The sequence below is a fragment of the Chiloscyllium punctatum genome, chromosome 7, assembly GCF_047496795.1.
Source record: "Chiloscyllium punctatum isolate Juve2018m chromosome 7, sChiPun1.3, whole genome shotgun sequence".
Lineage (NCBI taxonomy): Eukaryota > Metazoa > Chordata > Chondrichthyes > Orectolobiformes > Hemiscylliidae > Chiloscyllium > Chiloscyllium punctatum.
The window spans coordinates 54,902,757-55,112,658 of record NC_092745.1 but is presented as its reverse complement, the minus strand read 5'-3'; the positions used below and the strand labels follow the sequence as shown (position 1 = coordinate 55,112,658).

Genomic DNA, 209,902 nt, shown 5'->3' with positions numbered 1-209,902 from the left:
GACTCTAATTCCTTATTCCATTCTTCTGGGGTTTAGATTAGATTACTTACAGAGTGGAAACAGACCCTTCGGCCCAACAAGTCCACACCGACCCGCCGAAGCACAACCCACCCAGACCTATTCCCCTACATTCACCCCAGCCCCTAACACTACAGGCAATTTAGCATGGTCAATTTACCTAACCTGCACATTTTTGGACTGTGGGAGGAAACCAGAGCACCCGGAGGAAACCCACGCAGACACGGGGAGAATGTGCAAACTCCACACAGTCAGTCGCCTGAGGTGGGAATTGAACCCAGGTCTCTGGCGCTGTGAGGCAGCAGCGCTAACCACTGTGCCACCGCGCCGCCCACCGTGGTCAGTAAAACTGTTCACTAATGTGGACTTGGACTTTGCATATAACACTATGTCCAGCCTGTGGAATTTCATTATCTAGTCACAATATTTCTATGGTATCTTGATAACATCACTGCCCACTCTTCCCCCATCAGCATCTTATTTTTTTATATCACAGCATTCAGATTCTGTTGGTGTTTTTAAGTGGATCAGCTTGTTGGGCTACTATCAAGGAAGTTTTTTAAAAATATTTCCTTGGTCTCCTCTACTCCTGGATAAGATGTGGATAATCTGACTGGAGAGTCTTCTGTTTGCAGTGTTACTTCAGCCTACACTAGCTGAGCTTGTCTGGCCATAGACCGCCTGACCACACAGGAAAATTGCCAGGCATTTCCTCCTGCAGCTGTTCTCCCACACAGACTTCAATAAGCTTCTCAAAGACCTCTGGAGATGCTAGTATCTTTAATCCTGCAAAGTCTTTGATGAGAAGAAGGTCAACCCTATCCAGTTTGGGATGGCTCCCATGGTCACTAGTCTCAACACAATCCCAGCACAAGGTCACACCCCAGTTGTACCCGATAAAAGGGGAAATGTGCATAGTCTCCTTCAATTCATTTTTCAGTCCTTGTCCCTTACTGCACTCTCTCTGGGAAAGCCATGCCTTTATGCAGAGGTAAAGTTTGACAGTGAAACTGAGGGATATCAGGATCAAAGTGCCTGCTTGCCTCACCCCAAGAATTATGGTCAGCCTTCATTTGGACACATTCTTAATTCTCATTCATTTAATACCATCAGCACCCCTAGGCCTGCCAGAGTTTGGTTAAATATTGAAGCACAATACAGCAACATTCAATACTCTTTGAACAATTTTGGATAATGATTCCAGATATCATAAAGGCTGTAGTCATTATTACAATCCCCTCAGACCCATTGTCCTGCCTGCTGCATCCAAGATTTCCAAAAACTAGAAAAGTTCATTGTAAGATGAGATGTCATCTTTTTCTTATGCCACACGATAGTATTATCTACATAACCTAATGCTCATGTTTACATAAAATAAGATTTTGTTATCCACATAGTATTTTGACTAATTCTAGTTGTGTTAATATTCACATTCCTCAAAATAGATTATAATGTTTTAAGTTGATCCCCAATATTTGGGCAAAGTATGTCACAAGCAGTACATTTTGACTAATTTTCATTATACTTAAAGTGGCTAAAATTAGGCTATAGCCTAAGGGTAGATTTATAGAGCAATTTTGTGGTGCTTTGCTATCTCTTGTCAGTGTATTATGCTGATTTATATTTCTAAATCGTCTGTAAGCAACAAACTATGTACTAATGATGAATTAGCACAAATTGGGCTTCTCAAAGTAGTTTGGCATATATTTATATATTCGATAGAGTTAATGGATATATTTGTTCAAGTATGCTAACCAGAAAAGATGTTAATTAAAGGAGCAGCAAAGATGTAACTACAATGACGATCTTCCAAAATCTTTGGCAGAAAGTTCTGTGAGGGTAGACAGCTCAACTCTTGAAAGAAAACTGGAAGTGGTGGATGCTAGTATAATTACAACATTTAAAAGGCATCTGGATGGGTATATGAATAGGAAGGGTATGGAGGGATATGGGCTGGGTGTTGGCAGTTGGGACTAGATTGGGATATCTGGTCATCATGGCTGAGTTGGACTGAAGGGTCTGTTTCCGTGCTGTACATCTCCGACTTTTTTTTAAAAAGTCAGCAGGTCAGCCTTGATGACAATTTGTTGCAGTTGAATGGACTACATTTATGGATACTGGCACCTGTAGCCCTCACTTAGATAAAGATCTCACTATTTGGAGCTGCTGGCTAATCTAAGTGGAGACTATCAGCACTTTAGGTGGGCCTAGGAATAAGGGCTGATAGGCAGTGAAGTTGAGTCGATAAAGTATGACACTGGACAAAGCACAGCAGGTCAGGCAGCATTAGAGGAGCAGGAGAGTTGATATTTTGGGCAGGACCCTTCATTAAGACTGGGGAGGGGTAAGGGGGCTGAGAAATAGGGGAGGGAGGTGACACTGGGGGAAAGTTAGGTGGGTTGGTGATTGTGAAAGGTTGGGAAGTGTGGAGCAGATAGGTGGGAAGGAAGATGGACAGATAAGTCAGGTCAAGAGGGCAGTGCTGAGTCAGAGGCTTGGATCTGGGAAGGTGTGGGAAGATTTGGAAACTGGTGAATTCAATGTTGAGGCCATATGGTTGTAGTCTCCCGAGGTGAAAGATGAGGTGTTCCTTCTCCAGTTTGTGGGTGGCCTTGTTTAAGCAGTGGTGGAGGCCCAGGGTGGACACATCATCAGGTGAGTTGAAATGGACGGCCACCGGAAGGTGGGGTTGGTTGGTGTGTACGGACCAGAGACGTTCCCTGAACTGTTTCATAAGTTTGCGCTCAGTCTCCCCAACAAAGAGGACATCACATCAGGAGCAACCCTGCAGTAACTGAGTTGATGGATATGCAAGTAAATCTCTGCAAGATGTGAAATGATCCTTTGGGGGGGTGGGGGGGGAAGGTGTGGACTCAGGTTTTGCACCTCTTGTGACGGCAGGGAAAGGTGCCAGATGTAGAGGGGTATTTATGGGGAGTGTTGACCGAACAAGGGAGTCACAGAGGGAACAATCCAGGGAGCTCTTTGGGGGAGTTTTTTGGCCCCTCATGGAGGGTGGAAAGGTTGAAGGGGTGTAGGTTTTGAATGGGAGAGTAGGAAGGAATGGGTGTACTATTTTGTAGTGAGGTGTCTTTGGTGAGCAAAAGGACCCCTTCCCCAAAGATAGTACACTCTTCTTTGCTGCTGTTTTAAAACTCAGTTAAAACAATGCCTACTCCTGCCCATGCCAGCCATTTTATGGAGTGGGCAGTCTAATATTGACACTAACAGACCTTTTTAAAAGCTTAATTATTTACGTATGGTGGGTGAGCTGCCAATTTTGACACTCACTCACCCTTTTATGGCAGTGACCCTGGAGGTGGGTAGGAAGACGTGGACTAACATCCCAACCTATTTTACATGCTTCTCCTGCCAAAAACAAATCTCGTGAGGGTATGTAATATCCAGTCCGATGTCAACTCTAACTAAAACATTTTCCATACAAATTACTTTATAAATTCACTTTCTTAAAAGAAAACAAAGGTGAATCCTTTATTGAGAAAGAAAAGTGTACAAGCATTGATTATTTACCTTACCCAATATCGACAGGAGCAATAACTTCATTTTTTTGCCATATCTGTTGATCTACAAGAAGGAATGCACAGTTCATTTTTAATCACTCATTCTGAACACACAAAAATTGTACAGACCCAAAGCCCTAAATCATAATTGGAATAACAGAACCAAGGACTGATTACAATTACATTGCATTCCCCTATGTACAATGAAGTCCCTAATGCAGAAGTAATAAGGTTCCTGAAAAATATGTTACAAATCAAGTTCCCAAAGTGCTCACTGTAAACTCTTTCACAGACCTGGTGTTTTGCCAGACAAACCATAGCCAAAATTTACTTGGGTTGCCTAATCTAAAACGTTAGACTTTCAAAGCCAAGTAAATGAATCATTGAATTCTTCCTCCAAGGTAGAATTGTATAAAGCTGCAAAACAGTACTTGGTTTGAAAAGGGTAAAGCTGAGTGCTGAGATTGCTAGCTGAAGAAGCATGTTAATTTTGTGAAACTTACATTCTAGTTATAAAAATGTCTGGCTAGCTAAAATCTTCAAAACTTCAATTACGAAATGAAGAGTCCTACTTAAATAAACCATGAGTTCCTTTGATGGACCAATCCATCAATGACTATAACTAGTCAATAACTACCACTTGATGGCTCTAAAATCCATCAATATAAAGTGCTTCAAGAGGTTTGTAATGGCACTTTTTGACTCCAGCCTCCCAGATTGCATTGATCGACTACAATTTGCCAATCATTACAATAGGTCCACGGCAAATGACATCACCTTGGCCCTACACTTATCCCTAGAACATCTGGATAACAAGGACACCTACATCAGATTCTTATCTATTGAGTGTAACTGCTCCCACCACAATTCCACCCTCATATAACTGGATCCTTGACTTCCTGATCCACAGATAGCAATAAGTAAGGATAGGTGACCACATCTCCTTCACAATAATCCTCAACACCAGTGCCCTGCAAGCCTGCGTACTCAGCCCCTTACTATACTCCTTAAACACACTCACAACTGTGACCAAATTCTGCTCTGTCTCCATTTACAAATTTGCTGATGACACCATCCAAGTGGGTTGGATCTCAAACAACGACGAGACAGAGTACAGGGAATAGAGAGCGCTTAATGGCACGATGTAAAGACAACAGTCTCTCCTTCAATGTCAGTAAAATGAAGGAACTGGTTATTGACTTCAGGAAGCGGAGTGGAGGACATGCCCCAGTCTGTAGCAGTGATGCTAAGGTGAACATGGTTGAGATCTTCACGTTCCTTGGAATAAATATCACCAAACAATCTATCCTGGTCCATCCATGTTGACGTTACAGTCAAGAAAGCACACCAATGCCTCAAAGTTCTCAGAAGGCTAATTTTGCACGTCCACAATGATTTTTACCAATTTTTATAAACTTTCTGTTGAAAGCATCCTATCCTGATGTATTGGTATGGTGATTGCACTGCCCAAGACCACAGGAAATAACTGTAGCAGTGCAGGCTGGAACTTTCTATTTGCATCAAAACATGAGTAACCAAACAATAACTCAATCACACAACTTTAATGTTTGCAGACATTTGGGGCATAAGAGGGTTGTCTTTATTTACTGTACCTATATTTTTAATCAACCTGTTTAAAGATGTTATTACATACCTCTGGAGCAGGTGGGACTTCAACCTGAGTCTCCTGGCTCAAAGATGGGGACACAGCCACTATACCACATGAGCCCTAACTATATTCTTTCTTCAAAAACTTGCCTTTTTTGTGATATTTACTGATCAACTTGTTCAAAGATGTTATGACATACCTTTGAAGCAGGTGGGACTTGAATCAGGTCTTTTGGTTCAGCAGTAAGGACACTACCGCTGTGCCAGAACATCACCTAAACTCTATATTTTGGGTTACTTTCTAATCAACCTATTCAGAGATGTTATTAGATACTTCTGGAGTATGTGGGGCCTGAAGCCAAGTCTCATGGCTCAGAGATAGGGACACTACCTCTCTACTACAACAGCACTTAAGCTCTAAATATAATATATTATCTTGATCTTTCTCCAGCCGTCTTTCAATCACTTAGCCAAACTGGACATATCTCCAATCCACGAGAACTGGCTCCATGTCCAACTAACTGAGCCATGCAGACAAATTTCCTACAATTTAATTTGCTCAGAGAAGCTCTGCTAATAATGACTAAGCTTTCAGCAGCAGCAGGAAATTGTCCTTTTTTAGCTACATTATTGCAAGTTTTTAAATGAACATTTAAAAAGTTATCTTCCATGTGACATGCTCTGTACTCTGTATTTCTTTTAGTGTGCTTTATGGCACCTCTGAGTAATGGTAAGAACTCAAAAGTTCCCCTGAATTTCAGTTCACAAAAAGATTTTATCCCTGCATGAAAGATAGTTCATACTTAAAGCAGCAAAATACATGAGATGCTATTCCTGCTTTACTTGTGCTTGAACTGCTTACAGTGATTTACACCTAATTTATATTCAGGCAAGAAGATTGCCTTGAAACTTGAGCATAATTGGTGTGGGAAAGTGTTAGGTTTGACTCCTGAGTCATGCTTGTAGTGAAATTCCAGGTCACAAAACAAAGGAAGACATGATAATATGCCTATAGGAATGTAAAATATACGAAGGCCATTTAGATTCCTGAACCAGTCATCAATGAGAATGTGGCTGATCTGTATCTTAACCTCATTCACCTGAAATGGCTCCATTATAATTTAAACTCAGCTAGCAAAAATCTTACCAATGTCAGTTTTATATTTATTAATTGCACAGCATATATTACTTTTTGTGAGGGAGGTTCCACACATCTACTACTTTTACATGCAGACGTATTCCCTGAGTTTGTCCTGAATGGCTGGATTTTGATTTTAAGGCCATTTTCTTTTGCCATCAGTGGAAAAACAATATGCTTTTCCTATCCTATAATTACTTGAAAGTTAAAAGCCTTATCTAAAATATATAGAGAATAATGCCAAGAAAACCACAGAATCCCTGGCTATCATGCAATTCAACTAGCAGAACAGCAACTTTGGCATGACATCTGTTGCTGCAGGCTCACATTGTGTAAACTCGTTCTCGAAGAAGCTCTCATTGGAGTGTATTCTGGAGATAAAAGTCATCAAGATAAAACAAAGCATCCTTCATTAGTTGTGCCAAAGTGTATGAGCTTGTAATTCATTAGAAAGCTCACAACTGTAATTGAGGAACAATAATTCATGCAGTCTACAAAGATTCAATTCCTACGTTTTGCTAAGTTTGATCTCAGTAATGATGGCATTAGGGAAAATATAAACCTGGAAACCCATTCCCAAGCCTGTGGCAGAGAGCAAGAAACCAGTTGCTTGGACTGTGGGGCAGAAGTTAGTTTCATCTGAATTCTGTTCCATTTCTTCACATTTATCATTTTGATAAACAGGCATGATGACAAACAGTCACTTTATATTGACCATCTTAATCTTCTCAAGACACCCATAACTCCCAGCAATTCCTGAATGCTCCCTTTGTTTAAATGGAAAGAGGCATAAGCCACTTTGGCCTTAATGCTATAATGAATATCTAACCTGAACTCTCAAAACAGCTCTTCTTTATTTGCCATTCAGTCATGCCTAGCGCTGTGGCTAGAGTTAATGCATGATGGTGGGTGTAATAGGATCAAATTTTACACACTGATCTCCTTTCATCCTCCTCCCTGTAAAGCTGCGATAGAGGAACAATCCTTGTAATTCAAAGGATAAAAAGACAATCAGTTTTAAATGATTCCTTCCATGAAGGTAGTATCTGTGCTGTTGTTCAACATCTATTTTAAATGGAGAAGCTTACTTCTGGTAGGAAAAGGGTTAGAGGAGGGAGGTAGATAACTACACATCACGGTTTTGCCAGGACTTCCCAGTTTTGTATCAAATGTCCTAACAGATTCCTAGAAATGGTTCAAATGTTCCAGTTTTCACACTTGACCAAAAAGGGAAATGTAAGGTGGGACAGGATAGGGAGAAAATTTCTGAAATTTCATTCACATTGAATTACATTGTACACAATAGACCTTCATATCTCTCCCCACCGCCCCCTTGACATCTCCAAAGAAGTTACCATTATCTTCCTGATGTCAACAGCTCCAATGCTGATGATGAATTTTAAGTGATCAATGGAATAAGGTTGCCAACAGTGGCTGGACATATTCCAAGAAATGCCATTTGAATCTAGGTTCACCCTCTCCTAGACTCTTGCCATTGGTCTTCCATCACAGTGATCATCAGAGTCCCACCTTCTCAATGCCTTTCAGGGAGTCCTTCCTTAGCCATTTGAAAATCTAGTCATCCCAAGAACAAAAGAGTTGTAGGTCACCAAAATGATACTTTAATTTGGAATAAATCATAAACAAAAACAGAAATTGCTGGAAAATCTCAGCAGAGCTGACAGTCTGTGGAGAGAAAGCAGAATTAATATTTCAAGTCCAGAGTCCCTTCTTCGAAACTCTGAAGGGTCACTGCTAATTAAGAGCTGAGTAGGGAATTGTGCACATACAGACAGAGAGCTGCTAAGTCCCATTATTTGAGTTACTCTGAGCCCCATTCTCCCCCTTTCCTATTAACAAAAGTCATTTTTGCCAGAAAAAGCTGTCTACTTTACAGAAGTTGCAAAGCAGACAATTGCTGTTAGAGCCTCGGACGGCTTAGAAAGATGAATGGCAGTAGACAAAATAAAAGAGGGAAAAAAGTATAACACAGTGTACATATACCATAAAATTGTCAAAAAGCTGGGAAGATATAGAGAATTGTTTTCCCTTTTTAAAAAAACCCTACAATATCACTGAGCATAATGAAACCTCAAGTCCCAGTGAACACCAACTCCACAGGATTATAATTTTATTTCAATTACCACATGCACTATTCTTAAAATCAAAATAATCAACCCTATTTCCAAGAGTAGTAATTCTAAATAATTAGATGAGAAGGTGAGCATTTCTTACTCCTCAGATTGTATTTTAATAATAGCAAAGGCAAAAAAGTCATAAAGCAATACAATGACATAATTGCAATGATTAACACATTGCCTCATTTTAATTTTGCTAAGGAAAATTTATTTGCCATTTTCTGCATGGTAAAAAAAAGTGTATATTAGCCTATCTCATCCCACAGCCTCAGTCAATTTGACATCTGAAATAAACAGTCATTCAAATGGAAGTGTTATCTTTGACATGAGGGATAATGATATTAAGTTGTGTATACATAGAATCATTGAATCATATAGCACTGAAGAATACCATTCATCCCTGCACCACCTCTTTGAAAGAGTGGGCTACCCAGTTGGTGTCTTGCCCCTGCTTTGGTCCCATGGTCCTGAAATGTTTACCCTTTCAATTAAAAAGCCAACTGAAGTTTGAAAGATGTTAATGATTCTGCTTCCAACACTTTTCTCAATGCATTCAAGATGTATTGATGCTATTACAGCTGCCACTGATTTCTGCATACGTAGAATAATAGTTCAGAGAACAATAGTACACTACAGAAGTGGCCTTTCAAGTCTGTACCACCAAAGGTATACTACTAAACTAGTTCCACTCTCCCACTCTAGGCTTGTAGCCTTGAATGTTATAATACTTCAAGTGCTCATTCAAGATCTTTTTTAAAAGGTTGTGAGGTTTCCTGCCTTAACTACCTTTCCAGGCAATGTATTTTAGACTCCCACCATCCTCTGGGTGAAACATTTTTCCTCAAATCTCCTCTAAACCTCCTGCTTTTTGCTTTAAAATTATGCTGCCTTGTTGTTGACCTTTCATCTAAGGGAACAGCTGCTTTCTAGTCACCCTGTCCTATTAACGACCCTATTAACCTGTCCTGCTACCTTCATAGATCTGTAGACAAGACCTCTTGGTTCCTCTGAGCTTCTTCATGTGTTGCCATTCATTGAGTACTCCTTTGTCCTATTCCTCTTCCAATGCGCATTACCTGACACTTCTGCCACTGATCTGCCCAATCTATTAATATCCTTCCATAGCCTAATGCATTCTACCTCACTGTCAACCACCCAGTCAATCTTTCTATCATCTGCAAACTTACTTATCCTTGCCATCCCCACTGCCTCCTCCCCATTCCCACTGTCCCCTGCCACACACCTACATCATTTATGAATATCACAAATAGCTACCCAGCACTGACCCCTACACTGCACACCAGCCTCCAGTTACACAAACAGCCTTCTCCCATCACCCTCTGTCAATTTTGGATCCAACTTGCCAAGTCAACCTGGATCCCATGAGCTTCCAAACAGCCTCACAGACAGCTTCCTTCTTTCAGTTTTGTATTTGGGAGCTTTACAAAGCCCTTGCTGTAACCCATATATATCACATTAACTGTCCTATCCTAACCAAACACTTTGTCATCTCCTCAAAAAAATCCCACCATATTTGTTAGGCATGACCTTCCTCTGACAAATCTATGCTGATTATCCCTGATTGCACCTTGCTCTCAAACTTGACATGAATTTTATCCTTTTCTATTTTTTCCTGTAGTTGCCCTACCTCTGATGTTAGACTCACGGGTTTGTAGTTCCCTGATTTATTCTTTACCACTCTTCTTGTGAAGTGGAGTTACGTTAGCTGTCCACCTGTACTCTGGCACCTCTCATGGCTAGTCAATTTAAAAATTTGGGTCAGGGCCCAAATTTCCTCCCTTGTCTCCCAGAGCAGACAGGAATAATTCATTCACACCTGGGATTTGTCCTCTTTTAAATCCACCAAAAAACTCCAATACCACCTCACTACTTTCATCCATCTGCTCAAAAACTTCACAGTCATAGTCATAGAGTTATAGAGATGTACAGCACGGAAACAGACCCTTCAGTCCAACTCGTCCATGCCAACCAGATATCCTAACCTAATCTAGTCCCATGTGCCAGCACTTGGCCCATATCCCCCAAACCCTTCCTATTCATATTCCCATCCAGATGCCTTTTAAATATTGCAATTGTACCAGCCTACACCATTTCCTCTGACAACTCATTCCATATAAGCATCACCATCTGCGTGAAAAAAATGCCCCTTAGGTCTCTTTTATATCTTTCCACTCTCACCCTAAACTTATGCCTTTAGTTCTGAACTCACCCATCGCAGGAAAAGACCTTGTCTATTTACCCTATCAATGCCCCTCATGATTTTATAAACCTCCATAAGGTCACCCCTCAGCCTCCGACTATCCAGGGAAAACACCCCCAGCCTATTCAGCTTCTCCCTATAGCTCAAATTCTTGTAAATCTTTTCTGAACCCTTTCAAGTTTCACAACATCCGATAGGAAGGAAATCGGAATTGCATGCAATATTCCAAACGTGGCCTAACCAACATCCTGTACAGCTGCAATATGAACTCTCAACTCCTGTACTCAATACTTTGACCAATAAAGGAAAGCATACCAAACACCTTCTTCACTATCCTATCTATCTGTGACTCCACTTTCAAGGACCTATGAACACAGTCCACCTTCTGAAATCCTGTACTTGTATCCTCCTTCTCCCCAATAAAGACAAGGGTGAAGTATTCATCTAACACCCTACCAATGTCCACCTCTTCACGCAGAGATTACTTCCTTGGTCGCTCATTGGCTCTAGTCTTTCCTGAGTTATTCTCCTCCCCCTGAAATACTTGGGATTCTCCCTAATCTTGTCTGCCAATGTCTTCTCATGTCCCTTCTTTACCTTTAATTGCTTTCTTGAGTACACCCTGCAATTCCTATGTTCCTCTAAAGCTTCTGTTGTTTTGCTCCTTTGCACCTGTTGTACTTCTCTCTTTTCCTTTCTATCCAGTACCGAATATTCCTAGATATCCATGATTCTTTGGTTTTATTGTTCCTGCATTTCACCCTAAGAGGGAACATGTTGGGTCTGTTTGCCCTGGCAGCCTTTTTGAACATCTCCCACATATAGATTTACCCTCAAGTAGCTGTTCCCATGCTATTTTGGCTTGATCCTGCCTTATTTTAATAAAATCTGTCTCAGGTCAATCCAAAACCCTTTGTTTGCATATCTTCTCCTTTTCTGCAAGGAACTTAAAACAGATGGTGTCATTACTGTCATTAAAATGTGCCCCACCTCCCACTGTCATCTTGAACACTTGTCCAGTTTCATTCCCCAGAATTAAGGCCAGTGCTGCATTTTCTCTTGTAGGACAATCTATATGTTGACATGAACAGCTCTTCTGTATATATTTCAAGAAATCTTCCCTCTCCAAACCCTTTATAGTATAACTATCCTCAATTAATATTGGTATAGTTGAAATAAGTACTTTTTTTTAGCAAACAACTCACCTTAATGAATTGGCTACATATCTGCTCAATTTGGATGCCTATTACAGTGTGACTGCCTCCATATTATTCTTAAGATCTACCCATAATGGCTCATTTGATTACCCTTCAAGGTCCCTCTTTAATACAGTAACTGACTCCCTAATTAATAATGCAATACCACTTTTGCAAGCTCCTGTACCCTCAATTGTTGTTATCAGTTTTGTCCCTTCCTTAACCATGTCTTTGTGATGGTAAAAGTTCTCATGTGTTAATCCATATTCTTAACTGACCCTCTTATACATCTGGCATTAGAGGCCATCCAGCCTGACCTTACTCCCTTGAAACGTCACATGGCTGAAGTCGCTTTGCTTTGGTTCCTTTTCTAAGTTATCCTGTGTTGCTCAACGTCAGCTTTTAAAGTACCATAAAAAGAATTGTAGACTCAAGAACTGCACTGTAATTTGCTACACGTCAATGGAGATTGACCTCCAACTCTGCATTTGTCATGACATTTTGTAAACTTCATTCTATTGAGATAAATATGTATGCCTTCTGGCTGTACAACTCAGAACTAATGAGTGACCTTCTTCTTAGTCTTTGGGAAGACAGTAGGTTTTCCTCATTCTCATCCATTCACCCAGACTGTTCATGCTTTATAAGTCACAAAAATGTTACAGCCTCAATATTATTATATAATTGACCTTGGGTGAAAGTAGCTGAGCTATTGCCTGGAAGCAAAGATACAAATGGCACAGGCATTGAGTTGCAGGTGATTGAAGCAGTAGAGAACAGGGCAGATGAGCTGCATTTGACATTACCATATTCTACTTCATCATTCTGTACTACTATGCTACTAGATTTACAGGGGAATAAAAAAAAGAGAGTCCAGATTCAAGCCTTTGCCTTTTTGACAATGAACAGACAGAAAATGGTGTGGAAAATCTTTTTATTTTGGTGACAATAGGACAAGAGAAGCAGGTTAAAAAATAAGACCGCAAAAGATAACAATCTCAGGAATCCTATCAGTGTCAAATGCTAGTCAGAATAAAAATATTAGGATATATTGGCTGAACTCAGGGTTGGAGAGATGGTGTACGGCAAAGGATTTCAGATTTCTGAGATGTTGAGACTGGCTTTTGGGGAGGTGGGGCCAAAGCAAGCTGAATAGGTTGTAACTGGTGTTTTGATCTGATTTTATTGTAACGTGTACTCAAGTATAAACATGCAGATGTGCAGTGAAAAGTGTATAATGTCACCGCACAAGGCGTCATCTTAGGTACAAACAACTAGGAACAAAATCTTAAGAACAAGGTAGAAAGAAAGAACAAAGTTATAAGTTAAATGTTGCAATAATTATAGTTCCGTAACACCTTAGTTTTAAGTAGAAAAAAGGGAATAAAGCCGAAAGTTCAAATATTACAGTCTTTGGGGGCTTAGCCACAGTGGGACCGCACTTCGAGGAATGACCTTGAGACCAGAAGTCCATGCTGACTCCGAGGCTGGGAGAAAAAAAAGAGAGGGTGGGAAAGAGAAAGGAAACAGAAAGAGCAGACAAGCTCAGACTATTCCTCCAACATCTGGGCGGACCCAGAACTGATGTCCTCAGGGAAGTATTAGCTAGTGTGGTTGGGGATAATTTAAACTAAAATAGCAGGGGGCTGCAAATCTTAGACAGAAAGACAAAACAATGAGAAAAAATATAATGGGAAATAAGAAGCAATAGGCAAAAAATTCAAAGGCAGGAGTCAAAAAGGCCACAGCAAAAGTATTGCTAACAAAGACTAATAATGTTAAAACAACAAGCCTTAAGGACTCTTAATGCATGGAGTAATTACAATAAGTGGTTGAATTGATCAAGCATTTATACCCAAGTGGATATGCTGTAGTTGGGATTTTGAAGGCTTGGCAGCGGGGTGACCAGGGATGAGATCTAAATATCCAGGGAATTCCAGAAATACCAAAAGAAACAGTAAATGATCCAAATTGTAATGGTACTGTCAGGGAAGGCATTAAAGAGGAAATCAGAGATGTAAGCAATAAAGCTGCAGCTGTAATTATGGACAATTTTAATCTGCATTTCGATTGGGCAAATGAAATCAATAACAATGACATGGAGGAGAAATTCCTTTAGTGTGAAAGATGGTTTTCTGTTGAGGAAACCACTAGAGAACAGGCCAGCCAAGATTGGGTATTACGTAGTCAGAAAGGTAATCTAGCTAGGAGACCCCCTTGAGGAAGACTGACCATAACACAATGGAATTCTTCATTAAGATGGAGAGTGATGGAATTTATTGAGACTAGAGTCCTGAATATAAATAAAGTAAACTACAATGGTTTAAGATTTGGAGATGCCGGTGTTGGACTGAGGTGTACAAAGTTAAAAATCACACAACACCAGGTTATAGTCCAACAGGTTTAATTGGAAGCACATAATTGGTGTGCTTCCAATTAAACCTGTTGGACTATAACCTGGTGTTGTGTGATTTTTAACAGTGGTTTAAGACTGTGATAATTTGGGGAAAGCCAAAGGAGTTGATAGTGGTAGGTTACAGCAAACATGGAGGAACTGCAACAAGTGTTCATTCCTGTCTGGCACAGAAATAAACTGGAAAGACAGCTCAACCATGAGTAACAAAGAAAATTAGAGATAATATTAGATCCAAGGAAGGGGCATCCAAATTGGCCAAAAGGCAAAAAAAGCCAGAGGATTGGGAGCAGTTGACAAATTAGCAAAGGAGGACAAAGGAATTGATTAAGAAGAAAAAAAAAGTGTAAGCTTTTGGGGAACATACAAACTGATTGTTAAAGCTTCAATAGGTATAAGAAGAGAAAAAGATTAGTGAAGACGAATGTTGGTGCCTCACAGTCAGGAATGTAGGAATTCATACTGGGGAAACAAAGATTGCAGACTGATTAAGTATACATTTTTGTTCTGTCTTCACAAAGAAGAAGACACAACATTCCAAAATGTTGGGGAACATAGGGTCTAGTGAGAGGAGAAACTGTAGGCAATCAGCACCAGGAGGGAAAGGGTGTTGGGAAATTGTTGAGATTAAAGGCTAATAAATCCAAAGCCTTGATAATCCATAGAGTACTTAAGAAACTGGCTCTAAAAATAGAGGTTGCATTGATGGTCACCTGTCTAAACTCTATACTCTGAATTGGAGGGTAGATAATGTAACCCCGATTCTTTTTTAAAATGAGAGGTAGAGAGAAAACAGGTAATCATAGACCAGTTAGCATGACAGCTGTCGAGGGAAAATAGTTAGTACCCAATATAATAGATTTATTAACAGAGCACTTGGCAAACAGCAACAGGGTCAGACAGAGTAAGCATTGATTTATGAAAGTGAATATTCAAATAAGCCTAACTCTTTAGGGCTCTGTGTGCATATCACTTTCATAGGCTGTACAGCAGCACACAGCTAACTACATGAAAATTATGGGCCTGTATTTAAAATGCATATGAATTGTAACAACAACAGCTTGCTTTTATTGTAGTAAAGCATTTTAAGGTGTTTGACAAAAGCAAAATCTGACACCAAGCCACACAATATATTAGGGCAAAAGATTAGATATTAGGGCGGGTAACCTAAAGCTTTATAAAGAGGTGAGAAGGTTTAGAAAGGAAGTTTCGGTGTTGGCCACTGAAGGCAAGGTCACCAATGTTAGAATAATTACCATTAGAGATGCTCAAGAAGACAGAGTTTTCTGAAGAGACAATTCTATAATGAGGCTAAGGAAGCTATAATTCGAGGAAAATTACATATATATTTGCCTAAACAAAAGATCACTGTCAAGCAGATGTCTTTGGCATTTGGAGTGGAGCTTAAATGCTCCCTCTGCAAATAATACTGCCAAAGGAGCTGAATGTGTGTTTGTGGCAGTCAGCTGAAATCAACACATCATCTCAGTTAACTTTCAACCTTCATTTTGAAGGGGTTGGGAAAGATTAGCAAAGTTTATTAGCATATTAAATTCTGCTGTTTTTATCTTCAAAAAGATAATCCTCTAAGGAGACTGGGTGGCACCAATTGCATACTCTGCTTTGATCTCTGGCACTTGGGTATGAATCTAGTCTAATCTGACAGGGATAAAACCTCATTTATGTCCTGGCTGTAAGGTCTCTGGTGTAACACTACTCCAGTTGAGTTGTTGAGTTCCCAGTGCAAAACTGACCATAATTGGATCCTAATTGTCAGCTTTATTTCGAGAAGCCGCAAAGTTTCTTGGTGTGGGAACTAGAAATGTTGCATTGATACACTGGGGAAAAGGGATAACATTCTGATGGTGGATGTTAAAATAGATTTCAGAATCTGCCACTTCAAGCATTTTCTCTCTATGGGAGAATTAATGTAAAGCCTATGAGACACATGTACAAGACTGTATAGTACTACTATTACTCCAATCTCTCAGAACCTGAAGAAGATAGGAGAAAGCTGAAAGAGAACTTTTTCAAAAAAAAACATCTTTTACATATTTTAGCACTCATCCCTGTAATTCAATCTCATATCCCATCATACAATTTTGAAAAGAACAGTGGATCAACCCATAGTTCAGGCAATTTTTTTTCATGTTCTGAAAGAAATAAATGAGTAATCAGGCCATGCTATATTACTGGTTGTGTATAAGTTGGCTTCTGCATTTTCCACATTATGACAGGGACTATATTTCAAAAACCTTACAATGACTTGTAAGCACTTGAGCATTTTCTGCAGTCATGACAAGTGACAGTTTTCTCTCTCTTCTTCAAATTCATGATGGCATGATGAGGAGAGGACAAAGACCCTCACCAACCTTCACCTGCCCCTTCCACTTGCTTGACTCATCCCCTCCCCATCCAGATCAGATATCCCAGCTCCAGGAGATCTCTGCAAGAGTTCCTCTGGGTAGTGGTTCAAGGCCCAATCATCTTGAGCTGACCTTCCCTCTATCATAAGGTCAGAAACGGGGATGTTCACTGATGATTGCACATTATTCAGCATTATTTATGATAAGTCTGATACTCTAGTAGTCTACATCCACATACGGTATGACCTGGACAAGGCTGACAAGTGGCAAATAATATTTGCACAAGTACAAGAAAATGACCCTCTCACAAAAGATAATTTAACCATCACCCCTCAGCAATCAATGGCTCTACCAACCCTATCAACATCCTGGGGGTTACCATTGATCAGAAACTGAACTGAACCACGTAAACAATAGCGCCTAGGAATTTTCTGGTGAATAGCTCACTTCCTGTCTCCCTTATGCCTGCCCACTATCAATAAGGCACAAGTCAGGAGTGTGGTGGAATACTGTCTGTTTACCTGGATGAATGCAGCTCCAACAACTCTGGATACCGGGATAAATTAAGCCATTTGATAGGCACGCAATCCATCATCTTCAACAGTCACTCCCTCCACCACCATCAACAATGGAAGTAATATGTACCGTCTATAGGAAACCCTGCAGCCACTCAAGTTCCTTCGACAACTCCTTATAACCTGTGACCTCCACCCTCTGAAAGGTCAAGATCAACAGAGGAATGAGAACACCACCATCTCCAAGTCTCTCTCCCCGCCACACCCACCCTAAATTGAAACTTTAAAAAATTGTTCCTTCATTGTTGCTGGGTCAAAGTATTGATTTCCCATTCTAGTAGCAGTGTGGGTGTAGCTCCACACCAAGGACTGTAACATTTTAAGAAAACAGCTCACCATCTCTTTTTGAAGGGTAAATAGGGATGTACAATAAATGCTGGCAAACCAGCGACACCCACATCTAATGTAAGAAAAAGTCATCCTGTTATACAGGATACAATTTGAATAATGCACCTAAACGCAATTAAGTTTTAAAAAAATAAAATAAAACTAATTTATTCCTCTAGCCCCTTGCTTGCACTACTAGAGACTACCTAATTATACACATTTGAAGGTGCCGGTGTTGGACTGGTGTGGACAAAGTTATAAATCACACAACACCAGGTTATAGTCTAACAGGTTTATTTGGAGGCACTAGCTTTCAAAGCGCTGCTTCTTCATCACCTGATGAACCACCTGATGATCACAACCACCTGATGAAGGAACAGTGCTTCGAAAGGTGGTGCCTCCAAATAAACCTGGGGTTGTGCGATTTTTAACTTTGTCCACCTCAGTGACACCTTCAAATCTGTGGAATTAGGTCGTCTGGATGTAGGTTTGCTCGCTGAGCTGGAAGGTTCAATTCCAGACACTTTGTCACCCTACTAGGTAACATCTTCAGTGGGCCTCCAGGCAAAACATTGCTGATGATTTCTGCGTTCTATGTATATGTTTGGGTTTCTTTAGGTCAGTGATGTCATTTCCTATGGTGATGTCATTTCATGTTCTTTTTCTCAGGGGATGGTAGATGGGGTCTAACGCGATGTGTTTGTTGATAGAGTTCTGGTTGGAATGCCCTGCTTCTAGGAATTCTCATGTGTGTCTCTGTTTGGCTTGTCCTAGGATGGATGTGTTGCCCCATTCGAAGTGGTGTCCTTCTTTATCTGCATGTAAGGATACTAGTGAGAGAAAGTCAGGTCGTTTTGTGGCTAGTTGATGTTCATGCATCCTGGTGGCTAGTTTTCTGCCTGTTTGTCCAATGTAGTGTTTGTTACAGTCCTTGCACGGTATTTTGTAAATTACATTAGTTTTGCTTGTTGTTCACCACAGGAAATAACATCACCAACCCAAAGAAACCCAAATATTTAAATAGAAAGCAGAAATCATCAGCAGTGCTTCGTCTGGAAGCTCACTGAAAATGTTACCTAGTATGGCGACGAAACGTCTGGAAATGAACCTTCTAGCTCAACGAGCAAACCAACATCTAGAACTTCAACCTAAGCTACAAATCTTCTCAAAACTCATTAGGTAGTCTCTAGTAGTGCAGACAAGGGGCTATAGGACTAAGTTAGTTTTATTGTATTTCTCTTAATTTAGTTGCCCTGAGGTATATTATTCAAATTGTAACCTATATTCTATATAATTGCAAAGAACAACTGATATGCTTAACTGAATGTTAGCTAACATTCCATGCAAGTCATGACATGTTGAGGACCAGATGGAAAGGATTAATTGAGTGCATACAGAAAAGACCTTTTCTTTAAAGAGTTATTACACTGAGGATAACTACATGAAAGCTGTTAATCCTTAAACTAATAGAGGCTGTAAACATGCTCAGACAAATAGCTTTGAAATGGGATACGTATACATGAATGGCAGCGAGTGGTTATTATTGATGATCAAGCAGCAGAGCAGCACCAGATCAAGGTACAATCTTTTGTTTTACACTTTGTAAAGGTATTAGATTTATGGAAATATGAATCTGGAGGACCCCTGAGTGACAATGACAATGACTGAAGTAATAAAAAAGGGGCAGTAAGACAATTACTGACCATATTACCAGAGAGGAGTTTTATCTAATGTGGCATTGACAAGCTGAGAACTGTATACAGTAAAACAAGGGCTTCTAAGATATTAAACATGCATCATTAAGAGAAGACAAAGAAACGAGTCAAGTAAGAAACAAAGCACAGTTAACCAGAGGCTGATGACTGGTCCTCCACTGTGGACTTAATTGCAATCCACTATCCTTTAAAAAGCATCATGATTTTGGGTTGATCATGCAGAATGGAAAGACTGTCAAGTCATTGAAAGCACCTCCACATCCTTGTGGTTTTGTAGGTAGTCTCAGCTGGAAGTTCCTTTTAGGGAAGTTCTCCCATGTTTTAGCCTGTTATTTTGACTGACTGGTCTAACAATTGAATTGAAATAAATCAAAGATCTTACCGCCTGGATTGGGAGGCAGGGTGCTGAGGTGATCACTAAATCCCCTAAACTAAAGCAACATGAAACCTAGTCAATTTTATTCCTCAGGCATCAACTTTATGCATGAACTCAGTTGCTAACTTCCAGTGAGCAGAAGTACAATAAATCTGTATTCACGAAATCACAAATTCGCCCATGCGCACCAAACAAAAAAAATTAAAATCTGCTGACAAAAATTGTACCTGCGATTTTTAATCAGTTCCAAACTTGTAAATTTTATTATTTGCAGGCATGGAATCTTAGGAATGGAATCTTTGTGGATATGAATGAATGACTGTATAATGGCAGCTGGCAGCAGTTTGCTGGTCTACTCTGAAGAAATATTGGCCAGGCCTTAGAGGGAACCTTTGTAATGTAGTGTATGTGGGAAGGTAATTATTTCTAGAGAAGACATGAGTGTTCCTTATGCACTCTCTTGTTCATTCTTGCGTCAAAAAGCGAAAAAATATTATCTATGATTAGGTCACTGGAGTCTACAGGTGGCTGTATACAAGTTGAGTGGGTGAGCAAAAATTTAGCAGATGAAGTATCATGTGGGAAAATGTGAGATTATGTACTTTGGCAGGAAGAAGAGCTGAATATTAACTGGAGAAGCACTGCAGGAAGCTACAGCATTGGAGGGATTTGGGGTCCTCATGCATGAATTACAAAAAGTTAGCATTCAAGTTGAGCAGGTAATAGAGAAGGCAAAGGGACTGTTGGCATTTATTTCAAAGGGAATGGGATATAAAAATAGGGAGATTTTGTTAAAACTCTACAAGCATTATTTCAGTCGACGGTCATAGTATTTGTGAACAATTTTGGTGCACTTATCTAAGGAAAGATATGATTATAGAAATTGAGGTTTTGGTTCAGAATAAAGAGGAAGCATATGCCAGGTATAGACAACAGAGATCAAGTGAGTCCTTAGAAGAGTATAAAGGCACTGGGAGTATACTTAAGAGGGAAATCAGAAGGGCATAAAGAAGACATGAGATAGCTTTGGCAAATAGAGTTAAAGGATTCTACAAATATATTAAGGACAAAGGGTAACTAGGGAGAGAATAGGGCCCCTTAAAGATCAGCAAGACCACCTATGTGTGGAACTGTAGGAGATGGAGAGATACTAAATGAGTATTTTGCAATGGTGTTTACAATGAAGAAGGATATGGAAGATAGGGAACACGGGGAAATAAATAGCAAATTGAAAAATATCCATATTACGAAGGAGGTGGTCTTAAAATGCATGAAGGTGGATGAATCCACAAGATCTAATCAGGTGCAGCCTAGAATTCTGTGGGAAGTTACAGAAGTGACTGCTGGCCCTCTTGCTGAGATATTCATATTATCGAAAACCACAGGCGAAGTTAATGGAAGACTGGAGGTTGGCTAACCGGATGCCATTAAAGAAACGTGGTAAAGAAAAGCCAGGCTACTACAGCCTGGCGTCGGTGGTGGGTTGGTTGTTGGAGGGAATCATGAACAACAGGATTTGTATGTATTTGGAAAGACAATGACTGATTAGGGATAGTCAACATGGCTTTGTGCATTGGAAGTCGTGTCTCAAGAACATGATTGAGTTTTTTGAGGTAACAAAGAGGATTGATGAGGGCAGAGCAGCAGACATGATTTAAATGGACTTCAGTAAGGCGTTCGACAAGGTTCCCCATGAGACACTGGTTAGCAAGGTTAGATCACACAGAATAGAGGGAGAACTAACTTCTTGGACACAAAACTGGCTTGAAGGTAGAAGACAGAGGGTTTTGGCGGATGACACAGTAAGAACTGCAAATGCTGGAAGCCAGAGTCAATAGATGTGAAGCTGGAAAAGCTCAGCAGGTCAGACAGCATCCGAGGGGCAGAAAAATTAACATTTTGGGCCGAAACTCTTCCTGCTCCTCGAATGCTGTCTGATCTGCAGTGTTTTCTCTTGAATTACATTTCCTTAGGTAAGTGAACCAAAACTGTTCACAGTGTTCCAGCTGTGGACTGATTTGTGCCTTGTATAGTTGTAGCAAAACTTCCCTATTTTTATATTTCACTCACTTTAAAATGAAAGCCAACAGTCCATATGCCTTCTCTGTTACCTGCTCAACTTGGATGCTAACTTTTTGTGGTTCATGCATGAGGAACCCCAAATCCCTCCAATGCTGCAGCTTCCTGCAGTGTTTCTCCATTTAGTATTCAGCTGTTCTTCCTGCCAAAGTACATAATTTCACATTTCCCCACATAAAATTCCATCCGCTAAATCTTTGCTCACCCACTTAACCTGCATACAGCCAACTGTAGACTCCAGTTACCTAATCACAATTATATATTTTTCTTAAAATTCACTTTATTTCTACCACAAGAAGGACCAAGAGGTTACATAAGGAACACTCAGATCTTCTCTAGATATAATCACCTTCCCACATACAAGACCATACCAAACGTTCTCTCCACGTGCTGGCCAATATTCCTTCAGTATAGACCATCGAACTGCTGTTAACTGCCATTATACAGTCATTCCTTTGTATCCACAAGTGTTCCAATCCTGAGAACACTTGCAAATAATGAAATTTTTGAGTGTGGAATTTGTTAAAAAATCACAGATAAGATTTTTGCCAGTGAATTTTAATTGTTTTGTTTGGTGCACATAGGCAAATTCATGATTTCGTGATTACAGATTTATTGTACTTCTGCTCACTGGAAGTTAGCAACTGAGTAAGTACTTGAAGTTGAAGCCTGGGAAATTAAATTGACTAGGTTTTGTGGTGGAGGGTTGTTTTTCAGACTGAAGGCCTGTGACCAGCAGTGTGTCACAAGGATCACTGCTGGGTCCATTGATTGTCATCATTTATATAAATGGTTTGGATATGAACACAGGAGATATGGTTAGTAAGTTGACACCAACATTGGAGGTGTAATGGATAGCGAAGAAGGTTACCTCAGAGTACAATGGTATTTTGATCAGATGGGCCAAAAAGCTGAGAAGTGGCAGATGGAGTTTAATTTAGATAATTGTAAGGTGCTACATTTTGGAAAGGTAAATCACAGCAGGACATATACACTTAATGGTAAGATCTTGGGGAGTGTTGGTGAACAAAGAGACCTTGGAGTACAGGTTCATAGTTCCTTGAAAGTGGAGTCACAGATAAATAGGATAGTGAAGATGATATTTGGTATGTTTTCCTTTATTGGTCAGAGCATTGAGTGTAGGATTTGGGAGGTCATGTTGTGGTTGTACAGTACATTGGTTAGGCTATCTTTGGAGTATGGCATGCAGTTCTGGTCTCCCTCCTATTGAAAGGATGTTGTGAAAGTGATTCAAAAAAGATTTACATGAATGTTGCCAGGGTTGGAGGTTTGAGCTATTGGGAGAGGCTGAATAGGCTGGGGCTATTTTCCCTGGAGCATCAGAGGCTGAGGGGTGACCTTAGAGAGGTTTATAAAATCATGAGGGGCATAGATAGGATAAATAGCCAAGGTCTTTTCCCTGGGGTGTGGAAGTCCAAAACTAGAGGCCATATGTTTAAGGTTAGAGGGGAAAGATTTAAAAGGACTAAGGGGCAACCTTTTCACATAGACGGTGGTGTGTGTATGGAATGAGCTACCAGAGAAGGTGGTGGAGGCTGGTACAGTTACAACACTTAAGAGGAATCTGGATGGGTATATGAATAGGAAGGGTTTAGAGGGAAATGGGCCAAATGCTAGTAGGTGGGACTAGATTAGGTTAGGATATCTGGTGGACATGGATGAGTTAGACCGAAGGGTCTGTTTCTGTACTGTACATCTCTATGACTCTACTTTTGGACATTGGAACAATTTAGAGAAGGTTCACTTGGCTGATCCTGGATATGGAGGGATTTTGATATTAAGAGAGGTTGAGTACGTTGGGCTTGTACTATTTGGAGTTTAGGATAATGAGAAGAGATCTCATTGAAACATAAGATTATTAGATGGCTTGACAAGGTAGATGCAAAGATATTGTTTTTCCTTGTGGGAGAATCTAGGAACAAAAAGAGTATAATCACACAGTAAGAAAGAGGTCGCCCATTTAAACAGATGAAGACAATGTTGTTTTTCTCTCTCAGAGGATAGTGAATCTGTGAAATCTTTACTACAGAGGCTTGTTGAGGTAAGGTCATTCAATATATTGAAGGCTGAGATGGACAGATTTTTAACTCTTAAGGGATAAGGCAGGAAAGTGACTTTGAGGATTATCAGATCAGCCATGAACTTGAATGGCAGGAGAGACTTAATGGGCGAGATGTCAAAGAATGTGGTACTGGAAAAGCACAGCCAGTCAGGCACAATTCAAGGAGAAAGACAATCAATGTTTTGAGCCTAAGCTCTTCATCAGGAATGAGGTGTCCCAAAAGGGTTGAGAGATAAATGGAAAGTGAGGTGGGGGGGGGGAGGTTGTGGGGGGGGAGGTTGTGGGGGGGGGGGGGTGGGGGGGAGGTGGTTGGGTGTGGAAAGGTAGCTGAAGTTAGGGGTGAAGGTGATAGGTCGGAGAGGAGGATGGGGTGGATAGATGGCAAGGAAGATGGACAGGTAGGACAGATCAAGAGGGCGGTGCCAAGTTGTAAGGTTGGATCTTGGATAAGGTTGGGGAGGGGAATTGAGGAATCTTGTAAAATCCACATCAATCCCATGTGATTGGAGGGTCCCAAGGCACAAGATGAAGCGTTCTTCCTCTAGGCGTCAGGTGATTAGGGTTTGACAATGGAGGCTGCCCAGGACCTGCATGTCCTTGGTGGAGTGAGAGGGGGAGTTAAAGTGTTCAGCCATGGGATGGTGGAGTTGTTTTGTGCATGCCCCGGAGATATTCTCTGAAATGTTCCACAAGTCGGCATCCTGTCGCCCCCAATGTAAAGGAAACCACATCGAGAGCAACAGATACAGTAGATGACGTGTGGAAGTGAAGTTGAATCTCTGATGGATGTGGAAGGCTCCTTTGGGGCCTTGGATGGAGGTGAGAGGGGAGGTGTTGGCATAGGTTTTGCAATTCCTGCGGTGTCAGGGGAAGGTGCCCGGAGGGGAGTGTGGGTTGATGGGGGAGTGTGGACCTAACAAGAGAGTCGCAGAGGGAATGGTCTTTACGGAATGTGGATAGAGGTGGGGAGGGAAATACATTCCTGGTGGTGGGGTCTGTTTGTAGCTGGCAGAAATGGCAGAGGATAATGCGATGTATCCAGAGGTTGATGGGGTGGAAGGTGAAGACCAGGAGAGTTCTGTCCCAACCCCATCCCATTTATCTCTCAGGCCCCTTGGGACACCCCCTTATTCCTGATGAAGAGCTTATACTTGAAATGTCGACTCTCCTACTCCTCAGATGCTGCCTGACCGGCTGTGCTTTTACAGGACCACACTCTTCCACTCTAATCTCCAGCATCTGCAGTCCTCACTTTTCCCCTTGATGGACCAGATGGCTTATTTCTGCTCTTATATCTTAGAATCATAAAATCATAGAATCCCTACAGTGTGGAAACAGGCCATTTGGCACAAGTCTAGACCAACACTCTGAAGAGTAACCCACCCAGACCTATTCCCCAACCCAATACTCTACTTTTACTCCCGATTAATGCACCTAACCTACACATCCCTGAACACTATAGGCAATTTAGTATGGCCAATTCACCTAACCTGCACACCTAAGACCCACATCTTATGGTCTTCTAGCTCACCAGTTATGAAAGCCACAACAACTTAACTCAGTCCACAACTCTCAACAGCATCTAGAACTGATGGAGTCTTCAGTTCCTGACCCGAACATCAAATTAAAAAGCCTGCTGTTTTCAGACAGATGGCCTTCCCTCTACTCAGATTAAAACAAAAGACAATGGCACCACGTTAGGTTGTAGGTGAACTTCCTGAATAAATTTAACTGCCCCCTCATCCACCCATTTGCTCAGTTTCCTTGATCTGCTGGAGTTAAAAGAACATCTATGGTTTCTGTTACAATCTGTTCTCCCAGAAACTTCAATGTAAAATTGTTCAGTTTTAAGGATACCATTATAAGTGAAATAATTCATGATCCTTCAATATTACAACTATCTACATAACAGATTAGGGAAAAATATGCACTTCAGTTCGACAAACAGAATTTTGTTTCCAAAATACAAGATCACATGAGAGTTGAAGTACGGTTTGTTAATTTAAACCACATTGTATTTGCTTTCAGCAGATGTATTCTAGGAGTGGGAGAAGTTCAATTTTAGTTTGCATTAATACCAAAATCCATACAATTGAAACTGGGAAGCACAATGCTGAGATCATAGTTTCAATTCCTTTCCCATTTGCTGTCATTGATTTTTTCAAAATTTGATTTGGGAAGTTATAGCCGTTTAATAGAAAGAAGGCCTCCTGCATGTGTGAACTGACAGTGCTTTTTCATACACTGCATGTTATCAGTAATGGCTAGAATCCCTCAGGCCAAGAAAAATGGGTTTAAATTGCTGTGATTGGTTATAATCAGCACCTCTAATTGAAACAGCCTGTGTTACTAGGGAATTCTGGGATGTCTGGCAGGCTCCCAAGAATGTCCAGAATGTTAGCTTTTTTCTGCACATCTTACATCAGCTTAGTTCATGTGACAGAGAAAGTACGGAATTCTAAGAAACTTCAGACCAAAGACAGATCAGTGTAGTACATTCAGACAGACAATTAAACAAGTTATTCTGGACACCCATGTTGAGGAGAGTGGTCTTTGTCTGAAAGGTAAGCTCTCTTTTTAAATCCTTTGTGACAGCTCTGTACTGGATGTCTAATCTTTTTGTCTAAACCGGGAATATCTTACTACATTTTAACAGAAGTGAAGATAAATCATGGCTAATTAAAACCCAACAAAAGACGAAGAGCAAACACATCTTTTGTAGTTCTCCTTTCAAGGATACGTTAGTACTGAAAACTGTGGAAAAAAAAATAAAAGTTTTGTGGTCAAACTACAACTTTTTTTTTAAGCTGTCTGCATGGCAGGCATAACCAGATGATCATCGAGAGCACCAGAGCTCCAGTGCTTGATGTGTGTCCAGATGCAGATTTCACTGATTCTTAACATTCAAGCATCATGAAGCTTTCGAATTATGGACATTGTATGTGCAACCCTCTCAGAGCATTGTTTGCATTTAGAATACTCTGCCTTAAAAAAAAAAGTGGATGCAGAATCTTTTTTTTTTAAGAAAGTCAGAGATATATAGATTCTCAAATTACCAAGGGATGAAAGTTTATCGAGGCTATGTAGGAATGTAGAGTTGTGATTAAAATCAAATCAGCCATGATCTTATTGAATGGTGGAGCAGGCTTGAAGGGCCAAGAGCCCTATTCTTGTTTCTTATTTGTATATTCATAACTTTTTTCCTAATCTGTGTCTACTTTTCTTCAATTGTATTATTGTTTTTACATGAATTGGCTGTATTTTCCTTATGACTTATTTATACAGTTGTTTAATAAGGATACATAGACTCTCCAGAATAGTGTTTCTGTGTATGTAGAACTAGTTTTACAAGATTTATTTTAATTTCCCAGCACATTGTTGCTGAGTGTCTTTGTAACTTTGGACTGAAAACCTGTACTTACAGGTCCAGAATTGTTCCAAAGCATAAATCCCCACAATGGTTGGAGTTGGCTAGTGAGGGTCTGGAAAACCCCTCAAGCATATGACTTATTTTTCTGGTTAATGACCCCACAGATTCAGGCTGGGATTAGTGCTATATTAATGTCAGATTAATGCCTTAATTTTTCAACAAATCTGAAAGTCAAATGATTTTACCCTCTATCCAAGTCCAAAGTATCTGCATTACTAATCATAGAATCTTTACCTCACAACAAAAGGCCATTCAACCCATAATGTCTGTGTTTGCTTTCTTAAGGGACAATTTAAGCACTGCCACACCTCTGTCCTCTTCCCATATTTCTTGTCTTCAGATATTCAGAAAACATTTATTTCCCAGGAAGCCATTCAGCCCCATTGTGTGCACCTACTGAAAAATGAACACCCCAGCCTAATCCAATTTTTGAGCATTTGGACCAGATCCATAGAGATAATAGTACTTGGGACATATACCCAGACACCTTTTAAATGAGTGGAAGGTTTCTGCTTCCACTATCCTTTCAGCCAATTAACAAGACTCCAATTATCTTTTGAAGAAAATAATTTTCTTCATTTACTCTGATCTTTTTACCAGTCACTTTTTAGATCTACCCTTCCAGCCATTGAGAACTCTGCTAAGGAATATAGCTTTTTCCATTCTTTTCTGACTCCTTTCAACTTTGTAATAATCAAACATTTCCTCAGCTGCTTCTGTTTACTCCAATTAAAACAATACTGGAAATACACAACCAATCAGGAATTGTCTGTGGAAGACAGAACAACTACCTTCTTAGGTTAAAGACTTATCAGTTTTGATTCCAGTTTTTAGCTTTTCTATTATCTGCAGCCATGATGCATGAAGTGCAGTGAACTAAATTGGTGTATGAAAGGAAAAAGAAGTGATCAAAGCAAGTGAAAAAGTCACTGTAAAGTAGTCAGGAATATGAAGCATATTAAACAAGATTTAGTAAAGACTCAAGGAGGAGAGTAGCTAAAGTAATCTGTGATCCCTTCAGGTAGAGAGAGGATAAATTATCATGGAGAATGGGGAGATGGCAGAATTTTTTTTTTTTAATTGTCTTCACAAGCAAAGACATGTCAAATGCTAGAAAAATCAGGGACAAATGAGTGAAGAACTTAAGGTAGTGAGTTAATTAATTTCAGTAGAATTAGAAAAGCTTAAAGCATTAAAAGCTAATAAAATCCCTGGGTCCAATAGTCTATATCATAAGATTCTAAAAAGAGAACAATAGATACAGGGAAATCAGATTTATAATTTTCCTTCCTAGGGCCTAGCCACTGCCTGTTTAGGTTGTAGTTAAGCAGGCCTTCCCTGGTAAAAGCATCACAAGTCTGTCACCAGCTCATCATAGAGTCAGAGAGATAAACAGACCCTTCGGTCCCACTCATCCACGCTGACCAGATATCCTAACCTAATCTAGTCCCACTTGCCAGAACCTGGCCCATATCCCACCAAACCCTTCCTATGCATACACCCACCCACCCATGCCTTTTAAATACTGTAATTGTACCAGCCTTCACTACTTCCTCTGACAGCTCATTCCATACACACACCACCCTCTGTGTGAAAAAGTTGCCCCTTGGGTCCCTTGTATATCTTTCCCTCCTCACCCTAATCAAATGCCCTCTAGTTCTGGACTCCCCCACCCCAAGGAAAATACCTTGTCTACTTATCCTATCCATGACCTTCATGATTTAATAAACCTCAGTGCCTCAAGACAATCTGACCATAAACATTCTTTCTCTCCACACATGCTACCAGGCATGCAGAGCTATTTCAAGAAATTTTTGTTTACGTTTCAGATTTCCAGCATGCGTAGTATTTTATCTCAGTTAAAGAATCTCAATGGGCAGTAAAATGGGAAGTGGCCTTGAACCTTCCTGTTCAGGTGGTTACTCTGCCCAATTCATTGTCCTTCTCATCTCTGAGTTTGTCACCTTGCAGAAGATTCTTCCCAACATTTTCATCATGGTCATTGAGTTGAAATGTTTAATTCTGTTTCTCTATCTATGAATGCTACCTGATCTGTTCAATCTTTCCAGCTTTTTTTATTACTATTTAGCAAGGAGTATCATCTTGCCTACTCCTTAGCGCAAAATAGCAATCTATTCATTCTCTTGTCATGCACTGCTATGAATATTGGGTTTAAATGTTTTCTAATCAACTCATTTAGAGACATTACGACACACTTTGAGGAGTAGTACTTGAAGCTGGAACTCCTAACCCAGAGGAAGAGAAGTTACCAATGCCATAGTTGCCCTTGATAAGTATTGCAGTAAAAATATACTCCATTTTCAATTTTGTTTTCCAAAGGGGAAATTAATTGATGACATAATGAGCCATTGAAATGTTTATATGGCAATAAGCTGTAGTACTTTATCTAATAGTTACTGTCATCCCTCATCAATCCCAGAGGCAAGGAATGATAAAGGACAATTTTAATGTACTCTGCCTCTCAGGTAGCTGAGGAGATCAGATGCAATGATGATTGTGGATTAGTGGAGAGTAATATTATGTCATAGAGGTCTACAGCACAGAAAAATGGCCTTCCAGACCATCAAGTCAGTGCCAGTCCAAACAAGCAACTAACTATTTAATTAGTATTGGTTGGTATGTAAAACTGGGATCCCACGGCCTTCATGCACAGTGACTTAAGTTAGAAGTACCTCATACTGAGTCAGTGGCAAGGGAGCAGAATGCATTATGCATGTCTCCCTTCATCACTTGCAATTCTGAAATGGAGAATGTTGTTATCATTCATTGGTTTGATGTTAAACACAGTCTGCCAAGACTGAGTTCAAAGTAAAATAATGTTTTGAGCTTAGCAGTGCTGCAATGAAAGCAAAAACCAGGCTGGATGGAATCAAACAGGAGCTTCACGAAAGATAAGCTGATGAAAATCTACTAAAGGGAACAATGTCTATAGAGTAGGCTGCATTGGGCTGAAAAATATGCAACTTGTCCACATTGTAAATAGCAACCTATAATAATCTCTTTCCAAACTTTACCTGAGCTGTTACTAATTGTTCCCCTGGAAGAGGCCTACTGTCAGAACAGTTACCTTTTACAATTTTGTAGTTTAAATGTGAGAATGTTATTCACTTGAAGATTTAAACCTGAACTTGCCTCTTGTTCATCAGTTGCTCAAATAGTTATTTAGCTCTTACTGCATTTGCAAATTCATTCCAGATGTGTTCATTTTGAATTAGTATCGTGATTTGTGAAAAAAGAATTTCAAACTTTCAGATCAAATTATATGGATTAATCTTCACATGAAATCTATTTTTATCACTATTAGGTTTATAATTTCTGTCACTTTCATGACTGTTTGGACAGGATGCTTTTAATTTACCTTTTGTTTTTAAATGCCATGGTCTAAAGCTATCAATCACAGCAATCAATTAGATTACCACAACTGCTGTACTGGAACAACTGGGATTTCCTGTTCCAGATATGAAGTGATTGTTCTGAGAACTGGCAATGTTTTTCTTGTTAAACCGTATAGACTGAGCAACTAGAACAGGAAGTGCTGGTAGGTCCAAAAGTGATTAAATAATCTGATCAGTTTGTATTAACTGTACTTGATATCATAATAGAAAACAAAGTTGAAAGCATGGTCTGATATTCCATTCAGGCCAATCACATGAATTGGACAGCACTGCCAGCTTGGCTTGTTGGCAGCACTTTTGTCACTGAGTTAGAAAGTTGTCACACTGCCATCTTTGGCTATGCTATTGGAGATGCTGTGTTGAGACATTAAGCTATTCCAGGTCTAACCTTACAATTAGGCACTGCCCTCATGACTTGTCCTACCTGTCGATCCTCCTTCCCACCTATCTGCTCCACCTTCCTCTCCAACTATCACCATTACCCTCACCTTCATCTACCTAATTGCACTCTCAGTGACCTCCCTCCCAGCCCCAGCACCAGCCCCACCCCCCTCCCATTTATCTCTCCACTCCCTCAGCTGACAAGCCTCATTCCCGATTAAGGGCTTTTGCCCGAAACGCCGATTCTCCTGCTCCTCGGATGCTGCCTGATCTGCTGAGCTTTTCCAGCACCTGACTGTTGACTCTGATCTGCAGTACGCACTTTCTCCACATTAAGCTATCTGCCTTGTCTGATGGAAGTAAAAGATTTGGTACCGCTATTCAAAGAAAAAGGGATCTCTCCCATAGAGCCAGCCAGTATTTATCCTGCATACAACACCAAAAAAAAATCTTGCCAGTTATTTAATTACTGTTTGAGGCTTTGCTGTTTACAATTGGCAGCCATGTTGCCATCATTACAACAGTGACCTTGCTTCTAAAATACTGCTTTGGCTGTGAAGCGCTTTGAGATATTGTGGAGGAAATGATAGTTATTGGTTTTTAAAATCTCACACCTAATTAGCTTAAGTCAGCATCAATGTTTTTCCTGATTACTCTCCTGTGAAAGACATTGAGATATTTTAGTTTTGTAAAGGTGCCTTATAAATACTAGTTTTGAAGCAGCAATATTCAATCAAGTTAATTTTGTTTTACCGGTGTAGGAATCTTATTTTCTGTCTCAGTTGAAAACAGGCTGAAGTGATCTGAGCATAGCAACTTAAGAGTTTTATTTCATCTTTCCCTTGTATGGAAAGAAGTCCACTCCCCACCAAGATGTTCCCCACACTCTCCCATAGATTGGAAACTCAGCAGAATGAGGGATCAGTCTTTGGAACACCACATTAGGCAGTATAAAGCTAAAGTTCTCAATAACATAATGACTGTAAAAATTAATTTGTAGTTCTGAACATGTTATATTTTGAAGTTATTCTGAAACATTTTAAAGCTTGTTAAAAGACATCATTTCATTGATGAGCCCAATTCAATTTGAATCACGACTGCCAACATAATTTCATTGCTATGAATTAAAACAGATAACCATTTAATTCATCCTACGAGCATAATATTTTTTACTTTATGTATAAAATGGTCAATTCCCAGTTGGAAAGAAACAACTTACATTTATAGAGCAGAGTACTAACATTAGATCCTTCCAATATACTTCATAGTAAATAAGGTAACATTTGGTCTGCTGCAGCTACTATTCAAGTAAAAACAGAATCCAACATGTACAACAAGATCCTGCAAATAGCAAAAGTCAAAGCTTGATCTATGTACAAAGGTGATCCAGCCATTCAGCCAGAAAATAGAAGGTAAGAGCCCACACTATTATGTAATTTGTAGATTTAAGCAAACAATGGATAATTGTTTTGTTAACAGAGGTTAGAGTCATAGAGATGTACAGCATGGAAACAGACCCTCCAGTCCAACCTGTCCATGCCGACCAGATATCCCAACCCAATCTAGTCCCAACTGCCAGCACCCAGCCCATATCCCTCCAAACCCTTCCTATTCATATACCCATCCAAATGCCTCTTAAATGTTGCAATTATACCAGCCTCCACCACATTCTCTGGCAGCTCATTCCATACACATACCACCCTCTGCGTGAAAAAGTTGCCCCTTGGGTCTCTTTTGTACCTTTCCCCCCTCACCCTAAACCTATGCCCTCTAGTTCTGGACTCCCCGATCCCAGGGAAAAGACTTTGTCTATTTATCCTATCCATGCCCCTCATAATTTTGTAAACCTCTATAAGGTCACCCTTCAGCCTCCAACGCTCCAGGGAAAACAGCCCCAGCTTGTTCGGCCTCTCCCTGTAGCTCAGATCCTCCAATCCTGGCAACATCCTTGTAAATCTTTTCTGAACCCTTTCAAGTTTCACAACATCTTTCCGATAGGAAGGAGACCAGAATTGCACGCAATATTCCAACAGTGGCCTAACCAATGCCCGGTACAGCCGCAACATGACCTCCCAACTCCTGTACTCAATATTCTGACCAATAAAGGAAAGCAAACCAAACACCTTCTTCACTATCCTATCTACCTGTGATTCCACTTTCAAGGACCTGTGAACCTGCACTCCAAGGTCTCTTTGTTCAACAACACTCCCTAGGACCTTACCATTAAATGCATAAGTCCTGCTAAGATTTGCTTTCCCAAAATGCAGCACCTCGCATTTATCTGAATTAAACTCCATCTGCCACTTCTCAGCTCATTGGCCCATCAGGTCCAGATCCTGTTGTAATCTGAGGTAACCTTCTTCGCTGTCCACTACACCTCCAATTTGGATGTCATCTGCAAACTTACTAACTGTACCTCTTATGCTTATGTTGAACAACTTGTTTACTTACAACATCACTTTAGCAACAAAATAAGGTTCTCCAGTTAATTGCTTCCTATTCAGTGATTCACTATAAATTCTGAAATTGGCAAATAAAACCAAACCATTAGGTACTTAGTATATTGCTGCAGCAAAAGATATGGTAGTGTTACCTGACTAGCAATCTGGAGTTAGGAAATCCAGCCTGGAAGACTGGGAATTTAAATTCAATCTAATCTGGAGATCTAAAAAAGAATCTGCTCTCAGTAATGATGACCAAGAATCTAGTGAGTTGCTGTAAAAAGCCAACTGGTTGAATCAGTAATTTAGGGACATTGTGAAGAGGATATAGGAGGTTTAAAAAAAGACAAGGTAAAGAGATATCAATAAAGTGAATGTGCAAAGATGAGACAAACTGAGTATTGAGGGGAAAACGTGGAATAATCTGTTTTGGCAGCAAGTATGAAAAGGAAGCACGTTGTCTAAAATAGTGAAGGCCAAAATACCACTGAGATGCAGAGGGATCTGGGTGACCTTATGAATGAATCCAGAAAAGGTTAGCATGCAGATAAAGCAAGTGATATGGAAAACTAGTAGAATGTTATAATTTATCACAAAGGGAAATGATTACAAAAGTAGGGAGATCATATTTCTGCACACTGGTGAGGCCCCATCAAAAGTACTGTGTAAACTATTGGTCACCATATTTAAGAAAGGATGTAAATATGTTGAAGGCAGTTTGGAGGTTTACTAGCCTATTAATTAGAATGGGCAGATTATCTGATGAGGGAAGATCAGACAGGCTGGGCTTGTACCTGCCAGAGTTCAGTGTATTGGCAATTTGATTGAAAAGGTATAAGCTCCTGAGAAATCTTGATGGGGCAGTAATGAAGATGTTTCCTCATAATTAGGTGGAAACGTGCATTTGTGGTTACAATCAAATGAACCTAATTCACCATTCAACAAGATCACAGCTCAAGAGCCTACTCCTGGATTTGCATGTAACTTTGTTGCCCTCACAAATCACAGAGGTGTGACTCTACACCTTCCAAGCATGCAGCTCCACTTTGTACATGATAGCTCTATGAAGTGGCCGCTCAACAAACTTATAATCTGTGTACTTGTTACAGGTACAAAAACAAAACCCTTCCGGATCCATAATAAGTGTTAGTCTCTTAAATGGCTTCTAAAAAGGCTTGGAAAATCAATTCTAGTTAATGACTTATCATAGCCACCTGGAGGCCAATCTGGGATAGGCATTGTTGGCCTCATCAGCAGTAAGACATTGGAGAAGAATTAGGCCATTTGGCCTATCAAGTCTGCTTCACCATTCAGTCATGGCAGATAGGTTTATCAATTCCATTTTCCTGCCCTCTCTCTGAAACCCATGATCCCCTTGACAATCTATCTTAAGTACATTCAAATGACTTGATCTCCAAAATCCTCTGCAGAGAGGAGTTCCACAGGTTAACCATCCTCTGGCAGAAGAAATTCCTCTCCACCTCAGTTTGAAAGAGTCATCCCTTCATTCTGAGGCTCGTCTCTCCTACTTATAGAAACATCTTCGCCATGTCCATTCTATCCAGGCTTCTTGGTATTCTGTAAGTTTCTGTCAGATTCCCTCCTATGCCTCTTGTCTCCATGTCATCTTTCTAAACTCCATCTTCTGTGCTGGACCCATGATTCTGGATTTCAATTTATTCTATCTTTTTCAAAAACCTTACAAACCATGAACCAGAAAAGTACCTTCTCCCCTCTGTACCAAATTCACTAGAGCTACATCTCACTCTGGAAATGTTCTCTCTTTCTTGACTATATGAAACTTACTGATCATGCACTTTCAAAAGACTTCCTCTAAAAGAGAGCTCAGGTAAGTGAGATGACCCTTGCTAATTAAGCTTCACTAGCAGTTAACACCCATTAAAGTTCTATTCAGGCTTTAGGTGATAACTGCCTCTCAGGCAGCTACCTTTTTAACTTTATTAAATAGACTACTAAATTTTAAACTTTTAAAACAGAGAAAGAAAAGAGTATCCATTCTATTTCCATACAACCTCCAATTCCCTGCCCTTGTGAAGCTTACTGATATCCCTATCCTTTTAATGAACTTTTAAAAATCAGCAGCTTCATTTCTAGTTAGGCAATGTTGTGGAACACTGGATTAGTGGTGCTGGAAGAGCACAGCAGTTCAGGCAGCATCCAACGAGCAGTGAAATCAACGTTTCGGGCAAAAGCCCTTATTCCTGATGAAGGGCTTTTGCCCGAAACGTTGATTTCACTGCTTGTTGGATGCTGCCTGAACTGCTGTGCTCTTCCAGCACCACTAATCCAGTATTTGATTTTCAGCATCTGCAGTCATTGTTTTTACCTTTTTACAATGTTGTGGAACAGTCAGGATTGAAGGAATTTGTTTATTTGCAAAGACTTGGCTCATTCAAAACTAAAGCATGCAATTCATTTAAATTTACACAGGATTGAAGATGTCAAAATCCCAAAGTCCTGTCAAAATGTTGTTTTATTGTTCTGCATTCTTGGACGCCTCATGTGCTCAATTATGTTCGCAACTCATAGACTCTGACAAGATATGTCTGCTAATTTGAATGACAATGTAAAGACACACAATTATCACTAATGCACAAAGTATTGCCTGTGTCATTGCAATGTAAAAACATAATATAAAAGACATAAAAATTCATCTCGGCTTCATTAATGTGGCACTCCAATCTTCCAACAGCTCATTTGATGAAATGGTATTGTTTAGTTTCCAATCTGTGGTTTTGAGAAGAAGCCAGAAAAAGAGAAAAATAAAATTGTTTCATTCAGTTGCTGGCATGTTTCCTATTGAACTAATTATTTGAAAACTCTATTTAGCATGTAAATTGTCCAGATCTCTTGAAAAACAAACTTTTCTACAGTTATGTTTAGTGTCCGATGAACTACTCATAATTTTGTTATTGTGAATATCTTGTCAAAATTGTACTCTTGCTGCAGTGGGTAACTACATACACCATTTTGAAGCTTGCTTATACCATAATATTAATATGTCCCTTTTCTCCTCCTTATTTTATTCTATTTGACTTGCTTTCATCTTTCCTCGATTCTTCCACTCGAAAAAATGGAGCACTGTGCTTCTAATAATATTCATCATCAATAAAGGTGCAGTTGAGTTTTCTCTACCTATGCCTTTCTCACTATCCCTCACACTTTCATATGTCAAAACTATGCTTCAACCAGCCAAATGAATTAAAAGTGCCCTGTATTTATCTATCATTCCTAACAAGACACTAATTATAAAATTTGCTGTCTGGAGATTGAGTGTGAACCTACATTCTAGTAAGGTGTGGAATTGTGTCATACCAAGGGTTGATAATTTACAGTGAAGTTTGTATTTGCGTTTCTATATAAGGTAGCCCTTCAGATTTTATATAAAATATTAGTGAGGAGTCAATGCTCTTTGACTGGATTCCTTACAGTGTAGAAACAGGCCCTTCAGCCCAACAAGTCCACATGACCCTCCGAAGAGTAACCCACCCAGACCCATTTGCCTCTGACTAATACACCTAGCTCTATGGGCAATTTTGCATGGCCAATTCACCTGACCTGCACATCTTTGGACTGTGGGAGGAAACCAGAGCACCCGGAGGAAACCCACACAGACATGGGAAGAATATGCAAACTTCACACAGACAATTGCCTGAGGCTGGAATCAAACCTGGGTCCCTGGTGCTGTGAGGCAGCAGTGTTAACCACTGAGCCACCGTGCCGCCCAAAACGTATTTTGAATACACCAGCATTGATGATGATCTGGTCCATGGCGGTCTTTACTCCATTTGTTCCATGTTGCCTGTAACATAACTGTAATATCCACATTGGAACTGTACTGAACTTGTCTCATGATGGCCCACATTGTAACAGCCCCTGTGATTTTTTAAGTGTAATCAGCTGCTGCAACATATGAACTCCTTGGCGAGCAGGAGTTAAAATGTCACTTTTAATGAGCTATGCAAATATTTGATGAGCTGATATGAAAGCTTATGTTTTAATTATAAAATAGACAATGTGCCATGATGCAAGGACCTTGTTTGTAAACATAAAGTCTCCACATTTCTGAAATGGAATACTGCTGTGAACGTGTGAATATCTTCACAATGAACTTGAATCCGAAGTGCCTTTAGAAAGCAAGTTTATTTGGATATGAAATTTGATAACCCCCAAAAAGGACGTGGAGCATACAATGTGCAATTCAGCTGTGTCTAATGCTTCTGACATAGTCAGCATGAAAATGTTGTGTTTGTTGCGCATTGATTGTAATGTGCACTCAGCGTGCTGTTGTGTGGCTGCATGCCTCAAAATACAATCATGAGTGGTTCACTTCTGGTACTTAAATCTATTCTACTGTTCGTAAAAGGAAGATGTGTTTTGACTGTAGTAGGTAGTGGAAGGTGTTCTAAAAATGATTCTTCATTGGGAATGTCATGATAGTGCCATAGCATTGCATAGGGTAACCTCAAAGATCGTCAGTTGCTGCTATAGAACTATTGGGTGGAGGAGGTGGCGAGCAGGACATAGCTGCTGAGGTTGAGGAGACTCTCCTGACAAGCCTAGAGGAGATAATGGATCCAGATAACCAAGTTGATTAATTCCAGGAATCAAGACCCAAATGCCTGGACATATTGCTGCAAGACATTCATTTTTCCCACCTAAGTACTCCAGCCTCCTATCTGACCTATCGCCATCACCCCCTCCACCTATATCTACCTATTGTCTTCCCCCCCCCACCGGCCCCACCACCCCATCCTCCTATTTATCACTCAGCCCCCTTCCCCCACCCAATAAAAGCATTATGCCTGAATCGCGACTCCTCTGCTCCTCGGATGCTGCCTGACTTGCTGTCCTTTTCCAGCGCCACACCTTTCAACTCTGATCTCCAGCATCTGCAGTCTTCACTTTCTCTCTTTCATCCTCACTTGCTTGTTTATTTTCCCCATTATATGATCTAAAATGTTCCCCTCAACCATTGTCTGTCAAAGCAGATTCCATGTACTTTCCACTCTGGAAATTATTTGCTTTCTGCATTCTCTCTCTTGGTGACTATCTTATATTGATGGCTTCTAGTCATACTCTTTCCCACAAGAGAAAACATTTCCTCTGCACATTCTCCCTGTATCTCCATGGGTTTCCAGCAGGTGCTCCGGTTTCCTCCCACAATCCAAAAATGTGCAGGTTAGGTGAATTGGCCATGCCAAATTTCCCATAGTGTTCAGGGATGTGTAGATTAGGTGCATTAGTCAGAGATAAATGTAGCGTAATAGGGTAGGGGAATGGGTCTTGGTGGGTTACTCTTCGGAGGGTCACTGTAGACTTGTTGGGCCAAATGGCCTGTATCCACATTGTAGGGATTCTATGATCACATACCAGTGAGCAAGGTCAGGGAACCCATCGTCAACTATTCGAATAAGAGCACCTCTAGCTTCAGATGCTGCTCAATGTTTACCAGGTAAATATACATATGTTGAATTAGGCAGCAAAAGATTGAGATTTAAAAGGATTTGATTGTAAATCTTTAGTTTAGTACAAATACTCGCATCCACCCTTTCCTTGTAAGGAAGAACCCAGCTCTTTTGCTTTCCTTTCCTTTTTAATGATCTGAATGAGCATGTTCAGTATGGACATCTGAACGGAAAATTGTTTGATGAATCTGTTGGAGCTTTCTGAGGAGGTCATTATCAAAGGGAAGTCGATAGACATTGTGGATATTTTTAATCAACCTGTTCAGAGGTGTTATGACACACCTCTGGAGCATATAGGATTTAAACCTGGTCCTTCTAGCTCAGAGATAGGCATGTGACCAAATGCCAAAAGAATCCTGCTTTTTTTTTGTAAAACAGACACGCCACATATTTAACAAATTACATAAATGAAGAATGTTTTTTAAAAAAAATCTTTAATCTACTTGTTCAGATGTATTTTTACACTCTTCTGCAGCAGCTGGGTCTTGAACTCAGGTTTCTCTCCATTTTGCAGAAGCAAGTCAGCACATGACTGGGAGCAACAACACCTTTGGAGTGAGGATAGCCATGAGTGCATGTCCTCGTTCCCATGGTCGACACAATGCTTGTTAGCATTGGAGCAACCACAGCCGAGGCCACATTCAGTATGGGCTTTGAAACTATTGAGGATGATGGTGTATTCATTCCTAACCCAGCTCATCATATCCCATTTCTCTCTTATCCCACAATCTCTTATGATTAACCAACAGCAAACAGTGTAAGAATGCACCACTTGTTTTCTCGCACCAACCCTACTCTCATTGGTGTTTCCTCTTCGAACTGCAGCCTGGTCAGGCTGTGGTGAAAGAGGAAGAGCAGGAAGACTGTAATGAAGAAGAATACCATAGTCAATCTCACGCTCTAACTCAGATACTGTTCTGTGTACTTCATAGGATTGTTCAGACGCAGGGTCAGCATATGGCTGGACACTGGGCATGAAAGCCCTGCAGTCATGGCAGGCACCAAGCATATCAGTGGACACCTTATCATAGTGGGAACTCGCTTGTGGGTTTTTGCAGCAGAGAACTCAAATAAGATAACGGAGTGGCACGTTGGCTCTGTGGTCAGTACTGCTACGTCACCGCTAGGGACCAGGGTTCAATCCCAGCCTCGGCCGACTGTCTGTGTGGAGTTTGCACGTTCTCCCCATGTCTTTGTGGGTTTCCTCCAGGCGCTCCAGTTTCCTCCCACAGTCCAAACATGTGCAGGATAGGTAGATTGGCCGTGGGAAGTGCAGGGTTACAGAGATAGGGTAGGAGGGTGTGTCTGGGTGAGATACTCTTTGGAGAGTCAGTATGGACTTGTTGGGCTGAATGCTGGATTAGTGGTGCTGGAAGAGCACAGCAGTTCAGGCAGCATCCAACGAGCAGCGGATGCTGCCTGAACTGCTGTGCTCTTCCAGCACCACTAATCCAGTATTTGATTTTCAGCATCTGCAGTCATTGTTTTTATCTTGTTGGGCTGAATGACCTGTTTCCACACTATAGGGACTCTACAGAAAGGTAAAGTAAGTCATAGAAGAGTGGTGATGATTATGCACAATGGCACATTTGCAATCCACCCAGAAAGCCTCCGGCTATTGCCAAGGAATATGAATATGCCTGGCATCATGTTGTTATCAGAGTTTTGAAGAGCTTGAAGCCCATTTGGTATTGAAATGGTGGCTGACTCCATGAGCAGACTTGTTCTCCCAACTATGATGTAGTGTCTGATGGCTGATGTCTCAGCTTCAATCTCAGAAGCAGAAGGACCCCAATATCTAAGTGATGTAATGACATCTTAGACTGAGATCAGTCAAGCTGGGTTTACAACCACATAAGCTCAGTATGCAAGAGGTGCTTTCTCACACTGTTTGCTGTCGGTAAGAGATTGTTGGATAAGACATACCAAAACATCTAAATTACAACAAAAGACAACCGGCAAATAACCTAAAAGTAGTCGATTGTGCCTTTAAAAAGATCTGAGCAGAGATCCTTCCTGCAGCTGAACACATGTTCAGCAATATGAGGTCAAGAAAAGGAATTAGTTTGGTCATTAGGAATGATCATTGATATCAAACTGACATTACAGTGAGCATGACAAGTGTGCGTGCATGCTATGAATACAACTTTGGAGGCCAAACAACACTGAATTATAGTGCCTGTGATTTCTATATGTAGAACAGAAAAGGTGGAAGGTGATTACTACAACTGAACAGTGCACTCAGTAGAGCATATATTTCTGCCAGGCTATTTCAATTCAATATTACAATGCAACTCGTCCTTGAAGCTATTCATAGCCTGGCTGAACTACAAAACTGAAACAAAAAATATTTCAAGAGCTTCCATCTCAATGAAGAGGCTTCGGGCTAATCCACACCCAACAACCTGCACTGAAAACTCCACTCCTGTTTTGACAACTGTGACAAATTCCACCACAGTGTCCAAAATAATTCTCAATGTTCTTTCTTCTAAAGAAAATAGTAAATTTGCCTTATCTCTCAATATTAACATATCCTTTACAGAAAATCCAGACTCTGCATCTGGATGTGCCCAAAAGTAATCAATGTTTCCCATCTGTGTATCAAGTTTTGTTGAAATTGCTGCACAGTTTTGAAATATATTGTTTACAGACTAACAAACAAGGGTTAAAACATTATCCCTATGCTCCTCCATGCTGGAGGTAATAAGTGGACCAATCATTGTTTATGGAACTAATCAAAGATGGAAAAGGATTCAATATCTATTATTCCAAGTCAATTGCATCTGGTATCATTCCCAAACAACATTTTGTGTCAATCCCATCTGTTAACAATTTTCTTCAGTTGTTAATTAGACCTTCATGATATTTATCATTTTAGAAAATTACACAATGTCTTGTTTTTTTTTGTAAATTATAAAACAAATAATAGTAAGGACAGAACGCTGCGTTTACTGATGCCAGCATTTGATGGATAATCAGACAGCAGGCGAGGAGCCAAGATAAGATTGGCACAGGCAAAGGTCTAAGTAAATATGTACCACAGGAACGTAAAGTTTGGCATAAAGCACATGATAATGGTGAATCACTGCATAATAATCTCATAGTTACACGCTGCCAAAATGAATGAATTTGCAGGGTAAATATATTGCGTTCTGAAGGTCACATGGATGAGGACATGATTTACATGTTTGCTACTCAAATTGTACCATTCCCATTCTGTTAGCAGCATTAAAATTCTTGAAAATTTCACTATGTTAAGCAATAGAAGATTTAGCAGGACAACTCATTATCATACTGGTATTACTGGTGCCAGGGCAGATTCAAGGCACAACTAATAATCCCAAGATTGAGGGTGGCAGTCAGAGGATGGTGGAGGATAAATATAAGAAGTCTACTTTTGTCGAATTATACTTATTAAGAGCTCAGGATAGGAAAGGAAGTTAGAACATAAAGTGAAAGTTCCGTTCTAGAACAAGAGGTATGACTAATCTGACAGTCATCTTGGTAGTACAGTACTGTATGTGGTAAAAATACTGTAACAGTTTACTCTTCTTTTGTTCTTAGAATAATCATGCATATCTTTGACTGAGTATAAAGAGATCGGAATCTAGGTCTTCCTTCATCAGTGAATTGCATCTATAAGTTACTTTATCAGGGCAACTTCACTTAAAGGATACATTGCCAGAATATTGTAACATTGTAAGAGTTGAATACTTGAGTACCCCAACACTTGTGTGATCATGTTTTTATTGACCATGAGAGCTTTCTTCTACTAAAATCCTGTCACATTTAAGAGCTTTTGTTCTTAAATACTAAGTCCCATCCTAAACATTTTTGTTACAAGTTGTACAGGTATGTTTAAAGTTGATTTATTTCTTTATAAAATATTGAAGCATGTCATCAGAGTGCCAGCGTTAGTTAAGAAGCCAAATTAAACAAATTAAAGACATTTTGAATCGCTCAAAGTAGGAGGTGACTTATTTCTCGACTTCAACAAGCAACAACTGCATTTTCAAGATTTTAGTGGGGTTCTCTTTTTTTTTAGTCAAATGTGAATCTACAGATTCATGCTAAATATAGATTAATAATCTCTGCGTGGTCTCTATCAGCATTACCTGATTGGCATACCTCAACTTTGTCATTAAAATTATACTATCAAGGCAAACATAGCCAAAGGTGTGCAAATAACATTATAATCCTGCCAAATCATGGAATGGTAACAGAACAGAAGAGATCCATTCAGTACATGCAGTCCAAATACTGGCACGCTGCAAGAGGAATTTAGTTTCTGACTGTAGTCCTGCATTTTTTTCCCATCAGTTATTTATCCAAATCCCATTTGTAAGCAGAAAGTGAATCTACTTCTATTTCTCTAGGTAGTACTTAATCACTTCCTGTGTTTAAAAAAAAAAGTCCTTTGTTTCTTTTGACAATCACTTTTTAAGTCTGATTCTTAACTCTTCTGCTGATGGATACAGTTTCTCTCCAAATACGCCAACCAGACCTTTCATGGTTTCAAGTCTTTTTATTAACTATCCTCCCAACTTTCTTCCCTCTAAGAGGAACAAATCCGACGTTTCCAATCAAATCAAGCTATAGAATCATTCAGTCCTGGATCCATTCTCATGAATCTCTTTTTGGACCCTTTCTAAAACGTTCATAACTTTCCTAAAGTGCAGTTTACCAGTCGAGGACACAACTGTCCTGTTCAGGTTGAACCAGGGTTTTATAATAAAAGTAAAATAGAGTTTTATTTTAATTGTATCAGTGACTTGTCTACAGTAAGGCACCAAAGTCCTTTGACTTCGAGACTATGGAAAAGGATGCTTCTGGTTTGAGTGACGGTAGGGAATTTAGATTGAAAACTCTTCTGCTAATCATCTACTCTACCAAAATTGCCCTTCAATTTTCTATAGAAAATCATCTACTGTCTATCTTTTCGTGCTTAGGGCTATGATTGCTGGTTGCCAGGTTATGTAGGGAAATACCATCTCAATGATGGATGAAAGCTGACATGAGCTCCCTGATGGCACTGAGGCTCAATTGCTGTATTAAAGGAATATAACCAAACTAGTCCTCTTCCCTTCCTCGGAGCTTAATGGTTTCAATGTAAGCATAGGAGGTAAAGAAGGAAGCTTTTCATTGTGTCTCCAGATTGTATTTCCAAAGTTCAATTTTTTTTTGGTCTGGGACAGAAACTACAGATGCATCCTGAAAAGGCACAAAGACAAAGTCTTTTCCCTGGGTTGGGGGAGTCCAGAACCAGAGGTGAGAGGGGAAAGATATAAAAGGGACCTAAAGGGCAACTTTTCCATGCAGAGGATGGTATGTGTATGGAATGAGCTGCAAGAGGAAGTGGAGGAGGCTGGTACAATTGAAACATTTAAAAGGCATCTGGATGCATATATGAATAGGAAGGGTTTGGAGGGATATGGGCTGGGTGCTGGCAGGTGAGACTAGATTGGATTGGGATATCTGGTCAGCATGGACAAGTTGGACCAAAGGGTCTGTTTCTGTGCTGTACATGTCTATGACTCTATGACTCCATAAGCCTGCCTCAGGATAGCAAATCTTACCAATTCTGCAAAACCTACATAGTATGTTGGACAGCTGCATATTCCCCATTTTCTTTTCTCTTCGCAAGTCATCCACAACGTGTGTGTGTGTGTGTGTTTTTTTTCAACACCATATGCAGCAGATCACTGCCAGAATGATAAATCTTTGATTTCATAGAATGCCACATGATGCAACAGACCAATTAAAACTGATTTTAAAATAACTTCAGATGTTCCCTTCAATGATGATCAATGGAATCAGAACATCCTGTTACTAAGTTTGTACAACTCTATTGTACCATTTTTGTTTTTATTTGTATCAGCTCAAGTTCACCAATATTGGTATAATTTTTACAAGATATATGTGTACTGTTGTTGCGTATGATGCACGTGTACTTAAGGGGGTGTATTTTAAACTGCTATCAATCATGACCCACCTCTAGGTAGGATGTAGTGCAGTCATCCCCTGATTCTTTACTCAGAATACAGGAGCAGAACTCCAAGACAAGTGTGTCTATGAAGCCTTCCAAGCAACACTATATCTATGTGTTCTTATGTTCTTATGGAACCCACATTTTATTTTACATTCCTTGGGTATTTATTGGTACTTTCACCTAAAAAAGAAGAACATAACGTCTGTGCAATAGATCTTGTCACCATGCCAACTCTACTACTTTTCTAAAGTTAACTTTTCTGAAGTTACTGCCAGTTCCTTCTCGAAAGCTAACCCTGCACAAAGAAACCTCATTCAAATATGATGAATATCAAAAGTTGCCAAAAAGATTACTAGGGGAAAGTAAGCAAGGAAGAGAAAAGTTCATTTACAAATTATCCATTTATATTCAGCACTACATCAATAAAAGAAGTGAATAATTCATCTTGGCAACAAGCAAGGTTGGTGTCCTTAGTATTCCCATTTGTTTTGATCTCTACCACAGGTAGCTAAAATAATCAGACCCAAACTGGTATTGCTCCTTGTAATGTATGTTCTCGACCACGTCTGTGACCTGCACCCTCCCTCCTAAAAATTTATTTTCATTTTAACACACTGCCCATCAAACCTACAAGTCTTCATCAGGGAACATGTTTCTCAGTGAGTCATTTCTTACAGGATTTAGACAGTCAATGTGAGCTGTGTAAGAGCATTATTAAAAATGTCATGTATAGCTTACTCTCTTATGTGGAGTTCATGATGCACAAAATCATTTTGCCATTAAAATTGCACAATCTTTTGCCATTTTGACTGACTTCAAGAAAAAAATCTACAATTCTTCATAAGATGGGAATTTAAGTCCCAATGAAAACTAAAACAGTTCAATAATAGATATCTTTTTTGTAAATGTGTTAAACAGTCTCATTAGAGTACTGCAGGAGATGAGCCTAGCCAATCAGCACAAGGAGACCAAGATGTGACTTGATTGACGCATCGTAACCTGGCCTTTGGTTACATTTGGTCAGTTTCTCCTTTGGTCACATTTGAGTGCTTAGCCAGTACAAGCCATGGCTTTCTTTGTATTTGAATTAAAAAGGAAATCAATTGACTGCTGTTCCTTGTTGAATTAATCAATAAATTAAAATCTAATTTTAATTAGAACAAACAAGGCATGTCTCGTAACTGAACACTTTGACATGTTTTCATTTAATTACTTTCTTGTATAAATTGCCATATTAGTTTGGGGAGGGGTTTCCTTGGGATGAGCAGCACAAGGAATTATCTAAGAAGTATTGAATCTCAGCTCAATTCATGTCATCTGCCACTGAATGTGTATGAAAAGGCCGGTTTGCGGTGAAGAAGATATGCTCATAAGAGGTTAATTGTCACAGGTTGTTGGAAATTTTGTGTTGGTCTGCTATTACCCTCGCAAAAATAGGGGCCTCGAGTTTTACAATCAACAGTGAGACAAAAGCATTTGCTACTGACCTTGAAGAAAGGTGCTGCTTATGGTCTAGCAATTTCTGTAGTGCAGATTTCGCCTTTTTGATGGCAAATCTGACACCCAAGGCAAATAGAACTGCAGGCATGAGGCAACAGTGATGTCAGGAAATAGAATAAGCAGCCAATTATATTGAATCATTTTCACAGGCAGCAAATCTGGAAGTTAAAGCATTGAATCCTTTTGCTCTTAATTTATGTCTATGTTTGAAGCCTTAAATTCTGGCCGGAATAAGATGGAAGCTATGATAAAGGTCAGCGAAGTTCAAGAGAAATGAAAATGTGGATTTATCAGAATTATATAAAAAAAAGATACACTTACCAGGATGTTGCCAGGGTTGGAGGGTTTGAGCGATTGGGAGAGGCTGAATAGGCTGGGGCTGTTTTCCCTGGAGCGTCGAAGGCTGAGGGGTGACCTCATAGAGGTTTATAAATTCATGAGGGCCATGGATAAATAGATAAGGTCTTTTCCCTGGGGTGGGGTAGTCCAGAACTAGAGGGTATGGAGGGGAAAGATATAAAAGGGGCCTAAGGGTCAACTATTTCACACAGAGAGTGGTGCATGTATGGAATGAGTTGCCAGAAGAAGTGATAGAGGCTAATACAATTACAGCATTTAAAAGGCATCTGAATGGGTGTATGAATAGGAAGGGTTTAGAGGGACATGGCCAAGTGCTGGCAAATGGGACTAGGTTAGGATATATGATTGGCCTGGATGAGTTGGATTGAAGGGTCTGTTTCGGTGCTGTACATCTCTATGACTCTATGAATCTATGATATTGCACAAATGTAAAATTAACATTTGCCCCTCAATGTTTCGTTGCACCAGCTCCATAGTTCTGTGGTGAACCAGTGTGAAGGGGAGTTGGCAGGACAAAGGACCTCATTGTCAACCCGATGCTGGGAATAGCCAAAGTGGACGTATCAAGTCCAACCAATGGAGAGTTGAGGAGGCCAGTCAGATAGGCCAGATGCCTCTGTTCCATAGGAGAAAGTGAGGACAGCAAATGCTGGAGATCAAAGTCAAGAGTGTGGTGCTGGAAAGCACAGCAGGTCAGGCAGCATCCGAGGAACAGGAGAATCGACGTTTCGGGCAAGAGCCCTTCATCAGGAATGATGCTTGTGAGCCAAGGGGATAGAGAGATCTCAGGAATGAAGCTTGTGAGCCAAGGGGGTAGAGAGATCTCCACCCTCTTGGCTCACAAGCCTCATGACTTGATTTTTGATTTTAGTTACACTCTTCCTTGAGGGCCTGTCAACTAGTGCATTACTTCTTTCAGTTGATTTAATCAAAAAAATTATAGTAGTAGTATTTCAGACAAGGGTATTTAACAGTAATTATGTGAAAATGCTATTTAAGGCAAAGTTACTCCTTGTTTAATAAGGATTTCAAAGGTTTTTTTGCAGGAAGACTAGTAACATAAAAAAAGTGTAAGTTCTGGTCTATTCACAGATTTCCCATTGATTGCAGTCTGATGGAACCTCAGCGGGGAAATGAATAATCACTGTTAATAACCACTCGTGAGCATCTCTTAACCACAAATTGCTGACCTTTTTTTTATTCACAATCAGCAGCAGATGCCATGAACTGAGCACTATTTTATTCAAATAAACATTTAAAGAACTGCAGATGCTGTAAATCGGAAACAAAAACAGAAGTTGCTAGAAACGCTCAGCAGGTCTGACAGCACCCGTGGAGAGAAATCAGAGTTACTGTTTCTGGTCTGGTGAAACGGACCTGAAACATTAACTCTGATTTCTCTTCACCGATGCTGCCAGACCTGCTGAGCGTTTCCAGCAACTTCTGTTTTTGTTACTATTTCATTTAATACTTTTTCACCCAATTCTTTGTCTTGTTAATTCCAAAGAAATGAATGGGAAATTGTTCAATAAGCTAATACTGGAGTGGTTGTATTATTCTGCAAATATGGGGACTCCCAAAAAATGCTATCAATTTCAGTCAAGCAATTAAGTCCAATTCTGATCATTTCAATGTTACTATCATTTTAAAATCTATGTTAAGCTCATCTTTAACCTATCTGCGCTTCAACAAATTGCTATAATTTTCTTGTAAGTACAAATGAATCTTACCACAGATAACCAAATAGTTTGTCATGTTCTAAGGACCATATTAAAGACATGATCTACAGTCCTGATAATAAACTTAACTTCTCTGGTTTAGAAAGGTAGCAATTCATACTACACAATTTTTATTCCTGCAGATAAAAACTTGTTCTAGAATCATTCCAGGCGGATATAAAAGTGAGGCAGACTGGGAATTCAGAAAAAAAGCAAGGATAACTTAGGACATCATATGACTTCCAATATCTCTAATGATAAGAAAGTTAGCATTAAGGCGCTTTACCTGAATGCTCGTAGCATTCATAACAAAGCAGATGAACTAATGGCACAGATCATAGTGAATGATTATGATGTGGTAGGCATCACAGAGACTTGGTTACAGGGGGGTCAGGACTGGCAGTTAAACCTCCAAGGATTTTCAACTTATCAAAAAGACAGGGAGGTTGGCAGAGGGGGTGGGGTTGCCTTGTTAGTTAAGAACAATATTAAATCTATGGCACTGAATGACATAGCATCAGATGATGTGGAGTCTGTGTGGGTGGAATTGAGGAAACACAAAGGCAAAAAAACCATAATTGGAGTTGTGTACAGACCTCCTAACAGTGGTAAGGACCAGGGACACAACATGTACCAGGAAATAGAGAAGGCATGTCAGAAAGGCAAGGTCACAGTGATCATGGGAGACTTCAATATGCAGGTGGACTGGGTAAATAATGTTGCCAGTGGATCCAAAGAAAGGAATGCTTTCTGGAACAGCTTGTCATGGAGCCCACAAGGGAGCAGGCTATTTTGGACCTAGTGCTTTGCAATGAACCAGACTTTATAAAAGATCTTAAAAATGGCAGGAGTTTGTGGGTATAATTGAGGACACTGTACAGAGGCTCATCCCCAAGAAAAGAAAGATTATCCAGGGAGGGATTAGACAGCCATGGCTGACAAAGGAAGTCAGGAAATGTATTAAAGAAAAAGAGAGATCCTATAAAGTGGCCAAGAGCAGTGGGAAATCAGAAGATTGGGAAGGCTACAAAAACAAACAGAGGATAACAAAGAGAGTAATAAGAAAGGAGAGGATCAAATATGAAGGTAGGCTAGCCAGTAATATTCGAAATGATAGTAAAAGTTTCTTTCAATACATAAGAAACAAATGACAGACTGACGCTGGAAGTCTAGTGATGGGAGATAAGGAAATAGCAGGAGAACTTAACAAGTACTTTGCGTCAGTTTTCACAGTGGAAGTCATGAGTAATATCCCAACAATTAAAGGGAGTCAGGAGGCTGAGTTGAGTATGGTTGTCATTACAAAAGAGAAAGTGCTAGAAAAGCTAAAAAGTCTTAAAATTGATAAATCTCCTGGCCCCGATGGGATACATCCTAGGGTTCTGAGAGAGGTGGCTGAGGAAATAGCGGAGGCATTGGTTGAGATCTTTCAAGAGTCACTGGAGTCACGGAAAGTCCCGGATGATTGGAAGATCGCGGTTGTAACCCCATTGTTCAAGAAAGGATCAAGACAAAAGATGGAAAATTATAGGCCAATTAGCCTAACCTCGGTTGTTGGTAAAATTCTAGAATCCATCATTAAGGATGAGATTTCTAAATTCTTAGAAGAGCAGAGTCTGATTAGAACAAGTCAACATGGATTTAGTAAGGGGAGATCATGCCTGACAAACCTGTTGGTATTCTTTGAAGAGGTGACAAGTAGGTTAGACCAGGGAAACCCAGTGGATGTGGTCTATCTAGACTTCCAAAAGGCCTTTGATAAGGTGTCACACAGGAGGCTGCTGAGCAAGATGAGGGCCCATGGTGTTCAAGGTGAGCTACTGGGATGCATTGAGGATTGGCTGTCTGACAGAAGGCAGAGAGTTGGGATAAAAGGTTCTTTTTCAGAATGGCAGCCGGTGACGAGCAGTGTCCCGCAGGGTTCGGTGCTGGGGCCACAGCTGTTCGCATTATATATTAACGATCTGGATGAAGGGACTGGGGGCATTTTAGCGAAGTTTGCAGATGATACAAAGTTAGGTGGACAGGCAGGTAGTACTGAGGAAGTGAGGAGGCTGCAGAAGGATCTAGACAGTTTGGGAGAGTGGTCCAGGAAATGGCTGATGGAATTCAACGTGAACAAATGCGAGGTCTTGCACTTTGGCAAAAAGAATAAAAGCACAGACTACTTTCTAAATGGTGAGAAAATTCATAAAGCCAAAGTACAAAGGGATCTGGGAGTGCTAGTCAAGGATTCTCTAAAGGTCAACATGCAGGTTGAGTCTGTGATTAAGAAAGCGAATGCAATGTTGTCACTTATCTCAAGAGGGTTGGAATATAAAAACACCATTGTGCCCCTGAGACTTTATAAAGCTCTGGTTAGGCCCCATTTGGAGTACTGTGTCCAGTTTTGGTCCCCACACCTCAGGAAGGACATACTGGCACTGGAGCGTGTCCAGCGGAGATTCACATGGATGATCCCTGGAATGGTAGGTCTAACATATGAGGAACGGCTGAGGATCCTGGGATTGTATTCATTGGAGTTTAGAAGATTAAGGGGAGACTCAATAGAGACGTACAAGATAATACATGGCTTGGAAAGGGTGGATGCTAGGAAATTGTTTCGGTTAGGTGAGGAGACTAGGACCCGTGGACACAGCCTTAGAATTAAAGGGGGTAAATTCAGAACAGAAATGCGGAGACATTTCTTCAGCCAGAGAGTGGTGGGCCTGTGGAATTCATTGCCGCAGAGTGCAGTGGAGGCTGGGATGCTAAATGTCTTCAAGGCAGAGATTGATAGATTCTTGTTGTCTCGGGGAATTAAAGGCTACTGGGAGAATGCGGATAAGTGGAGTTGAAGTGCCCATCAGCCATGATTGAATGGCGGAGTGGACTCGATGGGCCGAATGGCCTTACTTCCACTCCTATGTCTTATGGTCCTATGGTCTTATGGTCATTCTAAACTTTTCTTTTTAAACTTTTTCTTTCTGCTTTATCTGTCTTTGAAATCAAATCTTTCTCCTCAAGACTGTAATTCTCTTTCTCTACAATGTTAGTCTGATTCATTCTGTTGTTTACTCTGCTTCCTTCCCTATCCTTAGATTCACTGGTCAAGGGGACAGGTCATAACAATCATTCTTTAAGTTGTTCCTTAAAATTTACTTTGCTTGTCTGTCCTGAAACTCCCATTTGCATCTTGTTATTTTTGCCTAATTTTGTTTCTTCAGTCATTGGAATATGCTAATTGTGCTTAATTAAATGAAAAACAAGTTGCTGTTGAGTGCTTCATTATTAGATGGTCAGATGAGATGCAAATCCAGCACCCCAAGAGTAAGAACGCTCTGGCGATTGTGTAGTAACACTAGTCCCTACTCCTCCGATTTGATGATCATTTAATTCACTGCAATTTGTGGGAATTTGCTACATGCAAATTGGCTCCTGTGTTTTCATGCAGTGAAGGTGACTTTGCTTCAAAATTGGTTCCAGTTCATTGCAGCAGAAAGAACTGTGAAGCCAATATAAAACTTAAGGCCTTCAACAAAGGTGGTTTATCTGATGAGGTAATGTTTATTTTACCTCCCATAAACATAAGAAACTGGCCATGGATATTTTGTTCTTGAAGAATCCAGTAGACATTTATTGCATCTAACTACTATAAAGTGTCTGGACTGTATTGAACTAGTTATAACAGAGGAGCATGCTTCCAATAGAGTGTCATGCTTCAGGTGATCTGGGTGAGATGGAGAGTGGGACTTTTAAACTCTTGGTTCCATGCTGTAATATAGTGATGATATCAGGAGAAATAACACCGTAAAGATGCCATGTCAAAGTCATTCTGCTCAATAATAACAGTATGTACCATCTGCTATGATATGTGAAGCACTGCATAATAAAGCATCATTGACCACATCTCCCAAAACATAGCTTCTACCACCTGGAAGGACAATGACAGCAGATATGAGGAACAGCACCACCTCCAAGTTGCTCTCTATGTCTCTCACTTTCTGGACTTTTAAGTGTATTATCAGTGCTGGTTGAAGTCCTGATACTTCCTCCCTAACAGAATTGTGGGTGTGCCTGATCAAGAAGGCAGCTTCTTGAACATATTCTGAAAGTCCATTTGGGATTGGCAATAAATATTGAGTTTGCCAGTCACTATCCCATCCAATGACAGATTACAAAAAAATTAAATTTTGTTGGTTGTTTTTACACTTTAAACCTGATGTTTCTTTAACATAACTGAGACTATGTCCATGTGCATCTTTTTTATAGTTTGGCTTCTCTCCCTGGTCTCAACTGCAGCCCCATCCAGAATGCTGTTCTAAATAATCAAATACAATGTTAACTCACCCCAAGTCCATTACTGAAACAGAATTAGAGTGGGTCTATATAAGTTCTGCTGATGCTGTGATGGCTGGAAGCTCTTAGTGAGATGTTGACTGATAAATTTCAACCAGAGTTCAGCACCCAGGGAAAGACACCACGACAGGGCTCCAATGTTGGATGCTTTATGTTAAACCACAAAAGGGAAGAAAGTCCAAAATAAACAGAAGGATTCAGATGCGTGCAAAACAAAGGCCTTTGCAAAGATTGTGTCAACAAGTCTGGTTTCTGTTCAGTGAAGTACCATCAGCTTCCTTTAAAGCTTCTTAAAAGCACATTTTGAAATAACTTGGCTCCTTGTCCATTACAGATTAATTTCCATCGGATCAGCTGTGTTGTGGATCATGAAGTTAAGTGATTCACTTCTGTTCCCAGAACAGTTGACCTCCCCTGTTATATTACACATTATAAATTTGAACAATATCTTTTTGATCCATTCTCCAAATGCAGTATGTGAGGTTAAAAATATAAATACAATGATAATTTAACTCTAGTTGTTGGTGAAATCAGACATGGACTGAGACATAAGACTACGATTTTGTATACTTGATACTCAGAAAACTTAAGATCATTGAGGATATTTAATGGCTGAATGATGTAAAACTGACAATATGGTATTCTTAGCTGAAAATCTTACCTATTTTCAACTAGTCAAAATTTTCCCACTGTCTCCATGAAACTACTCACCTGTCTTGTAGTCCATTAATGCTTAAGGTAATCTACTAATGTTGCAGCTCACTAACCCAGTCTGTATTTCAAAACTGCATTCTCTAGTTCTCAATATCCTGGTCACTTCAAAGGTATCTGGGCACTTTTTGCATCACATTCTGCGAAGTGGCCATTACTGTTTCTTGTGGGACAGACTTGACAAGTTTTTGTGGAAAGTAAGTTATGGGCTGGCTGTTTTTGAAATCATGAGAAACTTCTCACATTGATCTAAATATATTCTCGGGTTATTTGGCAATATCATTTCTTTGAACACTCGGATAAAATGTTGTATTTTCCTCTAGAATTCCCACTTAAACAACTTCACTCTCCACTTACACTCCTTTTAAGATTCTCCTGAATAAAAACACTTATTTGATCAAGCTCATAACATCTTGGATCAGATCCGATTTCTGTGTAATCATCCTTCTCTGAAGAGCCTTAAGATGTTTGTCTGCATTAAAGATGCCATATCAAAGCAACTCGTTATTCTCGCAATAAGCACGCAAGAGCTAATTTTGTACTTTAAATGACTAAGGCAAACTGCCAATGTTTACTCACTCCCTAATATATGGTTAATCAGCTATGTGAAGCAATTTAGAGAATTGCACATGTTGTTGTAATAATGATATTTCAGGCTTATGTAGAACCCTTGAAGCAGCTTTTATTAAAAAGAAGTCAAATAATAATTTGCCAATAATTTGGCTCTAACAGTCCATTTGTTTAACAATCTAGTCTGGATAAAGATTAAAAGAAATCAAGTGGGGTCAAGACACAAATTCATCTTTGGGCAGTCTCAAAATGTTTTGTTACAAACAGGTGAGGGGAGGTGGGATGACTCTCCTCTTTACAACTTCTCACACTCCATATCATACTGCAATTAAAATATCATGCACGAGTTCAAAACTAAGTATCTAATTGTAATACTACCTTGATTTTCTTTATTACTTACTAGCCCTGAAAAAAAGACTTGACATTAATCACATGCATACAAACACAAGTATAAAGTTTAAAAAGGAGAGTGAATTTGGTATAAAAGGGAAGGTAAAAGAATCTGCAGTTTACAAGTTTTTAGAGTCCTTAAGGTTATAGCTTTTAACCTGAGACTATGGTTTAAATGAAGTCTTGTATGCCTAGCAATTGTAAAATTTATCAATACATTTGAGTTTTTGGTGATTGGAAATTTCTCCAATTTGCTTTATCAGCTGATATCCTCTTTTAAGAGGGGGAGAGAGAGAGAGAGAGAGAGAGAGAGAGATTTCCAGTTCTGCTGTTTCTCTCTGTTTAAAATATTGCTTCACGGATTTTCCCAAGCTGGGTAATTTGTAAGTGAGCCTTTTATCCCCCTTATGCATAAAAGTGTAAATCAAATGGGAGATATAGACTTCAATGCCTTTAGATAAAGATGAATTTTGGCTTCAGCTGGTTCTTGTTTATTGATGGGTACGTGGGCAGGCTCAAACTCTGGTGAACAGATTTCTGCAACCATTTTAAGTCTTTTTTTTACCTTTTTTTTGAAAATAATTTTTAGTGCATGAGGATCCCAGTTATTGATGAAGTTAAATATCGATAGCTCATATTTTACCACTGATAACAATATTGAAAGCTGTTTCATTCTCGAGATGTATTCACCACTTCCTCACTGAGTTTTGCCACAATTATAAATTTTGGCAAGAATGGTTATGGAAGAAAATTGGGGGTAAGTTGTTGGCAGTGGTACACCAGAATGATAACATCAAGGACTCACCGAATTTCATATTCAAGCCTTTTCATCATAAGTCAGATGAGCTACGTTGGAGCTTAACCAATTTCAACCTTGGCAAACCTTTGGTCTCACCAAGGTCCTGTACATTTGTAGCAAGGCATCCCTGTTCCTGAACTTGAATATTCTCACCAATGTACCATTTACCCTCTTCACCATCTGCTGTACCTTGATACTTACTTTCATGTAAGCACAAAAGAGAACTCCATAGAAAGAGAAGATGATTAAGGAAGTAGTTTGATAGGCTGTTGGTCAGAGCCTGCAGTCGTTCTGTGAGACCAATAGGATCTTCTCTTCTGTTTCGACCCTCATTTTCTGAGAAGCCTCCTTTTGTCGGGACACTGGTTTAGTTGCTCAAGATCTGGGAATATTGATCAGGGTTTGTATTTCCACCTAGAGTCATAGAGATATACAGCATGGGAACAGACCCTTCGGTCCAACCCATCCATGCCGACCAGATATCCCAACCTAATCTAGTCCCACCTGCTAGCAGCCGGACCGTATCCCTCCAAACCCTTCCTCTTCATATACCCATCCAAATGCCTTTTATATGTTACAATTGTACTAGACTCCACCACTTCCTCTGGCAGCTCATTCCATACATGTACTACCCTCTGCATGAAAAAGTTGCCCCTTAGGTCCCTTTTATATCTTTCCCCTCTCACCCTAAATGTATGCCCTCTAGTTCTGGACTCCTTGACCCCAGGGAAAATACTTTGTCTACTTATCCTATCCATGCCCCTCATAATTTTGTAAACCTCTATAAGGTCACCCCTCAGCCTCCGACACTCGAGGGAAAGCAGCCCCAGCCTGTTCAGCCTCTCCCTATAGCTCAAATCCTCCAACCCTGGCAACATCCTTGTAAATCTTTTCTGAACCCTTTCAAGTTTCACAACATCTTTCTGATAGGAAGGAGACCAGGATTGCACGCAATATTCCAACAGTGGCCTAACCAATGTCCTGTATAACTGCAACATGATGTCCCAACTCCTGTACTCAATACTCTGACCAATAAAAGAAAACATACCAAATGCCTTCTTCACTATCCTATCTATCTGTAGTCTAAATAAATTCAGGAATATAGTCCAAAGAATCCTTAGAAATAAGAATTCAGGCAGCCTGTTGCAGCAGCTAAGAAATGACCATGACTAATGTCTCAGTAGCCTGAATACCTATGTAGATTGGGCACTGGCTTGTGTGCACTGTTCAACACAGCAGATGCAGTATAATGTGAATAAATGTGAGGCTAACAACTCACAGAGAGCAAAAACAGGAAGGTGGATTATTATTAAATGAGTATAAATTGAGAGAGCAGACTGTGTACTGAGACCTGGGTGTTCTCATACACCAGTTGCTGAAAGTAAGCATGTAGGTGTAGCAGATGGTGAAGAGGGTAAATGGTACATTGGTGAAAGGATTCAAGTACAAGAGCAGGGGTATCTTGCTACAAATGTACAGGACCTTGGTAAGACCACACTTGGAACATTGTGGGCAATTTTGATATCTTATCTAAGGAAGGATGCTCTTGTTGTAGAGGGAGCACAGTGAAGGTTTATCAAAGTATTATTGCCATGGGAGAAAGGACACATGAGGAGAGGTTGGATCAGTCAGGATTATGTTCAGAGACTGGGGTGGGGGAGAGTCTCATGGAGACCTACCCTGTATAGCCCCACTAAAATTTTATAGATGCAGGAAGAATGTTGGGGAGTCCAGAACTAGGGGTCACAGTCTAAGGTTATGGGGTAAACCATTTAGGACTGAAGTGAGGACAAATTTCTTCACCCAGAGAGTGGTGACCCTGTGGAATTTGTTACCAGTGAAGGATTCAGAACACTTTCAAGAATGAGTTGGATATAGTACCTGGAGCTAAAAGGATCAATGGACATAGAGGAAAAGAGGGAACAGTGTATTGAGTTGGAATATCAGTCACGATCACCTTAAATGTCAGAGCAGACTTGAATGGCTGAATGGCCTACTCATGCTATTTTCTATGGTTTTAAAAAAATCATTCACTGGATGTGGGTATCATTGGCCAGGCCAATATTTATTTCTCATTCCTAACGCCCAAAGTGCAGCTGAGCATAAACCCCATTGCTGTGGTTCCGGAGTCACATGTAGGCCAGACCAGGTAATTATAACAGATTTCCTTTCCTAAAAGACATGAATGAAACAGATGATTTTTCAAACAATGGGCAATAGTTTCATGGTCACCATGGGACTCTTATTCCCAGAAATGTTTTTTGTCTTGAATTCATCTGCCATGGTGAGATTTGAACCCAGGTCATCAGAAACTTTTGGGTGTCTGGATTAATAATAATACCATAAGGCCATTATCTCCCCTCCATATTTCTATGGTTCTTATTATCCTTGTTTTAAGTCCTAACGTGATGCTCAGAATTAACCTCAGTTCTTTTTAGAGGAGCTGTGCAAATAATCTGACAAACCGTAACTTTTTCCCTCAAACACATAATTAAGTTGCTGCTTTTCTTTTTTTTCTTTACTGCTGAACTCCATGAAAAACATTTTATTTTGATCAGAATTAAGAGTTTGGGATTCCTATGAGTGGTCATGTATGTTTCTACAATTTCAAAGTCAATTAATCAAATTTTAGATGTTGCCTTCTAGCTTGTGCCTGTAGAAAGGATACTATTATTTGTAAAGTCTACATAAACTATCATTTGATAACTTCTCTTCCCTTGCTAGTGCAGCATTTACCAAACAATGAATTTCTCAATGTGATTTGGCATTTAGACTCAATCCCTAGGCATTTTTGGCTGGTTAAGGATTGAGTATGAATAATAGACAGATTTTTCTAAAAGAAAAATATGAATACTTCATAGATTTGTACAGCATGGAAACAGACCCTTCAGTCCAACCTGTCAACAAATACTATAACTTTTTTAAAGTAATGTTTATGATTACCAGTTACATTAAGCCTTAATAGGGTTTATTGGTATTGATAAGGTTTATATGTGAGTAAGAATTAATAATATTTATTAATATTTGTGTTTTTTAAATTAGTTAAGATTTGATAGTAAGATATATTAACAGTTGAGAGGTCATTAACTACTAGATGGATGAAGGATAGTACTGCTCTGGCCTTAAGGCATGTCTTGTGCAATGTAGAAACTCCAGAAAATTTCCTATATCCTGGATTATCATTTGTGCAGGAAGCAACATCAGTTGTAGCAGTTTGGTTCTTGAACATTAAATAGCATCTTTGCATTGCATCTAGGCTGAGGCTTTATGTAGAGCATATTTATATATGCGTTGACCACACCGCTTAAGAGTCTGCACGGGTGGACCAATGGATGACCAACAAGCAGTCCAAAAGACATGGTAAATGTAAATTTTCACTGTAGTGCTACTGGACCATACGGATGCTCTCTGATGGTGGTTTAAGCTGAAGATCACCAGGCCTCAGGCAAGGGAAGAGGTTGAGAAGGAATGTCCTTTAGGGTCACCTCAGCCTTTTGGAGGAATTGAATCCACACTGTTGGCAAAACTTGGCCTCACAAACTAGGCCTCCAGCCAACTGAAGCAACTGTCCACCTAAAAGAAATGGACAGGTTTTATAGGAGTCTCTTTAGGTATGCAAGATGTAAAGTTTAGTTAGGACAAATATGGACCCATTACTGATGAAGACAGGAGAATTTACAGTGCTCAACAGGAAAATAGCAAAGAAACTAACCGTTATTTTAGGTCTGTCTTCTTGGAAGAAGATACAGAAAATCTCCCTGAAATACTAGGTGGTCAAAGGACTTGTGAAGCTGAGGAATGAAAATAACTTAGTATCAGTACAGCAGGAGTACTTGAAAAGTTATTTAAATTGAAGATTGGTAATTCTCCTGGAGCAGACAGTCCTCAGCCCGGAGCATTGAGGAGGTGAAGAATTTGGAGGTACCATTTAAATAGCATCTTTGTTACCCGGGAAACATTAATGGATTAAGAACCTGTTCTAACTCCTGGATTTGTATTAAACTTAACTCCTGATTCACTTATAATTCCCCCAACTATAACCTTTATGTCAATCTTTGATGTCCCAAGCGCACTCCAAAGCCCCCGTCTACCCCACCAGCCACTCCAGCTCACCCTGGCCCATTCCATTCTGACACTAATCTCTCGCATATTTTACCCACCTACCTTTATTCAGTCACTGTTAAAGAGATTTTGGGACTTTTAATTTGTGAAATGCAACTACAAGTGTTAGAAAGAAGGGTGTGTCTTGGCAGAACTTCTTCAAGGTTGAGAGAGACTCACTCACTGAGATGGACCTCTCCCTGGTTTTCTTGGATTTGGGCAAGCCAGAATCCGAAATGTTGGACAGAAAATCCCTAATTGCTATGTTGGTAATTTTAAAGAAGATCAGCCTCAGTTAATTCCTTTCCTAAAGGATTTTTCAATTAATGTTGCCAATGGGAAAGATTATTAACAGTGAAGCAAACTTCTAAGAGCAGCTTTAATCTTGTGCTGATTGACACACAATGATGTGCGCAATGCCTGAACACAACATGCACTTCAATGTTAAGTTATTAACTGAGACCCAGACTTCTATTCTCATAATTTTAATAAACCAGCACACTTAGAATTATAGAAACAAAAAAATGGTTACAATACAGCAAAAGGCTATTCAGTCTATTGTATCTGTGGCTGGCCTCCTTCAGCAATTCACCTAGTGTCACTCTTCCGTCCTTTCCCTGTAGGGTTGCAATTCTTTCCTTTTGAACCAATTATCTTTCGAACACCTTGGCTGGACCATATTCTCAGGCAGTGCATTCTCAATCCTAACTGCTTACTTACATCAAAGCACTTTTTTCTTGTGTTGTCATTGCTTCTTTTACCAGTTTTCTTAAATCAGTGTCCTCTGGCTCTCAATTCTCTCACCAATAGGAAAGGTTTCTCCCTAACTATTGTATTCAGCCCCCTCCTGATTTTGAATACCTCTATCAAATTCCCCTGTCAACATTCTTTTCTCCATGGGGAGCAGTGTCAGTATCTCTAATCTCCTTTTATACAAGCTCTTCATGCTTGGAACCATTCTGTTTTTGGCTTTCTTCCTGATTATCAAACGCATAACCAATTCCTAGATAACCGAGAAACATAATTGTGTTTCCTACATTTCTGTTGAAATCATTGATACATTCCTTAAAAAGCAAGGGATCTGATAGTGAGCTCTGCAGAATTCCACTGGAAATAGCATTCCATTCATCTCATCTCTCAACTTCCATCCTTTTCTTCCTGCTGCTGAATCAACTTCAAATCCAATTCTGTCATCTTCCCTTAGGTCTCAAGAGTTGTTACCTTTCTGACCAGCTTACCATGTGGTACCTTGTCAAAACCCTTGTTAAAACCATGTAGAGTGCCTTAAATGTTGAGTTTTACTCTTGTTGTCTCTCCTTGTTGCTACTTCAAAAAATTCAGTCACGTTAGTCAGACAGGACCTTCCTTTAACAATTCCATTAAAAGAGAAACAGATAAAGAGCAGGATAATAGTTGTCCCAACAATGAAGTGTTGCCATGTTAGGCTTTCCAAAAAATGTCTTCACTGATCTGATTGGAAATGGTTAGACAGCATAGTAAGTTCAAAGGGCTTTCAGCTCCTTACTGTAAAAATGAATCTTAATCCTATCCCTAATCCTGGAAAGATAATATTGCTTTTTGCATGTTACCATGAATTTAAATGTGATATTAGAAGAATATAAACTTATATTAGCAGGTTTATGTATTGCGGCCTAAAGTTATACAATATCTTGGTGTCTATTTTTACTCCAAGGTACAGATTATTGCTTGACAACATTTTAAATCTGCAAGGTCATGAGTAAGTGTATTAATCATTTGATTAAAAGGTCACTCAACTATTTGGATGGAATGTCTGCAGATCTCCACAGAGACATGAGAGTAAATTTTAGGCTCCAAGTGGTTGAGCAAAGCCAGTTATGATGCAAAGACATCCTGAAGTGTTAGATTCTTTGGCCTCCTACCCTGTATGAACAGACTGCTAATCCCTCTAAAGATCACAGGGCAGAACCTCATATCTCGTTCACAATCTTACTGTTGCCACTATATGGGATTCCTCAGAAAAGGCCTCCAAGCAGCTCCTGAACCAAGTATCTAAATTTGGCTCCAATGCATCAGCAAGAACTTGCTGCTCATTCAGGATTCAGCTAGCTGGAATCTCCAGTTAAATGCTGCACCCAATTTCAGTTGATCATTTCATTGTAGAGTCTGTGATAGGGGACTCAAATGAGGACTTCAAAGGCTAACGATGCACACAACAAATGTTTGGTAAATTGAGAAGTCTGCCAGGAAAGCTTGCAAGGCACATGGAGGAATTTGACACCAACCTGGCACTTGTTTTCTTTTGTGCAGAGCTTAGAACTCATCTGTGGCAGCTTTGAAATAGTGGTCAACTCCAACAAAATGTTTGTGACCCAGCCATGGTGTAACATTGTGTTGCTAATGTCTCGCTTTCATTTAATCACTAGCAGAAGCCACCCAATATTACAATGGAAGCTCAAAGTAAAGCAAGCTCAGACTGCTACAGTAATTACTGTGGAGGCCAGTGTTCAAATGGTTGTGTAGGGTGTCACAGCAAAGCAGCAATTTTCACTCCAGCAAATTACTAGGATTGCTGAGGTGCCTTACAGTGTCTTCCAAGCAGTGGAGTCATTGCTGTAGCATGCTGAATGTTTGCTTTATCACATTCCTAGTGGCCATAATGTAGAGGTGCCAGTGTTAAACTGGGGTGGGCAAGGTCAGAAGTCACATGACACCAGGTTATAGCACAGCAGGTTTATTTGAAATCACAAGCTTTTGGAGCACTGCTCTTTCCTTGGGTGAATTAGGAGATGAGTTACTCGCCACTGTATTCCTAGCCTCTAACCTGCTCTTGTTGCCACTGCGTTTATATGGTGAGTCCAGTTGAGTTTCTGATCAATGGTAACTCCCAGGATGTTGATAGCAGGGGAATTCAGTGTTGGTAATACCTTTGAATGTCAAGGGGCAGTGGTTAGATTGTCTCTTATTGGTGATGGTCAGAGCCTGACATTTCTGCAATAGGGATGCCTCACCTATTCTATTCACAGGAATCAACAACTATATACAGATCAGTTAACTCAGCCACATTAGGGAGATTTAAACAATCCTTAGATAAGCACATGGATGATTTGGGGATTGTGTAGGGGACGAGCTGAGAACAGTTCACAGGTCAGCGCAACATCGAGGGCCGAAGGGCCAGTTCTGCGCTGTATTGTTCTATGTTCTATGTAGTTGCTGGTTGATTTCTTTTAGTTTTTGTTTCAATTCTGTATATCCTTGTGTTTTGCCAATTCGTTTCATGTTCCATATGTCTACATGGAGTTGTTTGGCAGGCACAGTAATATATTTTGCTAAATTAAATGTTCTGCTCAAAGCAGTCGCTCCCTGATGTGGTGCGAAACAGGAAAGCCCATCCCGAAGTTGAAAAACACTGGAGAAGCAGAGTACATGGTTAGCGATGGAAAGAAAGCTATTGCAAAGTCAAAAGCACTTACGGAGATAGCAAGAAACTAACATTCAAAAAAAAATTACTTGCAGTGTGGAAACAGGCCCTTCAGCCCAACAAGTCCACACCGACCCGCCGAAGCGCACCCACCCAGACCCATTCCCCTACATTTACCCCTGCACCTAACACTACAGGCAATTTAGCATGGCCAATTCACCTGACCTGCACATTTTTGGACTGTGGGAGGAAACCCATGCAGACAAGGGGAGAATGTGCAAACTCCACATAGTTAGTCGCCTGAGGCGGGAATTGAACCTGGGTCTCTGGCTAACCACTGTGCACCAATAAACAGGGAATTGTTTAAGCCATTTGAGGGGAGACTCAATCCAACTAGTTTTAGAGAGTCACAATTGCTGAGAGATACACTAGGACAAGGCTGCAGTGACAGCAGAGAAAGTGAAAAATAAATGACAGCAGCCTGCAAGTGTCCCAACAAACCCTTTTCCTGGAGGGCCTGACAGGCATAAGGCAAAAATTTGGGTTTGTTGATCTGGAAGATTTTTTTTTTACTCTTTCATTCAGAAGATGTGGATTTTATTGATTAGCTTGCATGCAGCATGCATAGAATGTCTAAGCAGCCTCACAACTTAGAATTGTCTCTCAGCATACCAAGTGAATTTGGAATACTGTGCCTCAGAAGATAATGGAGGCAGTGTTATTGAATATCTTTAATGCAGAGGTAGTTAGGTTTTTCTTAGGCAAAGCCATTTAAGGTAATGAGGAATAGATAGCAATGTGGATTTCACAACCATCACCTTATTGAATCTTAGAGTAGATTCAAGGGGACCGAATGGCTGGTTTTTGCTCCTGAATCATATGCCCATAAAAACAAATGTTAAATTGACTACCAAAGCTAATGTATTAATTATTTCAGTTGCATAGCCAAGGTTGAGGCCAGGAACCCTCCATACCATCCTCCATTAAACTTTAGGGACTTAGGAAGTACAAGAATTTAGAGTAGGAGACCATATATACATGTGGCAATGGAAATGAGATTATGGAAATCTAGGATTCAATTCCTAATCATTATCATTTTTATTTAGCAGAGCTGTTTGTCTACTTTTATATATTCTTCAGTCAATAGGCCTCAAAAACATCCTAATCCTAGCATTGCAGTAAATGGGGTAGATCCTTTCTTTCTCTTAAATGGTGCAAAACTAAGGCAGTTCTCAGCCACCTGGCAGTGGTTTGCTTGTTCAGAATATAGTTAAAGAGAAGGCAACCAATAGACAAATTGTTCATTTACTCCAATCAAATGCAGCTTTCGAAGAGAATCCGTCTACTCTTGGGAAAGGAGGAAGTCACCTTGTCTATTTATTGCACAAAAGCTGCCCAAATATGCAGCATCAGCAACTGCAGTCATGGTTAGATCAAGAATTTCCTCCCTATATATATGTCCTGATGACTACTGGGAAGTAGAAAGGTAACTTTATATTACTACAATCATTAATGAAGCCAAGGCCTGTTTTAAAACAAAGGTCTATACCTAGTAAAGTAACTATAAAATCTAAGATATCAAGAATTATGGAGATGGAGAGAGATCTTCAGTTATCAAGGGAGATGTCTCAAAGCTTCAAAATATTCAAGGTGAATGGTGACACACCTACATGGGCAGAAGCAAAGACTATGTAACAAATCCTTGTAATCCTATACACAGAACACTTATGTAAGCTTCACATTTCAAAAAAAAAACTTCTTCCAGTAAAGATTCACCAAGAAGTCCAACCACTTCAGATAGATAACATGAAGTTAGCTTGGGAAAATAAAATCCTCAAGTCTAAAGTTAATATTCAACATGTAGAACTAATTGATGTGCAAGAGAAGCTCATAGGTCATGAAAATATTGAATAGATTTTCTCAGCCAAAGCTTAGATCAGATTATTGAGCTCATAAACACATGGAGTGAGCTTGAAGAGCTCAGAACTCAATCATAATTGGCATTGTCTATCTATCTCAGTAAGACAACTGAACTAAACGTCCAGGTGTTCGCAACCAAGTTGTTCAATCAAGTCTCGGAGACTGAAAATAAGAAGCTTGTAAAAGCTTTGCAAAAATTTTACACTTTAACATCAAGTATTCTTACCCAAGAGACACAACGGAAAGGTATTTTGAGGAATAAGAAAGCCTCTTTGTTCCAGAAATATTCCGAACTCCAGGATCAAGGTGAATGAGTACCTGAGGAAAATTCTCGGCGACTGTTAAAGACCCTAGTCTTTCAAGAAGAAACACAGGACACTGAGAGACCAAGAGTCTTTTAATTCCTTCTTAATGACAGAGATTGCTGCAGAAAGCAGCTTGTCTTTCAAGTAGCACTGCATGTCAGAGTATCACACGAGTTTTCTGTTGGTCCTAGTTTGGCAGTTTATTCTGTTGTCTGGTATGTCACAGACCTCGTGTCTGAGATGTACTTGCTTAAAATTCAACAGCCTCACCATGTTCAGTGATAATCATTTAACATTGAAGTCATACCACAAAAAGGAATTGAGGATCAGAAGACAAGTCACTTAGAAAGGAAAGGCTTATTCAACCTGGAGCACTTCTGCTGCAAATCAGATTTTTTTCAATTAGTCTGCACTTGCTGCCATATTCAAGTGGAAGCATATCTGTGCATACAGTTTGAGATACTCTTCTTACAGTAAGGGAGGAAAGTGATAATGTAGTCACAGCTCATGGGAGAGATGCTTTGAACTGAATGCAGTAGAGTCATAGAGTCATAGACATGTACAGCATGGAAACAGACCCTTTGGTCCAACCCGTCCATGCCGACCAGATATCCCAATCTAGTCCCACCTGCCAGCACCTGGCCCATATCCCTCCAAACCCTTCCTATTCATATACCCATCCAAATGCCTCTTAAATGTTGCAATTGTACCAGCCTCCACCACTTCCTGTGGCAGCACATTCCATACACATACCACTCTCTGTGTGAAAAAGTTGCCCCTTAGGTCCCTTTTATATCTTTCCCCTCTCACCTTAAACCTATGCCCTCTAGTTCTGGACTCACCGACCCCAGAGAAAAGACTTTGCCTATTTACCCTATCCATGCCCCTCATAGTTTTGTAAACCTCTATAAGGTCACTCCTCAACCTCCGATGCTCAGGGAAAACAGCCCCAGCCTGTTCAGCCTCTCCTTATAGCTCAAATCCTCCAACCCTGGCAACATCCTTGTAAATCTTTTCTGAATCCTTTCAAGCTTCACAACATCTTTCCGATAGGAAGGAGACCAGAATTGCACGCAATATTCCAACAGTGGCCTGACCAATGTCCTGTACAGCCGCGACACAACTTCCCAACTCCTATACTCCATACTCTGACCAATAAAGGAAAGCATACCAAATGCCTTTTTCACTATCCTATCTACCTGTGACTCCACCTTCAAGGAGCTATGAACCTGCACTCCAAGGTCTCTTTGTTCAGCAACACTCCCTAGGACCTTGCCATTAAGTGTATAAGTCCTGCTAAGATTTACTTTCCCAAAATGCAGCACCTCACATTTATCTGAATTAAACTCCATCTGCCACTTCTCAGCCCATTGGCCAATCTGGTCCAGATCCTGTTGTAATCTGAGGTAACTCTCTTCGCTGTCCACTACACCTCCAATTTTGGTGTCATCTGCAAACTTACTAACTGTACCTCTTATGCTCGCATCCAAATCATTTATGTAAATGACAAAAAGTAGAGGACCCAGCACCGATCCTTGTGGCACTCCACTGGTCACAGGCCTCCAGTCTGAAAAACAACCCTCCACCACCAGTAGGGAAACACCATCACAAATGCTGTTACCTAACAACTATAGTTACAAGGCAACAGTGACGTAATTTACAATGGTATAAGGTAGATCTATTCTGATAAAAGAGAAATTTAACACCCTTCATCAACCCCTCCCTGACCAACTCCCATACCTGCCACCCTCACCCTTCCTTGTACAAGTGGAAGGAGGTTTGGGGAATTCTAAGCTCCAAATATTCAAAGATTCAATTTCCAACATATCCACTTCCACTTTTAATACAGGATTTTGGGTGGGGCCACCCAAAGACTGGGGTCTTTAACAGTCACAGATAATTTTCCTCAGCTAATCATTCACCTTGATCCTGGAGTTCTGAATATTTTTGGAACAAAGGGGCTTTCCTGTTCCTCAAAATACCTTTCCATTATGTCATTTGGGTGAGAATACTTGTTGTTGAAGTGTAAAACTTTTACAATTCTTTTACAAGCTTCTTATTTTCAGACAGCAGACTTGCTCCTTGAGAATCAGGTTAAATGTAAATAGGACCATACATCTTAAATTCTATCTGGGGAAAACCTCTAATCTCAGTCCTGATACCTGACCTCTCCATTGGTCTATAGTCCCTCCTCATTCCTTCATCTGCTCTGCGCTGCCAAACTCTAGCCTGCCTGCATCCAGCTACAAGATCATTAGCAAATGGAGGAAGGTGCCCAATATATGTGCAAAGAAGTGGAAATCCACTCCAAGCTCTGCCTCTAAAGAGATTTCACAAAGTCGTGGAATTGTTATGGTGCAGAAGGAAGCTCTTCAGCTCATTGTGAGTGCATCGTTTCTATTAGTTAGTGCCATTTTCCTGCCTCTCCCCCATTTCCCTGAACACCTCAGTTCATCCATTACTTCATGAGAATCATTGGGATGGTCTGTCAGCTAAGGCGTAATCAATTACAATAGGAAATAAAGGAAAAGCACCAAATTCACACAATTAACTAAAGCAATTGCTATCTTTTTCATGAAAAAGGTTTTCACTTCCAGTTTTGGATATGAAATCTGACCCTCATATCTTTAGAAAATAAAAATTCCAATTGTCACACTGGGGATGTTTCAAATTGTCAACAGAAAGGATTTCTGGGAAAGGCAGCACGTGAATGAATCCTCTTGCAGCTGGACAATCATGCTGTCATTGAAGATTATTCCCTTTTTGTCTTTGAAATGAATATCATGTCTGCATTCTGTTTAGAATTGTCAACTAACTTAGCACAATTCTGAACTTTTCACGAAAAATATATTGGGAAAATAATCCCTATTCTAGTCTCCTTCAAGTGAAGTTCCTCTGAAGATTAGGTTTAGCTTCATGCTGCACAGGTTTATGGCAGCTGCTCACAACTATTAGCTTTGTTTACTATCTGTGTGTTTAGAAACCCTTGGTTAATATAAGTGATTTGCTATTAGATATATCCACAAATGCTTAGGGTCAGAGTGCAATCCTTGCCAGATAGTTTAGAGTTTATTTTCTGTTGTACATCCTACATCTGAATTTTTTTTTGACTTTTTCTTATGCTTTTTCACCAAAAAAATTAAATGTTTAAAATAAATGCACACAGATTTACTGCAATACATTTTTGCAACATTCTTCACTCCATAGGTCCATGGAGTCATCGATATTAACTCCAGTTCCCATGAAATTGCATTGCTTTAAATCAAACATAGGCAAGGAAACCCTTCTGCTGATTGCCACCACCATTACCCTCCATCAGCAGATGTATTGGTCCTCCCCCACGTTAAGCACCACCTTGAAGCATTGAAGGTGGCCAAGGGTACAGAGTGCACTCTGGCTGCAGGGTTGCCAACTGAAGAGGATTATCCAGGAAGTCTTCAGCAACTGAAGAGGAAAACCATCAGACGTTGAAATAAATGGATGTATTTGAAATATCTTTTTCAAACTTTTGCTTGTTACAAATATATTGGAAAGGGGGATTAAGGCTGTCAAAAAGACTAGAGATGAGATACCATGTGATGAAACCACCAGGAGTTGGCGTCTCTGGGTGGAGATGGTGTCAATGCCCATCATCGAGGGACTCAGTAGCACCACTACCAACATAACTAACTGAGCCCTGGACTTGGCCTACAGCACGTGGTGAGAGAGCTGACAAGACGGAAGAGCCCACTAGTAGGGGTGACAACAACACAGTCATTCTGAAGGTGTGGTTTCATCTTCACACTAGGACAATACTCCATTGCATTGTGTTTCATAATTACTCGTCTGAATTAGATTATTTATGATTCAAACTAGCAACTTAAAGCTGGGCATCCATGAAGTACTCTGAGCTATCCGCAGCAGCAGGACATAGTTTAGTGAACACATAGCTTGCCTGTTAGAATTTTCTCTTGGAGGTTGGTGTGGTGGTTGGATTCATGGACACAGTTACTTTTTTAAAGGTAATCGACCATTCATACGGAATTTTCAGATAGTGTATTAGGTTTATTAAGAAGCAACAGTTAAGATACAAAATATGAGCTAATTAGGCAGAAAGGTATATAACCATAATAGATTGAAATAGTGAAGGCAGCGCCCTTTCCTCCAGCTAAAGACTATTTGGGTTTTTTCCTCCTCTCCTGACCTATTTTCCATCTGAAGGAAGCAACTCTCTGGAAAGGATTGCACTCTGACCCTAAGCATCTGTGGATATATCTTATAGTAAATCACGTTCTGAATCCTTTTATTAGCCAAGGGTACAAGACAACTACTCTTAACATCAGAATAATGATAGCTCCCTTTGCCCTAAGTTAATTTTTCATTTTAAGAACAAAATTTTCATTTTCCTAAACATTGCAAGTGTTAATAGGGTTCATATGATACCAGTGATCTGGGGATCCTGGTAATCCTTTTGACCATTGTAATACCTACCTTCTGTACCTCTTTGTTAGCTGTGGTCATGTTGGTAAAGGGAAGTAATTGCTACAACAGTCATTTCTGAGACGTAGTGCTGCACAGGTAACACTAGCCAAAACTCACTTTAAAGGGACTCCAATTTGCAACATGATTTCTCCCTCACTCTCCCATTACCATCAAGAAAACACAACCCAATGAGGAATGTAGGCCAGCATGTCAAGAGCAGCCCATGTGCAAATGAGATACCAAACTGTTGAAGGTACAACATACAAATTAAACAGGCACAAGCAGCATATTAGATGAAGCCAAGGGATCCCACAACAAATGGATCAAATCAAATCTCCTTTGTCTTGGCAAATCCAATGGAAATGCTATCAATTAAGCAACTGGAATCTCTATAAACATTCTCATTCTCAATGATGACAGAGCATACAAGTGAGTGTGAATTTAAAGGCTGAAGCACTTGCAATTATCTTCATCGATGATCCATCTTGGAATCCTTCTGAGGTCCCCACTGCTAAATTTACAATCTTCAGCCAACCAAGTTCACTCCACATAAACACAAGAAAGGCAACATGATCTTGGTTTATCATAACCGTAGTGCCAAAGACACATGCTCTCAAACTAGCTTTACACTTAGAAAAAAATTAAATATGAAAATGAACATATAAAATACTCATTTAATATGTGTGATACTGCCTTATTGTTCACTGCAGTCTTGTCGTCTTCATCTGCCTTTTGCTCAATAGCAAACATCTGCAGCCTTTTCATATAACATAACCACAACTGTAGTCTGGTTAGATGTTGAGTTACTGTCAGAGAATGATGGATTTTTCTTTTAATATAGAATGCTCTTTATCCAAATAAAAACTTAGCATCTTTTATTGCATCTTAGTCACTGTTCATTATCATGCAGTAACCTGTCAAGATATAGTTGCGTTCCAAGTACAATTCAGTGCATTCAAAATTCTACCCTTTAAGCCTCATTATACTGGATAATTATCCTGAGTTACATTGACATAAGGCAGACTGCAGGAGGTAAATTTTCTGTGAATGTTTTGGGGCATATTCAAGTTTATGAAAGGGCTTATAAATATTCTTTCTTCTTTTCTTCACGAGACCACAATTTGTCTTGAAATTCATGTGCATTGCTCCTCTGCTTCCCCAGTTTTAAAAAATTGGCAAAATTCCTTCAAGCTCCAGGAACCATTGAAGAGGATGTTTGGCACGGTTGCCTTCATTGGTCACTGCACTGAGTATAAGAGTTGGACCTGAAAATGTGTTGCTGGAAAAGTGCAGCAGGTCAGGCAGCATCCAAGGAGCAGGAGAATCGATGTTTCGGGCATGAGCCCTTCTTCAGGAAGAGTTGGACCATCATGTTGTGGCTGTACAGCACATTGATGAGGCCACTTTTAGAACACTGTATTCAATTTTGGTTTCCCTCCTATAGGAAAGATATTATTAAACTTGAAAAGGTTCAGAAAAGCTTTACAAAGATGTTGCTGGGATTGTAGGTTTGAGCTATAGCGAGAGGCCGAATATGCTGGGACTATTTTCTATCGAGCGCTGGAGGCTGAGGGGTGACCTTACAGAGATTTATAAAATCATGAGGGGCATGGATAAGATGAATAGCAAAGATCTTTTTTCCATGGTAGAGGAGTCCAAGACTAGAGGCCCTAGGTTTAAGGTGAGAGGAGAGAGATTTAAAAGGGACCTGAGGGGCAACGTTTTCATGTAGGGGGTGGTGCATGTATAAGCAAGCTGCCAGAGGAAATGGTGGGGGCAGGTGCAATTACATTTTAAAAAGAATCTGAAAGGGCATCCATAGGCAGGATTTAGATGGATATAGGCCAAATGCTGGCAAATGGGACTAGATCAATTTAGGATATCTGGTCAGCATGGACAAGATGGACCAAAGGGTCTGTTTCCAAGCAGTATAACTCCATGACTCTATGACAAAGGTCTTCGTGGTGACAGAGCAATGTCAGGTCTTGGCAAGTGCACGTGTATGTAGCGAGAGTGATCCAAAATAATTTCTGGTATATTATGGAGGTTTCCAGATAGCTTTTCAGTGAGTAATGGTTCATTAGACAACTAAATATTGTGAAGGATATTTGAGTCTGGATCATTTTTTTGTTGAAGAATACTGAAACTGGAAAACACTTTGCGCCACACAAATTGTGAACTCTCTTCACAGACTTGTTTTTGGACTGAGGCTGACTTTCAAATCCTGGAGGAGGAAGAGGTTGAAAGACTTTCAGAATCTGGGATAGAATATGGAAACACAAAACTGTGAAAGCTGCACAACATTAAACCTTACAATATACAACCCCTGTTTAAAAACTGCTATTCCAATTTTTGTTTCTGACAATACCCATATTTTTCGCTGGGGAGTTGCATGGCAAAGGGGTTCAGATTGAAATGGACTGTGTGTATTTGTTTAAAAAAATTATGATGAACCTTACAGGGAGCCCCTGCTGGCCAACTGCCTTCATCCGAAATTGCCAGTTTGGTTCCTGCTTTCCAATCACACAAGTTAAACTTTGGCAAGATATGACCTCTGGATCTTGTCAGACTTTTCCATTTTCCTTTCCTTGGCGATGATCTCCTGTGATATTTTCAAGAATTCATGTAGGCCAACCAAAAATAAAGAGTGTCACAAGGTGGCCATTTTCAAAACATTGTACAAACTTTACAAAGTATTTTCACTGTCAGATAAGTATTAGTTCCATGTAAGCAGTCATGTGAAGGTTGCAATGAGATGCATTTTTATTTTATAAAAATAAAAACAACTTCGCAATTGCATTACAGTTTAAAAACAGACATATATTTAAATTGTTAATGCAAGTTAATCGACAGGCAAGAGATTAAAAATTTGTGGATTTACCAAATGACATTTTTTCAGTAGAGGAATAATTTTGTGGGGCCTTCTGAGAACAGAGATGGTGTTATAACTTGGTGTATTCTCCAAGCATTGCTGGGCACTGGCAACACTGTAAGGCTTTCTGTCATTAAACAGGTATGGCATCTAATTCATGTTTCCCACCCAGAAATTGTCTCCCACTTTCCAGTTCCACTTCACAGCCCTGAGTGATTGGCAGCACCCCAGTCAATCAATATCAATAACAGATAAGGTCATATTTCTCCCCCAATCAAAACTAACAATATCATTGTTCAAAAATAAATTTTTAGAGTGGGTGTAGAATTCATATTGGTCAACACCAACATTTGGGAGTACGTTACTATTGGTGAACAAATGACTTCAAAGTGACAACCTACAATGTGTTTTTGATTCAATCTAACATCGAGCTAGCGAAGAGGAAAAGTGTCCATCAGCACCTGCACAAAGAAACAAATCAGTTGGGCTTTTATTCAGGATGCATCAGAACATTTTATCCTCATGTTTTCACTTCATGATATGATTATAATAGAAAATGGTGATGAATTTGACGTTGACTCTCTGGAAGAGTTTCCCTTAACTTGGCCAAACTCTTATCCATCACAAAGCAGCACAGGAAACACCCACGAATGTTTATCATCCAAAATGTTGCGATGTTTGCAGTCAGCCTGGTGAACGAATTGGATCACTGAAATTTTCTTCAGAACACAATCCACTTCCTTACAGCATATCACGTTGGGGGCAAATTTCTCCCAACCAGTAGCAGGGCCATTGAATGAAAAGATAGATTTTATGTAGGCCTCACTGGAATGAATATAGATAGGTAGTGAAAATTCCACTTGAGGTGTGAGTATGGCAGAGCTACACCCTCAGAGCTACCCTGGGCGAACAACAACTTGCCAATTAGCAATTCAGACCTATGGGCAGCTATTTTTGGAGGTTGATGGGGATGTTCCAAGTGGCAGTTTGGGATGGAGGGGAGGGTTCAAAGAAGGGCAGTACTTCAGTCAGATTTAGAGGCTCCCCCTTTCTAATGAAGGCCTTATGTCCAAAACGTCGACTCTCCTGCTCCTCGGATGCTGCCTGACCTGCAATGCTTTTCCAGCATCACACTTTTTGACTCTTTACTTTTCTCCAGCATCTACATTCCTCACTTTCTCCTCCCCCACCACTGCCTGCCAAGATTCAGCAACAGTAGCAGGTTATGTCCTTTAAGGCTAATGGTGGGGTTCAAAAGCTCACATGGAAAATCTTGCCCCAGCAGACTGATCTGTGGTTATGAAGCCAGGAATCTCCACAAAGGTCAAGGAAATAGCAATGAAAGATTCCTCATCAAGAGTATCAGTTTAATGTTGATGTATAAATGGGAAATTCACCCCCAGTCAGTGCTATGCTACAAGGTAGCAGATTGTGTTCTGAAGAAAATTTCAGTCACTTCCATGTCTGTCGCTGTAAGAATAAGGTCCTCCAGTGTAGTTTGTATATGCAGCTGTGTTGCAAACTAAGCAGAGATAAATACCATCTGATTACTTTCACTATAGTCAATGTTTGCTGTAATAAAGTTGATTATTATTAAAATCTACCCAAAAACATTTCACAATTGGTAAGATTGGTGGTTGAATTAAAGCAGGATTTGGCAATAAGATCAAGTCTACTGCTTGTTTGGGAGTTAAATTCCAAGACATAGTTTGAACTGCATAGACTGTTACCTTGTTAAAATTGTAAAGAATGTACATGCAATCAAAGTTCCTTATATTCCTGCTGCTGGCTGACTTCACAATCCACTCTGGAGTAGTGCCACAATAATAAGGTGGACTTCATCACAACACTTGCCTCTTCCCACCCATATGTAAGAAATACACAACCAAATCCCACAGACATCCAGACGCAATTGTTTTGGCTTCCAGGATACATCTAGGCCCACTGCTACTTTCGAAAAGGGAAATATATGTGGAAAAGATGGTGAAACAACAGATTCTTCATAAGGTGTTCAGGAAGATAGAGACTAGAGCAAGAGAAGACTATCTCCCCCAACCCCACCATATTTTTGTAATTTTAATATTTATTAAAAACTGTGAACAGCTGAATAGAATACAATTGTTTTACACTTGCTACTGCAATGTTTGCACACCTTGGACTCAGCTGCTGGTCAGAGTAATGAAACCAACATTTTGGCAAAATACCATGAAAGGAATTGCTCCTTTTTTCTCAAGTGAACTTTAACAATAGGTGTCATGTTGTCTCATATAATACATTGAAGGTGTGAAGTGCCCTGTGCGAGGCTATCTGTGCCCCAATGTTCAGACTGATTCTATTTCTAAAAAGGAATTTACAGCATATTACATGGATTCATGCAGTTTTTGAGCACAATAAAACATAATTCTGCAAGTAAGATTCACCCCACAAACTTATATGTATATTTGCAGAATATGTGGTGTGTGTCTGGGGTTGGGGTATGAGTGTGCATGTGTGAGTGTAATGGGGTATAAGTCTGTGAGAGGATGTGAGTGTGGGTGTGTATGTGTAAGTGTATGACAGAGAGCTTGTGTATGAGAGAGGGTCTGTGTGAGTGTATGGGTCTGTAGGAGTGAGTGTGTGTGTGAGTGAGAGAGAGTGAGTGTATAGTGCAGTGGGGTGCAACCATGGGTACTGAACATGGCTATGTAAGATCCATGTAAGATTCTGTAAATCCCTTTTTTAGAAATAGAATCAGTCTGAACGTTGGGCACAGACAGCCTCACACTTTCAATGCATTATCTGAGTCAACATGGCACCTATTGTTAAAGTTCACTTGACCATGCAACTTTTTAAAAAAGTTCTGGAATTTACATATGAAAGAACTGAAACCAACATAGTCATTCTAAAAGATGACAGATTTAACAAACAATCCAGGTCTTTTTCAATATATAATTTCAGTTGCGTCACCAAATAAACCTGTTAGACTATAACCTGGTGTGGTGTGATTTTTAACTTTCCAATTAGTTTACCTGAAGATGTGTCACAATGTTATCACAGTATCATTCCGATCGTATAGCACAGAGGACACCATTTGGCTCATTGTGCTCTTCCTTTGTAACCCTGCAGTTTTTTTTATTCCCTTCAAGCATATCAGATTTCCTCTTGAAAGTTCTGGTCGAATCTACTTTCACCACCCTTTCAGGCGGTGCATCCAAATCATAGCTGTTGTATTGTTGCACAGATCTCTGAAAGCTACTATAACTTTAAGAAAGTCAAATAACATAATGTCATGTGACACACAGATAAATGTGTATACAGTATATGTGCAACTAGTGAGTCTGTGTCATTAGGCAAGTGATTAGTGAGTCAACTATGTATCTGCATAATTAGTAATAGGGAAGCATATAACCCAGATTGATGTGTAATTCTGAGATGTCACATTGGTTTACATAGTTCGTTGTTAACGAAGTTGCAAATATTTGTCTCAACAAAACCCTATCTACACCATAACTGTTCCATAGGCTAACACATAGGAAGGCACATTTCATCATGGTGGCAGCAAGTGGACACTACAAATTGATAACAGTACATTTATACTAGAATCTAGTCTCAGTAAATTAGCTTCTAAAAGCTAAAAAGGTGATGAGAGCAGTGACAGCCATGTCTTTTTATTCTTAACTGTCACCCATCATCTGTCTGAGTTCTGTGCTGAGGTTCCCTCTAACAACCAAGACTGAACAACCTGTACCAAATCACAGAGTAACAGTTGTGAGTATATACTTTCTCTCCCAAGAGAAAAGCAAAGCAGGCCATTGTGTCTGTTTTTTAAAAGAAAAAACAGCAGTTTGCAAATGGCCCAGTACAGTTGATTTCATAAAGCAATCCTCATTGAAGTATATCCCAAAACGCTAGAAAAACATTGTATATATTGTTAAGGCCTTAATTGTGTCCAGTCATCAGTTGATTCTATTTTCTTCCTCAGTGTTCGAGAAGGTGTGGAGATGCCAGTATAGGACTGGGGTGGACAAAGTAAAAATTCACGCAACACCAGGTTGTGGTCCAACAGGTTTGTTTGGAAGTACTAGCTTTTGGAGCACTGTTTCTTTTATCAGGCAGCTGTGGAGCAGAATGATAAGACACAGAATTTCTAGCAAAAGATTACAGTGTTATGCAACTGAAACAATATATTGAACAAACCTAGATTGTTGTTACGTCCTTCACCTTTTAGAATGGGTTGCAGGTTTCAGTTCATTAATATGTAAATCCTAGAACTTCTTTCAAGTCATATTCTCAAGATAACTTAAGGTTTCATGTAAAGAAGTGACTTCTCAGCTCAGACAATGCATTAAAGGTGCGAGGTTAGAGTTTGTCTGTATCCCAATCTTGAGTCAGACTGGTTCTATTTCCAAAGTTTATAAAATGTTCCACAGATTGATTGCCTGCAGATAGTATGCTTGATATCATTTCAACAGGTGCTCCACATACAGACATTGCATAGCTATTTACTTTAAAAGCAAATACAAAAAGCAAAAAAAGCACCAATTTTCAGTTCCTTCAATTTTTAAGTCCCGTATTGCCAAAGTATCTCCTTTTTTAAATTTGCTTCACAAAGATAAATAAACATAGAAAGATCACAAGCATTGTTTGGCGAGGTTGAAAAATGTATCCAGCAAATGTGTTCTTCAATATTATGATCCCTCCAGTGTTATCACATTAGAAGAAGATGTGAAATAACTGCACAGAGGCCAGTAAGGGTGGTTAGCACTGTAGCCTTACAGCACCAGGGACCCAGATTCAATCCCAGTCTCGGGTGACTGTCTGTGCGAAGTTTGCACTTTCCCCCTGTGGGTTTCCTCTCAGTGCTCAGGCTTCCTCCCACTATCCAAAGATGTGCACATTAGGTAAACTGGCCATGCTAAATTGCCCATAGTATTCAGGGATGTGTAGGTTGGGGGTAAATATAGGAATGGGTTTGGGTGGGATACTCTTCAGAGGGTCAGTGTGGACTTGTAGGGCCAAAGGGCCCATTTACACGCTGTAGGGATTCTATGATCCTGACACCAAGACACCTTTATTTACATTTGCAAAGTACATGGATTCTGACTAGCCAGTTCAAAGATAGTCCTGAGACCGAGGAGACCTGCTGAATCTCCTGTTTATATCAGTTATCCATGGCTCCTTGATTAGCCAGGTTAGCAATTCCAATCAAAGATCTCATAATTAATGAGATCCACCTGGTCCTGGTTCCAATCATTCCATGATGAATCCCAAATAGGCCTCAGATGCTGTCTATTGTGGGATGAGAAGCCAGTTGTGTTTGTTTCCAAAGTCATGATGATAACTGAAACAAAACTATTCAACATAGAAAGGGAAACATTCTAACTCTTGTTTGCATAAGATAAACGTTCCAAACTTTAGTATTTGGCAGACAATTCATTGTTCATTCCAACCAGGAAGTTAGCACATTAATATATTGAGTCACAGAATCATACAGGATGGAAACAGACCCTTCAGTCCAACTTGTCCATACCAACCAGGAATCTTAAACTGAATTAGTCCCATTGGCCTATATTCATCTTAACCTTTCTTATCATGCATCTGTCTAAATGCCTTTTAAATGTAATTGTACCCACCTCTACCAGCTCATTCCATACATGCATCACCTTCTGTGTGAAAACATTGCTCCTCAGATCCCTTCTGAACTGTGGGTAAAGCCTACAACTAATATTTTCCATGTCCAAGAACATAATTGAATTCTGGCGACTCACCTTCTCCCCAAATTTGCTTTGGTGAGGCAAATCAAAGGTATCATTAGTGCAACAATTGCTCATACATTGACTGCTGGTATGCTTGGTGTTCCTCAACAAACTGCATTTGCTAACAGTCTGCAGCACATGCATGCATCATTCTAATCTCACTCCCTTCAATGTAATGGTTTTGCAGAATGCACTGTCCATGTGGTAAAGTTCAAAAGCATTAAATGCCAAGATTTCCAGAACACCATTTCAAACCAACGTGTTCGTCCTCAATGGAAAGATTCATCCCTCATGTTTGTGAGATCCATAATGTTCTTCCATCATATATTTCACCACTGAAGCAAAACAAATGTGATTCATAGTTGGAAAGAAGGGTATTTAGCCAGGGTGGCATGGTGGCTCAGTGGTTAGCACTGCTGTCTCACAGCACCAGGGACCCGGGTTCAATCCCTGCCTCAGGTAACTGTCTGTGTGGAGTTTGCACATTCTCCCTGTGTCTGCGTGGGTTTCTTCCGGGTACTCTGGTTTCCTCCCACAGTCCAAAGATGTGCAGGTTAAGTAAATTGGTCATGCTAAATTGCCCGTAGTGTTCGGTACATTAGTCAAAGGGGAATGGGTCTGAGTGGGTTGGTCTTCAGAGGATTGGTGTGGACTTGTTGGGCCGAAGGGCCTGTTTCCACATTGTAAGGAATCTAATCTAAATCCGTGTCCTCTTGTTGTTAATGGAAATGCCTGGGGAAACAATTAACATTTTGGTGGGTTGCACTTAGAAACCCACATCCCTAATTTCTATGCTAAGCCCTTGCCATTGAGAGGAAAGTTTGCATTTGTGGTGCAGCTTAAATATGAATTATTCTCTCCCCACAATAACCAGCTCTCCCATAGTGGTTGCTGGTTCAGTGAGATAACCAAATTGAAAGGAATGAGTATCTCTTTCTTATTTTTGACAAGCCCAAGCAAAGAAGTTTGAGTGTAATTACAAATTAGCGGAGGTTTGCAGACTGGTTGCTCCCGGCTGCTTTGCATTGTAACGGCACAGGTGGGAAGAGCCAAGAACCAGAGATATCAAAAATAAGAGAAATTATTTTTTCTCCAAAAAAAAATTTTATACATCCACAATCCCTTGCTGTTTTGTTGCAAGCCTCAATGTGTCTTTTATTCGTCGGCAGTCATCTTGTAAATAACTGCCATTTCAACCACTATGGGGTATGTCGTGCAGAGATGACTAAACATTATTAACAACATCTGGATTTTCTGGCAGCTCTCTCTGTTACTGAGGGCGGAAAGCCGACTTTCTCTTGGACTGCGCTCCTCGTGGACGAATGCCTCAGACACACACTCTGAATCTGAGAAGAGATGGGCTAAAGGCTTAAAAAGCAGTAGCAAGGGAAAGCAAACATAAACAAGCCCAGCAGAATATGATAATTCAGAGTCTTGTCACTCGGGTGGCTCAAAGCCTGTGTATGTAGTGGACACCGTGTCAGGCATGCTTTAGTTTATGTAGTACGAGCTTAAAAAGCTTGTTTACTGAAAACTTTTGGACACTCGTTGTCAGCAAGTCCTCCGTTTAAGCCCGACAATCCTGAAACGCAAACTTCATTTACTGAGAGCCAGGAAAAGTGCTCCAGCTTTCATGCCCGTAGGGATGACCTGATTGCATGATCATCTGGCCGCCCTTCCCTCCCTCAGTTTCATTGGATGAGTGGGGCAGATGGATGTATGAATTATGTTAATATGGGGTTTCGTACAAAGACGAAGGTGTTGCCTGCCTTTTCCCAGAGCTGGACTCTCTGCTTTGAGCGGTTGACCAGGGCTAGGAGCTGGGCTCTGAATGCCATGTGAAACAGCGTGTGTTGGAAAGTTGTGACTGATTTGAATTTGCAAGTGTTTGAAAGCCTTGCGGAGGAGTTAGGATCCTGAGAAGATTCTTTGTGTAATCAGCTCAGGTAAGTGCATCGTTTAGTTTTCATTGCTGATTTACAGCTTCGACTGTTAATGCTGTCCTATCTCTTTTTGCTGTCTTATTTTCAGTTTTCATAAGGCCAATTGCAGTGGATCACGTAAACCTATGTTCCAACGCTGTTATTGTTTTGTGGGCAGTGTGCTTCAGGTTGTCTCTCATGACCTGCAAAACTTTAATATTTACAAATACTAGCTGAAGGGGTCTGACTGAAAGCAGATCTGAGGCACGGGGTCCAGAGAAGTGATTTTTTTTGGTCTGATTTCTGTTGCAAATATTTCTCGTGTATTTTCCGGGTACTTGACATCGCCGTTGAAGTGAAATTTGTTTGCTCTCCCTTCCCGAGTGCAGAGTCTCATATCCCAGTAATATTCCATCTAGACTCAGCAGGTATGGCGACATCCGTGGAGGGAGAAACAATTGATTAAGCAGAATTTCTGCACTCAGGGAAATACCCCCCCCCCCCCCCCCCGGAACAGGCAGGAATGTAGATCAGCTCTCCACTGGGGCTCTTGCGGCGCAGTGGTAGTGTCCTTACCTCTGAGCCAGGAGCCAGATGTGTGTCATGACACCCGTAAGCAGATTGCTCCTCGGATGCTGCCTGACCTGCTGTGCTTTTCCAGCACCACTCTAATCTGGTGCTCTGGTTTCCAGCACCTGCAGTCCTTGTTTTTACCTGCTTTTTTTTAAAAATCCCACACACCATTGAAACGGACAGTCAATTTACCATAACCAGTGTCAATTCTCTACCCTCGCTGACATTTATCTGGTACGTGAGAACTACCACCATTCCACCACACACATGTTGCATGTAGAGGTTGCTCGCTCATTAGAGCGTTTCTCTGTCTCACCCCAGGAAACCCTTGCAGTTGGAGGTTCCCTCTCCCAGACCCTGCCATTCCTGAAAACATTATTTATGTTAATACTTCCAGGTGTGCCATCAGGTTGAAGTACTCCTGAGGTTTCCTACCTCCCTCAGCATTGCCCACCCCATCCAGTGCTGCCGGCCCTCTGACCCAACTGCATTGAGTGCTCACCCTCTCTATTTTTAACAGGACTGTAAGAGCAGAAGCAACCATTAAGGAGGCTGTCTCCAGTGACCTTGTTGATCCCCTCCCACTGTTCGAAAGTGCCCACTCCAGATGTGTATTTTTGGTTCAGACACTGGAACGCTGAAGCCAGTGGGGAAATGCCCAATATTTCAGGTTGATGACTCATCATCAGGAATCTATCTGAAATGTTGGCTCCTACGTCTTTCTCCGTAGATTCTGCCCAAGCCTCCTGAGTATTTCCAAAAATGAATTCCAACTTAGTCCTACCCTTGCACCTTCCAACTCAGTATTGGCGGTGAGGGGGTTAAGACAACTCTCTCATATTCACTTGAGCATCGACTTTGTTAGAATAAATGAGTGAGTCTGCAACCACTTAGTGTCCAATGCCATCTCAAACGGACATTTCGCTTCTGCTGAAATACTTGCTTTAGGATGTCAATGATTTGTTTTATAGCATTTTGTTAGACAATTTGGCTCTTACTTGCATGTGTGTCTGCTCAATAGACCCCTTTCTTTTGCCACAGTATGCATGTCCATCTCAAAGCTCAGAACTTTCAAATATTATTCGTTGCTGAGGCTTAGGAAGGAGAATTGCTCTTTAAACACATTGGAGGAAATGGCATGATACCAAAACCCCTTATCCCCTCCTCCTCCCTCTTCCAGTGGCTTCTCCTGCTCTGTATAATCTCTCATTATTTTCCCAGTCATTCTTGATTCCAACAGGAAGGCCTAACCCTGTACCTATGTGAATCCTATGATTCCCCAAAGAGGCTTGAAACCTTAATCTGTGGAGAATTATAGAACCAGCCAGAAGAAGTCAAGCAGAAACCAATCTCTGAGTAGTCGATCAAACTTTCAAGTAGCACTGGTGGGAATTGTCCTGCTGCTTTAGTACATGCTAGTCTGTACCAGGGTAAGAGAGGTAAAGGTTATAGTATGGAGATCCAAAGTGGCAGTGCTCATCAAATATTGAACAACTTCATGAGTTGCCTGCTCAATCTGTTTCCAGTGATGTTATGTGTACATTTGCTAACCCAATTACTTATATAACTTTTGAGTACTTTACATTACAAGTGTGCAACATCGATTTGGAACCTGAAGGAACCTCAGAACACCCCAAAAATGATTCCCATTGGGTCCAGTTTTGCCACCTATGTCTTAAAGAAAAGCAATTTTACCTGACTGCAAGTTATTCCTTGGAGTCTGAAGACTTGCTCCTTGACTTTTTAGGGTGGCATGGTGGCTCAGTGGTTAGCACTGCTATCTTACAGCACCAGGGACCTGGGTTTGATTCCACCCTCAGGTGTCTGTGTGGAGTTTGTACATTCTCCCCTTGTCAACATGGGTTTCCTCCTGGTGTTCCAGTTTCCTCCCACAGTCCAAAGGTGTGCAGGTTAGGTGGATTGGCCATGCTAATTCTCCCATAGTGTCCAGGGATGTACAGGCTAGGTGGGTTAGCCAGGGCAAATGCAGGGTTATAGGCATAGGGTAGAATGGTGGGTCTGAATAGGCTGCTCTTCAGAGAGTCGGTGTGGACTCAATAGGCTGAATGGCCTGCTTCTGCACTGTAGGGAATCTATGATTTCATGATTATAGATTTTTCTTGATTTACAGTTGACTATAAGAATATGGGGCTGATAAGAGAGGTTTTTGTGATGTGTAAAGAATTAATCACCTTGGTGGTTCAAATGCCAGCTTAAAGGCTTTATCTTGAAGGAAGTGAAAGACTACATTGTAAGGATATAATACCACAGGGTTTCTCATGGATTATTCTTCGGAGTGGTTGGGTACCAATTTTACATGAACCGTACCCCTGTTTTCAAGGGAAAGATGCAGAACAGTTACTTAGCATTTTAATGCCAGAAGAGAAGGAAAACGTGGCACTGCCCACATACCCAACATTGGCCAGGTCACACATACCATTGGCAGAACCCTGGCAGAAGGAATTCTGCTTTTGCTGTCAGTTTGTCAATGGGGTCTGGCATGATATGATTCAAGACCAAAAACTTCATCACTGCTAATACTGCCAGGGAGTTTAAATCATATTAAATCACAGTCTTTCTACCAAGATTTAATATATATTCTTCATGGTATTCTTTGTATGTCTGTCCCTTTTTTAAATTTCCTGTAGCGGTCTATGTATAAAGGCAGCTGTTGTTTGTGCAACATGAGTGGACCTGTGCCAAGCCAAAACAGTGTATAAAACCTTCTTAAAGGGACATTTCTATTTTGTAAAAATACTTGCTGTTTTTATAGCAGTAACATCCCACAAGTTTTCACATCTCGCATACTTCAATCGGGTTTTCAAACAAATGACTTTGTTTCACAAAGACAGTAGCCTTTAATAATCAGTACCAGAAGTGTAAGCTCAGACAGACACAGTGAGTTGCTTGAAAAACAACCAGCAAACAATTAAAATTGAGTCAATTTGCAAGACTTTGAAAGATTGCTCAGAATGTAGCTGCTACACATTACAAGAATTTGAAAAAGCTTGTCATCTTGGAGTCTTTCATAGGCTTCCCATTGTACCATCTGTGGACTGGAAAACTAGAATTGCTTCTCACCACATTAAGAGAAATTGTCCCTGTTGGAATCGGAATGAAATCCAACTGAAGTTGACAAGGAATAAACTCTTTGTGTCTCATATAAGCATCACAAAATTCTTAGTTTAAAGTTATTACTTACGAATATTTGTACTGAAATCTTCCAAATTTTAATACTTGGCAACAATTAAAACAATTCTTCAAGTTTGTTGAATTATAATCGAACTTCATTCATCAACTATACGTAGGGCAGCATGGTAACACTGCTGCCTCACAGTACCAGGGACCCAGGTTCAATTCCACCCTTGGGTGACCATCTGTGTGGAATGTTAAATATCACACAACACCAGGTTATAGTCCAACACTTGATGAAGGAGCGTCGTTCCGAAAGCTAGTGTGCTTCCAATTAAACCTGTTGGACTATAACCTGGGGTTGTGTGATTTTTAACTTTGTACACCCCAGTCCAACACTGGCATCTCCAAATCGTGACATCTGTGTGGAGGTTGCATGTTCTCCCTGTGTCTGTGTGGGTTTCGTCTGGGCGCTCTGATATCCTCGCACAGTCCAAAGATGTGCCGGTTAGGTGAATTGGTCATGCTAAATTATCCATAGTATCCAGGGATGAATAGGCTGGGTGGATTAGCTATGGTAAATGCAGAAGTATGGGGTTAGAGTGAATGCGCTTTGGAAACGCAATGGGCCAAATGGCCTCTTTCTGCACTGTAGGGATTCTATGTTTCATTTTTAAGAGTTCACAAATTCAGAATAGTGATTTCAAACACATTTGTGTTTTGCCTACCCTTGATCATAGACTCCATCTATCTCTGAATTTGTAACTAATCTATTTAAGCAGTCACTACAGTCTTAGCAGATCATAAGGCTGGTCTCTCATTACAGACCGACAACTAGTGCTGGTTTAACCTGAGGATCATGACTTCTCTGGTGCAGAGATAGGTTGAGAAGGAGGACGTAACCTCAGCAAGTAGCAGGGATTGTACTCACACTATTAGTTTCATTATACATTCAACTAGCCATGCAGCAAACTGAGCTAAACTGACTGTATTGCAGAAAGAATATGAAAGGTTGAGAGATTTCCCATTTTATGTGGAATGAGCACTCAATTCCATCACAGTAACAGCAATTTGAATTTATCTAATGTCTTTAACAAAGTAGAGTTCCAAGAAAATGCACGGAATGTACAAAAATGTACAAAACTCTCAGCAGATGATATCCAAACAGATATGCTTTTCCAAAGATGTAGATTTAAAGGTGCCTATTAAAGGAAAAGGACTAGGTAGAGAGATGGAGAGTTGAGAGTGTGGTGCCAGAAAAGCACAGCAGGTCAGGCAGCATCCAAGGAGCAGGAGATTCCAGCATCTGCAGTCCTCACTTTCCCCTAGAGAGATGGAGAGGTTTATAGGTAGTATTCCAGAGCATGGAGTCAAGAAGCCTGGAGACTTGGCCATCAATAGTGAAACAAGGCAAGTGGAGAACACAGTTGATGGGTTGCATACAAGAGGAAGATAGAGTAGGGTGGGACAAAGCAATGGAGGGATTTGAGTACAAGACTAGGAATATTAAAATTGTGGCATTGCTGAATGTAGAATAGCGGGCAGATGGGTGATGGGTGAATGAACGAAGTGTGAGTTGGAATATGGCAACATGATTTTGAATAGCTCAAGTTTACGAAGGATGAAAGATGGCAGATTGATTAGCGCTGAATTGGAATAAGTATGTTTTGAGGTAAGAAAATCACGTCCCATTTTATAAAGGTCACAATTGGTTCTCACAATATAGTTTGGGGAAGTATGAAAGGCAGAACCAAATTTAAAATTGGATTTGTCACAATCATACCACTTGAATGCCGTTATTTAATATTTTTCTGAATGTCATGATTTAATTTTTTTCACAGAAGGCTCTTAGCTTTTTCATATGGTTCATTGTTGGTACTGAGTTATTCACATCCAAACTCCTAATGTATATACACTGAGACATTTGCCCACTCTGACGCAGACCCTAGCACTGCCCTCCACTGAAAGAGGGAGTGGAGTTTATCATTTGTGAGAGGTGTGGTCAATAAAAGATCATGCTGTTTTTGTTTCTTCTACAGAACATCAGCCAGAACATTACAGTTTGTTACAACGTGCCTAAATCCTGCTTAGCGAGCACTGACATGTGTGACAAGTCAAGCAAGGAGCAATCCTCACAGTTAGCATCAAAGTTCTATAAATATTAGAGGTGTTTAAGAGCATAGCATTTGTTTTGGGTTTTCCTAATAGCAATATTGCAAAGGCTAAAAGGAGATTTAAACAATTTCTACAATGTGCTCGTAATCACATATAGAATATCATCCTCTGCATGTCACTTACGAAAAGGCACTGTCTTTTCAATACTTGAGCATTTCTGAATAAAGACATATATTGCCAAAGCTTTTCATCTTGTGCTTATAAGAACAATTCTCAAGAGTATCAAGATGAAGGAAGCCAACCTTTATACTGTCTGAGAGGAGAGTTCTGATTTGTTGGCAAATGGAAATGATTATTCTTTTGGCAAGTGGACACTGATTTTTTAAAAAATAATTTTTGGAATATGGATGTCGCTGGCTGGGTCAGCATTTGTTGCCCTTCCCCAGTTGGTGAGCTGCCTTATTGAATTACAAACCAGCAGTCCAATATTAGATGTAATTCTATGTTTGGACAACATTTGCTGGATAATCCTGAGTGCACAAAATTTTACACTACCAATTTAGGCTTAGCATCAGGCTTGCAGTGCAGCACACTTACATGAATTGGAAGTTACATATTATTTATACATAGGGCCCTGTTCTTTACAGACAGAATTGTCATGTACATGCACTGCTCCTGGTTCAACTCAACAAAGTACATGACATCCATTCACTGGTTCGTTTCTCAGGAGTCAAATTAACTAGTTTAAAATTTAAACAATGTTTGGCAATTACCTACCAATCATCTCTCACTGATGCATTCTTTGTAGCAAAACCTCTACCAATCAGAGTCCATTTGCCAAAACCCAATAGTAATCAACACTCTGCTGTCATATTGTACTAATGTTAGTTTCCCTTTCCATTGTTATTTCTTGCAAATTATCCTGATAAGTGCAAGACAAAAAGCTTCAACAAAAGGTGTCCCCATTTTCAGTAATACCCACATTCTGACAACTTTACACTGCTGTTTTTTTTTACGAGGTCCTGTGCATTTCTTTTGTTCAGTTAACTCTGCAAAATTACTTTTACCAATGCTTCTTAAAAAGACAATTTCAGAATGTGAGCTGTCAATTTGTTTGGATGAATGCTACAAACTGTTCTAGTCCATGTGGATCAGAGCAGAGGTTGGGAGGTATGTGAGGAATTTTCACTATGCCCTGCATATGTATACTGGGGTGAGAATCCAGGGCAGGAATCTCTCAAGGGCTGCAAAAACTGAGAATTCTTGAAATTAAAATTCAAACACCTGCATGTTTTGTCACAAATCAGGGAATATAGATGTGCCTCTGAAAATGATTTGTCACTGGCATCACAAATAATTATTTGAAGTATTTCATAGAGGTTTAATTGAGAGAAGCATTATGCAGACATTTATCAGTATGCATTAAGATCACATCTTAACACCTCCCCCAAGATTATTTGTAGATTTTAATTATTCATGTGGGAATTTCCTCTTCCACTCTTTCTAGACAAAATGTGCTTCAGTATAAAATACTGGCCAACATGGCCTGCTAATACCCCTATGTGTTGATGTGACTTGTCTCAGCCACCAAAGGCAGATCTCCAAATAGCTTCATTACACCCAGGTCAAAATCATAGGTTCTGGAGGTAGAAAAAGTAGCAGTTGGCAATTCCAGCTTTTAATTGTTGTTACAGACCTCTGCCAGAGAGCATAAACTGTGAATAAGAAAGAACCTTGCATTTTAAAAGCATCTCTGATGATCCAGGATGCCACAAAGCTGTTCACAAGCCAATGAATACCTTTTGAAATATACCCAGATTAAAAGATAAATATTAGCCAGGACATTGAGAAATGATGACGATTTCTTGCCAAAAAAAACCATGGTGCACTTTGCCATTAACCTGAGAGAGCAGCCTTGGCTTGACATCTGTCTTAAAGATAGTGCATCACAGAATACATGTCAGCCTGGATTCTGTGCTCAAGCCTTGTGCAATGGGAATTGAACTGATTAATCTTCTAGACTCAGGCGACAGGAGCGATACCACTGAATTACCACTGACGAGAGAATTGAGTATGGCTATGATTCCCCTGGGACAAACACCTCTGATATTGAACACATCGATCTCCACAGCCACCTTTCTGTGAAGTTATTGGAGACGTACGATTACATATGAAACCAGAAGCTCTGTGTGCACCGTCTTCATGAGGTAAAGCATAACAGCAAAGAAAAAATATAGTAGAGAAAATGTTAGGATGATTTGTTGGCAGACAAACATGGTCATCAGGCTAAAAAGGGAGCATTTCTTTGGAGTACAGGAGCCTTTCTGCATATTCCATCTGCAAAGGATGCAGTATGCAAGAGCATCAAACTAATTCATATTAGCTTGAGGTTTTTATTCAAATGATGAAATGATAAATTATTCTACATTTATAGACATGTTTGTATTTATTTTAACTTACTGAAAATGCAGTGGTAACATGATTAAACTGTTTCTGACATCCAGTTAGTCATTTTGAAATACTTTCCACATTCCCCTAATGCCACAATGCATGCTGGATCCACGAAACCTCGCTGATGTGTCATTTAACTGTGCCATTCAGTCTCAGTCTAATGCTTTGAAACTTTTTGCTTCAGGCTGCTCTGTTTCCACTGAAATCTGCTTTTCATTACTGCTTGGAGGATGTGCGTAAGGCCTGAATTTAAGTCCAGGCCTTAAATATTTCTGCTGCAGGATCTATCTTTTGATTTTCAATGTGCTTTGAAAATTAAATGATTTACTCAGTACTTTTTCTCTGGGGACCTTTCATTAACGTATGAGGAACTTAAAGGCTTCAGCTTTCTGTTCTTGTTCACTTCAAAGATTGTTCAGTTTAATGAAATTCTAGAAACTTTCTGTGATGTGCCTGTTTGGCACATGGAGGAGACCTGCTAAGTGAAAGGCAGTTTGATTCCTTTCAAATTCTCAAAGTATACACAGAGGCATGTGAGTAGTGTAGGCGGATTGATTGAGATCAAGAGTGTGGTGCTGGAAAAGCACAGCAGGTCAGGCAGCATCCAAGGAGCAGGAGAATCGATGCTTCAGGTATAAGTCCTTCATCAGGAATGAGGCTTGGAGCCTCTGGGGTGGAGAGATAAATGGGAGGGTGTTGGTGGATCTGGGGGGAAGGTAGCTGAGAGTGTTGAATGGAGCTTGGGATAAAGGTGATAGGTCGGAGGGGAGGATAGAGTGGGTAGTTGGGAAGGAAGATGGACAGGTGGGATGGGTCATGAGGGTGGTGCTGAGCTGGAAGGTTGAAACTGGGGTAAGGTGGGGAGAGGGAAAATGAGGAAACTGGTGAAATCCACATTGATGCCGTGGGGTTGCAGGGTCCCAAGGCAGAAGATGAGGCGTTCTTCCTCCAGGCGTCGGGTGGTGAGGAGTGCCGATGGAGGAGGCCCAGGACCTGCCTGTCCTTGGTGGAGTGGGAGAAAGAAGTTGAGATGTTCAACAATGAGGTGGTGGTTTTGGTTGGTGCGGGTGTCCCGGAGATGTTCTCTGAAGTGCTCTGCGAGTAGGCGTCCTGTCTCCCCAATGTAGAGGAGACCGCATTGGGAGCAACAGATACAGTAAATGATATCGGTGGATGTGCAGATGAAACTTTGATGCATGTGGAAGGCTCCTTTGGGGCCTTGGATGGAGGTGAGGGGGAGGTGTGGGCGCAGGTTTTGCAATTCCTGCGGAGGCGGGGGAGGGGGGGCGTGGACCTGACAAGGTAGTCACAGAGGGAGCGATCTTTATGGAAAGCAGATAGGGATGGGGAGGGAAATATATCTATGGTGCTGTTTTTAAGTGGTGGAAATGGTGGAGGATGATGCGATGTATACAGAGGTTGGCAGGGTGGAAGGTGAGGACCGGAGGGTTCTTTCCTTATTGTGGTTGGAGAGGTTCGAGGGTGGAGGTGCAGGAAGTGGATGAGATGTGCTGGAGGGTATTATCAACCAACTAATGATGATGATGATGAAGGGCTTTTGCCCGAAACATCGATTGTCCTGCACCTTGGATGCTGCCTGTGGTGCTTTTCCAGCACTACACTCTCGACTCTAATCTCCAGTATCTGCAGTCCTCACTTTCACCTAACTGGATTGATTGAGGTGTTCACCAGTTGAAAAGGTTAATCTTGCTGGATTAGATTATTTATGTACCATAAAATGCATCAGTTGAGCATTGGGAATGGTTAGGACAGGGTTTTTGCACAGTGTTTGTATAACATTGAGAAATTCTAAAGGAAAAGAATAATCATGATGGTTGTTACACCTTTAGGCTGCCATCCTTTTTTTTAATCATGGAGTTGATTGGCCTTCGGGATATGGGCGATACTGCCATGTTGATTCACCACCCCTAGTCATTTTCTGCTTGGGAACCCTGCTGCCTTCAGGATTCAATATAGAGTTCAGTCATTTTAGAATCTGAACACTTTATTCTGTTTCTTTCACACTGCCCCATACCCCTGGTCCTGTCATGAGTCATAGAGTCTTACAGAGTCATATAAGTGTACAGCATAGAAGCAGACCCTTTGGTCCAACTTGTCCATACTGACCAGATATCCCAATCTAGTTTAGTCCCATTTTCCAGCACTTGGCCCATATCCCTCTAAACCCTTCCTATTCATATACCCATCCAGATCCATTTTAAATGTTATAATTGTACCAACATCCACAACTTCTTCTGGCAGCTAGTTCCATACACGCATCACCCTCTGAATGAAAATGTTGCCCCTTAGGTCCATTTTAAATTTTATCTTCTTTCACCCTAAACCTATGCCCTCTAGTTTGGGACTCCCCCACGCCAGGGAAAAGACCTTGTCTATTTATCCTATCCATGCCTCTCATAATTTCGATAAACTTCGATAAGGTCACTCCTCAGCCTCCGACACTCCAGGGAAAATAGCCCCAGCCTATTCAGCACATGGGCTTCTTTCAGCACAGCCAACTTACTCATGGTCCCCATTATCAGCTTTAGTTTCTTCCTGGTTTACCTTGGCTAATCATCCCTTTTATATGCCGGACTAAGCTCTGTCTCCATTTATTTGCTCACTCATTTTCCCATCCCTTATATCCTGCACATTTTCCTAGCTACTAATAGTTCTGATGGGGGGTCTCTAGACCCAAAATGTTAACTCTGTTTTCTTTCCACAGAGGCTGCCAGACCCCCTGACTTTCTCTGCTGAAAAAGTGTTGCTAGAAAAGCGCAGCAGGTCAGGCAGCATCCAAAGAGCAGGAGAATTCACGTTTCGGGCATGAGCCCTTCATCAGGAATCCTGAAGAAGGGCTCATGCCCGAAACATCGATTCTCCTGCTCCTTGGATGCTGCCTGACCTGCTGCGCTTTTCCAGCAACACTTTTTCAGCTCTGATCTCCAGCATCTGCAGTCCTCACTTTTTCCCCTGACTTTCTCTAGCAATTTCTGTTTTTTGTTTCAGATTTCCAGGATCTGCAGTTCTTTGTTTTATGTTATTGCATTGAGACAGTGTTGGTGGACCACCGGGAACTGCAGCAGTTTTTTTTTTCTTTTATTCACTACCAGATGTTAGCATGGCTGGCAATGCCTGCATTTATTGCTAATCTCTAAGAAGGTGAGAATGAACATGTAGTCTGCATGGTGTATCTACTCCTCTGTTGATGACAGCTGGGAAGGTCTAGGATTTTGAGCCACTGATGAAGGAAAGATGATATATTTTCAAGTCAGGATAGTCAGTGGCTTGGAGGGGCACTTGCAGGTGGTGATGTTCCCCTGTAGCTGATGGACCATCTAGGTAGTAGAGGCCATAACCTTGTAGTGCAACCTAGCACTAATATACACTGCAGTCAGTGTATGATCTCTAGAAGGTATTCCAGTCATGGGCCATCTCTTGCATGCTGCCCAAGAGCAAGCCCAAACTCAATTCTCACACACAAGCTTTTGAGAGATTTGCTAAGGAGACAACTGAAAGTTCCATCTTTGAAAAGATCCTTGGGCAGCAACAAGGATCCCCAGCTATCCTTTACAATGAGGGGCTCCACACAGATACTACCACTAAAGATAAATCCAGTTTCCTGAACCAATGCTCTTCTCACGAATTGCTGTAACTGTCTGGAAATTGGTTTGAGTCCAGCCGTTTGGCACCTGAGATGTAAATACTAACACAAAGTCTGTGACTGCTATGTCCCTGGTGAAGGAATACAAGTTCGCGTTGGATTCCTCTGTATCTTGGAGGTGATGGTGACCACTTCAAAATGTCTGATACAATTAATAAATTGTTATGAATATGGTTCTTCTCATATGTGGATGCAACAAAGAGTTAAAGGAATGAAACTCAAGTAGAATTCGTCTGCTATGTCATTAAGGTTGCTTCTATCTTACTTCTCTTTGGAGTTTGGGTATACATTACACATCAAATGTGGTCAAAAAGAAAGCAAACACACTGCCTCTCTTCCCACGTAAAATTATTGATGTTACTAATAGTGCTGAGTGAGTGTAACTGAAGTGAGAAAGGAAAAGTGAATAGAACATGTGTGCAAATAAGTTTAAGATGGATACTTACATTTAGTGAAACTACAACAGTTTATAGGGGAATAGTGCAGCTGTGGTTCCTTTAGTGGCTTCCTCATTTCCTGATGCAGAAGGTTATGGGTGCATGTTGTTGTCTTGAAACTTGAGCATGACAGCTAGGCAGATAATTCAGTGTATTAGGGGGTGCTGCATTAGGTTTCAAATGAGTTGTTTAACTAGTCAGGTAAATATAAATGACCCTGGGGCATGATTTTGAAGAAGAGAGGATGTGTCCCTGTTGCTGAGGCCAACATTCATATCTCAAATGATGTCACAAACCAGTTTATCTCTTATTGCCATGTTGCTGCTTGTAGAATGTTTCAGTTATTCAGCTTTGTATTACTTTCATTGTATGAATGAGCTCACTGTGTATCAGAGGATTTTACTAACAATAGTTTCTAAATTAAATAATTTAGTAATGTGAAAAAAATTTTCCTCATTCACCTCATCAAGAAACTTAAAATTTTTGTTTAGAATCTGGTCTGGTCATTTTTCACAGCTTTCCTCCCTAGACCCAAACTAGCAAAGTATTAACAAAAAAATGAAAGAACTGTGGATGCTGGAAATCAGGAACAAAAACAGAAATTGCTGGAAAAGTTCAGCAGGTCTGGCAGCATCTGTGTAAAGAAAGCACAGTAACTTCATTGAGCTTGTTTGAAGCAACAAAGAGGATTGATGAGGGTAGAGCAGTGGATGTGATCTATATGGACTGCAGGAAGGTTATCAACAAGGTTCCTCATGGTAGCAAGGTTAGATCAGATGGAATACAGGGTGGACCAGCTATTTGGATACAGAACTGGCTCAAAGGTAGAAGGTAGAGGGTGGTGATGGAGGATTGCTTTTCAGATTGGAGGCCTGACCAGTGGTATGCCTCAAGGATCAGTGTTGGGTCTACTGCTTTTTGTCATTTATATAAATGATTTGGATGTATAGGAGGTATTTGGATGATAGGAGGTATGGTTAATAAGTTTGCAGATGACGCAAAAATTGGAGGTGTAGTGGACAGTGAAGGTTACCTCAGAGTAAAACACTAGCTTGATCCAATGGGCCAATGGGCTAAGGAGTGGCAGATGGAGTTTAATTTAGATAAATGTGAGGTGCTGCATTTTGGAAAGGCAAAACAGGGCAGGACTTATACACTTAATGGTAAGGTCCGAGGGAGTGTTGCTGAACAAAGAGAGTACAGGTTCATAGTTCCTTGAAAATGGAGTCGCAAGTAAATAGGATAGTGAAGAAGGTGTTTGGTATGCTTGCCTTTATTGATCAGTGCATTGAGTATAGGAATTGGGAGCTCATGTTGCGACTGTACAGGATATTGGTTCAGTCACTTTTGGAATTTTGCTTGCAGTTCTGATCTCCCTGCCATAGGAAGGATGTTGTGAAACTTGAAAGGGTTCAGAAAGGATTTACGAGGATGTTGCCAAGATTGGAGTTTTTGACCTACAGGGAGATGCTGACTAGGCTGGGGCTATTTTCCCTGGAGCGTCAGAGGCTGGGGGCGTGACCTTATAAAGGTTTATAAAATCACAAGGGGCATGGATAATGTAAATAGGCAAGGTCTTTTCTCCAGGGTGGGGAGTCCAAAACTAGAGGGCATATGTTTAAGGTGAGAGGGGCAAGATATAAAAGGGACCCAATGGGCAACTTTTTCACACAGACAGTGGTGCATATGTTGAATGAACTGCAAGAGGAAGCGCTGGAAGCTGATACGATTACAACATTTAAAAGGCATCTGGATGAGTATCTGAATAGAAAGGATTTAGAGGGATATAGGCCAATGCTGGCAAATGGGACAAGATTAAATAGGTTATCTGGCCAACAATGGACAAGTTGGACCGAAGGGCCTGTTACCATGCTGTATATCTCTGTGACTTTTTTACTCTACGTGAGTTAATGTTTCAGATCCAGTGACCCTTCTTCAGAACAGTGTTAATAAACACTGGTACTTCTACAGTTTTGAGATGTTTTGCATTGGTGTGGTTTAGACAAGTAGAAATTCACTTAGTGTGGGCAATTTGTTTTGGGCAATTATAATTAGTTTCCGAATATGAACTGACAATTCTAGACCTGTGAGGCTGACGCTGGGCTTGGACAACCTGTTAGTACATAAAATGAGGGAACAATTAGAGAAACTTGATCGAGAACAAAAAGCACAGATCTGTTAAAGCCAAAGGTAATCGCAGTAGTTTTGAGTGACCAATTGGATGGATAAAAGTAAGTCATCTGATAGATGCAGAGTACATGAATTTTAGATTGTTCCATGAGGAAATGGGGCAGTGTGGATAGAAAGTTTGATAAATATTACAGTTTAAATGTATACCGCTCAGATTGGAGAAGGGTAAGAGAGGATGTTATTGGACAATTTTATTCTGAGTATATCACTGATTTTCATTTGGGCATTGGTAGCATCATCTCCAAATTTTCAGGAATCACAAAAATACTACGTTTTACAAATAGGCAGTAGGAAGATAAGGAGACGTTAGCAAAATGCATTTTATATTAATAGGTTTTGCGATAATACAGAATGAGATGATGGTTAAGGAATGTAAGTAGTGATGAGACACAGACTGGTGTGGGTGAATAGAGAGACCAAATGACCCAAACATGCAATTCAATGAGTGTGCAATTACAAGGAAATAAAGTCAAGGACCGTTTTGGTTTTTCAAATGGGCTGAGTGCAAGACTGAAGAAATAATGATCTTGTACAAAGTAATAGTTAGATAATATATTGCCAAAAGCAGTTTGGGTGTTTACAGTATAGACTGTTTACACCATAGATTTCCACTGCAGTAGTAAATGTAAAGAAAAGCTTTAACACCCATTTTGACAGCGTATGAAGGAAAAAGAGGAGTTTTTGGAACAAGGGTCAATAATTTGGTCACCCAACAGAATAAAAAGAGAGCATCAATGGAATTCCTTCCACAATGGATAGTGGAACAGTCGCTGGGCAGGACTCAGTTATAGATTATGGAAAGAGGATGATGGAGAGCACTGAGCTTCATTTTGTTTCTCTTAAGTGAAGAACTAGCACAGACATAAACATTCAAAAGACCTCTATAGTGTAAACTGCTGTGGTTCTTAAATACCACACACCTAAGAGAAAGCTGTAGACAAAGTAGCTTAAATTGAACATGACAAATTGGCAAAATCAGTAAGTAAGTGAAAGAATCATTGAACCTTACATGAAAAGAGGAGGCCATGTAATCCTGCATGTCTGTACAGCTATTTAAACCAGCTGATCATATTCATCTCACTACCCCAGTAAAATGTCTTCTATTTCTTTGTAAATTGGATTGAAAAAGGATCCAAGAAGTGGTAAAATGGGAGTTCTCTGGGTAGGGAATGGTGAGAATCCAGTTCAGACAATAAACTTGTTCGTAGTCATGTTAATTCTAGTGGTGGACATTCAATAGTGTTTGGCAAATGTGGTCTCATCCTCCAGGCAGGTCTCCTTCTCTTTCTAGTCTGACTTCCTCTTTCTCTGTTTCTTCTTAAATACTGTTCCTTTGCAATATCTTTCGGTTCTGAAGAATAGTTTGTGACTGACAGTTCCAGAACATCACAACATGTGACAATCCACTCTAAAGGTGGAACAAGGGTCAATAATTTGATCACCCATCTCAACAGCAGTCTCTCTATGTAATGGAATCAGTGTAGTCTGTCAGAGGTGTGTGTTATGTGTTTGAGAGTGAGAGTAAGCACAGAACCTTGTAAATAGTTGGCGTTGTAAATAAACTTCAGATATCTAACTCGAGGAGAACCAAACTGTCAGTGGTATGCATTACATGGGCTAATACAGAGTAGTAAACCAAAATAAAGACATCATGGTGATTGTTAAGGTCCAGGCCAGAACCCCCTCAAAACGTTTTAAGAAGGTAGCCCAGTACCTAACTTTTATTTTTTGTAGAGGCAGATGTAAGGTGAATGTTCCAGGAGTGATACAGCTGGTCAAACCACTCAGATTTAGACAAAACAGAATTTATTTAAAACATTTTGGATGAAACACGAACAAAAGGAAACAGAATTTAAAATAACAACTTATTTGATAACACAACCGACACAATATCATAACTTAACGAAGCTATTCCAATTCCTGCAACATCCCATTAACACAACCCTTGGCAAAAGGTAAATTCAAACACAGGTTCTTACAGGCAGGAGAGGTTTCAGAAGGATAGATCAGGCAAGAAACATCTGTTGAAGCATAAATCTTCTATTTGCAATCGGCTGTTTCTCCAGGTCCCCAGAAGTTTTCGACTCCTTGCTAAAACTAAACCAATCTAGAAAAAACCTGAACTGGTTTAAAAAAACCTAAAGGCCTCCTCTGGCTTATGACTTAGGTGGTTTCTGTCAGCCATTTTGTCACCACTGCCTTTACAACCCCTCTTGAAAAAAACTAAGGGCAACATAACCTTGTTAAAGGTATCATCACAGTGACAGTACATGGGCAGTAGAAGATGGTGACACCAAGTATGTGTTGAATGCTAGTGTTTACATCTAGTTAGTGGCAATACATGGACATTGCAGTTTTATGAAGTGACAGCAGAGGAGCAGACCTACCCTACTGTCTTTTTGTTAGGTTAAAGGAGCTGTATCAATGCAATTTGTCATTGTTGTCTTTGAACAGAGCTCCACAGCACAAAATCGTTTTCAGACAGTGATATGTATATTTTACAGTTCACCATCCGTAACTCTCATGTCTGAGTGGTGTTGAGAAAGAGTCAGAACATAAGAACTAGAAGTGGGAGTAGGCTGTCCGGCCCTACGAGCCTGCTCCGCAACTCAATAAGATCATGGCTAAACCTTTCATGCACTCAGCTCCACTTACCTGCGTTTTCACCATATCCCTTAATTCCTTTATTTTTCAAACAAGTATCTACCTTAGCTTTAAAAGCAATTACTGAAGTAGCGTCAACTACTTCCCTGGGCAAGGAAATCCATAGATTAATAACCTCTGGGTGAAGAAGTTCCTTCTCAGTTCAGTTCTAAACCTGCTCCCTCTAATCGTGAGACCATGCCCTCTTGTCCTAGTTTTGTCTACCATTGGAAACACCCTCACTACTTCTATCTTGTCGATTCCCTTCATAGTTTTATATGTTTCTATAAGATACCCCCCTCATTCTTCTGAATTCCAATGAATATAATCCCGATCTACTCAGCCTCTCCTCATAAACCAACCCCCTCAACTCTGGAATCAACGTAGTGAACCTCCTCTGCACCCCCTCCAATACCAGCACATCCTTTCTTAGTAAAGAGACCAAATCTGCACATCCCAGGTGTGGTCTTACCAGCACCTTGTACAGCTGTAACATTACCTCTCTGCTTTCAAACTCAAACCCTTCAGCAATGAAGGATAAAATTCCATTTGCCTTCCTAATTACCTGTAGTACCTGCAGACCAACCTTCTGTGATTCATGCACAAGGACACCCAGGTTCCTCTGCAAATCAGCATGCTGCAACTTTTTACCATTCAAATAATAATTTATTTTGCTCTTACTCCTACCAAAATGTATGACTTCACATTTGCTAACATTACTGCCAGACCTTTGCCCACTCACTCAATGTATCCATGTTCCTCTGCAAAGTTTCACAGTCCTCTGCACACTTTGCTCTGCCACTCATCTTAGTGTCATCGACAAATTTTGACACCGTACATATGGTCCCCAACTCCAAATCATCTATATAAATTGTAAATAATTATGGTCCTACCTGATCCCTGAGGCACACCACTAGTCACTGATTGCCAGCCAGAATAGCACTTATTTATCCTCACTGTTGGCTTCCTGTCAGTCAACTAATCCTCTATCCACGCTAATACTCTACCCCTAACACCATGCATCCTTATGCAGCAGCCTCATATGCAGCACTTTGTCAAAGGCCTTTTGGAAATCTAGGTACACCACATCAACTAGGTGCCCATTGTCCACCTTGCTCGTCATGTCTTCATAGAATTCCAAAAGACTTGTGAAACATGACCTGCCCTTCATGAACCCGTGCTGCACCTGTGCAATGGGACAATTTCTTTCAAGATGCCCTGCGATTTCTTCCTTGATAATAGACTCCAGCATCTTCCCCACTACAGAGGTTAAGATCACTGATCAATAATTCCCCATATTTTGTCTATTTCCCTTTTTAAATAGTGGCATCACATTTGCTATTTTCCAATCTGCTGGGACTGCCCCAGAGTCCAGCGAATTTTGGAAAATTACTGCCAGTCTGCCTGCTATTTCTCCCACCATCTCTGTTAGTACACTGGGATGCATTTCATCAGGGTCAGAAGATTTATCTATCCTTAGCTCCATTAGATTACCCAACACTAGCTCTTTTGTAATGATAATTGTTTCCAGATCCCCACCTACCTTCGTCTCTTCGTCATGGACTGGCATGTTTTTAGTGTCCTCCACTGTAAAGATTGATGCAAAGTAACTTTTCAATGCCTCAGCCATTTCATCATACCCCATAACTAACTGTCCCTTCTCATCCTCTAAAGGATCGATATTTGCTTTAGCCACTGTTCTTTGTTTTTTTATGTATTTATAGAAGCTTTTGCTATCTGTCTTTATATTCTGTGCTAGTTTTTTCTCATGCTCCATCTTACTTTTCTTTATAGCTCTTTTTGTGACTTTCTGTTGACCTTTAAAGTTTTCCTAACCTTCTGGATTCCTGCTGTTTTTGGCCACTCTTGCTGTATGCCTTCTCTTTCACTTTGATAGCCTGCCTTTTTTTCTTGGATACCCATGACAGATTACCCCTCCTCTTACAGTCCTTCCTTCTCACCGGAACATACTTTTAGATTAGATTAGATTAGATTAGGTTAGATTACTTACAGTGTGGAAACAGGCCCTTCGGCCCAACAAGTCCACACCACCCCGCCGAAGCATAACCCACCCACACCCCTACATCTACATATACCCCTTACCTAACACTACGGGCAATTTAGCATGGCCAATTCATCTGACCTGCACATCTTTGGACTGTGGGAGGAAACCGGAGCACCCAGAGGAAACCCACGCAGGCAGGGGGAGAACGTGCAAACTCCACACAGTCGCCTGAGGCGGGAATTGAACCCGGGTCTCTGGCGCTGTGAGGCAGCAGTGCTAACCACTGTGCCACCGTGCCGCCCACTTTTGCTGAGCACTTTGAAAAATTTCTTTGAATGTCCGCCACTGCTCATCGATTGTCGCACCATAAAGTCTCTGTTTCCAGTCTACTTTAGCCAGGTCCTCCCTCATTCTATCATAGTCCCCCTTATTCAAGCACAGGAGTCAGGTATTGGATTTTATCTTCACACTCTCCAGCTGTATTTTAAATTCATCCATACTGTGATCGCTCCTTCCAAGAGAATCCCTCACTGTGAGGTCATTAATTATTCCTGTCTCATTAAACAGGACCAGATCTAGGAAAGCTTGCTCCCTCATCAATCCATTACATGCTGTTCAAGAAAACTATCACGGATACACTCAACAAACTCCTCCTCAAGGCTACCCTGACTGAGATGGTTCGACCAATCCACATGCAGATTAAAATCCCGCATGAAAGTAGCCGTACCACTTTTGCAGGTATTCATCATTGCACAATTAACGTTGAACCAAGCTGTGCAAATGTTTATTTTCATGTCCATACAAGCATCAGTTTTGTAAAAGAGCTTCAGTTAGAGCTGTATGGGCATTCAAAAATAACTAACTTCTCAAACATTCAACCAAAGTGGATGAATCTTGTTACATCAAGTATCAACTCCTACATTTCAGTCTATCAACCCCCATCAAACCACTGACAAACTCTGTTGTTTGTACTGCATATAAATGATTAGATTAGATTAGATTAGATTACCTACAGTGTGGAAACATCTGGAGGAATATGTGGGTGGTCTGATTAGTAAGTTTACAGATGACATGAAGATTGGTGGAGTTGCTAACAGTGTTAACAATTGTGAAAGGATACAATAGTTTATAGCTAAATTGGTGACTTGGCACAGAAATGGCAGATGGAGTTTAATTCAGACAAATGCAAGGTGATGCATTTTGGACGACCAAATTTAGGTATGAATTATACTGGAAAATGGCAGAACTCTTCGGAACATTAACATACAGGCGGATTTGGGTGTGCAGGTCCACTATTCCCTAAAAGTGGCAACACAGGTGATTAAGAAGGCATGTGGCATGCTTACCATCATCAGCCAAAGCATGGAGTACAAGAGTTGGCAAACCATGTTGCAGCTATATAATACCCTTGTTAGGCCAGATTTGGAGTATTATGTGCAGTTTTGGGTCGCCATACAATCAGAAGGACATGGAAGCTTTGGGAAATGTACAGAGAAGGTTCACAAGGATGTTGCCTAGTCTTGAGGGCACTGGCTATGAGAAAGGTTAAAAAGAGTAAGATTGTTTTCACTGGAAAGATGATGGCTGATCGGACACCTGATAGAGGTCTACAAAATTATGAGAGGCATAGATCAGAGGCTTTTGTCCAGGGTTGAGGTTTCAATTATATGGGGACACAGGTTCAAGGTGAGAGGGGGAATGTTTAAGGGAGATGTGTGAGGAAAGATTTTCACAGAGAGAGTGGCAAGAGCCTGGAACGCACTGCCAGAAGAGGTGATGGAAGCAGCCCCATTGGTAACATTTAAGAAGCATCTGGCTGGTTACGTGAATAGGGAGGGAATACAGGGATACGGACAGAAGGTTTCTTTTTAGTGTAGTTAAGGCATGATAATCGGCACAGGGTAGGAGGGCATTCATGGTCGGAGGCTGTGAGAAGCTGTATACAAATATAAGATATTTATTTATTCAATGAGTGCATGCAAATTGCAAAGAACGACTTAATGGCAAATGTGTAGAAAATAAAGAATTAACCGTTTAGTCTTTGGATTGAATCCTAAGATATTATTTGTGAGTTCCCAAAAGGAGCCTCCAGCACTAAAGGTGACTATCTCTGCCACTGTCAGTGATTGCAATAGACTGATTAACTCTGCAGATCTTCATAGGCCAGCCCCATGCACAAGCCTGTGCTGTATTTGTGGACTGCTGCTTTGCCACACTTATTCAAATATCACTTTTATACTAGATCCTTTGTCCAAGGTTGTGTATTATTGGCTCCCTGAAATCACAAGAAATCCTCACCATTTCTTCATTTATCCCAACCCTTCCATCTCCCTTCTTGTCTTTATCTCCACCCAACTTCCATCCTTTACCTTTAGTAACCATTGTCATCATAGTTTTTGTCCAAGTGAGCATCTCTGTAGTCTTCAAATCTCACACATTGTAGGTTCCCTTCCCAGAATTCACCATATCATTTAAAGTAACTTCCAAAGACAGAAGTGTGTGAATCTCACCAGACCAAAAGATACAAAGATTCATTGATTTATACAGTACAGAAAAGGCGCTACAGCCCATCGAATTTGCACCAACATAACTACTACTAAAAGTGCACTAATCCCAATTTCCTGCACTTGTCCCATATCCTTGAATGTTATGATATTTGAAGGGCTCATCCAAATATTTTTAAAGGTCGTAAGTTTCCAACCTCCACTACCTTCCCAGGCAGTGCATTCCAGGTTCCCACCACCCACTAAGTTAAAAAGGTTTTCCCAAATCCCCTCAATCTCCTGCCTCCTACCCTGAAATTATGATTGACTCCTCAACCAAGGGGAATAACTGCTTGCTATGCAGTCTGTCCATACCCCTCATAATCTTATTTACCTCAATCAGGTGCCCCTCAGTCTTTCTATCTGTAAAGAAAACAATCCAGGCCTATCTAGTCTCTCCTTATTTGTTTTTTAATTTTGTTTTTTAATTTCTCCATTCCAGACAACATCCTCGTGATCCTCCTCTGTATCCCTTCTAGTCCTATCACATTCCTTCCTGTAATGAGGTGACCAGAACTGCACACAGTACTCCAGCTGTGGCCTGATCAAAGCTCTATACAGCTACAATATTATATCCTTGCTCTTATACTCTGTGCCATGACTGACAAAAGCATGTGTCCTATATGCCTTCTTAGATGGGTTAGGAAGACAAGTTTCCACTCACACTTTGCTGTCCCCTTAGTCCCAACTCCCAAGCTTCTTCATTGGCCTGACAAATGCATGCATGGCCAGAAAAGCTGAGGATGAATACAATTTTGCTTTCTTTCTTTCTCCTATGGAATACGTACAAATTGCAAAGAATTTTGAAATTCATTGGCAACAATCTCAACAGTGTGCTTCTATTTCTCTTATTTTTTTAACAGATTGTCAGGGTCACACTAGAGATGGTCAGGTCTTCTGTGAGTGCTTTCTATTGACATTACAACTCATTTCTACTCTGGCATCCAATCAACAAACTGACATAAAATACATCCAAAACAGCCTCAAATGCTCTCAGCATTCGTTTACTTTTGTGCAGACCTCCCAAGAGAAGATTATGGAGACAGCATCCCATAAGTACAAAGCATCCTTCAGCGATGTTGTTATTGAATCCGTTGTGTGTGAAAGGTGGACGATATTGGAAGGCAAATCCCCTGCTATAAAGTAAAGGGAAATACATTTCTCTGTTCACCCATCTGTAAAAACAATTTGATTCACAGAGCACTGCAGCCACCAACAGACGGAAATTAATAACAGAGAATGCTTGGAAACACTCAGATTGTTGGTTATTTCTGAAAATGAGTCCACATTTTAATAATTAATTGGTTCCCTCTTTTACCAGTTGTTGACTGACTCGCTACCCACTGCCATTGATTTTTTTTTGGTTCAGAGTTTCAACATCTGCAGGTGTTTTTTGCACATTATTTCAGGAATATATATAGATTGATACCAGAGAAGTCTTATGGTACAGAAGAAGGTCATTTGGTCCATTGTGTTCACTGGCTTTCCAAATGGGCATCATGACTTAGTGCCACCCTTCTATTTTGTCCCCATTTCCTTGCACATTCATTAAATAGAAACAATCAACCTCTTCCTTCTTGAATGCTTTTCCAGTTGAATGTCAGTGAACCTGCCTGTACCACGTTTCCAGGCAGCACATTCCAAACCCAAACCACTTGTTCTGGAAAAACTTTCTTTCCAACATCACATTTGTTTCTTTTGCAAATCACTTTAAACCTGTGTCCATTTGTTCCTTGATCCTTTAATGATTGGAAACAATTTCTGTCTTTCTACTTTATCTTGTTCCTTCAGGATTTTGAAAACTTCTATCAGGCCTTCTCTTAAACCTTCCTCTCTGCAACGAGAGCAGTCCCAACTTCTCCAAGTTAACCTCAAAACCAAAGCTTCTCATTCTTCGAATTGTTCTTGTAAATTTCCTCTGCAGTCTTTCCACTGCATTCAGATCCGTCCAAGAGTGTGATGCCCACAATAACCTAGTTGAGGTCTGAGAAGGGCCTTATACAAATTCAGCATGACCTCCTTGCTCAAAGCCCCTGTTAGTAAAGTCCATGATACTGTACGTTTTACGAGTTGCTCTGTCAACCTCTGCTGCTACCTTCATTGATTTGTGCACTCCCTTTAAAATTGTACCTCTTATATGTCCATGGTCTTCTCACCAAATGCATCACCTCGCGCTTCTCTGCATTGAACTTTATCTGCCCACTCCACCAATCTATCTGGGATGTGTACATTCTGCAAGTGTGTGTGAGGGTGTTGATCTTGTGTACGTATGTTCGTCCAAGAGAAGATTCTGTAACTGTGTGAGTGCCTCTCCACACACATTTATAAGAGAGATCCTGTGCATGTCTGTGTATTAGTTCTACAAGTGTGATTATATGTGCAGGAAATAAACCAGAAGCATTTAAATGACACCCGGGAATTATAATAGTCAAAAATTGTATCTAGGACCAGCAATGCTTTTTGTTCTGGCTCTGCCCCCCACACACATTCAAAATCTATTCCATATGTTTCATGGTTCATTTACCCAATGAACCTCTGGGCACTCCACTGATTGTTCTTAGCTTCCGGCTCCAGAGATAAAACAGTGGATTATCACATCAGAGCTGGATTTGTCATTCTTTCAGATTTCATTTGTTGATCATATATCACCAGGTAATGCCACTTCTCCGATAATAACGATCTATATTTTGCCCATATAATACGCAATAACACATAATTAGAATGACAGCTCAATGGAGCAGTTTTATCAACTTGAATCATCGAGTACGTTCTGAGACTGCAGCCTTGAATGCACTCTTTGCCAAATCTACATCTTCTGCGAAAATAAATTGATTATCTCTCAGAATTTTCCCAGATTTGCCAATTTTTGCTTGAAGTTCTCAAAACTTCTAAGAAAGAGACAAAGACGGTTGTTCTTCAAAGCAAGACAATATTTAGTCATTTTTCTTTCTAAAAAGTATGTCAAGTTGCATGGCAAGTAGTCCATGAAAGTTTTGTAAAACATTGAGCAATACGTCCTACTTCTCTTTTGCAAGAAAGTGAATTTGGGCACTTAACATGAAAAAAAAGGAGGCCTCAGGAGTTGAAATCATACACTCGCGTAATTTATAGCTTGAATCTAGTTTAACATGTTGAGATTGAACTTTCCTCTCTCCCAGGTGAAATCAGTTTGACAGCCCAGTTTCAAGTTTAGAGCTGATTCTGCAGTGAATAGCATAACATTTGCAGCATCACTCAGAGGACTAAACCATATATCTTTTGTAGAAAATTAAACCATATCCCACTCGGGAAGTTCTTCAAGAATTTGGGCCAGAAAATGCGAGTTTTAGTCGAGAGAATCTTTGGTTTTACCACAGTTAACCTGAGTTTCTTACAGACATTAAATGTAAAAATATTTTTGTTCAACACCAACCTCTTTCATGAAATGTTGGACTTAAAGACTCCAAGAACAGGTAATTATTTTAGATAATTAGATCCTTTAATTTAGCAGTTAATCCAAAATTTGAATTTGTTTATAGAATGATTTATATTTTAACAATAGCTGCAGTTCAAAATCAGAAACATTTTAATCAAGCATTGTACGTGTAGCTCTTTTGCTTGGCCAATATTTCTCAGACAATACAAACTACATTAATGCTTTGCATGTTTCTCATCCAAATCTATTACAGTTTTAGAGCAACTGATGAAATTTCCAGTTATCAAGCCAAGAGAAAAAAAGAAATGGTTGCTATGTGAACTGAAGTGTTTTGGGAAAACAACATTTTTTTTTGCCCATATGTTGTTCTCGTGACTAGTATAACTCTGACACTATATGACTGGCAAACAACACTGCATTTGTTTCTCTTCAGCCTGCATTTGAAATAACTTTAAACTATTATTCTGAGTGAAGACTTGATGGAATTTTGTTTATTCAGTCAAAGGAGAGAAAGGAATAATGCTGTCTCTGCTTATCAATCAAAAATATTTATTGGATTTAAGCTTATTAAACAAATGTGTTTATTCAAATAAAAACTGAAAACAGTGGAATTGTTAAGTTAGCCAGGCACCATCTGACATGAAAGCTGTAGAGATGATGGTTCATGATGATGGTCTGCTGTCAGACCTGGAGTATTTTCAAGGGTCAAAGCTGTCCATCGCTGGTCTTCCAGTTCAGACAAATGTCAATTGCCTTAGAGCATTATCAATGTTTCTTTCACTCTAGATACTGTCTGTTCTGCTGAATACTTACCAGCATTTTCTGTTTTTGGTTCAGATTACAAGCATTTTCACTATTCAGTCCAATTTATTACCCAGATTTGTCTTAGTTTTATGATGTTAATGGGGAGAGCAATTTGAAGCAAAGCATGAAGCACCACAAAGATTTTATGACTCCTCGCAGTAAAGATCTTTTAACAGAGGAAGTAATGATGTATTGTTTGGCATGGGACTGTAACTATGCACAGCAGTCGGCAAAATAACAAGACAGAATGACCCCAGTTTATATTGTCAGCAATAATGAAGATAATGTTTGTTTTACGATTAAAAATAAATGCAGCTGTTAAATAAACAAGATGATATTCAGTAAAATATTAGGCTGAATAAGACAGTACACAGGTGCCAGTTGCACCCAAAGGGCTGGAGCTATTTTCTGCATTTTGCACATCTGAACAGATGCATGAGCTATTAATCATCTTGATGGAAGATGCCATGTTGAACGAACAGTGCAAGAGTACATCCACAAAACGTACTGCAGCAACTCACCAAAGCTCCTTCAGTAGCACATTTCAAACCTGAGACCTCTGCCATCTGCAATTTCTCCTCCAAGCCATACACCGTAGTGTCTTGGATCTGCATCATCATTCCTTCACTGTCACTGGATCAAAATTCCTGAAACTCCCTCCTTAACAGCATTGTGAGTGTACCTACACCACACAGACTGTAGTAGTTCAAGAAGGTGTCTCACTGCCACCTTCTGAAGGATAATTATGGATGGGTTCTGAGGAAGGGTCGCTTGACCTGAAATGTTAACTCTGAATTCTCTCCACAGATGCTGCCAAACCTGCTGACCTTTCCTAGCAATTTCTGTTTTTGTTTCTGATTTCCAGCATCTGTAGTTCTTTTAGTTTTTATAATTATGAATGGGTTTCCTTGCCAATGATAAACATCTCACATCCTGCAAAGATGTGGGATTTCTTGCCAATTATCAGATGGCAATTGACTTCTCATGTGCCTTTCTTCACATTGTTTGGATACTAAACTGTCAGCTTCTAACTTCTAATAGGATTGTACAACGCCTTCACGGGTGGGGTGTAGAGTTTCCTCTGACCTTCATTTTTGCTCCTGGATCAGGAGCACAGATTCCAGCTCCACAACCTGACCTGGAAAGAAGTGTTGTAGATGATAGCATTTTTGTTCTAGGGTAGGGGGTAGGGCTTTGGGAGCCATGGTACATGAACCAAAAGACTATGTGGAGGCTGATTGTGGAAGACAGGTTGCTGAAATGGGCTCTGTGAACCAGATCTTTGGTAAAAACACCACAACAACAAACAGCCCTTTTAGCCGTCACCCCTTTGTCTCCCCTCAACAACACCACACACATTCCCCATCAATGCCACCTCATAGCCCTTGCTAAAATCTCATTGCCACACATAGCTCCATGACAGCTTATGCCTCTTCATCTAACCACTATAGTTCTTGTACCCTCCATGGCTGGCACATACTACCCTTTACCCTTGCATCTACCAGGCCAATTCACCTGATATCCATCGTGGGCAAATATCTGGAACCACGCTAAAATAACATAAAATGACATTCTCAAGTATCTATTAAATGATTCATTATTTCCTAAAAGCTGTCATTAATTAAGAATCCATTCATTACATTGAACTTTCTTCAATCCCATACAAAAACGAGCAGTGAAATTCATAGACCTGTTTCAAAGAGTCTATAACAGTGTGGAACTCTCAGCCAAATCATGAAATGGCAGGCACCCCAGTGTGATAATGCTTGTGAAATAAGTCAATCAGCACCATTCCAGTAATTATCATGCTGATGATTATGTCAACAGATTGAAATAGCAAAAAAAAATCCACTCAGTATGTTTTTCAACTATTTCAAGGGCAGGAGTTTTAAATGCTTTAGACAATTGCTGTTGACTGTTCCAATGAGGTTTAAAGTTTGACTTCGTTTATTTGCTTTTTACATTAATTCACCTCTACTTTTAATGATTTCAAAGGACACCTTTCCTCTCCCAAAAGTCACCTAACCTCCCTAAAGGATGTCCCAAAACTAAATCCAAAGAAGTATCTGACCTCTCCAAAAGTGTACCCAACCTCTCCAAGGAAGGTGTTCTTAAAAAGTCTAATCTGCACATCTGCACAGCACATTGTCCCACTCCTGGCAGACAAAAATCAGAGATGACTGATGGATTGGCAGTGGCTATATTAGCAGCTGCCTCCCTAAGACAGAAGTACAATTTGATAGTTGTTGCTATCTCTCCACTTACAAAAGTAGCATTTACTACATTCTGGGCCAATCTGTCTCTGGAAAATAATGCTGTAACAATGGAGAGATTTGCCTTCAAAGCAAAAATTCCAGCCTGTCTCTCTGTCTTTCTTTCTGTAAGAAGGACCTGGCATTATAATGTGCGCATTCTTGACAGTCCAAACCCAGTCACTCACATTCATGAGTGAATTGGGTGAAGCACAGATTGATGTAAACAATTTAGATGTGTTTTGGAATTTGAATTCTTGCATAGTTATCATAAATGGATATTGTTGTTAGGGGAGAGATGATTGTAAAGAAGACCTGTCATTGACCATGCTTGGTAAAGAGCAGACATCAGTGCCACACATATAGAAATGGAATGCTAGTTGCAAGCATGAGGGATGGCTTCAACATTGTTTAAACAGTGCCAAGAAGACATTTTAGTCAGACGTAGATTCCTTGATGTCTGATTATGGACTAATAGCAAATTATTCTTTGACCGTCATTAAATAGAAAATCCAGCTGAAGAAATATCTGCATGATGCCAGTCATTACATCAATTCAGCCTCCAGTGATCATACCACACCCATCAATAACCATGTGGACAGATAAAAGAAACAGGAAGAGTGATTGAACAGGTTGGAGGCATCAACTAGATAGTGTAAACCATTAGTAAGATTAACATTCAGAGGTTAGGGTAATTTTTTTGAATTCCGCGAAGTGGTCAAGCAAGCTCCTGAAGGTCATGGTTATGCATGAAGTAATACCAGTTTAAACTCAACTTGCCCAAAACACTTTAATACTATGATCCCTTCTTATCTATTTAATATAAAAATATTAATTTTCATGAAGAACGCAACATTGATTTTCCATTTAGTATGTGAAGATCATGGAAGTTACTGTTGCATTAAAAGTTATACCTGATTTTCATTGGGTTTGTGTCTCCAGTTTTCTGCGAAATTTGTTGGAATTTTCATTGCATTTCCTTAGAAGTAGACTGCTTGAGAATCAGGCCAGTTGCTTTATCCTGGATAGTGTCAAGCTTCTTGAGTGTTGTTGGAGTTGCACTCATTCAGGCAAGTGGGGAGTATTCCAACACATTCCTGACTTGTGCCTTGTAGATGGTGAACTAAAGTCAAAAGATGAATTATTCACTGCAAGATTCTTAGCCGCTAACCTTTCTTGTAGTCACAATATTTATATGGATACTCCAGTTCAGTTTCTGAATAACAATAACCACAGGATGTTAATTGTGGGAAATTGAGTAATGCACCATTGAATGTCAAGAGACAATCTCTTGGAGGTGGTAATTGCCTGGAATATGTGTGGTACTAATGTCACTTACCACTTAACAGTCCAAACCTGGATATTGTCCAGAGCTTGCTGTATTTGAATATTTATTGCTTCAGTGGCAAATGGTGTTGTACATTATTCAATCATCAATGAACATCTCCATTTTTGACCGTATGATGCAGAGAAGGTCATTGACAAAGCAGCTGAAAATGGTTGGGCCAAGGACACTCCTTGAGGGACTGTCCTGCAGAGATGTCCTGGAGCTGAAATGACTGACCTCCAACAATCACAACTATCTTCCTTTGTGCCAGATATGATTTCAACAACCTGATTCCCATTGATTCCAGTTTTGCTAGGTCCTCTTGATGCCACACTATCAAATGTGACCTTGATGTCACTCTCACCTCCTCTCTGGAATTCAGCTCTTTGGCCTACATTTGAACCAACATTTGGAATGAGTGGCTCAGGTGGAAACTGAACTGATTTAGACATAAAATTAAACCATAGTTCCATTATTATAACAAGAATAGGGTTAGATTCAAGAGGAAGCTACCAGGAAGGGAAGAATAAAATGTTTAAGAGTGATGTGAGATATCAAAGGATGACCTGATTCAGGTATTCAAGATGCTGAAGCTCATAATAAAGTATGTTGTGATAAATCATTTCTAATCATTGACAGGACGTATCAAATTTAAAATGCTCTCAAAGAGAATTGAAGGCAACGTTTTGAAAATGTCTTTACATACAAAGTACTTAGACTTTGGCATTCTCTGTCACAAGCCACTGTCAAAAAAATGCTTTTCCTTTTAAAAAGAAAGTTGCTTAGATAAAGCAATGCTCAAGAGTACAGGAAACCATTCTCAGAATTGGATTACACTAGATGACTCATAAAGAATAACACTGGTACATTTTAAGACTGGCAATGTTGTGTAATGTTTTGTGTCTTCAATGGGCTCTCTTTGAGGTTATATTAATTTATTCCTTAAATTTGATTGTATTTTAAATAAATTCATCACTGCTTTATTTTGATTGTCTTACTTCCTTTTTATTAACTTAGTTTCTCAACTCTTAATTTCAGTAGATTCCTTTCACCCTGTTTGATGCATCTGTATATTGAAATATTGTATGTTCCAACTTTGAATGAATGATTATTATCATCCCTGTAGTTTTTGATTTGCACTGTTGTTTTTGTTTAAATTGTATCATCAAAAAGTCAGAGAAGAATCAATTAATGTTTTCCAATGGGCATGTCATTCCGTGGTTCGCCTGCTCACTAGATTACACTCTGATAGGCAGGAACATGCTCTGTCTCCAGAACTAAAGTGCATTGTCTAACCTGAGATGTCATCTCTTATACATTGATAAAACCTTTAATTATCTAGGGACAAAGCCTGGAAAGTGATCTAGATTTTGCATTTTAATCAGCAGTCTACTTCCAAACTGATTAAAGGATTCAACAAGGGCAGCTAGTTTTAAAGTTGTTAACTTTTTGCTTATAAATACTGTGTCATTTACCTCTGTATCATACCATGTCTGAGGAAGGAGCTGAGCTCCAAAAGCTTGCAATTCTGACAAAGCTGTTGGACTAAAACCTGGTGTTGTTTGATTTTTGACCTCGTCCACCCCAGTCCAACTCTAGCATCTCCACATCAGACTGCCTAATATGTGGGATATACCAGAGAGGCAGTTAGCAAAGGGAAATGGAGCTACTAAGCATCTTAGAGGAATTATCTCTGTTTGTATTCGCAAATGTGTCTAACAAATGGTCCTGTAAGTTTACAGCATTTTCCATGTTGTCAAGGCTTCAAGCAACATTGACAGCTCTCTGTCCATCTTCACAAAGTTGGAGCTAGAGAGTTTGGATTCTGAAGGTCAGATGCTGAGATGGAACATGACAGATTCCCAATGCCTCCTTTCTACCTGCAATTATTGTCAAACTAATAACCAAGAAACAAAACAATGACAATTCATCCAACTCCGATTTTCTACTTTGGAGGACACCATCATAAGATATAGGGGAGCTATGGAGGGTTAGGGAGAACTAGTAGTGGAGCTTCACATAAGGCTACAAATGACCACAGATTTAGAAGCTGCGATGATCTTTCCTTAGTAGATCCCTTTGGAAATCTCCAATTAGATATTTCATTTGTATAAACAAGGGGTGGGAGGAGGGAGGGGAAGGTATGCACAAAATGTAAGATAGTGAGAAATACAGAGGAACAAAGAAAATATTCATAGACAGATAGTTAAAGGTGATTAAGAAGAGATACAGGATACACTTTATTAGCTGAGCCACAGAAAACAGGTAAGTTATGGGGGAGTTATGTAGAATGCTACTTAGGCCACAGTTAAAGGACTGCAAACAGTTCTCATTACCACATCACAGGAAGTATATGGTCACACTAGAAGATTTAAGAACTTGCTTCCAGGAATGGTGAGTTTCAGCTATGGTGAAAATAATAAAGGTTGGGCTTGTTTTCTTTTGAGTAGAGAGGGTTTGGGGGATTTATTTGAGGATAGGAAGAACCTATTTCTTTTAGCAATAACTTGGGGGCACAGATATAAACTAATTATCAGAGGATTAAATAAAAGTGAAGAAGTAAGACTCATATGGTACTCAGTGCCTGCAAGGTTAGTAGAGGCAAAAAATAACACTTCTAACATTTAAAAAAGCATTTTCACTTTAAATGTTGTAACCTAAATACACTATGGACAAGAGCTGGTAAGTGTTACTGAACTGGCTCCTCTTTTTCAATTTCCACAGACATAAAGATCTGAATGGCCTCCCTCTCTACTTCAAACTTGTTTGTAGTTTAAATAGGATTTGTGCAAGCTGAACAAATACTGTTTTTAAAAAAAATGTAGGTACCAATTGTAAAAGGAGGAGGACTACAATAAAATGTGATTTTGTTACTGTAACATGGGAGGCATTCATGTTGTACCAAATGTGGCAGTGGATAAAGCTCCCATTATTCTGAAATGTCTGTGTTACACTGCCATTAAAAAAAAGTCTCCATGTCTTGTCATTATCAAATGCCATGACTATATCAAAAGATACTATTACTGTAATCTTCCAGACTGTCTACTGTGAGATTTTTTGTTTTTTTTCTTTTGCTGCTTTTAAAATAAAAACAGTTGGACCTCTGATATTTTTATTTTAGACACATGCTCTCTGGGCATTTCAAACCTTTTTTTTTCCTTGATCTTTGGTTTGCATTGGTCCCATTCCCAGGAATGTAGGCAGCAGCAGGAGTGGTCCCCTTCTTGGGGGTCGGCAGCAGCAGGAGTGATCCCCTTCCCAGAGTATTGGTAGTAGCGGGTTTCTTTGTTGAAGTAGCAGTCCAAGGAGCCGGCAGTGGTAGCAACATAAGCCAGAATGAGGCATAGGGGCCCAGCGTTGAGCTTGAGCCCAGTTTGGGAGCCAGCAGCTGCATGGTCGAGATCGGCCCAGCACAGACTCATGGTGGCAACAATGTTGGCAGAGGCAATATGGCACCAAAGAGTGGTGACACAGTGGTTCCAGTGACGGTGGTGCGGCACCAGGGCATGGCTAGGCCCAGGTATCTGATGGCAGAGTTGGTGACATTCCTGTTGCAGTGTCATGCAGGGTACTCTGGGAACTTGAGTGATCTCAGACTGAGGGATGGGCTTACTGGAGGCGAGGATGAATGTTGAATGAGGGGGAGTGATCTTGTTGTTTCCGTTTTTTGTATTTCTGATTCTGTTTTTAATCCTGTCTTTTGCATACTACATCGATGCCAGAAAGTGGCAATTTTGCACACTTTTCAATGTACTCCTGTATTTGTGTACTTGATTACACATGACAATAAATCTAAATCCAAATCAAACTCAAATGCATTTGAGAGCAGGATGGAATTGAAAGCTCTTCCCTAAACTCTGTTACAATATCTGCTCAAAAACTTTCTCACTAATGTTTCAGACATTGAATAGCAGTAACAAGTATGAGAATGGCAATGAGGAATTTTGTTAACGCCGTGCAATGTCTTATGACAAACCAAAGGTTCCTTGCTTGGTGCAGTAGCAACAATGTGACTGGAATATATTGCTCAATGGGTCTGCTTTGCATTAGAGAAACTGGATGGATTCAGAATAATATTTTCTGCTTTATTCATCCTCACAACAACAGAATCATTTTGATTTTGCATGTGACTGCTTTAAGCAGGATAGCAGGCAGACATTTGAAATACTAGGGGTTAGAACAGTGGCACCAATTGTGGTTTGGGAACTCCTGAGATCTGTGTGAGTTTTGTAGTGGCTGTATAACTGAGCCATGAAATAGCATAGAATGGAAACTAGGCATTTGATAAGCCACTCAGCCCTTCATAGCAATTGATGATCTATTTGCATATGACAAATACTTAGGTGACTTGTGAAATGCTTGTTTTTTTCTGTAATGTTCAGAGATGGGGAGCTGCAAAAAACCTCAAGAAAATTAAACTATTCATCATTGTGATGCAACTTTGTCCCAACCATAGTACTAACACAAAACTGCTCAAAACAATGTAAACCTATTTGTCTGGTTTTCAGCTGTGGCCCAGTGATAGCATTATCGCCTCTGAGTCAGAAAGCTGTGGGTTCAAGTTCCATTTCAGAGATGTAAGCACCAAATTGAAGCTATGCCCTGATGCAGTACTGAGGGTGTGCTGCACTGCCAGAGGTGCTTTAATGTGCATGAGACATTTAGAGGGAAGCCCTGCCTGCATGCAAGCCATTGAGCATAAAACACTTCATGACAGGAGTGTTTTCCTGATGTAATGGCCAATATTAATCCTTAATACTAAAACAAATTGGCAGCTGTATTCCCCTGCATTTCAAAATGCTTTGAGATGTTGTGAAAGGAATTATATATATGCAGGTTCTGCCTTTCAATGCCTGTTGCTCAATTGATTTACAAAAAAACTGCAAAAATGCAAAATTTCACCTAAACTTTAGAAGGAACAAACAGCAAATTTTATCATGTGATAATTTTTCAAAAGGAATTCTTCACTAACAGCAGATACTTTTAAGTAATTGAGGCATATTCCACATTCAAGTTATGAGCATTATATTGCTCTTATTGTTTTCAGGAGGTTGCAGCAATGACATGGTTAACCATAGCTTTGAAGCACAATGTAAACACATGGATTGTAATGTGGGTGAGGTTTTACAGTTCCGTTTGGCAGCAGAAAAGTACATAGCTGTAAGACTAATGTGATTGCAGGTCTGCTAAAGAAATAAGGCAAATTCAAACAGCTAGAATATAGTTTAGAAAAGGTGATACTATTATTTAAAGTTCAGCACTTACTCTGGTTCTCTTTTTTCAGACCTGAAAATCTGCTTACCTAAGATGGTCGCGACTTCATTTCCCATTATACATCTGCTATTAATGCTGCTACACTGTCTAGATCTTACAAGTGCTCAGGTGAATCCAGGTAAGGTATCAACTAGCAATATGATTGATGTAATGTTTCTGAAAATAACATCATAGAATTAGATACGTGTACATGGTTTCACAATTTGTTAATTTGAAAATAACTTTGCAAACAAACAAACCGTCTTTTTCTCTCCCCAAATATTTTAACTCCCCAAAATCTGATATGCTACATTATACATGGAATACTTAAAATATATCTTTTAGTCATTGAATTATATAGCATGGAAACAGACCTTTCAGTTTGACTCATCCATGCTGATCAGGTTTCCCAAACTAAACTAGTCCCATTTGCCTACATTTGGCTATGTCCCTTTGAACCCTCATCTAAATCACTAATATATATTGTGCATAGCTCAGAACCAAGCACTGATCCCTGCAGTACTGTGGTAGTCACCTCCTGCTACTCAGAAAAAGGATCAGTTTATTCCTAATCTTTGTTTCCAGTCTGCCAACCAATTTTCTATCCATGTTTTTACACTACCCCCAAACCTATTTGCTTTAATTTTAAATGCTAATTTCTTATGAGCGACCTAATTGAAAGCCTTCTGACAGCCCAGGTAAACCACATTCACTTGCTCCCCCTTATTCACTTCATTAGTTGCATCCTCAAAAAATTCCAGTAGATTTGTCATACGTGATTTCCCTTTCATAAAGCTATGCTGACTGATCCTGTACGATCCTGTCACTATTTTCCAAGTGCTCTGCTACTGAATCCTTTATCACAGACTCTAGTATTTTCCCACTATGGATATCAGGCTAACCAGTCTATAATTCCCTGTTTTACCTTGACCTCCTTTTTTTAAATAATGGGGTTACATTAGCTATCTACCAATCAATAGGAAGTGTTCCACTGTCTAGAGATTATGAATGATGACCACCAACTTATTCAATATTTCTAGGGCCACTTTATTAAATGCTTCAGGATATCAATTTATTGACCTTTAATCCCACCTAATTCCATAACATTATATCCCTACTAATACTGACTTCCTTCAGTTCATCCCTCTCATTAGACCATGTCCCCAATATCTTAGGACATTGTTTGTGTCCTCCATTGCAAAAACAGATGCAAGTGTGTATTTAATTGAACATTTCCTCCTCTAAATCAATCCTTTTGTTATTTGTTGAAATCTGAACTGTTCCCAATCCTCAGGCCTGCTGCTTTTTTTTGATCAGTTTGTATGACCCTGCCTTGGATCTATTGCTATCACTAAATTCCCTTGTTGGCTAGGTTTGGGTCACCTTTTCTATTTTATTTTTGTGTCAGGCAGGAATGACCAGTTCTTGCAATTCATCCACGTGATTGTTAAATGTTTGCAATTATGTTTCCACTGTCAGCCCTCTAAGTAATATTCCAGTTTATCATATCCAGGCACCTGATAGTCAGCTCTCATTGTAGCTTCCTTTACTTAGATTCAAGATTCTCATCTCAGAATCAACTACATCACATTCTATCTTGAATTGGCTGCCCTCTTCTCCATGTATTTCCTCGATTTATTGAGCCAGAAAAGCATCCATTACATACTCAAGGAATTCATTCCGTGTGGTATTGTTTCTAATTTGATTTGTCCAATCTATACAGAGATTAAAGTCATCAATAATTACAACTGCACTTTTATTGCTTGTATCTCTAACTTTCTGTTTAATGCCTTTTCCAACGTTAACAGTACAGTTTGGGGTTCAAATGTATACCCCCACTATTGTTTAAAAGGTAAAATCTTGAATTAACATTATAGCTTCCTTTTATTTCATGCTACTCGAGCAGAAATAGTTCCTTTGTGACTTGGTTCTACACCATGGACAAGTCAGGTTTACAACTACTCCACACTGTTGAATCTTTACGGATGCTATTAAAATTATACCTTTTTTGATTTCCTAGGGTGAAGCAGTATCACAGGAAGAATTGCCACTGAAATTCTGATTGATTAGTACAGAGGAACCTCGATTATCCGAATATCAGTTATCCAAATATTAGATTATCCAAAGGGGCTCTCAAGGTCCTGATAGAAACGCTATGTCAAAGAGCTGCTTCAACCCTGATCACATCTTTTGTTTGCAAGTGCAATGATTAAAAAGGAACTCGGCCCACTGAAATGCTGCCAAGAACAGTCCTGGACAGTCCAGGAACCGTCTCCAAATGACTGACATCCCGTCCTCTCTCTTGTCCTACACACACTCCTTGGAGTTCTACATTGGGGTGAACCCCAAAACCCCCCCCTTCCCCAGATAATCTCTCCAACATTGTCCTGTACAGGGCAAAGGTGGAATGTATCAGAAAGTTGCAGTAAAAGGTTGTGCGTGCGTTATTTGGAGACTTACCCCACAAAAGGCAGCAGCAATCTTACTGTTGGTGTACAGTCTGGCTACCAGGGGTGGTCAGCCGTGGGAGGCGGGGGCACGGATTGGGGAGTGCGGGTTTGAGGAGCTGGCGGGGGGCGGGGACGGCATTGAGGTGACGGACGATGTTGGGGTGGGGTGGGGGTGGAAAGTGTTGGGGCACTGGTGAGGGTGGTCGGGGTTGGAGTGGGCAGGGAGTGGGGGCAGAGTTGGGGGTGGGTAAACAAGGTTTGAGGGGCGGGGTTGAGGGGCAGGGGTGGGGCAGACGGGGTTGGAGTGGGCAGGGGATGGGATGGAGTTGTGTGTTTGGGGGTTGGGAGATGGGGTTTGGGGGGCGGCGTTGGGGACGGGCAGGGGGCAGGAGCTCACATGCGGTGTGCAGCTGCCTAGTCTCCTGGATGGGGAGCAGACTTATCAGAAAACTCCGAGTCCCAGAGGAAATCAATTAACCGAATAATCAATTATCTGAACGAAATAGTGCCCGCCCACCTCTTTCGGATAATCTTTTTTAGATTGTTGCACAAAGTCAAGATTTACTCCAGTTGACAGAGATTGATTGTTATTGTTATGGACCAGACTAGACCCCCTCAAAATATTTTTAAGAAGGTAGCCTAGACCCTAACCTTTCTTTGTTTTAAAGACAAATGTAAAGTGCTGTGTTCTAGATACAATTAAATTGGGTCAATACAATTAAATTGGGTCAAACTACTTGACATTAAGCAAAGCACAATTTATTCAAACATGATAGTTAAAATACAACAAAAGGAAGAAGAACTTAGAATGACAACTCTTCAGGAAAAAAATAACAGAATAATAGATACAGTAACTATTACTAACTTTTCCAATATAATAACATCTCATAAACAAACCCCTTGGCAAAAAGGCAACTTCAGAAACAGATGGTCTCATGTGTAATCCAACAGCAAAGAGAAAGAAAGTATATCAAGCAAACACTCAGAGAGAGTAGTAGCTTCCAATCCCATTGAGACTCAAATAATAAATGATGCTGAATCTCAAGGCTAAAAACTAGGAATCCTGGTCTGTGAGAGCTGGCCACACCTAGCCATACTGCTTCTATTTTTCCAATTTAAAAAAAACCAAGGCCTCCTAAGCTGTTTACTTTATGGGCTTTTAATAGCCAGCTCTGTACCTCTGCCTTAAAACCTCTCTTTAAAGAAACCAGGACAAAATAAACTACTTAAAACCAAAGCATCATTACACTTCCTCCCCTTGAAAAAAAATGAACCATCAATACATAGAAAGGTAGCTTAATTTTTAAAAACACTGTTGGTACACTACAATGCATATACATTACATTGACTCTAAGCATGTAAACCTTCACTCCTTCAGGCTATTTCAGTCAGGTTTTTTTTCTGTTACCAAATGCCTCCATCTTTCTTCATCAAAATCTTAACCACACTTCAGCAATTACATTCTCTCATCCTGCCATGTGTATATCTTCAAATTGAATGGCTACAATAATAAACTCCATCTAAACAATCTGGAAATTTTTACCTTAAATTTCTCCAAAGATTTTAACGGGATTATGATCACTATATACAATTGTCTCAGACACCTGACTGGCAATGTAAATGGTGGAATGTTGTAATGCCAACACCAAGTTCAAGGTTTCCTTCTCAATCATGGAATATTTCTATTGATGATCATTCAATTTTCTGGAAAAATACCCATTAGGTCTTTCTGTCTTCACATTGTCGTCTTGTAAGAATACAGCATCAAGACCCACATCACTCACATCGATAGCCACCTTGAATGGCTTTGTGTGATTAGATGTGGCTAACACTGGAGCAGTGGTTAACACAGTTTTTGGGCTGTCAAATGCCTTGTCCACTAAAACTTTCTGCACTTTTTCAATGCGTCAGCCAGTGGAGCAATCTCATTGTGAAAATTCAGTATGAACTTCTGATAAAAACCACTCAAGCCCAGGAATCGTGGTACTGCTCCTTCCATTGATGGTGTGGGAAACTCCTCCGATAACCTTTGTTTTCAAATTACGTAGGGCCATTTGTCCATGTCCAATGACATGGCCCAGGAATATGACTTGGGCTTTTGCAAATTCACTTGTAGCCAGGTTTATCAACAAGCCACCTCCAAAAGTCAATTGAACAATTCCAACAAATGTTCCTTCCAAGTGTGACTAAAAATTGTTCGTGTATACTACACAACTGAGTAATCCAGGGATGACTTTGTTGGTTAGTCTTTTTGAAATTTGCCTGGTGCATTTGTCATACCAAACAGCATGATGTTAATTTGATACAGTCCATTCAGTGTCATGGAAGCCAAAATTGTCTTTGCTGTTTCAGATGAAGGTACCTGCCAGTACTGTCTGAGTAAATCCAACCTAGAAATATAAGTTGCTGTCCCACCTTTTCAATATAGTCTTCTAAATGCAGAATAGAATAGAATGCAGACTTTGTGATAGTCCACACATAATCATTGGGTGCCATTTGGTTTTAGCATTATTACCACATGGGTGAGTTCCAGTAGCTACAATTTACTTTAATTATGTTGTCTTTGAGTGTGCATTCAATCTCTTTTTTAAACTGTGCTAACTTTAGAGGATTAAACATTTAAGGATGTTGCTTAACTGGAACAGCATTTCCTATATCTGTATCTTGCATAATAAGAATAGTACAGGTAGACAACCCTTTATCTGAAATCCCAAAATCTGAAAAGCTCCAAAATCCAAAAGTTTTTTTTTGTGAATTTTTTTTCTCAATTACAAGGTTGTTTGGCGTCCAAACAGTCAACCCAACTCGACACCCACTTGATGCGTGTCACTCAGATGCAATGTCGGGAGATATGGCCCAGCCCTGGCAGGCCTCAATTCTGTTTCAGGGCTTGTTTTACTCACTGTGAGTCTGCTCTTTGGTAAGATATTTAAACATTTCACATCAAACTGTCACTAATCCTGAAATTCAAAAAATTCTGAATTCCGAAAACCAGTTGGTCCCAAGCATTTCAGATAAAGGATTGTGCACCTGTACTTCCCAGATTATTCCCATACGTTTCCCCATGTGATTGTAATAACTCTTTCAGGTCATTTTGATTTTCCTTGAGAAGGTAAGTCAAATATCTATCCTTTTTTTTAGAACTGCCTCATTGTCCAATTTAATTTGAGGAATGTCCATATCAGAATCATCTGAACTTGGTTCTTCACTCTGTGTTGTAACCAGTAATGCATTCCCTTTTTGCTTATCAAAATAACCTTTGAACATATTCTCAAGACACACTCTGTGAGACTTCTTTCTATCTGGCATTCCCTTCAAATACTTCACCTCACTTTCCTTTCAATTTGTTATGGCCCACTAAACCTTGCTGGTAAAGGTCCACCTACCTTTGGAAGTAACAGTAACACTTTATCTCCACTAGCAAAATTGAAAATTTTTGATTTCTTGTCTGCTTCCTGTTTCATTATATGCTGAACTACTTTTAATTGCTGTCTAGCCAACTCAGCTTTCCCTAACATTTCACGCATAGTCCAAATGTTTGATCTCTGAACTCTGACTCACCAATTTCTCCTTAATTAATTTCTGTGGGTCCTCTCACCTCATGCCCAAAAACTTATTCAAATGGACTGAATTTAGTAGATTCATTTGGTGCATCCCTAATTTCAAAGTGTATAAATGAAATTCCTTTATCCCAATCTTCTGGATAGTCTTGACTGTAGGTCCTCAACATGGTCTTTAAAGTTTGATGCCACCATTTTAATGTAACTTGTGATTCTGGAAGGTATGCAGTGGATTTGAATTGTTTTATTCCTAAGCTAGCCATAATTTTTAAAAATAATATTAATGTAAAATTTGACCCTTGATATGATTTTATCTCTATGGGTAGTCCGTACCTAGTAAAAAAAAATTGAGTGACTCTTGTACAGTCCTTTTAGCTGTGATACTCCCTAATGGCATGGCCTCTGGAAATTTCCTCATAGAATCCCTTCAATGTGGAAACAGGTCCTTTGGCCCAACAAGTCCACACTGACCCTCTGAGGAATAACCCACCCAGACCCATTCCCCTACATTTACCCTGACTAATACATCTATCCTACACATGGGTAATTCAGCATAGCCAATTCACCTAACATGCATACCTTTGGATTGTGGGAGGAAACCAGAGCACCTGTAGGAAACCCTCACAGGGAGAATGTGCAAACTCCTCACTTGCAATCGCCCAAGATTGGAATCGATCCTAGGTCCCTGGCACTGTGAGGCAGCAGTGCAAACCACTGAGCCACTGTGCCACCAATATTGTAGACACATCCATTATGGTCAGCCAATATGATTCCCACTTTTAGTCCTATGCAATCAATTAAGACCCTTGTAAAAGATCTCACAAATGCGGAAATGGATATTTTGGGTGCTGGTTTTATCGCTGCCTAAGGTTTCTCAAATACCTGAGGAGTCTGGAAGAAGAGTTACACGAAACATTGACTTCTCCACCTCCTGAAGCAGCCTGGCTTGCTGTGTTCTTCCAGTGTCCTGTTTGTCTACCTTGGAATCCAGTATCTGCAGTTTTTTTGTCTCTAACGTACGATATGTCCAGCAAAACTCAACCACATCCTTATGCAGTCCAGGCCAATGAAAATGGTTTCGTATTTTGGCTAAATTATCCTTCTTCCAAATGACCACCTACTCCTAATTCATCCACAACATCTCCTTTCTATAACCCACGGGTAATACAATTTCATGAACTTCTGCCCATTTCGCATATGCCTGAATATGCGATGGTCTCCATTTCCTCCTCAAGACCTTTTAAGGTCTGGAAAGTTTTTACCTTCTGGATACACTCAGATTCTCTTCTGTGTCCGCTTTTTTGATACAACTGCTTCAGTTTTTTTTAATCTTTCTCTTGTAATTCAGTTAATTTCTTTGAACTAAAAATATTCACTTTGTCTTCCACCTGTTCTTATTTTTGCTCAACCATTTGATCAAACATAGTCTCTCACAACTGAACCTCAATTTCCCGATCTTTACTCTTTTGTTTCTCCTCCTGCTTCAACCTGTGGTTTTGTGACCTTGTTACCACACAGTCAGGAAAAATATCAGGATAAACTTCTTATAGTACCTCAGTTGCCTGATTTTCCACTGGCTTTTCAACCACAGCAGGCATCACTCCCACCTGCGATCCAGTTATATCATTACCAAGGATAAATTGTATTGCTGGAACCAAGAGTTTGTCCAGTGTTCCAACCATCACTTCTCCACTTTTCACTGGACACTCCAACCTAACCTGACATAATGGAGCATTCTCATCTCACCATGAATTCCACATATTAACACTTTTTCTGGCAACAGTCCATCTAAATTATATATTTCTTCATCTCTCATCATCGAAGATTGACATGCTGTCATATCTCTTAAAATTTTAATTTCATGTATGAAATTTAATGGCATGCATGCGTGAACCTTGCCCTCGTAAGTAAATTATTTAATGAGAACTGGCACTTTCCTCTGAACCAATCCCTATCAGGTTCTATGTTCAGTTGCAGCTTTTTAGCATCTCCTGTGCTTTCCTTTACTACTTCAACTAAACTCGCTTATCATTTTTTCCCATATCCGTCTTCCCAGTGCTTTTTCTAAACCACCAACACCGCGACTTCATGTGGCCTACTTCATTGCAGTGAAAACACCTGACCTTTTTTACTTCTGTTACACACTCATAGGTTTCCTTTTTACCTTGTGGTAAACTATATTTACTATCTTCAATGAGGTTTCATTTTCCCTTGCCACCTGAGGATTTCTCTTTACCCCAATTTCTATCTCTCACAATTTAAAATAGATGTCAAAACCCAACTTCTGATTATTGAACCAACTCACAACCATCAGCCCTTTCTGCTGTTAATCTTGCAGCTTAACTTTCTGCTCTTCCACATGAGTTCTCATTACCTCAGAGATGAATTTTGAAATCTTCCAAAATAATTGTTTAAGACCCCTAAAGTCTCATAAACAGCCTTATGAATCTTCAACTCGCCAGGTTGCCATTTCTGCCTTAAAACCTCTCTTAAAAGAAACCAGGATTCAATACACCTCTTAGAGCCACACAATCATCGTGTTATGGTGATAATTGTCTTTACATATGTACCATTCAAAGACTAAGGTGGTTCAGTAGGTGTGAAAGACAGTCTAGTGGCAATCCACACCACAGACTAATGATCCAGATGTGCAGGCTGATAGTTTGGGACATGGTTTCAAATTCCACTGGCGAAATTTAAGTTCAATGAATCAATCTGAAATTGAAAGCTAGTTTCATCAATTGGTGACCATGACTGTCCTCCATAGTCAGGAAAACCTATCTGGTTCACTCATGACTTTAGATTAGATATGCTTATCAACATTTATTTACCCATTCAAACTTACATATGATTCCAGCCCCAGACCAGTTTGATTGGCTCTTAACTGCCCTCTGAAAAAGCCTAGCAAGCAAGCCTCACAGTTCGAGAGCTTTGACAGCAGCATCCACATCCCATGAAGTAATACATTTAAAATTGGCTAAATTTAACTAGACGAACAAAATATAAAGTAAAGGGATGTAACAGCAATAATGGTTTGTTTTTTCTTCTCTTTTTGGGTACAAGCACAACCATTCATTTTCAACATTTACTGTTTATGTTTAGAATCATATATAAACTATTTCATAAAACATCATTTAATTTTTCACAACTTTAATATATTTTCCTCTTAATCAACGGTAAGAAATATATAGGATATGTAACTAGAATAAATGTGAACTGCACACCCCACCCTCTTCAAGATGTTCCTTGAAAGAAGGGTATGTGGGTCCAACTTCACTCAATGCGAGGCAAATTTGGGATTAATTTAGGATGTGCCTTGTTGCAAAAATAATGATCAGCATATTAACAGAGGCCAAAATTGTAGCTTTTAATAAGTTGAATGCAATGCTTGAGGAAGCTAGAGGGCTCTTCCAGATCAATGCCACAAGAGGGATATGAATAATCCAACTCTCCATGAATGAAATTTGCAGGAAATTCCCTAAGAATTGGCCAATTCCCTAAGAATTGGCCAATGGGCTGGTTCAGCATTGAAATCTTTTGTTTAATCAGTTGCTGCACCTTTATACTTAGAATGTTTAATGTATTTTTAACATGAGCAGTTTTCCATTTAACTTAGTAGAGCAAGATTAATTGTGAATGCTTATGGTATCACTTTGTCATCATAATGTTAAGCAGTGACAATGTGGTTCCTTCTTCCATTGGTATTTCTCCATGTAGATGCGAGAGACTGAGCTTCAAAGTGTATGAAACAGAAGCATATCCAACAGCTAAAATTCTGCTCCACTTGCCAAATTTTGGCCCTTCTGATTACCTGCTATTTTCATCACTCCATAGCTGTGGAATTTTTCACAGTGGTGTTTTGATACTTGAGATTCTTGTTAAACCGCAGTCTGGGTAACTCAGACCAGACACATACCTTCCGAGCATGTACCTCTGATGCTGCAAACATTCCAGGTCATAATCTTATGCAGAGGCAGTTGAATCAAAACCGATCACCAAAACAGCAAGTGCATATCATTGCCATTAGTGATGATCGAGTGCTCAAAGATTGATCCTGTTTGAAACAAATTACTCACTTTTGATAGCTTCTCTTAGTCACACTCTCTTTATATGTGAAGTTAAACAATAAATATCAGTGGACTACTTAATCTACTGAGAGGAGACATTAAACAACTCTCAGTGACACATCCCAGTCTCTCTCAATGAACTTTCAAGGAACCACTCTATTGTCACACCCTAAAAATGTGAGAACAAATGGTCTGGTGGTTATTGCTCATTTATAATTATTGGTGGCATGTCAGTCATCACCTGGAGATGTCGAGGAATGAAGCCTGCATCAATTAACAATCTGACTCTCCCTTCCTCCATATAAAAAGGTAGAACTCACCCCCATTTGTTAAACAGTTTAACTAAGATTAAATACTATGAGCAGACAAGACATTCTGGAGCCAAACATGTGCCCTGTAATTGTGGCCCAGTATCTGGGTACACCAGTGCATTAAGCTGGAAAGTTACAATTTCTGAAATTATATCAACCTATTTCTGAAGACAGGTTGGGGAGGCACTGATTTTTAATAATAACATAGGTCCAAAATAGGATAGTTTTATGCTAATTCTAATACAAAATCAAAATGCTGGAAATCTGAATACAGAAAATTAATGAAATACTTAGCAGGTTAGGCAGCATCTGTGAGGAAAGATAGAGAGAGAGAGATGGAGTTAATGAGTTAAGTTTCATCATTGCCCAAGGAAAACCTGATGCTGGAACCAAAAATGGGAGCCAACCCCTGCCAGCGGGCACTAGGATGCTGGAATGGCATTTTGCTACCAAAGACAATTGAGGACAGTGTCCCACATCCCAGAGATGACAGCCCAAGCAGAGAGAAGCTGGTTAATGAAGTTGGTGCCTAACCAATGGAGACAGCCATATTGATCCAGGTGGGCTCATCCAGTGGCTTTCAAGGTGGAGAGCCCTACCACCTTGTTAGCCAGACGTTACCTTATGGTCTGTCCATTTGATGGAAGCTCCTCTCAATGCTGGTACAATGCCCATTGCAGCAAGAGGTGGTGTCTAGTTGCACCACGTCCATTTTGCTAATGGTAACATGCCTTTGCAGTGGAAAGTGTTGGTCTCCCCTGCCAAATTACCAGCCCTCCCATTTCCGAGCCCACATCTAGAGATTTTCAAATGAATGACCTTCCATCAGAACTGGAAAATGTTAGAGATGTGACGGTCAAAAACAGTGGAGGCTGAGGAAAAAGGAGAGTGGGTACATGAATGAAAGTCAGAGTTTGTGATAGGCTATAAGGGAGAAGAGCAACTTTGATAATGATTCTGCTGCAACTCACACTATCTCTTGACACACCTTTTCTTCCTTTTATTGTGCCATTATGGTTTGCTTTGCACTATCATGCCTTTTGCCAGCTAACCTTTCCTGCTTCCAGCATTATCACCTTTTGCTCATTCCTCCACTTCCTTCTTTCCCTGTCTACATCCATGGTATAACCATGTTACAACTTAGGCTTGTTCCAATCCTGATGAAAGGGCAGAAAGCTGAAATCTTCATTTTGTTTCTCTTTCCACAAATTATCATATGAGTATTTCCAGAATTTTTTTATTTCAATGTTTAATAATTCTACTTAACCTGATAATTCAAATCAAAAATTATTGTTTACCTGAATAATTAATGGCTTGCTACCAAATCCAGGGAACATTCAACTTTGATAATTGCAGGTTTCTAAGAATTCAACTGTCCTGACATACATTTCCCATGGCAACACCTCAACCAATCAGAATGGACTTGTTTTTTTTTAATTTAAGCTAAAACACAAAGTTTTCCCTGGTGCATTCTCCATGCTAATGTCTTATTCAATTAGAGCCTACCAATGAGCATCCTTCTCTCACATAGTACAAATTGTTGTTCTCTTTGAGAATTGGTGATCTTGCATCTATCCTGAAAAGTGTAAGACAAAAGCTTTGACAGCAAGTCTCGGTTTTAAGCACTGCCAACCTTTCTGGGCCCCTAATTCTGGTGCAAAAACAGAATTCTCATTTTTCTGTTTGAAATGAAATAATTCAAATGAAAAATCATTATTTACCTGAATAATTAATGGCTTGCTACCAAATCCAGGGAGCATTCAACTTTAGGGTGGCACGGTGGCACAGTGGTTAGCACTGCTGCCTCTCAGCGCCAGAGACCTGGGTTCAATTCCCGCCTCAGGCGACTTTCTGTGTGGAGTTTGCACATTCTTTCGTGGTTTGTGTGGGTTTCCTCCTGGTGCTCCGGTTTCCTCCCACCATTCAAAAATGTGCAGGTTAGATGAATTGGCCATGCTAAATTGCCCGTAGTGTTAGGTGAAGGGGTAAATGTAGGGGAATGGGTCTGGGTGGGTTGTGGTCAGTGTGGACTTGTTGGGCTGAAGGGCCTGTTTCCACACTGTAAGTAATCTAATCAAAATTGGTTTCTGAAGCTTCCACAGCAAACAGATTAATTTCATGTGTCATGGGTGACTCAAAGCTATCCAGTTTCTGATGTAAATAAATTGAGTCAGGCTTTCTAGTCTTTACCAGTACTTACTTTTCTTTTTGTCCTTCACAATATATGAGCTTTCACTTATACTTAGAAAGGTAGTTGTGCATAAATATAATATCTGAATGTTGCTGAAATTGCACCTTGTACTCATCATGACATTTCACAAGTAAACAAATTTAAAGGGGAAACCATCGTTTATAAGAGAAGAGAACTAAATAGTTGGCAAATGGACTCTCACTAGCAGAGGCATTGAAACGGAGGATGCATCTACTAATTTTGATTGACAGTTAATTATCATGCTTTATTTTAATAGGACTGCAAAGTGTGCCCTTTTTTTAGCAATACTTGAATTATGTACTACCAAATGACAAAAAATAAAATTCTGTAATTTATTGGGTCAGAGTGCCATCCATCAAATATTTTGTATAAAATGAAAATCTCAGTACAATTGAAGCTAATGAACAAGTAACTGCTGTTAATACCCAAAGCACAGCAATGTTCAGTTATACCAATCCTTCTTTACATCCATCTAATATGTCAGTCACCATATCCATCCAAAGAGGATGAGCAGGGCATCATTAGACATCTTCCAACACATTTCCAGTTCCATAGACAGGATCTTCTTTGAGTTTCAGAGCCTGAATGTCAGAATTGATTGTATGTCTGTCACCCCACAATTGTCAGGTGACACACTTGGGGAGCTCTTTCCACACAAAATGTGAGGAGGAGTCCCAGTACAGCCAGTCAAATCAGAGGTTTTGCAGCTCAAGAGCCTTAGCAGCCCTGCAGGAGAATTAGGCATTGCGGAGGCCCGAAAATGGAGGTGCCCTGAAACCAAGAAAATAAGTATCTCAGAGGTGCCAAGCTGATATGCATTGGTGATGTTTGAGACTAGTGTCACTTTTGCTGTCTGCAGCATGGCCTTTGACTCCAATGACCCTGGAAATATTGCACTATTAAGTTATCAGCCTCTGCATATGGTAGGTCATCTACTCCACTACTGGACCATGTTTTTGCCCATTCACTAAACCAGTCCAAATTCTCCTGAAGTCACTTTACGTCTTCCACACAACAGACATGCCCACTTGGATTTATATAATACATAAATTTGGAAATATTACATTTGGTCCCCACCTCCAAATCTTTGATAAATTTATTATGAGCATCTGGGGCTCAAGTACTCATCCTTGCAGTGCCCCCTAGTCATATTCTGCCAATGCAAGAATTACCCATTTACACTTATGTTCTGCTTTCTGTCTGTTAGCCAGTATTGAACCATATCAGTAGATTCCCTTCTATGCAAAGTGTTTTAATTTTTTTACCTAAACTCCTGTGGGAGACTTTCTCAAGAATTCTCTGAAACTGTAACTATACCACATTCATTGGCTCACCTTGATCAATTTTGCTAGTAATATCATCAAAGACTCAACAAAATTTGTCAAACACAATTTCTCATTCACAAATCCAAGCTGAATATGTCCATCAGATCATTATTATCTGAGTGTCTATTTATCCCATCTTTCATAATAGTTTCTAGCATTTTCCCTACTACTCACTTAAGGTGTGTTGTTCCCCATGATCTGTTTCACTCCTTTCTTAAATAATGTGGGAACATTTGCTACTTCCCAATCTGTGGAAATCATTCCAAAATCAATAAACTGTTGGAAGATAATCACCATTGAATTGTCTAACTCTATAACTATCTGCTTTGACATATTGGGATGTAGACCATCAGGTTCTGGCAATTTATCAACCTTTGGCCCCACTGATTTCTCCAGTACAATTTTCTTACTACTGTTAATTTCCTTCAACTCCTCATTCTCCCTAACCACTAGGGTCCCTAATTCTGGGCGATTTCTTGTATCTCCCTGAGTGAAAAATGGACACAAATCAATCATTTAACTTCTTTGCCAGTTCTCTATTCCGCAATATAAATTCCCCTGACTCTGCCTGTATGGACCCACTCTTATTTTAGTCAAAATGTTTCCTTTTTATGAGCCCTAAGAAGCTTCTAATGTCTGTTTATACATATTTTGCTAGATTTTATATGCATATTCTTTTACCCATTTCCTTACCAGTTTCTTGTTCCTCCTTTGTTATATTCCAGGAATACTCCCAAACCTCAGATTTACTGCTACTTCTGGTAACTTTATAGCTCTTTTCTTTTAATTTTATATAATCCTGAACTTCCTTTGTTCACCATGGTTGACCAACTTTGTAAAGATGTACACAATGTTTTTTAACCATGGAGATTCAAAAGCAAGAAAACAGCATGAATATCCTTGACAATTCAACAGTCCCAAAAGCTTTACAAGCCAATGAATACTTCCTGAAGGCCAGCCACAATTGTAACGCAGAAAACATTACAGTTAATTGATGTACAAGCTCCCACAAACAGCAACATAATAATAACCAGATCATCTTTCTTATAGCAATATTAGTTAAGAGATAAGTTTTGGCAGGGAACCTGAAAGAACCTGCCTTCTTCATATTGTGTCATGCAATGTGTTACATCTACCTTGGGCTGCACAGTGGCTCAGTGATTAGATTCTGGTCTCGGGCAACTGTCTGTGTGGAGTTTGCACATTCTCCCCGTGTCTGCATGGGTTTCCTCCGGGTGCTCCGGTTTCCTCCCACAATCCAAAGATGTGCAGATTAGGTGAATTGGCCATGCTAAATTGCCCATAGTGTTGGGTGCATTAGTCTGGAATAAATGTGGAGTTGGGGAATGGGTCTGGGTGTGTTACTCTTCAGAGGGTCAGTGTGGACTTGTAGGGCTGTAGGGCCTGTTCCCATACTGTAGCTAATCTAATCTACCTAGGAAGGTAGAACGTAGAAACAGGAGTACATTATTTATCACCTAGTGCCATTCAATGAGATGATGGACAATTTGTAACCCAACTCTGTACCCAACTTTTCCCCAAATCCTCTTGTACCTTTAGCAAATAAAAATCGATCAATGTCAATTTTAAAATTAACAATTGATCTTACATCAATTGCCTTTTGCAGATAAGATTTCCAAACTTGTCACCCTTTGTAAAAGTGAACCCAAATTTTATTCCTGAAAGGTTGGCTCCATTTTTTAGGCTATGTCCTCTCATCCTACACCCTTAAACTAATACTTATCTTCAGCTTATCTTAATCTGTCTCCTTAATAGCTTGAAGCTTTTGATCAAGTCACCCCATAACTTTCTAAATTCCAGAGAATAATAGACAATAGACAATAGACAATAGATGCAGGAGTAGGCCATTCTGCCCTTCGAGCCTGCACCGCCATTCAATATGATCATGGCTGATCATTCCTAATTAGTATCCTGTTCCAGCCTTATCTCCATACCCCTTGACTCCACTATCTTTAAGAGCTCTATCCAATTCTTTCTTAAAAGAATCCAGAGACTGGGCCTCCACTGCCCTCTGGGGCAGAGCATTCCACACAGCCACCACTCTCTGGGTGAAGTAGTTTCTCCTCATCTCTGTCCTAAATGGTCTACCCCGTATTTTTAAGTTGTGTCCTCTGGTTCGGCACTCACCCATCAACGGAAATATGTTCCCTCCTGCCAGAGTGTCCAGTCCTTTCATAAGCCTATACGTTTCAATCAGATCCCCTCTCAGTCTTCTAAACTCAAGGGTATACAAGCCCAGTCGCTTCAGTCTTTCCGTGTAAGGCAATCCTGCCATTCCAGGAATTGACCTCGTGAACCTACGCTGCACTCCCTCAATAGCCAGAATGTCTTTCCTCAAATTTGGAGACCAGAACTGTACACAGTACTCCAGGTGTGGTCTCACCAGGGCCCTGTACAGCTGCAGAAGCACCTCTTTGCTTCTATACTCAATCCCTCTTGTTATGAAGGCCAGCATGCTATTAGCCTTCTTCACGACCTGCTGTACCTGCATGCTTGCCTTCATTGACTGGTGGACAAGAACACCCAGATCTCTCTGAACAGCCCCTTTACCTAATTTGATACCATTGAGGTAGTAATCTGCCTTCCTGTTCTTGCCACCAAAGTGGATAACCAGACATTTATCCACATTAAACTGCATCTGCCATGCATCTGCCCACTCACCTAACTTGTCCAGGTCACCCTGTAATCCCCTAACATCCTCATCACATTTCACCCTACCACCTAGCTTTGTGTCATCAGCAAATTTGCTAATGTTATTGCTTGTGTAATATTGTCTTGTAACCCATCCCTTGAAATCGAGGTACCATTTTACTCAGTTTACACTGAATATTTCCAAGGCCAATATATCCTGGTCTCCAGAGCTGCTGTATTGTTGGTGTTGTCAGTCCAGTTTATGGCTCTATAGCTGACGCACAACTCCTAGCCACTTGTATTCTATTAATTCTCTGTAAAAAGGACAGCATTGCATTAGTCTTCTTGATTATTTTCTGTACTTGTTCATGACTTCCTGAATGACACCTGAATGGTATCTGACCCATGGGTCTATTTGAAACTTTGGGTTTTTGACATTCCACCATTAGAAATTGCATTTGCTCTACCAATTATACATCAGGAATGAAATCCATTTGCTATAATTATCCCCTTTATTTGATCTATTGCTATCTGTTTGTACTGTAATTTTATACTTGCATGTGTGCCAAACATATGCAACCTGAGTGTCTTCAGCAAAGATTGGATAAATGCCTTTCTATCCTGTCACCATATATGGTCAGTAAGTAATATGAATAATTCAGCCTCCATCAGCCTCTTAGGGGAGAACACTGGTCATATTCTGCCAATTAAAGCGCCTTCCATTTATCCTGACCCTGTCTCCTGCCACTCAGCTAATTTCCTAATCATGTCAAGACTTTGAGATTCAGCATTAGGTAACAGTCCAAATAGGATTTTATCAAATGTTTCTGGAATTTAAAAATTGCAAATAGCAAGCATAGACATTTTCCTGTGCATTATCTTTGTACCTGAAGGGAACATAAATCACCTATTTAACATATCGTGCATAAACAACACTTCCAGTCATTAAAAACTCCATCCATACTGAGCTTGGAATATCTGCCCAGATTCTGTGCTCAAACGTCAGAAGTGGGACTTGAACCCACAACGTTCTTTTGCAGTTTGAGCTATTCAAGTTTGAGCCAGATACCAAGCTGGTTGTGGAGCTCCGCAGAAGGTGGTAACACCCTCCTTTTGGCAGCGTATTCTGTAATGCTGCTCAGAGGCTGTTGGGTGTCTCGAAAAATGTTAAGTGTGTTAGATTCCATCGAAGTAGGAAGTTAGCAAATTCATTTGCTGATTTAAAAAAAAAATTGCTTAAGCCTTAAACACCTCCAAGCATTGGTGTTTATTAAGAAAATCTTTGTATCAGCTGAAGAAAAAGCAATTATTTGTTTAATCAGAAAGATATTTAATTTCCTCGAACGTTAATACCATTTTTCTCATTACTTGCTCTGTTTTGCTTCTTGAAAAGTCCAGCTGTAATATTTGACATGAACTGACTTTCTGCTCAAATTATATGATACACATGACCAAAGTCTAATGATAATGTATGTATGTTGGAGCCAGTGGTAAGACGGTAAATATTGGGGAAACAATTAGACCATTCATCTTGTTTTTTTTCCCATATTGCTGCCAAGGTCTACAATGCTGGTTTAGGACTGTACCAAACTGCTATAAAATCAGGGTGGAATTGAGTCTCGTACTTTTCCATTCTTTGTGTTCAAAGCTGAAAGTCTTTTTTCATCATACTGTATCCTCTATGCATGCTTGCAGTCCATGGGTCTGCGCCTGAGACACAGGAACTGAGGATAGTGCTTGATATTGGCATTGCAGGAAAGGCCAGAGAGGTGACAGTTTGGAGTGGACTCCAGCTGAAACTCATGAGTTCAACAACTTAAAGAAAATAAACCCAATACACTTTGCAAGCATCGTGATTGTGTAATGTCTGTGTAGATTTGACTCAGCTTGCTTTGGCTGACACCAAGCCAAGGAGACTATTTTCATAATATTTCATGAAACAGTACTCTCTGCCCCCACACCCACTCCCATCCTACTGCGCTACCTCATCAGTGCGGAAATTGAATATTGACACGTCCTTGAACTTCTAACCATTTTCTATGGATCACTGCATCTTATTTCACACAAAATAAAACTTTATGAACATTCAAGGAAACAGACTTCTTTTATTTGGAGACAATGTCAAACAGTACAAATGGATCTCCTACGGGTTACCATTCTGTGGAAGGTACTTTCGTACACTGTGCTTTTAAAGTTTGTCTTTTCAGCAATGTGCAGCCAGTCCTGAAACTATTTATTGTCCTCGTTTGTTTTAAAAAAAATTAGTCATGCATTTGACAAATCTGACTTGTTCAAGTGAAAGTGGAGTTCATATCAAATGAGTTCACTACAGCAACTAATGCTGCTTCAAGAAATCCATTGAACTTTGAATTAAAGCTGCACTGAGCACAAAATGATGAGTTGGCACTGGGAGTAGTATTTAAAAATAAATGCCTATGTAGAGTTGGGTATATGCAGTAATGAGTACCAAATGTCCTGGATGAGTATCTTCATCCTATGTTAGTGCAGTAAACTTTACTGCTGAGGGCAAAGCGGGAGTGCTGTTGAAAACTGTCACTGTCCGTGTTGCAGATGGCAAGTTTCTCCCCACCTCTGATCCTATGAATCACAATTGACGTTATTCCACAATCAACGTCTACCTCCATAATTCCTTTGCTATCATATAAATGACTTACAGATAAACAAAAACCATGTATAGATATTTTCAAGTAACTTTCAGTCAGAAGCATGACATTGTAGCACATTTGATTGCAATGTGCTTTGTTACCTTGATTGAATTAAAAGCATACAACAACCAAATAGTTTTTTTCTCTATTTTTATGAAACTTAACAAGACCCAATCTGCAGAAGCTATGGTCCTGGTGGGGTCCAATAAAGCTTAAAGAAGAACTCTGAACAATCAAACATTTAACTGACTGAGCAATGCTAAAAGATTTACATTTTTTTAAAAAATTGTATAAGTAAAAATAAATTGAACAAAGTAAGTGCCCTTAATTTAACACTATCCTATAAGGACTTAGGTTATAATTCAGTTCTACTTTTCCTTGTCCTGCTTAAGAGATTCTTTATCTAATGGAATGTTGAAGGTTTTGTTGGAACCAATCCAAAAGGTATGCCGCAGCTCTCCACAATTTAACTTAATTCACATTAATATTCTAGCTATTCCTTGAGGTATCAATTATATGGGCTCCTTCCATTTAGTTGAACAATCCTCCATTTTCTTTCAAGAACTCATGACTCTGAATTCTTCAGCTACTTGCTCTATCTTTGAATGTACACAAGCTGTTTGTTTTTCATAGAATTCTCTGATAGCCTCTGTATAACTCGTTTTAATGATTGCTTCCTGTCAAAAGACTTTGAGGTTCACTATTGATTTCTAACATTAGCTACAAACCAGACTATATTTTTGAGCTGCGCTTCCCTGGTGAAAACTAAACTAAACTGAAATGATTTGGAGGTGACAGTGTTTGACTGAGGTGTATAAAGTTAAAAGTCACACAACACCGGTTATACTCCAACAGGTTTACTTGGGAGTACTAGCTTTCAGAGCGCTGCTCCTTCATCAGGTGATTGTCTACCTGATGAAGGGACAATGCTCTGAAAGCTAGTGCTTCCAAATAAACCTGTTGGACTATTTAGATTAGATTACTTATAGTGTGGAAACAGGCCCAACAAGTCCACACCGACCCTCCAAAGAGCAACCCACCCAGACCCATTCCCCTATATTTACCCCTTCACCTAACACTATGGCAATTTAGCATGATCAGTTCACCTCACCTGCACATCTTTGGATTGTGGGAGGAAACCGGAGCACCCAGAGGAAACCCACGCAGACACGGGAAGAATGTGCAAACTCCACACAGACAGTTGCCCAAGATGGGAATTGAACCCTGGTGCTGTGAGGCAGCAGTGCTAACCACTGTGCCACCGTGCCGCTAAATGTACTTTAACCTGGTGTTGTGTGATTTTTAACTTTAAACTGAAATGAACTGCCTGATTCTGTAGCAAACACACAGATAGGTCAAACAAAGGAAATTTCTACCCCTACATTCCACCTCCATGATCTTAAAGTATCTTTGGATACTCTCAAACAGAAATGTAAAGAAATCACTTTACTTCCCATGTTAACTTTTGAATCTGTAATCTATTTGCTAATCGTGTTTTACCACTCTTTCTCCAAATTTCCAGATATAATACAGAAGGGTCATTCATTGTTCAAGTTTATTTCCACTATCAAAAAATACAATACAACTTTTAAGTAGAATTAGTCTTGAGGCTTGTTTGCTTATCTTTTTTTTCAATCAGATGTCCTCACTTACTGCAGTTGGAGCTTTAATTTTTATAACTTAGTTATATTCTAAAACATTTGAGTTATGATCTGGATATTTGCATCAGTCTGTTCAATGCAGAAGTGAACTTCTGACTAAAAATGAAAGGCTGAATTTTGTATCAACAACAAAGCAAAAGAGCTCAAAGAAAGCCTTGCTCAAAAGTTGAGTGATAGCTCTGGTAAGAATTATAGCTCAGTCTCCATGTTGTGTTTTGTAACATTCTTTATGTGGTTTTCCATTGTGGGCCTACTGCAATGTCATTGAGCTGGCTAGGCTACCAATTACATTAAAGAATTATTTGAGACAGCCAGCCATGAAACTAAAAGCACTAATCATCAAATCACGTTTCCAGAAAATGAGAAAAAGGTTGGGGCAAATAGACAATGTAGAAGCTGACATATCATGAACTAACATTTTTATGACTGATCACTTTTTAAACTGAAGGTGTTTGGTATGCTTTCCTTTATTGGTCAGAGTATTGAGTACAGGAGTTGGGAGGTCATGTTGCAGCTGTACAGGACATTGGTTAGGCCACTGTTGGAATATTGCGTGCAATTCTGGTCTCCTTCCTATCTGAAAGATGTTGTGAAACTTGAAAGGATTCAGAAAAGACTTACAAGGATGTTGCCAGGGTTGGAGGATCTGAGCTACATGGTGAGGCTGAACAGGCTGGGGCTGTTTTCTCTGGAGTGTCGGAGGCTGAGGGGTGACCTTATAGAAGTTTACAAAATTATGAGGGGCATGGATAGGGAAAGTCTTTTCCCTGGGATTGGGGGAGTCCCGAACTAGAGGGCATAGGTTTAGGGTGAGAGGGGAAAGATATAAAAGAGACCCAAGGGGTAACTTTTTCACGCAGAGGGAGTTACATGTATGGAATGAGCTGCCAGAGGAAGTGGTGGAGGCTGGTACAATTTCAACATTTAAGAGGCATTTTGATGGGTATAAGAATAGGAAGGGTTTGGAGGGATATGGGCCCGGTGCTGGCAGGTGGAACTAGATTGGGTTGGGATATCTGGTCAGCGTGAACAGGTTGGACTGAAGGGTCTCTTTCCATGCTGTACATCTCTATGACTCGAAACTAGATTTAACTAAAACTATTTTTTTTAAATCTTGTTCGAAATAGTGATCAGTCATAATAGAGACTTGTAGCAACATCCCACAATTTTAAAATTATTTACTCAAATAAAAGCAAAATACAGCTAATGCTGAAAACCTTAAATAAAAACACAATGTGCTGGATAAACTCAGCAGGTCTGACAGCATCTATGGAGAGAAAGCACAGTTAACATTTCAAGTCTGACATGGACCCTCCTTGAGAAGAAGTCATGTTGGACACAAAATGATATCTCTTTTTCTCCTTCTCCAGATGCTGCCAGATCCCTTGAGCTTCTCAAGTAATCTCTATGTTTATATTATCCATTTTCCTTTCAGCACCAGATTGATTGCTCAGAAATAGTCATTACTCAATTGTAATGATAATGAAAGCTGACCGTTTTCTGTCAAAACGGTACATATTTTAGGCCATAAGTGTTACTTTACAAGATAATCTTTTATCCCTGCACAACAACTATCTATAACTGTTGAGCAAACTGCTGGCAGTCTAAAGCAACCAACTGTCACAGTCACTGAATTGTCCTGTTACATGAGGTGAAATAAAGGGGTATGCATTTCTTTTGTTCCTATGCAAACATTTATTTCAACAAATAACTGACTCTTCATCTACTGTACCACTGCACAACTCCATACTGACATTTTAAACATTTGCCAACTTTGTGAAAAATAAAGTTACCTCATTATTTTATTTTAAATGCTGGAATGTTCTGAATTATATTCCCCGATCATTGACCACAGCTATCTTTAAATCCAAAAGCTCGCTTTCCATTTTTGCAAGTTGAATTCAAAAGGCTCAATGACAATATGGCTTGAAAATGGCCAGCTGTCTAATTTACAGCCTCCATCAAAACTGGGACGAGGTAGGCTTTGATCAGGTGAGGGTTGCAAACTTGATTTTCAAGATTTCAAGCCTCCACTGACCTGGTTCAGCATTTTTTTGAAGTTCCCCTGTCTATGTGGAATGCATCTTAAATGCAGCAAAGCTGCAAGAAATCAATAACGCATGTTAATATTTACCCTAAACAGTTTAATAAATTTGTAAATGGGATTTATAAGCAGAACATTTATAAATTTACTCAAGTTAACACATGAATGGAAAAAACAGTAATCAACCGTTTGTAGGCATCGTTTACACAACGTTTCTGAATATCATTTCCAGAAAGAACTGGGGCAGATTTAATCTAATGGAATTAATTAATGCATTAACCCAATACATCAGAATGATGAGAAAGAAAGAAAGAAAGAGACAATGTGTATGTGTGTGTGTGTGTGTGAGACAGAGAGAGAGGAGCACTACTAAACACATGCAATGTTAAAGACCTGAACTCTTCATCTTCTACAGCTTTGTGTCGCTATCCACTTGGGATGTCGGGTCAGAAAATCCCTGATGAAGACATCACTGCTTCCAGTCAGTGGTATGATTCCACTGCAGCCAAACATGGAAGGTGAGTGGACATTCTGTCTGCAGTTTCTAGTCATTAATAGGTGGAATGTGATTTTTACAGTGACCATACAATAGGGTACCAGCTGTGACAATGTCAGGACATGTTTTTGACATCTAAGGATTTATCCATGTTACAAGATAGGAAAATCGGAGAGGAAATTAAAGGCCGATCGATGCTTGAACAGAACACGTCAGATCTTTCAGCAGACATAAAAAGAAATGACAGATTGGTGTGTGCAACTTCAAGACTGAAAACTCTCAAAAACAGAAATAACTGAAAACACCAGAGGCATGGAAACTAATTTGATTAGCACTTTCAAGAGCTGGAGCTGAAACCAAAGTCTCCAATTTATCCCATAATTTACTAAATATTGGGAAGATCCAAGCCTTCAGTCTTTGATCCATCCACTAGTCACTGATGCCATCCATCTCCTTGGCACTTGTCTGAAGCTAAACAAGTCTCTTTGCAATCTTAGTGCCCTAGTTGAGATGAAATCTAACTCTGTATCTACTCTACCATCAAGGCTATTTTGCTTCCAGCGCTGTAACATCATCCGATTCTGTCCCCACCGAAGTTCATCTGTTGCTGAACTCTCCTCCAAGCTTTCAATACTGCCAAATGCCCATTGTCCATGTGCATAAAGTTTGAAGTTGAGACTAACTCTCCAGGTGTGACAGTCAAATCCTAAATCTTGGCTTACGTTGGTGAGGGTACAAAACTGGTGCATATTCCTGGAAAATATTCCTGATTTCATTGTCAGTTGTAAATATCCAAGAGTAAATACTAGAGCACATACCTGGTTATACCCTGGGAGTTTCCTGATAGGAATGCCTTGTTGTAAATGTATAGGGTTATATATGCAGTTATGAATACTAATAAAAAACCCAAGAATTTCAGGGGTTATCTGGCATATTTCAGCTTTAAATACTTAGGTGTGAAATGCACTCCGGTGACTTACATCCCTGTGTAAGTCAAGAGTAAATAGGTATGAATGTTATAGAATCATAATGCAAAGAAGGAAGCCGTGTGTCCCAAAGAGTCTATATTGGTTTTCTGTAGAGTGGTGTAGTCAGTCCTATTTTCCTGATCCAATCCCAAAGCCTTTCAAGTTTATTTTCTGTTTCCCTGTCCACAGATGCTCCCGGACCTGCTAAATTTCTCGAGCATTCTCTTTGTTTCAGATTTCCAGAACCCTCAATATTAGATAATTATCTGAAGAGAAATAAAGTGTAAGGATGGATGGATAGGGCAGGGTACAAGTTGCTTTTGTGGAAAGGCATTAGATTCCATCTGTATTGTAACTATTCTATGAGTCCATCCTTCCCACTTGCACCTTGCAGTTTACTTCACTGGGCCTGACGTCAATACTATTTAAAACTTTTCAATTTGAACACTATTGTATTTTGCTACCCATGAGCTGAGCACTGATAATGCTGTCTTACCAACTCATAGGCTGGATTTTGAAGAAGGAGATGGAGCCTGGTGTCCAGATGGTCCTGTAGATCCTGAGGACATGGAATTCCTTCAGGTTGACCTGCGAACTCTGCACTTTATTACCCTGGTGGGCACTCAGGGGCGCCACGCTGGAGGTCATGGCAATGAGTTTGCTCAGATGTATCGGCTTGACTACAGTAGAGATGGAAACCGATGGAATTCATGGAAAAATCGACATGGGAAACAGGTAAATTCAGCATAAAAGGTATGCCCATATTTTACCACAGCTGGCAATGGGAGCAGTTGAAACCATTGCTCAGTAATATCCAATTCATATGGTGAGAGCACAAATGGTGAGTAAAGGGTGTTATGGTTATATATAACTCTTTCAAGCTTATGTATTTATCTTTCAAGTAAGAACATCTGAAATGAGTTAGATGGAATAAATGTATCATATTAGAAGTAATTTTGACTTTGGGTAAATTAAGAGAAATGTATCAGGTGGCTGAATCACCTAACATAAAATAACTGCATATATAACCCTATATATTTACAACAAGGCATTTGAAGGGTGGCATGGTGGCACAGTGATTAGCACTGCTGCCTCACAGTGCCAGAGACCCGGGTTCAATTCCCGACTCAGGCGACTGACTGTGTGGAGTTTGCACGTTCTCCCCGTGTCTACGTGGGTTTCCTCCGGGTGCTCCGGTTTCCTCCCACAGTCCAAAGATGTGCAGGTCAGGTGAATTGGCCATGTTAAATTGCCCGTAGTGTTAGGTAAAGAGGGGAATGGGTGGGTCATGCTTCGACGGGTCGGTGTGGACTTGTTGGGCCAAAGGGCCTGTCTCCACACTGTAAGTAATCTAATCTAATCTAACCCAAATACATCTGCATTAATCTCTCAGTCATATTTCCTGTAGAAAGAAAGCACCATTTGTGTCTTTTATTAGGGCATCTCCTTCCCCACCTCAGGCTTTATTTCCTACAAGCCAATTCTAGTTACTGTCCATTTTGAGGCAGAGATTTGAGGTAGGTAGTTTGCTCCCATGCTTTGGCCAATGCTACTCTATTGCAAGAGCAGAAGGACCTGTGCTTTCTTATATTTGTAAAATGTAGAGTATAGCACTGAGAGTGGTGGTCCATGCTACCCCACCTACCATTCTCCTCCCCTCCACCCTAGCTCCTGGCTTTAAAATTAGAGCCAAAGATTCTCATAATGAACTCTCACAAACATCTACTTCAGAGGCAAGAGTGCTACTACTGAGCCAATTCTAAGGCGAGTCTTTACTCAAAACATTGAAGTGAATTGCTGGAGATCCTGCTGTGGATGGAGGCTTTGTTTCATTTTGGCTGTAATTTTGTGGATTTTTTTGTCTTCAGGTAATTGAAGGAAATGCAAACCCATATGATGCTGTACTGAGGGATCTGGAGCCACCAATGATAGCTAGATTCGTCAGGTTCATACCAATTACTGATCATTCCATGAGTGTGTGTATGAGAGTGGAGCTCTATGGATGTGAATGGCTAGGTAAGTGCATGCACAGTCTCGGAAGATAAGACAATATGTACAAGGTTGATTTTGATCAAAGGATTTGGAGAATCATTCATATTTCCATTTCCTCTGAGCAGCCATTGTTGAATCATTACACCCACTATCCATGATAATATGCTTAAGATACCTGTCCTTATATGAGTGTCTATATGTATGCATGTCTATGTTTGCAGTTTCAATGAACATTTATAAAGTACATTTAATGTCACAAGACCCTTCACAGGAACATGAAATGTGACAGCAAACACCTAAAGTGATTTAAGGGCAGAATGCCCAAGGCTTGGCAAAATATGTCATTTTAAAGAGTGTCTTAAAGGAGGAAGGGGAGGTTGAGAGACCGAGAGATTAAAGGAGAGAAGTAAGTCCTAGATCTGAAGACCAAAATGCCAATGGTGGAACAATTAAAACTAAGGTTGCTCATGAGGCCAGATTTTAAGGAGCACAAGTAACTTCAAGGGTTGTATAGAAATTGTGTTGTCATGTAAGAAACATTTGAGAACCCTTGGTCTGTATTCAGTGGAGTTCAGAAGGATGGGGAGGTATCTGATTGAATCTTAAAGAACACTGACAGACCTGGATAGACTGGACATGGAGAAAATGTTTCCACTTGTAGGAGAGATTAGGACCCAAAGGTACAAACTCAGAACGAAGACATGACACTTTAGAACTGAAATAAAGAAGATTTTCTTCAGCCAAAGGATGGTTCACCTTTGGAGCTCATTGCCACAGAGGGCTATGGAGGCCAATTGTTGAGTGAATTCAAGACAGAGGTAGTTAGCATCTTGTTTAGTAAGGTTGTCAAAGGTTACAAGGAGAAGGCAGGAAGATTAGATTGAGAAATATATTAGCCATGATCAAATAGCAGAGCAGACTCAGTGGGCCCAATGACCTCATTCTGCTCCTTTATTTTAAGGTCCCATGGGCATGGATGAATTTGAAAACAAGAATTCTAAAATGAGTGTGTATGTATGTAGTTTTATGATGAAGTCTAAATGTGTGATTCAATGTGTGTGTACAATAACATCACTTTGTCAAGGGATCTACCAAGGAAAAAGGATGCAACCATCAGATTCTTCCAAGATGAACTATTTTGAGATTGGCTCAAAATGAGCTTTACCCAGTTGTTGGTTGGTAAATCCAAAGCAATTCTGCCAACAATTTGTTGCTTTTCCAGTATTTCACCATTGGAATGGTGATGCCTTGGAGTGCTTTACAGAATACACAAAAAACAAATGGACACAGATGACAGGGAAAAAGAAATTTACAGAATATTATATTTGTGTTGGAGAGAAAAGCATATCAGAAGAGAAAGGTTTGAAAGGAGCTTCTGAAAACATAGAGGAAGGATTTTAAAAAGGGAGGGACTCATGGATTTGAGAGCTTTCGAGCATAAATAAAGATTATGCTCCAACCATCCATGAATTCCTCGCAGGTGAAAAGTTAAAATGCATCTTTGTGAAAAAGGTGTTTGGGAAAGATTTATAATATATTAATGTCAATGTGTTGATTGGTTAAATGTCAGTTATTATAATTAGTTCTTAAGTTATGGATTATGTTACATTTGTGACAAAAATCATAAACATTCTTCTGGTTTTACATACAAAGAAACAAAAATTGTTGAATAACATTTTATCAAGCTGCTGTGTCTTTAATTGAGATACACACCCACATTTCTATTTGGGAGGGAATTCCAGGACTTTAACTAACATTACACTTTCAAGTCTAGATAGCGTGAGACACAGAAAGGAACTTGAAGGTGGTGCTGTTCCTCAAGTCCGCTGTCATTGTCTAACTTAGACAAACTATTAAACAAACCTAGAACCTGGTTGTCAGTGAATCACTTTCAGAACAATTCCTCATTGTGGCCCTGGAAGATCTGCATCATTATGACTGCTGTGAACCAACAGAAATTTGGTTTTGCCAAACTGCAAAATTTAGTCTCAAATTGACTGCACTCAATAATTTCTCAATTAGAGTCATAGAGATGTACAGCATGGAAACAGACCCTTTGGTCCAACCCGTCCATGCCGACCAGGTATCCCAACCCAATCTAGTCCCACCTGGCAGTGCCCGGCCCATATCCCTCCAAACCCTTCCTATTCATATACCCATCAAAATGCCTCTTAAATGTTGCAATTGTACCACCCTCCACCACTTCCTCTGGCAGCTCATTCCATACATGTAACTCCCTCTGCGTGGAAAAAGTTACCCCTTGGGTCTCTTTTATATCTTTCCCCTCTCACCCTAAACCTATGCCATCTAGTTCGGGACTCCCCGATCCCAGGGAAAAGACATTCCCTACCCATGCCCCTCATAATTTTGTAGACCTCTATAAGGTCACCCCTCAGCTTCCGACGCTCCAGAGAAAACAGCCCCAGCCTGTTCAGCCTCTCCCTGTAGCTCAGATCCTCCAACCCTGGCAACATCCTTGTAAATCTTTTCTGAACCCTTTCAAGTTTCACAACATCTTTCCGATGGGAAGGAGACCAGAATTGCACGCAATATTCCAACAGTGGCCTAACCAATGTCCTGTACAGCTACAACATGACCTCCCAACTCCTGTACTCAATACTCTGACCAATAAAGGAAAGCATACCAAACACCTTCTTCACTATCCTAGGACCTTACCATGAAGTGTATAAGTCCTGCTAAGATTTGCTTTCCCAAATGCAGCACCTCGCATTTATCTAAATTAAACTCCATCTGCCACTTCTCAGCCCATTGGCCCATCAGGTCCAGATCCTGTTGTAATCTGGGCGGCACGGTGGCACAGTGGTTAGCACTGCTGCCTAACAGCGCCTGAGACCCAGGTTCAATTCCCGCCTCAGGCGACTGACTGTGTGGAGTTTGCACATTCTCCCCGTGTCTGCGTGGGTTTCCTCCGGGTGCTCCGGTTTCCTCCCACAGTCCAAAGATGTGCAGGTCAGGTGAATTGGCTATGCTAGATTGCCCATAGTGTTAGGTAAGGTGCATCTATAGATGTAGGGGTATGGGTGGGTTACGCTTCGGCGGGGCGGTGTGGACTTGTTGGGCCGAAGGGCCTGTTTCCACACTGTAAGTAATCTAATCTAATCCAACCATCTTCACTGTCCACTACACCTCTAATTTTGGTGTCATCTGCAAACTTACTAACTGTACCTCTTATGCTCACATCCAAATCATTTATGTAAATGACAAAAAGTAGAGGACCCAGCACCGATCCTTGTGGCACTCCACTGGTCACAGGCCTCCAGTCTGAAAACAACCCTCTGTCTTCTACCTTTGAGCCAGTTCTGTATCCAAATGGCTAGTTCTCCCTGTATTCCATGAGATCTAACCTTGCTAATCCGTCTCCCATGGGGAACCTCGTCAAATGCCTTACTGAAGTCCATATAGAATACATCTACCGCTCTGCCCTTATCAATCCTCTTTGTTATGTCTTCAAAAAAACTCAATCGAGTTTGTGAGACATGATTTCCCATGCACAAAGCCATGTTGACTATCCTGAATCAGTCCTTGCCTTTCCAAATACATGTACATCCTGTCCCTCAGGATTCCCTCCAACAACTTGCCCACCATCAAGGTCAGGTTCACCAGTCTGTAGTTCCCTGGCTTGTCTTTACTGCCCTTCTTAAACAGTGGCACCACGTTTTCCAACCTCCAGTCTTCCAGCACCTCACCTGTGACTATCGATGATACAAATTTCTCAGCAAGAGGCCCAGCAATCACTTCTCTAGCTTCCCACAGAGTTCTCGGGTACACCTGATCAGGTCCTGGGGATTTATCCACCTTTAACCGTTTCAAGACATCCAGCACTTCCTCCTCTGTAATCTGTAATCTGAGATTGCTCACCACATTTTGGGTGTTCTTCCAGGTACAAGCCTCAAAACTTTGGTAATGTTGCCGATTGGCAGTATAATGGGTGACATTGAGCTCCTGGTCTTAAGACAATCGATCTGTTTTATTTAACACAGGAGGTGTTAGTGCATGTATTGTAATGTTGGGAATAATTCACGTGGCACCTTTTTTACATTGTCAGGACACTCCAGACTGACAATGACTAAAGGCTTACTCCTGGCCTTACACAGGACAGTACCAGAGCTGGGAAGATACAATTATCAGGAAGGTGACAGCAGACTGGACGCACAACTAGAGAGTAGAGTCCACTGAGGATTGACCTGCTAAAAATATGAAGGGGTTAGATGTAGAAAGCCGTTTATCTTAATGGAGGATTTCAAACCATATTTCTTACGCTTAAGAAAGACACTAAAAATTCAGTAGGGATTTGAGAAAAAAAGGTTCTTCACAGAGAGAGTGGGTAGAATATATAATTTCTTACAACATGGAGTAATTATGGTGAATAACACAAATATCTTTAAGGGCACACCAAATTGAGTCAAAGAGATATACAACACAGAAACAGACCCTTCAGTCCAACTCATCCATGCCGACCAGATATCCTAAATTAGTCTCATCCCATTTGCCAGCATTTGGCCCAAATCCCTCTCTCCACCCTTCCTATTCATATACCCATCCAGGTGCCTTTTAAATATTGTAATTGCACCAGCCTCCACCACTTTCTCTAGCAGGTCATTCCATACACACACCACCCTCTCAGTGAAAACGTTGTCCCTTCGATCCCTTTTAAGTCTTTCCCCTCTCATCTTAAACCCATGCCCTCAAGTTTTAGACTCCCTACCTCAGGAAACAGGGAGTCTATTTACCCTATCTATACCCCTCAAATTTTATAAAACACTATAAGGTCACTAACGTGGTGCCACTGTTTAAGAAGGGTGGTAAGGTCAAGCCAGGGAACTATAGCCCAGTGAGCCTGATGTCTGTCGTGGGCATGTTGTTGGAGGGAATCCTGAGGGACAGGATGTACATGCATTTAGAAAGGCAAGGACTGATTAGAGATAGTCAACACGGCTTTGTGCATGGGAAATCATGTCTCACAAACTTGATTGAGTTATTTAAAGAAGTAACAAAGAGGATTGATGAGGGCAGAGCGGCAGATGTGATCTATATGGAGTTCAGTAAGGCGTTCAACAAGATTCCCCATGGAAGACCGGTTAGAAGGGTTAGATCTCATGGAATACAGGGGGAACTAGCCACTTGGATACAGAATATTGGCTCAAAGGTAGAAGACAGAGGGTGGTGGTGGAGGGTTGTTTTTCAGACTGGAGGCCTGTGACCAGTGGAGTGCCACAAGGATCGATGCTGGGCCCTCTACTTTTTGTCATTTACATAAATGATTTGGATGTGAGCATAAGAGGTACAGTTAGTAAGTTGCAGATGACACCAAAATTGGAGGTGTAGTGGACAGCGAAGATGGTTACCTCAGATTACAACAGGATCTGGACCTGATGGGCCAATGGGCTGAGAAGTGGCAGATGGAGTTTAATTTAGATAAATGCGAGGAGCTGCATTTTGGGAAAGCAAAACTTAGCAGGACTTATACACTTCATGGTAAGGTCCTAGGGGGGTTGCTGAACAAGGAGACCTTGGAGTACAGGTTCATAGCTCCTTGAAAGTGGAGTCACAGGTAGATAGGATAGTGAAGAAGGCATTTGGTTTGCTTTATATTATTGGTCAGAGTATTGAGTACAGGAGTTGGGAGGTCATGTTGCGGCTGTACAGGACATCGGTTAGGCCACTGTTGCATGCAATTCTGGTCTCCTTCCTATCGGAAAGACGTTGTGAAACTTGAAAGGGTTCAGAAAAGATTTACAAGGATGTTGCCAGGGTTGGAGGATTCGAGCTATAGGGAGAGGCTGAACAAGCTGGGACTGTTCTCCCTGGAGCGTCGGAGGCTGAGGGGTGACCTTATAGAGGTTTACAAAATTATGAGGGGCATGGATAGGATAAATAGACAAAGTCTTTTCCCTGGGGTCAGGGAGTCCCGAACTAGAGGGCATAGGTTGAGGGTGAGAGGGGAAAGGTATAAAAGGGACCTAAGGGGCAACCTTTTCACGCAGAGGGAGTTACGTGTATGGAATGAGCTGCCAGAGGAAGTGGAGGAGGCAGGTACAATTGCAACATTTAAGAGACATTTGGATGGGTATATGATTAGGAAGGGTTTGGAGGGTTATGGGCTGGGTGCTGGCAGGTGGGACGAGATGGGGTTGGGATATCTGGTCGGCATGGATAGGTTGGACCAAAGGGTCTGTTTCCATGCTGTAAATCTCTATGACTCAATGATCCCTCAGCCTCCAATGCTCTTGGGAAAATACCCCCAGCCTATTCAGCCTCTCCCTATGGCTCAAACCCTCCAACCCTGGCAACATCCTCACGAGTCGTTTCTGAACCTTTTCAAGTTTCACAAGTAAGCAAGCAAGAGAGAAAGGACAGGACTTGTGGTCACATTAGGTAAAATAAGGTTCAAGGAGACTCATAAGGAGCATGAACAAAGGCACAAACTCATTGGGCCTATTGGCTTTGTTCTAAAATAAATTTGATATTATTCTATGAACTGCTCTCATTACTATTATAGAAACATGATAACCAATTAGCAAAAAGGTGAGCTCCCACATGCAGTCAGTTGAATGTTGATGGTGGTTGAGGAAAGAGGGTTTTCAGTGGATTGGAAGTGGATGTGAATAAAATTTCTCCTATTAATAATTGTGTGGTAAAGTTAACACAAATACAATACTATTTTTAACGTTACTTTATACTAAAGGAATTCTATTGGCATTGCCTCTTTAAGCTAACGATACAATTGAATAGGGTGTGTTTTAACTCCTGACCCTGGCTGAATGCCTGTACAAACACACCAGGATGTACATCTGTAATGTCCAGTCTGCTTAATACTGGAATCTCATTGTATTACCAGCCCCTTACCAAATGGGGTTGCTTGCTGCAATTGAACCTGTGCAACATTGGGAGGCCTAGCAGTTTCGTCTTGGTAGGAAGGTTTATGAACACAGATTTGGAGGAAGCATCGGCATTAATTGTCCAAACTATTTATTATGGTGTCCAGGGGTCACCGTCTGCTCTTCCTGGCCCTTCAAAGACCATTTTGGTTTCTACTTACTAAAGGAGGGCCTGTTCTTCTGGCCTAACTGCTTCTAGTCAGCAGCATTTCTATAGCAGATAGCCCCACTCACTTAGCCATGCAAATAGTTTTGGGATCTTACTGATGTGATAAACAACTATTCCTGAGATTTAAGGAGGCCTTGCATTGGAATTAAATTTGTAAGCAGGCCACTTTGATTTTAATTATCATACTGTTCAGTTTACTATGAGTGACAGGAGCAAAAATGCAAACCAAATTGTGCAGCATAGTTAAAGGCTAGTGAACATTTATTGTATCTTTGATTTCCTCTGGTTATGTCTTTGTACAGATGGTCTAGTGAGTTACAGTAGTCCAGTTGGTCACCAAATTTTCTCACCCAGGAGCCCCACAGTTTATTTGAATGACTCAGTCTATGATGGTGCAATCAGTTCAAGGTAAGATGACCTACATTTTAACAAGTTTCCCCTAGCTCTACTCTCCAAGTATGTTGCTTTTTAACAGGATTTTCAGCGATGATTATCAGGATTGGTCTCACTGAAGTTGGGGTTATGTACAATACCATGAGTTGGAAGAGTTTGTGGAGGCACTAAGGACAGAACTCATGCTTAAAATATATCTGTCTTAAAGAAATTTGCTTGTTAGCCAGTTTTATTTTTCTCAAATTCCCAGCAAAATTTCAGATCCATATTAAATCAAGTACTCAGTATCCCAAACAATGGTACATTCTGATCTGGAGGTGGTGCTCACCACAATCCATAGTCGAAATCACTTGAGAATTTTGATCCTATTTTGAAACAGTTCTATTTGCCTGACAACAGGATGTGGTGTAGAATAAAGAAACTGTTTCTGAGGATTGGAACCTCACCAAAAAACTTTTCACAAGAAACACAAATGTCATAAAATAATTTAGTTGTCTGTATTTCGTGGCTATCGTTGAATATTCTGTCCTAGTTCTTCAGTCAGTCATTCTATTTTACAGAATTATCTTGATAACTCCTCCCCACCTCTGTAATCTATTCTTACCCTACTAACTCTTGAAAACTGTGAGTTACAGATTGACTTTTTATTCATCTCCATGTTACCACAACACAGAGGAGCAGAATCAGGCCATTTGGCCCATCGAGTCTGCTCTACCATTCAAACATGGCCCATATGTTTCTCAACCCTGTTCTCCTGCCTTCAACCTATAACCTTTGATCCCCTCTCTAATCAAGAATCTATTTATCTCTGTCTTAAATATACACAATGACGAGGCCTCTACAGCACTCTGCTGCAATGAATTCCACTGGCTGATGAAATTCCTCCATCTCAGTTTTAAAGGGTCATCCACTCACTCAGAGGCTGTGCCCTTGGCTCTTAGTCTCTCCTTCCAGCGAAAACATCTTCTCCACCTCCACTCTATCCAGGCCTCTCAGTATTCTATAAATTTCAATCAGATTTGTATTTGCAGAATTGCATTTTATTTTGCTCAAAAACTGCATAAATCCATGTAAGATTCTGTAAGTCGCACTTTAGAAATAGAACGAGTCTGATGCAACATTGGGACACAGACAAACTCTAACCTCACACCTTTAATGCATGGTCTGAGCTGAGATGGCACCTATTGTTAGAAAAGCTGAAGCTATTTTGAGAATGTAACTTAAAAGAAGGAGTTCTGGGATTTACATATTAAAGAACCGAAACTAGCATATCCCATTCTAGAAGATGAAAGTTTTAATATATCATTATAGCTCCATGACACATAACTGTTTTGCTATAAATTCTGTGCCACCTGATGAAGAGGTAGCACCTCAAAAGCTAGTTGGACTATAGCCTGGTGGACTATAATTTGGTGTTGTGTGATTTTTAACTTTTTCTACCCCAATCCAACACAGGCGTCTCCAAATCATTCAACCAGATCGTTATTGTAGAATGTGAATAGTTGTGGTCCCACATGGATCCTTGCAGAACTCCATTAGCCACTGGCTGCCATCCTGAAAAAGACAACTTGATCCCTATTCTCTGCCTTTTGCCAGGCAGCCAATCCTTTATCCATACTAGTACTTTGCCCCTAACACCATGGGCTATTATCTTATTTAGCAGCTTCCTGACCAGCACCTTGTCAAAGGCCGCCTTGGAATCCAAAAAGATCATGTCCACTGGCTCTTCTTTGTCTAGTTTACTCATTACATCCTCCAAGAATTCTAACAGATTTGTCAGGAATGACCTTCCCTTGACAAAGTCGTGCTGACTATTGATCATTGTCTCTTAAAGGTATTAGAAAATTGGATGTAAATTTGTCTACGAATTAAATTCATGAAGCAAAGAATGGTTATAGCACAGAATCAGGTCATTTGATCCATCACATCTGTGCCAGCCCTTTGCAAAAGCAATTTAGTTCGCTTCACACACTTGCCCTTTCCCCTGGGCCCTGCAATGATCTTCCCTTGTCCAATTCCCTTCTGAAAGCCAGAATTGTATATGTTTCTATCACTCTGTCAGGCAGTGCATTCCTGGCCCTAAATGTCATCTAAAATGTTTTCTCTCATTCCTTCCTTTCATTTGTTTGCTAATGCCCTCAGAACTTTTCATTATTTAAGAAAGTTTAGGACCCATTCTTTAATCCCTAAAATTGAATTCAGTCATATTGGCATTAGTACTATTGTTTTACCATCAGTGCTGCACACAGAGTAACAACAACTCTGTATAATACAACAATGATATGAGACCATCTACACAAAGGCTAATTATGATAGGGATATTATGATGCATTCAAGCAGCAGCGAATCTAACTCTTATTAGTGGCAAGTTACAACGCTGCCATGCTGTGGCAACACAGCCAGTTTCTTGAAATATTTAGCACAGTGCTAACTTAAAAAGTATTAAACACTGGAGTACTTTATTGCAGTTCTTCCTTCAAGGTTTTTTTGAAACAGCAATTGCCCGAATAAAGAATTGCAAATAGACCACAAATACCATTAACCCTTACTGCTTCGGTTTCTTTTTGAGGAAAGTTTATAATGAGATATTATTTAGAAAAATAATTTTGTGGATGATTATGGCATAAACGTGGAAAATACAGGAAATACTCAGCACATCAGGCAATATCTGTAAAGTGATCAACAGAGCTTCTATTTCAGGTCAAGAACTTTTTATTTGATCAACACAACTGTTGCGTTTGTAACTGTTCTGAATACTTATTTTCTTAATCATCTGCCTCTTGGTAAAATAAACAAATGCCACTGATAGATGCAACTAAATTTGGTATCTTCGCATTGAATCCCATAAATGACATAATGATTCTTACAGGCTTTTAACCCCAGGTGTATTCTATTCTTCTGTTTCTGAATAAGCCTCATCATTGCCTCTTTGTTCCTAGGATGATTTCAGAAGGACTTGGTCAGATGACAGATGGTGTCTGGGGTTTGGATGATTTCACACAGAGTCATGTGTACAATGTGTGGCCAGGGTATGACTACGTGGGATGGAGGAATGATAGCTTTGAAAACGGCTACGTACAAATCCTCTTTGAGTTTGATCGGATCCGAAATTTCACAGCAATGAAGGTACAAGCTGCTCTCTTATTTCTTTGTAAATGTCATTCTTTCAACAAATGTTCAATGATTAGAAGCATTCATGAGATTTTTTGGACCAACAATAACTTTCTTTAGAGTGTTAACATAATGCATTACCGGAGGTTATAAAACAAAATTTGATATTGAGCCAAGTAAGGAGATATTAGATCAGATGTGCAAAGGCTTTGGTAAAGAGGTAAGTCTAATTAAAGGAGGGAGAGTAAGGTAGAGAGCTCAAGAGGTTCAGGAATTCCAAAATTTCAAGCCTAAGCATCAAAAGGCAGAGTAACTTATGGCAAAACATTGATATATAATTGGTACACAAGTGGCCAAACCTGGAGAAATTCAGAGATTTTGTAGAGTTGTAGGGTTGAAGAAGGTTATAGATTAGGCGAGTGTGAGACCATGGTGGGATTTGAAAACAAGGATGATTTTATTTTAAGTCGAGCTGTTGCCAGTCTGGGAGACCAAGAATCCGGAGGAAAGGATTGCCTTTGTCATAGCCCACCATCTTTAAAGATCAAGGACTCCACACTTCCTGCTGACTTCCAATGGACCTCAGCTGTAATGCTAGCAGTGGCCTGACAGACCTCACCTGAAAATGGCATGGACCTCCTGCTCAGCTTTATAAGAATTGACCTCCACCTTCCCTTTACAAGTAGCAATACTGTTGAGGGCAGATATCAAAGCCAATCATGGATCCTTTCACTGCTTGCATGAACCCAACAGATCCTAATAGGAAGAGATGGAAAAGAAAACAGTAGTAAATGAAAATAATTAAAACTACCAGTGTTCTTCTCCCCTGTCTCCGTGCTAACTCAGTGAATTTATCCAGTGAACTTAAATACGTACCAAGCTCCATTCCCAGTCTGTGCTCATTCACCTTATTTTATCAATGGGGCAGAAGGTTCTCTCCCTACGCCTTGCTCTGACAGGAAAGACCAGCTTGGATCCCTGTTCCTTATGGCTATTCAGTATTCACTATCCCGCAGGTATTAACTAATGAGGACCTCAGGAACATACATCACTTTAGTTGAATAGTATCTTTGTAGGCAGCCATCTTTGATAAGATACAGCACAGCAAGTAGTCCCTCTGCAAGTTGTTAGTTGTGGCTCACTTCTCAAGTCAAAAGGTTCCAGGTTCCCATCCCATTCAAGAGATTTGAGCACAAAATCTGCCCTACTGTGGAACACAGTCTTTCAGATGAGGTACTATTTTGAGATGATCGTTTGGTGGGACTGGGGAGAGGGAAGGATCTGAAATGATTTTATGGAACTGTTGAAAAAGGGACAGGACAGATATCTGGGAAAGCACCTATTCCCTTAGCCAACATTGAAAATAGCTTCATCTTGTCATTCATTTGATTCCTGTTTGTGGGAACTCGCTGTGCACAGTCGTGAGTGTGGTGCTGGAAATACATTGCAGGTCAGGCAGCATCTGGAGAGCAGGAGAATCGATGTTTCGGGCATAAGCCCTTCACACTGATTTCCACAAATTGTTACACTACAACAGTGATTGCACTTTTAAAAAGTACATTATTGCCTGCAAAATATTTTAGGGCATTCTAGGTTGTAAAAGGTGCTGTATAAACATTCCTTTCTTGTGCAATTGTAACTCTCATATGGTGTCCTGCTTTCAGAAGAGGGAAGGATCGACAGAAATTGACAAGTAAAATTATTTTAAAATAAATTCCACCATCCCTAGTAGTTATTTTAAACAATACACAGATGGCAAAACTTCTTGCTTCTAAATGTATTTCATCCCCTTTTTTTTCTCCTTTTCCTTTAAGTATGTTTTAACATTTATTGAGAAAGTTATAAATTATTGTTTTGCACTTCTGTAGCACCTAGAATTTGTAAATCCAGTGCCCATGTAATTATAGTTCTCTATGGGACCTCACTGTGTCAATGTTGAAATGTCTCCATCGCCTCTCCTCTTCATTTCTCTGTGCTTTCCTCCTTCCTTATAGCCCTGAGATCTTTGCACTCTATTGATTCTGGTCTCTGGTCCCTCGAGCATCCCCAGTTTTAATCATTCCGGCATTGGTGGGCAAGCCTTCAGACCTCTGGGCCCTCACCTCCAGATGACTCCCCCTACACCTCTCTACATTGCTTTCTTGCTTTATGACATTCCTTAAATCCTACCTCTTAGGCCAAGCTTTGGATCATCTGGCCTTTTTTCAAAAATTCGTTCACTGGATATGGGTGTTGTTGGTTAGGCCAGTATTTATTGCATCCTTCATTGCCCATAGAGAGGTTAAGAGTCAACCAGATTGCAGTGGGTCTGGAGTCAGACCTAGGGCAGGCCAGGTAAGGATGGCAGTTTCTCTCCCTAAAGGATATTAGTGAACCAGATGGATTTTTCCCAGCAATCAGGAATGGATTTATGGTGATCATTGGACTCTTAATTCCAGATGTTTATTGAATTCAAATTCCACCATCTACCATGGCAGGATTTGAACCCAGGTTCCCGGGATTTTACCTGGGGCTACTTGATTACTAGTCCAGCAACAATAACATGAGGCAATCACCTTTCCAATATCTCCTTCAATGGTACCTTGTCAGATTTTGTTTGGTAGCACTTTGGAGGGTGTTAAAGGCACTACACAAATACAATCTGTTCTTGTTGTTGCATCACCATATTTTCTATCCATGGCATATAAACATAAACATGGAATGGTTCATTTGTTCAGCTGATTCTCATTTGAATGTACTTTAGAAACTGTACAAAATTGTGAAAGAGTGAATTCTTCAATTAAATGGCGGATTGGCCCAGCATCATCTCATTAGTACTCAGTGTCACTAAGCCCCAGTCCACACAAATTGAAACATTTGAGAAATGATGTAAAGATAGTATCATCATTGCCAGCATTAACTGCTTAATAGCCTATCAATACAAACAGGTTAGCATTTTGTTGTCATTTGCCGAGTTTCTGCATCACGGACTTTGTTAGAATTAGCCAGGTTTAAGTGAATGAAAGACGTCGCTTCCTGTAATAATTAAGCTCTTCATAGCTCAAGAAAATAGACTCAGCTCATAACTACATGTAAACCAAACAGACTGAAGTGTTGACCTCAACTAAAATTTATAAGTTGCAATAACAGAGAAAGTTTAGCACGTTAGTTTCAAAATTGCCATAAGCAGATTGATACCAATGTATTTGAGCTTTTCCCCATGACCAGAGGTGTTAGTTTTTATTAAACCCACACTGACTGGGCAGAAGAATGGGGAAATCAGGAGGAGAACTGAGCTTTAAGTTCTTCTTCTCAAGTCGTGAGAATTTGAATAGCTCATGTTCTCCAAGTCATCAGACTCCAAAGTAAAAAGGGATTTTAAAAAATTTGTAGTTTGATACCTGAGAGATTATTGTAATAAATGTTGCAGTAATAAGTTAAGTTGACACACACCAGCTCAAAGATGAATCATTAGAACCAAAACCTAGAAAGGATTTAATATCGTATTGTATCAATACTGAATTAGTGCATTTAACCATTAATTCAGCATTAAGGAGCCCCAGGAAAATAAGAATCAATGAGAATCAGGAAAATTCTCTGCTAGTTGGAGGCATACCTGGCACAAAGGAAGATGGTTGTAGTTGTTGGAGTTCAATCATGTCAGCTTTGAGACATGACTGTGGAGGTTGTTCAGGGTAGTGTCGTAGGCTCAATCACCTTAAATTGCTTCATCAATGACCTACTCTCCATTATAAGGTCATAAGTGGAATATTCACTGATAATTGCACAATGGTCAGCACCATTCACCATGCATCAGACACCGAAGCAGTCATGTCCATATGCCACAGTACCAAGCCAATTTTCATGCTTGTGCTGACAAGTGGCAAGTAACATTCACGCCACACAAAATGCCAGGCAATGACCATTTCCAACAAGAGAGAATCTAACCATCACCCATTGGCATTCAATGGCATTGTGGCTACAGAGTGTATCATCCACGGTATGCACTGTAAACTCATCAAGGCACCTTCAACAGCACTTTTCTCTTATGGGAGAATCTAAAACCACAGTGCGGAATTTCAGAATAAGGGGTCTCCCACTTAACAGATGTGATGAGGATTTTCTTCTCTGAGGGTTTTTAATATTTGGAATCTCCTACCATGGAAAACAGTGGGATTTTGGCATTTGAATATATTCAGGGCTAAATTAGAGTCATACAATCATAGAGTTATATAGCATGGAAACAGGCACTACACCCAACCCAACAGACTTTTGTTTGACAAGCAAGTAAACGGTTATGAAGACAGGGAAAGAAGTGGATATAAGGCCACAAACTGATCAGCCTTGATTTTATTGAATGGCAGAACAGGTTCAATGTGCTGAATAACATACTTTAGCTACCATTTCTTATGTTCTGTTATTCCCTAATTATAATGTTATGATTAGGAAAAGCAATGTGCAACTGAGTGATTTGTGTCTGTGCGATTCAATTGTATTTGAAGATGACTAAGGCAGCTCATGTTGCTTCATGAATAAATGGCAATGGTTGAAGTTTATCTTACATCTTATAATTGAGAATATGATTTGCTTTATATAGCACGTAAACTAGTTTGGCAGGTTGGTAGTCTGTTAAATGTAATGTACAATACTCGCATGTTTCATGGTGTACAATTCTAACATGTAAACCTTTCATCACCATAGGTCCATTGCAATAACATGTTCACAAAGGCGGTGAAGATATTCAGAGAAGTGCAATGTTTTTTCGGCTCAGAACCAGGAAAATGGGAGCCAAATCCAGTTACATCTGTTCTGGTTCTAGATGATGTCAATCCGAGTGCTCGCTTTGTCACTGTTCCACTACAACACCGTATGGCAAACGCCATCAAGTGCCAATTCTACTTTGCCGATATATGGATGATGTTCAGTGAAATTTCCTTCCAATCAGGTACTTGCAAACTATATCAATGTTTGAAATGTCCTCATGCTCCATTCACAAAATACCCTTCTCATATTTCTTCCCCATTGAGTGCTATTTGTCTTTATACATTGCACATCCAGAAATTTAGTGATCCCAATTGGTCTTGTGACATGTCTGCCATCATTCATCATAACCTGATGATAAAATAACTTTTGACTTAGGCAGATGGACTTAGAGCTTGGATTAATAAAGATAACTATGATGTATTACTACAGAGACTTGGCTGAGAGAAGGATAAGCCTGACAGTTTAATGTTCCAGGATCTAGATGCTTCAGGTGAGGTAGAGAGGGATGTAAAAGAGTTGGGGAGTTGCATTACTGATAACGGAGAATATCATAATTTACTGAGGGAAGTCACCTTGGAGGGCTCACCCAATATAGGTAGAGCTCAGGAATAGGAAAAGTGCAATTACTTTCATGGGATTGGACTATAGGCCTTTCAACAGTCAGCGGCTGATAGAGGAACAGATATGTGGACAGATTATGGAAAAATGTAAAAACAACAGAGTGGCTAAGGTGGGTGATTTTAACTTTCCCTATAATGACTGGGACTCCATTAGGCCAAGGGCCTGGATGGGGGAGATATTTATTTGGTGTATCCAGGATTTTTTAAAATGTAAATAACCTAACTAGAGAACAACCTCTCAAGATGTTGAGAGGCATAGAGTGTATAGCCAGAGATTTTTTTCCCATGGTGGAAATGTCTATCACGAGGGGACATAATTTTAAGGAAATTGGAGGAAGGTTTAGGGGAGATGCCAGAGGTTGGTTCTTTACACAGAGTGGTGGGTGCATGGAATGCACTGCCAGCAGTAGAAGTCGAGTCAGATACAGTAGAGACATTTAAGCAGCTCCTGGATAGGCACATGGAAGCTGGTACAATGAAGGGTATGTAGGTTAGTCTGATCTTAGAGTAGGATAAAAGGCCAGCACAACATCAAGGACTGAAGGATCTTGTGCTGTCCTGTTCTATGTTCTATCTTCTATGTTCCTACTAGACCTGGTATTGGGAAATGAGCCAACCCAGGTGTTCAAAGTTTCAGTGGGGGAGCATTTGGGAAATTCAGTGACCATAGTTTTTAAGCTACAAATGGATAAGGCTAAGGGTAGTCCTCAGGTGAAAGTGCTAAACTGGGGAAAGCTAATTATCACAATATTAGGCAGGAACTGGGAAATGTTTATTGGGGCAGCTGTTTGAGGATAAATCCACATCTAGCATGTGGGACTCTTTTAAAGTCCAGTTGAATAGGGTTCAGAACCAGCATGTTCCTGTGAAAATGTCAATTACTGAGGGACATAGGTTTAAGGTAAAAGGAGATACATTTAAACGGAATGTAAGAGGCAAGTTTTTTACAGAGAGGTAGTGTAATTAGCTGGAATGCACTGCTAGAGGAGGTGATCAGGGCAGATACAATAGCAACATTTAAGAGGCATCTTCATAGAAATGTGAATAGACAAGGAATAGAGGGATATGGATCGCATAGAGGCAAAGCTTTATTAGTTTAGAAAGGCATCAGGTGTTGGCGCAGTCTTGAAGGGGCTGTTCCTGTCCTTTATTCCTTTTAGCTCCCATTTCAGTTGGGGTGTTTCGTGCTGTACTTTCAGAGCTTTAATACAGAAGTAAGGAAATTTGTGTTTCAATGGCACTTGCCTTTAGTTTAAGAAACTAGCCACCTACTATGGACTCAACAGTTGACTTCTTGAGAGACCAAACATCCATTTTCACTGTTCCCATCGCAGCTTCTTCATTTCATTCATGTGCATCTCTCTGCAGCTTAGTTTGCAGGAAACAAACTTCCTTCTGCATTTCTTGAAACCTGACAATCATTTGATCAGATCACTAGTTGGTAAAGGAGAGCGAGTAGTTAAATACTGTTTTTTTTTACTGTAAGTCTGACATTGCATCTGTAGAGAGAATTAAACTTCAATAGCTCAAAGTGACTTAAAGAGGTAACAGATTTTGCAGAGGAATTTTTGTGGGCAGCTTTGCATTTAGTTCCTTGTCTGAAAACATACTATTGTACAAGGTTAGTGCTCACTAAGCATAAAATGGTCACACAACTCAAAATATTAACTCTGTTTTCTCCCCACAGATGCTACTAACTCACTGAGTTTCTCCAGCAATTTTTGTTTTTGTTGGAATCTGACCCCATGGCATCATATGAATCTCCTATTAGGAATTTCAAGATCATATCACTTTAAAGGAGAAATTACGCATGGATTCCTGATGCCCCACTACCACCCTCCCAACCCATTATTTGCACACAATTTAAATGGTGTGTGAATGAGAAAATAAAGGTTCTGAGTTTGTCTTTGCTGTCGGCTAAGGTTTGAGACCTGTTTTTTAAATTTTCTGACAAATCACAGATTAGAGCAGAATACATGGAAGACATTCAGCCCCTCACCTCCTCTCTGCCTCTTTCAAAGGTATCCTATGCCCGGTCCAATTAAATCAGTAGGTTACCATATTGCACCTCCTCAAAACCGCCAATGCAACTACTCCACCACTAACTGAGACGTTGGTCAATAATTTGTTTGACTGAACTGTACATATAAGCATTTCTCTCTACATTAAACTGATACCTAACCAAGAAAGTGTTTCATCAACATCATCCAATCTTGCATTGTCCTCATAATTCCAACTGTTGACTGTAGCAGATATTATTTCATGATCATTTCTAAAGCTAATGCAATTTGTTTTGGTCAACTCATTGGCTCAAAGAATGGATACTTATGATGGTACCATTTTTTCTTGTTGCAGACACAGCAATGTACAATACTTCTGGGGTTTATCCAACCATGAAAGTAGACAGCACCACTCACAGTGAAATAGGTAAGTGGCTATCAATTTACCTCATACTTCAGCAGACATTTGAAGAGGAATGTGAGTTAGCGCTGTCTAGTTAATTTTCCAAAATAATGTTTCCTTCAGAAAAAATTTGTTTTTGTTAACATTGTTATGCTGCATCTTTTCCAATATTATTACTAGACAAGTCAGCTCCCAGACTGAATGAATAGGTCACTTTTTTGTTTGGTTTTGTTGTAGTGAGGTTGGCTTTTACTGCACCACGAGTACATAATGCAAAAGGCTTGGTTGTATTTGTAAAAGTGAAGTTTATTATACAAAAAGTTGAAGTTATGGGCGGCACGGTGGCACAGTGGTTAGCACTGCTGCCTCGCAGCGCCGGAGACTCGGGTTCAATTCCCGCCTCAGGCGACTGACTGACTGTGTGGAGTTTGCACATTCTCCCCGTGTCTGTGTGGGTTTCCTCCGGGTGCTCCGGTTTCCTCCCACAGTCCAAAGATGTGCAGGTCAGGTGAATTGGCCATGCTAAATTGCCCGTAGTGTTAGGTAAGGGGTAGATGTAGATGTAGATGTAGGGGTATGGTTGGGTTACGCTTCGGCGGGGCGGTGTGGACTTGTTGGGCCGAAGGGCCTGTTTCCACGTTGTAAGTAATCTAATCTAATCTAATCTAATCTAATAAAATAGAATATACCAAACTATTTACACACAAGTTTAAAGATTACACAACACACGGTAAGCTAAAATCCCACTAATACCAACAGCACTTTGTTACAGTATTCAAACACAAAAAAGAGATTTCCCTTCTCTATTACATAAACTGTTCGACTTAACCGTGGCTTTAATTCTCTGTTTTGAGAATCTTACCGTTTCTTCCTTGGAATCTCATACAAGTGAGCCTTGACTTTCCCAGCTTCTAATAACCTATTAAGGGTTTTAACTAAACACTTTTAGTCTGGATCTTAAACACTAAGATAGTCTATTTCTAATACTTCTAAATCACCTTGCTTTCACAGAAACAACTACTTTACATATCCAACTTCAGCCATGGCTCTCTAAATCTGCTAAACTAAAACTCAAAAAATGTTTCCAAGCTGTCGGTGTTTTACCTAATGAAAAGAAAATATCAATGTCTAACCTTCTAACTCAGAGTGTAAAGCACAACCGTTTAGATTGTTTGCATGTAAAAACTCTCCAGTTGTAAACAAATTCCTATCAGCCTCCAAGAGCTCGCTCTCTCAGATTGTTTTTAAAAGAAATCACCATGACTACAGAAATAATTACAGTTTAATCATTAATCCCTTTGCAAACATAGACCAAAACTGCATACGACTAATCTAAACCCTAAAATAAATTATATTGAAATAACAATACGTTACACCTTAAATCAGAACATGCATTTCAGAGTGTGTGTTTGGTACCGCCATATGATGACTGCCCTTGGATAATTCTTCATTGTTTCTTTCTGATTTCATCAAGTCAAAAATCACACGACACTGGGTTATAGTCCAGCAGGATTTTTGATTTTGTCCATCCTGGTCCAACACCGGCACCACCACATCATGATTTCATTAAATAATAGCAGCACTTTGAGAAATATCCCAATTGTCAGGATCTTCCATTGCTGCAGGAATTAGGTGCTCATGTGTAGTTTATTGTCATGTCAATGTGCTTTGGCTATAGGAGGTCTGTTCCCCACTTTACTGCACCGTTGTAACAATAGTTCTTGCACTCTAAGAGGTAAAGCCACAATAGTCTCAAAAGACCATATTCCCTCATTCGGTCACCATGTCTCAGGCCTGGGGCGAGGTTGAGGAGGTAGGACCTCAGTCAGAGTGGGATTTGAACCCGTAGTGTTGCCATCATGCTGCATCACAAACAGTGCAACTAACTGAGCTATCAAGCTCTACATTTATATGAAATTGGTGCCTATTGGCATCAGAGGTGCATGCATGTTATTTAGGCCTGGTCAAATGTGTTTGAAAGTTTACATATTCTCATTCCATTTTGTGGAATCGGCATAACAATCCCTATTTTCCCCATTGTATTCTCAGACATCAACCCAACGCACAAAGTGGATGACAGCAACACAAGAATCCTCATTGGCTGCTTGGTGGCTATTATTTTTATCCTTGTTGCCATCATCGTCATCATCCTTTGGCGGCAGTTTTGGCAGAAGATGCTGGAAAAGGTTTTAATATCTTTACTGAAGTTTTTTTTTCCACCAGCTCTACTTTAGGAGCATCTAATGGTATTTTATTTCCCTTCTGCTTGAGATGTTGTGAATGGGAAAACAGGAGTCAATTTGTCAATGAAGTAATGAAAAAACAGGAATAAATGCAGTGGGCAAATGAAAAATTCTGGAAATGAACAGTAGCTCAGTAAACGTGAGGGAAGTAGGCAAACATTTCTGCTGGAACACTCACCAGCACTTACCATTCTGACCAAGATATTGACTCATTTTAGGGATCCACCTTCCTTATCCAATGATGCACTGTGCACTTCCAGCATTTTCTGGTTTCCCCATCACCATCCAGTGTCAGATTAAAAACTGTGCTCTAGAATTTGTGATGAAAAGTGATTCATGAATCAGCTGCAATTCCACATGACAGAAGTTCAAGGAACAAGTAGCCCTGTTATTGTAAAGATAGTCAGTTCTTGTGACTCTGGTTTTGATACTGGCAGGGCCTCTGCACTGCTCAGACAAAAGGTCACAGCTCAGACAGAAGCTTGGTCACTAAGTTTCTGCAAGTCTTTTGTCTACTGGAGACATCATGCCATACCAGCCTTGACTGAACATCCGCTACAAGGTGTTATTTATTATTTAGTGGTAACAAATTCCTAAATTTAAGCAAAGACCTCCTCATTTGCTGAATTTAAGGTGATATGTCTGCCACTTAGTGTATAGAGGGTTCATGCCTCAGTAATGTGCAGCATTGTTTGTGTCTCTTTGTAAGTGCAAAAAGGGTTTGTACTGAGGCCGCAGTGGTGGACATTGGCTGCATAGGAGCCCTGCGTCATTCAAAGCTGATTAGCAAACCTCACTCTCACAGCAGAAGCCAAACAGGTGGGGGGTTTGTCACAAGAAACTTATTAGTGACCTGTGTTTTCCATTCCTTGATCCAAAGGACAACTGCTGGTGGATCTTGCTTATGGAGGGTGCTCCATAGGTTGGGGTGTAGTTTAGATGAACAGGTTATTGTGGAGTGTAAATGAAGTGCAGCACAAATTCTTTCAACCAGTTTTTATCAGCATCAGAAGTCACATGACACCAAGTTATAATCCAATAGGCTTATTTGAAATCACAAGCTTTTGGAGCACTGCTCCTTCTTCAGGTGGAGTGAAGGACTCCGCCTGACGAAGGGACAGTGCTCTGAAAGCTTGTGATTTCAAATAAATCTTTCGGACTATAACCTGGTGTCGTGTGAATTCAGATCTTGTCCACCTCAGTGCAATACCAGCACCTCCACATCACAGTTCTTGTCAGTCAGCAGTCTATCCACTTCCAAGTGACTGAGGAATGAGAACCTTCAATGATATAGCTCCGAGAATTAGAGGTCATGCATTAGCATAAATTGAGGATTGGTTACTATATAGAAGACAAAGAGTCGGAATTAATGGATCTTTTTCAGTTTGGAAAGATAGAACTGATGGAATGTCACAAGGATCCATCTTAGGGCCTCCATTACTTACTGTCTATATTAATGACTTGGAGCAGGGGTAATGTATCCAAATTCGCTGTTGATCACAAATGGCAGATTGTGATGAGGACAAAGGAATCTGCAGGGAGATATAGATATGTTGAGTGAGTTGGCAAAACCTTAGTAGATGGAGTTTAATGATGGAAAGTGTGAGGTCATGCACTTTGGTATGTAACTTTAAAAGGCAGACTATTATTTAAGTGAAGGGAGACACCAAAAAGGAATCTGGAGGGGTGTCCTTGTGCATTAAACCCAAAATGTTAGAACTCAGTTCCTCATGTAATTAAGAAGGCAAATGGAAATTTCACCTTTATTGTAAGGGATTTGAGTGCATACCTGCAGTTTTGTATACAGTTCATCCTCCTATTTAAAAAATATATATGTTAGCAATGGAAGTTATTCAAAATAGATTTATCAGGCTGATTCTTGGGGTGATGGGGATGATTTATCAAGAACAGCTAAATAGGTTAGGCCTCTATTCGCAGGAGTTCAGAAAAAAGATTCTAGAAAAAAATCCATTTTGAAATGTACAAGATTCTGAGGGGGCTTAACAGGATAGATGTTAAGATATTTCCACTCATGGTGGAATCTCAAACTAGGGGACATAGTTACAGAATAAGGGGGCACTTATTTAAGACAGAGATGCAAAGGAATTCCTTCTCCCAGAAGGTTGTGAATCTCTGGAATTTTCTACTCTTAAGAGTTGTGGAGGCTAGATCACAACGATGTAGATAAATATTTGAAATATCAGGGAGTTAAGGGCTATGCTGAGCTGGCAGGGAAGAGGAATTGAGGCAAATGAACACTACCCTAACCCACCATCACCTATCTCAACTCTTCCACAGTTGCCAAATTATCAGATTACATATCTGACATCAGGTGCAAGAGGAGCAAAAAATTCCACAAAGTAACGAGAAGACTGAAGCCAGCAGCTCTGGTCACTGGCTGCAAACTCTGTTCCCTCATTACTGATTCTTCTTCCCTGACGCTAAACTCGACTATCCATAATCTCTGCACTATATTTGACTCAGACATGAGTTTTCAACCGCATATTCACTTTGGCAAAATTTTTCTCATTTCCAGCTCTGTGACACACCATCTCCTACATTACCTCGGCTGCTTTCCTGCTGAAACCCTTACTCAGTTCCTGGTTACCTCTGGGTGCTCCGGTTTCCTCCCACAGCACCAAAGATGTGCAGGTCAGGTGAATTGGCCATGTTAAATTGCCCGTAGTGTTAGGTAAAAGGGGTAACTGTAGGGGAATGGGTGGGTTGCGCTTCGGCAGTTCGGTGTGGACTTGTTGGGCCGAAGGGCCTGTTTCCACACTGTAAGTAATCTAATCTAATCTAATCTAATCAAACCTGACAATTCCAATCTACTCAGAAGCCTCCCTGTTTCTACCCTCTGTAAAACTCCAGTCAGACAAAACTCTGCTTCTGCCTTAAATTCCGCTCAAATGCCAATCATACATCACTCTTGGTTCCCAGAAAAAGAACAATTTGATTCTAAAATGCTTATCAGGCGACTGACTGTGTGGAGTTTGCACGTTCTCCCCGTGTCTGCGTGGGTTTCCTCCGGGTGCTCCGGTTTCCTCCCACACTCCAAAGATGTGCAGGTCAGGTGAATTGGCCATGCTAAATTGTCCGTAGTGTTAGGTAAGGGGTAGATGTAGATGTAGGGGTAAGGGTGGGTTACGCTTCGGCGGGGCGGTGTGGACCTGTTGGGCCGAAGGGCCTGTTTCCACACTGTAAGTAATCTAATCTAATCTTTGACCTTGCCCATCCCATGCTCTGTAATTTCCTTCAACTTCCCACCCACTGAAATATCTGTGTTTTTTGAGGTTGACCTCTTGAACATTCACAATTTTAATCAAGCCACCGTTGATCAGCATTCCTTCAGTTGCTGGGAGCCCAAATTCTGAAATACTCTCACTGCACTTCTCTGCCTCCCTATCTCACTTTGATGCATATTAAACCTACCACTCTCCTCATGTAGGTCGGTGTCTTTTTTTGATTCATTAAGGTCCTGAAAAGTACTTTGGAATGTGTTATTCTGTGAAAGGAGCTGCATAAATACAAATCGTTATTGTTGGATCCACATTCCTTGAATATTCGTGTCTGACAAAAATCCATCATGTTTTCAGTTGGCTTATCCCCAACAAGAATCTAATCCAATTTCCACTTTTTTCTGAGTGAAGAAGTCCCCAGAGCAACCTCACTCTAATATTTAGGTTATGCCCCCTTGTTCTGGACTGGACTATCAGAGGAAATGGTTATCTACCCTATCAACTCCTATAATCATCTTAGGCACTTCATTAGAAAAATCCATCTAGTTACTTAAGCTCAGGGAAACACAGGCATCAGTAACAGCTTCCACACCAATTGACAGACTATATGAACTGTACATATAGCTAGGATGCAGAGTCTGGTGGTATTTGTACAGATTTCATGGAAGACGGCTTCTGTTTCAGGCTTCACGTCGAATTCTGGACGATGAGCTCACAGTGAGCCTCTCACTGCAGAGTGAGACCATTATGATAAACAACAAGTCCTCTCCACCCAGTGAACAAGAATCCAATTCCACATACGACCGGATATTCCCACTTGGACCTGATTACCAGGAACCATCAAAGCTGCTCCGCAAGCTGCCAGAATTTTCCCTGAGTTGGGATGAGCCAGGTGAGAATATTGAAAATGACATAAGCTGCTGAATTCATTGATAGTTTCAGCAAATTGTTTGATATTTAGATAATTGTTTGAGCTTTTTGTTTTGGTGTTTGACTGTGTGTGTGTGTGAGGGTTTCTCTGGATTATCCTGCCATACCATGCGGGATGCCAGATTTCTCCTTGATGTGTTTCCATAATAGCATGACTGAGATCTGGAACTCACCAAAGGAAAGCTAACATTCTCATGGTTTGAAGGCAGTTTCTGTCAGTATTTCTTCCAGTGATATATGATCTAGACAAGATAAAATTGTCTTCACCAAAGGCTTTCTATAGGTATGTCAGGAATAAAAGAATGACTAGGGTAGGAATAGGTCCAGTCAAGGATAGTAGTGGGAAGTTGGGTGTGGAGGCTGAAGAGATTGGGGAGACACTGAATGAATACTTTTCGTCAGTATTCAGTCAGGAACAGGACATTGTTGCCGATGTGAATACTGAGTCACAATTAATTAGAATGGTCGGCTTTGAGGTATGTAGGGAAGAGGTGTTGGAAATTCTGGAAAGGGTGAAAATAGATAAGTCCCCTGGGCCTGATGGCATTTATCCTAGGATTCTCTGGGAAGCAAGGGAGGAGAATGCAGAGCCATTGGCCTTGATTTTTATGTCCTCGTTGTCTACAGGAATAGTGCCAGAAGACTGGAGGATAGCAAATGTGGTTCCCTTGTTCAAGAAGGGGAGTAGGGATAACGCTAGTAACTATAGGCCGGTGAGCCTCACTTCTGTTGTGGGCAAAGTCTTAGAGAGAATTGTAAGGGATAGGATTTATGAACATCTGGATAGGAATAATGTGATCAAGGATAGTCAGTATGGTTTTGTGAAGGGCAGATCGTGCCTCACAAACCTTATTGAATTCTTTGAGAAGGTGACTAAGGAGGTGGACGCGGGTAAAGCGGTAGATGTGGTGTGTATGGATTTTAGTAAGGTTTTTGATAAGGTTCCCCATGGTAGGCTACTGCAAAAAATATGGAGGTATGGCATTGAGGGTGAGTTGGAGGTTTGGATGAGGAATTGGCTGGCTGGAAGAAGACAGAGGGTAGTAGTTGATGGTAAAGGTTCATCTTGGAGTGCAGATACTAGCGGTGTTCCGCAAGGATCTGTTTTGGGACCATTGCTGTTTGTCATTTTTATAAATGACCTGGAGGAGGGGCTAGAAGGTTGGGCAAGTTTGCGGATGATACGAAAGTCGGTGGAGTTGTTGACAGTGAGGAAGGATGTGTCAGGTTACAGCGGGATATAGATAAGCTGCAGAGCTGAGCAGAAAGGTGGCAAATGGAGTTCAATGTGGGTAAGTGTGAGGTGATTCACTTTGGTATGAGTAACAAAAAGATGGGGTACTGGGCTAATGGTCGGATACTTGGTAGTGTGGATGAGCAGAGGGATCTTGGTGTCCATGTACACAGATCTCTGAAAGTTGCCACCCAGGTAAATAGTTCGGTGAAGAAGGCATATGGCGTACTGGCTTTTATTGGTAGAGGAATTGAGTTCCGGAGTCCTGAGGTCATGTTGCAGTTGTATAAGACTCTGGCGGGCCGCATCTGGAGTATTGTGTGCAGTTTTGGTCGCCATACTATAGGAAGGATGTGGAGGCACTGGAATGGGTGCAGAGGAGGTTTACCAGGATGTTGCCTGGTATGGTAGGAAGATCATATGAGGAAAGGCTGAGGCACTTGGGGCTGTTTTCATTGGAGAAAAGAGGTTTAGGGGTGACTTGATAGAGGTGTACAAGATGATTAGGGGTTTAGAAAGGGTTGACCATGAGAACCTTTTTCCACGTATGGAGTCAGCTATTACGAGGGGGCATAGCTTTAAATTAAGGGGTGGTAGGTATAGGACAGATGTTAGGGGTAGATTCTTTACTCAGCGAGTTGTGAGTTCATGGAATGCCTTGCCAGTAGCAGTGGTGGACTCTCCCTCTTTATGGGCATTTAAACGGGCATTGGATAGGCATATGGAGGATAGTGTAGGTTAGGTGGGCTTGGATCGGCGCAACATCGAGGGCCAAAGGGCCTGTACTGCACTGTATTTTTCTATGTTTTCTAAATAAGAACAGTGCTAGTGATCTGAAAAAAGTGTTGAGACTACACAACAGACCTGAAAAGAAAAAGTGATAAATAGCTGAGTGTGTCATAGTATAGTGATTATGTTATTTGATAAGTTGTCAAGAGATAGGACTTAAAATCCCATCACTGGAGTGGCTATTTTCTAATCAACCTGTACAGATATGTTATTACACACCTCTGGGACAGATGAGATTTGAACCGACTCTTCCTGGCTTAGACTTAGAAATACTACCACTGTGACACAACAATTGTAACTGGATATTTAAGTTCAGTTAATTAAATAAACGTGGAATGAAAAGTTGCTATCAATGGTGTAACCAATAGGTAGGCATAAAACCTAATTAATTCTCTATTAATGTGCCATCTTTACCTGGTCTGGCTTACATGATCCTCCAAATCCACAGCAGTGTGATTTTTTTTCCTTGACTGCCATCCACTCAGTTGTCAGTACCACCTTGTCAAAAGCAATTATGTATCAGCAATAAATCAGCCTAGGGATTCCCATATCCTGTTAAAGAATCAACAAGGAACTTGAGAAAAACACTCTCCATTTCTTTATTGATGAACAATTTTTTTCACCGAAAAGGTTCATTTCATTTGCAGATCTTTGTGGTGTGCATCAATTTATTCAGAAGGTACACCAGCTTCTGGAGAAAGGGTTAACAATTTTTCTAAGTTTTTAAGCAAAAGTGCTATATGTCGTTTTCATGATGACAATGGCACAGCCCCCAGTGATATCTCAATAAAAGCAAGTTATATTCATTTGGCACGATTAATGTAATTAAACATTTTTTTACAAAACAAGGCCGCTAAAAGTTTCTTAAAGGAGGGAAATGAGGAGGAGAGGTTTACAGGGGGAATTTCAGAAGGCATGACCACCAATGGTAGGGTGATTAAAACTGGGGACACTCGAGGCCAGAATTAGAAATGTGCAGATACCTTAGACAGTTGTGGAGCTGGATGAGATTCGAGAATAAGGGAGGGGTGAGGCTATGGAGGGATTTAAAAACATGGATAAGTATTTTAAAATCAAGAGTGACATTGTTCAGGAGCAAATATGTTACCAAGTAATCAGAAAATGGTTTGTATGCACTTCTACACAGCCAGCTGTCTCTCCAAGGCACCAATTTCAAATTGGGGATTTTAAAAAAAATTTCTCATCTTAAACATTGAAGTGAAATATGTATTGCAGAGGGATTGAGTAAAATGTTTTTTTTCCTCTCCTCAGGGTGTAGCAGTGATTATGCAAAACCACTTGGAGCACCGCAGGATAATGTGCCGCATTATGCCGAGGCTGATATTGTGAACCTGCAGGGTGTCACTGGGAGTAACACTTATTCTGTACCTGCCGTGACCATGGACTTACTGTCTGGTAAAGATATAGCTGTGGAGGAGTTCCCACGTAAACTGCTGACACTTAAAGAGAAACTTGGAGAGGGACAATTTGGGGAGGTTAGTAGAATGTTTAAGCTAGTGTTAACCATTGAACTGGAGCATAGAAACATAAAGAAGCAGGACATTCAGCCTCCTGTGTCTGCTCAACTGGATCTGAGTTTATTTGTACTTGGACTCAAATTTCCTACCTGTACCTTTTTTTCCTTGTTACCTACTGTCAAACAAATAACCTACCTGTCTTGGTTTCAAGAGTTTCACGATTGCACAAAACAATCTGTTTTGTGACAAATACTTCCTGATTTTGTTTCTGAATGGCCTCACTCTACTATTAAGATGATGGGCAGAATTTAATGTTATGCCCTGAGGACATTTAGTCGTGGGTTGAGGCAAGGGACAGTTATAATGATACAAATAGTGTAAGGTATCAACAAGGAGATAATGTGTGATACCATCATTTTTGTAGTGTGTTGGTTGGCAGTAATTTAAAGAACACTGCATGAACCATACCCTCAATGTCAAAATCACCATTGTCTTAGTGTAAAATTATAAGCTTCAAATTCTGATCTGTTCAAGGTTCACCTTTGTGAAGCAGAAGGGATGCAAGAATTCATAGACAAGGAGTTTCCATTTGACATTTGCGTCAATCAGCCAGTGTTGGTTGCTGTAAAAATGCTACGGTCAGATGCTAACAAGAATGCCAGGTGAGTGCTACTTCACTCCAAAATCTTTTCCAAGAACCTTGCTGGGATTTCACCATCACCACTACTAAAATTATAAGCACATTGTCCTTTGGTCTCAATTTGTTAACATTTATTCAGGTCACAGATGAAATTCTTAGCTATGCCTGGGGGCGGCACGGTGGCTCAATGGTTGCCTCACAGCACCAGGGACCTGGGTTTGTTTACCGCCTCGGCGACTCTCTGTGTGCAGTTTGCACGTTCTCCCCATGTCTGTGTGGGTTTCCTCCCACAATCCAAAGATGTGCAGGTTATGTGAATCGGCTATGCTAAATTGCCCATAGTGTTCAGGGATGTGTAGGTTAGGTGCATTAGTCTGGAGTAAATGTAGAGTAGTAGGGGAATGGGTCTGGGTGGGTTAATCTTTGCAGGGTCAGTGTGTACTTGTTGGGCTGGAGGGCCTGCTTCCACACTGTAGGGATTCTATGATTCTAAGAATGAGGATCTTTTGGAAAAGCTACAATAAACAAATTGTTTTCCTTAGTTCCATATTTTACTAATCTGCTATATTTGTATTTGAGAGAGGTTGGTAAATACTGCAGGGATCTTTCCATGCCAGCAAACATTACTTTTTATTTAAAATAGCTGCCCTGCAATACTGCCATATCCTTCTGCTTTGTTTGTCCCAATTGGATTAAATCCATCTGTACAGCCCTAGTGATTTAATTTGACAAGACACTGGTCCTAGCATGGTTTAAGTGAAACCATTTCCACTGGAATGGCTGCCTTCCATCCCTGTACTGGTTACAGTGCCTCATGAATTAAACCCTTGCCGCCCAAACCAATCTTCCAGCTATGTATTAACCTCCTTCATTTTACTTACACTATGCCATGTGTCCATAGCTTAGGTCCACAGATCATTGTGCCAAAGTTTCTACTTTCTAATTTAGATCCTAACTGTTCAAATTCTTTGAAAATTGTAACTTACTCTAAAATAAAACACCAGAATTAATGTAATACTAGACAGGATGAGCTTTTTTGTAAAAGAGAGAAGAAATGTCTAGAGACCTAAATTCAAATTGATAACCTTACTTATACTTCCAGACTGAAATATTCATCAATTGTACTCAGCAACCAGCTGTTTTCCCTGTACTGCCATCACATTGTGGTTTGTGATTACCAGTCTCACGGCAGGCCAGCCTCTCAATCCACCCTCCTGCTCGCCTCTCATGCTGGAAACTTTACTTCCTGCAATAAACTTTACTTAGAACAACTCTTACTCGCTCTGCACTGAATTCCTGCTTTCAATCAAATTCTTAGATGTTAATATAGGAGCAGGAATAGGTCATTTGGCCCTTTGAGCCTGCGCCATGATTGATTATGATCATGGCTGACCATCCAATTCAATGGCCTGGTCCTACTTTTCTCCCATATCCTTTGATCACTGTTGCTCCAAGTGTTATGTCCTTCTTGAATTCAAACAGTGTTTTGTCCTCAACTGCTTTCTGTGGTAGTGAGTTACACAGGCTTACCTCTCTCTGGGTGAAGAGATCACTGAACCTTTTTCTCACTCAGGAGAAGTCCCCATTCAAACTGACCAATTGCCTTGCTGACCTTAGAGTGAAAAACCTCCTTTCTTAAATGGAACTACTCTGAGTCATGTCTTAGCTACAATAATCAGTCTTGCACTTAGACAGCGGACTTAGGTGATTGAATGATCAGGCAGGCCTCTTTCAAATAGGCTATTTTACCTTAGCTAAGGTAAATCCAAATCTGTCCAAATCTGACTTTGAAAAGATAGATTGATTGAATACCCAGTTTGAACTAAATTTCCAGATATACTCATTTGGCCTTTGTCTCATTCAGATGAAGTCTCCATTCACATGGACAGTACACCCTCACTGGATGCTGCCACTAAGCTAAAAGACATTCACCCTACCATTTTTAGATCTGATTCCACCACTGGATAAGATTTGGTAAATAATTCCAAGTGTGCTAAGACTTACATCAACAAACAATTTACATTGTCAGTCAGACTTACTGTTTGTTGTACTTGTACCTACTCATAGATACATATGTTAATATACAGGGCCCTGATCTTTAAATACAGAAAATACATGTACATGTGCTTTGTCTGATTTAAATGAACAGAATAGATTACAGCCATTACTTGGTTCATTCATCAGGCATCAAAGCCTTGACCAAAGTTAACCTGCCTGGTTTATACATAAATAAAGCTTGACATTTAATTGTCTAACTGGTGCACTCTCCATTCCAATTCCTTCATCAATCACAGTCCACATGCCAAATAATGTCTTCAACAATATTAGATTAGATTAGATTACTGACAATGTGGAAACAGGATATTAAACAATGAGTGTTGTTCCTGTATAATATAAAATACTTTACATTGGAATTCTCACAAATGTCCAGTCAAATGCAAGATGAAAAGTGTAACCTTTTACAACAGTATTCAGATTCTGTACTATGAAACAACTAAGTAATAGGGAATACCTTCTCATCAATTGTACATCATTAATGAGGAGAAAATCTCTGAGGCACTTTACAGACACAATGGCAAATAGGGGAAAAAGATTGTGAGGCAAGACCAGACATTTAATGGAAGCAATGGGTTTTAAGAATCACCTTAAAGGGGAGTGTGATGGTGTGAGAGGATTCAGGAGGGAACTCGAAACTGGCGGCTAAAAACAAGTGACCACTAGTAATTGGAAAGAAAAGTGGAGCATGGATGTGAAGCAGACTCTTGAGAAATTAGGAGCTTTGAATTGAGTGGGACTTGACACAGATTGCAAAGACTAAATGAGATTAATTAAAGGAGAAATCATGAAGTAACATTATCAGTAACTAAAACATTTCAGTTTTCTAAGTTCATTTGATCACTTCTTAAAGTAAAAAGGGAATAATCTGTATTTTCCCTTAGAAAAATCAAATTATTGAGAATGTTTTCTTAATTTTTATTGACTGCCTTTAAAAATTAACTTAAATGAAACATTACTTCTGCAAACATGAAATTCAATTAATCATTTCTTTTCTGTTGGGTGTTAACTATGATCTTTCCATTCCAATAATAAAATAACTTTGAGGTTTTATTATGGTGCAGTTTTTTCCAAGTCCTGCATTCAAGGCCTTAGCAATAATTTTCAACTTCTGGTAAGGTGTCAGAGCTGATCACTCACCCAGGCTAAAATTCAATGGTATGTTAATTAGTTTTGTCCTGGAAAGGGTGAGTGAATAGATTATCCACAAAATTATCATCCAGGCAATAAAAATGGATGACAACTCTCAATGAAGCCCTAATTGATGTCTAGAACCATTGAAACTCTCCACTACATCACTAGCAACAACCTTTAACTAGTAGTGTGTCCCAGGCAAATTGAAACAACTTTATTTAAATAAATGTGATGCTAAACAGTACAAGGTGATATTAGAACTGGTGACAAAGAAGTTCAGTTCAGGTTGTGGATTTTAGGAAGCATTTAAAGGAAAATGAGAGAGAGGCATACAATTTTATGGAGGGAATTCCACACCTTAGAAGTACCTCAAATGACTACTATTTCCTGACAGCCTGAACAATAAGCTGTCAACATGTTGTACAACAGTGGAAGCATCACAGGCAAGGCTATACGATACAATAGAGCACAGGAACAGGCCCTTCAGCCCAACAAGCCAGCACCGATTCCTAGTCCTTACTTAGACTTGCTGCATATTGCCCAATGCAGTATTCATCTCACATTCATATGTCTATCAAGGTACACCTTAAATGCTGCTAATATGCCTGTTTCCACCACTTCCACCACAGGGCATTTCAGGCAATTACCGCCCTCTATGTGAACACTTTTCCCTGCACTTCTCCCCTAAGCTTTCCCCCTCTAACCTTGAGCTTGTGCCATCTTGTAGTTGATGTTTCCACCCTGGGAAAATGTCTCTGCTATCCACTACATCTATAATTTTGTAGACCTCTCCCAGGTGACCCCTGAGCCTCCATCTTTCCAAGGAAAACAATCTGAGTTTATCCAACCACTCCTCATAACTGAAACTTTCCAGAACAGGCAACATCCTGGTAAACCTTCTAAAACTTCTCTGCACCCTCTCCAATGCATCTATGTCCTTCTGGTAATGTGGCGACCAGAACTATGCACAATATTCCACATGTGGCCTAACTAAAGTTTTGTACAGCAGTAAAATAACTTAAGAACTTTTATATTTGAGGCCTCAGCTGATTAAGACAACCGTGTTGTGAAATAACTCCAGAGGGGCTGGTATCCCAACACCAAGTCAACCTTTATTGACACGTGGAGAGCCCTTCACACTGACCTGGCTTCCTCAGAGCCAGCTGTCAGAGTGAACAGAACCTCTGACACTCTTTTTATATGTATGAGGTTCAGCTGGCTGACCTTGCTACAATCACTACACACTGTATGCCTTCTTCCTCTGCAGTTATTATCACATGTGTACCTTTCAGGAATTGTTGGGTCTTCCTTCCCCAAACTCTTTCGACACTACAGCCAAATTAACAACCATTTCTGCTGCCCTGATCAGGATCAGCTAATTCAGCATACATCAGGTTTTGAATGTTCCTATTCTGTATAACCGAGAGGTGACAATGCATTCAGAGGCCAATAAATGCTTCTCTGCATCTCATTTGTTATCCAGCATAAAGTATGTTTTATTAAATTTCCAATCATATTTAACCTTCTATAGAAATGACTTCCTGAAAGAAATAAAGATCATGTCACGGCTGAAAGATCCAAACATTATCCGGTTGTTGGCGGTCTGTATCAGAGATGACCCCCTCTGTATGATCACAGAATACATGGAAAATGGGGATCTAAACCAGTTCTTAACTCGCCATGAACCAGAAAGTGTGGAGCCTATGGCAAGCAATGCACCCATTGTAAGGTGAGGCACCTGTAAGCAGTTGTTAAATGTCACTTTCATGCTAGGTATGAGATGTTGTAGCATTACAGTGTGACTAATGTATCTGAACAGCACAGGTAGATCTTAAGGTAAAAACTGGACTCATTCAATGTGAGCAGTTTGAGTAACAGAAACCTTTTCTAAATAAGCTCATGTAGAGATTTTTGGTTTTCTTATTAATATCAAAGTGTATCCTCAAAGCTCAATCATTGAGCTAAAAAAGGGGGCTAATAATATGAACAAATTTAAATTGGTTCTCGATCAGTGGGGGAACTATTCATGAAAGCCATTATATGACATGTTTACCAGTATATTCAGTAGCTGGTATCATTTTGTTTTTCTTTTGTCAAACTTACTGAGTAGCAGTAACTAATTTCCTACGGTTCTGAAATCTTGTTCTGCAGGCTTCTTCTTACATTTATCTACCTACATTGTTCTGAAAATTTAATTTAGCAAGTAGTTTATCAGCCTTGTCTCAATTGGTAGCTATCTTGCCTCTGAGCCACAAAAGTGGGTGCACATCTAAGTCCAGGAGTTTGAGTACAAAAGTGAAGGTTGATACTCCAGCGCAGTGCTGAGGGAGTGAGCCATCTTTCAGATGAGATGCTAAACTAAAATCCTGTACACTCTGTCAGGTAAACATAAAAGTTTCCATTGTATTAAACAAACAAGAACAGGGTTGTTCTTTCCAGTGCCCTGGTCAACATATCACGCAACTAACGTCATAAAGACAAATATTATATTCATTATCACCTTGCTGTTTGTAGGAACTTGCTGTGTGCAAATTGCATATTGTGTTTCCTACATTAAAACAATGACCACACTTCAAAAGTACTCCATTGGCTGTGAAGCGCTTTGGAACATCCGGTGGTCGTGAAAGGCGTTATATAAATGCAAGTCTTCCTTTTCTATTTTAACATCTGCTTTTCATATCTGTTCGACGTATGAAATTTTCTTGAAAACAAAATCTCTTTTCACTTTCCTCTTTTTTTCTAAATCTTAGCTATGCCAACCTCATATTGATGGCCACACAGATAGCTTCTGGCATGAAATACCTTTCCTCCCTCAACTTTGTTCACCGTGACCTTGCCACTCGAAACTGCCTAGTGGGTAAGAATTACACAATCAAGATTGCAGACTTTGGTATGAGCCGGAACCTATACAGTGGAGATTACTATCGAATCCAAGGGCGAGCTGTACTTCCGATTCGTTGGATGTCCTGGGAGAGCATTCTATTGGTGAGCACCTCAGCCCAACAACAGGCAGAAGAATGAAGTCCTTTGTTGTGCACTTATGTCCAATTCAGTAGTGTGCCAGTGTCCTGCATTAGTACTACCTGAATCTGTTTCATTATGTAGAATATACACCATTTACATAACCCTGAGAAGGTTTACCAGACTAAAATGTAGAATGAGCAGATTGCTTTATCAGGAAAGGTTAGAGGTTAGACCTGTATACTCTACAGTTTTAGTATCAGATGTGACTTAATTGAAACATATAAGATTCTGAGAGGACTTGATAGGCTGGATGTTGAAAGCATGTATTGTGAGAGAATCTTGAAGTTGGGGTCATGGTTTAAAAATAAGAGGGTTGCCCATTCAAGGTAGAGATGAGAAAACAATTTTTCTTCTCAGAGGGTTGTAAATCTTTGCAATTCCCTTCCACAGAAAGAAGTGGATGCAGAATTTCTGAGAATTTTAAAGGCAAAGAAAGATAGATTCTTGATTACCAAGGGGATGAAAGATTATCACGGATATGCAGAAATGTGGAGTTGAGGTTAAAATCGATCTTACTGAATGGCAGAGCAGGCTTGAAGGGCCCAGTGGCTGAACTTTGTTCCTTATTCATATGTTCATCCAAATAAGGAATTCGTCCCAACAGGATCATGCCAATGCTTCTGCTTATCATGAGCCTCCTACATTATCTCAGAGAAATGAGGTAAAATTGAAATGAAAATTAAAGGCATAAAGTAGACAGCAAGTGGGTGAGGAAAGGGAAAATGAAAAGGTAACAAAAGAAGCTTTAACAAGTTAGGAAATCAATGCAACACTACAATATTAAAAAATTTAGGAATGCAGGAAAATGTATTCTATGGATGCATAAATAACTAAAGAAAACCCAAGATAGGATAGGGTCAATACAGAGTACACATAATTTACTCAAAGGTTGTGAAATGGCCGAAATAGCAAATAATTACTTTGCCCTTGTATTTACCAGGAGACTAACGAGGGTCTGATTTTTTTTAACTTGTTCATGGGACGTGAGTGTTCCTGGTAAGGCCAGAATTTATTGTCTATCCTAAATTATACTTGAGAAGGTGGTGTTGAACTGCTTTCTTGAACCAATGCAATATATGCTATGTATGTATGCTCTTGATGCTGTTAGAAAAGGTGTTCCAGGATTTTGATCCAGTGACTATAAAGGACTGGCAATATAATTTCAAAATATGTGAAGCAGGACAGACAAGAAAGATTTTAAAAATTTATGAAAGAAAGTAGGAGGCAAATAGATAAGCTAGTATAATTCAGAGAGGATAAAAGCCTCTGGCAAGGAATGAATGGCTTGTGATTGAAATGCAACTTGCAATAGACAGAAACATGGTCAATAACATCAGATGGAATATTTGGTCATCGATCTGATTATTGCAACTAACAACTAACTACATCTCAGATCTTTTAATTTGTCCTCCGTCACCATTTTTTTAGCGTGTTCATTGTTGCTGATATCTTATTTTGCCTGTTTCTCATTTAGGGCAAGTTTACTACAGCAAGCGATGTATGGGCTTTTGGAGTGACCTTATGGGAGTCTTTGACCTTCTGCCGAGAACAGCCCTACTCCCAACTGTCAGATGAGCAAGTCATTGAAAATACTGGCGAGTTTTTCAGAGATCATGGCAGACAAGTAAGCTTGGGAAGAATCCTTCAAAACCAATCATGTTCAAATACATTTTATTTCTTCTTATTTAGTATATCTGAATATTTTGTGACTTTGCTTTGAGGAGAGTCATGCCAAATTACTGGAACTGCAGATTTCAACTTTATGGTCAGTCCTTTACTTTCCAATCCAACATTGTACCCCACAAAGATACTAACTTGAAACTAAAGCTTCATCTGAAATATGGAATGTCCAATGGTGCTGTTCTCTAGCGAATTATGGTTGCGTAGTCAGTTTGATTTATGTATTAATGTTCTGGAGTGAGACTTGTAATCATCATATGGTTACAACACAAAAGAAGACCATTCGGCACAACATATCCATGCTGACTGTCAGCAAGAGCAACACGAATCACAGCCTTTCAGCTAAAGCAATGCTAGCAGCTGAGCTTAGTAGACGCCCAAAAAGAACAACATGGGAGGCGTGATTACAAACACATTTAAATTAATAAAACTCTTTGTTTCTGTAATAGGTGATATACTTCTAAGTAAGTATGTTGTTAAATCAAAATGAATGAGGTGCATGCTTCCATCAGTCACACACTTACTCACTTTCTCTCTCTCTCTCTCTCTCTCTCTCTCTCTCTCTCACACACACACACACACACACACACACACACACACACACGCACTCACTTTCTCTCTCTCTCACACGCACACACACACATATCAGTACTGCTAAAATTAAAGACTTTTGGAACACATGAAAAGCAGCTGGAATTTTTTTTAGCACATAATACAAAAGACAAGGTTGTAGCTCCATCTCAGTGATAAACCTCTAGAATGCAGGATGCCAAAGACCATTGCAGTTTCAAACAAACACTGAAGTGGCATAATTCGGTAGAGAACACCACCATTGGACATTCCATATTTCAGATGAAGCTTTAGTTTCAAGTTATCCCATTAACTTTATCCTGAAAAACAGACCTATAAAAGCCACACCAAATTGTGGTGTGGAGGTGCTGGTGTTGGGTTGGCATGGACAAAGTTAAAAATCACACAACAACAGGTTACAATCCAACAAGTTTATTTGAAAATATTTGAAAGCAGCGCTCCGAAAGCTTGTACTATCAAATAAACCTGTTGGACTATACACTGGTGTTGTGCAATTTTTAACTTTGCACACCAAATTAGGTGATGAAAAGTCAAATGAGAATACCTGATCTGAAAGAACAAGTTATGACTACAACAAAGTACTGAACAGTTTGAAAAATAAAGGGCCTTTCAACATTTTATTAAATCTTCCAAGGAGGACAGATTTTGGGAAATTGTCAAATTTATTTACTGTAACGTCTTTCTTATCCCAGTTTATTAATATATTTACTATTAAGAAATATTTTTCTAACTCTAAACTCTAATTCTGATCTGCAAAATTGTCATTTCATCAGTAGATAACCTACTGCCACGTTTTTGCCTCTTAATATCAAGTCACCATGAAGTACAGAGAAAGAGCAAAACTTGATCTTATCTTGGGTAATAAAGGGAGGGGGGGATAATAGGGGAACACTTTAGATCAAGTGATAATAATTCTACTCGTTGCCAATTTTGGAGAGTTTGAGCTATAGGGGATGGCTGAATAGGCTGGGGCTGGCAAATGAGCCTATATTAATTTAGGGTATCCAGTCAGCATGGACAAGTTGGACTGAAGGGTCTGTTTCTGTGATGTATATGTCTATGACTTTATAAAAGATTGCTGGAAATAGATTCCATATCAGTCAGAATCAGAAAGAGATTCTGTTTCAATGTAACAATCTGGTTTCTAGTTGTCAAAGGCCTCTTGTGTACTTTCAGTGTTTTCTGGATTAAGTTTTCATTATGTATTATTTGAGTAATTAATAATTGGTAGCAGTCCCACTTCTTAGTTAGAAGTTTATGGATTCAAGGCCTACTTTAACAACTCGAACGCAAAATCTGTGCTGACATTCCAGTACATTACTGAGGGTATTCCACATTGTTGGTGGTGTTGTATTTCTAGGAAGATGTTAAACCAAAGATCGTATTTGCTGATACCAAGGAGTCTGCCCTATATGTTCTAGAGAGACGATTGTGCATGTGCTAGTGAATGAGGCTTATTGAAGTGATTGGGTTGGCAAGATCAGGACAGGGCAGGGGATTTTGGGGGGGAATGTGGATTGATCCAGAAAAAGGGGAGATATGGGGTCTGGGGGAATGCCCACACATCCCGAATGATCCTGAAGGTCTTTGCTGCTGTTGAACCCCAATTCAGTGCTGTGCTTGTGTGAGATGCAACAATGTAGAATGTCTGAAACTGTGAATACATGTTTCTGAATAAGCACACAGGCACTTAAATCATTGGCTCATTTGCCTTAAGGTGAATGCAAAAGATCCCATCACAATACTTTGTAGAAGTCCAACAGAGTTCTCCCTAACACCCTGGTCAATATTTGTCCCTGCATCAATAAGATTATCTGATCATTATCACATTGCTACATCTGAGAGCTTGCTCAACACAAATTGGTTCCACTTATTCCTGAAACACTCACTAACTTCAAAGAATACTACATTGGATGTAAACGTCTTGTGACATTCACAGCTATGAAAGGCATAATGTAAATGTAAGTTTGTGGATCTTTTGTGACATTACCTTTTCTTTTGTAACTAATCAATGCCGTTGGATTTGTTATATTGGTTATCTATCTCTGTTTTGTTGTATGTAGGTTTTTCTCTCTCAGCCTGCAATCTGTCCAGATGGAGTGTATAAACTGATGCTCAGCTGTTGGCGACGTGAACCCAAAACCCGTCCCACATTCCAGGATATTCATCGCATTTTGCAGGAATCTACCATTGCATCTGGGCTGGAGGAATGAGCACAGGGTGAGGGGATGTCAGAACAGTCGTGACTTTAAATACACCTTTTCATGTCTGATTACTATTACGCATTTTGGCGTGTTTAAACTGTGGAGGGTGTGGAATGAAAGCCACAGCTTCCGGTGCTGCCAGATGGAAGCATGTTTGAAAGAGGAAGAAATGAGGAGAATAAATGCAAGGGGAAAGTCTTATCTTCACCATAAAAAGTGGAAATTAGAACTTAATGATACGGCGCTGGACAAACATCCTTATATTCTTGTTCATTTGGACTTCCCATAATTGGGTGAACAAGATAGTGAAAGCAGAGCCATATCAGAGTTGAAGGTTTCTTGGTAAGGTGCGAGGACATGTAGAAAATGAAAGAATAAAAGCAATACCTGTACAGTATTATATATGCAGTAGAAGTTACTTCCTATGGACATCTTTATTCTAAATCTTCTATTCCCATTTTTTAGTTAATACTTCAGAAGAATTTGTAAATGCTGTTCAGAATAAGAGGGACCAAATGTTTGGTAAAGTATTCGGTCTATGAATTTTTAGTGTATGGTTCACAGCAAAGAATATCATGTAGAAACATGGAAAAACTATTTTTAGATTTGTTTTAAAAAGAAGCACTTTTGCTACTAATGTCTAGAAAAAGGCACAATTGTGAATCCTTTCAAAGTGCAATTTATATCCAAGAATAAGATTGCTTTGGCTTAATGACAGATATTACAGCATCAAATTAAGTCTACTAATGCATGTTGTTCTTTGAGTTATGACCAAGCAATAAAGGTGCTGGTTTAATTTAGATATCAAAATGTCTATTGGCAGACTTGTGTCATTGCTTTATTATTTGATTTTGGATATCTGTATATTGTCTAGATGTTTTCATTTTGAGTGCAGTTATCCAACTGTATTTAGATATTTATGCAAATTTTATTAAATATACCTGCAAATATCAATCTTCTCAGTACCATATGTAAGGCTTTTCTTAGTCCTAACTAAGAAAAGGAATATGTCCCAGATTTTAGAGTTCTGACCCAAGAATTGCAAGAATGAAATCACACTCAAAAGATTTAGTTAACCAAACAAGATTATTATTCTTTTTCAAAATATAAAGCGTTCAGTACATTAGTCAACAAACAAAAGGGTGCATTGAATTATTGAGTTTGTTTCTACGAATCATTCATAACTTGTCCATTCACCATTGGTTATAGACATAGAACAGTACAGCACAGAACAGGCCCTTCAGCCCACGATGTTGTGCCGACCACTGATTCTCATGTATGCACCCTCAAATTTCTGTGACTATATGTATGTCCAGTAGTCTCTTAAATGTGCCCAATGACCTTGCTTCCACAACTGCTGGTGGCAACGCATTCCATGCTCTCACAGCTCTCTGTGTAAAGAGAGTTATATTCGACAGTGATTGACCAAATTGCCTCTCTATGTTGACTGCAATCTAGAGTGTTTTATATAGTTTAAGTTCCATAAGCACATGATTTGTTGTTGGTCAATCTTTAACTTCTGATATTCTTTAGCTAAATGCAATTAAGGTTGATAAACTTGACCATTTTTCAGATATGAACCCTGACTGCTTTGTTTTTTCGCTAGTAATTAGTTCTGCTTATCAAGTCCCTGAACACTGACAAAAGTTCAGTGTTAACATCCTTCAAGGAGTACTTCTAGTCTCTTTCCTTTTCTGTTGTCTTCTGATAACAAAGTGTGACTCCCATGTGAAAGAATTACTTCAACATTGTACAGTCCAACAAGTTTAGGCAAAACAAATTGGATTGCCTGTGCAAGTCTCAACCGTAAGCTATGACTCTTTCTACAAATTCCATATCCTATACTTGCTTCAGCAGAAGGACGTCATATTCACAAAGTTCCATATATACATAAGTACTCAGATGCAATTTTGTTGCAGATGGACACATGCTTGCACATGTAAGTATACAATTGAACATACACATGCAAAATACATTTTAATGCAGATGAAAAAGTTGGGTTCACACAACTTACTGGAGCTTTTTTTCTGTCATCTGATGCCTGGTGAGGAGCAGAAGCCTACAAGGGTGAAAATGGATAGGCATCTAAGGCTTGAAGACTATGGAGTGGGTAGTTAGAACTGGTGACTCTGAGAAGTGAAACATACTGGCAAAACATTTTCTTTTTTTTAATTGGGCCATAAGAAAAATGCATTTTTATTTTCTAAGTTCATCAAATATTCTAAAATAATGCATTATTTATATCAAGGACTCCAAATTAATCAGCATGCAAACCTTTATACAAGCATGGCAATGTTTGCATGAGAGTGTGCTTCTCCCTCGAGCAAGGCTTCCGTATTTTAATTCAATCTCCTTTTGAAAGATCTCAGGGATTATCAAAGTCACAGTCTGATATACATTGCTGAAAGAAGAGATGTTTGATAAACACCACCATGAATGAAATGAGAGGATGTTAGCAAGAGACGACAATGTGGAATTCTTTCCAAATTGTAATGTATACAATTTTTCCACATCTGGTTTTCCTAGGAACTATTCAGCAATGCTTTTTATTTAAGCAAAATTCCAACTAGGCCAGCATATCCATTGCAGAGTTTGATTCTGTGAATAATATCTCTGTTAGCTCAGATGCATAAACGTTTGGCCTGCAAACTAGAAATTCCTGACAAATGTAAAACTTCACCCATCAGAGACAAAAGGATGCCTTATTTCCAAATTAAAACCTAGCAAAAAAAATTGGTGTTGAGCTATCCATAACACAAAGAGAGCTGGGTAGACCTCTTGGCTGTCGAGTCTACACCAGCATTCAATAAGATTATGGTTGATCTTCTATTTCAATTACACCTTGCTTCACGAGCTGTGCATCCTTTGATTCCTTAAGTGTACATAAGTCAGTTGATCTCTGTTTTGAATATACTTACTTTGCAATAATATTCCTCTAGGGTAGAGACATCCAAACATTCTCAACCGCTGAAGTGACAAACTGCTCATTTCACTCTGAAATGAGGCAATCACTTATCCTGACACTGATGTAGTATTTTAAATTCTCCAGCCCAGAGAAACATCCAGTCTCTAACTTGTCAAATCCCATAAGAATTTTGTGTTTCAATTAGATGACCACTCATTCTTCTAAACTATCGGGAATAGAAGCTAAGAGTCCATTTTTAACAATATTTTGTATGAAGTGTTCTACCAATTTCAAGTTCATGATTTTCAAAGGTTCTATGAAGTATAATTGCTGTTGATGTGGTCAGTATCAGATAAAGTTACCTGTCCTCATTTCATGGATAGTATTATTTATTAATTCTGTATCAATTCTGCTCACAAATGATTTTGTTACACAGTTCAGTGGTCTCAGTTACCTGAATTAAGATACTTTGGAGTAAATGTAGAGTTGAAAAGTGTGGTGCTGGAAAAACGCAGCAGGCCAGGCAGCATCTGAGGAGCAGGAGAATCGACATTTCGGGCATAAGCCCTTCTTCAGGAATGAGGCTGGTGTGCCAAGCAGGCTGAGATGCAAGGTATGGAGGAGAGAATTTGGGGCAGGGGCACTGGGAATACAATAGGTGGAAGGAGGTGGGGGTGAGGGTGATAGGCCGGAGAGGGGGGGAGGGGGGTGCGGAGAGGTCAGGAAGAAGATTGCAGATCAAGAGGGTGGTGCAGAGTCCGAGGGTTGGGACTGAGATAAGGTGGGGGAAGGGGAAATGAGGAAGCTGGAGAAATCTATATTCATCCCGTGTGGTTGGAGGGTTCCTAGGCGGAAGATGAGGAGCTCTTCCTCCAGGCGTCGTGTGGCCGGAGTCTGGCGATGGAGGAGGCCAAGGACCTGCATGTCCTTGGTGGAGTGGGAGGGGGAGTTCCCATTGGATCCTTCCATATCTGTCGCAAATTCACCTGCACCTCCACATACATCATTTAAAGTATCTGCTGCACCCGGATGCTGCCTGGCCTCCTGTGTTTTTCCAGCACCACACTTTTCAACTCTGGTCTTCAGCATCTGCACTCCTCACTTTCTCCTTTGGAGTAAATGTAGCAAATTGCATCACACAACACCAGGATCTTGCGGAACGTTTCAGGGAACACCTCTGGGACACCCGCACCAACCGCCCTGTGGCTGAGCACTTTAACTCCCCCTCCCACTCCACCAAGGACATGCAGGTCCTTGGCCACCTCCATCACCAGACCCTGGCCACAAGACGCCTGGAGGAAGAGCGCCTCATCTTCCGCCTAGGAACCCTCCAACCACACGGGATGAATGTAGACTTCTCCAGCTTCCTTATTTCCCCTCCCCCCACCTTATCTCAGTCCCAACCCCTGGATTCAGCACCGCCCTCTTGACCTGCAATCTTCTTCCCAACCTCTCCGCCCCACCCCCTCACCGGCCTATCACCCTCACCCTCACCCTCACCTCCTACCACCTATCGTATTCCCAGCGCTCCTCCCCCAAATTCCCTCCCCCCTACCTTTTATCTCAGCCCGCTTGGAACACTAGCCTCATTCCTGAAGAAGGGCTTATGCCCGAAACGTCAATTCTCCTACTCCTCAGATGCTGCCTGGCCTGCTGTGTTTTTCCAGCACCACACTTTTCAACTCAGGTCTCCAGCATCTGCAGTCCTCTCTTTCTCCTTTGGAGTAAATGTAGCAAATTGCAGCACACAACACCAAAATCTTGCTTGATACGCTTGGCTGATCTGTACATTCAATTCTCTGACTAAGGCTCTATATCTTGCCTGTAAAATTGATCTGCTCTTAGGTTTGTGAATGGATTTTTCAGATGAATTTGTTAGGCCACACAAGCAGTTAATACACAAGGTCCATGGTGTTGCAGGGCATTTTCAAGCAAGCAGACTTTTAACTTATGCAGTGCCTCTCAGATCAGTGCTGGCACCTCAGCTAATTATAATCTATACTAATGACTTAAAGAGACAGAAAATAATGTATTAAATCTTGACAATGCAAATCTAGGTGAGAATTTGGCAGTGAGGAGTACAAAAAGCACTGCATTCAGATGTAGATAGGTTAAGAGAGTGGTCAGCAAAATGGTAATGGAGAATTATGAAGGGGCAGATGATGTTCTTCATGTTGGCAATACAAAAGGGTTAATGTTCATTGGGATTTCAATGTGTTTGTGTGAAGGGACACATAAGTTAGCATGCAGATTAGAACAAGCTTTGAGGAAGATAAAATTCTTGCAAGGGGAGAGAAGTACGGAAGTAAAGTGGTTTTGTTGCAATTGTACAAGGTTTTATGCCTGTACCTAGAATATAATGTGCAGTATTGTCTCAATTTAAGGAATGCACCAAAGGGTCACAAGATTGAGAGGTTCTCCTATGATGAGAGGTTGAGTAAATTAAGACTATATTCTCCAGAGTTTGGAAGAATCAGAGTTGATCTCATTGAAATATACAAGATTCTGAATGGGGTTAATAGAATGACCACTAAGAAGTTGTTTCACCTGGCTGGGAAATCTAAAACGTGTGGACTGAATTTCAGGATAAGGGGCAGATCATTTAAGTCAGAAGTGAGAAATATTTCTTCACACAAAGGGTGATAAACCATTGGAACTTTCTACTCTGGCAGGTGAGGGGAGGCTGTTGATGTATCATCACTGAATATAATTAAAACACAAATACAATGTTTTTTTGTCTCTTTATGGAATTGGAGTTATGGGATCAGACAGGAAAATGGGGTTGAATCAAAAGATAAGCAAAGACTATTAAATAACAGAAAGGTTTTGACAGGCTGTCTACTACTCCTTTTTCTTAAATTCCTTTGTTGTCTCAGTAATCAGCCTCAACTTTAATCGAGCCTGCACCTGCCACAGAATGTTATCTCCCTTAATGTAAACAGAATATCTTTCTTTGAATTCTGTGCAATAGCCAACAACAGAAAGTCCTTTTCCTGCAGACTTTTGTTTCAGCCTGCCTCTTCTGGGTCTATGAAGTTTGTGCTGTGTTCCTAAAAGAAACCCTCTCTTTTATCTTCCTTCACACATGAAAAAATTTCCAGTGCAATTTAGGAACAGATCTTGACTTTGTGGTTTAAAGCAAAACAAATGATAGCAAGTCACAGTATGCTTTACATCCCTTCAGATTCTTAATTAAAGGGGGATGTCAATGGAACTGCAAATGAGGGAAAATATGATATGAAATAAGCTGCAACTCCCGAACATCCATTTCACAGGAACAGCGAAAGTCAAGAGCTGCTACACTATAAAAAGTGTATTTCCAGTTATCCAGCAAGCTAACAGGTTGCTTAACGTTCAACTCTTGGAAAAACAGCTTTCATTGAGGATGCTAACCTCCTTTCACTTTGCTGTCCACTCTTAAATTTCAAAATACAGTTTTATTTGGGGAAAACAGCATTGGAAGTAATTCAATGATTCCAGTAGATAAAAAATTCAAAGTAAATGCAACGGGGAGAGAAGGAAAAAAGTAGATTGAGCCAGCTAACAAGAATTGTATTCCTTACTTATAAATATTATTTTTTAATTTGTCATTCTGAAGAAGTCATATCAGACTCTAAACATTAACTGTTTCTCCCTTCACAGATGCTGCCGGAAATGTTGTGTTTCTCTAGCATTTTATGTTTTATTTCAAATTTCCAGCATTCTTTTATTCAAAAAGCAGTTGCCTGACCCAGAAATCCAGGTATGCAGCAAGAAAGAAAATACTTGATTTAAAAAGCAGTCACCTTCCAGGATGAACAATCCTGAGATTAATGCTCATCAAGATGGTGTGAAGGGACAATTAACTGGGTGAGTGGGGATGCATTTACCTGTAAAGAAAATTGATGGTCCTCCAGATTAATTAATGGACCAACTTCCGGGTTCAGCATGACATCCTCCTTTAAACATATCCAGGAGATTAATGATTCTTCCGCACTGAAATGATATACAGAAAATTAGAATCGAGGTCCAGAATCCTCATGCCAAACTTTTCCAAATTAGAAAGGATTGTATTCTAGAAGACTAGTGCAAACTCCAGACTGCCTATATCTCCGAAAACAGAGGTTAATGGTCAAAGCAAAGGTAATTATATACACATAAATGTGTAATTATTCACCATAGGGAAAAAGGCCTGTGGGGGAGATGTTTAAATAGTTAATGATAAAGCTAGATTTACTTCAACCTGGTGGACACAGACATGACATACCTGACTCTTGCTTGTTGTAATTATGTCTAACTAGTTAATGTTAATTGTCCCTATTATTACCATTCAATAAACCGAAACATAAGACCATAAGACATAGGAGCGGAAGTAAGGCCATTCGAGTCCACTCCGCCATTCAATCATGGCTGATGGGCATTTCAACTCCACTTACCCGCATTCTCACCGTAGCCCTTAATTCCTTGTGACATCAAGAATTTTATCAATTTCTGCCTTGAAGACATTTAGCGTCCCAGCCTTCACTGCACTCTGTGGCAATGAATTCCACAGGCCTACCACTCTCTGGCTGAAGAAATGTCTCCGCATTTCTGTTCTGAATTTACCCCCTCTAATTTTAAGGCTGTGTCCACAGGTCCTAGTCTCCTCGCCTAACGGAAACAATTTCCTAGCGTCCACCCTCTCCAAGCCATGTATTATCTTGTAAGTTTCTATTAGATCTCCCCTTACATCTTGTGTAAGACAAGCGTATCTTTTTTTTGGACCCCGAAGTAAAATCTATTCAGACCTATTCTTAGATACAGACATAGATTCAATTCACTTAGATTGAAAGGAGGAGTTGAGGCAGTGAACAATCCCAATCACATGGCACCAGTGATGCTGACCAGAAATTATGACAGTAATCACTTCTGTGAAAAACTTTGGAATGATTTAAAATATTAAATGAGTTAGATAAATGTAAATTGCTGTTGTTGTATTTCTTGCCATGTGCCTTTGAATGTATAAAAACAATGGGCAAGTGGAACACTTCAACCCCAGGGCATCAATGTGGACTTCAACAGTTTCCTCATTTCCCCTTCCCCCACCTCACCCTAGTTCTAAACTTCAGCTCAGTAACTGTCCCCATAACTTGTCCGGACTTGTCCTACTTGCCTATCTTCTTTTCCACCTATCCACTCCACCCTCTCCTCCTTGACCTTCATCCCCTCCCCCACTCACCCATTGTACTCTATGCTACTTTCTCCCCACCCCCACCCTCCTCTAGCTTATCTCTCCACGCTTCAGGCTCACTGCCTTTATTCCTGATGAAGGGCTTTTGCCCTAAACATCAATTTCGAAGCTACTTGGATGCTGCCTGAACTGCTGTGCTCTTCCAGCATCACTAATCCAGAATCTGGTTTCCACCATCTGCAGTCATTGTTTTTACCTAAGTGATAATAAAGCCTGCTCAGTTCCTTATATGGAAATAGTCTTTTGAAACAAGTACTCAGGGTGCAAAAAGGACAAAGACAGAATATATTGTACATGGAAACAACAACACACTGCAAGTTTCCCTCCAAGTCACATATCATGCTGACTTAGAACTATATCACTGTTCCTTCAGTGGTGTTGGGATAAAATACTTGATCTTCCTTCCTGACAGCAATGCGGGTTTCCCTTCACCCCAAGGACTGCAACAGTTCACGTTGGCAGTTCAACATGACCTACTCAAAGGCAATTAGAGATTGGCAACAAATGTCAACCGAGCAAGTGATGCCCATACCTTATGAAAGAACAAAAACAAATCAAAAAAGGTCTCATTAATATATTTCATTTGATTTAGTGATATTCTCAGGAAAGAAGAGTATTGTCAGATCAATACGTTAGAGAAGTCCAGAGGCCGTTCTGAACAAGATGTCAGTGAGATGAGAGTGACTGCCCTTGAAATCAAGATTGCATTTGACTGAGTGTAGCATTAAGAAGCCTGAGAAAGATCAGAGTCCATGAGAATCAGGAGAAAAACTTTCTGCTAGTTGGAGTAATACCCAGCACAAAGTAAGATAGTTGTGGTTATTAGAAGTCAGAGTCAAAAAATGTGGTGCTGGAAAAGCACAGCTGGCCAAGCAGCATCCAAGGAGCAAGAGCATGTCCTGATAAAGAACTTATGCTGAAATGTCGACTCTCCTGCGCCTCAGACGCTGCCTGACTGGTTGTGCTTTTCCAGCACCACATTTTTTGACTCTGATCTCCAGCATTTGCAGTCCTCACTTTCTCCCCATTATTGAAGGTCAGTCATCTCGGAATTCAGGGCATCTTTGCAGCTCGGGGTAGTGACCTAAGACTAACTTTTTCTGCTGCTTGATCAATGACTTTTCTGCCATTGTAAGTTCAAAAGTGGGGATGTTCACTGACGATTGCACAATGTTCAGCGCCATTCAGGACTCCTAAGATACTGAAGCAGTTCCTTCAAAACAGCAGCAAGACCTGGCCAATATCCAGATTTGGGCTGTCAAGTGACAAATAAACATTTGTGCCACACAAGTGCCGGATAATGATCATCTCCAACAGGAGAGAGACTCTAACCATCTAATCTTGACTTACAATCACTGAAATACTCACTATCAAATCTAGTGGGTTACCATTAACAAGAAACTGACTAGCCACATAAATAGTATGATTACAAGAGCAGGTCAGAGGTGAGGAATCTTACACTGAGTAATACATCTCCTGACTCCCCAAACCGTGTCCGTATTCTACAAGGCACAAGTTTTAAGTGTGATGGAATACTCCCCAGTTGCCTGGATGAGTGCAGTTTCAACAAAGAAGAAAAGGAGTGGCTCCGTGGCTAACACTGCATGGAGGACCTGGGTTCAATTCCAGCCTCCGGCGACTGCATGGAGTTTGCATAATCCTCCCTGCGTCTGTGTGGGGTTCTGCTCAGTGCTCCGGTTTCCTCCCACATCCAAATGTGTGCAGGTTAGGTGGATTGGCCTTGCTAAAATTGCCCATAGTGTCCAGGGATATGTAAGTTACGTGCATGAGCCATAGAAATTATAGGGTAGGAGGTGAGTCTGGGTGGGATGTTCTCTTGAGAGTAAGTAAAGACTTGTTGGGTCAAATGGCCTGTTTTCACACTTTAGGGATTCTATTCTATTCTAACACTCAAGAAGCTTGACACCATCCAGAACAAAGTAGCCTGTTTGTTTGGCACCTCATCCAGTTCCCCCACCACCAATGCTCAGTAGCAGCAAGGTGTACCATTTCCAAGATACTCTGCAGAAAATCACCAAGACAGCAACCTTAGACAGCAACTTCCAAATCCATGATCATCAACCTCTTGAAGAACAAGGGTAGCAGATGCTGAGGAATACCACCACCTGCAAGTGCTTCTCCAAGCCACAAACCATCCAAATTTGGATCATATCACCATTCCTTCACTATTGCTTGGTCAAAATCATTGAAATCTCTCTCCAGTGGCACTGTAGGTCTACTTACATAGAATAGATTAGATTACATTACAGTGTGGAAACAGGCCCTTCGGCCCAACAAGCCCACACCGACCCACCGAAGCACAACCCACCCATACCCCTACATTTACCCCTTACCTAACACTACGGGCAATTTAGCATAGCCAATTCACCTGACCTAGCACATCTTTGGACTGTGGGAGGAAACCGGAGCACCCGGAGGAAACCCACGCAGACACGGGGAGAACGTGCAAACTCCACACAGTCAGTCGCCTGAGGTGGGAATTGAAGCCGGGTCTCTGGCGCTGTGAGGCAGCAGTGCTAATCACTGTGCCACCGTGCCACCCACTAAACAGCAGCAGTTCAAAAAGAAAGTTCATCACCACCTTCCCAAGGGCAACTAGGTACAAGCATTACCCACATCAGACGAATGAATAAAATAAAATATCCATTGGCTCTACAGAGTCATTGGACTGATCAGTAAGTAATTTGCTGGAATATTCGAGTGAAATTGGATAAACATAAAAAGTAGAACCAGCAGAGTGCAAATAAGAATGTCCTTTGGAATGTGAATCCTTCCGGGTCAAATCTATAATGATTTCTACAAGTTAGGATAGTAAAATCAGGATTATGCTTAATGGCTGAATTTTATGCTTTTTCCTCCTGAACATGAGTCAAGACAACTCAGAGACTTGTGCTGAGTCACACTAGCCTTGGCGGAAGAAAGCCCAGAACACCATGAGTCAGATATGTTTCTCTGCTGCACAGCAGATCCTCCAGTGGAAGACACCAGATTAATCTCTCAGTTTGTAGATAGTAGCCCCTCTCAGCAGAACAACAAATCCACTTCTTATTGGATTTGACCTTAGTGACAAAGCAAGACTTCTGTGAACATATAAGGCCACATTACGCTGAAAGACATCTGGCACAGGCAGCTCCCAGAGACAATGTCACTAATCTCCCATCCAACAAATGCCATGTTTTTAACACAGCCAGTCACTCACATTAAACTGCATGGATTTAACAATGACTTTATGATCTACACCTAGGTAAAACCCAATGTGATGCAACCATTCTCTGCCTCTTGAGATAGCTCCAAAACCTGAATTTAACACATATAGTACAGCATCTGATTAACTCATGCATCATCACTATAATCGTTCAGAATACAGCACAGGCTGAGTCCGGTGGATGCTGCAATTGACTCTCCATGAGGTTGGCCTGTCGTTCAGTGAAGGAACTCATGTTTTCAGATGTCTGATTACAGAGCTCATCTTGTCAAATGATCTTCCATTTTCATTACAAGGGTCTGTACTCCTTTCGAATTCCTGACATTTCCTGTTGCTGCTCCTGTGACACCCCCTTTGACAACAACCACCAAGGCTCATCACATCTAGCTGGACAGGTATGTCTGGAGCTATCCTCCATCTCTGATGGGGTGTACCCATATTGAATTCTGCCCCCATTTCCTACTGACATGATACTCCCCTGTGTCTACCATTCTAAGGTTGCCTGAAGTCAGTAACAGGCAGCATCCAACGAGCAGCGAAATTGACGTTTCGGGTAAAAGCCCTTCATCAGGAATAAAGGCAGTGAGCCTGAAGCATGGAGAGATAAGCTAGAGGAGGGTGGGGGTGGGGAGAGAGTAGCATAGAGTACAATGGTTGAGTGGGGGAGGAGATGAAGGTGATAGGTCAAGGAGGAGAGGGTGGAGTGGATAGGTGGAAAAGAAGATAGGCAGGTCGGACAAGTCAAGGAGACAGTAACTGAGCTGGAAGTTTGAAACTAAGATGAGGTGGGGGAAGGGAAATGAGGAAGCTGTTGCATGGTTGAAGAGCTTCAGAGCAGAGGAAATGACCTGGGAGTTGAAGTGGGAGAGGGACTCCCTGAGATTCTTGTAGAGAGAGGAGGAAAACTTCTTCAAGGCAGGCATCCTCATTTCCCCTTCCCCCACCTCATCCTAGTTTCAAACTTCCAGCTCAGTTATTGTCTCCTTGACTTGTCCGACCTGCCTATCTTCTTTTCCACCTATCCACTCCACCCTCTCCTCCTTGACCTATCACCTTCATCTCCTCCCCCACTCAACCATTGTACTCTATGCTACTCTCTCCCCACCCCCACCCTCCTCTAGCTTATCTCTCCATGCTTCAGGCTCACTGCCTTTATTCCTGATGAAGGGCTTTTGCCCGAAACGTCGATTTTGCTGCTCGTTGGATGCTGCCTGAACTGCTGTGCTCTTCCAGCACCAATAATCCAGTATTTGGTTTTCAGCATCTGCAGTCATTGTTTTTACCTTGAGGTCAGTAACATACTATCCAGGCTGGTGGAGGGTACGATTGGCTCTTGCACTAAGAAACTACAGAAACTTGTGAAACAGCCCAGTCCATCACGCAAGCCAACCTTTCATCCATTGACTCCATCTACAATTCTCGTTGCCATGGAAAGACAGCCAAGATCATCAAAGATCCCTCCCACCCCTCTCCCAACTTCTTCTGTCAGGCAAAAGATACAAAAGCTAAAACACACGCACCAACAGGATCAAGAACAGATTCTTTCCTGCTGTTATTATACTGCTGAATGGACCTTTCGAATTTCAAATCTAATGTTGATCTTGCTTTTGTTCACCTCCTGTGCAGCTGTAACTTTGTATGCCTCACTCTGTTCAAATCATTCTATGATCTGTATGTCCTTGTATGTTATGACCTGTTTGTACTGCATGCAAAACAGAACTGTTCACTGTACTTAGGTACATGTGACAACAATAAATCAAACCAAATCAAATCATGCATGATTCCTCATGGAGCAAATCACCCCCTCTTAGGTAACTGCAGTCTTCACATTCAGCTGCTGTTCCTCCAAAATTGGCTCCAATGTCTGAGAGAAACTGTAGTTATCCAACATCACTCATCTCAACCGACCCTTCACTATGAAGAGAGAACAATCGGAAATGACTTCACAGCGTTGGAAATTCCTCTAAAGTCGTATTCAGCCATCAGAGGTTTAAACCATCCTGTTAAATTAGTGAAGATCAGACCATTATCAATCACAAACAACAATATTCTAGACTGTATTTCCCACTTTTAAGACATACAAAAAAACCATGAATTGATTTCATTATACATGCATTACATCATTACATCCATTATTTTTAATGGTAGTTTAAGCTGCAGTGCTTGGAAGTGGGAATTTTTCTGTGGCACACACATTCTATCACTTAACTTGAACAATGAATATATGCGATACCCAACCATCAGCATCAGGCTATGAATTTGCTGTTATGTTTTCTGAGCCATGCTAGGCTACCGATATTAAAATCCTCCCCATGAACTACGGTTGAGTATCATGTGTCAGAAAATAAATTAGTTACAATTCCTTAAGTATCAAAATAAGCAATATGGTTTCCATTGTCACTTTAGCTGCCGTATTAAATTGAAGAATGGGGTCATGACTGGCTTGGATTCCATGTTATTCAAGAAGCAGCTTACAAGTGGAAGCTTGTGGGTTCTTGTGATGCAGTGGTGGTGTCCCTTTCAAAAGTTAAAATCCTACCTGTTCCAGGGGTGTATCATGTCATAACAGGTTGAGTTAAAATAGGATGCAAGTGAAAATTTAAGGCTGTTGACTTTTGTAAAGAACTGCACCCATAGAATCATTGTGATGCTTGAAGATGCATGAAGTCTGATCACTTTCTGATGCACATCTGATCAGAATTTGCTTTTCTGTGCTACAATGTCTCAAAGCATCTTCAAACTATGAATTATTTGAAGTATGGAATAGTATTCGACATAAACATAGAAGTCTTTAGCTCTCATCTCTCTAGTTTACGTAAACTATGTAATAGGTGATGGCTTTTTGTGTTTAAAAATATTTTATTTTCCAGAAAGCATATTTGTTACTCTCTTACGCCTACTGTCCAGTCAAACTAAATAATGGGGGTGCCTGTACTGCTGTGCTTTTCCAGCACCACTCTAATCTAGACTCTGGTTTCCAGCATCTGCAGTCACTGAATTTACCTAGTTGATTTTAACCCTCCTGCGAATCCTCTTGCAAGGATGCCTGCCTTGAAGACGTTTTCCTCCTCTCTTTACAAGAATCTCAGGGAGTCCCTCTCCCACTGCAATTCCCAGGTCATTTCCTCTTCCCTGAAGCTCTTCAACAGTTTCCTCATTTCCCCTTCCCCCACCTCACCCCAATTCCAAACTTCCAGCTCAGCACTGTCCCCATGACTTGTCCTACCTGCCTATCTTCTTTTCCACCTATCCACTCCACCCTCCCCCTTCATCACCTTCATCCCCTCCCCTACTCACCTATTGTACTCTATGCTACTTTCTCCCCACCCCCACTCTCCTCTCACTTATCTCTCCAACCTCCAGCCTCTGCCTGTATTCCTGATGAAGGGCTTTTGCCCGAAACGTCGATTTTACTGCTCATCGGATGCTGCCTGAACTGCTGTGCTTTTCCAGCACCACTCTAATCTAGACTCTGGTTTCCAGCATCTGCAGTCATTGCTTTTACCAAATTAAATAATGTTAAACCCCCAAAAATTAATGTATTCCTTGTGTATGTTGGCTTAAATTTAATGCAGCAATGATGATTATTGTGGAAGATTCTTCGAATTGATGAATTGGAGGAATTCTGTTGAGTCCAAATTGCCCATTAATCAACAAAGATACAAAGATATTAAGTGACTGCATCACCTCATGGAAGAGTGAGTGAAAATGAAAAAAGGGCCCCCAAATGTCAAAAAGAAGCCCTCGAGAAACCTCAAGGACAGCTTTAAAAAAGCTATTTTGAGCCGTGCTGCAGGCAGTAGTTGACACAAACTTCCAACTGGTTCTGCAAACCAGGGATTGATATCCACATTGTACACTTGGTTTAATGAAGGATTGGATTTATACACTTGGAATTGCATAAGCACCTTTCAATATTTCAGGATGTTCCAAAACTCTTCGCTACCATTGAAATACTTCACCATCCTACATACCATTGTACTGGAAATATATCTCTGACTTATAGGACTCCACAATGTTTGATAGAGAGGGTGAATCAATCTCTACGGGCTCCAAGGGGCAGGGGACTGGCCATGATTTACTCCCATACAGTCTGCAAATTTGCAGCATTTAAATGGTCCACATGCTTTTCCGCACCACCCTGAACTTCTCAAGTCAGTGGTCCGAATCTCAAGTGGCACATGCCTCTTACTCATGTGGGGCCATTTTCATGATTCTTGCAGCAAGCTTAGTCTCCTGTATTAAACAGTCTCTCTCACTAGGCAGAGTCTTGGATTCGGCATGGGAGTCCCTGATGCTGTTTCACCCTCCATTCCAGCTCCGGGAACATCAGACTTCAATCCATTAGCAAGTCTGCCGATGCTATTCCTGTAACTGCTTGTGAAGTGGCCCTATAATCAAACTAGAAACATGACAACTTGGTGTCTAATGAGGCTAAAAGCTGTTTCTTCAGTCCAGCTTCAAGGTTGGACCATTCTTTCTACCAGACAATTAGATGATGGGTGCTATGGACCTGTCCTCATACGTTGAATCCCATTCGACTTTAAGAAGTGATTGAAGTTCCTGCCGGTAAATGATGGCCTCTTACCTGTGATCAACATCTACAGGACTCCATATGTCATGAAAGATCTATGCACATTCAACCATTTTGAGTGGGCATCTACAATGACTAATAACATTGAACCTATGAAAGGACCTACCCTTAATCTGCAATGGTTCCTTGGTATAGGTTCACAGCCTAGCTTAGGTCTTGTGCAAATTTAAGGGCTGATTACAGTGCAAAAATTTTTTTTAATTGGTTCTGCGATCACTGATAGGGCTGCATCTATATCGAACTTATTTGAGCCACAGGATCATTAAACCAGATGTTCATCTTGATTGGTTCTGATTTGGATGTTGCTAAGCAATTTGACAGTTCAAAATAAGATGCAGGTCAAGTTTCCAGAATCTGAACTCTCCTGGATACCCTCCTGGATACTGGCCTATGAGTTAATTTACTCCATTTAGCTCTAGTAGGGCTCTGTTTCTGTCCCACATCCACATATCGACAATTACAATGTCTTAACGGGCAGGGTTCTGAGAAAAAAACTATAACTGTTTGGCTGAGACTTTGAATAGTTTTGGAGTTTTACTGTGGATCATCTGAGAGTTAGTTTTATCAGATATTTTCTGAGTGAGGCTATGCAAGCTCAAGTTCACCTGCTCCACTTGCCAGTTGCAGTGCCTGTTTGCAGTCCAGTTGATCTTCAGCCAGTAGCATGTTTGAATAGTCACATCATTAATCCCATTTACTGGACTGGCTCAAAGTATTTCGTTAAGGGTGAAACCAAATTCACAGTCTTCTGCCAGTCATCTTATCCTAGTGAAAAACTTCTATGCGAATTCCCCTGGTTCTCAACTTGCCAAGTAAAACTGATGACATCTCAGAATTCAAGGAGATTTGGGAGTCATAATATTTCTTAACTATGTCAATCAATTTTTGAAAGGTTTCAGTATCTGGTGCCTCAGGAAATGTTAGGCTTCCGATGACAATAAAAGCTGCAGCTCCACAGACTGTCAGATAATTACTCATTGTTTTTCATCCATTACAATGCTGTTTGCCGAGAAAAAAAATGCATTCTTTCCACATACTGGGCCCAGTCCTCAATGGCAGGGTCAAACAAGTCAAGATTCCCAAACAGAGACATTATGTAAAAAAATGCTTACCCCAACTTTAAAACTGCTGCGAGTGCATTACTCTTGTCAGCATTGAAATAACTCTTCAGAGGCCAGCATCCCATAACCAATCACCCTTTATTTAAAAATACATAGCCTTTGACAATAGCACTGTCTCTCAGTAAGTCAGACATTTAGGGGGCCAAATATCCCTGACATTTATGTGTTTATGTCAACCAGGTCTTGCTGACTGGACAAGATTAACAGCCTCAGTCAGGGAACCTGTATCCCATGATGTCCAGCTGGCTGACATTACAATCACATCAGAAGTCAGTCACTGAATATAATCACTATGACTAACAATGCAGTTTTAACAAAGACATGAAAATTTGCAGCATATTGTAGATGGAAAAAGACTATATGTTGGTGCTTCATTTGGAATCCAGCCGATCTACACTTGCTTCCGCCCATACTGATTTTATGACTGACACCTCAGGCCACTTGGAGTGAGGCATACATGCTCACTAGTAGCATCTGCCTACCAGTGCCTCAAAATCAACCTGAATTCCCTGCCATGGTGTTTAAGGTCATTCCCATGGGTGTAGGGGCGATAACAGTGGCGCCTTTCTTACTAATGTGCAGAATGTATATGATCCCGCTTTGTCCTCAAACTGGAAGTCCACCAAAATAGCTCCTGGCTACGTCTTTAATTCACACCATGCCAGGGTATATTTGTTACATTTATTCTAGCATGTTTCTGCTTTTTTGGGGTTGGAATAACAACTCTCATTTCCCATATTAAGCACTGTTCCATATGCCCATACCTCTCCACTTGTTGGGGAGGTATGGGCATAATCCTGAGCAGTCTTCAAGACTGGTCCTTCCTCTCAAGATTAAGTCCACCACTCAACTCAAAATCAGGTTGATTTTGACACAACTGATTCGCTGATATCAGCACCTTGTCCTCTTGGGAAAAGTGCATCATACACAAGGTAAACAAATGGTAAATCTGAACAGGAACGCTTTATTGACGAAATTCAAACTACCACAGCTGGTTCTAGACTGGACCACAAGCTCCAGCTCTCTTAAAGGGGTAGCACATCCAGCTACATTCATAACAGAAATGTTCAGTAAAATTCCAAAGATTACAAATCCCAAGTTTCAAGGCTAGGTAAAGTTTTTTCACACAGTTCCTCTTGACATTTCTCACTGATGGCATGCTGTTGTCTGTAAAGTGACCTCCGTTCTTCACTGATGGTTGATCTGGTGCATCGTGGAATGTCTTCTCTGCAAGTTTCTCTTGTTGCACCAGAGTCCTGAGAATTGTGGAAGTCTAGCTCCTGATGGTACTTAAGAAAACCACTACCAGATGTCCTCAGCCACTTTGTGTGCCTTTAAAAATAAATTAAAGTGCTCCATCTTTGAAGTCCGATTTTCTGACTCTTCATCAAATGTTCCCATCACCCCAAATAATGGGAATTTTTCCCACCTCTTGAGTCTGGAAACCATTCGCAGCCTGAGATTCCTCGGATGAACACACATGCATTGGTTAGGAGAAAGTGAGGACTGCAGATGCTGGAGATCAGAGCTTAAAAATGTGTTGCTGGAAAAGCGCAGCAACTGTCAGACGACACCTTAAGAAGGGCTTATGCCCGAAACGTCGATTCTCCTATCCCTTTGATGCTGCCTGACCTGCTGCGCTTTTCCAGCAACACATTTTTAAACTCATGCATTGGCCACTCACACAGATGGTGCTTTCATTCCATGCCTCCCTGGCATCACACACAGGCCAAGTTTCCTCGCAACCACTTTCCATGATGACTTCAGAAGCTCCCGGGTACATTCTCTTCCTCAGCCACTAACCTCCAGTCCACTCATGACTGCCATGTTTGGCCCTTTCCCTGGTGGGTGAGTTCTTGCTTGGCGTCGAACACAACCCAAGTCACCCCCACCTCCCTCAACATTACCTCTTTAATCCTGCACCCACAAGCTTAGCCCCTCCAAAATACTTTATTGACAATGATTATGTTGCCACAGCCAATTCTAGACTGGACCACAAGCTCTGCCCTTCCAGGTCACCTGACCAGCAATCCTAAAACGGTTGCACACCTAATTACAGACGTAACAGAAAAGATAAGTAAAATTCCAATGATTAAAAGTTCAGATTTCAAGGATGGGTTAAGCTGTCTCATACAGTCCCTCTTGAGCTTTAACACTGAAGGCATGCTGTTGTCTGTAAAGCAAGGGCTAATCCTCACCATAGTTGATCTGGTGAACCAAGGTCTTTCCTTGTTAGAATTCTTCCATTTAAGCTTTCTTGGGTTTTCTGTCTCTTTCCCCACATGGAGAGGTTTTCAGATTGCAGGCTCTGGGTGCCTCTGGCTATCCTTGCACTTACTGCTTTGTGAGAAGTCAGACGACACCGGATGATAGTCCAACACATTTATTTGAAATTACAAGCTTTCTGAGTGATACCCCTTCATTAAACTTCACCTGACGATTTTAAGTAAATGTGTTGAACAAAAGCCTGGTGTCATCTGACTTCTGGTTTTGTCCAACCCAGTCCAAAACGGGTACCGCCACATCATTACAGCTTTGTAGCAAAATACATTTCAACAAATCTGAGGACTGTGATCAGTCAGAATTTCCTTAACCTAAAGACTCTTGGTGTAATTTTGTCTCAAGATATCCCCTGCACTGCTTGCAAAAACAAAATTATTTTGCACAGCTATAAATGTGCACACTTGATTTTACATGTTGCATTTAACTCCTGGTATTTCAACTGTATTATATTCCAAAATCATTTCAGGTTATAGACCCAAAAGGAAAAAGGTCCTTTACACTATCTCTACTTTAAAGCTTCTTCCTCAGTTTGCACAGTTGTAGTCAGTTTCTTTCCAGCAAATTTATTTGCATTACTTATTTTCTTCAATTCACGTCTCTCCCTATGACCCTTTAAACAAACGGCCTAATATAGATCTCTATCACTTAACATGGGTTCCTAAACATGTCTTCAACAGCCTTGTACAATGTCTTCCTTCATGAGATCCTCACAGCTTTCTACTTTCACACATATAAAGATAGCTATGGGCATTGTATTGGGCAATCACATTAAAGTATTTTCCTGGGGAGGTGGCATGGTATTATGGTAGATTGCCTGCTGACTGATCAGTGATACTTTTAGTGTCCTACTGAAATCTCTGCACTATTCATGTCTTACTTATCTCATAGCCAGAGATACACCCTTGCAGGGACCTGCTTAATACCATCTGGTGTCCTAGGCATGCCTTCGGGAGCTGTTCATCATGGGGATTCTTTCACAAGGAATTCCCTCTCCATGTCAGGTTGTGTCAAGCGCAACATACATTACCAGTAGGAATACACTGACTGGAGCATTCTGAAGAACTCCTCATGATCTGTTCAGGCATCTAACACTCTCAAAGCTATACATCATTCAAAATAGCATCATTGTGCAATAGTTGTCATTGTACTTCAATCAGCTTCAATCCGAGATACCTGACAGATGTCTGAGCCATTTACTCAAGGGATAGCCTCAGTTCACTGGCAGCCATCCTCCCAAAGCATTAGGTCCAATAAAAATCCATAGACCATAAGTCAAAAAGTGTCGTGCTGGAAAAACACAGCATGTCATGCAGCATCCAAGGAACAGGAAAATCAATGTTTTGGACAAAAGCCCTTCATCAGGAATGTTGTGTGGGGGGGAAGGGGCTGAGAGATAAATAGGAAGGGGATGGGCGCTGGGCTGCGGATAAGGTAGCTTAGAAGGTATTAGGTAGAAGCAGGTGGGGGTTGATGGTCATAGATCAGAGCGGAAGGTGAAGTAGATAGGTGGGAAGGAAGATGGACAGGTAGGAAAGTTCAAGAGGGCAGTGCCGTGTTGGAGAGTTGGATCTGGGATGAGGTGGGGGGAGGGGAGATGAGGAGACTAATGAAATCAACATTGATGCTGTGTGGTTGGAGAGTCCCAAGGCAGAAGGTGAGGCGTTCTTCCTCCAGGCATTGGGTGGCTAGAATTTGGTGGCGAAGGAGGCCCAGAACTTGCATGCCTTGGTGGAGTGGGAGGGGGAGTTGAAGTGGTCGGCCACAGGGTGGTGGGGTTGTTTTGTGCGTGTGTCCCAGAGATGTTCTCGGAAACGCTCCACGAGTTGACATCTGTCTACCCAATATAGAGGAGACCACATCGACAGCAATGGACAGAGTAGATGATGTGTTTGGATGTGCTGGAAAATCTCTGCTGGATGTGGAAGGATCCTTTAGGGCCATGGATGGAGGTGACCAAAAGATATAGGAACAGAATTAGGCAATTCTCCTATCAAGATTGCTTCACCATCCAATCATGCCCTGATATGTTTCTCAAACCGAATCTCCTTCCTTTTCCCTGTAATGCTTGATCCCCTTACCTATCAAAAACCTATCTACCCGTGTCTTAAATACACTCAATGAATTGACCTCCACAGCCCTCAAAGGCAATGGGTTCCACAGATTAACCACTCTCTGGCTGAAGAAATTCCTCTTCATTTCAGTTCTAAAGGGTTCAGTTCACTCTAAAGCTGTGCCTTCAAGTCTTCATCTCTCCTACTAGTAGATGCATCTTCTCTATGTCCATTTTATCCAGTCCTGTCAATTTTTTGTAATTTTCATTCAGATCTCCCTATATCCTCCGAAATGCCATCAAGTATAGATGCAGAGTCCTCAATGACTCCACATATGAGAAGTTCTTCATCCCGAGGATCATTCTTGTAAATCTCTTGTGGACCCCCTCCAAAGTTCAGCACATCCTTCCTAAGATTTGGGGCTCAAAACTGCTCACAATATTCAAAATGCAGCCTGACCAAAGCCCTAAACAGCCTCAGCAGTACATCTCTGCTCTTGTATTCTAGCCCTCTTGAAATAAATGCTGAATTCCATTTGGCTTCCTAGCTGACATCTGAACCTGTATGTCATCCTGAAAAGAACCCTCAACTCAGACTCCAAAGTTCCTTTGTAATTCAGATTTCCAAAGTTTTTCCATATTTAGAAAATAGACTATGCCTCTATTCTTTCTACCAAAGCGCATAACCTCACACTTTCCCACATTCCATCTGCCACTTTTTTGCCAACTCTTCATCGTCCAAGTCCTTCTGCAGCCTTCACATTTTCTCAACATTAGCCGCCTCTTCATCTATCTATGTTAAAACAGGAGTAATGTTCCGTCAGACCTTCTGAAATTGGAAGTCAATACCACAAGCACCATGATGACAATGATCACCATACATACAACTTTGTCATGGCTGTGAGCATGTGAAGTTTAGAGGAAATGTTGCCTAGCACACTGTACACTCATTGCCTGTTGTTTCATATTAACTGTATATTTATAAACTGAAAACACTTGCTGTTCAACTCTACTGTCCCACCTGCTGTGCTTTTCCAGCACCACTCTGATCTAAACTCTGGTTTCCAGCATCTGCAGTCCTCACTTTTGCCTGATTCCTTCACTTGCCAGGTTAAAAAATCACACAACACTAGGTTATAGTCCAACAGGTTTATTTGGAAGCACTAGTTTTCAGATTGCTGCTCCTTCATCAGGTGGTCATGGAGTATAAGATTGTAAGACACAGAATTTACAGCAAAAGTTTACAGCGTGATATAACTGAAATTATATATTGAAAAAGACCTGGATTGTTTGTTAAGTCTCTCATCTTTTAGAACGACCATGTTGGTTTCAGTTCTTTCATATATAAATCGCAAAACTTTTTTAAAAGTTACATTCTCAAGTGAACTTTAACAATTGGTGTAATGTCGGCCGAGATAATACATTGAAGGTGTAAGGTGCCCTGCGTAAGACTGTGTGTGCCACAATGATCAGACTGATTATAATCTACAAAATGGAGTTACAGAATCTTACTGTACAAAATGGATTTGCAGAATCTTATTCTACAGAACGGATTTACAGAATCTTCACTTGCAGTCTTCTGAATTCTGCTTCCACTTTTGCCCGTAAGGTAAATGACACTGGATGGGCCTTGCAGAATCACGGAACCACTTCCCAGTTCCTCTGATAGTTCCTGGATCTTCCTGGAAAGCTTCTGGGTGTTGAATTAAGACTTCACTCGAGCAGCCATTTTCTAATCAAAAAATGTTGAATCAACAAAGATGAATCTCTCAGAATCAATTTCACCCTGTCAAGCTTGGCCCAGAGCCTTCTACTATAACCACTGGTAGCTGAACCAGCTGCCTTTCATTAGAAACCGGAACAGAGGTTGTACTCTTAACCTGCAAAAGTTCCCTGGTACAGGTTTTCAGCCTAGCTGAAGTCTTGTGCAAATTTAAGAGCTGGAGTCCAAAGTGATTTTTATGAAAAACTGGTTCTACAATCACTGATACAGCCGTGTCATTATCGACCACCATTTAAACCGAATCGCCATTTAACCAGTCTTTTATCTTGATTGGTTCTGATTTGGATGTTGCTAAGCAATTTAATTGTTCCAAACCAGACGTAGGTGGAGTTTCCCAGGTATGAACTCTCCTGGACACCCTACTGAATGACGGTCCACGAGTTAACTTACTCCATTTAATTCTAGTAGTGCTCTGTTGCTGTTTCGGATCCGCATATTGACAACAATTACAATGTATTACCGAGCAGGATCCTGAAGAAAATTGTAAATGTTTGGCCGTGACTTGGCTTGGTTTTCGGGTTTTGCTATCGGCTGACCCAGCGTTACTCTTTGCAGGATATTTCCTGATGTTTGACTTACTTATAGTCCTTGTTACAAAAATACAGAGTAAAGTATTGTATAGTGTCACCACACTCCTGCACTGTCTTAAAATATAGAAAAATAAACCAAACTATACAATAGCAAAGCAGAAAAATGAAGAAATAAAGAAAAAAGTGCTCAACTTTACAATCCTTCTTGTCATGGGTCATGGGCCTGCTGGCCAGGTATGAGTCTCCTTTGCTATGTCATTGCTGCTGGAATGAAAGTTGCCACTCTTTGGCACCATCTCGCCTGCACTGATGCCCTCACCGTTATAGGTCCTAGCTGGACAATGCAGACAACACAGATGCTGCCTGGTACTGCACCTATCCCGAACTCAACTCCACCGCTGCCAAGAATCTGCTTCAGGCCCACCTCACCAACACAGCCACTAGTGGGTCTAGTACTGGGCACAAACTCGCCTCCGCCGCCATCTCCTCAAATCTGTGGTGGATGCAGATGCTGTTGGGAGCACAAATTCGCCTCCGTCGCAGCGGCTGTGAGGAGGCGCTAGGACCGCCTCAACAATGCAAAAGCTGCCAGGAACCTAAACCCCCCCCCTCTGATTTCGCTGCCACAAGTCTGCGCTACTGGGCCTACTCACTGTCCCCGTTACTGTGACTGAGCTCTTCACCAAGAGGTAAGTAAACTAAAAGTAAAAAAAAAAGAGAAGAGAGAAAAAAAAAGCAGACGAGCCCCAGGCTCAGAAGCCCTACTCCATCGCCACCTTATCGGAAGAGGTATCCTACGCTATCTGTCTGATAGAGGCTGTGCAGTTGCCTACACTTAATTGATATATCCCAAGCTCAGGCGGATTGGCAAAGGTCCCAACTGCCATTGAGGTACCTTGCAATCCACCTGCTCCACTTGCCACATTTTCTCATGATAAAGCCAGTTTTAGCATCTGTTTGAAGTCCCGTTGAACTACAGCTGGTAGGCATTTTTGCACAGCCACATCATTAATTATTAATGGGGACGGCGCAGTTGCTCAGTGGTTAGCACTGCTGCCTCACAGCGCCAGGCGCCCAATTCGATTCCAGCCTCAGGCGACTGCCTGTGTGGAGTTTGCACATTCTCGCTGTATCTGTATGGGTTTCCTCTGGGTGCTCAGGTTTCCTCCCACAATCCAAAGATGTGCAGGTTAGGTGAACTGGCCATGCTAAATTGCCCATAGTGTTCGGGGATGTGGAGATTTGATGCATTAGTCGGGGTAAATGTAGAGTAATAGGGTAGGGGAATGGGTCTGGTTGGGTTACTCTTCGGAGGGTCGGTGTGGACTTGTTGGGCTGAAGCACAGCAGGTCAGGCAGCAGCCAAGGAGCAGGAAAATCGACTTTTCGGGCAGGAGCCCTTCATCCTGCCTGACCTGCTGTGCTTTTCCAGCACCACTCTAATCTTGAATCTGATTGCCAGCATCTGCAGTCCTCACTTTCGCCTTGTTGGCTTGTTTCCACACTGTAGTGATTCTATTAAAAAATCCCACATACGAGACAGTCTGTAAGCATTCAGTTAAAGGTTAACCAAACTCACAGGCTTCTGCCAGTTATCTTAACCTAGTCAAAAAGCTTAATATGGATTCCAGTGGTTCTCAAATTACTGAGTAAAAGCGATAATATCTCAGAAGTCAAGCTTCCCAACCAGGGGCATGACGTAAGAAAATGCTTACTCCACAACTTCAAAATTACTGCTCCAACTGCATTGGTTCAGGATCGTGCTTTACACCCGTTGCTACTGAAATAACTCTTCAAAAACTGGCATTGTATCAACAATCACCCTTTATTTACAAATGCATAGCCTTTGACAATAGCACAGCCCCTCACTGAGACAGGCATTCAGGGGCACAATATCCTCAACACACTTTAATGTCAGCCAGATTGCCCTGATTGATCCAGATTTACATATTCTATGCAGTCCAGCTAGCTGACTTTATTACAATCACTACTTCCATCCACCTCCAAGTCTATGGTCACAGAGTAGTCCCATTACTTTCACAACCTCCTGGGATGCTTTAACACCAGGTCAGGTTCTTTCACCCAGAATACAACACAGGAGGTGTGTCAAGAACGGGAGCTCGCCTCTTGCACCTGGAGTGCCTCAGTAGACTTGCACTTTCTTCTTCTGGAGGCAGAAGTGTTCAGGCAGCTACTTCCATCATATCCATCTCTGATTCAGAGGACTCAACAATGTTGGATGAAGAGGGTGAATCAACAGGTTCCTGAAGTCTGTCTGCAGGCTCCGAGGGGCAGGGATGGTTTTGCTCCTACACAATCTGCAAATTTGCAGCTTTTAAATGGTCCATATACTTATTCAGGACAGTGACATCTACCTAAACTTTATAAGTCACTGGTCCTGATCTCACATCAATCATGCTTCTTACCCATGTAGGCTATTTCCAAATTTCTTGCACCAAACTTTGTCCCCTGTATCAAACTGTCTTTCTAGCTTGGCAGAGTCTTGCATTCAGCATTGGAGTTCATGATGCCATTTCACCCTCCCCACCCAGGTCTGAGAAGGTGAGACTTAGCTTGATGCAGAATTTTTAATCCATTAGCAACTCTGCCAATGCTATCCCAGTAGTTGCACGTGGGGTAGTCCTAAAATCAATCAAGACAACTTGGTATCTAGTGAGCCTACAGGCTGTTTCTTCAGTCCAGGTTCAAAGTTTGGACTGCTCTTTCTGCCAGACCTTTAGTTGATGGGTGGAATGTAACTGTCCTAATATGTTGAATAAATAACTAAAATCCTTGCTGGTAAATGAGGACTCATTATGTGTGACCAATACCACTAGGATTCCATGTACTGCAAGAGACATATGCAATATTTCTATCTTCATTCCAGCGTTTACGGATGATTCTATGCATGTCCAATCACTTAAGTGGGTGTCTACAATGACTAAAAGCATTGAACTGATGAAAGTACCTGAATAGTTGACATGCAACCAAGTCTAAGGTTTATGTAGCAATTCCCACAGATGTAAGGAAGCTGTTGGCAGTAATTTGTGTCCTTGTTGACACTCTGTCTATTGTCCCACTAACACAGCAATGTGTGAGCCCAAGCTTGGCCACCAAACATAACTCCTCATCAACATCTTCATTTTGGAGAGCCCTGGTTTTGGAGCCCATATTTGACAGCGATCTTTATTTGGGACAATCCCCATAACAATATATAATGTTCTTATGCAGGGAGTGGTTCGTGTATGGAATGAACTTCCAGGGAAAGTGGTGGGTGTGTGAACAGTTACAACATTTCAAAGACATTTAGTTAAGTAAGTGAATAAGAAATATTCGGTGGGATATGAGCCAAGCACAGGCAGGTAGGACGAGCTTAGTTTGGGATTGTGTTCAGCATGGACTGATTGGACCAAAAAGTCTGTTTCCATGTTGTATGACTCCATGCCGTCCTCTAGTATAAGCTGGTTTGTCTAGGTCCAAAAAGGTTTTAATTCTAGCTATGACAGCCCTTTGGCTTCCCTAATTGATACTAATTGTTTCAGTTCAGGAAGGACTGGATTTTTCTATGTCCAAAATCTGATATTGTTAGTTATGTTCAGAAAATTCAATGTTGTGACCGATTCTTCCAAAGGGGGTACCATGAGTGGTAATCTGCTAACGGAAGGTGGCTTAATGCATCCACATTCACTACTCGGTGTCCAGGACAATGTTCTAATAAGTACGTAAAATTAAACCCCAATGCTAAATGATGCTATGGGCAGCACTGCCTTTGCCTTTTGAAGCAGACAAATTGGGGTATTGTGATCCATGATTATCACAAATTTTCGTCCATAAAGTTATTGGTGGAACTTTCTGACTCTAAGTATTTCCACAATACCTTCATATTCTACTTAGGCATACTTATGCTCTGCATTAGCCAAAGTCCTGGATGCCATTGGCATTCCTCTTCAGGGCCACGAATGAGCCAATACTACCTTGATGCCTTACAGGGAGGCATCAAATGTCAATATCAGATCTTTCCAGGAATCAAAGTGTGCCAACTCATTAGAGGATGATACTTCATCAAAACCTTGGCCCTGTCTATGAGACCAGTTCCAAGGTTGACCCTTCTGTAGGAGTTGGTGCAATGATGCAGGATAGATGCCAGGTTGTGCTTCTGTAATAATTTACCAGACCCAGAAATTACCAAAGCTCCTGGACAAACATGGGGATTGGGACACCTTTGATTGCCCTCATTTTATCTTCCAATGGGTGTACCCCAGTCTTATTGACCCTGTAGCCTAAGTATGACTTTTTGAGTGCCTGGAACACATGCTGTTCCCTTCTTAGGCATACATTTGCCCAGGAAAAATGCCTTAGGACTGTACCCAATTTCTTTAAGAGCTCCGTATTAGTTTTGTCTGCTATCAGGATGTCATCTAGATAAATAGCAACCTGAGATAGACCTTGCAAAGTTTTCTCCATCTGACCTTGTTACAAACACTACAGTGATAACTGTGTGCTAAAGAAAATTGTTGAGACTGACTGAAAGGGTTTTAAAAAAAAGAGGAGAGCTGATTCCCTCTTCTCAGCTGGCCATATTAAATAAAATAGACCATTAGGGCTAGATGGCCTATTTTGTTCTGTAAGTTCTCTAGTGGGCGGCACGGTGGCACAGTGGTTAGCACTGGTGCCTCACAGCGCCAGAGACCCGGGTTCAATTCCCACCTCAGGCGACTAACTGTGTGGAGTTTGCACGTTCTCCCTGTGTCTGCGTGGGTTTCCTCCCACAGTCCAATGATGTGCAGGTCAGGTGAATTGGCCATGCTAAATTGCTAACCTGTAGTGTTAGGTTAGGGGCATGGGTGGGTGGCGGGTCGGTGTGGACTTGTTGGGCCGAAGGGCCTGTTTCCACACTGTAAGGTAATCTAATCTAAAGTTCCTTGCAACACAATTCCATCCTATTGGAATGGTACTACAAGAGCTGGTTATGCTAACTGACATATTAACACCCTGTTTGGTAGGTGATCACATAATAAATTAGCTGGTACTGCAGATGGCCTGTATAAAGACCTGGAAGGAGCTAAGTAGAAATGCTGAGGACAACAGAGAACCTGACTTTTACTGGCAGTCCCATCCTGCACTGGAGAGAAGTTACACGCCTCCCCAGTGCAGTAGCATCACTCTGTAACTGACTGATTCAATACTTGCAGAAGCAATTGTCTTCAGTCTTTGCTATGCCAAGTAGTGAATGTTCAGATATGGTGCTTGTTGATTTTAGTTAGAAAACAGATCAGCCATGATTTTGTTGAATGTTTTTAGCTGTTGAATCACATGTTTCCATCTTCATGTTTCCATGATCTACCTGGTGTACTTTCATTCCTATATTATTTCAGTTATGAAATACAGTACTC

At 40.4% G+C, this 209,902-nt stretch overlaps 1 protein-coding gene across 3 annotated transcripts; it reads left to right on the top strand.

The window, feature by feature from the left end:
• The first annotated feature begins 26,149 nt into the window (after window positions 1-26,149).
• On the top strand, window positions 26,150-181,759 carry LOC140479660 (discoidin domain-containing receptor 2-like). 3 transcript variants are annotated; one of them, XM_072573604.1, is made up of 17 exons: window positions 26,150-26,338; window positions 114,858-114,965; window positions 138,190-138,292; window positions 139,745-139,973; window positions 141,107-141,254; window positions 148,601-148,706; window positions 151,631-151,817; window positions 156,483-156,726; window positions 159,521-159,592; window positions 161,618-161,754; window positions 165,735-165,942; window positions 169,276-169,499; window positions 170,016-170,143; window positions 174,842-175,039; window positions 176,061-176,295; window positions 177,809-177,958; window positions 180,669-181,759. In XM_072573604.1, the coding sequence occupies exons 2-17, from the start codon at window positions 114,881-114,883 to the stop codon at window positions 180,816-180,818; spliced, it is 2,604 nt and encodes an 867-aa protein (XP_072429705.1). In that variant the 5' UTR covers window positions 26,150-26,338; window positions 114,858-114,880; the 3' UTR covers window positions 180,819-181,759. The 3 variants fall into 3 exon arrangements, with proteins under 3 accessions (XP_072429705.1, XP_072429706.1, XP_072429704.1); XM_072573605.1 differs by lacking the exon at window positions 26,150-26,338 and adding an exon at window positions 79,712-80,046; XM_072573603.1 differs by lacking the exon at window positions 26,150-26,338 and adding an exon at window positions 99,819-99,970.
• The last annotated feature ends 28,143 nt before the right edge of the window (window positions 181,760-209,902 follow it).

Coding starts and splice junctions, on each gene's coding strand:
- LOC140479660 (XM_072573603.1), top strand. CDS start 99,841: ATGCTGTTCAAGAAAACTATCACGGATACACTCAACAAACTCCTCCTC. Junction 99,971..114,857: donor TAGCCGTACCACTTTTGCAG/GTATTCATCATT, acceptor CTCTTTTTTCAG/ACCTGAAAATCTGCTTACCT. Junction 169,500..170,015: donor GAGAGGGACAATTTGGGGAG/GTTAGTAGAATG, acceptor GATCTGTTCAAG/GTTCACCTTTGTGAAGCAGA.